This window comes from Scyliorhinus canicula, chromosome 5 (genome assembly GCF_902713615.1).
Source record: "Scyliorhinus canicula chromosome 5, sScyCan1.1, whole genome shotgun sequence".
In the NCBI taxonomy this organism is placed as follows: domain Eukaryota; kingdom Metazoa; phylum Chordata; class Chondrichthyes; order Carcharhiniformes; family Scyliorhinidae; genus Scyliorhinus; species Scyliorhinus canicula.
The window spans coordinates 201,798,637-202,042,429 of NC_052150.1; the positions used below are offsets into that span (position 1 = coordinate 201,798,637).

Below are 243,793 nucleotides of genomic sequence, written 5' to 3' on the forward strand. Positions count from 1 at the left end.
TGAGGTGAAAGGACAACTTAAATTCTAAAAGACATTGCTGAGTCAGCGTTTGGAGACTGTTGTTGGACTAGTGACAAACTTGAGGGAGAGATTAACTAGGGCTGGTGAGTTGGCTCGGAAACGTTTGAAATTGTCACAACATGTGATGAAAAAAGAGGCTGATGAGAAATCAAAAATTCACAGTTTTGTTAGTGGGGAGAAGGTGTTAGTATTATCACCAATGGTAAATGAACCATTAAAAGCAAGATTTAGTGAGCCTTTTAAAATTGCAAGGAAATTGAGTGATGTGAATTATTTGATACGAATGCCAGGTAGGAGGAAAACTCAGAGTGTGTCATATTAATACGCTCAAAAAGTATTTTGATAGTTTTGTGAGGGCCACGAAGAATCCAGCATGAGTTGAAGGATAGATAGAAATAACGTTTATTTACAATAACATATATATATACACAACAGCGGCAGCAACAACTTCCCTTGCTGCTTACTCTCCTCTAGCCGGTTCCAAACTGGCCATTTATTTATGCAGGGAATCTGCTAATGATTTCTCCGCCCCCCTCAATGGGGAAGCTCATACTCCCAAAGGATTGTGGGATTGGCGTTAGTCCCCAGCCAGTGGTAAGCAGGCAGGTTATAACGTCCCCCCCCCCCCCCCCCCCCCCCCCCACAAAGTCCAAGGAATCTACCGAAGACCCTGGCGAAGGAGGGCGTCGGACTCGTTTTGCCACAGACCGGACACCATTTGCACGAGGCGCTGGATCGGGTGGCGTGTAACGAGATGGAGAATGGCGCTTCCGTGATGAGCGGCGTAACGATTGTACATCCACGGCCCGTGGGCCTGAGGATTCCCCCTCTGAAGCGTCCTGTGTCTCCATCTCAGAGTCAGAGTCCGCTGCCTCCGTCATCTCAGCGTCTCTATCTCCACGCGGTTCTGTCGCGCCCTGTGCAGGCTTTGAGTGAGGCACCAGAGGAAGATTGTGAGGAATACTTTCCACTGTGTCTGGTCTCTGTGGCTGTAGAAAGTAGCTCCGGGGGCGGGGAATCATTGGAAGGGATGGTCTTCTGGACCGAACGTGGTCTACCTGCTTGCGCTGGAGACGACCCTGGGCTTGCACCTGGTAAATTATAGCGCCCGTTTGGCGAAAGATTACGCCAGGGACCCAATGGGCACCACCAGCAAAATTCCAAACGAACACTGGGTCACCAGGCACAAACTGCCGAATCGGCCAATGCAGAGAAAAACCATGTCCCTGCCGTTCTTGTGTGCGGCGTACTTTTGCGCCAATGTCCAGGAAAACCATGCTAAGGCGGGTGCGAAGTCTCCGGCCCATTATGAGATCTGCAGGAGCTACCCCAGTCACCGCATATGTGGTGGTGCCATATGAAAATAAAAAAACGAGCCAGTCTCGTATCCATTGACCCGGAAGACTGCTTCTTTAGGCCTCGTTTGAATGTCTGCACTGCGCGCTCCGCCAACCCATTTGAAGCCGTGTGGTATGGGGCGGTGCGGATATGGCGTATGCCGTTCATCTTCATGAACCTTGCAAACTCCCCACTTGTGAACAGAGTGCCGTTGTCCGGGACCAGCACCTCGGGGACGCCATGCATACTGAAAGACAAACGCATCTTCTCGATTGTTGCGTAGGACGTTGTGCCTACCATCTTATGCACCTCTAGCCATTTCAACTGGGCATCGATTAATAGAAGGAACATGGATCCTTGAAAAGGGCCGGCGAAATCCGCATGCAAGTGCACCCAAGGCAGCCCTGGCCATTCCCAGTGATGTAGGGGCGCGGCCGACGGAAGCATCTGATGCTCCTGGCAAATGGAGCAGTTTTGGGCCACCTTCTCAATGTCGGTGTGGAGGCCTGGTCACCAGACATAACTCGGGGCCAACATTTTCATTTTGGTCACACCTGGATGCCCATTGTGGAAGTCTTTTAGTATCAGTTCCTGTCCTTTTTCCAGGACAATCACACGCGTCCCCCACAAGAGGATACCGTGTTCTGCACTAAATTCTGACAGCTTGGAGGAAAATGCCAGCAACTCGCCTGGGAGCTGTCTATGCTGCCCTCCATGCAGGACTACCTGCCGAACCTTTGACAGGACTGGCTCCGTCTGGGTCCACTCACAGATCTGTGATGCCGTGACAGGCAAGGTGTCCATAAAATTTAGGGTTGCAACCACCTCACCGGTCGTGGGGGTCAACATGGGGCCGGTCGACAAAGGCAATTGGCTCAGTGCGTCGGCATTTGGGTCCCTGGTTTATGCTCCAGGGAATAGTCGTATGCAGTGAGCAACAAAGCCCAGCGCTGGATCCGTGCGGAAGCAATGGGCAGTATTGGCTTATGCTCTCGGAAAAGTCCCAGCAGAGGCTTATGATCAGTCACGATAGTGAAGTGGCGGCCATACACGTACTGGTGGAAGCGTTTCACCGCAAAGACCACTGCCAGGTCCTCCTTCTCGATCTGCCCGTACTTCTTTTCCGCTGCAGTCAATGTGCGGGAGACGAAAGCTATCGGCTATCGGCCGCTCGGCCCCTTTCTCCATCTTGTGGGACAGGACGGCTCCAATACCATACGGGGATGCATCACATGTGACGAGCAAAGGCTTTCCAGGATCATAGTGGGTTAGTAACCCAGACAACGACAATTGTTGTTTTACCCGCTGGAAAGCAGTTTCTTGCGGCTGACCCCAAACCCAGGTGTGATTCTTCTTTAGCAGTAGGCGCAATGGGCCCAGCGTAGTTGCCAGATTGGGGAGGAACTTTCCGTAATAGTTTACGAGGCCGAGAAAAGAACAAAGTTGTGAAGTGTCAGTCGGGGCGGGGGCCTGTTGAATCGCACAAACCTTCTCTGCGACGGGGTGCTACCCTTCGTGGTCCACCCGATAACCCAGGTAGACTACTTCCTTCACCTGAAAGACGCACTTTGTGCGACGTAAACGGACTCCAGCCTTCGAAAAGCATCTAAGGACAGCCTCCAAATTTTCCAAATGTTCCTGCTCCAACGTACCTGTAATCAAAACGTCATCTAAGTAGACAGTGACACACGGTAAACCTCTCAAAATGCCGTCCATGACATGTTATAAAATAGCACAGGCAGAGGATACTCCAAAGGGAAACCGTGTATATTCATACAGGCCCCGGTGTGTATTAATCGTTACATATGGCCGGGAGGCAGGGTCCAGCTCCAACTGTATGTAGGCGTGACTCATATCTACTTTTGTGAACGAGAGCCCGCCTGCAAGCTTCGCGTAGAGATCCTCTATGTGAGGCATTGGATATCGATTGAGCCGAGAAGCCGTATTCACTGTAAGTTTATAGTCACCGCACAAGCGAACTGTGGCATCTGGCTTCATTACAGGTACAATTGGTGCTGCCCAGTCAGCGAAATGGACGGGCCTGACAATACCCAAAGTCTCCAAATGAGTGAGCTCCCCTTCTACCTTCTTGAGTAAGGCGTAAGGCACCGGGCACGCCCGGAAATAGCGCGGCATGGCTCCTGGTTCGACTTGGATACGAGATACGGCCCCTTTTATTTTCCCCAAACTGGGCTGGAATACATCTGGGTACCGTCCTAGCACCTCACTCAACCCTCCAGAAACTGTTTGGAGGATGTGCTGCCACTGCAGCCGCAAATGGCGCAACCAGTCCCGACCCAACAGGCTGGGCCCATGGCCGCGCACCACGATAAGTGGGAAACGCCCCTCCTGGCATCCATAAACATCAGGGGGTCATCATAGTTACTGCAATGTCCATTGGTTCCACCGTCTAGTTGGCCAACCTGGCCTGTGTGTCGGTTAATGTAAGGGTCTGCATACCCTGCTTGATGGGGGAACATTTCGGACGGAAGGGGTTGCGCCCCAAGGCGTGCACCTCCATTCCCTGTAGCTCCTGCACTCCCCGTTCTGCGCTCTCTCGGGACAATACTATATGAATGGCCTGTTGAAAAGTCAATGTTGGCTCAGCTAACAACTTTCTCTGGGTGGCCGCATTGTCAATACCGCAAACCAAACAGTCACTTAACATTTCTGACATGGTCTCACCATAGTCACAATACTCTGCAATCCTGCATAGCCTGGATAGAAAGTCGGCAAGGGATTCTCCTGGGGTCCTCTCAGCGGTATTAAACTGGTAACGTTGAACTATCGTAGACGGGGTTGGATTAAAATGTTGCCTCACTAAGTTCACAAGTTCATCAAACGTTTTGGTGTCCGGCACAGCTGGGTACGTAAGGCTCCTAATCACCCCAAACGTATGCGGGCCGCAGGCGGTGAGAAATATGACCACCTGGCGCTCATTTTCAGTGATGTTGTTTGCCCAGAAATAGTAATGCATCCGTTGTGCGTACTGGTTCCAGCTTTCTAGTGCAGCGTCAAAAACATCCAAACGTCCCTACAGAGGCATGGTGTAATAGAAAACAACTTCCAACCTGTATCCAACAAAAATCCAGGGAGGTGGCTTCAGCAGTGTAGACAGCTATTCACTTTAACCCTCGTCGCTAGTTTTGTGAGGGCCACGAAGAATCCAGCACGAGTTGAAGGATAGAAAGAAATAACATTTATTTACAATAACATATATATAGATATATATATTATATATATATACACAACAGCGGCAGCAGCAACTTCCCTTGCTGCTCACTCTCCTCTAGCCGGTTCCAAACTGGCCAGCTTTATTTATGCAGGGAATCTGCTAATGATTTCTCCGCTCCCCTCATTGGGGAAGCTCATACTCCCTAAGGATTGTGGTTGTCATCAGTCCCCAGCCAGTGGTAAGCAGGCAGATTATAACAGATAAAGAAGGAAAGAAGGAGGAAGTGTTAGTCACTGTAGCTCAGGGAGAAGTGATAAATCCAGATGAATCTGAATTTGACATTTCTCAAATTAAATTGAATAATGAGGAAATATTAAAATATTGGGATAAATTATTGAGTTACCTTCCAGAGGAAAAACAAAATGGCTTAAAAGAGTTATTATCGTAACATTGAGCTGTATGTGGGAATAAATTGGGAAGTACAAAAGTCATTTTGCATGATGTAGATACAGCAAATTTTATTCCAATTAAACAACATCCATAACGGCTTAATCCACTAAAGTTAGCACAGGTAAAAAAGGTACCAACGACATGCTTATGTGGGCGGGATTCTCCCTTCTGGGGAGTAAGTGCCCACGCATGCCGGAAAACAGGCGGTAATCATTCTGGACCCGCTCCTAGAAGGTCTGGGGTGATTCTCCATCTTCAAGGGGGCTAGTAGGGCCCTGGCATGCGTCCCACAGCTCCTGCTGCCACCTGGGCCTGCAGTTACACCCGTACGGCCGCGCATGCGCACGGCGGCCATCTTCAGCAGGAAACAGCTGGTGAAATTAACCAGAGGAATGCGGATTGACAGGGGAGGTCCCTGGGGAGTTAATGTGCTTTTGCAGGCTCTAGAGCTCATTTCTTTTCCAGCTTGGGTGTAGCCCAGAAAGGCAGAGAGGGGCAGTGAGTTTGGAGAAGCTTTTTTAAAACTCATTTACGGGAAGTAGGCGTCGTCAGTTAGGCCAGCATTTATTGCCCATCCCTAATTGCCCTTTAGAAGGTGGTGGTGAGTTGCCTTTTTGAACCGCTGCAGTCTTTGAGGTGTAGGTACACCCACTGTGCTGTTAGGGAGGGAGTTCCAGGATGTAGTCCCGTGACAGTGAAGGAATGGCAATATATTTCCAGGTCAGGTTGGTGAGTGACTTGGAGGGGAACCTCCAGGTGGTGGTGTTCCCAGGTTTCTGCTGCTCTTGTTCTTCTGTATGGTAGTGGTTGTGGGTTTGGAAGGTGAGAGAGAGAGGAGCTGAATTCTGATCTGCCTGACTCTGAGTCCACAATTCTTTCCCAGTAGGATAGTTTTCAGAAAAGAGTAATAATATTTTAAAGCAGAGCAGTCTTGACTGAAGACAAGGAAGAGGCTGAAGGGGTTCCAACCGGAGCCAAATCTGTTTTCTCAAGCAAGTATCACACCATTCCCTGCTGATTTTTAAGCCACATTGAGAGCTGTGTGTTTTTTTTCTTGTTGTTCAATGGGAAATTGTTAAGTAAGAATTAAGTAAGTATTGTTAAGTAAGAAAAGTCACCATAGTCCCAGGTGACCATAGGCTGCTTTCCCGTTTGAGAGGGAGAGCTGACTGGTGGCAATTTAACCTGAGAATCAGCACACCTCAGAGAAGGGGTAAAGTTGAGAAGGCGGGACCTTCATGAATAACCTCAGCTGGGAATTGAACCTGCACTGTCGGCCTCATTCTGCATCATGAGCAGGCTGTCTAGCCAACTGACCTAAACCACCCCACCCCATAGTAGCATTAAGGGGTAATTGTAAGGTGTTCTTTTCCGGTGTGAAGTTAAAAGTTTAATATTGCATTCACAATAAAGTTTTGTTTTAGAAATACCAAAGCCTTATTTTGTCATGCAATCATTCCTGGAGTGAATCATTCTTAAAATAAACTAAAATATTGAGGTTCCATCCAGTATCCTAGCCTCTGTTGAGGTCCGGTCTGGGATCATAATAGTGTGTAGGTGAGGGTAATGCGGTTGATTTAGTTTATATGGATTTCAGCAAAGCCTTTAACAAGGTTCCACATGGGAGACTGGAAAAAAAGGTAAACTCATGGGATCCAGGGTAATGTGGCATGTTGGATCCAAAAAGGAGTGGCTGATGGAATGTAACCCTGAAAAATGTGAGATGGGATGCACTTTGGAGTGCTGTGCGCGGTTCTGGTCGCCTTACTGTAGGAAGGATGTGCTTGCACTGGAGAGGGTGCAGAGGAGATTGACCAATTGCCTGGGATGGAGCATTGTAGCTGTGAACAGAGGCTGGGTAGGCTGGGGTTGTTTTCCTTCGAGCAGAGAAGGCCGAGGGGGTGACCTGATTGAGATGTATAAGATTATGAGGGGCATGGACAGGGTAGATAGGAAGCAGCTGTTCCCCTTAGTTGAAGGGTCAATAGCGAGGGAGCATCATTTTAGGGTGAGGGGCAGGAGGCTTAGATAGGATTTGTGAAAAATCCTAGAGGGTGGTGGGAGTCTGGAATGCACTGCCTGGGGGGGGGGGGGGGGGGGGGGGGGGATAGAGGCGAGAAACTAGAAGTCAGATTTTAACTTCCGGGTTATGAAGTGTTAATAAAAGCTCAGGATCCGGAAATGTGCAATCCAGGTGAAAATTAATTGGTTTGCAATAACGGAAAGGTCCACTGACCAATAAGCCATGGTTAATAATGAATAAGATTGGCAGCAGTAGCAGTAGCTATAAAGCAAGAACTGGACTCTCATGCAGCACCCCAGAGTGTAATAACAGCTAAATACTGTGGATGCTGGAAATGAGAAATAAAAACAAAATGATGGATAACCTCAGCGGGTCTGGCAGCATCTGTGGTTAGAGAAACACAGTCAATGTTTTGAGTCCATACTACAGAATTGGAAAGGGATAGAAATAAATTATATACTTGGAAAGGGTGGGGTGGTGTGGGGCAGATTGGAAAGTCAGTGATAGTTCGGAGTTACGGAGAGATTGACAAAGACGTCATGGGCACGAGACGAAGGGCACGATTCTACCACCGCATTGCACCCAAAACCAATCCGAGCTGCCTGGATGAACAGCGGGAGAGACCCAAATCGGGATTCGCGCCAATCGCAAAGCTTTGCACAAATCATCTGACCTGTGGCGCCCGGCACAATATGGATCACGTCCTCACTGTGCATGATCCAGATAATCAGATTTAAGTGAGCCATTCGGTGCCCAGGATTCACCAGCCACCCTGGCGCAGCCTCAACTGGGCACCAACTAGTACTGGTCTCCACAATTGCGATGGCCACTCGGTGTGGTGGGGGGGGGGGGGGGGGGTTCTCAGAGGACTTTGGAGCCTCCTGGGTGGTTAGGGACAGGGCAGGGCAGTACCTTGGCACTCCCTGTGGCTCTGGGCACTGGTAGGGTGCCTGGATGGCACTGCCAGAGGTTCTGTCCAGGTGTCAGGATGGCAGCACCAGGGTGCCCGAGTGTCAGGTCGGTACTGCCAAGGGTCAGGGCCTGAGGGATGCTATGCCCATAAAAGGAGAGGTGAGCAATTGGGGGGGGGGGGGGGGGGGGATATGAAGAGTGGGGGTTAAGTGGAAGTATGAAGGGGCTTCATAAAGATTGAGGGCGGTGAAGGGTCCAGTCTTGAAAGGGAGGGGCCTGAATGGGAGGTTTGGGGGCCTGGAAAGAGGGACCATCAGCAGCCGCATAGCAGGGTGTCCTTACCTGAGGGGGACTTAAAGCCCATGCCTGCGGGGGGTGGCATTCCCTGTGGGTGAGGGGGGTGTGGGGGACCCACAAGCTGACTCAGGGATTGGGGCACCCTTTCAAAATAGCATCTCTATCTCTGAGGAGTCCGTCTCGCTGGGGAGTTCAGCTCCCCACTGCTAAAAACATTTCTAACAGTGGGCTAGTCTGAGAGAAACTCCACAAAGCTCAAAGAAATGTCTAAGTGTAGGTGAATCCAGGTCTGGATCTCACAGAATCACAGAATAATACAGACTAGAAGAGGTCTTTCAGCCCATCGAGTCTGCATCAACACATGAAAAACACCTAATCTGCCATTCCTAATTCCATTTGCCAGCACTTGGCCCATGGCCTCGAATGTTAAGACGAGCCAAGTGCTCATCCAGGTCCTTTTTAAAGGATGTGAGGCAGCCCGTCTCCATCCCCCTCCCAGGCAGTGCATTCCAGACCGTCACCACCTTCTGGGTAAAAAAGAGATTTTTTTTCACCCAAAATGCTGGTGGGAAAAATCCTGTCAAACTCGCCCAAAATGACTCTTAAAAATGCTTTGGTTGAATCGTGCCCAAAGGGGCTGTATAATGGTGCCATTAAGGACTGAAGACTGTTAATAGTGGCTCAGGTAGGACAGCAGAATATGCTAATAGGAAGACAGAGGTCAGTGCTCAGTGGAAGCAAAACTAAGTTCAACAACTTTCGGCTGTGAACCTTCCCCTCCATCTTGTTTTCTGTTAGTCAGTTCCCCGGCTTGTCCCAACCCAACCATACCCCTCCCCGCATGTTCCATGAGTGTAATATAAGGATCTGATTGACACTGGTATAGGGATGGGAAGAAAGAGGATCCAGTCAGATGCAGTTAGACATAGCCACAACTTTAAAAACTACCACCAATAGTCTTTAGTGATCTCCATGTGCCCTGGCTATTATGTTCTCTGATCACGGAGGGCTAACTGGAAAGAACTGCATGCACACGAGTCCATAATTCATCATCCTAATGGCTTTGAGGTGGAGCTGCTAACAACGGATATTCAGTTTATTTTGGCCTAAATATGCGTGTAAACACCCTGGACCAGCCACCAGATGTATGTCATCACGTATCCGGGATTATAAGCGCAGCAGAACTCTTTAAGGCCTTCACCCTCTCACTGGAGCATGTCATAGATCCAAGTGAAGTATTGAAAACACGCACACACAGCCAGACGAAGTGAACAGATGTACTTGAGTGCAAGCTGATGACTGAAGTGTGGAATGTTCCAGTTATTTCTCAAACCTCTTAAGAAAATCTGAGATGAGAGTTAATGCCAGAATAGTTAGCCTGTTTAGTGTTTTTAAAGCTTTTGAGAGGATAGGTTTTGCCCAACTTGTACTCCAGGTGCAGACCATTGCTTACCAGGGCTAGAGATCAAGTACGGAAAGCAACATCTCCTACAGAACTGCCCTTTCCATTCATTTTAAAGGAAATCAAGTCCTGTGGGCCCAGATCACCTCCATGCTCAAATTTTCATTGACGTTCCTGAGGGATAATGGGCGGAATTCTCCGATCCCCCAGGGGGTCGTAGAATCGCCCGGGGCCGGCGTCAATCCCGCCCCCGCCGTGGCCCGAATTCTCCGCCACTCGGGAATCGGCGGGGGTGGCAATTGCGCCGCGCCAGTCGGCGGGCCCCCCGCGGCGACTCTCTGGCCCGCGATGGGCCGAAGTCCCGCCGCTGACAGGCCTTTCCTGCCGGCGGGAATCAAAGCACGTCTGGTGCCGGCGGGATTGGTGGCGTGGGCGGGCGCCGGGGTCCTGGGGGGGCGCGGGGCGATCTGGCCCCAGGGGGGGGTGCCCCCACGGTGGCCTGGCCCACAATCGGGGCTCACCGATCGGCGGACGGGCCTGTGCCATGGGGGCACTCTTTTTCTTCCGCCCCGCCATGGCCTTCACCATGGCGGGGGCAGAAGAGACCCCCTCCCCTGCGCATGCACTGGTATGACGTCAGCAGTCGCTGATGCACTGGCGCATGCACGGACGTCCGCCGGCCGGCGAAGGCCTTTCGGCCCCGGCTGGCGGGGCGCCAAAGGCCGTTCGCACCTTTGGGGAGGCCCGACGCCGGAGTGGTTCATGCCACTCCGTCCCGCCGGGACCCCCCGCCCCGCCGGCTGGGGAGAATCCCGGCCAATGTTCTGGACATGTTTAAGGTCATCATAGCTTGGAAATTACTGTACAAACGCTTATGCCAATTGCATCAAATTCATTTATCTGCTATTTTAATGCAGGCACATACTGTTTAAAATTAATGGGTAAATAACTCCATTAAAGAGGCAGATAAACCTATTTGATATGGACATAGTATTATTCCACAACTGGACAATTTCCAGTTGGGGTTGGTGTGTGTATTTTGGGTGGGGGGGGGGGGGGGGGTGGGGACAGCAACGGTTGGCTATAGAATGAGGCCAAAAGTGTGGATTCAACGCCTATACCGGGTGCTACAGTAGACTATGGAGGCCTGCGTCGATGGCTTGCCCCATTTTCGGCCCTCCAGCTATATAACCAAGCGACTCTCTCCCTTCCGGACTATGGCGAGTAATTTATGAATATATTTCCTGAATGAGATGCACAACATAAGAGAACAATTTTGGGCCTACCTATTAACATTACATCAGTAACGGCACTAGATAAGTACTTCATTGGCTGAAAAGCACTTTGAAAGTTATGTAAGGTACTACAGAAATGCAACATTTTCCTCCTCCTCATGTAGGCCTGAACTTCCCCACCACTCCCGCCGGAGGGACCCTTTGGTCCCACCAAAGTCAACCAACAATTGAATGACTCGTCACATCCGCTGCGGGGGTGTCTTCCATGGTGGGCCTGGCCTTCATTACTCATCGAGGATTCGTATTGAGCTATAGTCCATAGAAATTCACAAGAAAATTATTGAAAAAGGAATTTCTGTTTTAGTGTGGCAACTTTTGATTCGAATAGAACATTTTAGGACGGAACACAGCTGGAGGTGGAGTCTTGTGTTTGCCTTTTCCTCTTCCCTCCAAGATTCCTTTCCACAGATAATAATTTGCCTCGGCCTTGAATTTGTTTATAGAACCACCCCTACAGTGCAGAAGGAGGCCATTCGGCCCGTCGGGTCTGCACTGACCTTTCGAAAAGCCCAATGCCTATGGGCTATTGGCCACCTAGGCCCAATCCCACGCCCTATCCATGTAACCCCACATTAACCTTTTGGACACTAAGGGCAATTTAACATGGCCAATCCACCCATCCTGCGCATCTTTGGACTGTGGGAGGAAACCGGAGCACCTGGGGAAAACCGATGCAGACACAGGGAGAATGTAGAAACCCCACAGAGTCACCAGAGGTCGGAATCAAAGTAATAAGTACTCAAGGAAAAAAAGATTCATCTAGTGCACGAATGTGCTTTTAATTATGGCGCGTTTAACATTTAATATGTGTGATATATGATACATTTTCCAGGTGGTTGCTGTCAACACTGCACATTAGTGCAGAATGTAGCTTAATGCACAACATAAGCAGAGAGAGAGACAATCTCAAATTAAAATGAGCACTCCATGGATATCATCAGTCTGTGTCAAGAGAAATAATAGAATTGTGATTTATTATCAGCTTGACTGAGGAAAAGAAAGTAAACAGTGGAAAGAATTAAAGAATGGCCTGAAAAAATGCTTGTTAGCTGATAAGATGAATAAAATACAGGGCAAAGGCTCGGAAGTTAAATTATGATTAATGGTACAAATAATCTGTAATACTTACGTATGTTAAATATTTAACACGCTACGGTAAGGCACGGTAAAACAGTAGTAAAACTGATGCTTCACAGCGGCAGGGACCCGGGTTCAATTCCCGGCTTGGGTCACTGTCTGTGCTGAGTCTGCACGGTCTCCCCGTGACATTCTGAACCCCCCCCCCCCGGTGTACCCGAACAGGTGTGTGGCGACTAGAGACTTTTCGCAGTAACTTCATTGCGGTTTTAATGCAAGCCTACTCATGATACTCTTAAAGATTATTATTAATTCTTTAATAACTTTTACAACCAGGAAAGACAAAATCAGTTGTGATGGAGTGGTTACGATTGTCTTGTCTGTCTTCACATGGCGGAACAAGGTTTGTGTCAAATACAGTCACTGAACTACGGTAAGTAATGAGTTCCAAATGGGGCCTAAATAAAAAATGCAAATACTGAAGTTCTTAACGAAAATAATTGGAAATGCTGAAAATACAGTTCAGATCCATCTGTTTTTGTGAAGGGAAAAGGTGAGTTAACATTTTACGTTGAGACTCTATCAGAAATTGCATATGGGAATATATTCCAGATCAAACAGACACTCACGGTGAGAGGACAAGTAGATAAGGTGGTTAAAAGGCATATGGTATACTTGCCTCAATTAGCCCAGTCAGACAAGCAGCAAGGTCATGCTGGAACGCTAGAAAATGCTGGTTAGGCTACAGCTGGAACACTGAGTGCAGTGATTGTCACCACATTATTGGAAGGATGTGATTGCACTGGAGAGGGTGCAGAGGAGATGTACCAAGGTGCTGTCTGGGCTGGAAGGTCTGAGCTATAAGGAATGATTGGGTAGGCTGGAGCTGTTTTCCTTGGAGCAGCGAAGGTTGAGAGTGATTTAACAGCATGGTTGTGGAAGTTGCTAAGCATTTTCTTCAGGTAGAAGATGTGACACTGGTTTCTTTGGAGGAGCTTCGCAAAGACCCGCTGTCATGTGTGGAGCGGTTGAGGACTCTGGGTCTGTAAGTAACCAATGGAGTTTAGAACGATGATACTGAATACTGAGTGGCCTAGATAGAGTGAACGTGGAAAGGATGTTTCCACTCAATGGAGAAACCAGAACCAGAGGGCACAGCCTCAGACTGAAAGGACGATCCTTTAAAACTGAGATGAGAAGGAATTTCTTCAGCCAGAGGGTGGTGAATCTGTGGAACTCAGTGCCGCAGAAGGCTGTGGAGGGAGGCCAAGTCACTGAGTGTCTTTAAGACAGAGATAGGTAGGTTCTTGATTAATAAGGGGATCAGGGGTTATGGGGAGAAGGCAGGAGAATGAGGATGAGAAACATATCAGCCATGATTGAATGGCAGAGCAGACCCGATGGGCCAAATGGCCTAATTCTGCTCCTATGTCTTATGGTCTTATAGTCTAATCAAATTGGCAAGGGAACTAAAATTGGTTATACCAGCTGAGCTAAGAAGGCAGAGGTAATTGACGCAATTGTTCAACATTTAAATCAAAGGAAATATGGGCAATACGCCCGAGGTCAGATCAACAATCAGTAGAATTAGCTCAAATCCAGCTACAAGTGGAACAGTTAGAGCATGGAAGAGAATTAAAGAGAATAGAAATGGAGCTGAGGCAATAAGAAAAATAAAAAGAGGTGGAGATATTGAGGTTGGAATTAGAGAGAGAAGGAAAAGCGAAAGAGAGAGAGTTCCGGATGAATGCATTAGAAATGAGTGGGAAATCACTGGTTTGTCTCAGCGATGATGGATAGGGGTTTCGGAGGTGGCAGAGAGCAGGGATTGAGAGGCTGGGAGATCTGTTTATTGATAGGAGCTTTCCATGTTTAGAGGATTTGGAGGAGGAGTTCGAATTGCCGGGAGGGAATGGGTTTCGATATCTGCAGATAAGGGATTTCGCGCGAAGGCAGGTTTTGACCTTTCCGTTTCTACCACCAATACAGGACATGGTAGTTTCTAGAATGGGGTGGGGAAGGGGAAGGTACCTGAAATCTATAAAGAACTTATGGAGTGGGAGGAAACCTGGATAGGTGAGATAAATCGTAAATGGGAAGATGAGCTGGATAAGGAGGTAGAGGCAGATCTAAGATGGTCTAAGCAGAGTTAACACGTCCTCATCATGTGCCAGCTCAGCCTGATAAAGTTCAAGGTGGTTCACCGGGCACACATGACGGTGGCCCGGATGAGCGTTTTTTTGGGGTGGAGGACAGGTGTGTGAGGTGTGCAGGAGGGCCTGCAAACCAGGAGTGACCATGGCGTGCAGGTCCTCCTGGGGAGAACGTGCAGACTCCGCACAGACAGTGACCCAAGCCGGGAATCGAACCTGGGACCCAGGAGCCGTGAAGCAACTGTGCTAACCACTATGCTGCCGTGCTGCCCTGACATTTGAAAGGGTTAAGCAGAACAATTTTAATAGGTGGGGACAAACATTGCGTGTTGCGACTACCTATGAGACTCTGAGAGAGGTCATTCTCTTAGAGGAGTTTAAGAATTCCTTACTTCTAAATAAGAACCCATGTTGAAGACCAGAGGATGCAAACTTCCAGGAAAGCAGCAATTATGGCTGATGATTATGAGGACATCCATGAATTTAAACCTTTGTTCCATCACCCCCATAATTTTGGATCGGATAGTGTCATGTGGCCCATAACAATAGGAAGTGAGAGAGCGAGAGGTCGGTAGGTAGCCACGGTAAAGAATGGATAGCTGGGAAGGCCCCAAGATCTCCTCCTCAGACCAGAAAGGAAGTTACGTGGGGTGGAAGTGAGACTTGGAAGCCTAGGTGTCATCAGTGTAACAAGGTGGGACAGGTTCCTTCAGCATGTTGGAAGTTGCAAGGAAAGCTCATGGAACTTGTGAAGGGTCATAGGGAGGATTCTGAAAAGGGAGTAAAAGTGGAAAATACTACGGCACAATCTATAGCATTAACTGGATTAATGAGACCTGAAGTGCTGTGGGAGCAGTTGTGGTAACTGAGATAGATGATATGCCGGTTTTGTGTCGAAAGAGAAGGCCACTCATTTTCCTCTTTTGATGTAGCCAAGCCCACAGCAATTTTAAGGGACACAGCGGCTATTCAAACTCCTGTGCTGGAGAAGGATTTGGTTCCCCTTCAGAGAGCTCAGTGACAGCTGAGGTATTTGTGAATGGGATAGGTGGAAGTTGTAGCCCAGTTCCATTGTATAAAGTGAAGTTGTAATATGATTTAGTGTCTGGTCCAGTAGTTGTAGGAGTGGTTAAGGAATTCCCAGTGGCAGGAGTGGACTTAATTTTGGGGAATGATTTAGCGAAACTGAAGGTTGTAGCTTAAAATATAGAACATAGAACATACAGTGCAGAAGGAAGCCATTCAGCCCATTGAGTCTGCACCGATCCACTTAAGCCCTCACTTCCACCCTATCCCTGTAACCCATTAACCCCTCCTAACCTTTTTGGCCACTAAGGTCAATTTATTATGGCCAATCCACCTAACTTGCACGTCTTTGGACTGTGGGAGGAAACCGGAGCACCCGGAGAAAACCCAGGCAGACACGGGGAGAGCGTGCGGACTCCGCACAGACAGTGACCCAGCGGAGAATCGAACCTGGGACCCTGGCGCTGTGAAGCCACAGTACTAGCCACTTGTGCTACCAGGCTGCCCATCCAGCTTCATCCAGGATGTCAGAGAGCCCGAAGGAAACACTGGAATTAGTACTTGAGATGCCGACAGTAGGGCATGCGGGAGCTAAGGAAACCCATTGGGCAGTTGATGACTCTGAGAAAGAGATGTTGACAGCTGTTAATCAATGACACTGGTATTGAACCAGATCCTGGGCAGCTTCAGACTGAAGGTGATCATCAGGTGACAAGGGTCTTGACTTTGATACTGATTATGAAGTGATGATAAATAGTTGTTACCAAATCGACCCATCACTAATCGTTTGTGAACAACAGTCAAGTAATCCGTCCAAAGTTAGTCAAGAAGGTAATGAACCGGGAGAGGAATGTGAATCGGACTTGTCTAAAAGTAATTTGGTGCTGCCTTTTACAGTAATCCTACTGCCATCCCTCTCAGATGAAAGAAGTTCCCCAAGCATGCTTGCTTTGAAGGAATATCTACCTGACAGCAAGTTATCAATTAGTCAGGACGAAGACCGTGAGGACTGGGGAGTGCTACCAGGTGAGCGGATAGTTGACCCTCATCCCTTTGAAGGCCTACAGCCCCTCCTCGAGGTAGCAGAAATAGATAGCCAGGAAGGTGAAGCTGTTGGCAATCAGCCCCTTTCGAGAGTTAAGGGGAGGGTGAATGGAGAATCCTGTAGCGGTTCTGCAACCAAAGAGGCAAACAAAAAACAAACCGTTCAGTGAGTCAGTGATGAGCCCTACTCTGATTCTAAAAGTGGAGATGCAGGCAGTGGTCACAGAAACTCCAATGAGGAGATAATAGTCGCCACCCCAGGAATAATGCCTGTCAGGTCCACCAACCCTGAGAGGACCGGCCCCTCAGCTCTACTTGTTGCTGAAGGCAGCCACGTGAGGATGTAAAGCTGCAAGGGTTGAAAAGAGTCTATTATGTCAATAGTACCCCGAGTGGGGGCCTGCACAACAGCTAGCAGCTAGGCCCGCGATGGGGGCTACCGATTGGTGGGTGCACGCGATCTGGAGGGGGCCTACCTCCTTCCGCGTGGTTTCGCTGTGGGGCTCCACCATGTTGCGTGGCGCTGCCGCTGAAATGGCCACTATGCTCATACGTCGGCACCGAAATGGCCACCACACGCATGGGTCGGTGCGGAAATGGCCACCACACGCATGGGTCGGTGCGGAAATGGCCACCACACGCATGGGTCGGTGCGGAAATGGCCACCACACGCATGGGTCGGTGCGGAAATGGCCACCACACGCATGGGTCTGTGCGGAAATGGCCACCACACGCATGGGTCGGTGCGGAAATGGCCACCACACGGATGGGTTGGTGCGGAAATGGCCACCACATGCATGGGTCGGTGCGGAAATGGCCACCACACGCATGGGTCGGTGCGGAAATGGCCACCACACGCATGGGTCGGTGCGGAAATGGCCGGCGCGCACACGCGCAGACCTGCGCAGCATTGCAGGGCCACGTATCGGCGCCGGTGCTGCGTGCAGCACTCTGCCGCCATGCTGCCCCCCTGTGGACCACTGAATTACTGGGCCAAGAGGCCCATTGACGCCGGCGTGAAACACTCTGGTGTTTGCGCCGGCGTCAACACTTAGCTGGGATTTTGGAGAATCCCGACCGTGATTCCTCTGTCAAGTTAATCTTCACAGCCGACCCCATCCCTTTGCTCTCTACTCCTTCCCCCACCCTTAGGCACAGTGGTCCAAGATCAAACACCCCCATTGCAGACCCCATTCAGAGGATGGGTGTGAGCGCACTGTCAGCAGAAAGACAGGAGTCAGACTTTGGCATAGACTGAGGAGCACCAGAGCTTTGCTCACAGTGAGTGACTATCACTCTCCTGCCTTGAATAGTGCCCCACTGACAGTGCCAACGCAGGCCCATCACTCTGGAGTGATGTTAGACTGACCCTTAGAGGATGGAACAGGGTGATCGGGGAGGGGGTGTGATGGGGATGAGGGCGTTTGGAGTGAGCGGAGATTGGAGGATTGGGGGAAGGAGGGAAATGGGAGGATTGGGGGATGGAGTAAAATGGGGAAGGGGGGACTGGCGAGAAGGAGGGAAATGGAGGGAGGAAGGACTCGGGGAAGGAGGGAAATGGAGGAGTGTTGAGCGGACGGACATAGCCTCGTCCTATGTGAATCCCGTGAGGGTGAGGTGTTCCCTGGCCCTTCAGTGGTAGCGGACCCTTGCAGCTGCCTGTCCTCAACCCTCCTGCTCCTCTTGCGGCTCCTCCCTGGGCTCATGTTCCAGCCCCTCCTGGACCCCCTCCTCCTCAGATGAGGCCGCATGTTCCTCTTGCCCCTCCTCAAGCATGTCGCCCCACTGCTGTGCCAGGTTGTGGAGAGCACAGCAGACCACAAGAAAGCGGGAGGCCCTCGACTGCAGTGCACCACCAAAGCGGCCAGGCATCAGAACTATATTTTGAGCTGCCTGATGCAGCGCTCAATGACAACACGGATGGCAACATGGGCCTTGTTGTATTGAGTCTCCGCCTCGGCCTCTGCACCAGCATCATTAGCCAGGACCTCAACAGGTACCTGTTGTCCCCCAAGAACCAACCCGTTATCCTGTGATGGTCCTCGAAGATGCCAGGGATCTCCGAGTGCTGCAGGATGTAGCTGTCATGTACGCTCCCTGGGTAACGTGCACACACGTGCATGACACAGTGGCGGTGGTCTCACACAATCAGAAAATTCAGGGAGTGGAACATATTTCTGTTAATAATGGGCACCCCCTCATGAAAAGGGACACGTGTGCCATTTATGGCCCCCTGAACCTGGGGCATCCCGGCAATGGCAGAGAGTTCTGCAGCCCCGGCACCTTGGTGGGCCTCGTCCAGATCAAAGCTGATGTCGTTGCCTACAGGGCATCCATGACCTCCTGGATGCACCTGTGGGGTGTAGCTTGAGAAACACTGCACAGGTCCATGAGGACGTGGGACAGGTGCCGCACTGTCTCTTTGTTGAGACAGTCTCCTGCAACACGTGCTGTCTGTCATCTCAGTCGGCCTTATGTGGCCTTTAGCAAGGCCATGTTAGATGTACATCATGTACAGGCAGGTAGCCTTGCCACCCTCACCCTCTGCACTACTCCCAAGAAAATGGCCTGGTGGTTGGATGGAGCTAAGAATCCATCGTGCAGGCCAGCAGAGCTAAATAGCTCCACCTCCATTCCCTAACTCGGCAGTCTCAAACTTCAGCCCCTGAAGTTGGGATTGGAACCTTCAACTTTCTGGATCAGAGGTAAGACTGCTACCAATGAGCCATAGCTAGCAATGCCTGGCTCTCCTCAACTGTTAACATAACAAGTTAACCCCAACTCTCAGCCATGACATTCCAACCTTGAGTAATAACAGACACAATTCAGCTGGATTTGATAGAATTGATCTTTTCAGTGTATCGCTCAGCTCGTGTGGCCTGACACTCAGTGAGTTACATCTGCTTCAGTCACAAGTTCACCATGGCCGAGAGTTGAACTTATGATCTTCAAGTCATGTAATCCCGCCAAGTGTTGAGCTACGTAAATTCCTGTGCCAGGCTGTAGTCAGAACTCAGAGGAAGGAGTATCCTCATTGCTCTTTCACACCTGTAGATGAGCTGAGACAACTGGACAAACCAAATCACTTTTTTGCAAACAGAACTACAGCAAAAATCACTTCCGCATGAACACTTTCTGAGCAACTTGACCAAAGCACATCTGGTGTTTTCCATCCCGACTATCCAGCGCTCCACCTCATCCCCATAGCTACTCACTACCTAAGCCCTAACACTGACCAAGAAAGCATCTTGTCTAAGCACTAACCTGCACCAAATTAACTTACTTGAGCCAGGCCACAGTAGGGCCACTGCAATTGGCTTTAATACCACTAGGTTTCCATTATTGCCTGTGAACCAGTGGCCCCCTTGCTGATGTGAATGACAGGTGAAAATAGGATCACGCCTGTGGTCCCTCCCACTGTTTGGGGATTGGCAACCAATACTCAAGCTCCCAAAGAATGGCCAATTTGTTATAATAACAGGGAACAACTATTTTCTATGAGAGCAATGGCCAGCTCTGGAGACTAGCTCAGTTATTATAAATGATTTGGAAGAAAATGTAACTGGTCTGATTAGTAAGTTTGTGGATGACACAAAGGTTGGTGGAATTGCGGATGGCGATGAGGACTGTCAGAGGATACAGCAGGATATAGATCGGTTAAAGACTTGGGCAGAGAGATGGAAACGAGTTCAATCCGGATAAATGTGAGGTAATACATTTTGGAAGGTCTAATACAGGTGGGAAATATACAGTAAATGGCAGAACCCTTTAGAGTATTGACAGGCAGAGGGATTTGTGTGTACAGGTCTACAGGTCACTGAAAGTGGTAACACAGATGGAGAAGGTAGTCAAGAAGGCACACGGCCTTCTTGCCTTCATTGGCCAGGGGCATTGAGTATAAAAATGGCAAGTCATGCTGCAGCTGTATAGAACCTTAGTTCGGCCACACTTGGAGTACAGTGTTCAATTCTGGTTACATCACCAGAAGAATGTGGAGGTTTTGGAGAGGGTACACAAGAGATTTACCAGGATGTTGCCTGGTATGGAGGGCATTAGGTATGAGGAGAGGTTGGATAAACTCTGTTTGTTCTCACTGGAACAACGGAGGTTGAGGGGCAACCTGATAGAGGTCTACAAGATTATGAGGGGCATAGAAGAATGGATAGTCAGAAGCCTTTTCCCAGGGTGGAAGAGTTAATTACTGGGGGACATTGGTTTCAGGTGCGAGGGGAAATGTTTACAGATGTGCGAGGCAATTTTTTTACACAGAGGGTAGTAGGTGCCTGGAACTCTCTGCCGAAGGAGGTGGTGGAAGCAGGGGAACTAGTGACATTTAAGGGGTTTCGTGACAAAATTCAGGAATAGGATAGGAATAGAGGGAGCCGGACCCGGAAGTGTAGAAGCTTTTAAGTTAAATGGACAGCATGATCGTGTAGGCCTGGAGGGCCTGTTCTTGTGCTGTACTTATCTTTGTTCTTTGATAGCGCCATTACACCACCATCTGCCTACAAGAGTTTGCATTTATATATTTGGTGTTCATGTCCGCAGAACACAACGCAACCATTGAAATAATGTAAATATAGTTACTGGTGACAAACACAACAGTTAACATGGACAAAGCAGGATCCACAAACAGCTATGAGATAAATAATCTGCTCATTTTGTTTGGCTGATAAGTGAATATTGGTCAGAGTAACTGTGGTGATATGATCTGCATACTTGTCTGCCATTGGGCCAGAACGTCGGCTTACCATTGGCCCTGGTCGGTCATGTGCCTCTCGACCGATTGGCCGAGAGGCTGAGTTAACCACACCTCTATTAACGAGGTATAAATGGTCAGATGCCTGACGATCGTCCCTTTCCATTGTAGACGATCGCAGAGTTGTGTTCTAGTCAATTAAAGCCAGACTTTGGTAAATCACTCGCCTCGCGTACAATTGATGGTACATCAATTTAATTGGCTACGACTTTGAAGATGGAGTTCCGCATCAAGCCTGAATGCCTCTGCATCAGCCCGCAAACTCCGAACTCTGCAGAACTTTTCCAACTCTGGCTGACTTGCCTCGAAGGGTTCCTAGCATCTACAACCACCCACCCCCCCCCCCCCCCCCCCCCCCAACCGGGGCACAGAAGCTGCACGTCCTCCACTCCAGCGTGGGTATCGACGCTTACGCAATAATCAAAGAGGAAATGGATTATGATGACGCTATACAAAAGCTAAAAGGACAATTCATCAAACCGGTCAACAGGGTATTCGCTCGACATCTGCTGGCCACCAGAAAGCAGGTCCCCGGTGAGTCTCTAAGCCAATACGCCTGGGCCCTCTATGCCCTGGGGAGAGGTTGCTCACGTGTAGTGGTCTCGGCTACAGAACACATGGAGCTACTGATCAGAGACGCTTACGTGGCTGGGATGCTGTCTTCCGTGATCCGCCAGCGGATGCTGGAAAGAGACGAACTCAGTTTAACTGAGACGCTGACTCTCTCCGCCTCCCTGGAGGTCACAGATCTAAGCGCTCGCGCCTATGACCCTGGCCAGGCCTCCTGGCACGCTTCCCACCCGCCACCCACCGTTCCCGACCTCCCTCAGGCTTGTGCCGCGGGACGCCCCGATAAATCCGCGGGGCCCCGCTGCTACTTTTGAGGGTACGCTAAACACCCGCGCTCGCGCTGCCCAGCCCGCTCCGCCCTCTGTAAGAGCTGCGGGAAGAAGGGCCACTACTCCACGGTCTGCCAGGCCAAAACGCTGGCTGCCGCGCCTCTGGAAGCTGCACAGCACTCCCCCCCCCCCCCCCTCCCCCCGCCCTCAGGCCTCTGCGAACGGCCTGTGTGCCTCTCTCTCTCCCCCAGGGCCCCTCCAGCCGCTCCCGACTCGCACCCCGCCGGCCGACAAGCACACCTCCCCGGCCCCTCCAGGTCTCTGCCTGCCCGCCGCGCACGTTTCTCCTCCCCGCCCCCGGACCCCGGTGCCCGACCGGCTCGCCTCTCCGGGCGCCCCCGCCCCCGGCCTCCCGCACCCGGCCTGCGCGCCTTACCTCCTCCGCTCGCAGCTGATGCAGCCGACTCGCCTCCTGCACCCGGCCTGCGCGTCCTCGCAGCTGATGCACCCGGCTCGCCTCCTGCACCCGGCCTGCGCGCCTCACCTCATCCGCTCGCAGCGCCGGCAACGCTAGCTCCGCCCCCAGCGGCCACGAGGGCTTCCTGGGCGCCGCCATCTTGGGGCGCCGACCCCACGTGCGGGTCCTGGGCGCCGCCATCTTGGGGCGCCGACCCCACGTGCGGGTCCTGGGCGCTGCCATCTTGGGGCCCCGACCCCACGTGCGGGTCCTGGGCGCTGCCATCTTGGGGCGCAGACCTCACATATGGATCCTGGCCACCGACTTCCAGGTCTGCCACGCAAGGTCCCTCCAGCATCGACTCGGACGGCGACGACGGATTTTCTCCACGGCTCGCGACCGTTCAACTCGACCAGTCTCGTCCACGCACGCTCGCCAAAACGACAACGCTGATCCACCTCAACGGCCACGAGACGGACTACCTGCTGGACTCCAGGAGCACGGAAAGCTTCGTTCACCCTGACACGGTAAGACGCTGCGCACTCTCTGTCCATCCCGTAACACACAAAATCGGTTTAGCCTCAGGTTCGCACTCCGTCCACATCACCGGGTGCTGCATCGCGGACCTCACGGTCCAAGGGAAGGTTTTTAAAAATTATAAATTCCTTGTCCTCCCTCACCTTTGCGCACCGGCACTCCTAGGACTGGACTTCCAGTGCAACCTGCAGAGCTTGACCTTTCAATTCGGCGGCTCTATACCCCCCTCACTGTCTGCAGCCTCGCGTCCCTCAAAGTGGACCCCCCCTCCCTGTTTGCTAACCTCACCCCCGATTGCAAACCCGTCGCCACACGGAGCAGACGGTACAGCGCCCAGGACCGATCCTTCATCAGGTCCGAGGTCCAGAGGCTGCTGACAGAAGGGGTCATCGAGGCCAGCAACTGTCCCTGGCGAGCCCAAGTGCTGGTGGTCCGGACTGGGGAGAAAAACCGGATGGTCATCGATTATAGCCAAACCATCAATCGGTTTACGCAACTGGACACGTATCCTCTCCCCCGTATTTCTACCATGGTAAACGAGATCGCGCCATACAAGGTCTTCTCCACTGTGGACCTTAAGTCCGCTTACCACCAGCTTCCCATCCGCGCGGGTGACCGACTGTACACCGCATTTGAGGCAGATGGGCGCCTCTACCACTTCCTTAGGGTTCCGTTTGGTGTCACAAATGGGGTCTCGGTCTTCCAACGGGAGATGGACCGAATGGTCGACAAGTACGTATTACGGGCTACCTTCCCGTATCTTGATAATGTCACCATCTGCGGCCACGACCAGCAGGACCATGACGCCAACCTCCAGAAATTCCTCCAAACCGCAAAACTCCTTAACCTCACGTACAATAAGGATAAGTGCGTGTTTAGCACCGACCGCCTAGCAATCCTCGGCTATGTAGTACGTAACGGAGTGATAGGCCCCGACCCCGAACGCATGCGCCACCTGATGGAACTCCCTCTCCCCAATACCCCCAAATCCCTCAAACGCTGCCTGGGGTTCTTCGCATACTATGCCCAATGGGTTCCCAACTACGCGGACAAAGCCCGTCCCCTCATGCAAACCACGACCTTCCCGCCGTCGACGGAGGCCTGCCAGGCCTTTAGCCGCATCAAAGCGGACATCGCAAAGGCCACGATGCGCGCCATCGACGAGGCCCTCCCCTTCCAGGTCGAGAGCGACGCATCAGAAGTAGCTCTGGTGGCCACCCTGAACCAAGCGGGCAGACCCGTGGCCTTCTTCTCCAGAACTCTCCAGGCTTCCGAACTCCGCCACCCCTCTGTGGAAAAGGACGCCCAGGCCATAGTTGAAGCTGTGCGACATTGGAGGCACTATTTGGCCGGCAGGAGGTTTACCCTCCTCACAGACCAACGGTCAGTAGCCTTCATGTTTGATAATGCACAAAGGGGCAAGATCAAAAATGACAAGATTTTACGGTGGCGGATCGAGTTGTCCACGTACAACTATGATATCTTGTATCGTCCTGTGAAGCTCAATGAGCCTCCTGATGCCCTGTCCCGACATGACCACATCGACCGTCATTAAGGCCCTACTCTCCATCTTCTCACTGTTCGGCTACCCCGCGTACATACACAGCGATCGGGGGTCCTCATTTATGAGCGACGAGCCGCGTCAATTCCTGCTCGACAGGGGCATTGCCTCTAGCAGGACGACCAGCTATAACCCTCGGGGTAACGGACAGGTCGAGCGGGAGAATGGTACCATCTGGAAGACCATACTACTAGCCCTCCGGTCTAGAAATCTCCCTATTTCCCGATGGCAAGAGGTTATCCCCGATGCCCTACACTCTATCCGCTCACTCCTCTGTACCGCAACTAATCAGACACCTCATGAACGTCTTCTTGTTTTCCCCAGGAAGTCATCCTCCGGATCCCCCCTCCCGACTTGGCTGGTCACCCCCGGGCCCATCTTGCTCCGGAAGCATGTGCGGGTGCACAAGTCCGACCCGTTGGTGGAGCCTGTCCAGTTACTCCACGCTAAACCGCAGTACGCGTATGTGGAGTACCCCGACGGTCGGCAGGACACGGTCTCCCTCCGGGACCTGGCACCCGCCGTCGTGCGGCCTTCCCCCCCACCACAGACCACCCCTCCCCTTTTTCACCCCAGCACCCCACTCAGCTTCCCCATCCCTCATCCATGGCGTCTCCGCGGCCAACTCAGGTGACGGAGACTACTCGAAGTCCATCGCTCCCGGACTCCAGGACATCAGCAGGACCATCGGCCGATCCGACGTCAACTCCTCCACTGCGGCGCTCTGCCAGGACGTCAAGGACCACCAAAAGACTGATCGAATCCTTCTAGAGTTCTACAGCCCCATGGACCTTTTTTTGTAAATATCGTTATGTCTGGGCCAGTGGGAAGCCCCCAAATTCGATAAGGGTAAGGAGAGAAAATTTATTCTCCCGACGGCTACTCATATCACTAGTTCTCCCGCCCCCCCCCCCCCCCCCCAACCCCACCCTGGGTCTCGTTCACACACCCCCCGCCTTCCTTCTCCGCAAGGGGTGAATGTGGTGATATGATCTGCATACTTGTCTGCCATTGGGCCAGAACGTCAGCTTACCATTGGCCCTGGTCGGTCATGTGCCTCTCGACCGATTGGCCGAGAGGCTGAGTTAACCACGCCTCTATTAACGAGGTATAAATGGTCAGACGCCTGACGATCGTCCCTTTCCATTGTAGACGATCGCAGAGCTGTGTTCTAGTCAATTAAAGCCAGACTTTGGTAAATCACTCGCCTCGCGTACAATTGATGGTACATCAGTAACTTAGCCACTCTGCCTCAAATCGTGGCAGAGAACCCACCAAAGAGAGCTGGCGGACGTAATAACCAGCACGGGACATAACGGTGTGGGGATGATTGGTTTCCCTGTGCTCCTTGAGGAGTACGAGCCTCCCCACTAGGGGGCAGGGTAGCTTCACCATACTTGTATAAATGGGTCAGCCAGTCTGGAACTGACCAATAGGGAGAGAGTACTCAGTGAGGTTCTACCGGGTCTTTTACTTACTTTGGACACCCCGAGCCTTTTAAGGCGGGGTCTTGCTTTAATATCTCACTATCAACAGTACAACACTGAAGTGTCGGCCTCCATTACACGCTCAAATCTAGATAGAGCTGAATTTGAAGACACGACTTTCAGAGAATGTTGCCACTGAGCTGGTTAAACAAAAATAAATGATGTAACGGGGAGGTGGAGGTGTCATCATATTGTCACTGGATTAATAATCCAGAGTCATGCTCTGGGGACCCGGGTTCAAATCCCACCACAGCAGATGGTGAAATTTGAATTCAATAAAAATCTGGAGTTAAATGCCTAATGTTGACCCATGAATGAATTGTTGTAAAAGCCCATCTGGTTTGCTCATGTGCTCTCTGCCATCCTCACCTGGCCTGGCCTACATGTGACTCTTGATCCACAGCAATGTGGTTGATTCTTAAATGGCCCAACAAGCTGCTCAGTTCAAGGGCAATTAGGGATGGGTAATGAATGCTGGCTCAGCCAGCGATGCTCACATCCAGTGAATGAAGTCAAAAAATGGATGCCTGCTTTTCAACTCATGTTTTTAAGATATATTAATACACTGGTCAATGATTATTACGTTCCATGGGGATGGTGATAAAATCAAGGACAGGAATTGTTAATAAGATAAATTAGAGGAGAGCTTGTCTAAAACGTGAAGACATGGGAAAAACAGGTTCATATGACGGTCACTGTGAAGAGAAGCTTTTCTGTTCTTTGAAAACTTGAACCATTTCCTTTTTCATTCGTAGGGATATCAACAGAGTCAACTCTGATAGTAAAAGGAAAAATACTTTGCCCATTTTCCTAGAATCTCATACTTGGCACCCAAGTGAATTTCACTACAACTTCAAACACTAAACATAGTCCTGGGATATTGTGCAAGAACATTCCTTTCCTGAGGAACATTTTCAGCACAGTTTTGGTCTCCTTACGAGAGGATATAATTGCATTAGAAGCGATTCAGAGAAGCTCACCTGACTGATTTCCGGGATGAAGGGGTTACCTCATGAGGCAAAGGTTGGACAGGTTGTGCCCATTTTGCAATTGACCCCCTGGTGTTCTACCCCCCCCCCCCCCCCCCCCCCCCCCCCCCCCCCCGTGGCAGTGTGGACACCACAGTCAGATTCTGGGCCCAGTGGCGACAAAGAGAAGCACTCTCTGCAGGAAGGGTGGAACCCTGGAGGACAAGGTAGAAGAACAAGTGGCCTGGTGGTAACAGAGACCAAAACCTCAGCTCAGGATCTACTGCCCAAGGCAAAGCTGCCTGAATATGACCAAGACCTAATGCACAAGGAGACTGCACCTCTCCAGGCAGACGGTCACAAATATCTGTTCTGTGCTGTACTTTAGGCAGCAGGGTAGCATGGTGGTTAGCATAAATGCTTCACAGCTCCAGGGTCCCAGGTTCGATTCCCAGCTGGGTCACTGTCTGTGTGGAGTCTGCACGTCCTCCCCCTGTGTGCGTGGGTTTCCTCCGGGTGCTCCGGTTTCCTCCCACAGTCCAAAGATGTGCGGGTTAGGTGGATTGGCCATGCTAAATTGCCCGTAGTGTCCTAATAAAAGTAAGGTTAAGGGGGGGTTGTTGGGTTACGGGTATAGGGTGGATACGTGGGTTTGAGTAGGGTGATCATGGCTCGGCACAACATTGAGGGCTGAAGGGCCTGTTCTGTGTTGTACTGTTCTATGTTCTATGTTCTATCTGTGCTCTCGGCCAGCTCAGCCACTAAAGAATTCATACCTCACAGCACGAGTCACTCGCTCACATCATAATCACTGTGCTCTTGAACTTCTTTATTTCTGGTTCCTTCCTTTGATCGGCAACAGACCTAAGCGACACCTTTCAAACAAGTGCACGAGACTTCATCTTCCTGTTCACTGATGCCCTCTTTACCAGAGCTGTACAGCGCATTCACTGTCCCTCGCAGGGACATTGGGCATTGGGATTCACCTTCATCGCTGGATTCCCCGGATGCAGAGCAGGAATGTTTCCACCGATGGAACCATCAAGTCACCCAGTGACCAGCCAATGAGATCCATTCAGAAGAAGGCTCCCTCAATATCCAACTGGCCCGAGACTACAACGAGAGCTTCCTCACGTGTATCACACTTTCCTGGCACTTGCCATGACCTCCTTCATCCTCCCTCCACTAGTTGATGCTGCCTCAGGTTTTCAGTCCATTTCCAAAGTGCATTAATCCGAGGGAACAAGGGAAATCCCTTAAAGAGATGACTACTCACACCACTGCAGAAGCCCCAGATAGAGGCAAAGAGACAATACAACCAATCTATGCACTCAATAGACAACCATCGAACATCCCATCGGGCTTCTGAAGATACGATTCCAGTTTCTGGAGCAGTCGGGTGATGCTTTCCTGCAAAGGTCTCAGTTATTGTGGTAATCGTCTGTACTCTCCATAGCATAACTCTTCAGGAGGCATGGATGTTGAGGACGGTGAGGCATTGGAAGGAGACTGAGGAGCGGGCAATGTGATAGGAGGAGGATGTTTTGGAGATGGGAGAAGATGATGCCGAACAGAAACAAATCCTCATGATGGGCTGAATGGCCTCCTTGTGCATCATGAACACTTCTGTGGTCCTGTCCCCCTGCCGTACCACCTCAACTTTACCTCCTCCTGCCACCCTCCAGGAGGTGGCCCTCCATCCTCACCCTCGCAGTCTCCTGCATTAGGTCCATGTAGATATCAATGAACTTCCTGGTTTGCATTTTGCAAGGATACTTCAATGGGCTGTTTACCCTGCTTGATGACATCACTGTTGATGCAAACCAAGGCATCACCTTGACTTGTTCCCAGATTAACATTGCCTTAGGGAATGGGAAAATCCCGTGGCATAAGAGATTGCTGGATCTTTGTGGGCAGCTTTCTTTAATGTTAGTGGTGAGTGATATTTCTTCACCGCTGACTGCAAAATCCCCGTAACAACGGATCAACAGACACCGCGCAACAATCGCCAGGTGGGATTGTTCCCTTCCGGTCAGGAAACACTTCAGTAGTCAAGAGCATTCAGCCTCCGATCTGCGGGTAAACATTCTCCAAGGCTCCCTTCAAGACACATGACAACGCAGAACCACCGAGCAGAAAGTGGTAGCCAAGTTCCGCACGCTTGAGGACGGCCTCAACCGGGATCTCGGGTTGATGTCTCATTACATGTAACCCCCACCATAGGATTTTCAGAATGCTACAAACTGCCCTGCCTTGAGAAAATTCACACCTCAATTACCTGGGATTATCCCTCTCTCCATTCACACTGTTTGTTCCTGGAAAGACTTGTTTACCTGTAAAGACTCGCAATTCCAACCATTCTTCACATTCCAATCTGTAATTATTTTGCAATTGTGTCTCCCCTGTATGGACTGTGATTGTTGTCTGAAGTTGAAAAGAAAATAAACCTTTCTGAAAGCTATAGAGCAGTCTGGACTGAAGCAGTGAAACAAATCACCATTGTAACACTCACCTGGGTAATATACCTGCTGGCTCAGACACAGGGAGCACCACTTGTTAATTCCTGGAAGGAGAAACCAGTCAGTTGTGTTTCAACCCCTCATATCTTGAGCTGCAGGCCATCCATGCATTTGCCTCAGTGGGCTGTGATTGACAGCATCACACACACACACAACTGCCAGCCTTGCTTCATTAATTTTCCTTTATGGTTGAGTAACCCTGAAGTGCCCTAACCTTAGTGCATCGACCACTTCAAAGAGAGTTAAGTGCTTTCTAATCCCCCATTCATGCTTGAATGATTTTGAAGTGGTAAACTGGAAATTTACAGCACTCCTGCTCCTACTTCTTCTATTCTTACGTTCACAGCCCTCATTATACTTCCTACACCAGTCGTTGAGCCACATATTTAATTCTCCAATGAGTAAACACTGGATTTTCAAACATTGACAAGAATAGTTTAACATATGTTAAGAATTCACAATCGTCTCCTAAAATCCCCAGTCATCTTCACCACTTGGTTCCTCCATTGATGATCAGTGAGGTCCATCCATTATCCAGCATCCAAGAACAGGACATGAGAACATTCACTAATAGACTACGCCTACTCTAATTGGGTTGCACCATTATGTTAGTCATGGCCAATTTGTCTCTTCAATCCAACAGGATCTTCATAACTACTTTGGCACGTCAGTCCAAGTTGTATCCAAAGCCAGGTGCCAAAGCTGAAAGGAAAACTTTGCGCGGGAATTACCGGCCGTTCATGCTGGCGGGAATTTCCGGTCCCATGCCGGTGCATAGTTTCCCGGTGATGAGGGATGTTCTTAACGGTAAATTCCATTAACAATGGCGGGACTGCTAGATCCGGCTGGCGGGCCACCTCCCTTGTCAAAAAGCGGCAGGGTGGTCAGTATATCCCGCCCATTGTTTATTCACAATACAAACAAGTTCCACGATGTGGCCTTACATTTTAACTGAATGTTCCTCCTAAAAAACTAAGAGTAAGTATGGTCTTTTGTAAAATGAGGTTATGAAATATCTTCCAATATCATTAGGATCCACACATTTCTTCTGCCAAAATCGAGCACGCTGCAAAGTGTCATGGGAATGTCACTTTAAGAAATGTTTATCTTCTTAAGTGGCTGCAGTGATGTCAGAGTGTGGGTGGAGCTGAGCTCTGCCTCTGCTATTTAGTTTCGCTTTGAGGAAAAGCTTGGGTGTGTCTGTGGTTTTTTAAATTTTGTTTTAGTGTTGGAGCTGCAGGCAGGCAAAGAAGATGTAATTTTGATCTCTCTGCCATCTAAAGACTATCTCTAGATCATTTGGTGAATTCAGAGTGATAACTGCTCTCGGTAGAGAATTTAAACCTGATGTGTTTCTGTGAAGAGAGTTATTTTCGTCTTATGGATGTTGCAAGGAAAGATTAAGAGTTACTTAGAGAGTACTGTATTCTTTGGGGGATTTATTGGTGTTGATAGTTGTTAAGATGTTTACTGTGGGTTTACAGGTGTTAACTGAGTTCATAGAATAAACATTGTTTTAATTTAAAAGTACTGTTGATTCCTGGTGGATCACACCTGCAGAGTAGGCACGTGTGTTTCCCCATAACCACAATCTATTCAAAGTTGTGGGTCAGGTGAACTCCATGATACACTTTGGGGCTCTCTAATCCCTGGCCCATAACAAAAGTGTTCAGGACAAACACCTTTTTTATTCAGCGTACTGTTGCATAATTGATTCGTTCTTTCCAGAATGTAAAGCCTTTCAAAAGTCATACTTGGGTGCAGTTTCTAAAAGCTCTTTCGCGCTCAGCTTTAAGAATACTTTCGGAATTTTTAATGAAGACACATGTTTGCAATCCTCCATTAGCAGAATCCAGAGCCAATACCAAAACCACATAAAAACATTATGCAACCACTTGGCAACCTCTGAAATAATTTTTACATGTTTATCATCATTGCTGAAAATTGCCTTTGAATTGAAATCCAGTCGTGGATCCCCAGTCATGCCAGAGTCAACAAGGGCATCGAAAGAATGGAAAAAAAGATCACGTAACAGTAATCTGGATAATGAATAAAAATGAGAGCAACTTCAATCATTTATTGTACAGTTTTGTCAGGCATGGGAACCTCCTTAATCCAGTTTCTGCTATATTTCATACATATAATCCATCCTCCATTTTGGCATCGTCAGGCCAAGACAATGTTTTAGAAGGAAATTTGTGTCAAGTTATATTTTATAAAAGCATCGAATCATAGAAAGTTATCACACAAACAGAGGCCACTTGGCCCAGCGTGTTTGCGCCAGCTGAGGAACAAGCCTAATCCCACTTTCCAGCATTGGGTCCGTAGGCCTGTTGGTTATGGCACGTTAGGTGCATATCTAGAGATCTTTTAAATGACATGAGGGTTTCTGCCTCTGTTACCCTTTCAGGCAGTGGGTTCCAGACCTCAACTAACCTCTGGGTGAAAATTCTCTTTGAGAATTTGACAAAGAGTCATCAGACTCAAAACGTTAGCTCTTTTCTCTCCCTACAGATGCTGCCAGATTTGCTGAGATTTTCCAGCATTTTCCCTTTCGTTACCGACCTACTCAATCCTCCCACGAATGGTAACAGTTTATCTGTAACTACACTGTCCAAACTCCTCATGATTTTCAATATATCTATCAAACTTCGCCTCAGCCTTCTCTTCTCCAAGGAAAACAGTCCCAACTATTTACATCTGCAAAATTGAAGATCCACATTCCTGGAATACATTCCCGTGAATCTTTCCTGCACTCTCTCTGATGTCTTACAAAGAACAAAGATCAAAAAAAGATACAGCACAGGAACAGGCCCTTCGGCCCTCCAAGCCCGCGCCGACCATGTTGCCCGTCTAACCTAAAATCTTCTACACTTCCAGGATCGGTATCCCTCTATTCCCATCCTATTCATATATTTGTCAAGATACCCCTTAAATGTCACTATCGTCCCTGCTTCCACCACCTCCTCCGGCAGCGAGTTCCAGGCACCCACTACCCTCTGTGTAAAAATGTATCCTCGTACATCTCCTCTAAACCTTGCCCCTCGCACCTTAAACCTATGCCCCTAGTAATTGACCCCTCTCCCCTGGGAAATAGACTCTGACTATCCACTCGGTCTATGCCCCTCATAATTTTGTAGACCACTATCAGGTCGCCCCCTCCACCTCCTTCGTTCCAGTCAGAACAAACCAAGTTTTTACAACCTTTTCTCATAGCTAATGCCCTCCATACCAAGCAACATCCTGGGAAATCTCTTCTGCACCCTCTCTAAAGCCTCCATATCCTTCTGGTAGTGAGGCGACCAGAATTGAACACTATAAGGTTCTATCCAGCTGCAACAGGACTTGCCAATTTTTATACTCAATATACTCAGTGTCCCGGCCAATGAAGGCAAGCATATGCCTTCTTGACTATCTTCTCCACCTGTGTTGCCCCTTTCAGTGAGAGGCTTGGATAGAGTGGATAGCCAGAGACTTTTCCCCAGGGCAGAAATGGCTGTCACAAGGGGACATAATTTTAAGGTGATTGGAGGAAGGTATAGGGGAGATGTCAGAGGTCGGTTCTTTACACAGAGAGTGGTGGGTGTGAGGAATGCACTGCCAGCCGAGGTGGTGGAGTCAGAGTCCTTAGGGACATTTAAGCGACTCTTGGATCGGCACATGGACAGCAATAAATTGAAGCGGTGTGGGTTAGGTTGATCTTAGATTAGGATAAGTGGTCGGCACAACATCGTGGGAAGAAGGGCCTGTACTGTTCTGCATTGTTCTATGTTCTATGTAAAATGGATCACTTCACATATCTTTGCATTACATTTGATGTGCCACTATTCCACCCACTCCACCGGGCTGTCTATGTCCTTTTGAAGTTCTACACTGTCATCCACACAGTTCACAGTACTTCCAAGGTTTGTACCATCTGCAAACTTGAAAATTGTGCCCCTGTACACCAAGATCTAGGTTATGTCAGGAAGAGCAGGGGTCCTAACACTGAACCCTGGGGAAATGCTCTGTAAATCTTCCTTCAGTCCAAAATACAACCAAAATCCACTAATCTGTCTCCTGTCACTCAACCAATGTCACCTCCATGTTCTTACTCTCCCTTTTATTCCACGAACTCTAACGTTGCTTAGATATCTGCTGTGCGGCACTTTATCAAACACCTTTTGGAAGTCCATGTGCATCACATCAACAGCATTGCCCTCATCTACCCTCTCTGTTACCTCTTCAAAAAACTCAAACAAGTTAGTTAAACAGGATTTCCACTTAACAAATCATTGAAACATAGAAAGGTTACAGTACAGAAGGAGGCCATTCAGCCCATCTTGTTCATCCCACCTTCCTGTACCTGGTCCAAAGCCCTGTAGCTTACAGAACTTGAGGTGCAGATCTCGGCACTTTTAAAAGAGTTTAGGGTCTCTGCCTCCACCACCATCTCGGGCAAAGAATTCCAGACTCCCACTACCCTCTGCCTAAAAAAGTTCTTCCTCATGGCCCCTCTACACCTTCTACCATTTAACCTGAATCTATGTCCCTTGGTTCTTGAATTCTCCACCGAGAAACATTTTATCCTGTCAACTCTATTCCACTCATAATTTTAGACACTTCAATTAAGTCACCCTCAGCCTTCTTTGTTCCAAGGAAACTAACCCAAACCTATCCAATCTCTCCTCTTCGCCACACTTTTCTAGCCCTGGCAACATTCTTGTGAACCTCCTCTGCACTCTCTCCAGAGCAATAACGTCCTTCCTGTAATGCGGTGACCAGAACTGCACACAATATTCCAGTTGTGGCCGCACCAGTGTTTTATACAATTCCAACATTATATCCTTACTTTTATATTCTATACCTCTGCCAATGAAGGAGAGCATTCCACATGCTTTCTTAACAACCTTGTCTACTTTAACTGCTGTCTTTAGGGATCTGTCTATTTGTACGTCAAGATCTCTCACTTCATCTATCCCTCTTTTCCCATTTATTGTGCACTCCCGATAACTGTTTGACCTCCCTAAATGCATGACCTCGCACTTCTCTGTGTTAAATTCCATCTGCCACTTTATCGCCCAATCCACCAACCCATCTAGATCATTATGGGGATTGTTGCTATCCTCAACACTGTCCAGTGTTTGGACAAACTTTGTGTCACCTGCAAATTTCCCCATCATGCTCCCCACATTCACATCCAAATCAATAATATATGTAAAGGTCCCAACACCGAGTCCTTTGGGACACTACTTGAAACAACTTCCCAGTTGCAAGGGCAGCCATTGACCATTACTATTTGTTTCCTGTTACTAAGCCAATTTTTAATCCAGTTTGCCACATTGCTTTATATCCCACGAGCTTTCACTTTCTTGACTAATCTGCCATGTAGGACTTTGTCAAAAGCCTTGTTAAAACCCATGTACACAACATCCACTGCACTACCTTCATCAACCTTTCTTGTCCTTTCCTCAAGAAATTCAATAAAATTTTGAGGCATGACCTTCCTTTAACAAATCCATGCTGACTAGCCCTGACTAGTCCATGCCTTTTTTTGTGACAGTTAATCCTACCTCTCCGGATTGATTCTAGTAATTTGCCCACTACTGACGTAATAACTGGCCTATAATTGTTTGGCATTTCCTTCAATCCCTTTTTAAATAATGGGACTACATTTGCATTTCTCCCCTGTGTCTAGTGAGGAATGGAAAATCACCCTCAGAGCATCTGCTATCTCCTCCCTGACCTCCTTCAGTAGCTTCGGAAACAATCCATCTGGTCCTGGCGACTTATCAACTTTCAAGAATTCTAATCTTTCAACTACTTCCTCTTGCTTTATGCTTAGCTCATCCAATATCTCACAGTGTTCCTCCTGGATTACTGTATCTTCGGCACCATTTCCTTTGTAAACACGGAAACAAAGTATTAATTTAAAACCCTTACCACAGCCTCTGCATCTGCCCACAAGTTTCCTTCTTCATCTCCGATACGTCCCACTTTTTACTTAACTACCCTTTTTTACCATTATAATATTGGTGAAACATATTTGAGTTTTCTTTAACTTTACTTGCTTTCCTTTTTTCATGCTCTCTTTTTGATTTCCTTATTTTTTTTCCACTCCGTCCCTGCACTTCCTATATTTGTCTAGGTTATCTGCAGCGCTTAGTTCTTTATGCCTATCGTACGCTTTATTTTTCTGTTTGATCTTCCCCTGTATTCCTCAAGACAGGGGGGTATAGATTTGGCAGTACCACTCTTATTTTTGGAGGGGACATGTTTACTTTGGACCTTTCGGACATCTGCTTGTATTGCTTCCCACAGAATTTTACTGATTTACCCTTTAGCAGTGCTGGCCAGTCCATCTCAGTCAAATTTCTCCTAATTTCTGCAAAATGTGCCTTCCCCCAGTTCAAAAATGTTACTCCTGCTTTATCTCTGTCCTTTGCCATGGTAATAGTGAATCTAACCGAATTGTGATCACTGTCCCCGATATGATCATCGACTGTCACTTCATCCACTTGTCCTTCTTCGTTCCCCAAGACTAGATCTAGAATTGCATCTCCTCACGTTGGGTTTGCCACTAATTGGTTGAAAAGATTTTGCTGGACACACTACACGAATTTCTCTCCCTCAGTTCCCCTTGTTACGTGCTTGATCGGTGAATTGGACATTTTGAATTCTCCCTCTGTGTATCCGAACAGGCGCCGGAGTGCGTCGACTAGGGGATTTTCACAATAACCTCATCGCAGTGTTAATGTAAGCCTACTTGTTACACTAATAAATATGTTTATTATTATTATATTGTTTTAATCCCAATTGATAATGGGATAGTTAAAGTCTCCTATTATTATTGCCCTCTTGTTCTTACACGCAGAAATGTTCCTACATATTTGATCTTCTATCTCCCTTCCACTATTTGGGGGTCTGTAGTATATTCCTAGTAGTGTGACTGCCCCTTTTCTATTTCTAAGTTCAACCCATTAAGCCTGGTTTGTTAACCCGTTTACAACTGGAATTGATTCTTTAACCATTAGTGCTACTCCTCTCCTTTTTTATCTCCCACTGTACCCTGCCTGAAAACGCTGTATCCAGGGATATTGAGCTGCCACTTTTGCTTCTCCTTTAGCCAGGTTTCCGTTATAGCAACAACATCCTGCTCCCAGTTGTCTACCGGTTCCCTTAACTCATCCATCTGATTTGTAATAGTCCTTGCATTGAAGAATAAAAAGTTCAATCCCACCATTTTCTCTTGCTGGAGACTTTTCAAACTTCTCCTGTAATTCCAATTTGTGAAGTTTGTCTATGTGATGGGTAATTTTTATCCTGAATTTCATTTCCAGAATCTTTCTCACTGTCGACAATAAACTGACGAGCATCTAGTTGCTGGGTTTATACATAGTTTGAACAAGGTTGTAACATTTGCAATTCCAAAAATGTGCAGGTTAGGTGATTTGGCCATGTTAAATTGTCCTTTCGTATCCGTTAAGTTTGTCGTGTTAAGCACAGTAAGATAACACGGGCTGCAACTGGATGCAGCTTTACCTGAGAGATACTCCACACCTTGAAGTTAGTTCAATATGATTTATTGAACCTGTCACAGAGAGATCTCGGCATCCAGGTACATAAATCCCTGAAAGTTGCCACCCAGGTTAATAGGGCTGTTAAGAAGGCATATGGTGTGCTAGCCTTTATCAGCAGGGGGATTGAGTTTCGGAGCCACAAGGTCATGCTGCAGCTGTTCATAACTCTGGTGCGGCCGCACCTGGAGTACTGCGTGCAGTTCTGGTCACCACATTATAGGAAAGATGTGGAAACTTTGGAAAGGGTTCAGAGGAGATTTACTAGGATGTTGCCTGGTATGGAGGGAAGGTCTGACGAGGAAAGGCTCAGGGAATTGAGGTTGTTTTCGTTAGAGAGGAGAAGGCTGAGAGGTGACTTAATAGAGACATATAAGATAGTCAGAGGGTTAGATAGGGTGGACAGTGAGAGTCTTTTTCCTCGGATTGTGATGACCAACACGAGGGGACATAGCTTTAAATTGAGGGGTGATAGATATAGGACAGATATCAGAGGCAGTTTCTTTACTCAGAGAGTAGTAGGGGTGTGGAACGCCCTGCCTGCAACAGTAGTAGACTCGCCAACTTTAAGGGCATTTAAGTGGTCACTGGATAGACATATGGATGAAAATGGAATAGTGTAGGTCAGATAGGCTTCAGATGGTTTCACAGGTCGGCGCAACATCGAGGGCCGAAGGGCCCGTACTGCGCTGTAGTGTTCTATGTTCTGTGAGCTCGACTCTCTGCTAACCTAGTGTGATTAATCTGTCTGACTGAACCAGACTAGCTCTCAGCCATGTGCTGCATGAGTTATATGATATGTGCACCCTGACTCACACTGTAGATGTCACCAGTGGAAAGAGGCGGAGTGTGAGTACCTCGTGCCTTTTATAGTGGGAAACTACCCCCAAGTGTTCTGCTGCTGATTGGTTATGTCCTGTTCTCTGCATTCATTAGCTGCCTGTTTGTATCTCATTACGTGCATGTCTGCATATCATGACATCTCCCCTTTTGAAATGTTGTTCTATGGCCTATGTGAAAGTATTTACATGTGTAGTCCAAAAAACTAACTTATTTACATACAGTAGCAGATGGGAACATATGTAGATGTAAAAACAGGTGTCTAAGGTGCGAAAACAGAACATAGCAAACAAAACAAGTATTCATAAGTCCAGTCTCTGGGGCTTGCGTCTGATCCAGGTCGACCGGCGGACAGGTGGTGGTGGGGACGACGGCGCCTTGATAGGCGGGATTGAAGCCTGACTGGTGGCCTCATGGTCCGAGGTATCAGGAGGTGGCACAATAACGATGGAAACAATGAAGAGTTTGGTTGCAGGCGGGCAACTGTGCGCAGTGCGCGTCTGTTGCGCCGCACAACAGAGCCATCAGCCATATGCACAACATACGATTGGGGAGCAGCCTATCGAACAACAGCTGGAGCTGACCAGCCTCCCTCAGGTAGCTTGATCCAAACAGCATCCTCCAGGAGTAGCACAGGCAACTCAGTGGCATGAGCATCATAGCTCTGCTTTTGCCGGTCTCTGGGTTTCTGCACCTTCTGCAGAACCAGGAGGTGATCCAGGTCAGGCAAGTGTATGGCTGGAAGAGTCAGCCGCAGGTCCCTGTTCATCAGGAGTTGAGCTAGTGACATGCTGGTAGGCAGACGGGTTTCCCTGTATGCAAGCAGCGCGAGGTAGATGTCAGAATCAGAATCCGCGGCCTTACAGAGGAGCTGCTTCACTATGTGCACCCCTTTCTCAACCTTCCCGTTGGACTGTGGGTAATGCATTCTGGAAGTGACATGACAAAACTGATATAGCTGGGCAAATCTTGACTACTCTTGGCTGCTGAAGCAAGGACTGTTGTCACTCATGACGGTGAGTGGAATACCGTGCCTGGAGAACATCTACTTACAGGCCTTGATGACGGTCTTGGATGTGCGGTCCGAGAACTTCACAACTTCTGGGTAGTTAGAAAAATAATCAATGATTAACACATAATCACAACCATTGGCATGAAAGAGGTCGATGCCCACCTTGGACCACGGGGAGGTCACGATTTTGTGCTGCTGAAGCGTCTCCTTGCTCTGTGCTGGCTGGAAGCGTTGACAGGTCGGACAGTTGAGGACAATATTTGGGATATCCTGACTAATCCAGTAGACAACCTGCCTGGCTCTGCGTCTGCACTTCTTAACACCCAGATGTCCCGCAAGGATTTGCCAGAGCACCAAGCTCTGGAGACTGCGTGGAATGACAATGTGATCCAGCTTGAGGAGGATACCATCAACCACCGTCAGGTCGTCCTTCACATTGAAGAATTGAGGGCACTGCCCTTTTTGCCAGCCATTGGCGAGGTGGCGCATGCCAAGCTGCAGAAGAGGGTCTTTGGCTGTCTCCTCGCGAATGCGAATCACCTTTTCATCCGATGCCAGGAGGTTGCTGGCCCACAGCTGCACCTGTGATTCTCTCTGTTGGACAAATGCCGGCGGGTCAGCAGGCAAGGTCATGGAGCTGGACAAGGCATCCGCAATAATGAATTCCTTGTCAGGCGTGTACACAAGCTCAACGTCATACCGTCTGAGCCTGAGGAGGATGTGCTGCAGCCGGGGCGCCATGTTGTTCAGGTCCTTGTGGATAATGTGGACCAGAGGCCTGTGGTCCGTCTCGACGGTGAACGTCGGCAGGCCGTAGACATAATCGTGGAACTTGAGAATTCCAGTAAGCAGGCCCAAGCATTCCTTTTCAATTTGGGCATACCGCTGCTCGGTGGGTGTCATTGCCCGTGATGCGTAGGCAACCGGTGACCAGGATGAGGTGTCATCGCGCTGGAGCAACACCGCGCCGATGCCATCCTGGCTCGCATCTGTCAAGATTTTTGTTTCCCTGTCAGGGTCACAAAATGCCAATAGAGGTGCCGTGGTGAGCTTGGATTTCAGCTCCAACCACTATGCTTGATGAGCTGCCTGCCACTCAAAGGTAGGGTGCTGGAAGAGGCTTGGGTGGCTTCTTGATGCGGTTAAAATCCGCCTGTGACTTTTTTTACCAGGTGTCTGAGGGCCGTGTTGTGTGAGGCGAGGTTTGGGATAAACTTGCCCAAGAAGTTTACCATGCCTAAAAAAACACAGTACCGCCTTCTTGGCTTCAGAGGTCTTCATGGCTTTGATAGCCTTGTCCTTGTCTGTGTCCGGGCGCACACCCTGTTGAGATATCTGGTCACCTTAAGTGTCGACATGCCAAAGCAACACTTGGCCCTGTTCAGCTTGATGCAATTGGCATGGACACGGCGGTATACCTGCTGGAGACGGGAGATGTGCTCTTTGGGGGTCGCGGACCATTTGATAACGGCATCCACATACACATGAACCCCTTCGATGCCCTCCGTCATCTGCTCCATGAGTCTATGGAAGATCTCCGAGGCCGGGACAATGCCAAACGGCATACGATTGCAGCAGTAGCTGCCAAACGGTGAGTTGAAGGTGCAGAGCCTTCTGCTGGACTCATCCAGTTGGATTGGCCAGAATCCCTGTGATGCATCTAGCTTTGTGGAAAACCAGGTGTGTGCCATCTCACTTGTGAGCTCCTCCCACTTCAGGATGGGGTAGTGTTCCCGCATTATATTCTGGTTGAGATCCTTGGGATCAATACAGATACCCAAAGGCTTTTTCACACATACCATCGAACTGACCCAGTCCGTCGGTTCCGTAACTTTAGAAATTATGCCCTGGTCCTGAAGAGCCTTGAGCTGTGCCTTCAGGTGCTCCTTCAGTGGAACCGGGACCCGGTGTGGTGCATGGAGGCCACAACAGGATCTTGTACCGATATGGCTGAGTGCCCATCACATCGAACACATCCGGATACTGAGCTAGGATGTCGTCAATGCCGGCTTGAAGATCCCCGTTGGAGGAGGTCATTATGTAGACCCGCTGCACAAGGTGTAGCTGCTTGCATGCCTGTGCGCCGAGCAGGGAAGCCCTGTCTGGCTTGATGATCTCAAACTGTAACCTTGCGTGATTGTTCTTATTGGGGACGAGCAGATGGCAGGATCCCAGTGCTGTGATGGCATTGCCGTTATAGTCCAGGAGCTAGCAGGTTGCTGGAAGGAGCTTGGGTGGCTTCTTGATGCGGTTAAAATCCGCCTGTGAAAGGAGATTGGCAGACACACCTGTGTCGAGCTTGAACTGGATTGAGCATTGACTTACTCGCAGCACCGCACGCCATTTGTCCGCAGAATCCACATTGAGGATAGACAAGCATCGAGATGATGTCGGTGAGGCATGTTCACGTGTGGTAATGATGCCCACATGGTAGGGGGACTCCAGGCAGTCGTCCTCTTGGTTCGTTGTACTGCCAGGATCAGAATCCTGTAAACCTTGCTGTACTCCTAATGCGTCTGCGTTGGAATTGGGAGCGCTGGCTCTTGACTAATGGTGCAGACTGGCACACGGCTGCATTGTGTCCAGGCTTTCCGCAAGTTAAACATCACCTGCCTCTTGCTGGGCAGTGTTTCTTTAAGTGGGCGGTGCCGCAGCTCGGGCACGTCATGACGTCATTATGCTCCGTGCGTCGTCGCACCAGCGCAGTGCAATCGGCAGACGTTTGCACCTGCGCAGAGTGGTAATCGGCCGCTTCATCAGCCCAGTCGCATCGCGCATGCGTGGGGCTCTGGGAAGAGCGCATGAAATGGCTGCTTTCATCGAGGCTGAGGCGCTGCATCCGGGCAATGGCCTGCACACTGCCTGCCTCGTGGGAGGCAAGTTTCTCCTTTTCTGCCGATTTATATTGGGAATACCGGTTCTTGGCGCGTTCATGCACTGTACGTGTTTCAATCGTGACTGTCAGGGTCATATTCTTGATTTTTAAAAGCTGCTCTCTCATAGGATCAGAGTAAACTCTGAAAACGATCTAGTCCCTAATCATGGAGTCAGCAATATCACCAAAGTTGAAGGACAGCGCTAGTAGACAGAGTTTAAATAGGAAGGAGTTGAAAGATTCATCTTCACCTTGGAGGCGTTGTTTGAACAAATAGCGCTTGAAGGTTTCATTGGTGTCCATTTTACAATGACTATCAAACTTGTCCAGGACGGTCTGAAACTTTGTCTTGTCCTGGCCTTCGGTGAAGTTCAGCGAGTTGAAGAGTTGGATGGCTTGAACCCCCGCTATTGAGAGGAGAAACGCGATCTTCCTGGTATCAGACGCACCCTCGATGTCTGAGGCTTCGACGTACAGCAGAAACCTTTGCTTGAAAATCCGCCAGTTGGCACTGAGATTGCCGGAGGTCCACAGCTGTTGAAGAGCCTGGATCTTCTCCATGGTGCCGGGGTACATTTGCTGGTCATCATGGAACAGATTGAGATAAATCACCTACGGATTGCAGTCTCCTGGTATCATATCGTGTTAAGCACAGTAAGATAACACAGGCTGCAACTGGGTTCAACTTTACCTGAAAGATACTCCACACCTTGAAGTTAGTTCAATATGATTTATTGAACCTGTCACACAGTTAGCTTAATCCTCTGTGAGTTTGACTCTCTGCTATCCTAGTGTGATTAATCTGTCTGACTGAACCAGACTAGCTCTTAGCCACGTGCTGTAGGGGTTATGTGATATGTACACCCTGACTCACACTATAGATGTCACCAGTGGAAAGAGATGGAGTGTGAGTGCCTTGTGCCTTTTATAGTGGGAAAGCACCCCCAAGTGTTCTGCCTGCTGATTGGTTATGTCCAGTTCTCTGTATTCATTAGCTGCCTGTTTGTATCTCATTATGTGCATGTCTGCATGTGATGATATGATCTGCATACTCGTCTGCCATTGGGCCAGAACGTCGGCTTACCATTGGCCCTGGTCGGTCATGTGCCTCTCGACCGATTGGCCGAGAGGCTGAGTTAACCACGCCTCTATCAACGAGGTATAAATGCTCAGAAGCCTGACGATCGTTCCTTTCCACTGTAGACGATCGCCAGGCTGTGTTCTAGTTAATTAAAGCCTGACATTGGTAAATCACTCGCCTCGCGTGCAATCGATGGTGCATCACTGCAATTCATGACAAAATTGGGTTACAGGGATAGGGTGGAGGCGTGGGCCTAGGTAGGGTGTGCTTTCGGAGGTTGGGTACAGATTCAATGGGCCGAACATCCTCTTTCTGCACTGTAGTGATTCTAATTCTCCAGTCCTCTGGCACCATGCTGAGTCTTCAGGAAGATTGGACAACGTTGACCAGTGCCTCTGCAATGCCTACTCTTGTTTCCCTTAGGATGCATATTATCCTATATTTGTACCGTATCAACTGTAAGTGCTGACAGCCTATCCAATACTTTCTCCGTATTAATTTTAAACTTCAAGTGTCTGAATTATCGCCTCTTTCACCATGGTAAGGCAGATGCAAAGGATCCATTTAATAATTTAACAATGTCTTTCATCACTTTTTATGCATGAATTCCTCTTTTGTTCCTAATCAGTTGAGTTCCTCCTTTTACCACTGCTTTTACTACTTACATACATGTAGAAGACTTTTGGACTGCCTTTTAGGTTAGTTGCCAGAATCTTCTCATACTCTCTATTTGCTATTTGTTTCTTCAATTCATCTTTGAACCTTCCTAATTCAGTTATACCAAAGAAAAAGGCTTCAGACGCTGGAAATCTGGAATAAAAAAATGCTGGAGGTTCGCAGCAAGTCCGGCAACATCTCTGGAGGCAAAAAAGTATGAACATTTCAGGTAAATGATCTTTCATCAGAGCCATTTTCAGAAGTATATTCAGCCTGGTTCTTGGTTGTATATTCCACCTGACGTTTACCTTTTTATTTTTCATCTTAATCTCTACCCATTTTATCATCAAGGAGGTTGTTCCCCTTGGGAATATACTTGGGATGTGCCTGTACTATCTCTACTTTAGAGGCAGCCCTTTGTTCAGTTACTATTCTTTTAAAACAAATTTAGATTACCCCATTCATTTTTTCCAATTAAGGGGCAATTTAGCGTGGCCAATCCACCTAGCCTACACATCTTTGGGTTGTGGGGGCGAAAGCCATGGAAACACGGGTAGAATGTGCAAAACTCCACACGGACAGTGACCCAGAGCCGGGATCGAACCTGGGACCTCGGCGCCGTGAGGCAGCAGTGCTAACCACCGTGCTATCCAGTTCAGTTACTATTCTGCCTGCCAATCTTTGATTCCGAATTTATCTGGGTCAGAGCCATTCTCACTCCATTGAAGTTGGCTTTCCCTCAGTTAAGTATTCTTACTCTGGATTTCTCTTTGTCCAGATGGTACAGTTATCACTGCTCCCTAAATGTTCCCTCACTGACACTTGATTCATTTGTCCCACCTCTTTCAAAAGGACCAGTTGCAGCAATGTCTCCTTTCTTGTTGGAGTGGAAACATAGTTCTGTAGAAAAGTCACCTGAACAAATTCTAGGAATTCTTGTCCCTCTCTGTTCTTCACTATTATCCCAGTTTATATTCAGATAATTAAAATCCCCTGTTATAATTGGTCTATAATAGAGTATTGCTGAAAGAAGAGACATGTCAAAATTTGTCATCTTTCACTCAACAGGCCACCACAAGATTAGCAGCACATGGGATAAACAACAATTTATAATGTATGAGACGAAAATGCTGATTGGTTGGCAAGTGGACTGTGATTGGTAGAAATGTTGCCGGGGGAATACACCAGTTGTTCGTGCAGCAGTCTTTGAAATTTAAATCAAGCAGCTCGACCTTGATTGGTCAAGATTTTAGCCTGGGGAACGAATTAACGAACGGTTGTCACTTACTTTGTTTAGCTGTGATGTGGAGATGCCAGCATTGGACTGGGGTGAGCACAGTAAGACGTCTTACAACAGCAGGTTAAAGTCCAACATGTTTGTTTCAAACACTAGCTTTCGGAGCAGTGCTCCTTCCTCAGGTGAATCAAACATGTGTTTGAAACAGACATGTTGGACTTTAACCTGGTGTTGTAAGCCTTCTTACTTTGTTTAGCTGAAACAGGCACAATGTGTGTACATGTTCCTTCTGTCTGTAAAGAACAGGGCCCTGTGTATTAATATGTGTAGCTTCCAGTACATTTCAGAGCACCACATTGCGAGTCTGACTGACAATCTTAAATTGGTTTTCAGCTTAATTTTTTAGTGTACTCAGGATTATTTAGCAAATGTTCTCCAATCACAGAATCACATCAAATATTGGGCACTGTGTCTTGGGTTTTGAAAGCGCAGGCTGATTAGGTACGATTTGTACCTTGCCCATTGCGAACATGCAGTTTGCAGTTTGATACGATCCGCTAGTACTGCTGACAACCAATTTAAGATTTCCCAGAATGAAATGTTAACTGCTTTATTCACTCCACTCAGGCTATCTAACTGGCTGAGTGTTTCCAACATTTTTTGATTTTCTTCTTTTACCAGCAGTAAATGTTTTGCTTTGTGTTCAATCATCAGTGACACCATGAACAAAGTCAACTTTGGATATCTATTGAGTCACAAAATTAAACAAGGCCAAGCAAAGTAGCCATTTTACGAATGACAAGCTGGGGAAACATAAACTGTGATAAATGGTGAAAAAGCATCAATTATCTGCCACACAAGAGAACCTAGAAATAGATGAGGAATTTGGTGGGTTTAATATAGTGTGGAGAAAATAATGTAACTGAACATAAATTCACCACCCGGATGAGATGCTTCCAAGCCCAGGCTAGTGATGAAATAGATGACGAAATTACACATATATCACAATTTTTTAAAGCTCTCTCGATTCTGGAATTGTGCCTCAAATTATTTTTGATTATCATTTTGTAGATGTGAGCTACATTTTTGGAGTTTGTGTATTTGGACACCTAAGTTGTGAATTGCAAGAAGGAGGAGGTTGTACAGAGCTTTGGTCTATATCGTTCGGAGTACTGCATCCAGCTTTGCAGTTCAGGAAAGAGGACGGAGGGCAGATTCACCAGAAAGATGTCCACACTGACTCTTACCAACTTTTACAGATGCACCACGGAAAGCATCCTATCTGGCTGCATCACAGCCTGGTATGGCAACTGCTCGGCCCAAGACTGCAAGAAACTTCAGAAAGTCATGAACACAGCCCAATCCATCACGCAAACCTGCCTCCCATCCATTGACTTTGTCAATACCTTCCACTGCCTAAGGAAAGCGGGCAGCATAGGGCAGCACGATGGCCCAGTGGTTAGCACAGCTGCCTCACAGCTCCAGGGACCCGGGTTCAATTCTAGCCGAGGGTGACTGTCTGTGTGGAGTTTGCACTTTCTCCCTGTGTCTGCGTGGGTTTCCTCCGGGTGCTTCAGTTTCCTCCCTCAGTCCAAAGATGTGCAGGTTTGGTGGTTTGGTCATGCTAAATTTTCCCTTAGCGTCCAAAATGTTAGGTAGAGTTACTAGGTTACGTGAATAGGGTGGAGGCATGGGCTTAAGTAGGGTGCTCTTTCCAAGGGCCGGTGCAGACCTGATGGGCTGATTGACCTCCTTATGCATTGGATGGATTCAATGATTCTATAATCAAAGACCCCTCCTACCCAGGTTATTCTATCTTCCAATCTTTTCCATCAAGCAGAAGATACAAAAGTCAAAAACAGCATCTTCCCCGCTGTTACCAGACTCCTGAATGACCCTCTTATGGACTGAACTGATCTCTCCATACATCTTCTCTACTGAATAGTACTACACTCTGAATGCTTCACCTGATGCCTGTTTCTACATATTTACATTGTGTATTTATCGTATGTCCTATGTTTTTCACGTATGGAACGATCTGTCTGGACTGTACGCAGAAAAATACTTTCACTGTATCTCGGTACAGGTGACATTAAACCCAAATCCAAATTCAGGATACCAGGGCTTAGTAGCCTAACGCCTGTGCATTTTGATTAAATACAAACACACAATAAAGGAACGGTTATCAAAGGAAACTTAACTCTGTTTCTCCTCTCACCACAGATGCCTCTTGAGTGTTTTCCAGCATTTTCTATTTTAATCACACAACAGAGGATATTTAACGAGCCATTTTGTGAAGACCATCAGCCCACAATAATAATAGCAAATCAGGCATATTGCAAATGAACTTAACCACACATGAATACTATCTAACAAGTCAAACTGTGGACCAACTGAACCAGAAAAGAAGCAATGTCAATTGAGTCACATTGAAACAAATTTAACGCACATAAGATTGACCGTGTAATAAGTCACATGATAACACAGAGAAAAATGGATATCAAACAGACTGTGTCCATTTTGGTTGTAACCAACAATACATGTGAAAATTGTGCCCAAAATTGACTTACGTTTTAGAAGTGTTTCTTTTCCTCAAGTTTCTATTCATAGTTATTTGCATATTGCCAGGCGTAAAATATTCCATGAACCAGCACAATCAAGCTGCACTTTAAAATGTAGGTTTTTTAAAAAATCACTTTTAAAAATATCGCTCAACACATTTAAGAGCGGTAACTCAATGCAGTTTGATTCATACAGCATGGGTGGTAGTGTGGCACAGTGGTTAGCACTGCTGCCTCACAGCGCCAGGAACCCAGGTTCAAATTCTGGCGTTGGGTTGTAATGATATACATATTGACTGGGATGTAAAGAGTTAAGTTAATGATAATGCTTCTTACCACTAGAGGGAACCACAGGGCCGTTATAGATATATCATGTGGGGATTCTGGGAGTTAGGAGTTAGAAGAGTGTCAGGCACAGGAGCAGTTGTGTACTTGAGAGTTCTGCAGTTAGAGATAGCATAGTTTAGTATAGAAACCTTCTACTTTCGGAATGTGAACAAATTTTAGTTAGTAGTGTAATAAATTTACAGTTTTGTTCATTAACAAAGCTTTGTGTTCTTTATTCAACACGACACATCCAAGCCATCCAGGTAAAGCAAAATAGAGAACACAACATGGGTGACTGGAGTTTGCATGTTCTCCCCGTGTCTGTGTGGGTTTCCCCAGGGTGCTCCGGTTTCCTCCCACAGTCCAAAGGTGCACAGGTTAGGTGGATTGGCCATGCTAAAATTTTCCCCGTAGTGTCACAAATTGTGCACGTTAGGTGGGGTTATGGCTAAATTTTGAGAGCCTGCTCAAAGGCCCGTGTGCAATTAGCAAAAACCTCCAACGGAGATTAATTTGATCTGGGGCAGGTTGGTTTTGTGGCGTTCTAGTGGGATTCTTCTTAAAACTGGAGCAAATGAAGATAGAAACACGATTTGCTTGAAAGTCCTTGATTTTTGCACTGATTTGGTCAGTTTTTGGACCATTTACATTGGGGAATACAGCCCAATCTAGAAGAAACTCCAGGCTGTCATGACTTAACCAGACAAGATTACAAATTTAATGAGTGAATCATAGAATCCGTACAGTGCCCTTCGAGTCTGCACGGCCATTCTGAAAGAGTACCCCACGTAGCCCCACACCCCTCCACTCCGCAACCTCACCTAAACTTTGGACACGAAGGGGCAATTTAGCATAGATAACTCACCTAACCTGTAGATCTTTGGACTGTGGGAGGAAACCAGAACACCCGGAGGAAACCCACGCAGACATGGGGAGAATCTGCAAACTCCAGACAGACAGGCACCCGAGGCCGGAATAGAACCGGTGACCCTGGAGCTGTGATGCAGCAGTGCTAACCACTGTGCCACCCTCTATATGACAAACTCATATATTTATTGGCACAGGCATGGAGGGTCAAAGGGCCTGTTCCTGTGCTGTACTTTTCATGTTCAACATTATAAATTGATCCAAAAATCTTTTATAATCGAAGTAGAAAAATAATAGATACGAGTAGATAACTAACCAAGAATGAATATCTACTGAGTCCACAAATGCACCACTTAATACGAATAAGCTGACATGCAATGTTCACATTCATGTCGAGAGGGCATGAATACAAGACCAGGGATGTACTTCTGAGGCTATAAAGTGTCAGACCCCATTTGGAGTGTTGGGAGCAGTTTTGGGCCCCGTATCTAAGGAAGGATGTGCTGGCCTTGGAAATGGTCCAGAGGAGGTTCACAAGAATGATCCCTGGAATGAATAACTTGTCATATGAGAAACAATTGAGGACTCTGGGTCTGTACTCGTTGGAGTTTAGAAGGATGAGGAGGGATCTTATGAAACTTACAGGATACTGCGAGGCCTGGATAGAGTGGACGTGGAGAGGATGTTTCCAATTGTAGGAAAAACTAGAACCAGAGGACACAATCTCAGACTAAAGGGACGATCCTTTAAAATAGAAATGAGGAGGAATTTCTTCAGCCAGAGGGTGGGGAAACTGTGGAACTCTTTGCCACAGAGGCTGTGGAGGCCAAATCACCGAGTGTCTTTAAGATAGGTTCTTGATTAATAATGGGATCAGGGGTTATGGGGAGAAGGCAGGAGAATGGGGATGAGAAAATATCAGCCATGATTGAATGGCGGGGGAGAAGACTCGATGGGCCGAGTGGCCTAATTCTGCTCCTATGTCTTATGGTCTTATGGAATATGTCTTACATGCAACACTGCTATATTTTGAAAGAAATCAGTTAAATGTCTCCTAACTGCTTCAGAAGACAGTTCTGGCAGAGCAGGGTGTGGGCTTCTTTCCATCTTTCAAGACCAAAACACATAAAAACTTAAGAACATAAGAAATAGGAGCAGGAGTTGCTGAGTCCTCTTAAGTCTACTCTGCTATTCAACACCATCACGGCTGACCTTTGGTTTCAATTCCACTTTCCTGCCTGTTCCCAGTGATTCCTCAAGAGACCAACAATCTGTCTGTCTCAAATACACCTTTGTGTTTCTGTTTTCATTTTCGATATTTTTCTTCAAGATTTTCGTTCCTTTCCCTTATTTATTTTTTTTGTCTTTGCAGATGCTTTCCCCATCTCTTTTCATTCACTTAGCTGTTTGCACATTCCTTTAAAACCTGCCCATTACTTCCCTGAGTTGGCCTTTCGTGCCGTTTAGCAGTATTCCTCTGTCTGGTTAACTATACAATGTTCTGCCTCACTCCTCTCCTCCACATTCCACCCCCCTATTCCCACCCCAACCCAACGTTTCAGCTTAAAGTTCCGATCTATCTCCAAAATATTGACTTTCCTGTTTACAACCGCTAATTGATCGGCTGTGAATCCAACATTTTCTGTTTCGCAGATATCAGTTTTGTGTTTGGATATCGGATATGAATCTGCCCAGGGAATTATTTTGGTCCTTGATACAACAATGCAAAATTAATTTAACAGAATTACTAGGTGATCTGTTGCTTTTGATCGCCTTCAAGATCTGGTTGGATAATTTTGTTTTCCTTTCAATTAAAATTTTCGCCAAGCAAATCCCAGTCTTCTTACCCAATGTTCACCTTTGTCAAAGTAAATAAAAACAGTAAATCTTAGTGCCATCTGCATGAAAAAATACAAGTCTATTGTTGGGAAAACTACCGTTACAAATTGAATTTGTCTTCTAAAATTTGGAAGGACATTGCATTTTTTGGACACTTGGATTTTTTTTTAAACAAAAGATCCTAAGTTCACCTTTGGACTGGGAGCAACAATGCCTTTCCAAAGAAATCACCAGCCCATCTTCACACAAGGGAGTTCCAGATCAATGGCATTGAACCCTGCGAACTTGATCCTTTTTCTGTAAAGGCTTTTTCTAACTTCCCATCTCTGCAGAAACTACTTGTGTGTCCTTTGATTCTCTGTATGTGTTCTGGGAAATTTTTAGGAAGAGATAGGTAGTTATACTTCTAGATTACAATTGTGTATTAAGCAGTTCATGAAAAATAGGTTTGTTTTCTAATAAACATATATGTTTTATAATAGTTCACATTGTCCACATTGACTCTTACCAATTTTTACAGATGCACCATAGAAAGCATCCTATCTGGCTGCATCACAGCCTGGTATGGCAACTGCTCAGCCCAAGACCGTAAGAATCTACAGAGAGTCATGAACACCGCCCAGTCCATCACGTGAAGCAGCCTCACATCCATTGACTCTGCCTACACCTCCCGCTGCCTTGGGAAAGTGGGCAGCATAATCAAAGACCCCTCCAATGCGGGTTCTTCCGAACAGCTTTGAAAACATCTTCTTCCCCGCTGTTACCAGGCTCCTAAACGACCGTCTTAAGGACTGATCTGATCTCTTCACACATCTTCTCTACTAAGTAGTGTCATGGGCCAGGATTTAGAAAACTCCAAAGTATATCATGGAGTTCACCTGACCTGCAACTGTTTATAGATTTGGTTACAGTGAGCACAAGGGTCTGTCTTTCAGGTGTTATTCAACAGCGGCCTTAAGCACTTTTAATCAAAAAACAGCTTTATTCTACCAATTCACTGAACTGCCGGGATTCTCCGAGCCTCTGTACCGCAATTGCGCTTGGTGCTGGGATGGCGGCATTGGACCCGCAATGCCTTCCCGCGATTCTCTGGAGACCATTGAATCCCTGCCAATTGCGCAGCGCGGTCACCGCTGCGCTGTTCGGGGTCATTCGGGCCCCCGCAGCGATTCTCGGCTGCCAACTGGCCGAGTTCCCGCCGGCGTGGTTCACTCTTAGTTCCACCCGGCGGGAGCTCGGAGTGACGGCTGCAGACACAGTCCGGGCGCGTGCGATCTGGGGGGGGGAACATATATTGTCGGAGCCGGTCTGCAGTGTTAGTCAGCCATGTTGCGCTGGGCCGCCACCACAGGCAGCAGCTGCACACATGCACGGACCCGTGGGCAGATGTGCAGGGCCCGGTATTGGCAGCCGAAGCTGCGTGGACTACTTTGGGCCCTGCTAGCCTCCTTCAAAATGGGGAATCACTCTGGACTTTCTCCAGGAAAATCCAGAGTGATTCGAGCCCATTTTCACGCAGGCGTGGGGACATAGCCCCATTTTCAGAGAATTCCACCCAACATTTTTATAAACTCACACAGTAAGCATTTGTATCAACTACAAACATAAATACCCCACACAGCTACAGTAATCTATGTATCACCCTGAATAAATTTCCTACTTCAGCTGTTCCAATTTAATAACAAGATCCCATAAATCAGTACCCCTTTTCAAAGGTATGGCCCAGCACACAGCACTCAAGACCTTGTATAGAAAGCTATTATTCCTTTTCATGTTATCAAGCAGTCTGGAAACAGCTTTTAAGATGAGGATAGAGAGGCAGGACAAGACTTCTCTGCCTGAATCCAGCAGACAAATGTGAAAACGAAAGCAAAAACTCAAGAGCCACAAACAAGCCCCAAACCAAAGCGAAAGTAAAACTCAGAGCCACAGCCCAGCTCCACCCACACACTGACATCACTGAAGCCAAGTGATTAGACTAAACATTTCTTAAAGGGGCACTCCCATGACAGTAGTACTGCATGCCTGTATGCTTCATCCATTGCCTGAGTCTGTATATTTACTTTCTGTACTTATGTATGCCCTATGTTTTTTCTTCATGTATGGAGTTCATAGAATGTATCCGCGATTGTTTTTTCGAAAAGTGTGTAATGGAACCTCCGAGGGAGCAAGCTATCCTAGGTCTAGTCCTGTGTAATGAGACAGGAATAATTGATGATCTCATAGTTAGGGATCCTCATGGAAGGAGCGATCATAGTATGGTTGAATTTTAAAAGTAGATGGAGGTTGAGAAGGTAAAATCCAATACCAGTGTCTTGTGCTTAAACAAAGGAGACTACAGAGGGATGAGGGAGGAGTTTGCTCGGGTAGATTGGGAGCAAGGAATCCCAAGGACTTGGTGGGACAATTGAGGAACAGTGAAGGGCTTTCCAAGAGATTTTTCACAGTGCTCAGAAAAGGTAGATACCAGTGAAAAGGGAGGACTGTTGGAAAAGGGATAATCAGACATGGATATCTAACAAAATAAAGGAGGATATCAAATTGAAAGAAAAAGCATACAAAGAAGCGATGATTAGTGGAAAACTAGAGGATTAGGAGATCTTTAAAGGTCAACAGAAAGCCACCAAAAAGCTATGAAGAAAAGTAAGATAGATTATGAGAGTAAACTAGCTCAGAATATAAAAATAGATAGCAAAGGTTTCTATAAATATATAAAAAGAAAAAGAGTAGCTAAGGCCCTTTAGAGTAGCTAATTGGTCCTTTAGAGGACAAGGAGGGGGATTTAACAATGGGAAATGAGAAAATGGCTGAGGCATTGAACAGGTATTTTGTTTCGGTCTTCACAGTGGAAGACACAAATAACATGTCAATAATTGTTGGCAAGGAGGCTATGGCAGGTGAGGACCGAGAAACGATCATTATCACTAAGGAGCTGGTTCTGGGCAAGCTAAAGGGGCTGAACAAGTATCCTGACCCTGATGGAATGCACCCCAGATACGAAAAGAGGTGGCTGGGGAAATAGCAAATGCGTTTGTGGTAATTTACCAAAATTCGCTGGTCTCTGGGGAAGTTCCAGTGGATTGGAAAATAGCAAACGAGGTAGACAAAAGGCGGGTAACTATAGGTCGGTTATGTTAATTTCAGTAGTGGGGAAAATGCTTTAATCTGTCATTAAGGAAGAAATATTGAGACATCTGGATAGAAATTGTCCCATTGGGCAGACGCAGCATGGGTTCAAGAAAGGCAGGTCATGTTTGACGAATTTAGCGGAATTCTTTGAGGACATTATGAGTGCGGTGGACAATGGGGAACCTATGGATGTAGTGTATCTGGATTTCCAGAAGGCATTTGACAAGGTGCCACATGAAAGGCTGCTGCATAAGACAAAGGTGCATGGCGTTACGGTTAATGTATTAGCATGGATCGATGAAGGGTTACCAGACAGAAAGCAAAAAGTGGGGATACATGGGTGTTTTTCTGGTTGGCGATCAGTGGTTAATGATGTGTCTCAGGGATCACTGTTGCGTCCACAATTGTTCACAATTTAAATAGATGATCTGGAGTTGGGGACCAAGTGTAATGTGTCAAAGTCCGCAGATGACACTAAGATGAGGGGTAGAGCCAAGTGTGCAGAGGATACTAGACGTCTGCAGAGGGATATAGATAGTTTAAGTGAGTGGCAAGGGTCTGGCAGATGGAGTTTAATGTTGATGAATGTGAGGTCATTTTGATAGGAATAACAGCAAAATGGACTATTATTTAAATGGTAAAAAATTGCAGCATGCTGCTGTGCAGAGGGACCTGGGGGTCCTTGAGAGAGCGATAATCACATCTTACACAGGTCCGTCTGGACCTGTAAAGACTTAATTACCTGCAAAGACTCACATTCAAAGTATCGTTTTGCATCATTGACTTAGTCTATATATGTGTTTCAGAAACCCACCACTTCATTCACCTGAGGAAGGAGCTGCGTTCCAAAAGCTAGTGATTCAAAACAAACCTGTTGAACTTTAACCTGGTGTTGTAAGACTTCTTACTGTGCCCACCCCAGTCCAAAGCCGGCATCTCCACGTAGTGATATCATGGTTGCATTGTAATTCATAGACTGACCACAAGGAGTCTTACTAGTGTATAAATGAATGTTAGAGTCTGGTGACCTCAGACTGACTAGGGAGCTGAAAGAGAGAGGTTGCTTGTGCATGTTCATACTGTTATTCATCTGTTGTTTTGTATTTAGTTGACCCACAGTTAATGTTAATAAATCATTTATAGCTTTAGCTACAAGTGTTCTTGTAACATAAATTAGGCCATCCGACAAGAACATTACATGGTACCAGGATTTGATGGCATTAAACACTGAAATAAAAATAAGCTTCCCACGAGATTTGAAGATTTTGCAAACTGCATGAATGAACCACATGGAGTCATTGAAGCTACCAATGAGTCTCTGATTTTATTGTAATGTGGGCAGCAACAGCCGTGTGTTTAAACAACAATTTAATCTGTTTCTTACTGACAGCAACAGGGCCCGAAGAAAATGCTGTGTTTAATATGTTTAAATTTACAAACGACGAAGATAATAAAAATTTTAATGAAGTAATTCAAAGATTTGATAAACATTGTACCCTCGCACCCTCACAAAGAATGAAATTTATGAACGCTATGTCTCATGTTTACCGAAGACAGAAGTTGGTTTACAGGTGCAACAGATGATTAAGAAGGCAAATGGAATGTTGTCCTTCATTGCTAGAGGGATGGAGTTTAAGACTAGGGAGGTTATGTTGCAATTGTATAAGGTGTTAGTGAGGCCACACCTGGAGTATTGTGTTCAGTTTTGGTCTCCTTGCCCAGAGCTGCAGACTGGCTGTCCGACCTCTCGGATTCTCTCCAAATGGAGAAAATCAAATTCGCCATCCGAGGGTCGGACGACGGCTTCCACAGAACATGGGAGCCATTCATGCAATTGTTCCGGGACCTGTTTGTGGCCAACGTACAAGAGGAAGAATAGTCGGGGGAAGGTAGCCGGCGGGGAGGGGGGGGGGGGCTACGGGCTCGTTACGGGGGTTTGATGGCTAGCTAAGGCCCAAAACCAAACTAAATAAATGCCAATAAACATGTTGGGGAATGTAAAATATGTATGCCGGCGAAAAGGGGGAGGCCACAGTTATTACTACGAAGATGCTCACCTGTAAATATATATGTTAATTTTTGCGTGTTCTTTTTTTTTTCTCTCTCTCTAACAATTTGTAATTTGTTCAATATAAAACATGAAAACTGAATAAAAAACATTTATAAAAAAAAAGTTTTGGTCTCCTTACTTGAGAAAGGACGTACTGGCACTGGAGGGTGTGCAGAGGAGATTCACTAGGTTAATCCCAGAGCCGAAGGGGTTGGATTATGAGGAGAGGTTGAGTAGACTGGGACTGTACTCATTGGAATTTAGAAGGATGAGGGGGGATCTTATAGAAACATTAAAAATTATGATGGGAATAGATAGGATAGATGCGGGCAGGTTGTTTCCACTGGCGGGTGAAAGCAGAACTAGGGGACATAGCCTCAAAATAAGGGGAAGTAGATTTAGGACTGAGTTTAGGAGGAACTTCTTCACCCAAAGGGTTGTGAATCTATGGAATTCCTTGCCCAGTGAAGCAGTTGAGGCTCCTTCATTACATGTTTTTAAGGTAAAGATAGATAGTTTTTTGATGAATAAAGGGATTAAGGGTTATGGTGTTCGGGCCTGAAAGTGGAGCTGAGTCCACAAAAGATCAGCCATGATCTAATTGAATGGTGGAGCAGGCTCGAGGGGCCAGATGGCCTACTCCTGCTCCTAGTTCTTATGTTCTTATGCTCTTACGTTCTAAGCAGAATAAGGCTACTCGGCCCATCGGGTCTGCTCCGCCATTCAATCATGGCTGATATTTTTCTCGTCCCCATTCTCCTGCCTTCTCCCCATAACCCCTGATCCCCTTATTAATCAAGAACCTATCTATCTCTGTCTTGAAGACACTCAGTGAATTGGCCTCCACAGCCTTTTGCGGTAAAGAGTTCCACAGATTCACCACCCTCTGGCTGAAAAGAATCCTCATCTCTGTTTTAAAGGATCGTCCCTTTAGTCTGAGATTGTGTCCTCTGGTTCTAGTTTTCTCTACAAGTGGAAACATCCTCTCCACGTTCACTCTATCAAGGCCTTGCCGTATCCTGTAAGTTTCAAGAAGATCCCCCTCATCCTTCTGAACTCCGAGTACAGACCCAGAGTTCTCAACCGTTCCTCATATGACAAGTTCTTCATTCCAGGGATGATTCTTGTGAACCTCTGGACCCTTTCCAAGACCAGCACATCCTTCCTCAGCAAAGGGCCCAAAACTGCTTGCAATACTCCAAATAGGGTCTGACCAGTGCCTTATAGAGCGTCAGAAGTACATCCCTAGTCTTGTAAGTGGCTGGTTTAGCCAGCTGGGCTAAACAGCTGGCTTATAATGCAGAACAAGGCCAGCAACGTGAGTTCAATTCCAGTACCAGCCTCCCCGAACAGGTGCAACTAGGGGCTTTTCACAGTAACTTCATTGAAGCCTACTTGTGGCATTAAGCGATTATTATTATTATGTATTCTAGCCCTCTCGACATGAATGCTAACATTGCATTTGCCTTCCTAACTGCTGACTGAACCTGCACATTAACCTTAAGAGAATTATGAACAAGGACTCCCAAACCCCTTTGTGCTTCTGATTTCCTAAGCATTTCCCCATTTCGAAAGTAGTCTATGCTTCCATTCCTCCTTCCATGGTGCAGAACCTCACAATTTTCCACATTGTATTTCATTTGCCATTTCATTGCCCACTCTCCTAGCCTGTCCAAATCCTTCTGCAGCCCCCCTGCTTCCTCAATGCTACCAATCCCTCTACAGATCTTTGTGTCATCTACAAACTTAGCAACAGTTCCTTCTTCCAGATTATTCATGTATATTGTCGATACATCACTTCATCACTGATTTAAAGTTAGAAGCTAAGACGTGTAATTATTCTGCAGTGGAGTCTCCCAAGATTCGGGACCAAATTGTGTTTGGTGTGAATGAAAATGAGCTGAGGGAACGGTTGCTGAGGGAATTGGACTGTCCTTGGAACACACAGTTAAGATTTGTCAGGCTCACGAGCTGGCAGCACAGCATTCTAAAATGTTTCTCAGTAATGGCGGCATCTTCTTGGAAGAAAGCACTCCAGTTGCCGCCCTTTTTCCAAAAAGGCAGGAAACTTCCAAAAAAAGGCGGGAAAGTTCCTGCAGCTCCTCGCATACCAACAAACAGGTTAAAGATCAGGATGAAGTATCAGGCGGCATGGTAGCACAGTGGTTAGCACTGTTGCTTCACAGCTTCAATTCCCGGCGTGGGTCACTGTTCGTGTGGAGTCTGCATGTTCTCCCGTGTCTGAGTGGATTTCCTCCGGTTGCATCGTTTTCCTCCCACAGTCCAAAGATGTGCTGTTGGGTAATTTGGGACATTTTGAATTCTTCCTCAGTGTGTACCCGAACAGGAGCCAGAGTGTGGTGACTAGGGGCTTTTCACAGTAACTTCATTGCAGTGTTAATGTAAGCCTACTTGTGACAATAATAAAAATTATTATTATTATGTGTAAAAGATTTGGTCAAGACACAAATTAAGCCAGTGTTCAGCACATGGCAAATTTTGTTCCAGATGCAAAGGAAAAAAATCACGCTCAGAATTGTTACTCTAAACTCAACTCCAGATTAGTCAGCACAGTGGAAGACACAGTTTCCAGTGATGAATCATCATTGTCTGTTGGAGTAATAACAGAGAAGAATAATGTTTTGGAGACATCAAGAAATTCTCCAGCACTGAAAAAAATGTAAACTGATGCTCCATTTAAAATAAATGCGGTTGATGAGGACAAATGAGGTTGATGTGATGGCACAATGGTTAGCACTGCTGCTTCACAGCTCCAAGGTCCCAGATTCGGGTGACTGTATGGAGTTTGCACTTTCTCCCTGTGTCTGCGTGGGTTTCCTCCGGGTGCTCCGGTTTCCTCCCATTGTCCAAAGAAGTGCAGGTTAGGTGGATTGGCCATGATAAATTGGCGCTTAGTGTCCAAAAAGTTAGGTGGTGTTACTGGGTTACGGGGTTAGGGTGGAGGCACGGGCTTGGGTAGGGTGCTCTTTCCAAGGGTCGGTGCAGACTCGATGGGCTGAATGACCTCCTTCTGCACTGTAAGTCCTATGATTCTATGAAATAGCTGCTACCAAAGTGAACGTTACAGTGAAGTTTTAGATTTAAAAAATCTAAAAATTCAGCCGATTAGGAGAAATCACAAAATATCTCTGAGAGATTATAATGGTTCAAGCATTAACTGTTATGATGCTTGTGACCTGAGTGTAGTGGTGAAGAACACAATTTATTCCGTCCCATTCTGTATTGTATCCGAGAGTTTGGATTCATTATTAGGTGATCACTCCTGTGAAGAATTCGCTCTAGTGCAGTTGGTATACATCCACACAGGGTTGGAGCAGAACTCCAATGATTCTGAGAACATTATCAGCAAGTTCAGTGATGTGTTCACTGATTTTAGTGCACTACCATTCAGCAACAAGATACAATTCAAAGAAAGCACCGATACAAACTATTAGTAACGGAATTGCTGAAGATGTAGATCTGCATGTTAATGTCATTCCTACTCTACCACCTGTATCAGAAACAAAACCACAAGTTATCAAGTAATCAGAAGAACTTACCGAAGGGGTAAATTCCATGGTATGTGTAAAACGTAAAAATAGTGATGCTCCTATAGGCATGGATCCCAAAGGTCTTAATGAAAATAGTGTACATATTGTAAAATAATCATTACAGAAAGCACCAGACAGCCAATCTGATCCATACTTCGCGAAATCACATTTCAAAGTGTTACCATTGTCACAAGGTAGATAACCAGCAGAGTTGCTCATGAATAGAAGGTTGCGTGATACACTTCCTTACTTGGAAAAGGAGGAGAATGCAGTGTTACTGCGGGAAATGCAAAACATTCAAGCAAAACAAAATCAGTTCTATGTTAGAGTGTCTCGAACTTTATCACCTCTGAGTAGTGATGACATTGTGAGAATAGAAGTTGCAGGCAGTTAGTCGCGAAAAGCCATTGTACTTGAAGAAGTAGCACCTGATTCCTACAATGTACAGACATAGGGAGGGTTGGTTTTAAGAAGGAATTGTTGCGGTCTCTTGAAAACCAGAGTAGACTTTCACAACAACGTGATGGATGATGAATCTATGTCAGAATCAATGTCAGCTGCAGTGTGAGATAGTTCAGTAGTTCCTGAGCATGTGAATGTCATGGAGAACATTGAATCTACCAGTTCTGAGCAGCAAGGTCAAACTTTGAGAAGATCAACCAGAGTCAGAAGAAAACCTGATCGACCCAATTTGTAGATTTGGACTATTTGTACATTCTAGGCTTGCTCTTCTTCTGTATATATAAATATACATAATTTGTTAAACCAGTTTTAAAAATTTAAAAGAAACTATTAATGCTGTTAGACTCACAGGCGAATTATATCACATGTAAATATTTTCTTATTTAAAATTTTCTTTTCATGTACTTAATGATCTGTTGAGTTGCTCGCAGAAAAATACATTTCATTGTACCTCGGTACACGTAACAATAAACCAATCCAATCCAATCCAATCCAAATATACTGATGATAATGTATTAATTTATTCCTTCAAAGGAAAGGGGATGTAGTGATACCATGTTGTAATTCACCGACTGACCACTAGGAGTCTAATTAATATATAAGTGAATGTTAGAGTCAGGTGACCTCAGACTGACTAGGGAGCTGGGAGAGAGGTTGCTTGTGCATGATCATACTGTTATTCGTCTGTTGTTTTGTTTATAGTTGATCGAGAGTTAATGTCAATAAATCGTTTTTAGCTTGAGCTACACGTGTTCTTGTAATATAAATCAGGCCATCTGACAAGAACATTACACTTTGTACTAGGAATGACTCCAACTAGTAGAGCATTTTCCCCTGATTCCCATTTACTTCAGTTTTGCTCGGGCTCCTTGATGCCACACTCGGTCAAATGCTGCCTTGATGTCAAGGGCAGTCACTCTCACCTCACATCTGGAGCTCTGCTCTTTTCTCCATATTTGAACCAAGGCTGTAATGAGGTCAGGAGTTGAGTGACATTAATGTAACCCAAACTGAGCATCAGTGAGCAGGTTATTGCTCAGCAAGGACATCAGTGAGCAGGTTATTGCTCAGCAAGTGCTAGCTTGATCGCACTGGTGATCACCCCTTCCATCACTTTACTGATGATTGAGAGTGAATTGTTGAGGCGATAATTGGCAGGGTCGGATTTTTCCTATATCTGGACAATTTTCCACATTGTCGGGTAGATGCCACTGTTGTAACTGTGTTGGATCAGCTTGGCCTATGGGTGGCACGGTGGCCCAGTGGTTAGCACTGCTTCCTCACAACACCAGGGACCCGGGTTCAATTCCGACCTTAGGTCATTGTGTGGAGTTTGCACTTTCTCCTCCGGGTCCTCAGGTTTCCTCCCACAGTCCAAAGGTGGACAGGTTAGGTGGATTGGCCATGCTAAACTGCTGTTTAGTGTCAAGGGATATGCAGGTTAAGTGTGGTTACGGGGTTGCAGAAACAGGGTGGAAGCCTGGTTAGGGTGCTCTTTCAGAGGGTTGGTGCACACTTTTTAAATTTTATTTTAGAGAACCCAATTATTTTTTCCAATAAAGGGGCAATTTAGCGTGGCCAATCCACCTCTCCTGCACATCTTTTGGGTTGTGGGGGTGAAACCCATGCAGACACAGGGAGAATGTGCAAACTCCACACGGACAGTGACCCAGGGCCGGGATTCGTAGCCGGGTCCTCAGCGCCGTAGGCGACAATGCTACCCACTGTGCCACCGTGCTGCCCGGGCTGGTGCAGACTGGATGGGCCAAATAGCCTCCTTATGTACTGTAGGGATTCTATGATTCTAGAGATGTGGCATGTTCTAGAGCACAAATCTCCAGTATTTTTCCCATACCATTCATTATCATTCATGCCCCTCTTTGGCCTGCAGTGAAAGGAATATCATGTTCCACATACCATCCAATCATTTGGTACATTAACCAGGTACCTCTCTCCACAGATGCTGCTTGATTTGCTGAGTGCTTTTCAGTGTTTTCTCTTTTTACTTCAGATTTCTAGAATTTGTAATATATTGCTTTTATTATTATCTGCTCTTGGCCACATTATTAAGTAAATATTAATCCAGCTCTTTGGCAAAAGCTTATTAATTTGCTCAGCAATAACTGCTTTAGTTTGGGAGTCTGTTACCCACTCATATTTCTCTGGAGGTTACTGATATTCAGATGAGTCAGAACAGTGCAGAATACTGCCAGTGAGGATTAAAACGGGACAGGTTGGAATGGACAGGAATGCTTTCGCACTCTGAATCCTGGATTGGCCCAAAAGGCGGCACATTCTTCATCGAAAGACTCTGGCAGTTCGACACTTGAAAGGGATAGCTGGGGTTTATGGTGATGGTGCAGGGGGAGTGAGACAGCGGGACACTGATCAAATTTATAGCATACCGAAACCAGTCCAAAGCTCACTCATTAATGGGTTTAAAATCAGCTGTCACCTCTCAACGCATTTTTCTAACTAGAATTTTTCTTCATGAATTCTTTTTTTGTGGAAATGTTGGCAAAGGTGTCTGTGTTTTCAGTTAAAACCACATGAATCACCGCCCTCCTCGGGTTCAATCTAATCAGTGCATTGTGATTTTTAAGAAGAATTTCAGCAGCTGAAAAATTATCTCATTTTTGGAATAAATCTTGGAATCTTTTACGAATGTACTAATAATGAGTGAGAAGAAGGGAACTCGACCCTCTCTAGCCTGATCATGGCTGATCTGATTGTAACTTCAACCCCACATTCCTGCTACCCCGATAATCTTTCACCCCCCCCCCCCCCCCCCCCCCCCCCCCACCTTGTTAATCTGACTTCCTCATGGGAATTCTTTTCTGCGCATAATACTCTGAAAATAATCCGGTCCCCTTTTCGGTGTAGCGATTACACTTGATGATCATGCGCCAAATAAAATAAAAATAAGTCGGATAACTGAGCTTCAGAGGTCTGCAGTGCAGATTTACCAGAATTCAGCCAGGGCTTGGAGGGTTGAATCAAACCGTAGGTTGCATAATCTTTATTTGCAGCTTATTCAATGAGTTAGAAGGGCAGATCGAATTAAAATGTAGGAAAAGGTGCGGAGAGTTGATGCAGGTTAATGTTTTCATCACGTTGAGCAATTCATTACAAGGGCTGTAATCTTAAAATTAAAGTGCAGCCAATTATGAATAAAACCTTGAAGCAATTTTTCAGACAAAGGCTGGTGGAAATCTGTGGCTTTCACCCCCAAAAACATGTGGATGTCAGTTCAAATATTGACACCTGAGATCAATAGGTTTTAGAGATAAAGGCAGTGGCGGACTGGCCAGGGTGTCAGCTTGCCCGATGGCAAGTGGGCCCCTGATGAAGTGTGCCCCCTATATCAAATTAAAATGCAATAAAGAAACAAACACAGACAACTGTTATAGTAATAAAAAGGAATAAGAAAAAAAAGAGAACAGGACACAAATAAGCAGTGCATGAAAAGGAACGAAGCAGGGAGGTAGTGGAAGGATGTGGAATAGGGGGGGTCCGGGTCGGACATAATTAAGGAAATTCCATGTTTTCAGCAAGAGTGTGTGAATTCTGAAGCTGCATAGGCCACAATAGTATTGACTAATGAACGTAGCCTATTGAAGTGTAAGTAAGTTATTTTATATATTTTATCAAGTAGGGGTTTATCTGGCGTTCCTTCAAGTTATTCTTGCAATCATCAATATTCATTTTTCCCAATGTGGGCTATTTTTAATTAAGTTTTTATTTCAGGAATATTACCCCTACCAGCATGGAAAAGAAAAAGCATAAATCTGGGTCACTAAAACGCAAAGAACAAAAAGAAGCAGAAAGGAAGGAATCAGCCAAGCGATGCAGGCCTATTACAGAGTTTATAATACCACGAGCACAATCCACATCAATATCCAGTTCTGCAACAAATAATCAAGAAGCAAGAAACAATGCTCATGGTGATGATGCAATGACATGTGAGTTACAAGAACAGAGAAGAACTACTTTGAATGTAGAGACAAATACAAGTGCATCCATTACTAATCAACCCAGGCCCAATATTTCTTCTGGCTTCCTTGTTCCGGTATCTGTACTGCCTGTAGTTGCAACATCTGAACACATAGCTTCAACTAGTGACAGGGAATCAGATATTCCTTCAAGCATAAATGACTTGGTTTCTGAAGCACATCCTGTAAATGAACCTACGCAAGAAAATGAAAGATCAGTTACTGGAATCTTCCAATATCCATCACGAGCAAAGCTAAAACAGTTTTTTTCTGAACATCCACTTCAGCCACTTGATGATCTGCCATTTGATGCTCGTTTTTATGAGAGGAAAGTTATGAATGACTCAGTCCCAAGAAAATAGCTAACATATAACAAAGAAAATAGATGCTTATATTGTTCATACTGAGTTTCCCAACACTTGTAATCTATCACCCTTTGTACATTGCTTTAGTGACTACAGGAGTATTAGCCAGAGCTTGACTTTACATGAATCGACAACAACACATGTCAGAAATGCTCAGCAATATATCAGTGTGGTTAGTGATGGCACCTTAGATAAATTTTTTGCAGCATCACTAATTAAAATGAAAGAAGAAGTATTGAAGCAGAGAAGTATTGTCATGAGGATTAGAGACATCATAAAGATGTTAGGCAAGCAAGCACTTCCTTTTCGAGGTCACAGAAATGAATCGGCCTACACTCTAGATAATGAGGTTCTGAATCATGGCAATTTTTTAGCTACAGTGCAGTTGATGGCAAAATATGATCCCATTATGGCATCTCACGTTTCTGCAGTGCAAAACAAGTCTAAACAAAGAATCAAACGATTAGAGTAACAAGGAAAGGCTCAAAGTAAAGGCCGTGGTGGACTTGTTACATACCTGAGTAAAACAACTATAAACATGTTAATCAAAATTACGAAGACTATGATACAAGAAAGAATTAGTCATGAAGTTTCTCAAGCAAAATATTATTCTATTCAGGTTGATTCAACACAAGATAATTCATCCATTGGTCAGTTTAGCATTATTATTGGGTATGTGCTTAAAGGTATTATCTGTGAGCAACTACTTTCAGTTGTGCCAAGTAATGATGGTACAGGACAGGGCATTTTTGATCTATTGATTGAAACATTACAGCATCTTAAAATTGACCCCCAAAAATGTTTATCTGATAGCACAGATGGCGCTGCAAGCTACCATGGCCAGTATAATGGTTTACAAAGTAAAATTGCTGATGTGGCTGATCAACATGTTCATATATGGTGCTATGCCCATGTCTTGAATTTAGTGATAACTGAAACAACAAAATGTTGTGTGCCTGCAGTTTCTTTTTTCAGTTTTCTCCAGAATATAGCAACTTTTGTGAAAGCATTATACAAGAGAATGGCTGTATGGATAGAAGTTGTTGGAAAACATCTAGGACAAGAAAAAATGAAACGATTAAAGCTAATTGGTGAGACCAGATGGTCAGGAAAATCCAATGCAGCAACAACTATATTTGGATGTTTTGATGATGCCGCTGCCAGTACTTTCGTAAATCTATTGACATGCTTATCAATGATACAAGATTCAGAAATGTTTGATGCAAAAACAAAACATGAAGCAAATGTTTTACTTCAAAGTCTTCTAAAGTTTGAAACCATATTGACAGCATTTACTTACTTGTATATATTTGAAACTACAACCCCGTTATCAAGTTATCTACAGACAAGTGGTTTAGATATGTTTACTGCATGGAGTTTGATAGATTCAGCTACAACAAAGTTGAAGGAACAGACAAGAACATTTGATAACGTTCACAGCAAGGCTTTGGAATTTGTAAATAAATGTAATGACAGGATTTCACAGATGAATATGGATGAAAATCAAACATTGCAAATTGATGCGTTGGAAACAGCATTGCCAGTTAAGAGGCAGAGGAAGAAGAAAAGAATGGCAGATGAGCTTATTGATGATGAAAGAAATTCCTCAGATTCTCTAGCTGATTTTCGAGTAAATGTGTTTAACATAATAATGGATCGCATTGTCCAGTCACCAGAATCACGTTTTGTACAACACAAACAGTTGTATAAAGATTTGTCCTGCTTGGACCCAGCAAAGTTTAAAACTATTGCAGAGAAGGGCCTTGAAGATGAAGCATTGGAAGGTATTATTAAGCTGTTTCCACAAATCAGCAAAGATCAAGTAATATTGGAATTGTTTTCTTTTGCTTCAAACTTTGATGTATTAAAGCTATTGCTTAATGATGGTGAGAATATGGATTCCAGTTGCAACAATTGTAAAATTATCAGCACTTGCCCATCGTGTGTACTAAAAATTCTGGCATCCAACAGACTTCATGACAAGGCATATGATAACCTTTATGAACTTTATAAAGTCATCTGCACACTATCAGTTACTCAAGTCCAATGTGAGAGGACATTTTCAAAGCTAAAGATCATAAAGACAAGGTTAAGAAATTCGCTGTCTGAGGAGAATTTGGAATCATACATGTTGCTATCCATTGAAAAGGAATTGTTAGATGAATTGGATGCAGAAGCAATTATTGGCAGATTCGCACAATCATCTAGCGAACACAAACGATTGCTCCTAATATAGTGGACTGCATGCAATGCTCTATTGTGCTTTTGAACTATCTGTTAATGTGTAAATTGTGCAGTAAACTATTTAAAAATATCAACCAATTACTTAAAATTAAAAAATAAAAATAAAAAATTCAATTATAACATTCTGTATTTACATTTGGTATCTACTGCCAGTAATATGTACAGTACATGTACACTGTAATTACTAAGAAATACACATTTTTTCCACAAACATTTTAATTGTACCCTTTTTTCCATATGTATTTTTTGAAAATGTTATTTATTCATTATGAAAATTAAATGATAGCATTGTAGTTGTGGGTCCTGTCTCCTAGCAACCAATATTTTTAGACCCAGTCCGCCACTGGATAAAGGTATCAAGAGATGTGGAACAAAAGGTGGACAAGTGGAGTTGAGGTACAGGTCAGGTTCAAGTTGTGGATTGGGCCTACTCCCGTCTCTATGTTTATCTTTAAAATGGTCCCCATCCAAGTGATAGTTATGACAGCAGAAGACCCGTTTGCTGTTCCCTCCCAAACCATGTGACGTCATTGTTTACCCCAACCATGTTAATGCCAGGTAGTTACTGAAACATGAGCAGTCAACATGCAGTTGTTGTACGTCCTTGACCAATGAAGAATAATGATGTTATAGGCAGCAGGCTATAATATTCCAAGCAGACTATAGCCTCCTTGGCAGCATGCTGTAATACCTGAAGCTATGTGAGATATTCTGCTGCCTTAATATTAATGTCACAGTGTTTTTACACAGCGACCATCATTGCATTCTAAACGTGGTTAATTATGTGAAAGACTTTGCGATATTTTGGATTTTGACAATATTTTGTAAGTAAAATTCAACATTGCAAATTGGACATCAGCTAACCAATTGCCGGTTATACAAACTGCACCTCCTACGACATACATTTCCATCCAAGTCAACCTATCTGATCATTTTACATCAGTCAAAGATAAACGTTATCAATTAAGGCCCCCAAGAATCAATTTGCACTGGTGTTACACCGAGTAGATGGCAGCTCCACCCAGTAACCCTCACCAACACTTTCCCAGCTCATGTGATCATAGGACATACATTCTGTGTAACACAGGAGCATCGCCCTGAGGAATTTGTGAGTGCAGGATTTTGGCCTTTAAACAGATTAAAGAAACATAAAATTGTTACAGTGCAGAAGAAGGCCATTCAGCCCATCGGGTCTGCACGGACCCTCTGAAAGATCACCAGACCTAGGCCCACTCCCCCGCCCTATCTCCGTAACCCAACTTAAGTCACACACCTTTGGATGTTAAAGGGTAAATTTAGCATGGTCAATCCATCTAACCTGCAAATCTTTGTACTGTTGGAGGAAACCAGAGCACCCGGAGGAAACCCACGCAGACACAGTGAGAATGTACAAACCCCACACAGACAGTCACCGAAAGCCGGAATTAAAGCCAGGTTCCTAGCACTGTGAGGAAGCTGTGGTGAATGTAGGAATTTCAGCTAGATTGTATTATAAGTATTTAGTGAAGTAAGGGTTAAAAGCCTGGGTTAGAGTGTGTTTGACTGCTGAAGTCATGTTTTAAAATAAAACCTAGTTTGAAAGGCAAGTATACTTTAGTTGCCTGGGTGCAACTAACCATCATAAAAAGCTTGGGCCTAGCAGTTTTAATTTGATTAAGGGGATTTCCTGGGGAGTTAATTCATTTCCAGTTTGGTGCGATGATGTTATTGCTGGTTGAAGCTAAGGCATCAGATTTTTGAGAAAGCATTTTCAGTTCACTTTTGATCTTGGGGAAGCTGGGCCGCAAGTCAGGTTTTTACTGTCTGCAGTTTATTTAACAAGAGATTAACAGTCGTTAAAGGAGTGCAGACTTGTCTGAGGACAAGGGGGAGCTTAAACAAGCCAACTACAAAATTATGAGAGGTATGGACAGGGTGGATAGCAACAAGCTTTTCCCAAGAGTGGGGGTGTCAATTACAAGGGGTCACGATTTCAATGTGAGAGGGGGAAAGTTTAAGGGAGATGTGCGTGGAAAGTTTTTTATGCAGAGGGTGGTGGGTGCCTGGAACGCTTTGCCAGCGGAGGTGGTAGAGGCGGGCACGATAGCATCATTTAAGATGCATCTGGGCAGATATATGAACGGGCGGGGAACAGAGGGACGTAGATCCTTGGAAAATAGGCAACAGGTTTAAATAAAGGATCTGGATTGGTGCAGGCTGGGAAGGCCGAAGGGCCTGTTCCTGTGCTGTAATTTTCTTTGTTCTTTATAACTGAAACAGGTTTTGAAGACATACAACTAGAATTCCTGACAGGAGTCAGATTTTTTGCTGTAAAGCAGGGTAAAGTGATCTCTTTCTCAAAGAACATCTCTGTAAAGTATTCCTCTGTGCAATTGGTATTTAAGATGGATTAAGTGGTTGTTTTTTATTATTTAAATGGGGATAAAGATAGCAAATAAGGGTACTTGAGTAGTATTGTTTAAGGGGTATTTATAAGCTATTTTCTGGTGTTATGTTAAAGATTTTAATAGAGATGTCACTGAATGGCTGCATGGCATACTGGAAAGAGTGCAAAGGAGATTTACCAGGATATTGTCTGGCTGGAGAGTGTTAGTTATGAAGAGAGATTGGATAACTGGGGTTGATTTCCTTGGAACAGAGGAGCCTGACGAGGGACATGATTGAGATGTATAAAATTATGAGGGGCATAGATAGACAGGAATAAACGTTCCCCCTTTTGGAGGCGTCAATGACCAGGAGGTTTACTCCTCACCTCGGTCCTAAAAGGTTTACCCCTTATCCTCAAACTGCTGCCCCTAGTTCTGGACTCCTCCACCATAGGGAACATTTTTTCTGAATGTACCCTGTCTAATCCTGTTAGAATTTCGTAAGTTTCTATGAGATCCCCTCTCACTCTTCAAAACTCCCATGAATATAATCCTAATTGGTTTAGTCTCTCCTCATATGACAGTCCCACCATCCCAGGAATCAGCCTGGTAAACCTTCTCTGCACTTCCTCCATAGCAAGAACATCCTTCGTCAGATAAAGACACCAAAACTGCACACAATACTCCAGGTGTGGTCCTATACAATTGCAGTAAAACATCCCTATTCCTCTCGCTATGAAGGCCAACATACCATTTGCCTTTTTTGCTGCCTGCTGTACCTGCGCACTTACTTTCAGTGACTGATGCATGAGGACACCAGGTCTCGCTGAGTATCCACCTCTCTCAATTTACACCCATTCAAATAATAATTTGCCTTCCTATTTTTGCCACCTAAGCGGATAACCTCACATTTATCCATAATATACGGAATCTGCCATGCGTGTGCCCACTCACTCAGCCTGTCCAAATCCCGCTGAAGTATCTCTGCATCCTCCTCACAGCTCACCCTCCCACTCAACTTTGTATCATCTGCAAATTTGGAGATAATACATTTAGTTCCCTCATCCAAATCATTGATATATAATGTGAACAGTTGGGGGCCGAGCACAGATCCCTGCCGTACTGCACTCGTCACTGCCTGCAAATCAGAAAAAGACCCATTTATTCCAACTTTTTGTTTCCGGTCTGCTAACCAGCTTTCTATCCATCTCAAGACACTACCCACAATCCTATGATCTTTAACTTTACATATTAATCTGCTATGTGAGACCTTGTCAAATGCCTTTTGAAAGTCTACATAAACTCTACTAGTTACATATTCAAAGAATTCTTAGGTAGATTTGTTAAGCATGATTTTCCTTTTGTAAATCCATGCTGACTTTGTCTGATTATACCACTGCTTTCCAAATGCTGTGCTATGAAATCCTTGATAATGGACTCCAGCAACTTCGCTACTATCGATGTTAGGCTCACTGGTCTATAGTTCCCTTTTTTTCTCTAACTCCCTTTTTGAATAGTGAGGTTACATTCGCTATCCTCCAATCTGTTGGAACCATTGTAGAGTCCAAAGAATTTTGGAAAATGACCACCAATGGATCTACTATTTGTAGGACCACTTCCTTAAATACTCTGGGATGAAGATTATCAGGCCCTGGAAATTTGTCCGCCTACAAACCCACTAATTTCCCCAAAGCCATTTCTTTACTAATACTAATTTCCTTCAGCTCCTCACTAAAAGTTGTGCTTCTCAGAACTTACGGTACATTATTCATGTCCTCCTTTGTGAAGACAGAAGCAAAGTATGAATTTAGTTCCTCAGCCATTTCTTTGTTCCCTGCTATGAATTCTCCCGTTTCTGATTGTAAGGGGCCAACATTAGCTTTAATTAATCTTTTTCTCTTTATATACCTCTAGAAAGTTTTACAGTCAGTTTTTATCTTCCTGCTGGTTTACTCTCAAATTGTATTTTCCCCTTCTTTAATCAATCGCTTGGTCATAGTGGAATTATTGCCTTTGCTGAATTTTAAACTGTTCCCAATCCTCAGGTTTATTGCTTTTTCTTGCTAATTTGTATGCCTCTTCTTTCAATCTAATAATGGTCGGGATTCTCCCCTACCCGGCGGGGCAGGGGGTCCCGGCGGGACGGAGTGGCGTGAACCACTCCGGCGTCGGACCTCCCCAAAGGTGCAGAATGCACCGCCGGCCGGCGCGAACGGCCTTTGGCGCCCCGCCAGACGAGGCCGAAAGGCCTACACTGGCCAGCGGAAGTCCGCGCATGCGCCGGTGCGTCAGCGGCTGCTGATGTCATACCAGCGCATGCACAGTGGAGGGGGTCTCTTCCGCCCCTGCCATGGTGAAGGCCATGGCGGGGGCGGAAGAAAAAGAGTGCCCGATCGCGGGCCAGGCCTCCGTGGGGGCACCCCCCGGGGTCACATCGCCCTGCGCCCCCCACCCAGGACCCCGGAGCCCGCCCACGATGCAATCCCGCCGGTACCAGAGGTGGTTTAAACCACGCCGGTGGGAAAGGCCTATCAGCGGCGGGACTTCAGCCCATCGCGGGCCGGAGAATCGCTGCGGGGGGCACGCCGACTGGCGCGCCGCAATTCCCACCCCCGCCGAATCTCGGGGGCGGAGAATCCGGGACACGGCGGGGGCGGGAGAATTCTGCCCAATATCTCTAATTTACCTTTTAAGCCATCGTTTGGCCACAGTTCCCTTTCTTCTTTGCGCGAAATGGGAATAAACAACTTTGGGAATTCACCTATTCGTTCCTTGAATGCCAGCCATTGCCTGTCCACTGTCCTTCCTTTCAGTAATGTTTCCCAGTCTGTCACAGCCAGCTCATGCCTCATACCATCATAGTTACCTTTTGTTTTGATTAAGGGGATTCCCTGGGGAGGTAATTCACTTTCAGCTTGGTGAGGTGATCTTATTGCTGGGTGGAGCTAAGGCATCAGGCTTTTTAAGAGAGCATTTTCAGTTCAGTTCTGATCTTGAGGAAGCTGGGACCGCAAGTCCAGTTTTTCTCTTTGCAGTTTAGTTCAAAAGAGATTAACAAACTTTAAAGCAGTGCAGACTTGTCTGAGGACAAGGGGGAGCTCAACAAGCCTCTTGAAACAGTTTTCAAAGACATACCACCAGAATAACTGACGGGAGTCAGATATTTTCTGTAAAGCAGGATAAAGTGATTTATTTCTCAAAGAATATCTCTGTAAAGCAAGTATTCCTATGTGCCATTGGTATTTAAGATGGATTGAGAGGCGAGATGGTTGTTTTCCTGTTGTTTAAGTGAGAATAAAGATAGCAATTTAGGGTATTGTATTGAGTAGTATTGTTTAAGGTGTAATTGTAACCTATTTTCTGGCGTGATGTTAAAGATTTTAATATGGATTAGTAATAAAGTTTGGTACTGTATCCCTATTTCTTTGTGCAATCATTCATGGAGTGAAGTATCCTTTCCTCACAATCTTACAAAATTAAAATAAATATCGGGGTGTTTGTCCAGTATTCTAGCCACTGTTGGGGCCTGGTCAGTGATCGCAATACAGCAGTGCTAACCACTGTGCCACCATGATTCAGCAACAAGTTGGGGACATAAGAAGTGAACATTTCGCTAGACTGACGTCACTGCCAAGGAATTTAATGCATATCCATGTGAGTTTTTAAAAAAAATCATGTTGTCAAATAGGGAACCTGGCAAAGGCACTCAGAGGTGCCAGCAGAGCATTGAAAATAACGTAAATGTTTTAATGAGGACAGATTGGCAAATCCCCCAGCATTAGACACAGTAAAACAATGGTTGCCAGGGGTCCATGAGATGAAAGTGCTAAACTAAATGGGCCATGTTGAGGGAGGTAGCAATGGAACACAATGGCTGTTCTCCCATTAACATCATTCCCAGAACTAAATAGTAGTTCTCCATGAGGAACAGACAATAAGAGCCATGGAGATTCAGCTCTAACTGTTGAAAATGGCAAAAGCAGTTCGGGAACTGGGTTTATGGCTTCATAAACCAGCAGCAACACACCAGAATGTCTACATCCTTCTCTGTCTCCTTCAACCCAAGGGTAATTGTTCACTTGTCCAGTGTTAGGCTTGCAAGTCTGTTGGAATTCTTTGAAGAGGTAACCAGTCGACAAGGGGGAGCCAGTCGATGTGGTATATTTGGACTTTCAGAAGGCATTTGACAAAGTCCCGCATAAGAGATTATTGTGCAAAATTAAAGCGCTTGGGATTGGGGGAAATGTATTGAGGTGGATGGAAAACTGGTTGGCAGAGAGGAAACAAAGATGAGGGATTAATGGGTCCTTTTCAAATTGGCAGGCAGCAACTAGTGGGGTACCACAGGGATCGGTGCTGGGACTCCAGCTATTCACAATATATATTAATGATTTGGTGAGGGAACAAAATGTAACATCTCAAAGTTTGCAACTGATACCAAATTAGGTGGGAGGGTGAATTGTAACGAGGATGCAGGCAACCCACAGCAAGATCTGGACAGGTTGGGCGAGTGGGCAGATGCAGTATAATTTGGATAAGTGTGAGGTTATTCATTTTGGAAGCAAAACAGGAAGGCAGATTACTACCTGAATGGTTGTAAATTGGGAAAGGGGAATGTGCAGCGGGACCTGGGTGTCCTTGTGCACCATTCGCTGAAGGTAAGCATGCAGGTGTAGCAGGCAGTAAAGAAGGCTTCATTGCAAGAGGTTTCGACTATAGAAGCAGGGATGTGTTGCTGCAATTGTCCAGGGCCTTGGTGAGGCCACACCTGGAGTATTGTGTGCAGTTTTGGTCTCCTTCTCTGAGGAAGGATGTTCTTGCTCTCGAGGGAGTGCAGCGAAGGTTTACCAGACTGATTCCAGGGATGGCGGGTCTGTCATATAAGGAGAGATTGACTAGGTTGGGATTGTTCTTGCTGGAGTTCAGAAGAATGAGGGGGGATCTCATAGAGACTTATAAAATTCTAACAGAACTAGACAGGTTAGATGCAGAGAAGATGTTACCAATGATGGGTGTGCCAGAACCAGGGGTCACAGCCTGAGGATTCAGGGTAAACCATTTAGAACAGGGATAAGGAGACATTTCTTCACACAAAGAGTGGTGAGCCTGTGGAATTCATTACCACAGGAAGTAGTTGATGCTAAAACTTTGAATATATTCAAGAGGCAGCTGCATATAGCACTTGGGGAGAATGGGATCAAAGGCTATGGGGGATAAAGCAGGATTAGGCTATTGAGTTGGATGATCAGCCATGATCGTGATGATCATGGCTGATCACAAAAAATAGTCTGAGAGCTTGTGAAACCATCCGATATCAGGGCAATGCAAATTCTTCCCAGGTATGAGGCCGAAATGTACTTTCAAAACTCTTCAGAAACTTAAAGCAAACTCTCAAAAGTTTCTGTAGCCGACAGACTCCTAAGTGATTAATTTCTGCCAGTCTTGGCAGGATAAGTAAACCATATTTCCATCAACGTAAAATAGGATTGGTACTTTGGGCCGCAATGTCAATGTTAGGAATCTGATCAAATGGCGATAAAAGTTTTATAGCGCAGTTAAAAATAATGTACATTAAGATATGCACTGCCCAGGGGATCAAAGCAAATATGCAGTAGTTTTTCAAAAATCCTTAACAAGTCACTGCTTTTAACAGATGTCAGGCACAAATTAAAGAGAAAAACTAGCTTGCAAATGAGCTGCAGAAAACATCATCAATCAATTGCGGAAGCCATTTCCAGAATGTAATCTAGATAATAGGATCAATTGAATATATTCATTAAAATTTAGATTGCCTCATTAAATTAAAGAGGCATGAAATAAATAGAAATAAACTGTCATGAAATATTCGTCATTTTAATTATAAATATGCATATTTATGCAAATATCAAAAAGTCTATTATGATTGTACATGAAAACAACTCTAAGTTTGTGATTCCTCCGATGATTGCATTGGGAATTATGGCAGTAGTATTTGAGCAGGAAATAATGTACATGCGATCTTAATCATACATGCATCAAAAGGTGAACGATAATGGCCCAGATTTTGCTGTTGTGGGTATTGTCAGAGTATTGCTTTAAAATGCACACTTCACTGTGTTTCAATGACCTTCCCTAATTATTCCCCAGCCTTTAATGTCACTTCATCCGAGGAAACATTTGCTCTTAATTCCCATGTGAAAAGTTACGGGAAATCAAATTGTCAAATCCATTGACAATGATCAATCTCCTGCAGCAATAAATACTATATGTAGGAGAAAATGGTCTCTCTTATTTGTGGCAGCCGTTTTCCTTTTGTTGTATTTTTCTGTCTTTCCTCTTCTGTTCTTGTCCCTTTTTTCCCTCCCTCCCTCTCTTTCCATCATCTTCCCTTTCTTTTTTATTCTTCTATCATTTTGGATGGACGACAATGACATGGTGCGGCATATTGGAGGGAACAGCCACCAATTAAAGAAGAGTGTTTTGTGGGGTAATATGATCCCTCCCTGCTCGCTTTCCATCCCTTCCATTGGTTACCAGTGCCCTCCCGAACTTTTCTCTCATTGCGGCCCTTGTTCCTTTGCATGCAGCTCCCACCCCCTCCCACCCTCACTCAGTTCTGTTTTGAATTAACACTGGTGCAGCATAGAATGTACATGGGCAACACATCTGGACACTGCTGCCTTTGCACAGATCATATGAAAAAGGTAGATCTAAAAAAAAGGTTCTTCTCATCACCACAGATATTTATTTTAAGCCGTGTGTCTGCAGAACATTGGACAGAATTTAATGTCGCCCCACCTGTGGTAGTCACCACTGTTGTATTATATACTGCATACAAGGGTATTATGGTAAGGCCCCTGTACTACAGGTACGGGGGTAGATCCCTGTCTGCTGGCTCCGCCCAGTAGGCGGAGTATAAATGTGTGGGCTCTCCGAGCTGCAGCCATTTCGGCAGCAGCTGCCGGAAGCTACACATCTCTGCTTAATAAAGCCTCGATTACACTCTACTCTCGTCTCAACGTAATTGATAGTGCATCACCACCCAGGGTGAGTGCCAACATTGTGGGAGGGGATCAGCTGTTCGATCAGCTGGGAGGGCGTGGGGTGAAGACCCTGTCACTTTCCCGATTTCCCCATGAACAGATTTGGGGCTGGAAGGATGAAGTGTCCTCTTCCCACCCGGAGGCCAATTAAGGCCCTTAAAGTAAACGCTTCACTGGGCCTCATCCTGCCACCGCTGCTATTCAATTGGCAGCAGACAGGGAACTTGCCGTGCGGGTTAATGGCCCTGCAATCACTGTTGAGTTTGCCTGTGGCATAGTGTGGGGGGGAGGGATCCCTCATGCTCTTCCCAATTGAGGAATGTGGCAGCCTGTTGGATTTGAGCCCCTTCCACAAACATTCACTCTCTCCTCCACCACAAATGACTAGAAGCAGCTGTGTATACCATCTAGAAGATGCACTGCAGGAATTCACCAAGGTTCCTTAGGCAGCACCTTCCAAACGCACAGCGGCTACCCTCTGAAGGACAAGGGCAGCTGATGTAATGTCATACCACCATGTCAAAATTCCCAAGCCACTCACCATCCTGACTTGGAAATATATCGCCGTACTTTCACTGTCGTTGGGTCAAAATCCTGGAACTCCCTGCCTAACAGCACAGTGGGTGTACCTACACCACAGGGGCTGCAGCAGTTCAAGAAGACAGCTCACCAGCAGCTTCTGAAGCAACTAGGGAGAAGCTATAAATGCTGGCCTAACCAGTGATACCAACATCCCGTAAATGAATTAGAAAAAAGAATGAGCGGGGCCAACCGAAAGCAAACTTGTCCTTACTTCTGACCCTCCTCTAGTCACCAACCAGTGACTCCCTCCCTCTGCCCTCATCCTGCCCCTACTCACCTCTATCTAGAGGTCCAGTGGCAGTCCTCAGGGTAGGCCCAAGTGTTGTCATGGGAGAAACCAGTGTTGCCAGTGGAGCTGCTGATACTGGACAGCTGCTGGCCTCTGATTGGTCGGTAGCTCTCGGCGGCAGAATTTCCGGACCTATGGGACTTGATTGCATGGAAAGCCTGAGCTGTCCATACAGGTGCCTGCTTGCCTCGTACTTGCACATGACCTCCCAGGGATAAATGATATGGGGTTCTCACTGATTCTCCAACCAATAGGTGGGAACTGGTCCCATACATTAAATTGCACTCTAAAGTCACATGAGCCAAAAAAAATTCTAGTTGAAAATTCCTCTGCTCAAAGCACCAAGCAGCATGTTAAAAATAACCTCAAACAAAACCCAGTAGGGACAGTAGTGGAAGGAAAAGGTAAATGATTTCCTGAAAGGTTTTTTTTCCTGCTTTATTTTTCTATTCTAGCAACTCTGGTGAAATAATCTGATGATCATTGACCCAGTGATGAATCATTGGAATTGCATTATTTCAAAAAAGGTCATAAAATAGACTAAAGTTGGTGCTGATTATGAAAGGTGCTCTCAAAATATAACGGGCTCTCCACAGCACTAAAGTTTAGGGAAATACTAAGCTCCTGAAGTGAATTGATCCCTGTAAAGCCTTTATCTCAGTGTTAATTATATCAAGGAGCAAAGCTGTCCTCTGCTGGCAGCAATTGTTATACTTGAACAAAGCATTTTTTGTTTATCTGTGTCTACAGAGGGTAGTTTGGCATTAATTTGCACAATTCAAAAGCAGTCAAACCACTGATATGAATATGGAATAATCCGTTATTGAGCGCGCTTCTGGAGTTTCAGCATATTAGTCAAGCCCGGAGTAACTCCTATAAATTGCATTAGAAGCAGTTCAGAGAATGCTCACTCAACTGATTCCTTAGATTAGACATAGACATAGAATTTACAGTGCAGAAGGAGGTCATTCGGCCCATTGAGTCTGCACCGGCCCTTGGAAAGAGCACCCCATTTAAGCCCACACCTCCGCCCCATACCTGTAACCCAGCAACACCACCCTTCCCATTTGGACACTAAGGGCAATTTATCATGGCCAATCCACCTAACCTGCACGTCTCTGGATTGTGGGAGAAAACCGGAGCACCCGGAGGAAACCCACGCAGACACGAGGAGAACGTGCAGACTCCGCGCAGAGTGACCCAAGCCGGGAATCGAACCTGGGACCCTAGAGCTGTGAAACGACAGTGCTAACTACTGTGCTATCGTGCCGCCCATTTCCTCATTATCCTATGAGGAAAGGTTGGACACGTTGAGCATGTGTCCACTGGAGTTTAGAGGAATGAGAGGCAATCTTATTGAAACGTAAGATCCAGAGGGAACTTGACAAGCTGGATGCCGAGAGGATGTGTGGGAGAGATGAGATCTCGGGGACACAGGGGTCCCACATTTAAGACAGAGATGAGGAGATGTTTTCCTCTCAGAGGGTCACGAGTCCATGGAATTTTCTTCCACAGAGAGTGGTGGCCAATGAATATTGTTAAAACTGTGTCAGATAGATTTTTGTTTGACAAGAGAGTCAAAGGGCATAGGAGGTAGGAATAAAATGGAGTTGGCCACAATCTGAGCAACCATGATCTTATTGAATAAGATCGGGGGGGGGGGGAGCTTGGCGCCATGCCAACTGCGCCGAAGGGCCTCTGCCAGCCAGTGCGAGTTGGCGCATGCGCGGGACGCCAGCGTGTGCTGAGGAATAGACTGCCCCCACGGCACTGGCCCGCCCGCAGATCAGTGGGCCTCGATCACGGGCCAGGCCACCGTGGGGGCACCTCCCGGGGCCAGATTCCCCCACGCGCCCCCCCCCCCCCCCCCCCCCCACCCCACCGAGGCCACCCGCACTGCCAGGTCCCGCCAGTAAGGACTTACTCTAATGTAGGCCGGCGGGACCAGCAAATAAACGTGCGGCCACTCGGCCAATTGTGGGCCGAGAATCGCCGGGGGGGGGGGCGCTGCCAGCAGCCACCGACTGGCGCGACGTGATTCCCGCCCCCGCCCAATCTCCGGCGCAGGAATATTCGGCAGCCGACGAAGGCGGGATTCACGCCGCCCCCCCCCCCCCCCCCCCCCCCCCCCACCCCGGCGATTCTCTGATCCGGCGGGTGGTCGGAGAATCCCGCCCATGGATTTAGTATGGTGAGGGAACAAAAGCCATGAAGCTCAGCCTTTATTGATTTTCCCCATTCTTACTTACCCAATTTATTATAGTTCTCAAGCAGTTTCTCTTTAGAAGCAGATATGAATCAACATTCTGGGTGGAATTCTCCCAAAGAATTACTTAGGGCATGATTTACTAACAAGGTCCTGCCGAAATTGGGATGGGACGTGGCTGATAGATCCCGAGATAGGCCTTTTCCGGGATCCCCAACGGTCGTTACACCTCACGAGATCTGATTGATTGATTGATTGATTGATATTTATTGTCTCATCTACCGAAGTACAGTGAAAAGTATTTTTCTGCGGCCGAAAGAACGTACACAGTACCTACCGAGAAGACAAAAGAATAATTGTCAGAGTACATTGCCAAATGCTACATCAACAAATAGCGATTGCTTATAGTGCGGAACAAGGGCCGAACAAAGTAATACATGACCAAGAGCAGCATAGGGCATCATGGATAGTGTTCTTACAGGGAATAAATCAGTCCGAGGGAGAGTCGTTGAGGAGTCTAGTAACTGTGGGGAAGAAGCTGTTCCTATGTCTGGATGTGCGAGTCTTCAGACTTCTGTATATTCTGCCTGATGGAAGGGTCTGGAAGAGGCCAAAGCCTGGGTGTGCCATGGGATTTGAGTCTCACAAGACAGATGGATTATAATTTGAACAGCAATTTGGCCAAAAGCTACCAGGTTGAGTAGTAGTGTACTTGTTCTGCTCCTGAAAGGGTCTTTCTCTCCAAAAGTCTCTACACAGCTAAGCAAGTAATCTGTTAACTTTATCAGTGGCATTTGAACTGTATTGGGTTGCTTAATTGGACTTAGTAGCAGGTATAGATAGTAATTTCAAGTTTTTCCTTTTGTTTAACAACTGTTTAACTGATGTTAACTGTTATAAAGTTAGGGAGCTGGATTCTCCGTTGCCCAACGCTGATATCGTAATCAGCGATCGGGCGGAGAATCGACTCCGTTGGCCAAATCGGGGCCGGGGCCAGTTTGACGACAGTCGGCCATGCTCTGTCCCCACGGAAATGGTGTCATCGCGTTGCACAGCGTGCGCCATTGCAACGCCATTAGCGCATCATCAGCAGTCCCTCCCGTGATGCTCGGCCCTAATGGGCCAGTTCCCAACGGCGTAGGACACATGTGGCCTCAGCAGTCAGGAACGGGGCGTGGCAGCTGCGGACTGTGTCCAGCGTCGCCACACTAGGCTGGGAGCCGTTCCGCTGGCCGGGGGACAGCCGTGAGGCCTGGGGGGACTTGTGGGGGGTGGCAGGTCGGGTGCACACACGGCCGGCGCCTTGTTGTACAGTGCGACCACTATAGGTCGTCAGTCGAGCTCATGCGCAGCTAGGGACCCGTCTATTCTCCAGCCGTTTTCGGCGCGGGAGCCGGGAGTTTAATCCGGCGCTGCTACTAGCCCCTCACCGATACCGGAATCGTTGAGGGGTTTGCGCCGATTTCTTTCACGTAAGCCTCCTACGGATTCTCCGTTTGAGCCGGCATTTACCCGCTGAAACTGAGAATCATTGTCTTTAATATTATGTGGTTAATTCTTTGTTTAAATTGAAGATATCTATTGGTCAGAGTCATCATCACTTCTGGGGTGAAGTATCCTTTCCTCACAGTTTTAGAAATTAAGAAAAAATATTTGGGGTTCTTTTGCAATATCCTAACAAATGTTGCGGTCCGGTCCGTTATCTTAACAAACAGAAATTGACAGGTTGACCTTTCTTGCAAGGCAACTAGAGTTTAAGAGCAAAGAAATCTTGTTACATTTGTATGAAAGTTAGGTGAGACCACACCTGGTCATTGACTTCAGGAAGCGAAGTACTGTGCACACCCCTGTCAGCATCAACGGGGCCGAGGTGGAGATGGTTAGCAGCTTCAAATCCCTGGGGGTACACATCCCCAAAAATCTGTCCTGGTTCACCCACATCAACGCTACCACCAAGAAAGCACAACAGCACCTATACTTCCTCAGGATACAAAGGAAATTCGGCATGTCCACATTGATTCTTGCCAACCTTTACAGGTGCACCACAGAAAGCATCCTATCTGGCTTCATCACAGCCTGGTATGGCAACTGCTCGGCCCAAGACCGCAAGAAACTTCAGAGGGCCATGAACGCAGCCCAGTCCATCACATGACCCTGCCTCCCATCCATTGACTCCATCCACACCTCACGCTGCCTGGGGAAAGTGGGCAGCATAATCAAAACCCCTCCCACCCGGCTTACTCACTCTTCCAACTTCTTCTATCGGGCAGGAGATACAAAAGTCTGAGAACATGCAACAACAGACTCAAAAAAAGCTTCTTCCATGCTGCTACCAGACTCCAAAACGACCCTCTTATGGACTGACCTGATTAACACTACACCCTGTATGCTTCACCCGATGCGTGTTTATATCGTTACATTGTGTATCTTGTGTTGCCCTATTATGTATTTTCCTTTATTTTATTTTATTCCCATATACTTAATGATCTGTTGAGCTGCTCAGAGAAAAATACTTTTCACTGTACCTCGGTACATGTGACAATAAACAAAATCCAATCCAATCCACCTAGAAAACTGTGGGTAGTTTTTGTCTCTATGTTTAAGGAAATATATACTATGAGTAGAGTGAAGAATCACTAGATTAGGCCCCAGAATAAGGGGGCTATATATGATGAGAGGCTGAGTAAATTAGCCCATATTCTTTGGAATTTAGAAGAATGGGAGGTGATCATAGAATCATAGAATTTACAGAGCAGAAGGTGGCCATTCGGCCCATCGAGTCTGCACTGGCCCTTGGAAAGGGCACCCGATTCAAGCCCATAACTCCACCCTATCCCCTTAACCCAGTAACCCCACCTAACCATTTTGGACACTAAGGGCACTTTAGCTTGGCCAATCCACTGAACCTGCACATCTTTGGACTGTGGGAGGAAACCGGAGCACCCGGAGGAAACCCACGCACACACAGGGAGAACATGCAGACTCCGCACAGACAGCGACCCAAGCTGGGAATCGAAACTGCGACCCTGGAGGTGTGAAGGAACTGTGCTAACTGCTGTGCTATCGTGCTGCCATGCTGATCTAATTGAAACATTCAAGACTATGAATGGGCTGGCCAAGGTAGATATATACTGAGAGGTTGCTTCCCCTGGCTGAAGAATCTAGAACAAGAGGCATAGTTTCAAGATAAGGGGTAAATTACTTAGAGCTGAGATTAGAAGAAATGTATTCCCTGAAAGGCTTGTGAATCTTTGGAGTTCTCTACCCCAGGGCTATGGCTGCACGATTATTGAATATATTTAAGACCGACAGATTTTTGGACTTTCAGGGAATCGAATGGTACAGAGAAAGTAGAATTAAAACCCAAGTTCAGTCATGATCATATTGAATGCTGGCAGGCTCAACTGGCCATATGGTCCTCGAGTCACAAAGCTCTACAGTACAGAAAAGGCTCTTTGGTTCATCGCGTCTGCGTCAGTCAAAGACAACCGTATTCTAATCCGATTTTCCAGCACTTGATCCATCGTCTTGTGTGCCCTGGCATCACGAGTGCACATCTAAATACTTCTTAAATGTTATGAGGGTCTCTGCCTCCACCACCCTTCCAGTCTGTGAGTACCAGACTCCCACCACCCTTTGGGTGAAAAGGTTTTCCCTCACATCCCCTCCAAACCTCCCGCCCTTTACTTTAAATCTATGCCCATTGGTCATTGATCCATCCACCAAGGGGAAATGTTTCTCGCTGTCTATCTATGTCCTTCATAATTTAATACATCTCAGTCATGTCCTCTGTCAGTCTCCTCTGCTCCAAGAAAAACAGTCCAAGCCTATCCAATCTCTCTCCATAACTAAAACTCTCCAGCCCAGGCAACATCCTGCTAAATCTCCTCTGCACCCTTTCCAGTTCTAGCACATCCCTCCTGTAATGTGGATTCCAGAACTGCACATAGTACTCTATGCTCTAGCTGTGACCTAACCAATGTTTATACAGTTCCAGCATAACCGCCCTTCTCTTAAACTCTATGCCTCAGCTAATGATGGCAAGTATACCATTTGCCTTCTTAACCACTGTATCTGTGGAATCCATATTATACTGCTCCTTAGCAAGTGACATGAGTTAGTATGAAATTCATGTATCCTGTTCCTTAGCGAAGGAGATAAGTTAGAATGGAATTCATAACATCCTGTCTCTTAGTGAATGACCCAAGTCTGTGGAGACAGGACATGGGGGTTGCTTTCTCAGAAATGCTCTTTTCAGATAGTTACCATAGCCTCCAAGAGCAGAGGGGAGATGATTACGTAAAAGGAAGATGGAAAGACCTTGCTCTTCTATTGCACAGTTGCCCTGTTTACTATTAGCTAGAATTACTGTCCTTTCATTGGCCTAAAATGAAAGTTTAACTGTGATATTATCGGTGTGTGTGTGACATGCAAATGAAGAATTAGACTGCAACTCTAATTCAATTGGTTAATCAAGCTATAAATGTTTCTGCTTCACTGGACTAAGATAGAGTGATATGGTGAACCTCACTGTGTTGACCTCCATGTGCACATGTCAATAAAGATTGATCAAAGAGTGCTCCCGTATCTGCCTTGAAATACTTCGACATATCCACCTGCCTGCTACCTTAAGGGGCTGGTGTACATGCACATCAAGGTCCCTCTGGTCCTCAGAACTTATTGATCAACCCTCCTACATTCATATCAAAACATTGATATAAACCACAAACAGCAAGGGCCCCAACACTGATCCCTGTGGGACCCCACTGGACACAGACTTCCACATTCCTGTCTTCTGTTCCTTATGTTCTTATGAGCTATACTCCAAGAGTGTTATGAACAGAAGTGACACTGCATTGCAATGATGAGGGAATGTGATAATGTCAGAAGTACTACTGTTGGGATGAAATGGTTATTCGATATGGAAACACATTATGGTACTATTGATAAAGCAGCAAGATTCAATGTCCTGACCAACGTTTCCTTTGCAAATAATGTGCAAAAAATAGATAGCTAGTTATTTATCTCATTCCAGAGTCAGGATTTTACATGCCCCAGGACGCCAGCTGGGAGATGGGCAAGTCAGTAAAATCACAGGGACCCACATCAGATCAGTTCCCTGATCTAATCCTCCATGGGGAGGCGGTGATATAGTGGTATTGTCACTGGACTAGTAAACCAGAGACCCAGAGTAATGTTTATTGTCACAAGTAGGCTTACATTAACACTGCAATGAATTTTCTATGAAAAGCCCCTAGTCGCCACATTCCGGCACCTGTTTGGGTACACAGAGGGAGAATTCAGAATGTCCAAATGATCTAACAGCATGTCTTTCGGGATATGTGAGAGGAAACCGGAGCACCCGGAGGAAACCCACGCAGACACGGAGAACACAGACAGTAACCCAAGCCAGGAATCAAACTTGGGACTCTGGCGCTGTGAAGCAGCAGTGCTAACCACTGTGCTACTGCGGCAATTTAATAAAAACTGGAATTGAAAGTTTAATGGTGATGATGAAACCATTGTCGATTGTCATAAAAACCCATCTGGCTCCCTCATGCCCTTTAGGGAAGGAAATCTGACCTCCTTACCTGGTCTGGCCTATATGTGACTCCGGATTCACAGAAACGTGGTTGACTATTAACTGCCCATCAAGGGCAATTAGGGATGGTCAATAAATGTTGGCCCAACCTACAATGCCCACGTCTCATGAACGAATAATAAAAAGAAAATCTGAGCATTTTTGCAATGACATGACCAGAAGCATCTTGGTGCAGGCAGCCAATTCCATAATCAAAGTCCCAATTAAAGACTATTCTATGGTGTGTGGGGAGGTCACCAGCTAAACTGAAGAAGCATCCTAGTTGTAGGCCGACAGGAGTGGTTGGAGGGAGTAGTTTAATGAAACCAAATGTGGGCCACAGGTAGGAAAAGCAGTTCCAATGATTTTCCCCGGAGGGGTTTGAACTCTACCACATCTGATATTTGTTCTTAACTTCCTGGCTGCCAAAGTCTCCAGTTTAAATCAACCACTTCTCCCTCTAGCACTGCCCAGGCTTCAGAGCTGCTGGCCCTCTGATTGGGCCGGCAGCATCTTGGGCCTGTAAAACAGATGGCCAAATAGGAGGACGCCTGTAGTAACATTGCCAAGCAGGTCCCGCTGCTGTCATGTGCGAGCTAGGAACCTGCTTTCACCCCATCAGGGTCCCAATTGCCCTTGTAAAATTCAGCCCTAAGTGTGTCGCATGTTACTAAATGAAAACTGCTACATTTGCATGTGCAAATTACACACATCTGCAAGTAACTAATTGCATGAGGGACTTTGAGAAATTATAATATTAATGCACCATATAAATGGAGGTTTTGCTTTGCTTCTGAATATTTGACCTACGGCCAGATATTAGAACCTTTTCTAATTTGTCAAAATCAAAGTTGTCAATACCCTTCAGCTCAAATTACTTTGAAATAAAATGTTCTGCAAAAAGAACAAGCTCAATTTCATTAACCTTTCCTCGTAAATTGGATATCCCAAATGATATTAGTCTTGTTTCATCTTGGATTCAGGGTCTGATTGGGGTCTCTTCAGAGTTTCTCTGAGAATGCCACTACAGGCATTTATTTCTAAAAACTGTTCCTGTTTATTTAAACATCTATATACATTGCAGGAATTTACGCAAGGGGTGCGATTCAACCGGACAAAAACAGAGTCCCGTTTGAGGCGCGCTTAGTGGGGTGTTTCTTGGTGGCTACAGGCGCCAAGAAACACCCCACCATTGAACGGCCTTTTTTTTTGGCCCGGCAGAGAACGCCCTACCAAGGCCACACTTCCATTGGTTCCTGCACTGATGAGCTCAGCTCGCTAGTGCAGGAAGTGTACTCGCAGATCGAGTTACCATTTTTAAAGGCCATCCCAATCTTCTGATCCACCTCAGAGACTCCACCACAGCCTCTGGACCCCCCCCCCCCCCCCACTTCACCCAACTTACCTCTTATGGGGCACTTGAGCCCTCCCGTGCCCCACCTCTTGTGGGCAGTGCCACATAGGAACCCCCCCCCCCCAGGTGGTGTTATGCCTGGTCCACGTTTATGGAAATCAGCTAAACAGCACCCTGGTGAGGGCTTCCAGGTCCTAGGCACCAGAAATATCCCGTGCAGACATATTTAAACGGGCCTAATGACTCACTTAAATATGCTAATCTGGATCTTGCCCAGCGACATCCAGATCGTGACACCTCGCGAGATTTTATTGACTGTTCCGAGCATCACAAATCACGTGCGAGGCCTCTCACGAGGTTCAATGGCCTCAACGTGTCACCAGGTTGGGCCAGAGGTTGTACTTCTACTTCCCACCAGATCTGCCTCAAGTCATGTAACTAATTATGTATTCATGGTGCAATGTCACACCAGTAGCAGGGACTCCAAATATTAACACTTTAATCTACATCTCCCCCCCCCCCCCCCAAGTCTTTATCCCAACTATATACATTGTCCTACATCTCCCCTCCAAAGTCTCACACTTCACAGGGTTAGTCTTTGAATGCTTAACAAATAGAACAAAGAACAATATAGCACTGGCCCTCCAAGCCGGCGATGATCACGTGACCTATCTCGACCAACCACCTGTATCCTTCAGGTGCAGAGGAATTCCAAATTGATAAACTGTTAAAACAATAATGACCAAATGGGATGATGGAAGTATTTAGCAATCTGGATTCTTTGTCCAGTGGCAACTGCCAAAAGCCATTGCTAGCATCCAATTTTGTGAAGAGTTATTTTGCTATTTTGGTGAGACTTTTACTCACCGATGCCATCGGGTGGATCTCGCATTCTATTGACATATCTAATTGAGTCATGTCTACACATATTCTAATTGAACCATTAGGCTTTGGCATTACAGAACACCACTTTGTCGGTATGGTTGCTAATCCCACGTTCGATAACATATTCAATCTCGTTCTTGACTTTGTCTAAGAATGGGATAAGGACCTTCCTCACAGTGAAGAGACACTTCACATCTGCCCTTAAGTGATATTGTGTTTTCAGCTTTCCTAATCCTGAAAACAGGGGTGGAAATTAATTTCTGAATATCTCGCTAGAGTGCCTGTCAGCAATTACATCAGCCTTATAAGTGAACCTAAACTGCGAGATGCTTTTCTGCTAAGTGCTAAGTAATGAAAACTCCTGGTTCTTTATCACACACAGCAGAGGTTTTTTAATCCTTCTACCTTAACCTTGCCAAGTGTTGGCTGAGTACTTTCAGTGTAGTTCCGCCTGGAACTTGATAAAGGACGGCTGTAACATGATATTTTTAAGCCAATTTACTTTCGTCAGATAATCCTGAAACATATGTACCAATATCTAACTTGAATTATGTGGGATGTTCACCAACTTCTAAGCTAATGCTCCAGTAATTATTTTCTGTTTCATTAACTTCTCCTAAGGAGGTTATTTGTTATTTTCTGTGACTTTTGGATCCACTTCTTGGATTTGTTTTGGTTTGGCTGTTATTTATTTCTTCCTATGAGGTATAGAAACCTTGGATCTGCAGACTTTTGCCACTTGTGGCACTAAGCTCCCCCTGCTGGGCATTCTTCCCGCTTGCACTGGGTTTTCCTGGAGAATCTCACTATAGCGGATGTGATTTACAGCCGTGTCCCACTGGAATCAGGAGGTGGGGGGGGGGGGGGGGGTGCGCTACGTGGCCGGTAGGTCCAGGTTGAGGCCTCACCCAGGATTCCCCTTGGCCGTTACACCTCACAAGATCAATGGGCAGGACCCAGTGAGTGTGAGAACCAACTTAACTATGCTGACGCCTGATCGTACGGCCAACCGACATCTACCGACATCACCGTTGAGACTCAGCCAAGTGCCGATTAGTGCCAATCCCCACAAACAGGGGCAAGGTGCACCACCACTTGGGGGGTCTCCCAGACAATTGGGCCCTCCGGTGGATGGTCCTTGGCCAGGCTGCCACCCTGACACTAATGCCACTTGGTACCTTACATTGCCAGCCTAGAAGTGCCACCTGGGCTTCCTGGCAGTGCCACCTGTATGCCAACCTGGCACTGCCAGGGTGCCCAGATGGCACTGCCAGGCAGGAAGGGGCACTACCAGGGTGCCAGGCTAATAGTGCCAAAGTACCACGGTGCCAAGCTGGCAATTCTCCTCGCGCCAGATATCGGGTCCGGGTGGGGGCTGCCTGCCGGTATTTGGTAGGGTGCAGGAGAACTCGAGGACTCCCCAACAGGTGAGTTGGAGCATTGGAGAGGTCTCGGGGGGGGGTCAAGAGATTGGCGCAGCATTTTTTGCACGCCGGAACTCCTCAGTGCAGGGCATGCGGCTAAGTGCTGCCTCAGCAGGGTGTTCTCCACTGATGGCCGAAAAAAGTGTGCCATTCGATAGTGAGGTCTTCCCCGCCGCTTCTATTCCTGCCCAGAGCGGACTGCTTCTCTTTAGTTAAATCACAGCCAGCATTTCCTAGAGCGGTGTTTTCAAACTTCTTTTTCCTGGATCCAATTTTACCAACCCGTTGACTTTTATGACCCACTTCAGCTGGCCTTCGCCAACCCACCTTCACTACAGACCAGCAGCCTTTGTGACACACGCCATATTCACTTACCTTTCAGCAAGGTGCCAAGCTGGTATTTTTCCCTGTGTTGGGGGTCAGGCCCGGGGGAGAAGTCGGTGTGTGGTGGGGTGCGAGAGGACTCGAGGACCCCTGGAAGGTGAGTTGGGGCATTGAAGGGGTCACGTCGAGGGGGGTGGGGTGGTCAAGAGACCTATATAAAAGGGAAATCTACTCGGTCCTCACAATATCACTCCAATCAGGTTCACAGAAGGAGAGGGAAATGCACATATCATGTGTAGAGTTCAGTCAGATTCTTTGTGCCGCCTTCATTTTTGTGAGAACGGAAAATCCAACCTCGCACATGTAGGTCATCGTGAAGGTCAATAGCAACAAAACGCTTGTTTTACTCAGCACGGGATACTCCAGGAAGATGCTACTTCAGAATGCTAACAGCCTCATGGGCTTTTGGTGTGTTTTAATGTGCTTTAAAAGGTCATGTAAAACAGCGTGGTTTTTTAACCTGGAGTCAGCGAAGTTAATCAGTGACTCTGGGGTCCCAACCTCAAGAGGAATTTTTCATCGATTTCTCTTTCAAAATCTGGAATTTCTCTTCTCCTTTGCCAGCACTTCTCTGCATAACACACATGGACTTTACATTGGCACACGTGATAAAACCATACAAGGAATGTGGTCAGGCCTTAGTAAGAACCTTGGCACAGCCGCAATTAGATAGAACCTTGGTAAGGCCGCACAATTCTGGTCGCAACACTACCAGAATGACGTGGAGGCTTTGGAGAGGATGCAGAGGAGGTTTACCAGAATATTGCCTGGTCTGGAGGGTGTTAGCTATGTGGAGAGGCTGAATAGACTCGGACTGTTTTCAGTAGAAAGATGGAGGTTGAGGGGTGACCTGATAGAGGTCTACAAGATTGAGGGTCAGGGAGAGAGCGGATGTGCAGACACGCTTTCCCAGGGCGGAGGGGGTCAGGCACCAGGGAACATCGGTTTAAGGTCCGTGGGGCAAAGTTTAGAGGAGATGTGCAAGGCAGTTCTTTTAATGCAAAGGGTGGTGAGTGGCTGGAACACGTCGCCAGGGGAGGTTGTGGAAGCAGATACATTAATGGCATTCAAAAGGCATCTTGACAAACACATGGATAGGATGGGTATAGAGGGATACGGCACAAGGAAGTGCTGAGGGTTTTGGCAAAGGCTGGTATCATGACCGGTCAGGCTTGGAGTGCCAAAGGACCTGTTCCTGTCCTGCATCGGCCCGGTTGCACAGTGGTTAGCACTGGTGCTTCACAGAGCCAGGACCCAGGTTTGATTGCCAGCTTGGGTCACTGCCTGTGCGGAATCTGCACATTGTCCGTGTCAGCATGGGTTTCCTCCGGGTTCTCCAGTTTCCTCCCATATGTTCTGAAGGAAGTGCTTGTTAGGTGAATTGGACATTCTTAATTCTCCCTCAGTGTACCCAAACAGGCGCCGGGGGGATTTTCACAGTAACTTCATTGCAGTGTTAATGTGAGCCTACTTGTGACACTAATAAAGATTATTATTGTTCTTTGAAAGTGAAAGTGAAAATTGCTTATTGTCACAAGTAGGCTTCAAATGAAGTTACTGTGAAAAGCACCTAGTTGCCACATTCCGGCGCCTGTTCGGGGAGGCTGGTACAGTTGTTCTTTAAGAAATCATCTTTACGCTGTTTTATTCCAGAGTTAAGTTTTTTCTTTGTAGGCTGTTAACCAGATGTCCCGAAGCTCTATAAAGAGCTAACACTAGCACTACTCTGTGCTGCCCGAGAAGCTCCTCTCTCCAGCAGATTCAGTTGCGAGATCCTGGCGATTAGTGTTTCTGCCTATTTGTGTTTCTGGTCGTCTCTTACTTGCAAGAAAATAAGTCACCTTCACAGTCCACTTGCCTTACTTGCTGCTAGCAGCTAGAAAATGGAAGCACTCCTCCGTGATTTGGCACCAAAAGCACATATATACAAGGCATGTGCCCTGCTCACTGATGCCGCTTCTGGCTGGAAGACTACACACAGCCTAATTTCCTTATTTAAAAGGTGGCAGCGGTCACCTTGCTGAATAGAAATGCTGCTAGTGGCCATTGGAAGCTTCTCCCACAATTTGGACCACCGCGGGGGCATTCATGGCTGATCCCAACACCCCCCTGCGACCCATCGGTGGGTTGTGACCCGCACTTTGAAAAACCCTGTCCGAGAGCATCACTGAAAGCATCTCAGGATGATGGTTCTTTCCTGATTTTACAGGCTTTTGCCTCACTGAGCTTTCTCTCATTTTTGTCAGATATATTGAATAACTTCACTCATTTCTTTTCCAAGAGACATTACGGGGAGGAGATGGCAGAGAGCTATTGTCACTCAATGAGTATTCCACAGACCCAGAGTAATGCTCTATGTACCGGGGTTCGAATCCCACCATGGCAGATGGTGAAATTTGAATTCAATAAAAATCTGGAACTAAAAATTCATCTGGCTCATTAATGCAGCACAATGGTTAGCACTGCAGCCTTGGGTAATTGTGCGGAATTTGCAGTTCTCTCCCTGTCTGCATGTGTTTTCTCTCACAATCCAAAGATGTGCAGGTTGGGTGGATTGACCACGATCAATGTGCAGGGTTAGGGGGATAGGTTGGGGGAGTGGGCCTAGAGTGCTCCTTCGGAGGGTTGGTTCAGACTCAATGGGCAGAATAGCCTCATTCTGCACTGTAGGGGTTCTATGGATAATGCTCTTTAGAGGAGACCTGCCATCCTTATCTGGCCTACAGTCCAGCATGGTTGACGCTGAAATGGCCGAGCAAACAGCTTAGTTCAAAGGCAATTAGGGATGGGCAATAAATGCTGGCCGAGCTAGCGACACCACTGAACAAATAAAAAAACTTTTTCCCCACCCGCTCTGTTTAGCTTCCCAAGTTGTCTGTCGTGCTATTTGTACTGCCTTTAACAAAGATGAATCTTCCTCATTTGCAAAAGATCAGACAGGATGTCACACCCTATGATCACTTATTTATACTCCATGAGTCCGTACAATAAATGAGTCCATGGATTTGCCAATTTTTCTCCTCTTAAATTTTCAAATAATCAATTTGATTCAACACTAAAGTAAGAATCAAATGCCTGGAGCACTTCCTCATACGAGCTTGGAGCCTCACTGATGCCATCTGCTATGGTCTCTACTCCATAAAGTACTGACTTGATCCTTTTGTTCCTTCTTATGCCAACCTGAAGCAAACATGAAGCTGTTCTGTATGTAGAAAATGTTCTTTGTCCAATTGTCCCAGCCTCTCGGTCCTTCAGAACAGTTCTGGGAGTGGCAATATAGACTACTTGCTTACCCAAAGCTCTGCATCTGTTGCTACTTCAGTAGTTTGGTGTTTGATTGTGATCTGCACTCAGGTCTGTAGTCATCTCTTGGCATTTTCTGGGTCTTTACACACTGTCCACTGCCACCACATTACGCATAAATAGTTGACAGAAGCCACCATGTTTTGTCTTGTATTGGGGGTCCAGGTGATGTTTCTTTTGGGTTTGCCTGTTACCCTAAGAATGTCACAATAGACAAGAAAAAATTCTTTATTTATATACATCTAAGTACTCTACACAAGGTCGTTCTACTGCTTCCCACCAGATAGTCATATGGCATTGCATCATAGGGTGGCATGGTGGCACAGTGGTTAGCACTGCCACCTCAAAGCTTCAGGGTCCCGGATTCAATTCTGGCCTCGGGTGGAGTTTGCACTTTCTCCCAGTGTCTGGGTGGGTTTCTTCCGGGTGTTCCAGTTTCCTCCCACAGTCCAAAGATGTGCGGGTTAGGTGGATTGGCTATGCTAAATTGCTCCTTAGTGTAAAGATTATTGGGGTTACTGGGATTGAGTGGAGGTATGAGCTTAAGTAGGGTGCTCTTTCCAAGGGCCGGTGCAGACCTGATGGGCCAAATGGCCTCCTTCTGCACTGTAAATTCTATGATTCTATGAAAGTGCCAGGGACCCAGGTTCAATTATGGCATTGGGTCACTGGCAGTGTGGAGTTTGTACATTCTCCCAGTGCCCAGTGTCTGCGTGGTTTTCCCCTGGGTGCACCGGTTTTCTCCCATAGTCCAAAAATGTGCAGGTTAGGTGGATTGGCCATGCTAAATTGCCCCTTAGTGTCCAGGGATGTGCAGTTAAGTTATGCAGTTATGGGGATGGGGATTGGGGGGGGGGGGGGGGGGGGGGGGGGAGAAGAGAGAGAGAGAGAGAGAGAGAGAGAGAGCCTAGGTAGAGAAGTCATTCAAATGGTCAGTGCAGACTTGATGGGTCAAATTGGTCTCCTTCTGCACTACTCCTGATGTTAACTCAGTCTCGCCTCTGCAACATGTAAAAGGCAATAATATAATTTGCTCCAGAGATTAGGTGACCAGAAATATAGACATACAGTTTCTCAACGAACTCCCATCTGTTAGGGTTCTGGTAATGCCATGAAGTTTCTCATTTTTACAGCCTTAAATGCACTGTCAAACAGCTCTACACAACGAGCCATTAAAAAAAAAGTATTTCCATCTGACTCATCATAAGTTTGAAGCTGTCTTTCTCCCGCATGCTGATCAACCTATTATGTTTTGCTTTCACAAAGTACATTAAAACTGAACACTTTCGAACAAAGTCTATTTCTATTTCTGCATTTATCAGGAATAACATAAAATAGGCTCTTAAATTGAAAACCATAACAGTACATAAGTCAAAACAATGGTCTCTGCAATATTACCTATGTACTTTAAAAATGTTATTGAAATTACTCTAATTAAAATATGCAATACTTAGATAGCTTCATGCTACTCTTGACAGCAATACAATCAAAATCAGTAATAGGAATATGGACATAAATAGTTATATTTATAATAAATATATGCATGCGACAAAATATATCAACACTTCTTTTCAGCCACGCCCCATATTTCTTGATTCCCTCAGAGACCAAAAATCTACCAGCCTTAAATATATTCAATGATGGAGCATCCACAACTTTCCAGGGTAGAGAATCCCAAATATTCATAATCTTTTGAGTGAATGAATTTATTTTCACCTCAATCCGAAGAACAAATTTATCAAAGCACAGCCTCGAATATCTAAGATGGATGGTATGCCAGGTTGAATTTTGCCAATTTGTTTTGTAGTAATGGGCTCAAGCCCCACTCCAAGACTTGAGCACAAAAATCAAGGTTGACACTCCTGAGAAAGTGTTGCACTGTTGGAGGTGCCATCTTGCAAAGACAGAGGCCTCATCTGCTCCCTCATATGGAAGCAAAATATGTATGATTTGCCTGCTAATTTATTTTTGATTTACATTAGCTCTGACTTGTGTTGAAGTAAAAGTTACCAAAAAGTAAAATTTCTTCAGCGGTAAATCTGATTATTCTCGTTTACAGATTCCAAGGGACCTATAATGCCACTGACCTGACCAGTATTTATCCCACAATCAACATTACAAAAGTGATTATCTGGTCAATCTTGTTGTTATTTGAGAGACTTTGCATGTTGTGTGCAAATTGGCTGCCAAGTTCCTACATTAATATGGTGACTGCAATTCAAAAGTACTTCGGATTGGATTTGTTTATTGTCACGTGTACCGAGGTGCAGTGAAATGTATTTTACTGCGAGCAGCTCAACAGATCATTTAGTACATGAAAAGAAAAGAAAATAAAAAGAAAATACGTAATAGAGCAACAGAAGGTACACAATGTAAATACATAGACACCGGCATCGGGTGAAGCATACAGGGGTGTAGTATTAATCAGATCAGTCCATGAGAGGGTTGTTTAGGAGTCTGGTAACAGTGGGGAAGAAGCTGTTTTTGAATCTATTTGTGCGTGTTCTCAGACTTTTGCATCTCCTGCCTGATGGGTAATATTGCAGAGATCATTGTTTTGACTTATGTACTGGTATGATTTTCAATTTAAGAGCCTATTTTAAGTTCTTCCTGTAACGTCATTGGTTATAAAGCGCTTTGGGTCCCATGATCGTATAAGGGGCGATATAAATGCAGGTCATTCTCCCTTTCATATTCACAGAAAGATCTTCATTGAAAGCCCTAATTGTTTTGGAAATATTTTCATACAACATATGTGGTCCAAAAAGCATACACTTGCATTTGTTATTTATATTATATTAGTTTATTTCAGGCCCATAACTTTCCTGAAGCAACTAGCAGTTTAAAGCAAAGCGCTAACTGTTACGATCAACAAAATCAAGCTTGCATCTACCCCAAACAGTGGAATGCAGTAGCAGTGTTGTTACAGTCATTAAGGGTTCCAAGGATCATGTTTGCTTGGATCAGTGAGTAAGGAATGTTCTCAAACCAATAATATCCTTCAGAGCAAAACTAATACGATAATAAACTTTATTTTTTTGCAAAGTATTGCTGATATATATTTAAATTACATGACCAAAGAACAATTCTGGAGCCATAGTCTCTGTCTAAATTAAACAGATTTTAAAAACTGTCCGTTACATATTTGTGATAATTCGCTGCATGGGGTAAAAATACACTTGCTCCTCAGATACATAACCCATTTTGGTGTGGGCTGGAAGAATTTTTCCGTGCTCACTGAATCTATCTTCATGTGCTGACATGAGCAAACATTGCAGAGCAGCAATGGGGAAAACGGATAAAACATACATGGCACAGAGAAAATCCTCAATTTCAAAAACGAGAATGTACCATTCCCCAGAACTGAACTCTCAAGCTTTCAGGTGGAATCCTGGTGTTTAAACAACATCTATTTATTGTATGTAGTGCAATTTCCTTCCCCAAGGAGCAGAATCTTCTGGAAAATAAGCCTAAAATCAATGAAAATGCTCCCATTGTCTCAGTGTTTTCTCCCACGCAGTTCCCTCTGGATTGCCCTATATATCATCTAGGATGTAGATCCACCTTCTCTTGTCCCACCTATAATTAAGTTGCTGTACTGGTTGGAGAAAGTAATGTCACATGTGGTAAATGCTAGCAAGCACAGGATTGTTCTTGAGCTTCATGTTGTAGGAAATTACATCTTCTGTTAGTTTATTTTTATTTCTCTGATACAATGTATATTTAGAAATACGTGTGCCCCTAGATCTAGTCGCAAGGTTCCATGTCAAAACAGGCGAAATCAGTTACAGAATCAGAATTTTTATAAGCATTATGGGCTAATTATATGCACATGTTTAGAATAACCTGGACCAAAATAAAATTATGACGAGAAAATTAATGTTCTAATATTTTACCCCACACCTCAAAAATGCAGGAAGGTCAGCCAGAAACACAATTTACCTGACTAGTAAGTGGGACTTAGCCAAGCCACAGCAGTGATTGTCACATGTTATAATCACAGGGAGAAGATAAATTCTGTATTCAACAGTTCACACACACATACATATGTCAGTAATCATGACTAACAAATACAAGAGTTACTGCCTTTTATCAGTGCTGTAATAAAATAATCAAATGCCATTTTAGTAGATGTGAGCATTCGTAAAGCTTTGAAACCACATCGGCAATTTTAATTGTTGACATCCTAATGTTGAGATACAAAAGAGAAGGGATGACTCCAATACTAGCTTGGCATATTCCGTGAGCTACAAAAAAAATTGTATTTGCACGTCTATATATGGAAAAAAATTCATAAAAAACAAGCAGCTTTATAAATACCTTGTACGTCTGTTGTCCTATAATTAAAATGTATAAATAAATTGTACAAAAAAACAGCTGACTGTACAAAGAGTAGCACATTTACAAACCAATAATCATGGGCAAACGTTGTGAACTCGTAGAGTCCTTTCCAAAATCTGTACACAATTCTATGCAGTTTTCTGCAGGATATAGTGCAATGTTTCCAATTCATTTAAATGAGGTTCTGACCACTGCTTCATTAGATACTGAATCTCAATTGTTCCAGTCTGCTTGGACAACATGAGGCCTGATGATGCGCCTGGTTTCTCTGGATCACCTAGAAGAGCTATGGCTGTAATCCTGTTAAGGGGGAGGAGGGAGGAACAGATCAATATTTAATGACAAACATCCATTCAAACATTGCAGGACAGACAACAAAATATTAAATCCAATGGGCAGCAAATATATTTTCTGTTTACATCAACACAAGTCAAAAATTTCTATGCAAGGAAACATTCAGAAATATAAAAAAGTCATTCACTTTTTCTTAAAATGACATTTGCTGTCATTCAACAGCTGAATCAGACATTTACATACTGCAGTAAAATCTTTGTCACTAGAAAATACAATCTTAGGTTTATCAGCATACCACACAGTGGACAATGCTGCACATAACAAGCAAAGGCATCATTACATGTATGGGAAGAAGTGCCTACTATTTATAATTGCAGCAATCTTTGCTGTAGAATATTATGCTGTAAAATTAGAAAGAAGAAAGGAATTTGGACAAATTTAATTAAAATGACTAGAGGACATGGATCTACGGAAGGAAGTGGGCAATATTTACAAACAAGCAAAACCATAGCAAACACATTTCAAAATCTACCCATTGATCCTATACCTAGAGAAAAGATCCCCACTCTGTCCCGCCTTTCTGATATTTGGGCCCCGAAGGGAGCGGGCACAGAATTTTGCATGACTGGCTAGCATAACAGTTAGAACATAGAACATAGAACGATACAGCGCAGTACAGGCCCTTCGGCCCACGATGTTGCACCGACATGGGAAGTCAAAAACTAAAGGCCATCTAACCTACACTGTGCCATTATCATCCATATGCTTATCCAATAAACTTTTAAATGCCCTCAATGTTGGCGAGTGCACTACTGTTGCAGGTAGGGCATTCCACGGCCTCACCACTCTTTGCGTAAAAAACCTACCTCTGACCTCTGTCCTATATCTATTACCCCTCAATTTAAGGCTATGTCCCCTCGTGCTAGCCACCTCCATCCGCGGGAGAAGGCTCTCACTGTCCACCCTATCTAACCCTCTGATCATTTTGTATGCCTCTATTAAGTCACCTCTTAACCTTCTTCTCTCTAACGAAAACAACCTCAAGTCCATCAGCCTTTCCTCATAACATCTTCTCTCCATACCAGGCAACATCCTGGTAAATCTCCTCTGCACCCGTTCCAAAGCTTCCACGTCCTTCCTATAATGAGACGACCAGAACTGTACGCAATACTCCAAATGCGGCCGTACCAGAGTTTTGTACAGCTGCAACATTACCTCATGGCTCCGGAACTCAATTCCTCTACCAATAAAGGCCAACACACCATAGGCCTTCTTCACAACCCTATCAACCTGGGTGGCAACTTTCAGGGATCTATGTACATGGACACCGAGATCCCTCTGCTCATCCACACTACCAAGAATTTTACCATTAGCCAAATAGTCCGCATTCCTGTTATTCTTTCCAAAGTGAATCACCTCACACTTCTCTACATTAAACTCCATTTGCCACCTCTCAGCCCAGCTCTGCAGCTTATCTATGTCCCTCTGTAACCTGCAACATCCTTCCACACTGTCTACAACTCCACCGACTTTAGTGTCGTCTGCAAATTTACTCACCCAACCTTCTGTGCCCTCCTCCAGGTCATTTATAAAAATGACAAACAGCAACGGCCCCAGAACAGATCCTTGTGGTACGCCACTCGTAACTGAACTCCATTCTGAACATTTGCCATCAACCACCACCCTCTGTCTTCTTTCAACTAGCCAATTTCTGATCCACATCTCTAAATCACCCTCAATCCCCAGCCTCCGTATTTTCTGCAATAGCCGACCGTGGGGAACCTTATCAAATGCTTTACTGAAATCCATATACACCACATCAACTGCTCTACCCTCGTCTACCTATTCAGTCACCTTCTCAAAGAACTCGATAAGGTTTGTGAGGCATGACCTACCCTTCACAAAACCATGCTGACTATCCCTAATCATATTATTCCTATATAAATGATTATAAATCGTATCTCTTATAATCCTCTCCAAGACTTTACCCACAACAGACGTGAGGCTCACCGGCCTATAGTTACCGGGGTTATCTCTACTCCCCTTCTTGAACAAAGGGACCACATTTGCTATCCTCCAGTCCTCTGGCACTATTCCTGTAGCCAATGATGACATAAAAATCAAAGCCAAAGGCTCAGCAATCTCTTCCCTGGCTTCCCAGAGAATCCTAGGATAAATCCCATCAGGCCTCGGGGAATTATCTATTTTCACCTTGTCCAGAATTGCCAACACTTCTTCCCTACGCACCTCAATGCCATCTATTCTAATAGCCTGGGTCTCAGCATTCTCCTCCATAACATTATCTTTTTCCTGAGTGAATACTGACGAAAAGTATTCATTTAGTATCTCGCTTATCTCCTCAGCCTCCACACACAACTTCCCACCACTGTCCTTGACTGGCCATACTCTTACTCTAGTCATTCTTTTATTCCTGACATACCTATAGAAAGCTTTTGGGTTTTCCTTGATCCTACCTGCCAAAGACTTCTCATGTCCCCTCCTTGCTCGTCTTAGCTCTCTCTTTAGATCCTTCCTCGCTTCCTTGTAACTATCAAGCGCCCCAACTGAAACTTCACGCCTCATCTTCACATAGGCCTCCTTCTTCCTCTTAACAAGAGATTCCACTTCTTTGGTAAACCACGGTTCCCTCGCTCTACCCCTTCCTCCCTGCCTGACTGGTACGTACTTATCAAGAACACGCAATAGCTGTTCCTTGAACAAGCTCCACATATCCAGTGTGCCCAACCTTTGCAGCCTACTTCTCCAACCTACACATCCTAAGTCATGTCTAATGGCATCATAATTGCCCTTTCCCCCAGCTATAACTCTTGCCCTGCGGGGTATACTTATCCCTTTCCATCACTAACGTAAAGGTCACCGAATTGTGGTCACTGTCTCCAAAGTGCTCACCTACCTCCAGATCTAACACCTGGCCTGGTTCATTACCCAAAACCAAATCCAATGTGGCCTCGCCTCTTGTTGGCCTGTCAACATATTGTGTCAGGAAACCCTCCTGCACACATTGTACAAAGAACGACCCATCTAATGTACTCGAACTATATCTTTTCCAGTCAATATTTGGAAAGTTAAAGCCTCCCATAACAACTACCCTGTTACTTTCGCTCTTTTCCAGAATCATTTTCGCCATCCTTCCCTCTACATACCTAGAACTATTAGGTGGCCTATAGAAAACTCCCAACAGGGTGACCTCTCCTTTCCTGTTTCTAACCTCAGCCCATACTACCTCGGAAGAAGAGTCCCCATCTAGCATCCTTTCCGCCACCGTAATACTGTCCTTGACTAGCAGCGCCACACCTCCCCCTCTTTTGCCCCCTTCTCTGTGCTTACTAAAACACCTAAACCCCGGAACCTGCAACAACTATTCCTGTCCCTGCTCTATCCATGTCTCTGAAATGGCCACAACATCGAAGTCCCAGGTACCAACCCATGCTGCCAGTTCCCCTACCTTATTTCGTATACTCCTGGCATTGAAGTAGACACACTTCAAACCCCCTACCTGAACACTGGCACCCTCCTGCAAAGTCAAATCTGTGCTCCTGACCTCTATACTCTCAATCTCCCGTACCCAAAAACTACAATCCAGGTTCCCATGCCCCTGCTGAATTAGTTTAAACCCCCCCAAAGAGCACTAACAAATTTCCCCCCCAGAATCCGGACCCCATCCATTTTCCAGGAGGGTGGGATGAGTGAGGGGGCAGCAGCAAATGACAGCTCGCCAATTGAACCCCCAAAGGCCTAGTAATGGAGGCCAGGTTCCAGTAGGCATCAGGGTAATACTGTAACTGCCTGGAGGCAGCTTCCTGACAGGGGGCCAGCAATTCAAACAGACTTAGATGCCCACCCTGGCTCCAGCTGAAGCTGTGGCCTGCTCTGTGAAGGGCCCTCTGTCCCTTCACCTGAATGGTGGCCCAGCTGCTGAGACCATTTTTTTAAATTACAAAGTTTAAAAAGTTTGAGGTGCCCTCCCTCTCAAATCTGGAGAGGCCGACCATGCTGCTTCTTCCAAGCTATTTGTTCTCTAGCTTTGAAAGCCCACCTGCTGCCCTTAATTGGATAGTGAGCATGCCCTCTGCCCTCTCGCCATTAATTGGCCAACGTGAGGAAAATCACAGCTGAGTGGCTCAGCGCATACAGTACAGGCTTCTGACCCCCATTTGAGCGGGGCAGTGGAGTCTTGAATCACACAGGGAAAATCTTCCCCCTTACCTATGTGATCTTTTAAAATAAATTGGAAACGTTGAGACTTTGATATTAACCCTTTTTCACGAAACCACCTCACCCTCCCCATCTCCCAACATAATCCATCTGCATAGGTGGGAGAGATTCGTGGATTGGGGATTCAAGAGGAAAAAGCACAAAATACATCAATAGGGTGTGTATGAGCGTTTTGAGGTTTAAAAGAACCTACCAAGCACAATCTATCTTCTTGGTAAACAACAATGTAAAGAACATAACACAGCTTTAGTCACTAGAAAGAGAGCTACAGCTTTTGCTTTGCTGCAATCATTGGGCTTACCTATCGGGTTGAAGACTCTCCTCTGCGGCAGGTGTGGTAACATTTTGCAACAAATCCCACACATAAATATGAGAGGCACTGTCAAGAACAAAAAACATGCCAGGTCGTGTCAGCGCCCACGCTATAGCCCGGATTGGTCTGCCCTGAGTGCTTTCATTCCACTGAATAATGGGGCGCTCTGTTGTCACTGAGTGCAGTCTGATTGTTCCATCTGAACACCCAACCTGTAAGGCAATGCAGCAACGGCCTTTTAAACCATTCTGGCTTTGAAACAATATCAATGGCCCATTTGATAAGGTTACATACTGACAGTTATACTTTCTCTGACATCCTTATCTTTAAAGGGGGAGGCGATGGCGTGGTAGTATTGTCAATATACAAGTGGCTGGGGGAGCAGGGAGGCAAGCGGGTGGTGAAGATCAAGGATAAATAGGAAGGGGAGCTGGGAGGGGAGATCAATTGTGGAGTATGGAGTGAGGCACTGCATAGGGTGAACGGGACCTCCTCCTGTGCAATGATAAGCCTGATACAGTTTAAGGTGGTGCACGGGGTCCATATGACTCGGGCGAGAATGAGTGGGTTCTTTCAGGGGGTAGCAGATGAGTGAGAGAGGTGTGGGCGGGGCCAGCGAATCACACACACGTTTTGGGGTTGCGAAAAATTGGGAAGATTCCGGGCGGGAGTGTTCGTGGTCTTAGCCAGGATAGTGGAAGGAGGACCCGGATCCTTTGGGGCTTCAGAGAAGCCGGAGCTCTTGGAGAGGAGGAAGGCCGATGTCTTGGCCTTCGCCTCTCTGATTGCACGGAGGCGGATTTTGCTGGAGTGGCAGTCGGCATCGCCACTGGGGGTAGCAGCGTGGTTGGATGATCTGTACGACTTCCTGCGGTTGGAGAAGATAAAGTATGAGTTAAGGGGCTCTGCAGGGGCATATGAGAAAAGGTGGGGGATGTTTGTGACCGTGTTTGAGGAGCTGTTTGTCGTGTGTGTGTGTGTGGGTGGTTGGGGGGGGGGGGGGGGGGGGTTTAGAGAGATGAAAAAGGGATGACATTTGTACAGACTGTATAGTTGATTTTTGGGAAGTATGTTTCCCGGGGTGTTTATTTGCTGTAACCTGTTTTGATACAAGCTTGTAATAAAATACATTTTTAAGAAGTTGTTGTCACTGGCTCAGCAATTCAGAGACTCAAGGTAATGCTTTGGGGACCCAGATTCGAATCCCGCCATGGCAGGTGGTGCAATTTTCTAATGTTAACCACTGTCGAAAAAACCCATCTGGTTCACTAATGTCCTTTAGGGAAGGAAATCTGCCGTCTTTACCTGGTCTGGCCTACATGCGACTCCAGACCCCCAGCAATGTGGTTGACTCTTAAATGCCCTCTGAAATGGCTTAACAAACCATTCAGTTCAAAGGCAGTTAGGGATGGGGAACAAATGCTGGCCCAGCCAGTGACACCCACATCCCATGAAAAAATAAAAAAATACTTCATGTTGGTCAAATATCATTAATCCAAGCTCTCTAGATTTCTTACATGCACCCACTATAGAGGTTTGATATAAATCTACTACAATTCTATAAATCAAAACAATCTAACTTTATGGGATTTCTATCAGGAGATTTTCATCTGTACAGTAATAATCATGACCCTTCAATTCAAGAAACAATTCAGTTTATATTTTACCAAATGAACTAAACAGGACGACTACAATATATCAAAATGCCAGGTAGGTCATAAGAGCACATTACAAAATGCACTGAATGGTATCAACCTAGTATCATAGAAAATCCAATTATTAAAGTCCACATTTATGTGTGATATCATTTAGCTGACATTGTGATAGGGCTTTTCAATGTTAAGGTTCACTAATGTTGGTAGCACTATAATTTCAAGGGGTGAGACCCATGAACCAGATTTCTATTCAGCTTGTGTCACAGCATCTAACCAGGTTGAAGTCATGAATAGGAAATACCTTGTTTCTTTCTAACAGAAGAGCTGGAAATGAGAAGTGCGTCTGACCTTTCTGGCCACAGGCCAAGGAGACTGAAGCCAGCTGCTTTGCGTCTTTAAAGAAAAAAAAAGGCAGCACGGTAGCATGGTGGTTAGCATAAATGCTTCACAGCTCCAGGGTCCCAGGTTCGATTCCCGGCTGGGTCACTGTCTGTGCGGAGTCTGCACGTCCTCCCCGTGTGTGCGTGGGTTTCCTCCGGGTGCTCCGGTTTCCTCCCACAGTCGAAAGATGTGCGGGTTAGGTGGATTGGCCATGCTAAATTGCCCGTAGTGTCCTAAAAAGTAAGGTTAAGGTGGGGTTGTTGGGTTACGGGTATAGGGTGGATACGTGGGTTTGAGTAGGGTGATCATTGCTCGGCACAACATCGAGGGCCGAAGGGCCTGTTCTGTGCTGTACTGTTCTATGTTCTATGAGACAGCTGGCACTCTACAAGTTGGGTTCAGAACCCTTGAAGTAGGGAAAAGAGAAAAAATGTGTCACAATCCCCATTCCTAATCATCTTCCCTATGAGGGTTAGGGGCAGAAAGCCTGGATTCGACTCCACTGGCACCAGCCATGGTGAAAGATTGGCAATACTTAATGTGTTGCCTCATGTATACCTGAAAGAGATACAAATGTCTATGCTACAGGAGTGAGAAAAATTATCATTCTTTGTTACCGGTCATGTGAAATGAAATAGGAATAATGTATTTAAGCAACTCTAATACTTATTGATAATATCCTTACCAGGAACAGCGTTTTTCCAAAATGACAGAAGTCAATACAAGTGACTTGAACTGGTCTGGCACCATTTATTTGAGGTTTGTACAACTTTGGAGCAGCCTGCAAGCCATGACGTGTACCGTGACTCACAAGACCCTAATAAGGGAATAGACGTGATTGTGACAAATATGCTATAATTAGTACTGATCTCAAAGCATTGTTTTTCCTCATTTTATTTCCATAGAATAATAGTTACAAGATTCATGAAAATCTTCAGCTCACTCCATGAACAGTAAACAGTCAGACCAGCAGATTTATAATTACTGTTTTAAAGATCAAACCCAACAAGAGAAACAGATAAAAGTGAACAGGGTAAATGAGTCAGAAAAAATCATCTAGGAGAGCAGAATCGGGGAGGAATTAAGAGGGCAGTGTGAGTCGGAGGGTTGGTATCAGGGGATGTTGTGGGCCTGTGTTCTTTGTTCCTGTTGATGTTTGATCTTCTGATATTTTCATGTAAATATGCAAAATGCCTTTAATAAAAATCTCTTTGTGGTGGATCCTCCAGGAGGTGCAGCGGCCATGAATTAACCAATAAAACAAAAAACAAAAACGCCAGATGATCTAACTTGTTTAACACTAAAATAAAGTTAAATTATTTTTCTCTTTCATATTTTGTACTTGAATCTGTTCTTTTCTTAAAAATAATTTTTAATGCAAAGTCAACAAAATGCAGCACAAGTAAAACAGTGGTGCCCAGTGGGTTAAATAGAAACAGAAAATGTTGAAAGTACTCAGCAGGTCAGGCAACATCTGTGGAGAGAGAAGCAGAGTTGTTTCAGGTTTCTGACCTTTTATCATGGAGAGGTTAGAAATGTAATAGGTTTTCAGCTAGATGGAGTAGGACAAGGGCAAAAGGAAGGGCTTTGATAGGATGAAAGAAAGGTGAGATTGGATGACATGAGTTTTCTTTCCAGGGGCAAAGAGATTGGCGATGGGACAAGAAAAGAAACAAAGTGAGTGTCTGGAGCAGGTGTGCTGCTGTCTGGAAGCAGAAATAAGAGTGCTTTCATAGGAAAACGTTTTTTTTTACAACTACTCACAATATCTGTTCCAACAAAGAAATGATTAGGATCAGATGGCAGAAACCTGATACTCAGAGTTTTAGGAGGTCCCGACTGCACAAGATTCCTTGGTAAAAAGCTGATCAAAACACAACAGTAAAACAGTATTAATAAATTGAACCGAAGGCTGTGGGCTATGAGCAAAACATCAAAAATATCTCATCTAGTGAACAGTTAGATTCTTTGATTGCCAATTAGTACAGGGACAATCCCACAATGGAGCAAGCTGCCAAAGGAAATAGTCACAATCCCATCACTTGAAATCGTCAAGACCCATCTTTAGATTACTTCCATTTAAAATTATTCACCCGAGGAAGGAGCAGTGCTCCGAAAGCTAGTGTTTGAAACAAACATGTTGGACTTTAACCTGGTGTTGTAAGACTTCTTACTGTGCTCACCTCATTCCAACGCCGGCATCTCCACATCATGGCTTCCATTTAAAAACTTTCATCATCAGGACTACCATTTCAGCATGTCATGCTTGTTTAGCTACTGCTACCCATGTAAATGTTGCTGTAATATGAATATTAGTCCATATGCTGACACAAAGCAGAGGGGCAGACTAAAAGGATTTTGGGCAGCACTGTAGCACTGTGGATAGCACAATCGCTTCACAGCTCCAGGGTCCCAGGTTTGATTCCGGCTTGGGTCACTGTCTGTGCGGAGTCTGCACATCCTCCCCGTGTGTGCGTGGGTTTCCTCCGGGTACTCCGGTTTCCTCCCACAGTCCAAAGATGTGTAGGTTAGGTGGACTGGCCATGCTAAATTGCCCTTAGTATCCAAAATTGCCCTTAGTGTTGGGTAGGGTTACTGGGTTATGGGGTTAAGGTGGAGGTGTTGACCTTGGGTAGGATGCTCTTTCCAAGAGCCGGTGCAGACTCGATGGGCCGAATGGCCTCCTTCTGCACTGTAAATTCTATGATATCAGCAAACATCTATTTTATGACACAGCACCAATGAACAATATCAATAGATGTTCCAAGATGGCGCCGGAGCAAGGCGACGTCTTGCAAGTTGTGCCCAGCATACCCTATAATTCTATCTTTTACTCTTGTTCTATGCTTCTAAAACGTCATCCCAACTCTTTTAAATTCTCTCTACCTCGTATTTAGTTGATATTTTCTCTACACCCCTTGCTATAACTGTAATTATATTGTGCAGTCTCTTCTTCCTTCCCTATGTACGGTATGCATTGATTGAAAAGTATTGTTTCTTGCATGCTGGACACAGTACACTAATACATGTGATAATAATAAATCAAATCAAATCAAAATCAATTCCAAAAGTGGTAGAATTAAATGCATATAGTGGTGCATTGCCAAAGATACAAATGAACAATTATTTCAGAAATGTTAATTCTCCACATGTAAGGCATGTTTTCTTATTTTGAAAAGCAAAATGAGCAAAAACCCTCATTCTTGTCTACTGGACAGAATAAAGAGGCAGTAAAAATACAAATTAAAATGCACCATTTTGACCGAATTTCATTCTTGCCAACTCAATTTTAAATAGGCTTGTTCCAATTAAGGCTTGGGAAAGGATATGCAAGTTTAAAATTGGCGTGCCCATCTGCGCTTTGGGACTCAGCAGACCTGAGGCATGCACATATCTGATTATATACAACAAGATTGGCCTTCGCGACCAGCGAGCATCGTCATGCAATTAGCCCCTTCAAATCTACCTGTTCACTTTAATAGAAGAACTGTGGATCAATTTTATCTTCCCACCAGGAATCAAACCTGGAAAAACAGAAAAAACATTAAAAGACATTTAACACACCAGAAATCCATCTCTTTTGGTTCCCCCCATTCTAGCATGTAACAAGTAAAAAAGGGGGGGCTTCAATTGGCGGCACGTAGAGGGGAAGTCACACTTTGGGTGGCTCCCATTTGAGGTATATTTTTAGGAGGTTTGAAGTCCAGTCCCAGGGGTAATTTTTGGAGGATTGAAGGAAGGCAGATAAAAAGTCACTAAATGATGCCAAAAGGACTGCAAAAACCAGTGGTGAAAAAGGAAGGGAGCGCGGGCTCGTAATCAAGTGAGAGGGTCAGCAAAGGTGCTGGCAAGATGGCAGAGGCTGGACCGCAAGGTGGGGCCACACTGCTTATGGTGGAGACGACGACTGAGGTGATGGCTGTGGAGCTGGAGAAGCAGTTTGCGAGGCACATGGAGACGTTGAGGAAGGAGATGGAGGTCGCATTGAAATCGTTGGTGGAGACAATCACCCCGGTGAGGGTAGCTGTGGCAAAGGTATCGGCCCAGGTGAGCGAGCAGGGTGAGAAGATGATGGAAGTGGAGGAGGCCATGTCGCAGCACAGCGACCAGCTCACAACGAGCTGCAGAGAGTGGTGGAGGCTAACAAAGGGCTTTGAGCAAAGCTCGATGATTTGGAGAACTGCTCGAGATGGCACACTTGGAGGATAGTGGGCTTTCCTGAAAGGGTAGAGGGCACAAGGCCAACGGAGTACTTCACCCTGTGCCCTGGCATGGCGGGGGCACCTGCTGGAATTCTTAACTCTTGAGAAGGTGAAGTTTGAACTGAGGGGAGGGATTCTACAATTCATGGGCGTTATTCATTATGCACTTTCAAGAATTGGATGACATCGAACATAGGGGGGACGCTGTGTTTGTTGATGGTGACTATGGGTGATTCCGGATTCCTTTTTTATTTGATGTTTGTGTTGACATGTGGGTTGCTGGGAGGATGGGATTGTTGTTGTTGATAAGGGGATTGACAATGTATTTGTTACCGTTGATTGTTGGTGGGTGTAAATTTTGAAGAAAATGTGAAAAAGGAGGAAAATAAAAAATATTTTTTCAAAAACAAGTAGAAAGGATTCGTGGACTTCGAAGTTCCCAAAATAACATCATTCCATTCAGCTGCCTCTATTCTTCTCATTTTTCCCCATTGTACACATAGCCATTCCCCACCCTGAATTCATCCCTCTTTCATTTTTCTCCCATCTGGCCTCCTTTCTCTCTTTGACTTCAGAGTAATAGTATCGCCTGTGGTTCAATTGGTATAACTCAACCGGGCAGCACAAGTGGATAGCACTGTGGCTTCACAGCACCAGGGTCCCAGGTTCGATTCCCAGCTGGGGCACTGTCTGTGTGGAATCTGCACGTTCTCCCTGTGTCTGCATGGATGTCCTCCGGGTGCTCCGGTTTCCTCCCACAGTCCAAAGACATGCAGGTTAGTGGATTGGCCATGATAAATTACCCAAAGTGACCCAAAAGGTTAGATGGGGTTATTGGTCTACGGGGATAGGATGGAAGTGAGGGCTTAAGTGGGTCGATGCAGACTCAATGGGCTGAATGGCCTCCTTCTGCACTGTATGTTCTATGACCTATGACCGAACCCTATTCAGAAGGTTGTGGCTTCAGGTCTGTAGGTTGGCATTAGAGTACGGTCCTGAGAGAGAGTCCGGAGGGTGGTGCTGATCAGCCATGATCATAATGAATGGTGTCGCAGGCTCGAAGGGCCAAATGGCCTCCTCTTGCTTCTATTTTCTATTTATGTTTCTATGTATGTCTTTTGGCTGGGCCCTTAAACCAAAGCCCCAACTCAGGTGAATATGGGAGGGACAACAGTTGTTGGCCTTCTCAGCGATATCGGCATCATACAAATATTTTTAAATATCCTATGGCACTATTTCAAGGAGGAGCAGCAGAGGCATCGTTGGTGTTGTGGCCAATATTTATCCCTCAATCAACATCACAAAAATAGGTATTAATTTTTATTCTTACATGGGATATTGGCAGCCCTGGCAATTGTTGCCAATCCTTAATTTCCCTCAAGAAGATGCTGGTGATCCACCTTCTTGAACCTCTGCAGTCCATTTGGTGTAGGTGCACTCACAGTGCTGTCAGAAAGTTGCAGGATTTTGATCCAACGATAGTGAAGCAAACTGTTGTATGTGGGAATGTGCTGCATGCAAATTAGCTGCCACGTTTCCAACATTACAACAGAGACATTTCGTAATTGCAAAATTAATGCACGTCTTTCTTTTTTATATCGGAACAGAAGCAAGCCATTTCTGCCCCTCATGCCTGAAGTTTTAAATGTCTCAAATCTTTCAATGAGTGAGCGAGTAATTAGGTTGGGAGTTATCAGCTTGGGTCGGCAGGGCAATCAGGTCAGGTCAAGAAGGGTAGTTGGGTTCTTTCAGGGCAGAGGCCACGGTGGGAGAGTTGGGTGGGAAAATTGGGTCAGAATTGGTGGGATGATTGGGGGAATGGGTTATGGTGCTCAGTTCAATTACACTGGTGAATCATCAAGTTACTTCCAGGGTAAGTATCCAAGTAAGTCCCACATATCTGGCCCAAGTCCCCAACACAGTGCGAAGAGTTCCAGAGACAAAATCAGAGACAAGTTTAAACGTCCCAGTCAATTACAGCTTATGTGTGTGTGTACCAGGACCTTCGCAAGGCATCCGAAGCGTAAATGTGAAACGTTTTTTTGGAGTAGTGCCATGGGATCTTTCCTTACTTCAATGTCTCATAAAAAAATGAAGCAGCCCCTTCGCACCATACTTAAGTGGAATCCTCAAACGGGACATGAACCCATGACTTTCTAACTCAGAAGGTGTGAGTTCTAAAACAAAACTATGGCTGACACTTTAATCTGATTTCCTGTTTAATTATGTTTCCTTCCACCCCATATTTCATACATACCCAAATCAGTCAAAGAACCAGCAAAGTCTGCCTTTTGGAGTTCAACCACGACCTGAAAGAACAAACAATTTAAATTACATAGCACCTTTCATTACCTCAGCACCTCTCAAGGTGCTTCATAGGACTGTTACCAAACAAAGTTTGAAACCATGACTCACAAACATAATTTTAGGACAGATGACCGAAGCCTTGGTCAAAGGCTTTAAGAAGGAATGAAAGAAAGATAGAAACATTTAGAGAAATAATTCCAGAGCTTAGGGCCCAGTCAGCACTACGCAGCCAATGAAGTACTTCAAAAGCAGTGGGATTTGCTTGTGGTCCACACTTGTCTTTCCTACAACCTGTTTGCTGACCCTCACAGTTGCACTTCCTTTCCTTGAAGCTCTGATTCACAGTTGCTCCCGCTCCCTTCCACACACCACCCGCATCCCAAGCCCTCACTCACAGTAAGGAATCAGGAGAAACCAAGGTTGGGGCGGGGGAGACGAGCAATAAGGGAGGGGGTGGGCGAACGGGAGGGGGATGGCGAACGGGAGGGGGACGGTGAGCAAGAGAGTTTGGGGAATGGAGAGGCAGTGAGCAGGAGATTTGTGGCATGAGTGTAGCAACAAGCCGGAGCTTGTTGCCACACAAAAGACTATGTTATTAAAAACGCTATATTTCATAAACACTTACACCTGAAAGTCTCAACAGAACATCGCTTATTCTATTTTAATTTCCACCAGCAGGTTTCCCTATACTTTTACAGGATCTTAAGAGTTTTTCACTTCTCCTGGAACAAAAGCAAAGTGTGCCACAGATGTCAATTCACTTTAATTTTGTTTTCAATTTATTTACATGATGTGGGCATCATTGGCTCGGCCAGCATTTATTGCCCATCCATAATTGACCCCGAGAGGATGGTGAACAGCCTTCCTGAACCGCTGCAGTCCCTGTGGTGTAAGTACGCCAACAACAGTGCTGTTAGAGGAAATTTTAGAATTTAGACTCAGTGACAGTGAAGGAGCGGGATATATTTCAAAGTCAGGATGGTTCGTGGTTTGGAACAAAACCTCCAGGTGGTAGTGCTCTCATGCATCTGCCACCCTGGTCCTTCCAGATGGTAACAGTTGAGGTTTTGCAAAGTGCTACCTAAGGAGCCTTGTTAAGTTTCTGTAGTGCATCTTGTAGATGGTGCAAACTGCTGCCTCTTCCTCAGTGTCCATAGTATTTGCCAATCTATGAGATTTCTTGGGTTGCTTCCATCAGTATCCAACACGGGCCTCACTGCTTTCTTACTCACCGACTCCAAAATCAGAGAACAAACTCCTTCATTTCAATCAAGTTAGTGTCCCAGACTTTCGTACTCGGAATCAGTCATGGCCGCCTTCCACCTCCATGACCACTCCCCTCTCTACCTCTGCCTCGGCCTTATGCCTGCTGAGACCCTGATCCATGTTTTTACCTCCGGGCTTGCATATTCTAATGTTGGCCTGCCTACCAGCCTCTCCCCTTCATGAACTTAAGCTAATCCAAAACGCTGCTGCCCTGTGCTCTAACCCACACCAAGTCCTGTTCAGCTGTTACTCCCGTGCTCACTGACATACATTGGCTCCAGGAACGGTTGAGTACTCGTTGGAGTTTAGAATGATGAGGGGGGATCTTACTGAAACTTACAGGAGACTGAGAGGCCTGGATAGAGTGGACGTGAATAGGATGTTTCCACTTGTCAGAAAAATTAAAACCAGAGGGCACAATCTCAGACTAAAGGGACGATCCTTCAAAACAGAGATGAGGAGGAATTTCTTCAGCTAGAGGGTGGTGAATATGTGGAACTCTTTGCCACAGAAGGCTGGGGGAGCAAAGTCATTGAGTGTCTTTAAGACAGAGATAGATAGGTTCTTGATTAATAAGGGGATCAGGCATTATGGAGAGAAGGCAGGAGAACGGGGATGAGAAAAATATCAGCCATGATTGAATGGCGGAGCAGACCCGATGGGCCGAGTGGCCTAATTTTGCTCCTATGTCTTATGGTCTAACATCCTTGGTTTCTGATAATCCCTGCTCCAGATCCAGACCTCCTAGCAGATTTCTCTCTCTGCTTCTCTCAAAGCTATTTTCAAGTTTTTGTTAGAAAACTCTCCCCACAAAAAACTTACTTGCAGTCTAACCCGTGGTAATGTGGGATACCTGGGATAGAGATTTAAACTGATTATCTACAGTACCCAAATTTCCCTTTCGTCATAACTTACGAAGTAGCAATGATTAATCTCCCCGTGAGCTTCACCAGATCAGAGTTTCCCCGTTAAAGGGGGCGGGGAAACCTAAACCATGCATACCAAAACTTCTATATAAAGTCAGCCAGTTTGAGTACTGACATCAGGAGAGACCCGGTTGGGATATTTCAAGCTGTGTAAGTAATAGTTATTGTAATAAAACTGTATTTCATTTTACGACTCGGTGTGGACTCCTTCATGGTCTACTAAATCTTTGTTTTGAAAACCTTAGGAATAATTTAAACTCATTATGGAGACAGTGGCAGACACCTCATCTCCACCAAGAAACTTAACAGGAGCTGGTTTAGCTCAGTGGGCTAGATAGCTGGTTTGCGATGCAGAACCAGGCCAGCAGCGCGGTTTCAATTCCCGTACCAGCTTACCCCAACAGGTGTCGGAATGTGGCGACTAGGGGCTTTTCACAGTAGATCCATACTTGTGACAATAAAAGGTTATTATTATTATTATTATTAAAGGGGGTCACCCATTGTTTAGGTTTTCCCACTTACAACATTAACCTAATTAAATAAACGTAAGCCACCCTTAGAACTGCAATTATTGAAGGTTTGATTACCAGCTTCTCACCAGGTGCTTTTTCATTTCTCATGCATGTAAAAATGTCAATCCTTAAACTCAAAGTTATATTCCTAAAACATAAAACCATGAAATGTCATATTCAGAACAATACCACTGTTCTAAAGTGTAAAGGCGGGAAGCATAGTAGCTAATTTGGGCACACTATGGTGTTACATCCAACTCTGGGATAAATGACCAGATGATCTGCTTAGAATGACGTTTGTTGAAGAAGGTTCTTTGGCCAGGTCACCGGAGAAACTTCCCTAACTTTTTACATCCATATAGAAGGGCAAATGTGGCCTCCATTAAAAAAAAAAATTTAATTCATTTTTGGGATGTGGGCATCGCTGGTTAGGTCAGCATTTATTGTCCATCCCTAACTGCCCTTCAGAAGGTGATGGTGAGCTGCCTTCTTGAACTGTGCACCCACAGTGCTGTTACAAAGGGAATTCCAAGATTTTTACCCAGTGACAGTGAAGGAACGGTGATATATTTCCAAGTCAGAATGGTGAATGACTTGGAGTAGAACCTCTCCTTTGAAAAATGGGAATCATCAGCAATATACCTCTCCCTCAGGACTGTACTGGAACAAAGCCTAGATTACATGCTGAAATCCTGGCTACGTCTTGAATCCATTACCTTCCAATTCAAAGGCAACAGTGCTGCGACTGAGCCAAGGTTGAAGATAATCAGACAATAGAAAAGCATGATGGATTCATGCAAAAAACTATTTTTCCATCGTTAAATGAAAAGAAATTCTGATCAAAAGTCTTGGTTCGATCTATCAATATTAACCTATCCTTTCAGATACTCGGGGTAATTTTAACCCCTAAAACGGTGGGAAGTTAAAATGTTAAAAAATTGAAGCACGACCTCAACCCCCCATGAGCCTGACCACTTCTGGTTTGCACAAGGGAAGGGAAGGGTAACAAATCTGCTTTCAGAAGGCTGAACCCCCATGTAGGCATTTTAATGATGCTGTAAATCTCAGATTGTGGGTGCTATCTAACCGATTTCATTCTAAGTGTGTTGCGAGGGGCAACCGCCAGATGTTTCCCAAGGCGAACCAGGCGAGGCCGTCAACGGTATCTAACGTTAATTGGTGCATTTAATGATGCCCAAGGGCTTCACACCGCTAATGACAGGCCCGCCGGCTGATTCGCCGAGACTGTGTCCAGCAGCCCCCCCACTAACGAGGGGTGCAGCACGTAAACCGACCCTACAGAGCAAACCCCAGGCCGCAAGCAGCCATGCCACCGCCCAGACCAGCTCCACAATTCAGAGATGCTGACCTGGCCAGACTGACGGACATGGTAGTGTCCAGACAGGATACCCCGTTCCCCCAAAGGGGTCTGAGGGTCAGTCACAAGTCAGCCAGTACCACCTGGGAGACAGTGGCAGCAGCCGTCAGCTCCAGGAGTATCACCAGAAGGGCTGCCACCCAGTGCTGTAAGAAGCTCAACAACCTCCACCGGGCCGCACGGGTGAGTTAGCACCAGTCCCTATGCCACCGGTCCTACCTGATTTACACCGCCCACCCAACAACCCTGTGCCTGGGACTACCCCCACCCCCACATCCTCGCATCCAACACCCATGCCCAGTGATACATCCACTTGTCTCCCGCCATGCCCCCACCCCCATCTGCAATGCATGAATGTGCAGCTCACAATGCCCCCTTTGTGTTCCTGGAGGAGAAGTTGGCTCACAACAGACAGGGTCTGCCGTCCAAGAGAACACCTCGGAGGAGAGCTCTGACAATCCAACCATCTATGTTTCACACCCTCCACCAGCGCAGAGGCACACACCTCGGTGGACGAAAGTGGTGTACGAGCTTCTGGGGCACAATCTGGTGAGCACTACACAGTTGCAGATGCCCATCAGGTGGAGGCAGGACCGTCCAGGGGAGACAGCAGTCAGAGGTCTGCTGTATTCCAGGACCTGGCTGTGTCCCAGTCAGATGCTGAGACTCTGGACCAGGAGCTAATGTAGTCGCTAGGGTGTGGCCGTGAGATTCAGAGGGAGAGCCAGCGACATTCCAGTGGGTCCATAACCGATTGGAGGAATCCCAAAGGCTATGGGCGCAGGAGACAGCGCCAGCAATGCGTGGCGCCAAGGCCTACACTGCTAGGGGGCGACCGCAATGGAGAGCCTGAAACATGACGTCAGCACCACGAGTGCTGGTGTCCAAGGCGTAGCTCAGTCAGTGACGGCCATGGCTGAGCCCATCGACAGCATGTCCAAGTCGCTAGGGTATGTGTTCTTGACACAGGTGGACCTTTCTGAGGCGCTGCATGCATACCCCAGTCTCAGGTGGGTTTTGCCGAGGCATCCCCCCAGCATCCCTCACCCACACATCCCCTGCCATCTCTCAGGGATGCCTTGCAAACGCACCGCAGTGGTGGCTCCTGGGCCAGAACCTGTACCCTAGACACCTGCTGGTAACATCCTCTGCACCGGGCACTGGTTCCCTCCCCACCTTGACGCAGGGGTGTCCCCAGTGCTGACACCCAGCTCTTGGGTGTTCTTTTTTTTTCTTTTTTTTATAAATTTAAAGTACCCAATTAATTTTTTCCAATTAAGCAGCAAATTAGCTTGGCCAATCCACCTACCCTGCACATCTTTGGGTTGTGAAATGAAATGAAATGAAAACTTAGATCACGGGAGGCCGTTCGATACAGGGTCCTTTCAGATAGTGGATTGGAGATTGGTCTTAATTGGTGATTACTGGTTTTTCGCCACATCGCAGCGGGATCCAAATCTCGCCAAAAGTTGCGGGCTGTTTAGATCGGAAACCTATCGGCGCACCACATTGTTCTCGATTTAGGCCTCCCCTGCAATCTAACCGGCACGCTTGTTTTTGCGCCCACGCAATGCGGTCGGAAGATCACACCCTGCATCTCCATTCTGCTTTATCTCCACCAGCTCAGCCTCAGGAAACCCAGTACTGATGGGTAGTGAGGACTGCTGAATGGAATAGATAAGTGCCACTCCAGCACTGCTTCAAACTAGAAGGAACAAAACTGCTTCAATCCCCTAAGCCACTCGGGGTCGCAACCCACAGATGAGTTGCACGCGGGTGTCGTGAGGGCTGCAGAGCAATCAGTCACGGTTTCCTGTCGCGGGAAGAGGTGAACTAAGGGCTGCGACTGGCTTTTAAAAATGCCAACCATGGCCAGCACTCAAGAATGCCGGCCGTTGCGCGCACACATCGCCGGATCTAGCAGTGCGCAGGCCAGGAGCCCAGCCAAATGCAGTTTGACTGGCTGTCCATGGACAGGGGGGATGCGGTAATTGAGGCGGGCGAATACGGCAGTGTATGAGTATGGGCAGAAAGCCAGTCGTCTTTTGGCGCATCAACTGAGGAGTAAGAAGGCAGACAGGGAGACTGTTCAGGTTAGGGATCTGGAGGGCGGATGATCTCTGCTCCCGAGTAGGTGAATGGGGTGCATAGGGCCTTTTATGAGAGGTTGTATAGGTTGAAGCTGCCAGAGGATGCAGCAAAGGCACCAGGGCCAGATGGGTTCCCGGTAGAATTTTAAAGGAGTTTTCGGATCAGTTGAGTCCACTGTTGTTGGGTATGTTCAGGTATTCCTTTGCGCAGGGCACCCTTCTAGGGACACTTGGGCATGCGTCCATCTCAAAGAAGTTCAAAGATCCCAGAGATTGTGGGACGTATCGTGCAATCTCCCTGTTAAATGTGGACGCCACGTTATTGGCCAAGGTGTTGCCGTTAAGGTTGGAGCCTTGCCTCCCAGAGGTAGTGTGGGGGGGGGGGTTACCCTTGCGGCCAGGCCGGTACCAGAGTTAATTCTTTTTGATATCGAGGGGTCCAGGTGGCGGGGAAGTTGGGGGCAGCTTCGGAGGTTAAACTACAGCAGCCTGGTGAGTAGAGCTAAGGCAGTCTTGCATAGATGGTATAGTCTCCTGTTATTGTTGACGGGCCAAGCCCAATTAGTTACGGTGAACTGATTACCCAGAGTTCTATTTTTATTTCAGTCTCTCCCGGTGTTCCTGCTCAAGTTGTTCTTCCGAAAGATCGAGCGGCTTATTTCTGGTTTTATTTGGGTGGGTAAGGCCCCGAGGAGGTGGGTGGTTCAGTGGGAGAAGCAGGCAGGGGGCTTAGCGTTGCTAAATTGGTTGTATTATTATTGAGCAATGAACGTGGTGAAGGTGCTGGTGTGGTGGGGGTACCCGGGTGCTCTATGGGATCAAATGGAGTCAGAGTCATGGTAGGGGACATGTTTGGGGGCACCAGTAATTGCGCCAATTTCAATGGCACTGGCAAAGTACTCAACGAATCCAGTGGTGGTGGCCATGTGAATAATATGGAGGCAAGTCCGCCAACATTTTTAAGTTGGGGGCAGCATCAAGGCTGGCTCACATTTGCCCTAACCAACTATTTGAGCCGGCAAGGCTGGATGGCTCATTTTGTGCGTGGAGGGACAAAATTTTGGAGAGAGCAGGAAATTTATTTTTGGAGGAGTGGTTTGCCAGCCTGAAGGAGAAGTTTGGGCTGGTGGACTCGGACATGTTTAGGTACCTCCAGGTGCAGAGTTTTGTTAAAAGGCTTTATTCGGCTTTTCCGGAGGTGCAGCCATCTTCCTTATTGGAGCGGATTCTCTCCTGTTCAGGGTCGGTGGAGGGCAGTACCTCCGGCATATATGCGCGAAAAACGGGGGAAGGGTTGAATTCGGTGGAGGGGTGATGGCAAAATGGGTGGAGGTTCTGGGGCCATTACTGGATGATGGGGTGTGAAGTGAGGCGCTGCAGAGGGTGAAAGCATGGATCTGTATATCGATTGTTTATGGTCACGTATACCGAGGTACAGTGAAAAGTATTGTCCTGCATGCAGCTCAGACAGATCCTTCTGTACATGAAAAGAAAATATATAATAGGGCAAACATAAAATACACAATGTAAATACATAGACACACGATTGAGTGAAGCATACAGTGTGTAGTACTACTCGGTAGAGAGGATGTGTGGAGAGATCTGTTCAGTCCATAAGAGGGTCATTCAGGAGTCTGGTAACAGTGGGGAAGCTGTTTTTGAATCTGTTCATTCGTATTCTCAGACTTTTGTATTCCCTTGCCGATGGAAGAAGTTGGAAGAGTGAGTAAGCGGGGTGGGAGGGGTCTTCGATTATGCTGTCCGTTTTCCCCAGCAGCGGGAGGTGCAGATCGAGACAATGGATGGGAAGCAGGTTTGTATGATGGACAGCGCAGTGTTCACGACTCTGAAGTTTCTTGCGGTGTTGGGCTGAGCAGTTGCCATATCAGGCTGTGATGCAGCCAGATTGATGCAGCCAGATAGGATGCTTTCTATGGTGCACCTGTAAAAGTTGGTAAGAGTCAGTGTGGACATGCGAATTTCCGTGGGTTAGTGAGGAAGTATCAGCGCTGTTGTTCTTTTTTGGTGGTAGTGCCAACATGGGTGGACCAGGACAGCTGTTTGGTGATGTGCACATCTAAGAATTTGAAGCTATCAACCATATCCACCTCGGCCCCCGTTGATGCTGACAGGGGTGTGTACGATACCCTGCTCCCTGAAGTCAATGACCAGCTCTTTAGTTTTGCTGACATTGAGAGATAGGTTGTTATCGTTGCACCACTCCACCAGGTTCTCTATCTCCATTGTTGTTCGAGATCCAATCCACTACGGTCGTGTCGTCAGCAAACTTGAAGATGTAGTTGGAACCAAATTTTGCCACACAGTGTGTATAGGGAGTATAGGAGGGGCTAACTACACAGCCTTGCGTGGCCCTGGTATTCAGGACTATCGTGAAAGTGGTGTCGTTGTTTATCCTTACTGATTGTGGTCTGTGGGTCAGGAGATCAAGGATCCAGTTGCAGAGTCCTAGAATTTGGAGTTCTGCTATGAGCTTGGCTGGGATTATGGTGTTGAAGGCAAAGCTGTAGTCAATACATAGGAGTCTGATGTAGGAGTCTTTATTATCGAGATGCTCCAGAAATGAATGTAGAGCCAGAGAGATGGCATCTGCTGTGGACCGGTTACAGTATGCGTGCTGCAGTGTCTCATTACCAACTTCTCAAAGCACTTCATTACGATCGATGTCAAAGCCACCGGACGATAGTCATTGAGGCACATTGCCTGGTTCTTCTTTGGCACCAGTGTGATGGTGGTCTTCTGAAGTAGGTGGGGACCTTGGAACGGAGTAGGGAGAGGTCGAAGATGTCCGCGAACACATCTGCCAGCTGGTCTGCGCAGGATCCGAGTGCACGACCAGGGACTCCGTCCGGACCCGTCAGCTTCTGAGGGTTCACTCTCAAGAAGGCCAATCTGACTTTGGATGCTGTGGCGGTGCGTATGAGTGTGTCTGGGGCTGCTGGGGCAGTCGACAACAGTTTGATTATTTCCTGCTCAAACCGAGCATAGAATCCATTCAATTCATCGGGAAGGGTGCGCAGCTGCCATATATTTTATTCGGCTTCGCTTTATAGCCCGTTATGTTGTTTATGCTATGTCTTTGTGTGCGAGACTGGGCCATATTTGGTTAAAGGGAGTGTATCAGGTGCACATCACTAAGGCAAGGATGAGCCGTATTTGAGTGGGTGGAGGATAGGTGCGAGCGCTGTGGGGCCCGCACACCAAACATACATGTTCTGGTCCTGTTCCAAGCTGGTGAGTTTCTGGAAGTCATTTTTTGATACTATGTCGAAGATCCTTAATGTTGAGCTAGAACCCGGCCCCCTAGCAGCTATTTTGGGGGTTTCAGATGGGACAGAGCTGTGGACGGGTGCAGGGCAGATGTCTTGACTTTCACCTCATTGGTGGTGCAAAAGCGGAATCTGTTGGATTGGAGGCTGGCAACCCCTTCAAGTGCTTCGGCATGGTGCTTTTTGCACCTCAAGAAGATTTAGTACACTATGAGGGGTTCAATTGAAGGAGATGGTGGCCATTTATATTCTATTTCAGAAAATCGGTCGCTGTTACCTGTTTTGGGGGGGGGGGGGGTGTTGGATGGCTGAAGGGGGTGGTTTTGGTCTTTTTCCATTTTGTTTTTTGTGTTATTTTTTTAAAAAAGGTATTTGTGCATTTATTAATTTTGTATAAAACGTTAAAAACTTAATTAAAATATTTTTTTTAAATCATATATATTTTCCTGTCAATTCACATTTCTAGAAAACTTTTGCTTCACATTCATAAGTATAACTGAGTCCTTGGCTCCCAAAATTATTTTTTAAATAATAAATACAACTATTGAGAATAATTAGACAAAAACAGCTACTGTTGTTTAGACTATTCCTCCACATCACTTTGTTTCCTCAGTTCCCACTGGCTTATTTTCTGCTACAGGTACAAACTCTGCTCGTCAAGATAAAGGTCACTTTGTCCCCTGCAACCATTTTATCTTCATAGAATCTATGGCACAAAGACAGGCCCTTCAGCCCAAACTGGACCATGGCAACCAAAAAGCCCATCTAAGCTAACCCCATTTGCCTGCATTTGAACATACTCCTCTAAACCTTCCCTATCTATGTATATGTCCAAATGCCTTCTAAATGTTGTCAATGTCCCTGCCTCAACCCACATATGTACCACGCTCTCTGTAAAAAAAGTTGCTCCTCATGTTCCCATTCATTCTTTTCCTTCTTAACTTGAACCTATTCCCTCTGGTTCTCGTTTCCCCAACCCTGAGAAAAAGACCGAGACCATTCATCCTACCCATGCCACTCATGATCTTATACACCTCTATAAGATCACCCCTCAGTCTCCTACGCTCCAAAGAAAAAAGTCCTAGCCTATCCAATCTCTCCCTTTAACTCAGTCCCTTGGGTCCGGGCAACATCTCTGTAAATCTCTTCTGCACTTTCCTAGCAAGGCAACCAAAAACTGAACACAGTACTCCAGGTGCGGCCTCGCCAACGTCCTGTACAACTGCAACATAACTTCCTAACTTCTATACTCAATGCCCTGACTGATGAAGGGCAGCATGCCAAAAGCCTTCATCACTGCCCTTTCTACCTGTGACTCCACCTTCAGAGAATCACGTACCTGAACTCCAAGGTCCCTCTGTTTCACGATACTCCCTAAGGTCCTACCATTCACCATGGAAGTCCTACCTTGATTTGACTTTCCAAAATGCAACACCTCACACTTATCTGTATTGAACTCCATTTACCATTTCTCGGCCCACTTCCCCAGCTGAGCAAGATCCTGCTGCAATTTTTGAGAACCTTCCTCGCTGACTACAATACCACCTATTTTAATGTCATCTGCAAACTTACTGATCATGCTTTGTACATTCTCATCCAAATTGTTGATATAGATAGCAAACAGCAATGAGCCAAGCATTGATCCCTGAAGCACACCACTCGTCACAAGCCTCCAGTCCAACAAGCATCCTTCCACCATTACCCTCTGCTTCTTACCATCAAACCAGTTGTATATCCAATTTGCCAGCTCTCCCTGGAGACCATGTGATCTAACCTTCCAGAGCAGCCTACCATATGAAACTTTATCAAAGGCCTTACTGAAGTCCATATAGACTACGTCTACAGCCCTGCCCTCATCATGAAGTGACCTTCTTAGTCACTTCATCAAAGAACTCTAAAGCATGATCTCTCATGCACAAAGCTGTGCTGACTACTCCTAATCAAACCCTGTCTTTCCAAATGCATGTATATCTTATCCCTCAGAATCCTCTCTAGTAACTTACCCACCACAGATGTTAGGCTTACCAATCTATAATACTCAGGTTTTTTTGCAGACCTTCTTAAATAAGGGCACAAATTTTCTATTGTGTAGTCTTCTGGTACCTCACCCATGGCTAACTTTGATGCAAATATCTCAGCCAGGGCTCCCACAATTTCTTCTCTGGTCTCACACAGTGTTCTTGAATATACCTGGTCAGAGTCTGGAGATTTATCCACCCTCATACACTTTAATACGTCTATCAACTTCTCTACTGTAATGTGAACTGTCCCCAATATATCGTCACTAACTTTCCCAGGTTCCCAAGTCTTCATGTCTCTCCCCACAGTAAACACAGAGGAGAAATATTCATCGAGAACCTCACCAATCTCCTGCAGTTGCACACATTGAGGGGTCCTATTCTCTCTCTAGTTATTCTTTTCCCATTAATATACTTGAAGAATCCCTTTGGATTCACCGTAATCATCACAGCCAAAACTACCTCATGCTCCCTTTCTGCCCTCAATTTCCTTCTTGAGTATTTTCCTGTATCCCCTGTACACCTCCAGGGAATCCCTTGATTTCAGCTGCTTGTACCTAGAACATAGAACATAGAACAGTACAGTACAGAACAGGCCCTTCGGCCCTCAATGTTGTGCCGAGCCATGATCACCCTACTCAAACCCACGTATCCACCCTATACCCGTAACCCAACAACCCCCCCTTAACCTTACTTTTATTAGGACACTACGGGCAATTTAGCATGGCCAATCCACCTAACCCGCACATCTTTGGACTGTGGGAGGAAACCGGAGCACCCGGAGGAAACCCACGCACACAGGGGGAGGACGTGCAGACTCCACACAGACAGTGACCCAGCCGGGAATCGAACCTGGGACCCTGGAGCTGTGAAGCATTTATGCTAACCACCATGCTACCCTGCTGCCCCTTATTTCTTAGATCCACCCACAAAGCCTCACCGGATGAACCAATGGTTATTTTATTTCTGACTACTGCCGTAGTGCAACACCCCTCCTCTCCTTCCTCCACCTCTGTCCCCGAGAAGGCTGCCTTTAATATCCTTCGTTTCCCTAAGTACTAAGGAGTCTTTCTGTAGGGGGTCTATAGCAGATGGCATGTGTGGGCACTGCATCTGGACATGAAGGGGTTGTACTGGTGGGTGCCAGTGGGTTCTGACGAGCAAGCAGGAAGATCAGATGCGGGGAGGGTTCGAGGTGCCAGCCTGTGATTTTGGGGGGGGGGGGGCTGGTAATTTGAGGGTTGGCAGGTGGAACTGATACCAGGAGAAATGTGATAACTTGTCCTTGCAGCTTGGTGGAGGTCGCTTTTCTTATTCCAACATTGTGCGGGTACCTCCTTGTCATGCAACTGCCACTACCTCCCAGGCGGTATTGGTGGGCCCTGATGCTGGACCTCCGACCCTCTGGGGGAAACAGGATGTCCCGTCTCACATCGAAAGCGGTGAGAAGCCTGGTTAGGTTGGCATCCCCAAAGCGAGGAGCAAGTCTGCGCACTGTCATGCTGGTATGTTGACTGGAAGTGAGTGGTGAGGGAGAATTTAAAAGCAGCTTCCCCTTGTTAGCAAATACTTGCCGCGATCTCGCCAACGCAGCTGTGACCCCGCCAATCATGCCCAAAATGATACTTGGAAATGTTTCCGTTAAATCACATCCCTAGTTATTTATTTTGTGCATTACTTTATTATTCTTGGAGGGAGAGTGCAGAGCTGACAACTGCTGCGTAAAAGTAACCTTAGTGAGTTTTCTATAGTGCATGCTGAAATTAGTAGAGTGGCGGAGAAAGTGTATGCGGAGTTGAGTGACAGAAACATCTGTCCTGGATAATGTTAAGTTTCTTCAGTATTGTAACAGTGAAATGAGTCATCTAGTTTGACCTCACTCTCCAGCTCACTTTCAATATATTCTTTACTATTCCTCTTCTTCAAGTAATTATCTAATTTCCTTTCCATAAATAATGGAATGAACCATTTTTCACACTGGAGTACCAAATATTCATGAACCGCAAACTTGCTCTCCAAATTATATTCTTTCCAAATTGAAATTAAACTAGATTTACAGGGAAGGCATTTTTTTTAAAAAGGCAGTGAAGGTCACCCAGAGTGTGATACCACGGCCACATTTTAAGGACTAGTCAGTCTAAACAATGCACGTTTCCACCAAAATCAAAGCCTAGGTTCGGATAAACACCAGAGTACAGCTGACAGCTCATTAAAAGAGCTGTAAACATTATAAATGATTTATAATGTGACTCACGCAATAGCAAAGATCAAAATAATGGTTTGGGGAAAACTTCTCTTGGGAAGCATGGGAAATTGGTTCAAAGCTTACTTATTTACAGCGAGGGGTTGGTATTAATCAGTTCCAAGAAATCAGATTTTAATTTCCATGTAACACAGCAATTTGACAAATTGTAAAACTTTACTTAAACATTAAAATGAATCACTACCAAAACAACTTAAACTCAGGAGAAGTAATTGGGATAGCCTTCAAAAAACTATATTACTCCGTCGGAAAAATTACAACTATTCTTGGGAATAGGGATGTAATAATATCTTAGATGTGGAAACACTAAGAAATGGGAATAGTGAGATTTGCTTAAATACCCGATTGATTCAAGAACAAAATTTTAAATTTTCTTTTAATCACATCACATAGATATTTTGGTGCAAAAAGAACATTTCTCAGTTAATTATTCATGGGCTTATCACCAACTCAGTCACAAAATTGCACAAACTTTCACTGGTGTATACAATGAATAAACTTGGGTATTTACTTCTGTTAACTAATCCAATCTAAAATATAAATTACTTTTGTGTGGCATGGCATGACTTGTGCTTACCCACAGATTAAGCAAACCACTTTCATCGAGTGTTGCGAGCTGAAATGACAAGCCTGAACGTCCTGAAGTACAAAAAAGAAAATCGTTAAAAACCGAAATGCAAAAAGCATAGTTGCTAACTATCCCATCAAATCCAAAATATTTTGATTTCTACCTTTTATAAACCTATTCCAAAACAATTTATAATCTGCAGAATTGAATTTTTGAAGTGTTGCGACTGGCTGTTTTAGCACACTGGGCTAAATTGCTGGCTTTGAAAGCAGACCAAGGCAGGCCAGCAGCACGGTTCAATTCCCGTACCAGCCTCCCCAAACAGGCGCCGGAATGTGGCGACTCGGGGCTTTTCACAGTATCTTCATTGAAGCCTACTCGCGACAATGAGCAATTTTCATTTCATTTCTAGTGTAAGAAACATGGCAGCCAATTTGTGCTCCCACAGCAGTGACGTGATAATGGTCAGGTAATCGGTTTTATTTTTGTGATATTGATTGTGAGATAAACATTGGCCGATACACCAAAGATAACTCCACTGCTCTTTTTTGAAATAAAGCAGCCATGGAATCTTTTACACCCACCTGATAGGTTTAACATCTCATCCGAAAGATGGCAGGCACCTCCAACAGTTCAGCACCCCCCCAGTGCAGAAGTGGTGTGCCCACCTTGGGTTTTGCACTCAGGTGCTGGAGTGGAACTTAAACCCACAAGGTGATAACCACAGCTGACACAAACATGGTGTTCAAGCCACACTTCCCTATGTGGAAAGTTTGGTCTTAGTCAAGTCCTCAAATGGTAGTGCCAATCAGGGCACAAATTCATTCCCAATGGGAGGTGCAATAAAAACACAGCAAAATGATATGCCAAGTCACTGTGCTCTTCATTTGCAACTACAATCAAGTGATTATAGAATGCAAAAACAAAATGTAGGCAGGAATAATTTACATGTTGCATTGACCAAGAGTGTTGCAAAGTATATTTGAATCCTTAACCATCCGAAGAACAGCAACTGAATACATGGAGGTGAAAATGACCAGCCCATAATTAAATTAAATTAAATTAAATTAAATGCTTAAAGAGGGCTCATTACCGTAACACCTCAGGTCTGTAATTAAAGTCAATTTTAATCTCACATTATTCATTTTGAAATACTGAGATCCAAACATTTAACAGTTGGAGCAGATGTAAAAGAAATATCACAGAAAGTTGGATGTCCGGTACAAATGTTTTGATTTTTTTCATGTTTTTTAAAATTTTTTCAATTGAGGGGCAATTTAGTATGGCCAATTCACCTACCCTGCACATCTTTGGGTTGTGGGAGTGAGACCCACTCAGACACGGGGAGAATGCGCAAACTCCATACGGACAATGACCCGGGACGGGATCGAACCGGGGTTCTCAGCGCCGTAAGGCAGCAGTGTTAACCACTACGCCACCGTTCCACCCCAGAATAAATATGTATATATTTTTAAAAGTTCTACTCAATAGAAATAAAATGAAACAAATCTTACAAAGTGTAAAGACTGAAAACGTACCTTCCTGGGATGAAAAGAGTGAAAGCCCAACACCAGGATTATCAAAGCAAGCAGATGACACCGGATACACAGCCTTCACTGCGCAAGAGTGATTGACAGCAGTCAGAACACCATCTGTAATGAAAGTGTACTTAAGTCAAACCCCACAATTCAGAAAATAATCATACTTATTGAAGTATGACACACATTTCAATACAATATATTCAATTCTGTCAACTTCACTGTTCTATGCTAAATTGTCGATTGTATCTCTGAAGTACACCTCGACCAGGTTTCTCTGGAAAACCAACCCTGAAGGAATTTGAGGCTCTGAATTGGGACCTTGCTTCCATTATTCAGTTAAATTTAAATTCTGAAGTTTAGTCAGGAGTTGGAACTCCACAACTGGTATATCATCTATCATGCTTCAAGCCGATTCAAAAAGGGAAATGGTCTACAGCACAGAAACATGCCATTTGGCCTAACTGGTCAATGCCACACAACTTCTGTTAAACGTATCCTCTGCTGTGGTTACAATTAAGATTCAGCCAGGCATAATCTATCTACAGGCTTCTGGGGGCAGCACGATGGCACAGTGGTTAGTCCCAGGTTCAATTCCGGTCTCGGATGACTGTCTGTGTGGAATTTGCACTTTCTCCCCGTGTCTGCATGGGTTTCCTCCGGGTGCACCGGTTTCCTCCCACAGTCCAAAGATGTACATGTTAGGTGGATTGGCCATGATAAATTGCCCCTTCGTATCCAAAAGGTTAGGTGGGTTACGGGGATGGGGTGGAGGCGTGGGCTTAAGTAGGGTGCCCTTTCCAAGAGCCAGTGCAGACTCGATGGCCAAATGGCCTCTTTCTGCACTGTAAATTCTATGGATTCTATACATTACTTCAGTGAACGTTGAATTATTCTACTCAGGAGGCAGCTCTGATGAACATGTACTCAAAGCTCTACTCCCAGCAGCAAAGTTTTAGAATTTCAGCAGCATTTTCTTGATATTAATTAATGGGTGCTTCTCTGGTTGGCGATCATTAGCTAGTGGTGTCCCTCAGGGATCCGTGTTGGGCCCACAATTGTTCACAATCTACATAGATGATTTGGAGTTGGGGGCCAAGGGCAATGTGTCCAAGTTTGCAGATTACACTAAAATGAGTGGTAAAGCGAAAAGTGCAGAGGAAACTGGAAGTCTACAGAGGGATTTGGGTAGGTTAAATGAATGGGCTAGTGTCTGGCAAATGGAATACAATGTTGACAAATGTGAGGTTATCCATTTTGGTAGGAATAACAGCAAACAGGATTATTATTTAAACAATAAAATATTAAAGCATGCTGCTGTGCAGAGAGACCTGGGTGTGCTAGTGCATGAGTCACAGAAAGTTGGTTTACAGGTGCAACAGGTGATTAAGAAGGCAAATGGAATTTTGTCCTTCATTGCTAGAGGGATTGAGTTTAAGACTAGGGAGGTTATGCTGCAATTGTATAAGGTGTTAGTGAGGCCACACCTGGAGTATTGTGTTCAGTTTTGGTCTCCTTACTTGAGAAAGGACGTCCTGGCACTGGAGGGTGTGCAGAGGAGATTCACAAGGTTAATCCCAGAGCTGAAGGGGTTGGATTACGAGGAGAGGTTGAGTAGACTGGGACTGTACTCGTTGGAATTTAGAAGGATGAGGGGGGATCTTATCAAACATTTAAAATTATGAAGGGAATAGATAGGATAGATGCGGGCAGGTTGTTTCCACTGGCGGGTGAAAGCAGAACTAGGGGGCATAGCCTCAAAATAAGGGGAAGTAGATTTAGGACTGAGTTTAGGAGAAACTTCTTCACCCAAAGGGTTGTGAACCTATGGAATTCCTTGCCCTGTGAAGCAGTTGAGGCTCCTTCATTAAATGTTTTTAAGGTTAAGATAGATAGTTTTTTGAAGAAAAAAGGGATTAAGGGTTATGGTGTTCGGGCCGGAAAGTGGAGCTGAGTCCACAAAAGATCAGCCATGATCTCATTGAATGGCGGAGCAGGCTCGAGGGGCCAGATAGCCTACTCCTGCTCCTAGTTCTTATGTTCTTATAACCTTGGTAGATCAGCAGAAAGAGATCCTGTAGTAACATTTACATTATTCAACGCATGTTTGCATTGATTATTATGGTAGAATATTTGATGATCCCCTTCCTGCCCCATGGTAATTTTAAGCATAAATGTTTCAACAGTTGCAGCAGCAACATCCTCACTGATTGAACCTTTAGACTGATTGCAGGCAGGTGCTTTTATAAACACTAGAATTACACTCCACATATAATTTCAAATAAAAGTGGTGTGATGTTGTACCTGGATTTCAGACTTGCTCTATAGTGTTGCCAGTGGAAAGCGCTCCACAGTGACATTAAAATTGTGGGTGCACCGTAAGATAATATGACATTTTGTTCTGCTGCCTAGCTCCAGTTTTTCTTAGACCATAAGTAATAGAGGAACAGGAGTAGGCCTTTCAGCCCCTTGAGCCTGCTACACCATTCAATCAGGTCACGGCTGATCCGACATTCCTCACATCTACTTTCCTGCTCTTTCCTCATAACTCTCGATTCCCTGACTGATCAAGAATCTACCTATCTCAGCTTTAAATATACACATTGGGCTGGATTCTCCGTTCCTGAGGCTACGTTCCGGCACCGATGGAGAATCCGTGGGGTTCCATGATGGGAAAATTGGCACAAAACCCTCAATGATTCCGGTACCAGTGATGGGCTAACACCATGTGAAACACCCGCGGAACGTGCAGAAATCGGCCGGAGAATCACTGGGTCCCAGGTCGCATATGAGCAGGGCTGGCAATCTGAAGCTGCACATGCCTACACCCACACCGGTCACACTGGAAAACATGGCGCTGCCCGCTGGACCATGTACCCGCCCACCCTGACCCCACAACCCACCTCCTGACCACCCCCTACCACTCCCCACCAGCCCTATCAGAAGCCCCCCCGGCCAGCGGCACAGATCTTGGCCAAGTGTGGCGCTGCTGGGACTGTCCGCAACCGACCCACCCAGGCTCCCGACCACTAGGACCACATGTGGCCCACGCCATCAGGAACTCGGCCTATCGGAGGTGGAGCATAAAAATAATAATAATAATGATAATAATAATAATAATAATAATAATAATAATCGCTTATTGTCACAAGTAGGCTTCAATGAAGTTACTGTGAAAAGCCCCTAGTCGCCACATTCCGGCGGCTGTTCGGGGAGGCCGGTACGCGGGTGGGCCTGCTGATGATGCGCCAATGACGTTGCAACTGCGCGCGCACTGACCCGATGACGTCGATTTGGAGGGAGCGGGGAATCGCCAACTGGCGTCAAACCGGCATCTGCACCGATTTCGGCGTCGCGAGCCATTCTCTGCCCGATCGCTGTTCTCAATTTCGGTGTCGGGCTACGGAGACTCCCGCCTATGAACTCTGCCCCCACAACTCTCTGTGGCCACGATTTCCAAAAACCACATCCAGCTGCGAGAAGAAATTCCTCCTCATCTCAGTTTTAAATTGGCACCCCTTTATTCTGAAACTATGCCCTCTGATCCTAGACCCTGACATCAGGGGAAACATCCTATCAGCATTTGCCCTATCAAGCCCCTTAAGAATCCTATGTTTCTTGATTTCATGCAGCATATATAGTCTGCAGTCAGAGGGTGCTCAACCTATTCTCAGTATTGTTCAAATATTGCTCATAGGAGGACGACGACAGTGACCGAAGATTGACTGTTTTCAGATATATACTTACTGCACAATGTACATTTGAAGGGAAAACACAACAGCATCTTGAAGTAAAAGCAAAATATTACAGGTGCTGGAAATATGAAAGAAAAACAGGAAATGCTGGAAAAATTCAACAAGTTTGGAAGCATCTGTGGAGGGGGTCTTGGGTCCGAAAGACTCATCTTGAAGTGATATCTGTAGGACTTTATTTAAATGGCCACTCTCTGCCAGGAGCTAGACATAAACTTAGAACATACAGTGCAGAAGGAGGCCATTCGGCCCATCGAGTCTGCACCGACCCACTCAAGCCCTCACTTCCACCCTAACCCCATAACTCAATAACCCTTCCTAACCTTTTTGGTCACAAGGGCAAGTTATCATGGCCAATCCACTTAACCTGCACGTCTTTGGACTGTGGGAGGAAACCGGAGCACCCGGAGGAAACCCATGCAGACACAGGGAGAACATGCAGACTCCACACAGACAGTGACCCAGCGGGGAATCGACCCTGGGACCCTGCGAAGCTACAGTGGTATCCACTTGTGCTACCATGCTGCCCAAAACCCCCTCCACAGCTGTATGCAACTGTATACCTCACAAGCCTGAGGTTGTATACTATGTCTCCAAAATCATGGCATACTATCTATGACTGGAGATTAGCAGCTTGGAAATCTGAATGGCACTTCAAAGCACACTTAACGGTGTACAGGATCTTCAGCATACTCCTGGATCCCCATTATACTCTCAGTACTCTTGGGTGAGCACCCAAGCCATGGCAACTGGGTGTTGGGGTGCAAAGTGAGCACTGAACAAGTAACAATGGCAGCAGGCAGAAGCAGACTTACATTGAAAAACCATGCCTAGGCACAGGGCCGACAAATCAGGGCAAATGCCGGTTGCTGACACTAGCGGACCCAGGCCAGCAACAGATACATGAGGTGCGACCACCGAAACAAGCCAATACCAGGTGTGCGTCATGTGGACCAATTAAGTCATTTTAAGACTTGCGACCAGCATTGGTGAAGTTGTAGAGCAAATTCTTCGTCTTGTCCAGCTACAATCCCACACTTCTGATCTGAGTATCTGAAGACAATTGCTTTGGAAATTTGGATATCCAAAATTGTCAAGGGAAGAGCTTTGTTAATGCTGCAAATATGGCAGGAAAATATTCACGTCTACAAGAAAGACTGAACAATGCAAGTCCCTGTGCATTATTCATCCCATGTTCCAGTCACTCCTGTAATTTAATCTGCAGTTTTGCAGCTGAATCCTGTGGCGGAGCTGTACATTTTTTGACTTTGTTCAAAATGTGTATGTAAGCTAGGGACCCACTCAGCCCCCCTCACATCATCTCACTTGCATGCCTGTGATGGCCCAGTGTTTCCAGTTGTTACAGGTCCAGCTCCAAACCAAGGGTAGTTCTGGAGATCCAGAGAGCAAGGTAAAGAGACTTTGTGCTCCCAAGGGCAAAAAGTACTACCACCCAAAAAATTGTATTTTCAAATACCAGTGTTAAAGGTTTATGTGATTGATAAACACATTTTGGTCAAAATTGGGGACCTGAGACCTAGGTGCGATGAAAGCCATCGGCCACAGCTTTGCCCACTTACTTAATATATCAATGATTCTTTGCAATGATATGCTCCCGTTTACATTACATACAGTGCCATCACTCTTTATGTCAATAGCAAAATGACTTCCTACTGTGTTATTCAAATCATTTAGAAATATAACAAAACAGTTGAGTTCCTGGAAAGTTCCTTTGTGGCACCAATAGTCACTGCCTTTCATTTTGAGTACATACCTATTGTCCCAACACTCTGCCTTCTACCATTTAACTAAACTCTTAACCAGGTCAATAATTTGCTTTTACTTCCACAAGTTTTAATTTTAGCTTGCAGTCTCTTATGGGTTCTAGAAGTCCATATAACCATCCATAGGCACACTCCTATCTACTAAAATGAAACGCAATTAGATTTGTCAGACATTACCTATCTTTTATAATTCAGGGTTGGTTCTCTCTAATTATTCATACACTCACTTTTGCATCTTTAACTCACCAGTTGAGAACGTTGGAGTTCTGAAAGTCCATTCTTGGCCCCCAATGTGAAGACTGCAGTGCATAATGGAGTGTTCACGAAGATCCCAAGTCACTACAGAACCATCCGTCGTTCCAGCAAACAAAGATATCACATTACCTGGGCCAAAGCAACAGCATTGCACCTGCAATAGATGTCACAATATGTCAGCATTCCTTCACAGTAAGAAGTCTTACAACACCGGGTTAAAGTCCAACATGTTTGTTTCAAACACTAGCTTTCGGAGCACTGCTCCTTCCTCAGGTGAAGTAAGGAGCAGTGCTCCGAAAGCTAGTGTTTGAAACAAGCATGTTGGACTTTAACCTGGTGTTGTAAGACTTCTTACTGTGCTCACCCCAGTCCAACACCAGCATCTCCAATCATAGCATTTCTTTAGTTAATAAGCTTACAATGTGACTGGATTGAAAACTAGCTTGAAATCAGAAAGCTGGGTATCTTTGACTGGGAACATTAGCCAGCAGCATTCAGAAGGAATCTACTGAGTTTGCTGCCTTTCACATAATTCAGAATGACTTGGAGGAGTACATTTCTTGCAACATTACAGCACTTGCTGACCATAACAAGAAAACAACCTCTTGTGCTATTATTAAGGCGACATGTATTACTGAACACAGAAATAAATGGTAAGTCCTGATTTCTGGTTCTCTTAATAAAGGAACCATGTGAATAAAGCTCATTCACACAATTTACTGAACTCCAAGTTCGTCAACTTAGTCCAAAAATAAGGGTAGCAGTGCCAACGGCAGATTCCCTTGTATATGGTGGGCGAGGGTGCTCGATGCTTGTGGGATGGGCATGTGCCCCGATGCTTGTTCAGTGGTGGTGATGGTGGGGTGGGGGTGGGGGTCCCGATGCTTGTTGAGTGCAGGGGATTCCCCGAATCCTGTCGGGTCCTGCTAGATGATCGATATAGAAAATTCCACTGTTCAGCTGGAGAGCCACACCCTGGTTCTCTCACTGAAACGGACACTGACAAACTTTGGGATGATTCCACCCAAGAGTCTGTTGCCTTAACCAATAAGATATGAGATTTAAGGGTTGAGAAATAAACAGAGGAAGGGCGGAGGAGAACGGTAATTTAGAGTGGATGAGTTTAATGTCGAATCAGGGAGACAAGAAAAATTAAAGATCAGATCAAGAGTGGGATGACGTCTGTTAGCTCAGTTGGCTAAATGGCAAGTGCGTTTTAGAATATCACCAACACTTTAGAAGGGTGAGGAGGGATATTATTGAAACTTACAGGATACTGCGTGGCCTGGATAGAGTGGACGTGGAGAGGATGTTTCCACTTGTAGGAAAAAGTAGAACCGGAGGGCACCATCTCAGATAAAGGGACAATCTTTTAAAACAGAGATGAGGAGGAATTTGTTCCGCCAGAGGGTGGTGAATCTGTGGAACTCTTTGCCACAGAAGGCTGTGGAGGCCAAATCACTGAGTGTCTTTAAGACAGAAATAGATAGGTTCTTGATTAATAAGGGGATCAGAGGTTATGGGGAGAAGGCAGGAGAATGGAGATGAGAAAAATATCAGCCATGATTGAATGGCGGAGCAGACTCGATGGGCTGAGTGGCCTAATTTTGCTTCTATGACTTACAGTCTTATGGACTAACAGCAGAGGGTCCAATCCCCATTCCAGCGGAGATAGACTTGAGACTTGTGGCCAGCCACCTCACCCTGCCGCATATAAAAACTACAGTGTCCACCAACCCTCGAATAATCAAGGATGCTATCTGGAGAAGAAGAAAGAAGAAAGAAGGGGCAAAGAAGGTGCAGAAAGGAAATGGAAGAAGGGCTCAGCTTTACACCATGTGAACTACATAGGTACTGACAATCCAATGCCACTTCACTATGAATTTGTCTGAAGTTTTTGAATGAATATATGATGTTAAGATGATGAATTTTTCCTTTGTCAAGTTCTATTTCACTATCAATAATCTTTGCCATAACACATTGTCACGAATAAATAATTAATTTTTCACAAACCTCGGATTCACAGACCAGGACTTTCTGAGGAGCTGATGGTTCCCAGATATTCCAAACACAGATCATGTAACTGCTGGCCAGTTGCACAACCCCGGGCTCTTTAGGAAGACTGTGAACTGAAAGCAGGATTTGTCTCTGGACTGGCGAAAAATGGAGACATAACACCTCACGACCTACAAAAGAAAACAAAGCCACATATTCTTTATTTCAAGCTCTACTAAAATGTAACCTTAAAATTAGGTTTTGGGAGTATTTGTGGAATTTTTAATAAATAATTTCCTACATCTACAATTTTGTATTTATCAATTTAAATGAGGCAGTACAATGTACAGTATGTCATTTTTAAAAATATGATGATACAGCCCCACCAAGTGGTATAGTCTGAGCCTGCAAAGTCTTCACCAACCAGTGCAAAGCACGATGTGATGTTTCAGCCCAAGGGGAGAGAAATTGACAGGCAGGAAACTCTGGGCAGGCTATACAATGCAGCAAGACAACCCAGGGAGAGTGTTGCTCGGCAGGTTATTGAACAACAAAATGCACAGAATGTGAAACTGACAATTGAAATTACGTGCCATCAGTCACACAGAATTGGAGCCAGTGTGGCTGACACGGGATTCAAATGAAGAACATAATACCAAAATAATTGTATTTTAAGGTGAAAGTTTTCCACTGAAAGAAGGTCTGAATGACAAAACAACTTATACCACCTTTGTCGCAGTCAAATGTTGCAAGGAAATTCACAAAAGAAAAATATGACACCAAGCCACATAAGGAGACATTACGTCAGATAATCAATAGCTTGGTCAAAGAGGTAGGTTTTGAGGAGTGTCTTCATTGAGGGTAGTAGGTGGAGAGGTGTAGGGAGGGAACTGCAGAGCTTGGGATTTAAATAACTGAAGGCATGATCACCATTATATTTTTTTAAAATAAATTGCAAGTTGATTTAACAAATAAGTTACATGGGGGGACAATGCAATATGAATATTGTTGATATTCCACCTCAAACTATTACCATGTAAAAATGCCAAGTTTGTATTCAATTGAGAGCATCCATCGCTGACTGACAAACTGGCTGCTTTTGATTCTAAGTTCTTATTCGCTTGGTTCTCGGCTTGATCTTCTTCAAGCAACACGGAAATTACCTGTCATGGTAATGGAGTGATAGATACTATTAGCAAGCAGGGAAGATAACACAAAAAATAAACTATCTATACAGTCACAGCTTGATCTAGAATCCACTCCTTGATATCACAAGCATGTCCAAGGAGTATTGAACTACCATGTTAAATACTGTTAGAATGTATTGTTTAAATCATCATAAGAATCATGTTGCTGCATTGAACTTTCATCCTTCCCATTTTCCTCAACCCTGTTAAATGTCCACTGTTAAATTACATGTATGTGTGTATGCAAAACATTTTGATTTTGAAATGGTCAGAGTTAATTTAGCTGTGACATCGTCCCTGATCTCTGCAGAAATCTTTTGATATGTATTTGCATGGTGGTACCCAAGTGAAATACAGCACCTGACAAGCAGATCTCAGGAAGTTGGTCAGTCTCCGAGAGTCAACATTCTTAGCCATCGAGGACAAGGCATCACTAACATTAGCACCTGCTCAAGGAAAGAACATTTAACATTGAACTGCATCAGTTACATTAACAGAATTTCAATCTTTATTTGGTTGGTTTAATTGAATGCAATCCAAAAGGTTGGAACAAGTTCTTAGAGGAAGAAAGTGAATATACCCACCACATTTTAGAAGTCCTATTAAAGCAGCATTAAAGAAGCAAACAATTAAAGTGATGTGCAATTTCTTTCCTTATTGAATAATGCTGACAAAAGAAACAATGGAAGAACTTGGGCTGGATTCTCCATCCCACCTCACCACATTTGTGTTTCACCCTACCGGTGGGATGCTCCGTTACGCCGGCTGGTCCATGGGGTTTCCCATTGTGGAGCAGCACCACGCCGTAGGGAAACCCCCAGGATGCTGCCAAAACGGAGCAACGCGCCAGCGGAGAATCTAGCCCCTTGAATTTATTTAGTGCCTTTTACTAGTTTAGAACATACAAAAGCATGCAGTAACTTGTGCATAGCAAGATCCTACAAACAGCCATTATATAATGACCAGCTAATCTGTTTTTAATTATATTAGTTGATGGATAAATATTGGGCAGGACACTTCCCTGCCCTTCAAAATTGCACGAAAAGATCAAATTGTGGAAGATGTGGTATACCAAAGAGAAGAGAGGAAAGTACTAAGATGGGAAATGATAAACAAATCTAAGAGTTGCTTGCTAGGCGTTCACGGAAGGCAGTTAAGTCAGCCACATTGCTGTGGGTCTGGAGTCACATGCAAATCAATACATGTAGCTTCTAGCAAGTGTATATGAGCTATGCTGCAAGTTTGACTCCAATTGCTGAAAAGAGAGACATGTTGCCAAAGCTTGCGACATAGCTCATATACACTTGCTAGAAGCTTCATATACAGGGTCCTGTCCTCTGCAAAACAGAAACAGCATGTCCAGGCATTGCAACTTTTAAAATTAAACAAAAGCACGGAGAACAATAGCTCCCTGGTACATTCTCTGTTGCGTCCTGATATGTACAAGATGGAAAGCTTTGACAGCAAAAATCTCTTTTTAGCAATACTCAAGTTCTGTTCTAATAAACATTTGCATTCATAATCCTACATCAAAGACAGCTAATCCGTTAATTACCTCTCTGATATGTCAATCAAAATGTGAATTTACAGTTTCCCAATGTAAAAATGATATGATTGCAGAAACACTCGAGCAGTAATAATGTTATAATGATAGCGCTTCGGGGGTTATGTCAACAAACAGGTATTGAAACTGCAAGGGCAGATTTTCTTTCAACTCCGTCACAGATTGTTTCTTTCAACATTGAAAGGACAAAGCATTTAAATAATTTGACATTTTGACAGGTCCAAAGACCTTAACCCCACCCTCAAGAGCAGTTACATCTTGTCTAAGAATTTGTAACTCTCACACCGCAGGATAAGGCCCCCACTCCAATGAAAATTGTGTTCTGAGTTCAAATGGCCCTGCTGAGTTTTGGCATCCCCAATGTGCGAGCCACAGCTCATCCCTACCCCTACTGACAATAATAGGATCGGTCAGCAATGAGGGGGGGGGGGGGGGGACTTCTGGATCCAGTCCCATCACAATGTTAAGTTACCTGGCATCTGCACGACTATACAAAAATCCAGGCCTCTGACTTTCGCATCATTCTCCCACACACACTCCTCAAAATAACACCTTGCAGCTGCACTCATTCCACTCTCCCCAAGCACCCAATTTTTCCATCTGAAAAGTCTAATAATCTTTTTTTTAAATAATTTTTATTGAAAGAGTTTTTCCATACAGACATTTACCCCTACTAATTTTTAAATTATTTACAACACAATCCCTCTAGGCAAATATCCCTCCCTCGCCCGCCCTCTCGCGCGCCCCAGCCCTCCCCCCCCCCCCCCCAAGCAACAACTTAACAAACAAGGCAGCGTACAGTTTCAGACATGAGCAGCGAACAGACTTGCCCGCGTTACAGTCGTGCTTGTCCCCCCACGACCATTGCTGCCCCCCCCCCCCCCCCCCCCCCCCCCCCGGGCCGCTGCTGCCACGACCCCGTACGCCTATCTCTGATCTAAAAAGTCAAGGAAAGGTTGCCACCGCCTGGAGAATCCCTGTACCGACCCTCTCAGGGCAAATTTGATCCTTTCTAGCTGAATATAGCTAGCCATATCGTTAATCCAAGTTTCAACGCTTGGAGGCCTCGCGTCCTTCCATTGAATTAATATCCTTCGTCGAGCCACTAGGGACGCAAAGGCCAGTATTCCGGCCTCCCTAGCCTCCTGTACCCCCGGTTCTACCCCGACCCCAAAGATTGCAAGCCCCCATCCTGGTTTGACCCTGGACCCCACCACCTTCGACACCGTCCTTGCCACCCCCTTCCAGAACCCTTCCAGCACCGGACATGCCCAGAACATATGCACATGGTTCGCTGGGCTTCCCAGACATCTGACACACCTGTCCTCACCCCCAAAGAACCGGCTCATCCTTGTCCCCGTCATGTGAGCTCTATGCAGCACCTTAAATTGAATGAGGCTCAGCCTCGCACACGAGGAGGAAGAATTGACCTTCTCCAGTGCATCCGCCCACGTCCCGTCTTCTATCTGCTCTCCCAGCTCCCCTTCCCACTTGGCTTTCAGCTCCTCCCCTGATGCTTCTTCCGCCTCCTGCATTATCTTGTAGATGTCTGATATCTTCCCCCCTCCGACCCAGACCCCCGAGAGCACCCTATCACTCGCCCCCTTACTGGGGAGCATGGGGAACCCCTCCACCTGCCGCCTAGCAAATGCCTTCACTTGTAAATATCTGAACATGTTTCCCGGGGGGAGCTCAAACTTCTCCTCCAGCCCTCCCAGGCTCGCAAACCTCCCCTCTATAAACAGGTCCTTCAGCTGCCGTATGCCCACCCTGTACCAGCTCTGAAATCCCCCGTCGATGTTCCCCGGGATGAATCTATGGTTCCCTCTTATTGGCGCCGCCAACAGACCTCCCATTTCCCCCCTGTGTCGCCTCCACTGCCCCCATATCTTGAGGGTGGCCGCCACCACCGGGCTCGTGGTGTACCTCGTGGGGGGGAGCGGCCATGGTGCCGTTACTAGGGCCCCCAGGCTTGTGTTGCCACAGGACGCCCTCTCCATTCGTTTCCAAGCTGCCCCCTCCCCTTCCATCATCCACTTGCGCACCATTGACACATTTGCCGCCCAGTAATACCCCGAGAGATTGGGTAGTGCCAGCCCACCACTGTCCCTACTCCGCTCCAAAAAGACCCTCCTCACCCTTGGGGTGCCATGCGCCCACACGTAGCTCATGATGCTACTCGTCACCTTTTTGAAGAAGGCCCTAGGGAGGAAGATGGGCAAGCACTGAAATAAAAACAAGAACCTTGGGAGGACCGTCATTTTGATTGACTGCACCCTCCCCGCCAGCGACAACGGTACCATGTCCCACCTCTTAAATTCCTCCTCCATCTGTTCCACCAGCCTGGAAAAGTTCAACTTGTGGAGGGTCCCCCAGTTCCTTGCCACCTGCACCCCTAAGTACCTAAAGCTCTTTCCTGCTCGCTTGAAGGGGAGTCTCCCAATACCCTCTCCCTGATCCCCCGGGTGTATCACAAAAACCTCGCTTTTGCCCAAATTTAGTTTGTACCCCAAAAAGTCCCCAAACTCTGCTAATAGTTCCATTATCTCCGGCATTCCCCCTTCTGGGTCTGCCACGTACAGCAGTAGATCATCCGCATACAACGATACTCGATGTTCCTCCCCTCCCCTAGTCAGTCCTCTCCACCCCCCTGAACCCCTCAGTGCCATCGCCAACGGTTCAATCGCCAGTGCGAAAAGTAGGGGGGATAGGGGACATCCCTGCCTGGTCCCTCGGTGGAGCCCGAAATACTCCGACCTCCTCCCGTTTGTCACTACACTCGCCGTCGGGGCCGAGTAGAGCAACTTCACCCACTTAATAAACCCTTCCCCAAACCCAAACCGTTCCAACGTCTCCCACAGGTACTCCCACTCCACCCTATCGAATGCCTTCTCCGCGTCCAGCGCTACCACTATCTCAGCCTCCCCCTCCACTGCCGGCATCATAATTACATTCAGCAATCTCCGCACGTTCGTGTTGAGCTGCCGCCCCTTCACGAACCCTGTCTGGTCCTCATGGATTACCCCTGGCACACAATCCTCTATTCTAGCTGCCAGGATCTTTGCCAGCAACTTGGCATCCACGTTCAGAAGCGAGATAGGCCTGTAGGACCCGCACTGCACGGGGTCTTTATCCCGCTTCAATATCAGGGAGATCAGAGCCTGCGACATTGTCGGGGGCAGAACCCCCCCCTCTCGCGCCTCATTAAAGGCTCGTACCAGTACCAGTCCCACCAAGTCCACATTTTTCTTGTAGAATTCCACCGGGAACCCATCTGGCCCCGGCGCCTTCCCCGCTTGCATCTGACCTATTCCCTTGACTAGCTCCTCTAGCCCTATTGGCGCCCCCAGCCCTTCTACCAGCCCCTCCTGGACCCTTGGGAACCTCAATTTGTTTAGGAAGTCCTCCATTCCCCCTCTCCTCGTCGGCGGCTCAGACCGATACAACTCCTTGTAAAAATCCCTGAAGACCCCATTCACTTCTTGCCCCTTCTGCACTACCTTCCCGCCCCTCTCCTTCACTCCCCCAATCTCCCTAGCCGCATCTCGTTTGCGAAGCTGGTGTGCCAGCATCCTGCTCGCCTTTTCCCCATACTCATAGGCCGCGCCCTGTGCCCTTCTCCACTGCGTCTTTGCCTTCCTGGTGGTCAGCAGGTCGAACTTGACCTGCAGGCTGCGCCGTTCTCCCAGCAGCCCCTCCTCTGGTGCCTCCGCATATCTCCTATCCACTTCCAATAGCTCCCCCACCAGCCTCTCCCTCTCCTGCCTCTCCTTTCTTTCTCTGTGTGCCCTTATGGAGATCAGCTCTCCCCTGATCACTGCCTTCAGGGCCTCCCAGACCATCCCCACCTGCACCTCACCCGTGTCGTTCAAGTCCAGATAGCTCTCAATGCTCTTCCGGACCCTTTTACACACCTCGTCGTCCGCTAACAGCCCCACATCCAGCCGCCACAGCGGGCGCTGGTCCCGCGCCTCCCCCATTTCCACATCCACCCAATGTGGTGCATGATCAGAGATCGCAATGGCCGAGTACTCAGCTTCCCGTACCCTCGGGATCAGCCCCCTGCTCAACACGAAGAAATCGATTCTGGAGTACACTCTATGGACGTGGGAGAAAAAGGAATACTCCCTCGCCCTCGGCCTACCAAACCTCCATGGGTCTACTCCTCCCATCTGCTCCATGTACCCCCTCAGCACTTCTGCCGCTGCCGGCCTCCTATTGGTCCTTGAGCTCGATCTGTCTAGCCCGGGGTCTAGCACTGTGTTAAAGTCCCCCCCCATGATCAAGCCCCCTGCCTCCAGTCCCGGAATGAGGCCCAATAGGCGCCTCATAAAACCCGCGTCATCCCAGTTCGGGGCATATACGTTGACCATCACCACTTTCTCCCCCTGCAGCTTACCCTTCACCATCACATACCTACCCTCCTTATCCGCCACCACCTCCTCCGCCACGAACGACACCCTCTTTCCCACCAGAATCGCCACCCCCCCGGTTCTTTGCGTCCAATCCAGAGTGGAACACCTGTCCCACCCACCCCCTTCTCAGGCGAACCTGGTCCACTACCTTCAAATGGGTCTCCTGTAACATTGCTACATCAGCCTTCAGTCCCTTCAGGTGTGAGAATACCCTTGATCTCTTGACCGGCCCATTCAGCCCCCTCACGTTCCAAGTGATCAGCCGGGTCGCGGGACGACCCGCCCCCTTCCCCTGCCGATTAGCCATGTCCTGTTCCCTGCTCGCCCCGGGTCGACCCTCCCCTTCTGACCCGCTCCCCATGGCGATGTCCCCCTCCCCCCACCTCTCCAGTCCTCCACTTCCCGTTTCTGGTCTTTGCAGCAGCAACCCGGTGTCCCTCCCTAACCCCCCTCCCCCCCCCCCAGGCTAGGACCCCTCCTAGCCGCGATGTACCCTCCATTGTACTCCCGTAAGTCAGCTGGTTCACGCTGACCCGGCTGCTCCTGCCACACTCCGACTCCCCCCGGCTCGGGGGGGGGGGGGGGGGGGGGGGGGGGCTCCCCCCCCCTTGCCACTCCTCCCTGGCCCCGCTCCAGCGCGGGAAAGGTCGCCATTGCTAGCCACGCCCCGCACTCCTCCCCTCCCCCTCCTCTGCCCCGCGCGCGGGAAAACAGAGGAAAGCCCGCGCTTTCGCCCTGCCACACCCCACCCCGCCATCTTCAGTTCCACCCCCGTCCCCGTCCATGCCTGTAAAGAGCCCCCCCTAGGAGCCCATATCCCCGATCTGCTCTCCCCCCCGTCCCGCCTCCCCAACTTAACATTATAAATAACAGATAGATAACCAATAACAATGTACTTAACAGTCGCCCTCTACCAAACAGCATAAATAACCATAAATAACCACAATAACAATAACTAAGGGAAGTTGGCCAAGGGGGGAAAAAACATCAGAAGAAAAACCCCCAGCAAGAGTTCAAGATCCAAACAAAGAGTTCAGCTGAAAGTACCCGAGCGGCTACGGCCGCCGAGTATCCCCTGGGTCTAATTCGAGTCCAGTTTCTCTTCCTGTACAAAGGCCCACGCCTCCTCTGGGGACTCAAAATAGTGGTGTTGGTTCCTGTAGGTGACCCACAAGCGCGCTGGCTGCAGCATTCCGAACCTGATCCGTTTTGCATGTAGCACCCCCTTCGTCCGGTTGTACCGGGCCCGCCGCTTTGCCACCTCCGCACTCCAGTCCTGGTAGACCCTCACCGTCGAATTCTCCCACTTGCTGCTCCTTTCCCTCTTGGCCCACTCCAGCACTCTCTCACGGTCGCTGAGTCGCTGGAACCGCACCAGCACCGCCCTCGGGGGCTCATTTGCTCTTGGCTTCCTAGCCATGACCCTGTAGGCCTCTTCCAGCTCCAGGGGCGAAGGGACGGCCCCTGCCCCCATCAGGGAGCTCAGCATTTCTGCTACATATCCCGGGAGGTCTGACCCCTCCAGGCCTTCTGCCAGGCCCAAAATCCTCAGGTTCCTCCGCCTCATTCGGGTATCCAGCTCCTCAAAACGGCTCTGCCATTTCAGGTGGAGTGCCTCGTGCACCTCTACCTTTCCCACGAGGACCGTGGCCTCCTCCTCCCTCGCAGTCATCTCCTGCTGCAGCTCCCGAATCGACGCCTCTTGGGTCGCCTGGGCTCCCATCAGCCTGGTGGTCGTCGCATTCATTGACTCCAAGAGCTCCATTTTCAGCTCCTTAAAGAAGCGCAGGAGAGCGGCCTGCTGCTCCTCCGCCCATTTCCTCCATTCCTCGGGTGCGCCACCGGCCGCCATTTTGGTCTTCTTCCCCCGCTTTTTTTGGGGAGCTGCTGTTACTTTCTTTACCACCCCACTCCGGGTACCGACCATAAAGTTGGTCTGGTTCTCTTCAGGGAGCCTTCCCCCACCGGGATTTGTCCTTACAGCGCCATTGGGGCCCTCCAATCGGCCCGAAAACACCTTTGTAGCAGGAGCAGCCAAACGTGCGACTTAGCTGGTCATAGCCGCAACCGGAAGTCCCAAAAGTCTAATAATCTAATCATCTTTATTATTGTCACGAGTAGGCTGACATTAACACTGCAGTAAAGTTAGTGTGAAAATCCCCCAGTCGCCACACTCCGGCGCCTGTTCAAGTACACAGAGGGAGAATTCAAAATGTCTAATTCACCTAACAGCACGCCTTTCAGGACTTGTAGGAGGAAACAGGAGCACCGAGCACCAGAAGGAAACCTACGCAGACACGGGGACAATGTGCAGACTCCGCACAGACAGTGAACCCAAGCCGAGAGTCGAACGCGGGTCCCTGGTGCTGTGAAGCAATAGTGCTAACCATTGTGCTACCTTGCCGCCCAAGTCAATATGCACACACGCCCTTAACCGAATGCCCTCTCGTACCCATCCAACACAGTCACCCTCCACAAATGTTGTCCTTTCTTCCTGTCCTCAAAAGCAATTTCAAACACTCATGGGGCAGGACAGTGGCGCATTAATTCCTTCACTCCAAGATCCTGAGGATTCTCACTCCTAGAGAAAAGGCTTCCCAGGCTGCATTCCACTGAGAGTTACAAGTTAGCTAGGAAGGATCTAAAGAGAGAGCTAAGAAGAGCCAGGAGGGGACACGAGAAGTCTTTGGCAGGTAGGATCAAGGATAACCCTAAAGCTTTCTATAGATATGTCAGGAATAAAAGAATGACAAGGATAAGAGTAGGGCCAGTCAAGGACAGCCCAGTGAGCTAAACCAGCAAATGTTGGCCCATTGTGCATGGAGTCCGAGGAGATAGGAGAGGTGCTAAATTAGTATTTTTTGTCCGTATTCACACAGGAAAAAGACAATGTTGTCGAGGAGAATACTGAGATACAGGCTACTAGACTAGAAGGGCTTGAGGTACAGACGGAGGAGGTGTTAGCGATTCTGGAAAGTGTTAAAATAGATAAGTTCCCTGAGCCAGATGGGATTTATTTTAGGATTCTCTGGGAAGCTAGGGAGGAGATTGCTGAGCCTTTGGCTTTGATCCTTAAGTCATCTTTGTCTTCAGGAATAGTGCCAGAAGACTGGAAGATGAATGAAAATGAAAATGAAATGAAAATCGCTTATTGTCACGAGTAGGCTTCAATGTAGCTACTGAGAAAAGCCCCTAGTCGCCACATTCCGGCGCCTGTCCGGGGAGGCTGATACGGGAATCAAACCTTGCTGCTGGCCTGCTTTAAAAGCCAGCGATTTAGCCCAGTGAGCTAAACCAGCAAATGTTGTCCCATTGTTCAAGAAGGGGAGTAGAGACAACCCCGGTAACTATAGACCAGTGAGCCTTACTTCTGTTGTGGGCAAAGTCTTGGAAAGGTTTAGAAGAGATAGGATGTATAATCATCTGGAAAGGAATAGATTAGAGATAGTCAACATGGTTTTGTGAAGGGTATGTCGTGCCTCACAAACGTTATTGAGTTCTTCGAGAAGGTGACCAAACAGGTGGATGAGGGTAAAGCAGTTGATGTGGTGTATATGGATTTCAGTAAAGCGTTTGATAAGGTTCCCCACGGTAGGCTATTGCAGAAAATACAAAGCATGGGATTCAGGGTGATTTAGCAGTTTGGATCAGAAATTGGCTAGCTGGAAGAAGACAAAGGGTGGTGGTTGAAGGGAAATGTTCAGACTGGAGTCCAGTTACTAGTGGTGTAGCACAAGGATCTGTTTTGGGGCCACTGCTGTTTGTCATTTTTATAAATTACCTGGAGGAGGGCGTAGAAGGATGGGTGAGTAAATTTGCAGATGACACTAAAGTCGGTGGAGTTGTGGACAGTGCAGAAGGATGTTACAAGTTACAGAGGGACATAGATAAGCTGCAGAACTGGGCTGAGAGGTGGCAAATGGAGTTTAATGCAGAAAAGTGTGAGGTGATTCATTTTGGAAGGAATAACAGGAAGACAGAGTACTGGGCTAATGGTAAGATTCTTGGTAGTGTGGATGAGCAGAGGGATCTCGGTGTCCATGTACATAGATCCCTGAAAGTTGCCACCCAGGTTGAGAGGGTTGTTAAGAAGGCGTACGGTGTGTTAGCTTTTATTGGTCGAAGGATTAAGTTTCGGAGCCATGAGGTCATGACGCAGCTGTACAAAACTCTGGTTCGGCCGCATTTGGAGTATTGCGTGCAGTTCTGGTCGCCGCATTATAGGAAGGATGTGGAAGCACTGGAAAGGGTTCAGAGGAGATTTACCAGAATGTTGCCTGGTATGGAGGGAAGATCTTATGAGGGAAGGCTGAGGGACTTGAGGCTGTTTTCGTTAGAGAGAAGAAGGTTAAGAGGTGACTTAATTGAGGCATACAAGATGATCAGAGGATTAAATAGGATGGACAGTTTTAAAATTTAATTCTAAAGCTAACATTACTAACCTCTCTCTTTTATCTTCTCTTGCAGGCTTGAAGATCCTCCGAGCCCTTGGAGACCTTTTGACCCGACCCGACCTGACCTACTCCCTACTGAAGGACAGATCTGAGGCGTTCAAGGCAGACGACCCTGTCCTATACAAGAAATCCAGGTACAACCTCCGCAAAGCCATCCGAGATGCCAAGAGAGAATATCAAACTAAGCTAGAGTCACAGACAGACTCTCGGCGGTTGTGGCAAGGACTAAACAACATGACGGGCTACAAAGCGAAGCTGAGCAGTATCTCTGGCAGCAGCGCACCCCTCCCCGATGAACTTAATGCATTCTATGCTCGGTTTGAGCAGGTAACCAACAGTCCGCTGTCGAGTGCCCCAGCAGCCCATAATTCACCCATACCCACCATCACAGTTTCCGAAGTCAGATCGGCCTTCCTGAAAGTGAACCCACAGAAGGCGATGGGCCCAGACGGGATCCCTGGTCGTGCACTCAGAGCCTGCGCATACCAGCTGGCAGAGGTATTCACAGACATCTTTAACCTATCCCTACTCCACTCCGAGGTCCCCACCTGCTTCAAGACCACCACCATCATACCGGTACCAAAGAAGAACCAGGCAACATGCCTCAATGACTACCGCCTGGTGGCCCTGACGTCAGTTGTAATGAAGTGCTTCGAGAGGCTGATCATGAAGCGCATCACCTCCATACTCCCGGAACGCCTTGACCCACTTCAATTCGCATACCATCGCAACCGGTCCACATCAGACGCCATTTCCCTGGCCCTACACTCATCCCTAGAGCATCTCGAAAACAAGGACTCCTATATCAGACTCCTATTTATTGACTACAACTCCGCCTTCAACACCATAATCCCAGCCAAGCTCATATCAAAGCTCCAAAACCTAGGGCTTGGTTCTCCACTCTGCAACTGGATCTTGACTTTCTGACCAACAGACCACAGTCAATAAGAATGAACACCAACACCTCCTCCACAATAGTCCTCAATACCGGTGCCCCGCAAGACTGCGTACTTAGCCCCCTACTCTACTCCCTGTACACACACGACTGCGTGGCAAAACTTGGTTCCAAATCCATCTACAAGTTTGCTGACGATACGACCATAGTGGGCCGGATCTCGAATAACGACGAGTCCGAATACAGGAGGGAGATAGAGAACCTAGTGGAATGGTGTAACGACAACAATCTCTCCCTCAATGCCAGCAAAACTAAAGAGCTGGTCATCGACTTCAGGAAACAAAGTACTGTACACACCCCTGTCAGCATCAACGGAGCCGAGGTGGAGATGGTTAGCAGTTTCAAATTCCTAGGGGTGCACATCACCAAAAATCTATCCTGGTCCACTCACATCGACGCTATCACCAAGAAAGCACAACAGCGCCTATACTTCCTCAGGAAACTAAGGAAATTCGGCATGTCCACATTAACCCTCACCAACTTTTACAGATGCACTATAGAAAGCATCCTATCGGGCTGCATCACAGCCTGGTATGGCAACTGCTCGGCCCAGGACTGCAAGGAACTTCAGAGAGTCGTGATACCGCCCAGTCCATCACACGAACCTGCCTCCCATCCATTGATTCCATCTACACCTCCCGCTGCCGGGGGAAAGCGGGCAGCATAATCAAGGATCCCTCCCATCCGGCTCACTCACTTTTCCAACTTCTTCCATCGGGCAGGAGATTCAGAAGTCTGAGAACACGCACGAACAGGCTCAAAAACAGCTTCTTCCCCACTGTCACCAGACTCCTAAATGACCCTCTTATTGACTGACCTCATTAACACTACACCCTGTATGCTTCAACCGATGCCAATGCTTATTTAGTTACATTGTATATCTTATGTTGCCCTATTATGCATTCTCATGTATTTTCTTGAATTTTGTTTAATTCCCTTTTCTTCCATGTACTGAATGATCTGTTGAGCTGCTTGCAGAAAAATACTTTTCACTGTACCTCGGTACACGTGACAATAAACAAATCCAATCCAATCCAATCCAATCCAGTGAGAGCCTTTTTCCTCGGATGGTGATGTCTAGCACACGGGGACATAGGTTTAAATTGAGGGGAGATAGATACAGGACAGATGTCAGAGGTAGGTTCTTTACTCAGAGAGTAGTAAGGGCGTGGAATGCCCTGCCTGCAACAGTAGTGGACTCGCCAACGTTAAGGGCATTTAAATGGTCATTGGATAGACATATGGATGATAAGGGAATAGTGTAGATGGGCTTTAGAGGGGTTTCACAGGTCGGCGCAACATCGAGGGCCAAAGGGCCTGTACTGCGCTGTAATGTTCTATGTTCTATATGTGTCCTTGATCCACATAATACTTTCAAGTCCTGAAATTACTCTCCCTGAAGCCCTTACCCCCAGCGGGTCGGAGAATCGCCAGGGGCCGGCATGAATCCCGTTCCCAGCATCTCCCGAAGTCTCCGGCACCAGAGATTCGACGGGGGCAGGAATCGCGTCGCGCCTGTCAGCGCCGCCCCCCCCACCAATTCTCTGGCCCGTGATGGGTCGAAGTCCCGCTGCTGTCATGCCAGTCCCGCCGGCGGGAATCAAACCACCTACTTTACCCACGGTGGCCTGGCCCGCGATCGGAGCCTACCGATCGGCGTGCGGGCCTGTGCCGTGGGGGCACTCTTTTCCTTCCGCATTCGCCATAGCCTTCACGATGGCGGACACGGATGTGCCCCCCCTCCCCTGCGAATGCGCAGGGATGACTTCAGCAGCCGCTGACACTCCGGCGCAGGCGCGGACTTCCGCCAGCCGGCGAAGTCCCTTCGGCCCTGGCTGGCGTGGCGCCAAAGGCCTTTCCCGCCGGTCGGTGGGGCGCCAACCACTCCGGCGCAGGCCTAGGCCCTCAAGGTTAGGGCTTGGCCCCTAAAGGTGCAGAGAAATCCGCACCTTTGGGGCGGCCCGACGCTGGAGTGGTTCATGCCATGCCATCCCGCCGGGATCCCCCGCCCCACCAGGTAGGGGAAAATCCCGGCCCATGTCCCTGTACAGCCCGTACCAGCCTCCCCGGACAGGCGCCGGAATGTGGCGACTAGGGGCTTTTCACAGTAACTTCATTGAAGCCTACTCGTGACAATAAGCGATTTTCATTTTTCATTTTCATTTCATTTCATTTCATTGTTTCCAAACTCCTCAAGTTGAAAAATCCTCTCAACACCCACCCTGGCAAGTTCAGGATCTTAGATGTTTCAGTAAGATCACTTATCATTCTTCTAAACTCCAATGGAAATAGGCCGAAGCTCCCATATGCATGCTGCCCTTGTCCTTCCCAGCAGTGGGGATCAAAAATAATAATCCTTTATGAATAGGGTGCGTAGATTATATTTACTTTTCTGAAACGATCTCTTTAAAGTGAACATTTAGAAGCAAAGAAGGAGGGATAAATGTGAAACAAAACATTTCAAGACACAATCAGGTAAACCTCAGATTAGCTAACCTTTACGAGGCAGCATGTGCTTTTATGCAATTAAATGGACAAATGCAAGTTACTTTGTAAATGCAAAGTTCTGGCACAAAAAGTGCTTACCCCCACATATCAGGTTTCCCTCTCCAGGGTGTTGGGTCCACTTTTCAACAGTTTCAATTTCATCTGTCTGAATGTCTCGGTCCACAGTGTCTTCATTACACTGAACAAAAGCCTATGTGCAATAAAATCAAATCAAGAATAAAACGCTAAACCAGCATTCTTCAATGGGAAACTGTAACTTCAGCTTACATATACACCCCCCCCGGGGCCAGCAGAACAGCTCCCCCCCCCCCACCTTCCCCGAATGTGGCAGCACTGGACACAGTCCACAGCCGCCACACAAGGTCCTCAAAAAGTGAGAATTCATGGCCCAACGGGTTGAGCATTGGAAGAGGGCCTCAGGTGACACCCTGAGGCCGTCCTAACGGCATGGGGCATACTCCGCGAGTACTCTGTTTTTGAGCGGTCAGAGCATCAGAAAACAGTACCGCCCCCGATTCCGGCGTAAAAATGGATTCTCCGGCCGATCGCCGAACGCGATTTCGGCATAGGCGAACAGAGAATCCCGCCCTCTGTTTTTCCTGTAGTTAAGATTTTCATCCCTCTCCTCCTCTCTGTGTTTATCTGTTTTGTGTATGTGTGTGTGTAAATTATACATATATATATTAAATGAGAGACAGAGTGTGTGCGGGTGGGGGAGAATTAGGTATTAGATAGTAGTGCATATTTCATTATAGTTTTTGTTAAAGATAAAAAGTACTTGTGTTTACATTTACGTACATGTGGACTATAATTATTAGGTAGCCAAGAGTTTTGGGTATTTTTCTAAGAATTATTGGTGAATTTACTTGTGTTGTGACTCCGGATCATGTGGGGTTAGAATTGACTGCACCCTAGCCCTGGGTGTCATAACATTAACAATTATCTGATAAATGTGGATTAATTTTGCAAAGCCAATAATGGGTTTAAGGGTAAATTGTGGTTAGCGAATTTATAGAATCCCGACAGTGCAGGAGGAGGTCATTTGGCCCATCAAGTCTGCACCATCTCTCCGAAGGAGCACCCTACCTAGGCTCACACATCTAACCCCAACTTGATTGAGTTTTTTGATGCTGGAACAGAAAGAGTTGATGAGGGTAATGTGGTTCATGTGGTGTATTTGAAAGGTACTTGATGAAGTGCCCCATTACAGGCTTTTCTGCAAAAGTTGAAGCACATGGAATAAAATGAAAATTGAGCGCATGGATATGGAATTGACTGGGTGATAGGAAACAAAATTCAAACTAAAGGAATATATACAGTTGCTGAGGAGCTGGTTGGAGGGATACTGTCTTACTTGATCTGTATTAAAGACTTAGATTTGTGTATAAAAGACACAATTTCAAAATTTTCTGATGATGCAGAGCTTGGAAATATGGTAATTATGAGGAAAATAGTGACAGCCTTCAAAAATGACATCAGAAAAATGTTGACAGAAATGAGCGGACAAGTGTCAGGTGAAATTTAACACAGAACTGTGAAGTTATACACTCCGGTAGGAAACGGAGTAGAGACAACATAAACTAAATTGCACAATTCTAAAGGGGGTGCAAGAACGTGGGGATAGACGTGCACAAATCGCACCTGATAGATACAGATTCAATTGTGGCTTTCAAAAAGGAATTGCTTATGCACTTGGGGAATAAAACTTTAAGGGCTATGGGGAAAGAGTCGGTGAGTGGGACCAGGTAAATTGATCTTGCAGTGGGCCAGCATGGGCTCGAGAGGCTGTAACCATTCTACGACTCTATTCTATGAGATCACTTTTTTACCTCGAAAAAAGTGCCAACTTTTCCAACCTCTCCTCTTAACTAGAGTATTTAATTCCTGGTGAGGTAACATCCCTATAAACCTATGTGCCCTAAGACTTCAAAATCTTTCCTGAAGTCTGGTGCCCAGAATTGCCAAAGTACTCCAGGTGAAACATAACCACTGTTTAATTAAGTTCTGGTATCATTTCACTGCTTGAATATTCTCTTCCTTTATTTATAAAACCAAGTAACCCATTTGGTTTTTAACCTTTTTATTAACTGATCTTGCCATCACATTCTCTGAAATAAGTATCCGCCAATTTATATCTCACACATTCTGGTGACAAATAATTCTAGAGTTATACTACATATGGATTTAAAATAGAAAAATCAATGCTTCCCTGCTAAAATGCATATTCAACTTAAAATTTCACAAACACAAAACTTGAAAGGCCACACTGTCATTATGAACAGCCCATGTTTACTACTCAAAGTTATCGACCAAATTTTACACTTGAAGTAATGGTTATATTCAGCAAGCTGAATAATAAAAACTTACATGATTATAAATCTAGTGTAAACACCATTGCTAAACGGATACTAAATATGGGATACAGTACACAAACCTGTTTGGTGTTTGTGCGTCCAAAGTTTTTGATGTAGACATCGTACTCATTCAATGGAGGTAGATCAAACAGTGAAAAGCTAACTGAGAAATCCAAATCAATGAGTCGGAGCAGCTCCAAGCTGCGCTTTCTGCAGGGAACATCAAAGTCGGGCTTTTAACATGTACAGGAGAAAGACGAGCTTATTTCTAGACATTTCAGTGTAAAGAGCTCATCAAAAAGCTTATTGTTGAAACTAAATAAATTACCCAAAGGATCTCCTTCATCCAATCTTTCTTGCGAAGTTATAAGTTTTTGAAATATTGTGATGAACTGAAAAACTTAGATTTTTCAATTAGCAATTGGATGCAGATTAATCTTTTGTTATAGTATTGAGGAATTGGATGGAAATGGCATTAGAAGGATGAAATGCACTCAGGCGTGTCAGACACAAGATCTGGAACATGTGATGCACGTGCCGCTGCCAATGGTTGGTGGAAGAAGTGGGGTGGGGAGAGAATGTTGGGGAACAAAAATAACAGAAAGAAAGGGAGCCCAACAACAGTAACCCTGGCTGGAAAGATTGATTCCATGAGGAATGGGATAGGATTGATGGAAGAGATGAGCATGTTAAGAGCAGGATAGGGATAACATGGAAGGATGACATGCAAAGAATGAGATGGAGTAGGAAGGATAGGGATGGCATGGGATGAGATGATGGAATTGGTTAAGTGCAGCAAAATGGCAGGGGCAATTATTTGATACAACTTATTATTTTAAAGTTAGTCTTTATGCTTAAAAAAGTTAGAAAAACTGTCAGGTGAACTAAACAAATACATCAGTGCTGACTCTATAGATGAAGATGATGATATCAGTCTGTGTCCTTCAGAGCTTCTTCACAGTCTCACTCCAAAGGGATATAACCACACAAACATAGACTCAAGGAAGAAGCACCTATAATGTTGCTATGAAAACTGAATCCTAAACAAGGATTTCATAATGGAACAACATTGAAGAGACCAGCTTCCTAACGAGCAGGTTTCTATGATCATTCCTCGAATAGCATTGAGCCAACTACATTTCTCAACTCAGGAGAAAACAGTTCCAAATTAGACTTTCATATTCTATGACTATGAACAAGTTACAAGGCCAGGTTCTTGACAAAATTTGTATTTATGTCCTCAGGCTGTTTGCACATATGAACAGCTTTTTCCAAAAGGGAGAAGTTTTGACTTTGTTAAAGCCTTTGGTAAAAGAATACCTTTAATGCCTGCATATGAAGAAGTACTGTGTTGTAATAAAGGTACTAATTTCACCGCAAATGTTTTGTGGGTCCTTGCTAATATGTAACTTTTGCACATAAACTATAAGCTCTTGTTTTCAATTACCTACTTTTGTTTACTAGCCACTTTAGAAATGATCTCACGCTGCTTTGCTGCCGCAAAGTCAATGAATGTTCCCCGAACAGGTCCTCTGGTCTGCGAGTTTTCAAAATCTAAATTGGGCAACAAGTTGCGTTATGCGCTAATAAAATTAAAAGCATAATGGAAGCAACAGATAATATTGAGATAAGAAATAAATAAATACATTTCTAATTAAAATGAGTTGTTTTATTAGTTCATAGTTTTGATGGAACAGATCGAGTAGTTTAACAATATTTTCATGACACTTCAACATACTTGGTTGTCTGTTACGGTCAAGGCTTATGGTTGCATACTACATGCAGTTTCAGAGCTGAAACATTAGAACTATGAGCTTCACTAGCAATACTACAATGTGACAGGCATATGCTTAATGTTTGCACATTATGTCAAAGGCTAATTCCCATAGCTGAGCAACATTTCAAATTACATAACTGTTTGGTTTAAATTGAAGGTACAGGCCCAACAGTTCCAATCACTGGCCACACAATGGAACTATCATGGTTTCACATTTGATTCAAGCCCTACCCATCAGGATCATTGGCAGTTTGCCAATTGGTACGATTAGGGTTTTTTACCCATGAACATAACTCAATCTAAAATCTAAAGTCCCACTGCCCATGTACAGCCTGGGTGATATGCAGACTGTATACAGTAAAAGGTATGTTTCTATTTGTATCAAATTACATTCAGGGCTTCTAGATTAGTGAGCACTCTATTTTATTAAATTTAGAGTACCCAGTTCTTTATGTTTCCAAATAACGGGCAATTTAGCGTGGCCAATTCACCTACCCTGCACATTTGTGGGTTGCGGGGGTGAGACCCATGCAGACATGGATAAGTGAGCATTCTAACATGACTACGCCCTTCATTACATAATTGAGGCAGTAGCCATGAGGTACAATGCATTTTAGCAACGCTGAGTAAAATTGAACTAAACTGGTTCTTCATATGATCAGCTGTTACTTGAATGTTTGTGCACTGCAATATTACGGCAAATAAATTCAAAACATACTTCGGAACAGGTTCTACACCAACTACAACTGGTTTTAGTTATCCAAAACTGGAAGAAAACTGCCCTCATTCAAAGGGTAAATTAATACATTTTTAATAGACAGCAATTTAACATCAGCTGTACGTGTTAGCAATCGTTCAGGGTAACTTGTTTAATACCTCGCTAACACTAGTGTAAAATGAAGGAAGATTATTCACAAATTTATCCTAACAATTCCAGAGAACAGAAACACTGTTTTTTGAGTGAATACATACTCATTCAAGTGAGGGGTATCAATGCTGGGATTATAACAAAATCTGTCAAAAGCATTCATGTCAAATGGCACACATATCGTAGTATGGTGCATGAGGAAAGAAAAGGTACGCACACAGGCCAAGTTCTTAACAGATTAATCTGGTTTGGAGTTTTTAAAAAGTAATGTTGAAATGTTTTACATGGTTATTCAGATAGAAATTGACCCTACCTTTGTTTGGTTCTTCATCGAATGTCTTTCTGTGACTTCTAGTGCGTGTTTCTCTGACCTGTTCATTTTCTGCTGTAATGGCTTTTTGAATCGCTTCAAGTTCAGCTCGCTGACGTGCAGGAATTTCCTCTCGCTCCTGCTCTACCTCTTCATCTTCACAGTCACCTTCCTCAAAGTCATCCTCATAGTCCTTTACACAGAAGAACATAAATTCTTTTCGTATTTTGTAGTTATAGCTTTACAGTGTATTTTTTAATTTGGAGTACTTGGTTATTTTTAGTTCTTACAGATTTTCTGAGGACCATTTAATAACTCATGCTTATCCTATTCTTGTAAGCTACTCATAATCGTAAACATAGAAAATAGGAAGCCTTTCGAGTCTGCTCTGCCATTCATTATCATGGCTGATCATTCAACTCAATAGCCTAATTCCACCTTCACCCATATTCTTTTATCTCCTTTGCCCCAAGTGCTATCTCTAACTGCTTCTTGAACACATACAATCTTTTGTCCTCAACTATTTTCTGTGGTAACGAATTCCACAGGCTCACCACTCTCTGGGTGAATAAATTTCTCCTCATCTCTGTCCTAAATGGTCTACCCCATATCTTCAAACTGTGACCCCTGGTTGTGGACACCCCCACTATCGGGATCATCCTTCTTACATCTACCCAGTCTAGTCCTGTTAGAATTTTGTAGTTTTCCAAGAGAACACCCTCAGTCTTCTGAACTCCAGCAAATACAATCCTAACCAACTCAATCTCTCCTCATACGTCCGTCCTGCCATCCCAGGAATCAATCTGGTAAACTTTCTCTGCACTCCCTCTAGAGCAAGAACATCCTTCCTCAGATAAGGAGATCAAAACTACACACAATATTCCAGATGTGACCTCACCAAGGCCCTGTATAATTGTAGAAAGATATTCCTATTCCTGTACTCGAATCGTCTCACCATGAAGGCCAATATATCATTTGTCTTCGTTATCACCTGATGACCTTTAGCGACTGGCATACGAGGACACCAAGGTCTTGTTGCACATTCGCCTGTCCTATTTATGGCCATTCAAATAGGCTGCCTTTCTGTTTTTGCTAACAAAGTGGATAACCTCACAATTACCCAAATTATACTGCATCGCCATTCATTTGTCCACTCACTCAACTTGTCCAATTCACACTGAAGGATTTCTGCTTCCTCCTCAGAGCTCATTTTCCCACCCAACTTTGTCTCATCTATAAATTTTGAGACATTACATTTCGTTCCCTCATCTAAATCATGAATATTGTGAATAGCTGTGGTCCCAGCACCAATTCCTGTTGTACCCCACTAGTCACTGCCTGCCATTTGGAAAAAGACCCATTAATTCCTACTCTTTGTTTCTTGTCTGTCATCCAATTTTCTATCCATCTCAATACACTACCCATAATCCCATGCACTTTAATTGTGGGACTTTGTCGACAACCTTCTGAAAGTCCAAATAAACCACTTCCATTTGCTCCCCCTCATGAACTCTACTAGCTAAATCCTCAAAGAATTCCAGTAGATTTGTCAAGTATGAAATCCATGCTGACTGTCCAATCTTGACATTGTTTTATTTTTTAACTAATATTTCTTCTACTTTAATAAATACTTTTATTAAATAAAAGAGAAGTTTGTGTTCTCACTGTTACCACAAATATTTCTCCCTAATAGCTAAAAACAAATACACGACGTGACACTAGTGTTTCAGGTTGGAACACTCTTGCACATAGCATCAGTGGGGTTATATAACGCGATCATGACATACATTGTTTTTTTGAAGCCACCAGTGTTATCTATAGGTCAAGATCAAATGAACAAGATCCCCTTTGCACCCAGAATGGTGTCTCGCTTCTTCCAAGATGGCAATGCCATCCGTCAATACTGGAAAGAACATTTGCAGCAATTCCTCAATCTGGAATCCACAGTGACAGCTGATAATCTCCAGGATATCCCCCACGATCCTGTGTAGATTCAATGACTGAACCGCCATCAATGGGAGAGTTGTAACAAGCAATGAAACATGAAAAGCAACATAAGCCTACAGTCCAAATGGTATTCCAGCTGAGGTCTTCAAAGCTAGTTGGGGGGGGGGGGGGGGTCCTCAGCTGAGAATTAAAACCAATAAAAATAAATAAGGAGCTAAACCATAGATGAGAATTTCCTTAAGAATGTGATCCGTATGACTGATTATTAGAAGAATGTTTGTCTTCCAAGATTCTTGAAGCATCCATAGAAATTACTTTTATTTTGAAGTTGTTTCTTTTACTTTTCTTTATTTTAAAATTTAGAAGATTTTTCGCTGATGTCGGAAAAGTTTATGTATTATCTTGATCTGAGTTTCAATTTAATTTTGTGCAAATATGTTAAGTGAATTCTTGAAAAATAAAGTGTGTTTTGGAGACCTCTTCAACCGGACCGAGTACCTTATTCCGAGGAGAAATAAAAAGATCTTACAGTCCCCCATTATAAATTCCCCTGTTTCTGAAGGTAAGGGACCTACATTTGTCTTCACCAATCTTTTTGTCTTCACCTACCTATAGAAACTTTTGCAGTCAATGTTTATGTTCCCTGTAGGCTTATTCTCGCGCTCTATTTTCCCCATCTTAATCAATCCCTTGGTCCTCCTTTGCAGAATTCCAAACTCTTCCCAATCCTCAAACCTGTTGTTTTTTTCTTGGCCAATTTGTATGCTGGATCAAATACTCTCTCTAATTTCCCCTGTAAGGCATTGTTTGGCCACCGTTCCTATTTTACTTTTGTACTAGACAGGAATAAACAATTGTTGCAATTCCCCAATGGACTCCTTGAATGTTTGCCATTCTCTATCCACAGTCACCCCTTTAAGTAACACTTTCCAACCGAATATAGCCAACTCGTGCCTCATATCATCATGGTTTCCTTTATTAAGATTCAGGACTAGTCTCAGGGTGAACTATGTCGCTCTCCATCTTGATGAAAAATTCTATCATATGGTCACTCATCCCCAAGGGGTCTCGCACAACTAGATTGCCAATGATTAGAGTCTCATTACACAGTATCCAGTCTAGGTTGGCCTGTTCTAATTGGTTCCTCAACACATTGGTCCAGAAAACTATCCCGTATCCACTCTGGGAATTCCTCCTCTACAGTATTGTGACTAATTTGATTTGCCCAATCTATACGCAGATTCAAATCACACATAATTAAAGATGTTCCTTTATCACATGCGTCTCTAATTTCCATGCCCAAAATCACCATGACAGTTTGGGGGTCTATATACAACGCCCACTAAGGTTTTTTGCCCCTTGGTGTTACTCAGCTCGGCCCATACAGATTGCACATCATCAGAGCTAATATCCTTCCTCACTATTGCGTTAATTTCCTCTTTAACCAGCAATGCCACTCCACCGCCTTTTCCTTTTTGTCTATCCTTTCTAAAAACAGAATACCCCTGGATGTTCAGTTCCTATGCCTGGCCACTCTACAGCCACATCTCCATAATCCCGATTAAATCATACCCATTTATATCTATTTGTGGTAAATTAGTTCTTGTCTTTTTTACATTAGTGGTTCCACTCCCAATATTTTTCAGTGGCCCTGTTTGAATCTGACCTTTGATTTCCCTACATGTCTTTTGTGTTTGTTCTTGATTTCCCCCTCCTCTGACTCCTTGCATAGGTTCCCATCACCCTGCATTTTTTGTTTAAACCCCCTCGAGCCACTCCAGGAAATACTCCCCTGAGGACATCAGTCCCAGTCTGCCCATGTGTAACCTTCCAGTTTGCACTGGTCCCACCTTCCTCTAGAATCGTTCCCAATGCCCCAGGAATCTGAAACCCTCCCCCTCACATCATCTCTTCAGCCACATATTTATCTGATACATCCTGCTATTTCTACTCTGACTAGCATAGCTCTACTATGATAAGTAAATCAGTGAATTACAAACACAACTGTACACTCTGTGGTAAATGCTACATTTTTCTATTCAGTTAATGCCAATATGTAAAATATTTTTGTGCTTCAAGTTTTTCTAATGTTTTAGTTCTCAAAAAAAATGCTTGATTTTCCCTATTAATAGTTTTGCTGATTGATCAGTGTAATTAAAGGAAACTCCAAGCGTTACTTAAGGAGCAAGTAACAAAAATAATTTTTGGAAGGTTCCTATGTGAATTACAATTAAGACATGCCAAGGCCACCTCCCACGAAATGTCCCACCTGCTTCTGTCAAGAATTACTTCACAAAGATTTACTGAAACTGCACTTGCCCTCACCATTTACATTTCTTTAAAGCTACCCTTCAAGTTCAAGACCCTATCGTTCATACATTTGGAAGCCACCTCAGGAATACTTAATTTCCATCCAAAGGAATCTCAGGTGCAATCATATCAATTTTTGCAAAAGATGGATTTGGGTTTTTAAAAAACTGTCTCTAGAAATTGCAGTTTACATCAGCCTCAACTCCACTGCAATTTCAGGACCAACATGGAAAAAGTCTGCCGCAGTCATGGATAGCAGCGAAGAACTCGAGCAGTGAAATCACTATTTGTTTTGCCTTTTATCAGATCATTTTAATTTGGCCAAAGTGTAACCTCCCGACTGTTGAACTTGTAATTGTGTATGCTTGTGAGTGTGTGTGTGTGTGTGAGCGTGTGCGTGTGTTGTAAAGGTCAATGTGGGCTTACCTTTAAGAGTGGGTTTTTAGCTCAATAAAAACAATTTTTTTGTTTAAGCTCAAGAAAGTCTGTCAGACTGGTTTCTTTACCATTTTGGAAGCTTTTATTATACTGGGTTCCATTTTGCTTTAGGTTGGTTTGTCCCGTCAAGGGGTTACGGGTTCGTTCTTCCTGATATGCACCATTTTGGATGGGGGAGTGGGGTATGGAGTAATTTGGGTTTGTTTTGGTTGGGTTCTTTTCATTGTTTTCCAAGTGGGGGTCACCATGCTAGTAGTTAAGCGAGTTAACCAAAGCATGATGTGAGGGTGGGGCTGCGGCTAGTAGCTGGAGGTGGGGGATTTTGCCTGGTTGGCGGGACGAAGTAGCATGCTTAGGTTGGCTGGGTTTTCTTTGTTTAGTGAGGGTGAGGGAAAGGGCGTTCTTTGGAGTTGGGTGGGTTGGCGAACTATTCGAAGAGGAGGGGAGGCGGTGGATAGGAAGCCGGGGGGGGGGGGGGGGGGGGGGGGGGGGGGGGGGAGAATGCTGGTGACGTAGGTGTCTTGGTGGATGGATTTGGGCGAGGATGGTGATGGTAGCCATTTGGCTCGGCCTGGAGCCCAGGCAGGCCTGGATCTGGCTGCATCTCCTCACGAGGTGGAGATGGCGGATCCTACTAGAGGGGAAGGTTCCGAGATCCCCTGTCAGGGTGGTCATGTGGAACGTGAAGGGTTTAAACCGTCCGGCTAAAAGTGCTTGCTCATTTGAAGATCTTGAAAGTTGTGTAATCTTCTCGCAGGACGTGGATTTGAGGGTCAGGGGCCAGGTGAGGCTTAGGAAGGGATCGTTGGGAATGGCATTCCACTCAAATTTTAATACGAGGCCGAGAGGGGTGGCGATCTTGTTTAACAAGAGTGTGCCCTTTACAGCAGCCAGTATTTTGATGAGTCCTAGGCTGCGATATGTGGTGGTAAGTGGGGTTTTGGTGGGGGCGCCGGTAGTTTTGGTAAACACATACGCTCCAAATTTGGATGACGCTAGCTTTATTAAGAAGGTTTTTTTCTTTTTTTTAATAAAATTAAATTTATTAATTTTTTCCAATTAAGGGTCACACAAACATGGCAGAATGTGCAAACTCCACACGGACAGTGACCCAGAGCTGGGATCGAACCTGGGACCTCGGCGCCATGAGGCAGCAGTGCTAATGATTGCGCCGTCGTGCTGCCTCCTATTAAGAAGGTATTGATGGCCAACCCCGAGCTTGACTCTCATCGGTTGATCATGGGGGGGGGGGGGGGGGGGGGGAGAGATTTCAACTGTGCATTGGACCCGAGGATGAACAAATCGAGTCCCAAGTCGTGGCCTTCGTCTCTCTGATAACCCAGTGACATGTCCTACTTAGATGGAGATCAGTGGCGCCAACTAGTGGCAAGATTGGGGGACCTGGCAGAATCTGAGATTGGAAAAAATTAAATATGCCACAAGAGGGTCAGAGCAAGGATTTTACTCCAGGTGGAAGCAATTCATCAGCTTCTTCAAAGATCTGATTTGGGGAGGGGTTGTGCTATGGGATTACTATAGTTAGTTGGTAAAAACAAAAATTGACCAACTGTTTGTCTTATATTTGAATGTCCTTCGTGTGTACGTGAAATCTTTTGAATTGTTTGGAATATATATATTTTTTATGGAATTGCTTTATTTGCAGCAATATAATAATGGGCATTAATATGTATCGTACATGACTTTTAAAACTTGTGATAGGATCTGGAAACCTGCTTAACCCAGACATCAAGGTAAATCTGAAAATGCTATCTTTGTATATTTCAAACCATGTTTATCACACACACTATAGACTAATGGTTAATACCTCAAAGTCGTTGTCATAGTTCGATGATTCAATAGTAGACTGGCTCTCCATAGCAATTTCCTCTCCTTCAACAAACTGCAAAGAAATTTATAGTTGTTTAGAAATAGAATAACACAGTCACCTGCAGCAATTCTGACATCAGATACAAACAACTCCCAGTTATTGAACCATTTCCCAGCAATGTAAAGTTTTCATTATGACAACCTTTTTTGCTCTGGTGAAAAGTGCAAGAGAAAATCTGACACTGCACTTCAAATCAAGAACTGATGTGGTAAAGACGTGAAGCAAACAATTTCTACTGGTCAATGAGTCAATAACTGAGTGACATAAATTTAAGTTGACAAAAGAAAAAACAATGAGGGAAAAGTACACGAAGGCTTGCTTGCTAGGCCTTGGAAAATCCCACCCAGAATCGAGGCAATAGTTTTGAAAGGGGAAGTTGGTAAATATTATTCACAGATTTAAAAAAATTAAAAGCTTATGGAGAGCATGTGGAGAAAGGGGCAGTGAAAAAAAATTACATTCTCAAAACCCAACAGGAATTAATAACTGAAGGAATAAGATTCCAGACTTATAATAGACTCTCTTTAAAAAAAAAAATTGTCTTCAGCAAACAAAATTATAAAATAATTCCTTCACAATTCTTGCGGGGGGTGGGGGGGGGTGACTTCAATAGAGGGGGGACCATCAGCATACAGCAAAGTCAGGGGCAGCACAGGGGCGCAGTGGTTACCACTGCTGCCTACGGCACCAAGGACCCGGGTTCGATCCCAGCCCCAGGTCACTGTCTGTGTGGAGTTTGCACATCTCCCTGTGACTGCGTGGGTTTTGCCCCCACAAGGTGGATTTGCCATGCTAAATTTCCCCTTAATTGGAGAAAAAAATAATTGTGAACTCTTAAATTTTTTTTTAAAAGCACACAGCAAAGTCTTTGTGGATGTCATTCACTGTCAGCTTTCATGATTTTATAATTTTGAAAAGAATGAACAAAACCCACTTCATCTAACTAGAAATTTTGAAAACAGATAAACGTAACATATATATGAACTTGCTCAATTAATAAAACCCTGCGTATTTTGAAAAAACCTAAACTAACCCACTTTCTGCAATAGTCTAGCATTTCCAATGAAGGAATGGAATAGCTTTAAACACTGATTTTATTGAACTACTTCACAAGAAAGGTCAAATTCTTACAGCATCATCATCAATTAATCCGACCTGACTGGACCGCCATGTGGATGGAAATCTGTCTCTACCCTGCGATTTTGCCCGGAACATAGTTGAAAAGACAGATAAGAGCTACAATAAACACAAAGCATTTTACATAGTGGAAACTGTGATAGTCCTACAGAAGTTAACTAAAGGAATAAAGCAGTTCATGTCACCAGATGATGGAGCATGGACACAAATCTGAAAATACCATGTGGAATTCAGTTCCATATTCTCGCCCCTAGAGGGCTCCAGACTACCTTATAAATAAGTTTCATTGTGACATTGACTAACTGCGAACAAGGGTAATGAAAAAAATTACCTCTGGTTCCTAAAAACATTTTTATCTGATCTTGTATTTAAAATCCAAAATTTTCATATTGGAAGAAGCATCACCTTGATGTCAAGAAATAAATAGCTCAACAAAAATACCATGAAGTTACATTACTTTAATTAAAAAGAGCACTTCTATTAAATTAAGTAAAGGCAGAGCATATCAATTTCTTCTTAGAAGGGACAAGTTAAATTCTCTCCGCTTATAAATCTGACCATGAAAGCAAGAGGAGAACCCAGTGGATGCATAAAGTTTCTCCTTTTTTGACTGATATCAATCCCTACCTGCCTTCTCACCATATTCCTCAAACTTTTCACATCAATTGGCTCTTGCGGTTATACATTTTATGTTACACATTTCAATAGTGTTCCCTGGTAACTTGTTGCACAAGCAGATTACCCTTTTCAGCAAGGACGACAATGCAAACTGTAATTGTCAATAGAACTACATGAAAGGTACAAAATTAAGTGGCAGACATTCAGCACGATTCTTTGAACTGGCAAAAAAATAACTTATCAACTACAAGATTGACTGGATCCCTGTTGGATCCAATCAATAAGTCAAAGTAACATCATTTTGTTAAATTTAATAGCATTCAAATTTAAAAGAACACAGATTTATTCTAAAAGGTTTTGAATAGTTAATAAACCACCATTAGCTATGAACGGAGTGATTCTCATCGCTCATCATTTTTGGCCAGAAGCATACAGGCAGAAACCTAAAAAGGTGTATTATGTTTGCAAGTCTAATTACAGAGAATTGTTAACAAAAATGGGTGCAAAGTTAACATTGTGATTAAAAGGGGCACAGCCGACTAGAATGAGGTAAATCCATTCATCTTAAAAGAGGTTGTTTTCAGAATGTAACTACAGAGGTTTTATGAACATTTACTGAATCAGATGGTTGAATGAGCCATTCGCTTATACTACCTCAAGCACCACTGAAATCAATGTTGGAAAACTAGATGCCCTGTACCGACGGACAGATGGTGTGGTGATTTGTGTTGATTGTCCCTTTAAGGGCAATACAACAGAGTAAGGGCCACAGAATGGGTAATCATCCCAGCGGGTGGAGTCCTCTCGAGGCAGAAGACATGTAGGGGATTAGGTGCAGCTGAGCTGGCTGCTGTACTGTTGTACAGTTCTTCTTATTAATAAATCCTTTTGTCTTTGTAGTGAATGCTGTGAAAGTGCATAATTACAGATGGGTTACTTACTGAACCCAATAGTCAGTCTGCATCCTGTATGCCTGTGCCAATAGAACCAAGCAAATCACAGAGGGACAATACAAGGGAGATTAAGTCTGATCTATGGAAGTATACAGCATAGCTATTTGGCCCATCATGTATATGCTAGCTCCCTGTAAGCACAATTGAGTGAGTCCCACTGACCACTAATCCCACTAGCCTTTTCCCCCATGACGCTGCAAATCTTGCCTCTTCACTTAATTATCCAATTCTCTTTGAAATCCGAGGCTGAATTCGCTACCACCACACTCGGCAGTGCATTCCAGATTCTAACTTGTATAGAGGTTTTTACTCATATTGTTTCTGGTTCTTTTGCTAATCACCTTAAATCAGTTTCCTCTGGTTGTTCGCTCTGCTGCCAATAGGAACAATTACTCCCGATATACTCTGGCTAAACCCTTCATAATATCGAACACCTCTATCAAATCTTCCCTCAACCTTCTCTTCTCCAAAAAGAACAGTTTCAGCTTCCCTAATTTACCTATGTAACTATCTCTTATCTCTCGTAAATATTCTTGTATTTTTTTCTGCACCCTTTCTAATGTATTTACATCCTTCTGTCATGCGAGTACCTTTAAGAACTGGGCGTCTATCAAATAGCTGTAGTGGATGTACCTTTAAGAAATGGGGTTCATCAAATAGCTGCAGTGATGTCAGAGTGTGGGTGGAGCTGGGCTGTCTGTCTGCTTTACTTTAGGCTGGCAGCTAGAGTGTGTGCTTGGTTTTGTTTTGCAGATTGGGAGCTGCAACCAGAGAAAAAACGTGTAATTCTGATTTCTCTCTGTATGAAAAGAATGCTTTTCACTTGCTAAGTTAACAGTGATAACTGTTCTCAGTAGAAAATTTAAACCTGCTGTCTTTCTGTAAAAAGGATCTTTGTCTTTTGGATTTTGCAAGGAAAGATTCAAATTACTTACAAGTTACTTATAGAGTAATGTATTCTTTGGGGGGAGTATTTGAGTTGATAGTTGCTAAGATGTTTACTGTGTGTGTTTAAAAATGTTAACTGGCTTCATAGAATAAACATTGTTTTTGTTTAAACATATTTCAGCTCTCTGTTGCACCACACCTGTAAAGTAGGCCCTTGTGCTCCCCATAACCAAAATCTATTTAACGTTATGGGTCAGGTGAACTCCACGATACACTTTGGAGTTCTCTAAACCCTGGCCCGTAAACACTTCCTAAAGTGTGCCATTCAGAACTGAACATAATACTTCATTTGAGGCAAAGTCAATGTTTTATAAAGATTAACCGTAACCTTCTGTTTTGTACTCTGCCTCTATTTATAAAATCTACGATTTTGCATTCCTTTGGTGCCGCATTCTCAATCTGGCTTGCCCTGCCACTTTAATGATTTATACACATATATCCCTGTCCTTCTGCTCCTGCGTCCACTTTAGAATTGTATTCTTTATTTTATACAGCCTTTCCTCGTTGTTCCCACCAAAATGCACCACTTCATACTTGATAATCCTCTGCATTACTGTGCATTTCACCAGCCAGTCTATATCCTCTTGAAGTCTATCACTATTCTCCCCTCACAGTTAATAGCAGCGAGAAGGTTCTGTATTCTGTACATTTTGAAATTGTGACATGCACTCCCAAATCTCGGCCACGAATATAGATCAGGAAAAGCAGCAAACTTAATACCACCCACTGGAGAACCCCACTACATATACCTTTCCACTAATCTGAAAATTACCCCATTATTCAATTGAAGAACTGAGTCAAAAAAGGGGGACAAAACAGTCAGTGACTTAAGGATGAGTGAGAAATACTGTTGATGATAAACATAGGGAGAGAAGAACTATTGAGGGGATTAGCAACCTTGAAAATGGACAAGTCACTATGATTGGATGAAATATATCCTGGGCAGTCAAAAGAAGCCAGGGAGGAAATACCAGATGCTCTGACCATCATTGGAGGACTGCTAACGTTGTACCTTCATTTAACAAAGGAGGAAGGGATAAACTGAATAATTACAAACCAGTCAGTCTAGCCTCGGTAGTAGGAAAATTAGTGAAAACAATTCTGTGAGACAGGGTAAACTGTCACTTAGAAAGGGAGTAATCAACAACAGTCAACATGGATTTGTTAAGGGAAAGCTGTGTCTGACTAACTTGATTAAAATTTTTGAGCTGGTAACAAGGAGGACTGATTAGGGTAGAACAGTTGATATGGTCTGCATGGATTTTAGCAAGGATTTTGATACGGTGCCACATTGCAGGCTGGTTTAAAAAATAGAAGGCCATGGGATCCAGGGAATGTATCAAGCTGGATACAAAATTGGCTCAGCGGCAGGCAATAAAGAATAATGGTTGTCAGGTCTTTTATTCCCTTTTATGTTGGCTGCCAACTCTTCTCATTTGTTGTTCATATTTTGCTTGACTTCACCTCTGAACTTCCTATATTCAGCTGCTTCTCACTTGTATTATCAGCCTGGCATTTTATTTCTGCTTTCTCTTACTTCTCTATCTCTTTTGTCACCCCACTGAAATTGGCTCTCCCTCAATTAATGATTTTTACTGTTGTGAAGTTCGGCACAAAACAGTCTGTCAGACAGTCCAGAACATTATCAGGAACGCTATGTGTTGCTGTGAGACAAGACTTTCAGAGGTGTCATGATCTTGATGCAAATAATCTAGCGCTGCACTTATATACAATAATAATGAATGAGTGGCGAACAGTAATTTCTATACAGGGCACAGTTGGATGCTGATATAATCACATCTGTTGGAGAGCAATTAATATAGAAATGGTAATGGTCAACCACTTGAGGAAGAGACAATAAAATTAGAAATGGAAAAATAAATACAGTTCACTTTCTTTTATAAACAAACAACAATTTTCATTTGTATAGCTCCTTTAATGTAAAAATCGTCCCAAGGCACTTTAGAGAACAAGAGATCCAAAAGGCACATTGAGAGATAGATGAAGTGACTGGGTGTTTGGTAAAAGTTGGGTTTTGCAGAGACTTTTAAAGATTAAAAGAAAAGAGGTCATGTGAGAATTGCAAAGTCTGTACATCGAGGTTGAGGGGGGAAATGCAGAAAAGGTCAGAATCAGAGGAACAGATTTTGCAAAAGGTTTTCAAATTGCACGCCTGGAGGACACTGAAGAAAATTAGGTTTAGTGAAGTCATGGAAGAATTTGAAGATAAAGGCCAGGCTTTTGAATTAAATGTGTTGAGGGATATCTGCCAATGCAAATTACCTTGAACCAGGCAGCTAAAGTTTTGACAAATTGGAACTGATGAAGGTTGAAAATGTTTTTCTTTATTCTTTCATGGAATGTAGGAGTCGCTGACAAAACCTGCATTTGTTGCCCATTCCTAATCTCCATTAAACTGAACATTTCTGAGGACAGCTAAGAATCAACCTCATTGCACATAAGCAATGGTAAGGATGGCCGGTTTCCCTCACCTAAAGGACATCAGTGAACCAGATGGGCTTTTATGACAATCTATGATTATCTCATGGTCACCATTACGGAGACTAAATTCACATTCCAGATTTATCAAATTAATTTAAATTCCACCAGCTATCGTGGTGGGATTTGAACCCATGTCCCCAGAGCATTAGCTTGGGCTACTGGATTACTAGTCTGGTGACTAGTAGATCTCCCAGAAAGAACAAGGAAGATATTCGAGAAATTGAGTAGAATTAAAGCATTAAAAGGGTTTCAGAAGTGGAAGGTTGAGGAATAGATGAAAGTGGGCAGTGTTCTGGATGTGTAAGTGTTAGGAAAACAAAGGTGTTAAACATTAGAATAAGGTATAGTTTTAAGTGCATTTAATTTTATGTTTCTGTGGAAGGAAGGATAAAACCTACCTTTAGATACATGCTGGACAAAGGTATCTGTAGGGGCAGGGTGAGTTCCAACTGTGACGTTTTTGTGCTTAGAGAAGGTTGCAACGTGAAGAGCAAATAAAAGCCTCGAGAAGGATAAGTCATTGCTCAGTAACTTTTAAGTTTTAATTTAGCCAATTTGAGGGAAGGAGACAGGTCCTCGAGGAGTGAACATCTCCCAATCCTGTCAGACGAAATATCGGACAGGATGAGAGCTGCAAAGAAGCAGACCTCCTAATGTACAAGTTACAGTCCAGATAATCAGGGAATTGGGACAGAAAGAATGTCATAAGACAGCTGAAGTTAAGAGGACAGAACCCAAGGTATTGTTCAAAAGAATTCAAGGAGAGTAAACAAAGTATTCTGAGTTAGCAGTAACTAGATTTAAAGTGGGACAGCAGCCTTCAAAGGCAAATCAAACGTCTGATGCTATTTTAATACAGGCTGGGAATCGAGGGTTAAAACAATTGTGAGCAGTTTGCACAGCAGTCAAGACAAAGAATCCTAAAGGGACTGATGTGAAATCCTGGGTTGGATGTGCTGTTAAAAGTGGAGCAGAAGGGTGGCATGCGGCACAGTGGTTAGCACTGGGACTGCAGCGCTGAGGACCCGGGTTCAAATCCCAGCCCTGGGTCACTGTCCATGTGGAGCTGCACATTCTCTCCACGTCTGCGTGGGTTTCATCTCCACAACCCAAAGATGTGCAGGTTAGGTGGATTTGCATGCTAAATTGCCCCTTAATTGGAAAAAAAAAATTCTAATAAACATTTTATGGAGGTAGTTTTGGTTTTACAACAACAAAATAAACAAGGTACATGAATTTATAGTGCAAAAGCCGTCTTCCTCCCTTATAGGTCCCACCTTTATTAACCCCCTACACTAAACTAAGTTAACCCCCCCCCCCACCTTCTGCTGATGATTAATTTTCCACAAACGGTTGCCACTTTCGGGCGAACCCTAACATTGATCCTCTCAAGGCGAACTTGATTTGATCAAAGCAGGGAAAGCTAGCCATGTCAGATAGCCAGGTGCAGGGCTTTGGGTCCTTCCAAACCAATAATATCCGTCTCCGGGCTACCAGGGAAGCAAAGGCCAGAACGTCTGCCTCTTTCTCCTGGATTCCCGGATCTTCCGACACCCCGAAAATCACCACCTCTGGACTCGGTACCACCCTTGTTTTCAACACCGTGGACATGACATCCGCAAACACCTGCCAAAATCCCCTAAGCTTCGGACATGTCCAGAACATGTGGACATGGTTCGCTGGTCTCCCGTACACCTTGCACACCTGTCTTCTACTCCAAAGAACCTGCTCATCTGGGCCACTGTTATGTGGGCCCGGTGAACAACCTTAAACTGTATCAGGCTGAGCCTGGCACATGTTGTGGACGCGTTGACTCTACTCAGCATGTCCGCCCAGAGACCATCCTCTATCTCTCCGTCCAGCTCCTCTTCCCACTTGCACTTCAGCCCCTCCGTCTGCGTCCCCTCTGACCCCCATGAGTTCCCTGTAGATGTCGGAGACCTTCCCTTCTCCCACCCACACTCCGGAAACTACCCTGTCCTGTATCACCCTTGGTGGTAGGAGCGGGAAGGTTGAAACCTGCCTACGCAGGAAGTCCCGCACGTGCAGTACCTAAATTAGTTTTCCCTCACCAATCCAAATTTCTCCTCCAGCTCCCTCAGGCTAGGAAAGCTTCCCTTTAAAAACCTATCTCCCATCCTCTCAATCCCTGCTCTCTGCCTTCTCCAAAACCCCCCATCCATCCTTCCCGGGGCAAACCGGTGATTATTACAGATTGGAGACCACACCAATGCTCCCTTCGCTCCCACATCTCGTCCATTTCCCCCCAGACTCTCAGGGCCGCCATCACCATGGGCTGGTGGAGTACTGTGCCAGCGGGAAGGGCAGAGGTGCCGTTATCAGTGCCCTTAAGCTGGTGCCCTTACATGAAGCCGCCTCCATAAACTCCCATGCCAACCCCTCCCCCACCACCCACTTCCTGATCATGGCTATATTCGCCGCCCAATAGTAACTGCTGAAGTTTGGCAGCGCCAGCCCACCCTCTCCCCGGCTCCGCTTTTTTACTCATGGGGTCTTGCCCGCCCATACAAAGCCAGTGATCACTTTGTTGACCAGTTTAAAAAGGACCTCGGAATAAAGATGGGGAGACACTGAAACACAAACAGGATTCTCGGGAGGACAGTCATCTTCACCGTTTGGGCCCTCCCAGCTAATGACAACGGGAGTTCCACCTCCGAAAATCGTCCTTCATTTGGTCTACTAGTCAGGCCAGATTTAGTTTCTGCAGCCATTCCTATTCCCGCGCCACTTGGTTGCCGAGGTACCGAAAGCTTCCTCCTACTACTCTAAACGGCAGTTCCCCCAGTCGCCTCTCCTGTCCCCTTGCCTGGATCACAAACATCTCGCTTTTCCACATATCCCCGCCTCGTCCCCCGATGCAGCCTAAAGTAGTCCGACGTTGTCCTATTCATCCGTACGCTCGCCACAGGAGCCTGATACAGCAATCTGACCCCGTCAATAAAGCCCCGCCCAAATCCAAACCGTCCCAGTACCTCCCACAGATAATCCCATTCTACAGCCTTCTCTGCGTCCATTGCGACCACTACCTCCACCTCCCTACCTTCCGGTGGCATCATGATCACTTTTAACAACCTTCTTACATTGGCCACCAACTGCCTTCCCTTAACAAACCCCGTCTGGTCCTCCCCAATAACATCCGGCACACAGTCCTCAATCCTAGAGGGCAAAATGTTGGCCAGCAGTTCGGCGTCCACATTCAATCGGGATATCGGCCTGCAGGACCCACACAGCTCCAGGTCCTTGTCCCGCTTCAGGATCAGCGAAATCGTGGCCTGTGACATCGTCGGGAGAAGCACCCCACGCTCTCTTGCCTCATTGAATGTCCTCATCAACAGCGGCCCCAATATCCCAGAGAACTTTTTATAGAACTCCACTGGGTACCCGTCCGGCCCCGGGGTTTTACCCGGCTGCATGGCCTTCAGACCCTCCGCTATCTCTTCCATCATGATCGGGGCCCCCAGCCCTTCTATCAGCTCCCCGTCCACCTTCGGGAAATTCAACCCCGCCCTAAGAAGTGCCTCATCCCCTCTGACCCAGCTGGGAGTTCCGATCCATACAGCCTACTACAAAACTCCTTAAACACCTTATTCACCCCCTGCTGAGTCTCCAACCAGGCTCCCGTCCCCATCCTTTACTTTCCCTATCTCCCTGGCTGCCTCCCTCTTTCTAAGCTGCTATGCAAGCATTCTGCTTGCCTTCTCTCCAGGCTCATAAATCACCCCCCTCGCCTTTCTCAGCTGCTCTGCCACCCTCCCTATGGTTAACAAGCCGAACTCCGCCTGTAAACTCCGCCTGTAGCCTCCGCCGTTCCCTTAAAAGCCCTGCCTCTGGGGTCTCCGTATACCTCCTGCCGACCTGTAATATCTCCTTTATCAGTCGGGCTGTCTCTGGATTGGATTTGATTATTGTCACGTGTACCGAGGTACAGTGAAAAGTATTTTTCTGCGAGCAGCTGAACAGATCATTAAGTATATGGGAAGAAAAGGGAAGAAAAGAAAATACACTGTCTACCTTCTCCCTGTGGGCCCGTATCGAGATCAGCTCCCCTCTAACCAATTCCTTCAATGCCTCCCAGACCACCACGGCCAAAACATCCCCCATGTCGTTGACTTCCAGGTAGTTCTGAATACATTTCCTCAGCCGCCCGCACACCTCTTTGTCAGCTAGAAGTCCCACGTCTAACCTCCAGTGTGGGCGCTGGTTACTGTCTTTACTAACCTGTAGGTCAACCTAGTGCTGGGCATGGTCTGAGATTGTGATCGCTGAGTACCCCCGTGTCCACCACCCCCGTCAGGAGAGCCCTATTTAAAATGAAAAAAATCAACCCGGGTGTATAATTTACGCACGTGAGAGTAGGCGGCGAACTCCCTCACTCTCGGCTGCCCAAATCTCTGTGGACCCACCCCCACCATCTGCTCCATGAACCATTTTAGTTCCTTTGCCATTGCTGGCACCCTGCCCGTTTTTGAGCTTGACCGGTCTAAACCAGGGTCAATAACTGTGTTGAAGTCCCCTCCCATAACCATCTTATGCGAATCCAGGTCCGGTATCTTCCCCAGTATCCACTTTATAAACTCCACATCGTCCCAATTTGGCGCATACACATTTACTAGAACCATCTTCACCCCCTCCAATTTCCCACTGACCATAATGTACCAGCCTCCCACATCCGAAACTATTCTTCCCACCTCAAACACCACTCACTTGTTGATCAGGATCGCGACCCCATTAGTCTTCGAGTCCAGTCCCGAGTGAAAAACCTGTCCGACCCATCCCTTCCTTAATTGAATCAAGTCAGCTATTCTAAGGTGCGTCTCCTGTAGCATTACCACGTCCGCCTTCAGTCCTCCCAAATGCGTGAACACGTGTGCCCTTTTGACTGGCACATTTAGCCCTCGTACATTTCAGGTGATCAGCGTAGTTGGGGGGCTCATCACCCCCATTCTGGGATCTTCCCATCCAGTAAGAACATAAACTAGGATTATAACATAAATAAACATGGTGCTGTATCATGTGGAGTTTCAATTTCAGCTCTGCATTGAGAAAGCCACTAAGGTTTGACATTATCTGACTCAGTCTAGGAGGGGGATAGAATCAGCAGCAAGAGGGCAGTGTTATGAACAATAGGAGCCAAAAAATAATGGTTTAGATCTTCTCAATGATCAATCGGAGGAGGTTTTGATACATTCCCAATATCTAGACTTGGGAGTCTTACAGATGAGAACAGGTTGCAGGGTCAAGAAGGATGGTGGAGAGTTGAAAGAGTAGAAGAATGGTGGGTGGGTGTAAAATGGAAATTGATCCCATGCCTGTAAATGAGGTCAGCAAGATGCAGCATATAGATGAAGGAAGTGGAGCAAGCCAAAAATAGATCACTAATTACCAGTTTTGACATAACTGTAAGAGAATGGCTTTGTAACTTTCTCACTTTGTGACAGATCAAACGGGTTTGTGTGTCAGACTGGGCCAAAAACAGCAATAACCTTTTAAGCAATATTACGCATCCACCAAAACTAATAAGCAGTTATCAGCTTAAGAAATTAACATAACATGGAAAATTACCTCTTCTGTGAGAGTTTCTGTTGGTTTCTTTTGACTATCAATTTGTTCTTTTGTACTTCTAAAAATAAATACAATAGATTCAAAAATAAAGTTCATAAATTGCACACAAGCTCATATCACTATCAAAAGTTCCTTTCGAACAAATCAAACTGATTCAAAGAATTGTAATTAATTTTATATCTTTTTCTATTTCGATGTATATTTTAATACTACGGATTTAATGATTTATGAGCATACGAAACAGGAACAGAAGTACGCCAATAAGCCCTTTGAGCCTGCTTCTCCATTCAATTTGGGCAGCACAATAGCACAGCGGTTAGCACTGTTGCTTCACAGCGCCATGTTCCCAGGTTCGATTCCCGGCTTGGGTCACTGAATATGCGGAGTCTGCATGTTCTCCCCGTGTCTGCGTGGGTTTCCTCCGGTTTCCTCCCACAAGTCCCGAAAGACATGCTGTTAGGTAAATTGGACATTCTGAATTCTCCATGTGTACCAGAATGTGGCGACTAGGGGATTTTCACAGTAACTTCATTGCAGTGTTAATGTAAGCTTACTTGTGGCAATAAAGATTATCATTAAACAGGATCATGGCTGATCTGCTTGGGTTTCCATATTCCCACAACCCTCAGAGAAAGAAATTCTCCTCTCCTCAACCTCTAATTTTAAAACTGTACCCTTAGTTCTGGACTCACCCACAAGAGGAAACATCCTTTCCACGTGTACCTTGTCAAGACTGTTTAGGGTCTTATACACTTCAATCAAGTCACCCCTCACTCTTCTAAACGCCATTACAAACAAGCCCAGCTTGTCCAACCTTTCCTCATACCATTATTCCAGGTATCAGTCTAGGGAACTGCCTGTGAATTGTCTTCCAACACATTTATATTCTTCCTTAAATAAGGAGATTAAAACTGCACATATTATTTGAGGTGTGGTCTCACCAATACCATGTATAATTGAAGCAAAACATCCTACTTTTATGTTCAATTACTAATAAAAGATAGCATTCCATTAGCCTTCTCAATTACATGCAATACCTGCATATTAGCTTTTTGTGACTTATGAACTTGAATACCTAGTACCCTCTGCACCTCGGAATTCTGCCATTGTCCTCCATTTAAGTAATACTCTGATTTGATTCTTCCTGCCAAAGTAAACAACGTCCCATTTTCCCCACATTATACTCCATCTGCCAGATTTTGCCCACTCCCTCACCTATTTAAGAAGTCTGCAAACTTCTTTTTTTTAAATATTTTATTCTCCTCCTTTTTCACATTTTCTCCCAAATTTACACCCACCAACAATAAACAATAATCAGCAACAAATATGTCAATCCCCATAACAATAACAACGATCCCATCCTCCCGCCAAACTCCAAACATTAGTCCTCATGTTCACATAAACAAATGACAAAAAGGAATTAGGAATCACCCATAGTCGCCCTTAATACTCACAGCCCCCCCAACCCTCCCACCCATCCCCCCCCCCCCCCCCCCCCCCCCCCCATTAATGTTCGATGTTATCCAGTTCTTGAAAGTGCATAATGAATAATGCCCATGATTTGTAGAACCCCTCCGTCCTTCCCCCAAGTTCAAACGTAACCTTCTCAAGAGTCAAGAATTCCAACGGGTCCCCCCGCCATGCCAGGGCATAGGGTGGAGAGGCTGCTCTCCATCCCAACAGGATCCGCCTGTGGGCGATCAACGAGGCGAAGGCTACGATATCTGCCTCCACCCCCGTTTCTAACCCTGGCTGGTCCGACACCCCGAATATGGCCTCCTGGGGATCCGGGTCCAGTTTCACGTGCACCACCTTGGAAATCACCCTAAAAACCTCCTTTCAATAATCCTCTAGCTTTGGACAGGACCAAAACATATGAACGTGATTAGCCCCCCGCCCCTCCCCGCAACGCTCACACACATCTTCTACTCCTTCAAAGAATCGGCTCATCCTCGCCCTCGTGAGGTGTGCTCTGTATACCACCTTCAGCTGGATCAGCCCCAACCTCGCACACAAGGTGGAGGAATTGACTCGCTGGAGCACCTCACACCAGACCCCCTCCTCTATAACCTCTCCCAACTCTTCCTCCCACTTTGCTTTGATCCCTTCCAGTGATGCCTTATCCTCTTCCAAAATAGCTCCATAAACCGCTGACACTACGCCCTTCTCCAGTCCCCCTGTCGCCAGCACCTCCTCCAGTCATATGGAGGCCAGTTCCTCCGGGAAGCTCTGTATCTCCTGCCTGGCAAAATCTTGAACCTGCATGTATTGAAACATTTCCCCCTGCTCCAGCCCATACTTCGCTTCCAGCTCCTTCAATCCTGCAAACCGACCCCTAAGAAACAAATCTTTTAGTGTCTTAATCCCTTTCTCCTCCCATTTCAGAAAATTTCCATCCCACCTCCCTGGCTCAAATTTGTGGTTCCCCCGAATCGGCATTTCCCTTGACCCTGCCCCAACCCCAAGTGTTGGCCAAAATGCCTCCAAATTCTCAATGAAGCCATTATTACCGGACTCTCTGAGTATTTCCCCGGAGATAACAGGAGCGGCGTTATTGCTAGTGCTTTCAGTCTCAACCCCCTGCACAAACTCTCCTCCATTCTAACTTCTTATGCCTTCTTAACAAAATACTTTCCTACCTATCTCTGTGTCATCTACAAATTCAGCTACCATGTCTTTGCACTTCTCATCTAAGTCATTGATGTAAATTGTAAAAAGTCAAGGCTCCAGCACAGACTGCTGTGGTGCTCCACTCATTTCATCCTACCAATCAGACAAAGACTCATTTGTGCATACTCTCAGTTTTCTGTTTTCCAGCCTGCCAATCTTTGATCTATGCTAACATGCCACTCCCTACACCATGAGCTTTCATTTTATGAAATCACCTTTTATGTGGCACCTTATCAAATGCCTTCTGGAAATTGTTTGTTGTTTTTTGTCATTGTAACTTGAATTAATTGTTTTATATTATTTTGTTTATAATGAAAGGTTTTCAATAAACTAATATTTTTTTTAATCATTGAAGGTGGCAGGGCAAGTTGAGAAAGCGCCTAACTCGATGGGCCGAATGGCCTCCTTCTGCACTGTAAATTCTATGATTCTAATAAGGTATATGTGATCCTAAACATTTCATATAGATTCACAAGACTTCAAAAGCAAGGAGGTTATAGTGGTGTTTAAAAATTCATTGATTCTGCCACTCTTGGAGCATTGCACCCAATTCTGGCGCCACACTTTAGGAAGATTGGGTAGGCATTGGAGGGGATGCAGAAAGGATAAACAAAAATTGTTCCAACGGTGGAACTTCAGTAACAAGGACAGGTTGGAAAAGATGGGGATGCTCTCCTTGAAGAAAAGGTCAAGAGGAGATTGGGTAGAGATATTCAAAATCATGGAGATCAGATAGAGAGATAAACAGTACCAATTCTTGGAAGGGTCGAGAGCAAGAACACACCAATCTAAAATGAATGCCATAAGAACTAGAGGCAACACAAGGAAAAAAACTTTATTTACAAAAACAAGAGGTTTTAAAAATGCATTAATGGGATGTGGGCACCACTGGTTAGGCCAGCATCTATTGCTCATCCTTAATTGCCATTGAGAAGGTGGTGGTGAGCTGCCTTCTTAATCCGCTGCAGTCCATGTGGTGTAGGTACACCCATCGTGCTGTTAGAGAGGAAGTTCCACAATTGTGGATCCAGTGACAGTGAAAGAATGGCAATATATTTCCAAGCAGGATGGTGAGTGGCTTGGCAGGGGAATTTCTACATGTTGGTGTTCCCATGTGTCTGCTGCCCTTGTCCTTCTAGAAAGTAGCAGTCATGGGTTTCAAAGCTGCTGCCTACGGAGCCTTGATGAGCTCCTGCATCTTATAGAAGATACACGTTGCTGCCACTGTGTGTTGCTGGTGGAGGGAGTGTATGTTTATGGATGGGGTGTCAATCAAGCGGGCTGCTTTGTGCTGAATGGCGTCAAGGTTCTTGGGTATTGTTAAAGCTGCACTCGCACAGGCAAGTGGAGAGTATTCCATTCCAATTCTGACCTGTGCTTTGCAGATGTTGAACAGGCTTTATGGAGTCAGGAGGCGTGTTATTCACCACAGGATTCCCAGCTTCCGACTTGCTCATGTAGCTGCAGTGTTTACATGGCTAGTCCAGTTCAGTTTCTGGTCAATAGAACCCCAAGGATGTTGACAGTAGGGGATTCAGGAATGGTAAGGCCATGTGGGCTGATGGCTAGATTCTCTCTTGTTGGAGATGATCATTGCCTGGCACTTGTGTGCACAAATATAACTTTCCACTCATGAGCCTAAACCTGGATACTATCCAGATCTTGTTGCGTTTGGATATAGACTACTTCAAAATCTGAGGAGTCATGAATAGTGCTGATTATTGTGCAATCACCAGCAAACATACTCACTTCTGACTTTATAATGGAAGGAAGGTCATTGATGAAGCAGCTGAAGAAGTTTTGTCCTCAAAGAACTGAAACTGAGATGATTTATCTCCAACAACCACAACCATCTACTTTGTGCCAGATATGACCCCGACCGACATAGAGCTTTCCTCCTCAATTCCCACTGACTCTAGTTTTGCTTGGGCTCATTGATGCCACACTCAGTCAGATGCTGTTTGATGTAAAGGGCAGACACTCTCGCCTCACCTCTAGAATTCAGCTCTTTGTCCACATTTGAACCAAGGCTGAAATTGGGTCAGGAGCTGGCTGACCCAAACTGAGCATCAGTAAGCAGATTATTGCTAAGCAAGTCTACTTGATTGCACAGTTGATTGGATTGGATTATTATCACGTGTATCGAAGTACAGTGAAAAGTATTTTTCTGCAAGCAGCTCAAACAGATAATTTTGTACATGAAACTAAAATAACATAAAAATAAAATGCATAATATGGCAAGACAGTACACAATGTAAATGCATAGAGGTGAAGCATACAGGAGTGTAGTATTAATCAGGCCAGTACATAAGAGGGTCATTTTGGAGCCAGGTAACAGCGGGGAAGAAGCTGTTTTTGAATTTGTTTGTACTTGTTCTCAGACTTTTGTATGTCTTGCCTGATAGAAGAGTGATTAAGCCGGGTGGGAGGGGTCTTTGATTATGCTGCCCACTTTCCCAAGGAAGAGCAGCTGAAGTAAGCTTCAGAGGCCTTGAGTCATCTGGGTCTGCCAGTCCTTGCGGCTCCCCATTGCCTGTCCGCATCAAGGTGTCGACGCCCTCAGAGATGCTCCTCAGTGACTGAGGCAATGTCCACCTGCGTACAGAACAGGTCCGTAAGCGACTGGGCAATGGCTTGAGTCACTGCCTGTGCGCAGTCTGCACGGATTTCCTCCGGGTGCTCCAGTTTCCTCCCACAAGTCCCAAAAGACGTGCTTGTTAGGTGAATTGGACGTTTTGAATTCTCTCTGTGTACCCGAACAGGTTCCGCAGTGTGGCGACAAGGGGATTTTCACAGTAACTTCAGTGCAGTGTTAATGTAAGCCTACTTGTGACACTAATGAAGATTATTATTATTATGGCGTCGAGGCCCTCAACCACGGTCGTCACAGACTGAGCCATGCCTTAGACACAACCATTCAAGACACTGACGTCGCGCTGCAGGCTTTCTACTGCGGTCACCACCCTGGTAGTGTTGGCCTCGGTGCCACATATTGCCAGTATCATCTCCTGCGCCATAGCCTTTTGCACTCCTCCAATCGGCTATGCACTTTCTGCAATATCGCTGACATACCCTCCTGAATCTCACAGCCATATCCGAGCATCTGCATCAGCTCTGGGGTAACCTTGTCTAGACGCTTGGCATCTAGTACATAGATCATACAGTGCAGGAGGCCATTGGCCCATCGAGTCTGCACCAACCCACCTAAGCCCTCACTTCCACCTTATCCCCATTACCCAATAACCCCTCCAATTATCCCAATAATCTGACTAGGGCTCAGCAGAGTCCTGGGATTTAGCAGACCTTCCCTTGGATGTTCCTGCCTCCACCTGGTGTCATAGAATCATAGAATTTACAGTACAGAAGGAGGCCATTCGGCCCATCGAGTCTGCACCAGCTCTTGGAAAGAGCACCCTACCCAGGCCCACATCTTCACCCTATCCCCATAACCCAGTAACCTTACCCAATACTAAGGGCAATTTTGGACACTAAGGGCAATTTAGCATGGCCAATCCACCTAACCTGCACGTCTTTGGACTGAGGGAGGAAACCAGAGCACCCGGAGGAAACCCACGCAGACACGGGGAGAACGTGCAGACTCTGCAGAGACAGTGACCCAAGCTGGGAGTCGAACCTGAGACCCTGGAGCAGTGAAGCAATTGTGCTTATCACTATGCTACCCTGATGTCCATCAGCAACTTTGTGGTACTCACTAAATTGTGCCCCAGAAGGCTGTGCACTAATGTCACCCACCGCAGTGTGTGTCACTGTGCTGGTGGAAGGTAGGGGTGCTCCTAGGTGCCCTGTTGAGTGGAGAGGGGAATGGGGTAATGACTCCAGGTGGTTTGGCCCCATCAGATGGAGATCCCGCGAGAGAATGGACGTGGCCAGTGAGAGGGAAGGATCAATTTATCTGACATAACGTCATCCGCGCATATGCGTCAGACCCGCGCATGCGCGGTCCGTAATGCCCCTCAGCCGCCCCGCGGACTTATCCTGCGCGGCAGCGGAGGGAGAAAGAGTGCGCGGGAATCGGACCCGCTGCCCGCGATTGGTGCCCATCGATCGCGGGCCCATGCCACACTTGGCACAGCCGTGGTGCGGCCGTGCCAATCGGTGGCATGGTTGTGCAGAACGGCACTTTGCGGCCGTTTTCACGAACTGGTATATCAGGTGTATTAAAAATCGTGAAAACGGCCGTAGAGGCCTTGGAAATCGGCCCATCGGCCAGGGGAGAATCGCTGCTCGCCGTAAAAAAATGGCGAGCAGCGATTCGTGTCGGGGGGCAGGCGTTGGGGGGGGGGGGAATAGCGGGAGGGCGTCGGACCAGCGTCGCCGTAAAAATGTGCGCCGCCCGCTATTCTCCGCCCCGTCGTGAGTGCAGAGAATCGCGCCCAGGATGTTCCGTCTTGCGTTTACGGCGTCAAGAAGCCTGTCCATATCGGCTTCCCCAAAGTGAGGAGCAGGTCTGCGCACTGCCATGCTTGTTTGTCGACTGGGAGTGAGTGGTGAGGGAGCGTTTAAAAGCAGTTTCTCCTCTTAGAGGCGAGAAGCTGAGACAGCGAGGTAGCCAGTAATGGCGAGAAGCTCATTTTTGGTACTAAATTCCGTTAAATATAGACCATGAACTCGCCAACACGGCTGTCAAGAAACACCCCGCCAATCACACCCAAAATGACACTTAGAAATTGTTCCGTTAAATCGCGCCCACAATCATGGACAGATGCCATCTGCCGTAGGCAGGTAGATGAAAATGAGGTTAGAATCTGAAATGCACAGGCTGAGATTGTGGAGAAGGAAGATTCAATTGTGGCTTTCAAAAGGGAATTGGATAATTAATCGAAGAGAGAAGATCTGCAGGACTATGGTGGAAAAACCAGTGAAGTGTGACAATATGAGCTGCTCTCACAAAGAGCTGGCAGGAACATGATGGGCCAGATGGCCTTCTCCTGTGCTGTAACCATTCTATGATACTATGATTCTATGAACAGAAGATGACTGGGCTGGCACTCTCCCATGAAACCTCTGCAACAATGTCCGTGGCTGAAATGATTGGCCTCCATCATCCATCTTGCTTTGTGCTGTGACTCCAACTGAACGGCTTTCCCAAATGTATAATTTCCCCCCTGCAATCCCATTGACTCTGCAATTTTGCTCAGGGCCCTCGATGTCACTCTCAGTCAAATGATGCCTAAATGCCAAGGACAGTCACTCAAACCTTGCATCTGAAATGCAGCTGTTTTGGCCATTTGTTGACCAAGGCTACAATACGATCCGGAACAGAGTGGCCTTACTGGAACCCAAACTAAGCATCTATGAGCATGTTATTGCTGAATAAGTGCCATTTGAGAGTATTGTCAACTTAACAACACATTCCATCTGCTGGAAATTGTGAGTGACGGGGCAGTAACTGGCTGGATTGGATTTGCCTTGTTTTTTGTGAACAACACATAACTGGGCAATGTTCCATGTTGTCACAAAGATGCCAGTGTTGTAGTTGTGCTGAAACAGTTTAGCTAAATGCTCGACTAGTTCTGGAGCACAAGTCTTTAGTACCACAGCTTGAATGTTGTCTCGGCCCATGGCCTTTGCTGTATTCATTGTGTTTAATCACTTCTTTATTTAACATGCAGTGACTCTAGAATAGCAATTATCTCTATGCCAAAGCCAATTTGGCATCCTTATGTCAAATGCTCCCAATGGTCAAGAGGAGATTTTAAATTTTATCAAAAGGTAAACTTCAAATTCTGATTTAAACACACAGGGTGGGATTCTCCAGCCGCACCCGCCTGGCGACTAGAAATTCCCACCTGAGGACAATGGACCTTTACTTGGTCCACATCCCGCCCATGGCAATCATGCAGCGGGCGGGGCAGAAGAATCCAGACCACAATTCTTTCAAAGGCTGGTACGATGTAACTTTGGTGACCAACTGAAAAGAGTGGGGCAGACAAATGTGATTATATACTGCATATCACATTCCTCATTAATATCACTGAAGAATGCCACGTGAGTGTGCAGGTATTGACCTGCAAAATTAGTTCCCACGGGGAATTGATGTTACAAATGGCACCAACGAAACACATTTGTCACCTGAAAATTGTAAATGGACCAAATAGTTCTCAATGCTGAGAAATACATCAAGATTGACGGGGCAGCACGGTAGCATGGTGGTTAGCATAAATGCTTCACAGCTCCAGGGTCCCAGGTTCGATTCCCGGCTGGGTCACTGTCTGTGCGGAGTCTGCACGTCCTCCCCGTGTGTGCGTGGGTTTCCTCCGGGTGCTCCGGTTTCCTCCCACAGTCCAAAGATGTGCGGGTTAGGTGGATTGGCCATGCTAAATTGCCCGTAGTGTCCAAAAAAAGTAAGGTTAAGGGGGGGGTTGTTGGGTTACGGGTATAGGGTGGATACGTGGGTTTGAGTAGGGTGATCATTGCTCTGCACAACATCTAGGGCCGAAGGGCCTGTTCTGTGCTGTACTGTTCTATGTTCTATTGGGGCAGCACGGTAGCATTGTGGTTAGCACAATCACTTCACAGCTCCAGGGTCCCAGGTTCGATTCCGGCTTGGGTCACTGTCTGTGCGGAGTCTGCACATCCTCCCCGTGAGTGCATGGGTTTCCTCCGGGTGCTCCGGTTTCCTCCCACAGTCCAAAGATGTGCAAGTTAGGTGGATGGGACATGATAAATTGCCCTTAGTGTCCAAAATTGCCCTTAGTGTTGGGTGGGGTTACTGGGTTATGGGGATAGGGTGGAGGTGTTAACCTTGGGTAGGGTGCTCTTTCCAGGAGCCGGTGCAGACTCGATGGGCCGAATGGCCTCCTTCTGCACTGCAAATTCTATGATCTATGATCTTGTCTCAAAGGCACATAAATAGCAAGCACATATTCAAGGATTACACAAATGAATGCAAAGCTCTTAATATCACTAAGGCCCCCAGAAAACCACAAACTGTTATCATGAAGGCACTGAGCCAAAGCATTCATTTATTCATGTAGCGATGAAGTGTGAAATTATCAATTAGATCAGAACCATCATAACTTACCCTTTCCGTTTGCTTTCACTTGTAGTTTGTTGCATAGATCTCCGTTCTTTTTTTCTCTTGCCACTTTGTTCCTATAAGTCAAATAATAGTGAGGTGACGTCAGTAGATCAAATGCATATTATATAATTAATCCAGAAGCAAAGAAAGTAGATTTATGTCCATACACAGAGAGGTTTCTTTATCAGCTGAGTTCGCCAGGAAGAAACCAAAGAGCACCTATGGCCCCAATATTTACAGAATGGCAGGGGTGTCTGTCAACAGCTGGGAAATACCAAAATGCCGAAGCTGGACAAACTGAAGACTGGGGTAGATTTGACAATAGGGAATTGAATAAACCAGGAAGGAGAGAAGGGTAGAGAGATAGAATGCAGCAGTAATAGTAGGGAGGGCAAGGAGATAGAGATTACCAGGTTGGGTGCAGGACTAGGGTGCCACCTATCAAGAGGGAACAATTCAGCAGAGCGCGGAAAGGCAGTTTGCAGCAGATTTGCTTTGAGGGTCATGGTGTGTTGGGGTAAGTGGAGTGAAATATTCCTCCTCATCCAGCAGCGCTGGAAAAGCATTTACCTGCCAGATATGACAGGTTGCACCTCTCTTTCAGTCACCAAGTCTGCTAAATCCACATTAAATCCACAAAAATAAATCTGAAGCATTGAGCTTCAATACTTTTTCTTTTTCTGCAAAGAAAGCAACTGAACACATTATGAGGGTATAAAAGTTATCCATGAGCTTGAATGATCCATTAAAGCAAATCAAATTTTGCTAAGAAAATTTGGTGCAAGGATTAAAGCTTTCTTTTTACCCCCATAAATCTAATCTACAAACGTGTTACTCAAATGAAAAGGTGTTACACCACCTTATTCTATAAATGCACAAACTGCCTTCAAAATGGAGAACAGCAAAATGTCAACCAGCAGACGTAAAAACATGTGCAACACAATGTGACTTTCCAATCCAATGTTTTATAATAGCAGAAACAGCTGCGCTCGGCCGATAGTGCTGCATGTGCTCGATTGATTGATTTGAAAAGCTATCTTGAAAGGTCATACCAGGTTACACCTGGCAATAACCATGTTGAAAGCATGTTAGAAAATCATTAGAAATGAAGAAATACCAGATAACAACATGGATCGATAATTTGCTTAAACCTCTGAGCAGAATTTTAAAGTAATAAAGCACATTGTTTTTGTCTTGTACTTGCCAACTGTTCTACAAAAGTAACATCAAAAGTAAGCTATGTCTGATAAATTAAACGGTGCTCAGAGTTGATAGGATTCGGAGAAGTGGGTGGGAGGAGTGGTTTGAACAACATTAATTTCTATGCAACTCTATGCAAGAGAGAATATTGTTTGAAGTGTAAAAATAAAACGGAACATGTACACTTAATATTAGGTCTAATCTGCAATTTACTTAAATAAATAAATAAAAATAAATAATCTTTTATTGTCACAAGTTAGGGCAGCATGGTAGCATTGTGGATAGCACAATCACTTCACAGCTCCAGGGTCCCAGGTTCGATTCCGGCTTGGGTCACTGTCTGTGCGGAGTCTGCACATCCTCCCCGTGTGTGCGTGGGTTTCCTCCGGGTGCTCCGGTTTCCTCCCACAGTCCAAAGATGTGCAGGTTAGGTGGATTGGTCATGATAAATTGCCCTTAGTGTCCAAAATTGCCCTTAGTGTTGGGTGGGGTTACTGGGTTATGGGGATAGGGTGGAGGTGTTGGCCTTGGGTGGGGTGCTCTTTCCAGGAGCCGGTGCAGACTCGATGGGCCGAATGGCCTCCTTCTGCACTGTAAATTCTATGAAATCAAAAGTGGGCTTACATTCACACTGCAATGAAGTTACTGTGAAAAGCCCCTAGTTGCCACATTCCGACACCTGTTCGGGTACACTGAGGGGGAGTTCAGAATTCTCAGTTGGTACGGGAATTGAACCCGCGCTGCTGGCCTTGTTCTACATCACAAACCAACTGTCTAGCCCAATGATCTGTCCCTGAACATCTTTGCACCTTTATTCCAAAAACCCTACCCAATAGATATCTACAAATCTCAATAACTAAAAACTGCATTTGACCCAGCATCCAAGTTTCAGATTTCCAATACCCACTGTGTGAAAAATGTATTTGGATTTCACTTGTAAATTGCCGATGTCTAATTTTAAGATTACACCCACTGGTTTGGATTCCCGCACCAAACGAAATGCTTTATTTCGATCATATCAAATTCCTTTATCATGTTAAACACTTCAATTAGATAGATCCTCAATTTTCTAAACTCAAAGGAATACAAATCAAGTTGATTTCAACGTATCCTCATTGTTTAATCTTTTCACCTGGTGTTAATCTGGTGAAAATGCACGCTCTTCCTGAAAATCTGTTCAGAACTGATACTTCAAATGGGATCCGACCGAGGCTCTGGACAAATGAGACATCATTTCCTAAATTTTGAATTTCCAACTCCATTGACGTAAAGGCCATCCAACATTGCATTAGCTTAGTCAATTACTTTTAATACCTGTGCACTCAATTTTCTTTTCAATATTTAACATTTTTACAACAAATAAACTCAATCCCAACACCATCCCCCCTCCCCCAAACCCATTGATGGCAACCAGATCCCAAAAGTTTTTGCTCGGCAATTCTGCGTTGTCGCGTGTCCTGAAGGCTGCCTTGAAGAACGCTTACCCGGAGATCCGAGGCTGAATGCCCTTGACTGCTGAAGTGTTCCCCAACTGGAAGGGAACATTCCTGCCTGGTGATTGTCGCACGGTGCCCGTTCATTCGTTGTCGCAGTGTCTGCATGGTCTCGCCAATGTACCACGCTTCGGGGCATCCTTTCCTGCAGCGTATGAGGTAGACTACATTGGTCGTGCGACTCATTCAGCCTCGGATCTCCGGGTAAGCGTTCTTCAAGGCAGCCTTCAGGACACGCGATAACGCAGAGTTGCCGAGCAAAAACTTATAGCTAAGTTCCACACGCATGAGTGCGGCCTCAACCGGGATCTTGGGTTCATGTCGCATTACATCCACCCCCCACCATCTGGCCTGGACTTGCAAAATCCTACCAACTGTTCTGGCTTGAGACAATTCACACCTCTTTAACCTGTGATTATCCCTCTCTCTGGATCTGTAATGATTTGATTACCTGCAAATGCTGGCATTCCAAGCATTGTCCGGCATCGCTGACTTTGTCTATATAAATGTTTCTGGATCATACCTCTCCAGTCACCTGAAGAAGGAGCTGCGCTCCGAAAGCTCGTGTTTGAAACAAACCTGTTGAACTTTAACCTGGTGTTGTAAGACTTCTTACTGCCCTCTAGAATGAGTTTGGCAAAAAGAACGGCAGACACTGGAACAGAAACAGAACCATGGCAGAATGTTCATTTTTACTGCCTGCACCCGACAAGCCAGCGACAAGGGAAGACTATCCCATCGCACCAAGTCCTCCTCCACCCTCCCCACCAGGCTCGTGAAATTAAGTTTACAAAGTCGAGTGCCCTAGATTTTAGTGATTTGTAAACATGGAAACCAAAATTCCTTTGCTCATCCATTGCTTTCAATCTCTTACGATTAAGAAAATATTCTGATTTTTCTTTCTCAGAACCAATGTAGGCTACCTCGCATTTACCCATGATGAACTCCACATGTAATAGTTTAGCTCACTCACTTGGTCTGCTCATGATTTCCAAAAGGTTTCCTACAAGATGCCACACTTAATACACAAGGTAAGGGCTCATGGAGCTGGGGTTTATATATTAGCGTGGATAGAAGATTGGCTCATGGAAGGGAGCAGAGAAGGCAGAAATGGGGCATTTTCAAGTTGGTAGGTTGTGACTATTGGAGTACCACAAGGATCAGTGCTGGGGTCAGATATTTGCAATCTGTATGAATGAATTAGATGGAGGGATAGAGAGCAATGTATTTAAGTTTGCCGGCAAAGTAGGAATGTAAGCTGTGAATGAGACACAGAAAGACTGCAAAGAGATATTGATATGTTAAGTGAGTGGGCAACAAGATAGCAGATGGAGTGTAAAGTGGAAAATGTGAGTTTATTCACTTTGTTTGGTCCTAAGAACACAAGAGGGCAATATTATTTAAAAGACATGAAACTTGTAAATTTGGGGGAGACAGTGATAATAATAATAATCTTTATTAATGTCACAAGTAAGCTTACATTAACACTGCAATAAAGTTACTGTGAAAATCCCCCAGTCATCACACCACAGCGCCTGCTCAGGTACACTGAGGGAGAATTCAGAATGTCCAATTCACCTAACAAGCAAATCTTTCGGACTTGTGGGAGGAAACCAGAGCACCCAGAGGAAACCCATGCAGACACGGGGAGAAGTGCATACTCTGCACAGATAGTGACCCAAGCCGGAATCAAACCCGGGTCTCTGGCACTGTGAAGCAACAGCGCTAACCACTGTGCTACCATGCCGCCCACAAGGTAATGACACAGGGGTAATGTGACTGGGCTGGTAATCTAGAAGCCAAGGCTAATTCTCTGGGGACAGCTAGTTTTCAGTAATAGTGACCATGAAAGCGGTGCTGATTGTTGTAAAAACCCATCCGATTCAGTAATGTCTTTTAAAGAGGGAGATTTGCCGCCTTTACCTGGTCTAGCCTACGTGTGATTCCAGACCGACAGAAATGTGGTTGACTCTTAACTGCCCTCTGAAATGGCCGAGAAAGCCACACAAATCGAGGGCAATTAGGGATGGGCAACAAATACTGGCTTTGCCTGCGACGTCCACATCCGATGAAACAATTGTTTTTTTAAAACGTTCAAAAGAGTTTGAAACACAGAAAGTTAGCATGAAGGTACAGCAAGCAATTAGAAATGGCAGGGATGTCCCCTATCCCCCTTACTTTTCGCACTGGCGATTGAACCGTTGGCGATGGCACTGAGGGGTTCAGGGGGGTGGAGAGGACTGACTAGGGGAGGGGAGGAACATCGGGTATCGCTGTATGCGGATGATCTACTGCTGTACGTGGCAGACCCAGAAGGGGGAATGCCGGAGATAATGGAACTATTAGCAGAGTTTGGGGACTTTTCGGGGTACAAACTAAATTTGGGCAAAAGCGAGGTTTTTGTGATACACCCGGGGGACCAGGGAGAGGGAATTGGGAGACTCCCCTTCAAGCGAGCAGGAAAGAGCTTTAGGTACTTAGGGGTGCAGGTGGCAAGGAACTGGGGGACCCTCCACAAGTTGAACTTTTCCAGGCTGGTGGAACAGATGGAGGAGGAATTTAAGAGGTGGGACATGGTACCGCTGTCGCTGGCGGGGAGGGTGCAGTCAATCAAAATGACGGTCCTCCCAAGGTTCTTGTTTTTATTTCAGTGCTTGCCCATCTTCCTCCCTAGGGCCTTCTTCAAAAAGGTGACGAGTAGCATCATGAGCTACGTGTGGGCGCACGGCACCCCAAGGGTGAGGAGGGTCTTTTTGGAGCGGAGTAGGGACAGTGGAGGGCTGGCACTACCCAATCTCTCGGGGTATTACTGGGCGGCAAATGTGTCGATGGTGCGCAAGTGGATGATGGAAGGGGAGGGGGCAGCTTGGAACGAATGGAGAGGGCGTCCTGTGGCAACACAAGCCTGGGGGCCCTAGTAACGGCACCATGGCCGCTCCCCCCCACGAGGTACACCACGAGTCCGGTGGTGGCGGCCACCCTCAAGATATGGGGGCAGTGGAGGCGACACAGGGGGGAAATGGGAGGTCTGTTGGCGGCGCCAATAAAAGGGAACCATAGATTCATCCCGGGGAACATCGACGGGGGATTTCAGAGCTGGTACAGGGTGGGCATACGGCAGCTGAAGGACCTGTTTATAGAGGGGAGGTTTGCGAGCCTGGGAGGGCTGGAGGAGAAGTTTGAGCTCCCCCCGGGAAACATGTTCAGATATTTACAAGTGAAGTCATTTGCTAGGCGGCAGGTGGAGGGGTTCCCCCTGCTCCCCAGTAAGGGGGCGAGTGATAGGGTGCTCTCTGGGGTCTGGGTCGGAGGGGGGAGGATATCGGACATCTACAAGATAATGCAGGAGGCGGAAGAAGCATCAGGGGAGGAGCTGAAAGCCAAGTGGGAAGGGGAGCTGGGAGAGCAGATAGAAGACGGGACGTGGGCGGATGCACTGGAGAAGGTTAATTCTTCCTCCTCGTGTGCGAGGCTGAGCCTCATTCAATTTTTTTTTTTAAATAATTTTTATTGAATTTTTAAAATACAAACATTTTAACCCCCCCTACATTCACATTTAAATTATAACAAAACAAAGTCAAACCCCCCTACTTAACAAGAAAAAGAAAAAAGTCCACCCCCCCCCCCCCCCCCCCCCCCCCCGCCGGCGAACCGACAGTCAGACCCACTTATCATTTCTAGCAGCGTCCTCGGGCAGGCCTTGCCCGTGCCACCACCGCTACCGTACTTCCTTCGTCTTTCTCCCCCCCCCCCCCCCCCCCCCCCCCCCCCTCCCTCCCCCCCTCCCCTCCCCTCCCGGGTTGCTGCTGTCACGGCCTCAGTTTCTATCTCTGATCCAAGAGGTCTAGGAAGGGTTGCCATCGCCTGGAAAAGCCCTGCACCGACCCTCTCAGGGCGAATTTGATCCTTTCCAATTGGATGAAGTTTGCCATGTCGTTTAACCAGGTGTTAACACTCGGAGGCCTTTCGTCCCTCCACTGAATCAGGATCCTCCTCCGAGCCACCAAGGACGCAAAGGCTAATATTCCAGCCTCCCTCGCCTCCTGTACCCCCGGTTCCACCCCAACCCCGAAGATCGCAAGTCCCCATCCTGGCTTGACCCTGGACCCCACCACTCTCGACACCGTCCCTGCCACCCCCTTCCAGAACTCCTCCAGTGCCGGACATGCCCAAAACATATGTGCATGATTCGCAGGGCTTCCCGAACATCTAATACACCTGTCTTCCCCCCCGAAAAACCGACTCATCCTTGTCCCCGTCATGTGGGCTCTATGCAGTACCTTAAATTGAATGAGACTTAGTCTCGCACATGACGACGACGAGTTGACCCTCTCCAGGGCGTCTGCCCATGTCCCGTCCTCTATCTGTTCCCCCAGCTCTAACTCCCACTTATCTTTCAGCTCCTCTACTGGTACCTCCTCCACCTCCTGCATAATCTTATAGATGTCCGAGATCTTCCCCTCCCCGACCCAGACCCCTGATAGCACCCTATCACTCACCCCCCTGTCGGGGAGCGCGGGGAACCCCGCTACCTGTCGTCTGGCAAATGCCTTCACTTGGAGGTACCTGAACGTGTTCCCCGGGGGGAGCCCAAATTTCTCCTCCAGCTCTCCCAGGCTCGCAAACCTCCCCTCTATAAACAAGTCCCTCAGTTGTCTAATACCCGCCCTCTGCCAGCTCTGGAATCCCCCTCCTGTGTTTCCCGGCGCAAATCTGTGGTTCCCTCTTAGTGGTGCCCCTATCAGACCTCCCACTTCCCCCCTGTGTCGCCTCCACTGCCCCCAGATCTTGAGGGTGGCCGCCACCACTGGGCTCGTAGTATACCTCGTGGGAGGGAGCGGCCATGGTGCCGTTACCAGTGCCCCTAAGCTTATGTTGCCGCAGGACGCCCTCTCCATGCGCTTCCAGGCTGCCCCCTCCCCTTCCATCATCCACTTTCGTACCATCGATGTATTTGCCGCCCAGTAATATCCTGAAAGGTTGGGTAACGCCAGCCCTCCACTATCCCTACTCCGCTCCAAAAAGACCCTTCTAACTCTCGGGGTGCCATGTGCCCACACATACCCCATGATACTACTCGTTACCTTCTTGAAAAAGGCCCTGGGGAGGAAGATGGGCAGACACTGGAACAAAAACAAGAACCTTGGGAGGACCGTCATTTTAACTGACTGCACCCTCCCTGCCAGCGACAGCGGCACCATGTCCCACCTCTTAAACTCCTCCTCCATCTGTTCCACCAGTCTGGAAAAGTTCAACTTGTGGAGGGTCCCCCAGTTCTTTGCCACCTGCACCCCCAAATACCTAAAACTTTTAACTGCTCTTTTGAAGGGGAGTCTCCCAATTCCCTCCCCTTGGTCTCCCGGGTGTATTACAAAGACCTCACTTTTCCCCAGATTTAATTTATATCCCGAAAAGTCCCCGAACTCCGCTAGTATCCCCATTACCTCCGGCATTCCCCCCTCCGGGTCTGCCACATACAACAACAAATCATCCGCATAGAGCGAGACCCGATGTTCCTCCCCTCCCCTTGTCAGTCCTCTCCACCCCCCTGAACCCCTCAGTGCCATCGCCAACGGCTCAATCGCTAATGCAAAGAGTAAGGGAGATAGGGGACATCCCTGCCTAGTACCTCGATGGAGCCCAAAATATTCTGACCTCCTCCCGTTTGTTACCACACTTGCCATCGGAGCTGAATAGAGCAGTTTTACCCACTTGATAAATCCCTCCCCAAACCCAAACCTTTCCAACGTCTCCCACAAGTATTCCCACTCCACCCTGTCAAATGCCTTCTCCGCGTCTAGCGCTACCACTATCTCCGCCTCCCCTTCCACTGCTGGCATCATAATCACATTTAACAATCTCCGGACATTTGTGTTAAGTTGGCGTCCCTTCACGAACCCCGTCTGGTCTTCATGGACTACCCCTGGCACACAGTCCTCTATCCTGGTTGCCAGGACCTTTGCTAACAGCTTGGCGTCAACATTCAGGAGGGAGATGGGCCTGTAGGACCCGCACTGGACCGGGTCCTTGTCCCGCTTCAAAATCAAGGAGATCAGGGCCTGCGACATTGTTGGGGGCAGAACCCCCCCCTCGCGCGCCTCATTAAAGGCCCGCACCAGCACTGGACCCACCAAGTCCACAAATTTCCTGTAAAACTCCACCGGGAACCCATCCGGCCCCGGCGCCTTCCCCGCCTGCATCTGGCCTATCCCTTTAATTAGCTCCTGCAGCTCTATCGGCGCCCCCAACCCTTCCACCAGCTCCTCCTGTACCTTTGGGAACCCCAATTTGTCGAGAAAGTTCTTCATTCCCCCTCTCCTCTTCGGCGGTTCAGACCTATACAATTCCCTATAGAAGTCCCTAAAGACCCTATTCACCTCTTGCCCCTTCTGCACTACGTCCCCACCCCTCTCTCTCACTCCCCCAATCTCTCTGGCTGCATCTCGCTTACGAAGCTGGTGTGCCAGCATCCTGCTCGCCTTTTCCCCGTACTCATACGCCGCACCCTGCGCCCTTCTCCACTGCATTTCCGCCTTCCTAGTGGTCAGTAGGTCGAACCTGGCCTGCAAGCTACGCCGCTCCCTTAATAGCCCCTCCTCTGGCGCCGCCGCATATTTCCTATCTACTTCTAGGAGCTCCCCCACCAGCCTCTCCCTTTCCTGCCTCTCCTTCCTCTCTCTGTGTGCCCTTATGGAGATCAGCTCTCCTCTAATCACTGCTTTCAAGGCCTCCCAGACCGTCCCCACCTGCACCTCACCTGTGTCATTCGTACCCAGATAGTTCTCAATGCCCGTTCTCACCCTTCTGCACACCTCTTCGTCCGCCAACAGCCCTACATCCAGGCGCCACAACGGGCGTTGGTCCCGCGCCTCCCCCATGTCCACGTCCACCCAATGTGGTGCATGGTCCGATATCGCAATGGCCGAGTACTCCATGTCCTGCACCCTCGGTATCAGCCCCCTGTTCAATACGAAAAAATCGATCCTAGAGTACACTCCGTGGACGTGGGAGAAAAAAGAATACTCCCTCGCCCTAGGCCTACCAAATCTCCATGGGTCTACCCCTCCCATCTGCTCCATGAACCCCCTTAACACCTCTGCCGCTGCCGGCCTCCTATTCGTCCTGGAACTCGATCTATCCAGCCCAGGGTCTAACACCGTATTAAAGTCCCCTCCCATGATCAGACCCCCTGCCTCCAGTCCCGGGATGAGGCCCAACAGGCGCCTCATAAAACCCGCGTCGTCCCAGTTCGGGGCATACACATTTACCAGTACCACATTCTCTCCCTGCAGCCTACCCCTCACCATCACGTACCTGCCCTCCTTGTCTGCCACCACCTCTGCCGCCACAAACGACACCCTCTTTCCCACCAAAATCGCCACCCCCCGGTTTTTGATATCCAAGCCTGAGTGGAACACCTGTCCCACCCACCCCCTTCTCAGGCGGACCTGATCTGCTACCCTCAAATGAGTCTCCTGCAGCATTGCTACATCAGCCTTCAGTCCCTTCAGGTGTGAGAAGACCCTTGATCTTTTGACCGGCCCATTCAGCCCCCTTACGTTCCACGTGATCAATCGGGTCGCAGAGCGACCCGTCCCTACTCCCTGTCGATTAGCCATGTCTTGTCCCTTGCTCGCCCCGGGTCATCCCTTCTTTTCCGACCCGCTTCCCACAGCGATGGCCCCCCCCCCCCCACCCCCCCCGGCTCTCCCCTTCTCGTCCCTGGTCTTTCCAGCAGCAACCCGGTGTCCCCCCCCCAGCCCCCCCCCCTTTCCCCCCCCCCCCTTTCCCACCCCCCCCCCCCCCCGGCTAGGACCCCTCCTAGCCGCGATGTACCCCACATCGTACTCCCGAGAGTCAGCTGGTCTCCGCTGACCCGGCTGCTCCTGCCACATTCCGACTCCTCCCGGTTCATCCCATCTGCGCCCGTGAAAGATCCCCTTAAAACCCCCGAGAAAGACCCGCATAATCAACCCGCTCCCCCCCGTCCCGTCTCCCCAACTTAACAATATAAATACAAATACCCAATGGCAACTAAATACATAAATACTTAACTACATACTTAAATAACAAAATAATTAACTAACTATCAACTAACAGTGTGCCCAACCATCACCCTCCATCAAACAGTATAAATAACCGCAGATAACCATAACCCGAAAAGAAAAAAAAAGGAACCAAAAACCCCCCCAAGCACCCAAAGAAAAAGGGTAAGAGGGGTAAATAACTAAGGGAAATTGGAAACGGGAAAAAACACCCCATAAGAAGCCAACGACCCACCATAGAGATTTCAACAGTACAAATACACAGAAACACCCAACAACTCGAAACCTTCAAAATATTCAGAAAAGTCAACCGTTCGAGAAAAAACACCCCAAACCATCCACGAAACTGTTACCCAGTTCCGACCTGGCCTGAAAAAGAAAAGGGCCACTTGCTCAATCAAGAGTCCCCCGGCGGCTACGACCGCCGGTGCTCCCAGGTTTTAGTTCGTGTCCAACTTTTCCTCTTGTACAAAGGTCCAGGCCTCCTCTGGGGACTCGAAATAATGATGTCGGTCCTTGTAGGTGACCCACAAGCGCGCCGGTTGCAGCATTCCAAATTTGATCTTTTTCGCGTGTAGCACCGCCTTTGTCCGGTTGTACCGGGCCCGCCGCTTTGCCACCTCCGCACTCCAGTCCTGGTACACCCTTACCGTCGAGTTCTGCCACTTGCTGCTTTTCTCCCTTTTAGCCCACCTCAGGACTTTCTCTCGATCACTTAGCCGCTGGAACCGCACCAGCACCGCCCTCGGGGGCTCGTTTGCCCTAGGCCTCCTGGCCATGACCCGGTATGCCTCTTCCAATTCCAGGGGCGCCGGACCGGCCCCTTCCCCCATCAGGGAGCTCAACATCTCCGCCACATATCCCGGGAGATCCGACCCCTCCAGGCCTTCTTCCAGGCCCAGGATCCTCAAATTTTTCCTCCTCATCCGAGTGTCCAGCTCCTCGAAGCGGCTCTGCCACTTCATGTGGAGTGCCTCGTGCACCTCCACCTTTGCCCCGATGACTGTGGCCTCCTCCTCCCTCGCGGTCATCTCCTGCTGCAGATCTTTAATCGACGCCTCTTGGATCGCCTGGGCTCCCACCAACCTGGTGGCCGTCGCGTTCATGGACTCTAAGAGTTCCACTTTCATCTCCGTGAAAAAACGGAGGAGAGTGGCCTGCTGCTCCTCCGCCCATTTCTTCCACTCCTCCGATGCACCGCCGGCCGCCATTTTGATTTTCTTCCCCCGCTTTTTTTGGGGAGCTGCTGCCGTTTTTCTTGCCGCTCCACTCCGGGTACCGACCATAAAATCGGTCTAGTTCTCCTCAGGGGACCTTCCCCCACCGGGATTCGTTTTTTCAGCGCCGTTGGGGCCCTCCAATTGGCCCAAAAACACCTTTGTTGCAGGAGCTTCCAAATGTGCGGCTTAGCTAGTCATAGCCGCAACCGGAAGTCAGCCTCATTCAATTTAAGGTGCTGCATAGAGCTCACATGACGGGGACAAGGATGAGCCGGTTCTTTGGGGGTGAGGACAGGTGTGTCAGATGTCTGGGAAGCCCAGCGAACCATGTGCATATGTTCTGGGCATGTCCGGTGCTGGAAGGGTTCTGGAAGGGGGTGGCAAGGACGGTGTCGAAGGTGGTGGGGTCCAGGGTCAAACCAGGATGGGGGCTTGCGATCTTTGGGGTCGGGGTAGAACCGGGGGTACAGGAGGCGAGGGAGGCCGGAATACTGGCCTTTGCGTCCCTCGTGGCTCGACGAAGGATATTAATTCAATGGAAGGACGCGAGGCCTCCAAGCGTTGAAACTTGGATTAACGATATGGCTAGCTATGTTCAGCTAGAAAGGATCAAATTTGCCCTGAGAGGGTCGGTACAGGGATTCTTCAGGCAGTGGCAACCTTTCCTTGACTTTTTAGATCAGAGATAGGCGTTCGGGGTTGTGGCAGCAGCAACGGGGGGAGGGGAGGGGGGGGGGGAGGGGGGGGAGAGGGGAGGGGGGGAGGGGGGGGGCAGCAATGGTCGTGGGGGGACATGCACGACTGTAACGCGGGCAAGTCTGCTCGCGGCTCATGTCTGAAACTGTAGGCTGCCTTGTTTGTTAAGTTGTTGCTTGGGGGGGGGGGGGGAGGAATGGTGCGCGCGAGAGGGCGGGCGAGGGAGGGATATTTGCCTAGAGGGATTGTGTTGTAAATAATTTAAAAATTAGTAGGGGTAAATGTCTGTATGGAAAAACTCTTTCAATAAAAATTATTTAAAAAAAAAAAGAGAAATGAAATAGCATATTGACCTCTATTACAAGGGAATTGTAGTAAAATAAAGAAATTGTGCTACAATCGTACAGGACTTTGGTGAGACCTGGTATACTGTGAGCAGCTTTGGTCTCCATATAGAATATACTGTGGCCATCTAAAACGGCCGCCCGCAAAGGATAATGGGAATTGTGGTCAAGTTGGGACACAGACAGTACACAGACCCTGTGTGTTGGGCAAAGGAAAACCAGACAGAACTGAAACTTACACCTGTTAAAAGTTAATCACCGATTTCCCCACGACAATAGACTCCAATCAAGGAATAGCAATAGTAGCAGACTCCCCAGCGCCGCTTCCCCTTATTTGGAAAGGCATACATACTTGGGACAATGGTAACTAGGACCCGCCCAGCTATTGAGGTACCCGTCCCCAATTGGCCAAAATCGATTAGGGTGATCAAGACCCTATCGATTCATTGGATCCTGAGTTAATAGGAGAAGGATAAGAGGCACTGCGCCACTAGGGATCGATCTCTTTTGGGACCGGCCTGTGCCCACATGAATTGCAGCTTAACAACCAGCCAAATTCAAGACCCGCAATCACTACCTGAGAGTGACGAGCCACAGCCGAGACGAACCTGATGATTTCCAGATGACACACGTGGGGATTCAGATAAACGCCTTATCTACCTGCACAGAGCAGGTCATGCAGAAGTTAAGTATAGGTCATCTTAGTTGATAGGTGTAGTTTAATACGTAGCCACGTGTATCATTGCACATTGAGATAAGTCTTATGTTTAATATTATCATAGAATTTGCAGTGCAGGAGGCCATTCGGCCCATCGAGTCTGCACCGGCTCTTGGAAAGAGCACCCTACCCAAGGTCAACACCTCCACCGTATCCCCATAACCCAGTAACCCCACCCAACACTAAGGGCAATTTTGGACACTAAGTGCAATTTATCATGGCCAATCCACCTAACCTGCACATCTTTGGACTGTGGGAAGAAACCGGAGCACCCGGAGGAAACCCATGCACACACGAGGTGGATGTGCAGACTCCACACAGACAGTGACCCAAGCTGGAATTGAACCTGGGACCCTGGAGCTGTGAAGCAATTGTGCTATCCACAAGGCTACCGGGCTATTTTTTGAACTAACATACTGGTTGTGTGGGAATTTGGTCAATACAAGAAACATACTCACACCTTGTGGTTTGTTAATAAAAGAAGCAACAATACTTGCATTGGATGCAGTACAACAGAGATTCACGAGGTTGGTCCCTGGAATGAGAGGATTGCCCTAAGATGAGAGACTGAATAAATTGGGTCAATATTCTCTGGAGTTTAGAAGAATGAGAGACAATCTCAATAAAACTTAAGATTCTGTAGGTCTCAACAGGGTATATAAAGAGAGATTGTTTTCCCTAGCTGGGGACATAGTGTCAGGATAAGGGGCTGATCATTTAGGACCAAGATGGAAAATTCCTTCACTCAAAGGGTTGTGAAGCTTTGGAATTCTTTACTTCAGAAGGTTGTTGATGCTCAATCACTGAATATATTTAAGGCTGTGATAGACAGATATTGGTTACTCCAAAGAATCGAGGGAGGTGGGGAGTGAGCAGGAAAGTGGAGTTGAAGCTTCCATCAGCCATGACTGAACTGAATGGCAGAGCAGTCTCGATTGGTTATATGGTTCACTCCTGCTTCTATTTCTTATTTTCTTGTATCGCTTTGAACATCCTATCCCCATCCACTGGTCTTACCGTGCCATCTGCCTGCAAATTTATACATACTACTTTAATCTTTTATCCAAGTTATTAATATGTATGATGAAAATCTAGGTCCTACTCAGATCTGTGAGAAACATCACTTCCAAATGTCCAGATAGCCAAAAATCCCTAGAACCTCACCTGCATCCACCATGCCAAAGACCTCCTCAAAAATTCAACTGGATTAATCAGACATAGTTTATACTGTCAAATCTATGCTGACTCTCTTTGACCAGCTGACATTGGTCCAAGTGCTCAATCTGCGATGATAGATTCCAATGAACTTCCTACAATAAGGGGCAGCACGGTAGCATTGTGGATAGCACAATCGCTTCACAGCTCCAGGGTCCCAGGTTCGATTCCGGCTTGGGTCACTGTCTGTGCGGAGTCTGCACATCCTCCCCGTGTGTGCGTGGGTTTCCTCCGGGTGCTCCGGTTTCCTCCCACAGTCCAAAGATGTGCAGGTTAGGTGGATTGGCCATGATAAATTGCCCTTAGTGTCCAAAATTGCCCTTAGTGTTGGGTGGGGTTCCTGGGTTATGGGGATAGGGTGGAGGTGTTAACCTTGGGTAGGGTGCTCTTTCCAGGAGCCGGTGCAGACTCGATGGGCCGAATGGCCTCCTTCTGCACTGTAAATTCTATGTAAAAAAACTGATGTTAAAACGGCCGTCAATTAAAATTTGAAAAGGACCACAATGAAAATCACCCATGAAAACATCATGAAAATGAGAATGGCCAGTGGAAAAGTGGCTAATTTGTGTCTAACAGAGATGCACTCATGTCATTTTTTGCAATGCTTCTCGCATGGATCACTTGTTTTGACCTTTAATGCAATAACGATTTCCACACATAGAGTGTGAATTTATTATTAGCTGTATTATTGGCTCAATGCAGGAAACATCTAATTTTTGAAAACTAACCTCTGTATACTCCCCTCGTCTTTCTTTTTCATCCCTTTCCTTCTTTACTTTGTGTTTATGTTTTCGCTGTGGGTCTTCTTTCCTTTCCCAATCTCTTTTTTCTCTATATTTGTGTTCCCACTCTCTATCTTTCCACTCCACAGCAGAATCTTTAATATCTTTATGCCGTTGTTTTTTCCCATCTTCTTTGTCTTTTCTCACTCTGGGTTTCCTCTCCACTTCTTCAACCCCTGCTCTCTGAACAGGTTCTCTTCTTTCTTTTTCTCGCTTTTCACGATGCCCATCATGAGGCCCATGCTCCTTATGCTCCTTGTGCCGTCGATCATAGTCTTCATCTCTAAATTCAGACGGCCTTCTTTTCTTCTCTTTGGTTTCTTCATTATTCTGTTTAGTACAAACATATTTTTTCATTGTGCATATTTAATTTTTATCAAGAAAACTGAACTGTTTCATGAAGAGCCTCAGCTCAAGACACCGCCATTGCAATCAAACACGTTCATGTTGCTGCCATAATTTTGGAGCAAACTAACTTATACAGCACCTTTAGAATATAATAATCAATTATAGTAACCAGGCAATTCATAATTTATCAGCTTATAACTTGTAAAATATTTGTTAGAAGAAATGATTGTACAAAATTGTAATTACAAAATTAAATCCGGGCAAAGGTAATAGAGTGACAATTCTGTCGGTATGGCAACCAATGCTGTAAGTTAATTTACACCACAATTCACTGGGAAAGAAATTAGAAAATGCTGCATTGAACACAACAGCAGTTTGAAGGCAGCATGACCAATTCAAATTATAGATTTCAGCAGGGATTTTAACCTTTTAGTTATAAAATTAAATATTACAACTTCATGGGAGTGCAATGTCAATTATACTGAAAAATAATAAACTAGTTAAACACTAACACCAACATTATGGCCACGATCTCGTGAAAGTAATGACAGTTAAACTGTCAGAGCAGGCTATCATCATTCAGAAACGGACAGCAACTTCCGGAATCTACAGATAAGGAATTAAATGTGGAGATCGCAAATTCATTGTCAATGATTCTATGCCTTTCTATAGGGTATGTTGTTGAAGTCCTTGCAGACAGCAATCAACTGGAAGTACGTATACTGATAAGAAGTTCCCCTTTTACACTGTAATACCACGTTAAAACCCTCTACACAAGTTAAGCCTTGCTAATGAGGTGTAACTTCGTTTTTAAAGGCATACTAAGCGATTACTACTGTTACAGAACCTCTTGGGCTCCATATAAACTAATAATTTTATATTTGTGAAATATCAGATGTTTCCATGATAAAAATTCTATATGTTTTTTATATAACCAGATCTGACTGGTGACTTAAAATGTCATCAGGTCCTGCTCTCATCTGCTAAAACTCACTACTCCAGGATCATCCTGGAATGCAAAGGGAACCTACTGCAAACCATCTTCTTAAACCCCTTTACCTGCCCCCTCTGCCCTTGCCTCAAACAATAAGTGTATGGTCATTAAGATCAAGACCATCTGATCAGCTGCATCTGCTGTTCTCCGCCCTTCCACTAGTTCACCTGAAAAAAACTTCCTCTCATGCTCCTCCCACCACTGGCCTGAACTCACTCTCTAGTTTCTCTCCTATATCCCCTTCTATCCACTCCAAGCTCATCTTGTTCATGACACCATCTCCTTCTCCTTCAATCCTATTCCCACAGAGCTGCGGAACACCCAACTTTACCTCCTGGTACCATGTAAGCCAATATTGTTAACGGTTCCTTCTCTTCAGGTGTTGCTTCCCTCTCTAAATTTCCCATCATCGTCCCCGTCTCAAAAAAAATGATCCTTCGACGCGCTGAACTATGTTTCTATTTGTACTTTATCTTTTGTTGTTATAAAACCATAAATGCCTTAATAAAATGTTTTTTAAAATAATAATCCTTAGCCCCACCATCCTTGCGAACTATTGTTCCTTCTTCAACCTCCCTCTCCTCTCCATTGAACATATGATTACCTCTCAGATCCACTACCACCTTTTGAGGTTTGAATTCCTCCAATTAGATTTCTACCCCTGCCACGGTACCCAAACAGCACTGATCAAAATCACAAATGACATTCTGTGACTGTGGCAAAGGAAAACTTTACCTCTTTGTCCATAAGACCAGAAGGGACAGGAATAGGATTAAGCCGCTCGACCCCTCGAGCCTGCTATGCCATTCAATAAGATCATGGCTGATCCGACATTCCTCATATCCACTTTCCTGCCCTTTCCCCATAATCCTTGATTCCCTTACTGATCAAGTATCTATCTCAGCCTTCAATGTACACAAAGATTATGCCCCTACAGCTCTCTGTGGCAAGGAGTTTCAAAGATTCAGAATGCTCAGAAGATATTCCTCCTCATCTCATGCACCCCTTTACTCTGAGACTATGCTCTCTGGCCCCATGAGGGAAACATCCCCTCAGCATTTAGCCTGTTAAACCCCTTAAGAATCCTATATGATTGAATGAAATTACGAGCCATTCTTCTAAATTCCAATTAGTAGAGTCCCAACCAGCTTAACCTTTGCTTTGAAGACAATCCCTTCACACCGGGGATCATCCGAGTGAACCTTCTCTGAACCGCCTCCAATGAAATATCTTTCCTTAAACAAGGGGACCAAAAGTGATCACATGATATGGTTTCACCAATACCTTGCATAATTGCAGCAAGACTTCCCTACTCTTATTCTCCAACCCCCTTGAAATAAGGGTCAACATTCCATAAGCCTTCCAGATTACCTGCTGCACCTGTGTGCCAGCTTTCTGTGTCTCTTGCACAAGTATCCCATCTGCATTTTTCTGAAGATTTTCTCCATTTAAATAATACTGTTCTTTTATTCTCCCTTCCAAAATTAGCAACTTCATATTTTCCCAAATTATTCTCCATTTGCCAATTTTTTGTCCATTCTGTAACCTATTAATATCTCTTTGCAAACTGTTTGTATCCCTTTCACAACTTGCCTTTCCAGCTATTTGTGTTGTCTGCAAATTTGACTACAGTACATTAGCTTCCTTCCACCAAGTCATTAACATATACTTGTAAACAGTTGCGGTCCGAGCGCTGATCCCTGTGGAATCCCACTGGTTACAGGTCACCAACCTGAAAAAAAAACCTCTTATCCTCACTCGCTGCTTCTTGCCCGTAAGCCAATTCTCTATCCATGCCAATATACTACCTCCAAGGTTAAGTTTTATGATTTAACTTTTGTGAGGTACCTTGTCAAATGCCTCTGGAAGTCCAAATAAAACATTTCATCTGGTTCCCCTCTATCCACTCTGGTTGAGACATCCTCAAAAAACTCAATAAATTAGTCAGGCACGATTTCCCTTTTGTGAATCCATGCTGACTCTGCTCGATTAGATTATGATTTTCCATGTGTGCTATTACTTCCTTAATAATTGCATGCAACATTTTTCCAACAATAGATATTAGACTAATCGGCCTATAGTTACCTCCTTCCCTTTTTGAATATGGATGTCATATTGGCAGTTTTCAAATCCTTCGGTCTTTCTCCAGAATCAAAGGATTTTGGATAATTACCACCAATGCATCAACTATTTCTGTGGCTACTTCTTTTAGGATCCTAGGATGCAAGCCATTAGGGTCAGGATACATATTTGCCTTAAGACCCATTAGTTTGTCTAATATTACTTCTCTAGTGATGGTTTTGGTGTTTAATTCCTCCCCTGTCTTCTTTGGTGTTAATGGGGTGTTCAAAGTATCTTCCACAGTAAAGACTGATGCAAAATATCTGTTTAACTCCTCTGCCATTTCCCTGTTCCCCACAACTATCTCTCCAGATAAATTTTCTAAAGGTCCTACGTTCACTTTGACCTCTCTCTTCCTTTTCATATATTTAATGAAGCTCTTATTGTCAGTTTATATATTCCTCGCTAGTTATCGTCGTAGTTCATTTCATAGAATCCCTACAGTTCATAAAGAGGTTATTCGGTTCATCCGAGTCTGCATCGACCCTCAGAAAGCGCACCCTACCAAGACCCACTCCCCTGCCCTATTCCTATAACTCCACCTAACCTAATCTTGGGACTGTGGGACCGGAGCACCTGGAGGAAACCCACGCAGACACAGCAAGAATGTGCAAACTCCACACAGTCACACAAGGCCGGAACTGAAGCCATGTCCCAGGTGCTATGAGGCCGAAGTGTTAACCACTGTGCCACCACGCTGACCATTTTCTCCCTCTTCTATCTTCCCCGCCATTTAGATAGAATAGAACAGTACAGCACAGAACAGGCCCTTCGGCCCTCAATGTTGTGCCGAGCCATGATCACCCTACTCAAACCTACGTATCCACCCTATACCCGTAACCCAACAACCCCCCCCCATTAACCTTATTTGTCAATGGGATTTCCCATTGTACCCGCCACAAAGCCTGCTGGCAGAGGTTCGCTTCTTGCAAGAAAAGTGAATCGCAACGACCGAAGAATTCCGGCCAATGTCTTGGTTTTAAAATTCTCAAATCCCTCCACAACCTAGTCCCCCCTCCAGATCTATAATCTTCTTTAGTCCCACAACCCTCCATGATATTTTGGGCACCATTCTCAATTTTAATCGTTCCACCATTTGTATCCATTCTAAGTTCTGAACTATCCTCCCGATAGCTCTCTGCCACTCTATCTCACTTTCCTCCTTTAAGCCACTCCTTAAAACCTGCCTCCTTAAACAATCTTCTGGTCCCCTTTCCTAATAGATCCTTCCGTGGCTCAGCGTCATTCAAGGCGCCACGGTGTTAATGTTTATTTTAAGTTTAGTATATTTCAGTTTCTAGCCTGTATGTTCCAATTTTGATTTCCCTCTCTGTAACATTCATAAAAATGAACGACAATAAGTACATTATCCCCAGTTTCCTGTCTCCGAGAATTCTTTAACCTGATTAGCTGCTTGATGTCTTCACTGTTGCTGGGCACCTGATGGTTCCCCCATCTTGATGCCGGATTCTAATTAATATCAGGACGGTGAAATTCACATCAGAGATGACTGGGCCGTTATAGGCCTTTCTACAATGCAAGGGTGAGTGTGCATTGATTGTGACCTGAAAACCCAAGGCTCGTTACCAAAGTAAATTTGTTTTAATATTTTGCATCTCTGATTATTATTAACTCATTAAGGAATGCATAAAACTGCAGTAGTTCCCTACTCGCTCAGATCATCACCTCCAATCAACATTTGGGAGCAACTTACCAAACAAAAAAAACAAGGACAAATATTTTTCGGTGACTCTCAGGCTGTACCACAGCTATGACTGGAAGTTGCGAATTATATAAAGAATGCTGTACTTCACCCATTATTCGTATCAAGAAACAATTTCAGAAGCAATGCTGAAAACAGTCACCCTAAAAGAGGAAATTTCAATGATTCATGATCTATTCCACTACCTTCCTATCACCATGTTTAGTGGTTTGAGAAAGAAGGATAAATAAGTATTTATATTACATTAAGCTTTCAAAAATGTGGCTCTTCTTGGATCAATGGGGTCCAGAAAACACAAATGGAGCTAGCAACTAAAGTGATGTTTCCTATTTTAAACTTCTTTTGATTTCTGTATATTCCAACTCATCACGAACATTCTGTACTGACCAAGTGACTGGCGATCTCAGTGACTTTAATTCAGCAGACCTGACCTCGTGTTTGACTTAAAAGCTGGAAAATTACAATGATTAGCTTTTTAAATGTTTTGGTGAGGGAAAATCATCAGAAATGTTCTAGTAATTTCCTAGGTAAAGCAACAGCATATGCCATAGATTTTTATTTAGCAAATTCCAACCCACCATATCAGTTTTTGTACATTTCAAAGGTGTCTACCCTTTATGAAACTACAAGATACAAAACACATCAATCCTTTCATTAGGAATGTTACTGTCAAGTTGATTATTTCCACTTCTCTTCAACTTTAGATCAGAAAAATCAAACTCTAAACAACGTGGAAACAGTGCAAGATTAAAACAATACTAAGAATTAATTTCTATTGCTATTTATTTTCCAAGCTAATGATACACCCTATATTTTATCGTGCTAATTTCACTTGTTCAAAGAACATAATAAGAACATAAGAACTAGGAACAGGAGTAGGCCATCTGGCCATTCAATGAGATCATGGCTGATCTTTTGTGGACTCAGCTCAACTTTCCCGCCCAAACTCCATAACCCTTTATTCCTCAAAAAAACTATCTCTCTTTATCTTGAAATGAACAACCATGAATGATATCAATTCTTATGAACTGTAAACAAACACCAAATTGTTTCCTTCTATTGTAGTCAGAAAGTTTCAATCCAAAATCGGTGATGCATATTAATTCCAAAGCCCTCTAGAGTAGTTAGTATGATATACCTAAAAATTGAATTCTAAATATACTACAATTGTAAAGAAAAGTTAACCACTTTTGTTACTGGATTGTATTTTTGCCAATATTGAATAGTTTTTGAAGTTGGAGTCACTCATTGTTGTAACACTGAGTTCAATACTAGTTCCTGACTACATAACATTCTCAGTCTTATCTGCAGCCCAGGAGAACAACTAAGCATATCCACGGACACCTCCCATTTGTTTTTGGGCTAAACCGAAAGGGGAAGTTACCAGGGCTGTGTGAAGTTTGCACTTTCTTCCAGTGTCTCCGTGGGTTTCTGAGGTGCTCCGATTTCCTCCCATAGTCCAAAGATGTGCAGGTTAGGTGGACTGGCCATTAGGTAAATTGCCCCTTAGTGTCCAAAAGGTTAGGTGGGGTTACTGGGTTACCCGGATGGGGTGGAGACGTGGACCTAAGTAGAGTGCTCTTTCCAAGGGTCGGTGCAAACATGATGGGCTGAATGGCCTCCTTCTGCACTTTAAGGATTCTATGTTGATTCTATGATAGGTGTTTTCCTTTGAATTGAAAGCAATTTTGGCAAAAGCCGAAGGATAGATTATATCCTTTCACCCTAGATTGGAAATGGGGGTAGCCTGCGAATACAGAACAATAAACTAGTTGCAAAAATAGGCCACAATAAAGGGAATGTTTATTCACTTCAGTGCTTTTCCCTTCCTTTTCTTTTCGCTCTCTATGTTTTCTTTCTTTTCGTTCATATTTGTCATCCATTTCCAATTCCAAATTTTCTGAAATACAAAAGCGGAAGATTGTATGCAAGTATCAAACTTTTCCACGCCATTGATACCAGGTCAGTTCTAACATGTTAGAGGACAAAATAATGTATACGCTGGTCCAACAATGTATCCAATAGCATGCCTCCTGCACCAACAATCCTAAAATTGGGATTGGTCCAACTAAATTCACTTGACCATCTAATCACTGTCAAAAAATGTTGCTGTTTATTATCACAAAATAGCATTTACAAGTTAATTCGCTGAGAACTTTTAGATATTTTGAGATGAAAGGTGCATTGCTTATATGAAAAGCACAACATAAATGTAAGTGGTGTAGGGCGTTACAGTGGCTAGCATTGCTGCCTCACAACACAGGGGACCTGGGTTCGATCTCGGCCCCCTGTTCGAGTGGAGTTTGCACATTCTCCCAGTGTCTGCATGGCCTCATCTCCACAACCCATGATGTGTAGGGTAGGTGGATTGGCCACATTATGTTGCCTCTTAATTGGATTTTCTTTCATTTTTATTTTAAAAAATAAATGTAAATAGTGTTATAAATCAACCATTATCCAACTGGATTTGAATCCAGGTCCTGGTTGTGCAACAATGGTGACACAAAACATACTCTACCATTTGATCATAAATTTGATCTCATGTTTTCTTTTATTTTGTGAATTTTATAGTGAATGGAACATAAAATGAGAATAGAGACAGGGAAAACATTTCTTTGAGCTTGTTATACCAATCATATTGAAAAAATGTTGGAAAATGAAGTACTTTCCATTTCAGGAAATCAGAGTCAGTGTTACTGCCAGGTCAACACAATGAAACTCGATGGATTTACTCTGCATCAAACAAAACTGAGAAGGGCCCTCATGAATCAGGGCTACAATTCTCAATTCTATATACTCTAGATTAGGGCCAGTTAACGCCAATTTGAAGGACTGAGAGATTTAAAAGTTCCAACAATGGGTCAAGTTATTCGATCACCATTTTGTCATGCTTGAGCAGATTGTTTAAATTATTTTTAAAGTGCTACTCTTTCATCACACCTGATAAATGCAGTGAACTTTGCATTGAGAAACCATGAATAGCAGTACTCTTCCCAATATTAATAATAATCTTTGTTAGTGTCACAAGTAGGCTTACATTAACACTGCAATGAAGTTACTGTGAAAATCCCCTAGTCGCCACACTACTGCACCGGTACTTTGACAAAGGGTCTTCTGGACTCAAAACGCTAGCTCTTTTCTCCCCCCACAGATGCTGCCAGACTTGCTGAGATTTTCCAGCATTGTCTCTTTTGGTTTCAGATTCCAGCCTCTGCAGTAATTTGCTTTTATCTAGTTACATGCAAGGTTTTCCTTTAAAGTCAAATCTTCACAAGTATCTTCCCGTACCAGCCTCCCCGGACAGGCACCGGAATGTGGCAACTAGGGGCTTTTCACAGTAACTTCATTGAAGCCTACTCATGACAATAAGCGATTTTCATTTCATTTCATAAAGGAAAATGTAATGCCATAAATTTGAAATTGATTTTCATTCATTTTTTACATTAAATACACATTTACCTTTATCTTTTTTCTGACGATGTTTAGGTCGCTGGTTACCATTTTCATCTTTTTCTATCCCTTTTTCCTGGAGTTTGTCTCTTTCTTTTTTCCTGTCTCTTTCTTTATCTCGGTGTCTCTCAGATTCATGCCCCCGCTTTGTATGTTTCTCTGCATAAGTATCCCATTCTTTGTCTTTGATACGAACTCTTGGATCTGTGCTGTGTTCTTGGACTATGTCCCATTTTTGAACCCTCTCTTTATCTCGATCCCCATTTTTATGTCTCTCGCTTTCCCTTTCTTGTTTTTTTTCTCTATCTCTCTCCCTTTCATCATTCTTCTTTTTCCGCACTTTTTCATGTTCTTGTTCGTTATGTCTGTCTCCATCCCTTTCCTTGTCTTTGTTCCTCAGCCTCTCCTTATCCTGCTCCCTTTCTTTATCTCGTTCCCTTCCTCTATGCCTACGTTCCCTAGAGTCAGATGTACCAACAGATTCTTCATCCTTATGTCTTTTCCTTTCTCTGCTCTTTTTACTACTGTCATCTGCATGATCCCCTTGGGCAGCCTGAAATAAAGCAAAATGAAAAAAACGTTGTGTGTAAAACCATGCGGCACTTTTTATTAGTAAGAAATTAAAATTGACAGAAAATTGAAACTAAACAACTAAAAAGTGAAACTAAACACCTTCAAATAATGAGCAGATTGTGCTGGATCTAGAATTTCCTGTGGTTATGTCTCATCACAGCCCCAGTAATGCTACAGTAGTTATTTCTGTTCTATTGTCATGTATTACGGACATGGAATGCAGGGAATGTCTGCTAGCACAACATTGCTGGATCCTAGTTGATTTTCCATTCCTCCGCAGCCCTCCGATTCCACTGAACAACCTTCCCCATTCTCTCAGAAACTCTGCCCTTCAAATGACTGCAAATCCACCCCCTCTCCAGAACAAACTTGAACCCTGACAATGGTTTGTGTGTGCGCTCTAAACTGACTCCACGTTGTCTGGATGTCCATGTGATCATACCATAGGATCTCGATTTGAATTTTGGACTGATTCATTGAATATAAAGAACTGCTATAAGTTTGTTAGGAACATCAGGATCCCTGAGCGTCATTACAAAAATGAATCAATGCATACAATGAAACCAACTCAGGACTCACATCTATGATACACATCTGAAAATTTAATATACCAGTGTTAATCTTTAGGAAAATAATCCAAAAATAAATCTATTCCAAGCATTGACTCTACAGTATCAAAGTTTATCTTGGAAAATTGGCCAATAAACAATCAATTTCTATTATTCTGAATGGCCTATGACAGTTTTATATTTATAAATAAAAGCAATTACTTTAATATGCTTGAGCAGTTCATCTGATTTCCAGGTATCTTCTTTGGTTTTTGTCTAAAATAAAAGTAAAATTGAACATATTTAAGAAGAACGTTTAGAAAAATGGGAATCTGAACCAAAAACAAAACCTACTACAAAAACATGAAACATAAGTTTAGCAATGTATGAAATATTACTGCATTTTATAACTCATATACTCACTAAATATCTTGACACACAAACATCTCAATATACAATAACTACAAATGTAGTTATCACAATGTAGTTATCAAATATTTTCTCGCTCGAGTATTTTTCTCTTTGAAAGCAGAGTAAATAATTTTTCATTCATGGCAGGACAAAAATATAAAGGGAAATCAACAGAATAACGTCTGCCGAATATTTCTTGATAAAAATGATGGCTGTTCCGATCAAATGGGTCACTGCATTTATTAAGTATAACTGAAAATGACTTCCGGTGGCGGCAATGAGTGAGTGAGCCGCACATTCGGGGGCTCTCACTCCGGCGGGATTTGAGGACCTGGCTCCCCAGTTTTGCGGGACTGTGGCGCGGTGAAAGGATGGCCACGGAGGTGCGGAGGAGCGAGCAGAGCTGCAAGGAACTGCGGGAGGGCAGAAAGCAGCGAAAACGGGAGAGGAAGGGACAAAGGCAAGGTGCGGTGGAAGCTGACCCGGGAGCAAAGATGGCGGACCTACGGACCTCGGACCTGGAGATCCAGCAAGCACTGGAAAACATGCTGCAGGTGATTTTAAAATATTTTGAGTCGTTGAAGCGGGATAACTTGGACCCACTTCAGAAGGCAGTGGATCAGCTGAACCAGAGACTGGATGACCAGGACGAAAATGTTAAGGAGCTGGGAGAGGTGGTGGAGGAGCAGGCGGATGCGCAGACGATTGCTGCGCTAGAGGTCGACGGGTTGAAGGAGAGACAGAGACGACTGCTGGACAGAGAAGAGGAGCTGGAAAATAGAGCCCATAGACAAAATCTGAGGATCATCAGTCTCCTGGAGGGGGCTGAGGGAGCTGATGCCACAGCGTTTGTGGCGGACCTGTTGATGCAGCTGATGGGGGCTGAAGACTTTCCGCGACCGCCAGAGCTGGAGGGGTCACACAGAGTACAGGCGAGACAGGTGCGTCCAGGGCGCACCCCCCCCCCCGATGGTGATTAGGTTCCACAGGTTTGTGGAAAAGGAACAGGTGCTGCGGTGGGCAAAGAGCACCACATGGAATAACAGCGTTCTTCGCATCTACCAGGACCTAAGCCAGGAGGTGGCTAGGCGGCAAACAGCCTTTAAACAAGTTAAGGAGGCGTTGTTCAAAAAGCACATGAAGTTTGGTCTGCTCTTCCCGGCCCGTCTTTGGGTTACGCATCAGGGCCAACACCACTACTTCTCCGAGCCCGAAGAAGCGATGGATTTCCCCCCCCCCTCTCGTATAGTCTTTGTTCTGTTTTTGTTGCTTTTTCTCGCTTTTTTTTTCTTTCTGCTGTGGTGGGTACCTTTTGCTGGAGCCTGTATTGTAACAAAAGGGTGGCCGGTCAGAAATGGGGATTAAAGATGTTGGTTGGGGGCTTTCGGTTCATTTATGTCTATGGTTTTTATGTTTGTTTCGGCTGGGTGATGTACGGGTACTGGGTTATTGCGGTGTTATTTCATTAACGCTCAGAAAGGGCCGTGGGTTAACACTTTTCTGTGTACACGACTGGATTGTACCTGGAGCAGCCTCGCGGTGCTGTTTGATGTTTACATCTTGTTTGATCTTTCCCATCTTAGTGAGATTGCTCCAGTGGGTTGGAGTGGGGGATGGTGTGCTGGGGAGTGGGGAGATGAGGTCGGGGAAACAATGGGAGTGAGACCAATGGGCGCCGGAGCAATGAGTATTGGCTAGTCAAGGGAGTCAGGTTGGGGGGGGGGGATACAGAAAGTGAATGGCAGGGGTGGGGTTATCGGGGGATGTTGCTTGGGGGGGTGGGTTATTCTGCTGACGTGTGGGGGGGATCTGAAGTAGGTAATGGAAAGGAGGTCGGGGGTGGAGGCGGCCAAGAGGCGAGCCAAGAATGGCGCGGCGCATGGGCCGGGGGCAGGCCCAAGATAGGTTATGGTTGACCGGCGTGGGGGGGGGGGGGGGGGGTGTTGTGCTCCCAACCAGGCTGATCACCTGGAATGTCAGGGGACTAAGTGGGCCAGTTAAAAGGGCACGTGTGTTCGCGCATTTGCGGGCTCTGAAGGCGGACGTAATTATGTTGCAGGAGACACATCTGAAAGTGCCTGACCAGACTAGGCTAAGGAAGGGCTGGATTCGCTAGGTCTTCCACTCGGACTTGGATTCTAAGCCCAGTGGGTAGCAATTATGATCAATAAGCGGGTTTAATTTGAGGCGGAAGGCGTAGTCGCAGACAGGGGGGGCAGATTCCTGTTGGTAAGGGGCAAACTGGAGGGGAGAGGAGTGGTGCTGGTGAACATATATGCTCCGAACTGGGTCGATGTTGACTTTATCAAAAGTGCTGGGGAAGATCCCAGACCTAGGTTGATAATGGGGGGGGGACACTTTAATACGGTCTTTGACCCGGGGCTGGACCGGTCATGTCCCAGAACGGGTAGACTCCCAGCAATGGCAAGGGAGCTGAAAGGGTTCATGGCGCAAATGGGGGCAGTGGACCCATGGAAAGCCAGACAGCCGTCGGGAAGGGGCTACTCGTTTTACTCAAATGTTCATAAAGTATATTCTAGGATTGATTTTTTTATCTTGAGCAGTGACTGTGTAGGGGAGGTAAAGAATACGGAATATTCGGCAATCACCATCTTGGACCATGCCCCGCACTGGGTGGACCTGCAGGTCGGGGGGAACGAATTACCAACGCCCACAATGGAGGTTAGACGTAGGATTGTTGTCGGAGAAAAGGATATGTGAGAGACTTCGGAAGTGTATGCAAAATTACTTGCAGGTGAACGATACGGGGGAGGTTTCAGCAGCGACCCTGTGGGAGGCGTTGAAGGCAGTAGTGAGGGGAGAGCTGATCTCAATTTGGGTTCACAGGGTCAGGGCAGACAGAGCAGAAATGGACAGATTGGTCAGGGAAATTTACCGGATAGATGAAGAGCATGCGGGGGACCTACTCAGGGAGAGACGGAGATTACAGGCGGAACTTAAGGTGCTATCCACGAGTAGGGCCGTGGAACAACTTAGGAAGGCGAGGGGAGTGGTGTATGAGCATGGGGAGAAGGCCAGCAGATTACTAGCGCAGCAACTCAGGAAGAGGGAGGCGGCCAGGGAAATAAGTAGAGTGATTGATGGGGAGGGGAGCAGAGTGGAGGACCCGGCAGGACTGAATAAGGTATTTCAGGCCTTCTATAGTAAGCTGTACACTTCAGAACACCCGGAAGAGCCGGAGGAGATGAAAAGGTTCCTGGACGGACTAACCTTCCCAAAAGTAGGCGGGGGACTAGTGGACAGGCTGGGGGCCCCGATTAGAGCGGAGGTGGTGTTGGGGGGCCTAAAGGCCATGCAGTCGGGGAAAGCCCCGGGGCCGGATGGGTACCCAGTAGAGTTTTACAATAAATTCTCGGAGATAGTGGGACCGGTCTTGACGAGGGTTTTTAATGAGGCAAGGGACAGAGGGACCCTGCCACCAACGATGTCGCATCCACCATCTTGCTGATATTGAAGCACGACAAGGACCCGGAATCCTACGGGTCATATAGGCCAATCTCCCCGATCAATGTGGATGCCAAGCTCCTGGCAAAGGTCCTGGTGATTAGAATTGAGGACTGTGTACCGGAGGTGATTGGGGATGATCAGACAGGGTTTGTGAAAGGCAGGCAGCTGACAGCTAACTTGAGAAGATTGCTTAATATGATCGTGATGCCCCCGACAGGCAAGGAGGTGGAGGTAGTGGTGGCAATGGACGCTGAGAAGGCCTTCGACCGGGTGGAGTTGGGCTATTTGTGGGAGGTGCTTGGACGATTTGGGTTCGGGGAGGGACTGGTTAATTGGGTCGGACTATTGTACCAGGCCCCAAAAGTTGGCATTAGGATGAACAGGATAATGTCAGATTATTTCAGACTATGTCACGGGACCAGAAAGGGATGCCCACTCTCCCCGTTGCTGTTCGCGCTGGCCATAGAGCCGTTGGCGATTGCGTTGAGAGCTGCAAAGGGGTGGAAGGTAATGACTGGGGGGTGGGGGGGGGGGGGGTGGAACATAGGGTCTCTCTCTATGCGGGCGACCCGCTCCTGTACGTGTCGGACCCACTGGCCGGGATGGATAATATACTGGAAACATTGAGGACGTTCGGCCGGTTTTCAGGGTACAAATTAAATATGGCCAAAAGTGAGATGTTTGTGGTGCAGGCAAGGGGCCAGAATAGACTGAAGGAGCTGCCATTTAGGCTGGTTGAGGAAAGTTTCCGGTACTTGGGGATACAGGGGGCACAAGACTGGGGCCGGTTGCACAAGTTAAATTTGACTAGAGTGGTAGAACAAATGAAGAGGGAGAGGAGGGTGGGCAATATGTTCCTGGAGGGGAGCTTTGCGAGTTTGAGGGGCTTGGAGGAGAAATTTGGGCTGGTAAGGAGAAATGACTTTAGGTACTTACAGATGTGGGACTTGTCCGCAGACAGGTCCCATTCTTCCCACGCCTCCTGCCAACAGGGATCCAAGACAGAATAGTCTCTGGAGGAGAGGGTAGAGTCTTGGATATTTACAAGGTGTTCATGAAGGGGGAAAAGTCCCAGACGGAGGAACTGAAACTCGAATGGGAGGAGGAGCTTGGCGGAGAGATGGAGGATGGGCTATGGGCAGAAGCCTTGAGTAGGGTAAACTCAACCGCAACATGTGCCAGGCTCGGCCTGATTCAATTTAAGGTCGTTCACCGGGCCCACATGACGGTAACTCGAATGAGCAAATTCTTTGGGGTAGAGGATAAGTGCGCTAGATGCGCGGAAGGACCAGCGAACCACGTTCACATGTTTTGGGCATGTCCTAAGCTTAGGGGGTACTGGGAGGGATTTGCAGGGATCATGTCCCGGGTGCTAAAAACAAGGGTGGTGATGAGTCCTGGGGTTGCAATTTTCGGGGTTTCGGAAGACCCGGGAGTCCAGGGGGAGAAAGAGGCCGATGTTCTGTCCTTTGCTTCCCTAATAGCCCGGTGGCGAATACTGCTGCCATGGAGGGACTATAAACCCCAGAAGACCGAACTATGGCTTTCGGACATGTCAAGTTTTCTGGGTATGGAAAAAATTAAGTTCGCCTTGAGGGGATCTGTACTGAGGTTCAACTTTTTGGAGGCAACCGATCAGTTTTTTAAAATCCAGGTCACTGAATACCAAAGCAGAACGAGCAGTGGGAGTTGAGGAAGTATTAACTACTAAATGTGTAGCAGATGAATAAATTAAAAAGAAGTTAGGGTAGACGGAATAGGCAGGGGAATAGGTGCAAATGTATAACTCACACACAAACGCAGCTGAAGACACATGATGCGTGAAAAAATACATCAATACATCAGCACATTACACTCTGTTAGAGATGTGCACTCTGTTACAAATGCTAAACAATCAGAAAGTGTAGGGTTGAAATCTGAAACTGTTTACGGTAAATTCTAATCGGAGTTCCTTTATCAAAAACAAATTAGCAGAATTTACTGTCGCTAGCAAAGGAACAGTCCTTAAACTTGCCCTGTCCATTTAATTTCTATGGCACTGGAAGTTGTTGTTAATGAAAGATTGAAACATACAAATGAGGAGCAGGAATAGGTCATTTGGCCCCTAGAGCCTGCTCTGCCATCCAAGAAGATCATGGCTGACCTATTAATGCCCTCAACTCCACATTCCACCTAACCTTTGACTCTCTTGTTCGTAAAGAATCTATTTCTGCCTCAACAATATTCACTGAACCTGCTTTCACCACTCTCTGGGAAGTGAGCTCCAAAGACTCACGATCCTCCAAGAGAAAAATGTTCTTCTCATCTACATCCTAAAATGAGAAATCCCTTATTTTTAACCATGTTCCCAAGTACATATCTCTCCTACAAGAGGAAGGATCCTGGATTGGATTGGAAAAACTTTGTCATGTGTACCGAGGTACAGTGAAAAGTATTTTTCTGCGAACAGCTCAACAGATCATTAAGTACATGAAAAGAAAAGGATATAAAAGAAAATACATAATAGGGCAACACAAGGTACACAATGTAACTACATAACACCAGCATCGGTTGTAGCATACAGGTGTGTAGTGTTAATGAGGTCAATCCATAAGAGGGTCGTTTAGGAGTCTGGTAACAGCGGGGAAGAAGCTGTTTTTGAGTCAATGGATGGGAGGCAGGTTCGTGTGATGGATTGGGTGGTGTTCACGACTCTCTGAAGATTCTTGCGGTCCTGGGCCGAGCAGTTGCCATACCAGGCTGTGATACAGCCAGAGAGGATGCTTTCTATCTGTAAAACTTGTTCAGAGTTAATGTGGACATGCTGAATTTCCTTAGTTTCCGGAGGAAGTATAGGTACTGTTGTGCTTTCTTGGTGGTAGCATTGACGAGTTAATGTGGACATGCTGAATTTTCTTAGTTTCCTGAGGAAGTATAGGTACTGTTGTGTTTTCTTGGTGGTAGCATTGACGTGGGTGGCCCAGGACAGATTTTGGGTGATGTGTACCCCAAGGAATTTGAAACTGCTAACCATCTCCACCTCAGCCCCGTTGATGCTGACAGGGGTGTGTATAGTACTTTGCTTCCTGAAGTCAATGACCAGCTCTTTAGTTTTGCTGGCATTGAGGGAGAGATTGTTGTCGCTCAATTACTCCACTAGGTTCTCTATCTCCCTCCTGTATTCTGACTCGTCATTATTCGAGTTCCGGCCCACTATGGTCATATCGTCAGCAAACTTGTAAATGGAGTTGGAACCAAATTTTGCCAGGCAGTCGTGTGTGTACAGGGAGTAGAATAGGGGGCTACGTACACAGGCTTGCGGGGCCCCAGTATTGTGGAGGAGTTGTTGTTTATTCTTACTGATTGTGGTCTGTGGGTCAGAAAGTCGAGGCTCCAGTTGCACAGTGAGGAGTCAAGTCCTAGGTTTTGGAGCTTTGATATGAGCTTGGCTGGGATTATGGTGTTGAAGGCGGAGCTGTAGTCAATAAATAGGAGTCTGATGTAGGAGTCCTTGTTTTCGAGATGCTCTAGGGATGAGTGTAGGGCTAGGGAAATGGCGTCTGCTTTGGAACGGTTGCGGCGGAATGCGAATTGCAGTGGATCAAGACGTTCTGGGAGTATGGAGGTGCACTTCAGGGCCAGCGGACGGTAGTCATTGAGGCAAGTTGTCTGGTTCTTCTTTGGCATTGGTATGATGGTGGTCTTCTTGAAGCAGGTGGGGACCTCGGAGTGGAGTAGGGACAGGTTAAAGGTATCTGCGAATACCTCTGCCAGCTGGGCCGTGCAGGCTCTGAGTGCACGACCAGGGGTCCCGTCCGGGCCCGTCACCTTCCGTGGGTTCACTTTCAGGAAGGCTGATCTGACTTCGGAAGCTGTGATGGTGGGTATGGGTGAGTTGTGGTCTGCTGGGGCACTCAACAGCAGATTGTTAGTTTCCTGCTCGAACCGAGCATGGAATGCATTGAGTTCATCGGGGAGGGGTGCGCTGCTGCCGGAGATACTGCTCGGCTTCGCTTTGTAGCCCGTTATGTTGTTTAGTCCTTGCCACAACCTCCGAGAGTCTGTCTGTGACTCTTGCTTGGTTTGATATTCTCTCTTGGCAACTCGGATGGCTTTCAGAGGTCACACCTGGATTTCTTGTATAGGTCAGGGTCGTCTGACTTGAACGCCTCAGACCTGTCCTTCAGTAGGGAGTCAATCTCGCGATTTCCGGATGGGGAACTATGTACTACTTTCTTTGGCACGCAGTCGTCCACACATTTTCTGATGAAGTCTGTGACGGTGGTGGCATGCTCATTTAAGTTGGTCACTGAGTTCTTAAATATGGACCAGTCCACTGTCTCTAAGCAGTCATGTAGGAGCTCTTCTGTTTCCTCAGACCAGCACTGCACGATCTTCTTAGCTGGATTCTCCCACTTGAGTGTCAGCTTGTATGCCGGGAGAAGTGGCATCGTCTTATGGTCTGATTTCCCAAAGTGCGGTCGGGGGATGGAACGGTAGGCGCCCTTGATGTTTGAGTAGCAGTGGTCAAGAGTGTTGTCGCCCCTGGTGGGACAGGAGATGTGCTGGTAGAATTTTGGCAGTAGACTCTTGAGGTACATCCATTCAGTTTCCACCTTGTCAATTCATCTCAGGATCTTTAATATTCAATAAGATTGATCACCTCTCAACATTCTAAACTCCAACGGATAAAGACCCAACCCGTTCAAACATAGTCATAAGATAAACCTTCTTTCCCTTGCAATCACCTACAATATTCCATTTGCCTTCCTAATAACTTGATGCACCAACATACTAACCTATTGATTTGATTTATTGTCACGTGTACTGAGGAACCATGAAAAGTATTGTTCTGCGTACAGCGCAGACAGATCGTTCCATACATAAAAAAACATACATAAACACACAATATAAATACATAGACACAGGCAGCGGGTGAAGCATATGGAGTGTAGTACAACTCAGCAGAGAAGATGTGTAAAGAGATCAGATCAGTACAAAGAGGGTCATTCAGGAGTCGGGTAGCTTCTGGAAAGAAGCTGTTTTTGAACCTGTTCGTGCATGTTCTCAGACTTTTGCACCTTCTGCCCGATGGAAGAGGTTGGAAGAGAGTATAACCCGGGTGGGAGGGGTGTTTTATTATGCTGCCAGCTTTCCCAAGGCAGCGGGAGGTGCAGACAGAGTCAATGGATGGTATGTTTGCGTGATGGACTGTATTTTCTTACGGTCTTGGGCCAAGCAGTTGCCATACCCGGATGCGATGCAGCCAGATAGGATGCTTTCTATGGTGCACCTGTAAAAGTTGGTAAGAGTCAATGTGGATATGCCAAATTTTCTTATTTTCCTGAGGAAGTATAGGTGATGTTGTGCTTTCTTGGTTGTAGCTTTGACGTGGGTGGACCAGGACAGATTGATGGTGATGAAATGAAATGAAATGAAAATTGCTTATTGCCACAAGTAGGCTTCAAATGAAGTTACTGGGAAAAGCCGCAAGTCGCCACATTCCGGCGCCTGTTCGGGGAGGCTGGTACAGGAATTGAGCCGTGCTGCTGGTCTGCCTTGGTCTGCTTTAAAAGCCAGCTCTTTAGCCCTGTGTTAAACCAGCCCCAGGGATGTGCACACCTAGGAATTTGAAGCTGTCAACCATCTCCACCTCGGCCTCACTGATGCAGACAGGAGTGAGTACGATACTTTGTTTCCTGAAGTCAATGACCAGCACCATTGTTTTGCTGACGCTGAGGTTGACATTGAGATTCCTCTGTACCTCAAGAGTTCTGCAATCTCGCTGCATTCAAATAATATGCTACTTTCCTATTCTTACTGCCTAAGTGAACAAGTTTGTATTTTTCCACATTATACACCATCATTTTTTTGTCCAAGCAACGTATCATGCCCCTTTGCAGACTCAATTCTTCTTTACAACTTACTTTACCACCTATTGCGGTATTCTTCATAGGCTATCTGGAACCTGTGGGACAGGACAAGCAACTGGTCTCCTCAAGGAATCAACATTGAAGAATGAACAGTGTAGATCTGAGCCAGAAGTGTAAGTTCGAGTAATTAATTTACTTTAAAGAACAAAAAGCAAAATAGGTGGATAGAATGCATTACAAGTGTGGAAATTGACATTTTTTTAAAAAGTAAAAGAAAATGTAATTTACATTCTTTCTTTTAAAGCTCCAGCAATTGGAATTTGAAAGAATGAGACTTCAGATTGGCAAAAGTTGATTTTCAGCAACAGAGGTTGTTTACTGCAATTAGAGTTTATCGGACAATTAAAAAGAATTAACTAAGGGCAGCACGGTGGCACAGTGGTTAGCCATGCTGCCTCACGGCACTGGGGACCCATGTTCGATCCTGGCCCCAGGTCACTGCCCATGTAGAGTTTGCACATTATCCCCGTGTCTGCGTGGGTGGATTGGCCACGCTAAATTGCCCCTTAATTGGAAAAAATTAATTTGGTCTTCTGAATTTTTTTTTAATGAACTAACATTCTGTGCATTAACTCCATATCCACCAAGGAAGCACCCAATAATGTCACTATCACAGTGGTTAGCATTGTTGTTTCACAGTGCCAGGGACCTGGGTTCGAATCCCGGCTTGGGTTACTGTCTGTGTGGAATCTGTGCGTTCTCCCCGTGTCTGCGTGGGTTTCCTCTTGGTGCCCCAGTTTCCTCCCACAAGTCCCAAAAGACGTGCTTGTTAGTTGAATTGGACATTCTGAATTCTCCCTCGGTGTCCCCAAACAGGCGCTGGAGAGTGACAACTTGGAGATTTTCACAACAACTTCATTGCAGCGTTAATGTAAGCCTACTTGTGACACGAATAAAGATTATCATTATGATAATTAAGGACAGGCAGCAAGCTGCCATTTTCACAGAGGTCACAGAGGAACATCACATCTCCGACAGAAAATCCAGATTTTCATGTTTAACTGTGCTTGCCTGAAGTTGCTCTCCAGTTTGTAATTAATACAATGATTGCCATTAGCACCAGCATTATTTTTGCACTAAATTCTTACCCTTTGAAATATAGGTAACCTCAGGCTGTCTTTGCTCAAATCAATGAATCCTTGTTTAAAGAAACAAACCATTAAGCACAGCTCCACCTTAATAGTAGAATAACATATTGGGATGTATCCGCTATAAAGTTCCTTTCATTACTAAAAGATGGGCCAAATTGACTCCTTCTGCACTGTAGGAATTATATTCCCACGTAAGAGACTGATAACTAAGGTGGAAGCCCATGGAGTTGAGAGCAAATTATTGACATGGTTAGGAAATTGGTTGAGTGGCCGGCGACAGAGTGGGGATAATGGGTAAATGCTCTAATTGGCAGGAGGTGACTAGTGGTATACTACAGGAATCTGTGTTTGGGCCTCAATTATTCACATCATTCATTAACAACTTGGATGCTGGGATGGAAAGTCAAATTTGCCTATGATACATGGTTAGGTGGCATTGTAGACAGTCTAGATGATAGCATAAAATTGCAAGCAGATAATGATAGACAAGTCCCCAGGACCGGATGGGATCTATCCCAGGTTACTGAGGGAAACGAGGGTTGAAATAGCTGGGGCCTTAACAGATATCTTTGCAGCATCCTTGAGCACGGGTGAGGTCCCGGAGGACTGGAGAATTGCTAATGTTGTCCCATTGTTTAAGATGGGTAGCAGGGATAATCCAGGGAATTATAGACCTGTGAGTTTGACGTCAGTGGTAGGCAAACTGTTGGAGAAGATACTGAGGGATAGGATCTATTCATATTTGGAAGAAAATAGACTTTTCAGTGAAAGGCAGCATAGTTTTGTGCAGGGAAGGTCATGTCTTACAAACCTAATAGAATTCTTTGAGGAAGTGACAAAGTTAATTGATGAGGGAAGGGCTGTAGATGTCATATACATGAACTTCAGTAAAGCATTTGATAAAGTTTCCCATGGCAGGTTGACGGAAAAAGTGAAGTCATCTGGGGTTCAGGGTGTACTAGCTAGATGGATAAAGAACTGGCTGGGCAACAGGAGACAGAGTAGTGGTGGAAGGGAGTGTCTCAAAATGGAGAAAGGTGACTAGTGGTGTTCCACAGGGATCCGTGCTCGGACCACTGTTGTTTGTGATGTACATAAATGATCTGGACGAAGGTATAAGTGGTCTGATGAGCAAGTTTGCAGATGATACTAAGATTGGTGGAGTTGCAGATACCGAGGCGGACTGTCAGAGAATACAGCAAAATATAGATAGATTGGAGAGTTGGGCAGAGAAATGGCAGATGGAGTTCAATCCAGGCAAATGCAAGATGATGCATTTTGGAAGATCAAATTCAAGAGCGGTCTATATGGTCAATGAAAGGGTCTTGGGGAAAATTGATGTACAGAGAGATCTGGGAGTTCAGGTCCATTGTACCCTGAAGGTGGCAACGTAGGTTGATAGAGTGGTCAAGAAGGCATACAGCATGCTTGCCTTCATCGGATGGGGTATTGAGTACAAGAGTTGGCAGGTCATGTTACAGTTGTATACGACTTTGGTTCGGCCACATTTGGAATACTGCGTGCAGTTCTGGTCGCCACATTACCAGAAGGATGTGGATGCTTTGGAGAGGGTGCAGAGGAGGTTCACCAGGATGTTGCCTGGTATGGAGGGTGCTAGCTATGAAGAAAGGTTGAGTAGATTAGGGTTGTTTTTGTTGGAAAGACGGAGGTTGAGGGGGGACCTGATTGAGGTCTACAAAATTATGAGAGGTATGGACAGGGTGGATAGCAACAAGCTTTTCCCAAGAGTGGGGGTGTCAGTTACAAGGGGTCACGATTTCAAGATGAGAGGGGGAAAGTTTAAAGGAGATGTGCGTGGAAAGCTTTTTACGCAGAGGGTGGTGGGTGCCTGGAACGCTTTACCAGCAGAGGTGGTAGAGGCGGGTACGATAGCATCATTTAAGAGGCATCTAGACAGGTATATGAACGGGCGGGAACAGAGGGAAATAGACCTTGGAAAATAGGAGTCAGGTTTAGATAAAGGATCTGGATCGGCGCAGGCTGGGAGGGCCGAAGGGCCTGTTCCTGTGCTGTAATTTTCTTTGTTCTTTAGGTGAATGGGCAAATTGTGGCAGATGTAGGCAAGCATGAGGTTCTCAATTTTGGATGAAAAAAGGATAGAGCAGGGTACTTTCTAAATAGAAAGAGGTTTGGTATAGTGGATGTCAAAAGAGACTTGGGGGTTCAGATGAATAGATCCTTAAAATGCCACGAACATGTGTAGAAAATAATCAAAAAGGCTAATGGAATGCTAGCCTTTATATCTAGAGGCTTGGAGAATAAAGACATAGATGTTATGCTGTAGCTTGTCTAACACCTTGTTAGACCCCACTTAGGAGTACTGTGAACAACAGTTCTGGGCACTACAGCTTAGGAAGGATATTTTGGCCTTGGATGCAACGTAGGTTTACTAAAATTATCGAATTTACAATGCAGGAGGCCAATCGGCCCATCGGGTCTGCACCGGCACTTAGAAAAAGCACCCTACTTAAGCCTATACCTCCACCCTATCCTTGTAACACCACCTAACCTTCTGGGCACTAAAGGGCAACTTAGCATGGCCAACCCACCCAACCTGCACATCTTTGGACAGTGGGAGGAAACTGGAGCACCCAGAGGAAAGTCATGCAGACACGGGAAGAAAGTGCAAACTCCACACAGACAAGCACCCGAGGCCAGAATTGAACACGGGTCTCTGGAGCTGTGAGGCAGCCGTGCTAACCACTGTACTACCATGCTGCCCTGTGTGGATGTGGGAAACCACAAAATCCAATCACTGTAGGTCATTGTGAACTATCTGGTGCTTGCGCAGGGTGGATGAGGTAGTAAATCCCTTCCCACACTCTGGGCAGGTGAATGGTCTCTCCTCAGTGTGAACCCACTGGTGCGTCACCAGTGCAGATGACCAAGTGAATAGCTTCCCACAGTCAGAACAGATGAACAGCCTCCCCCCAGTGTGAATTTGTAGGTGTGCAGCAAGTTCTTCTGATCGTCTGAACCCAGTCCGGCAGTGAGAGCACTTGAACGGTCTCTCATCAGTGTCAACGAGCTGATGACACATTAGGTCCAGGGAACTTTTATAGCACTGCCCACAGTCTGGGCATTTAAAAGGTCTCTCCTCAGTGTGAATTCGCTGGTGCTTCAGGTTGGATCACTGAGCAAATCCCATCCCACTCTTGGAGCAAGTGAACGACCTTTCCCCATTGTGAACTCGTTGGTGCGTCAGCAGACCTGATGTTTGGGTGAATCCTTTCCCACACTCGGGACAGATGAATGGTTCCTCCCCACTATGAACTCGCTGGTGTCTCAGCAGCTGGGAGGATTGCGTGAATCCCTTCCCACACTGTGGGTAGATGCACGGCCTCTCCCCAGTGTGACTGCGTCAATGAGATTCTGGCTCAGATGGGGATCTGAATCCCGCCTCACAATCTCCCCATTTCCAGGGTTTCTCCTCACTGTGAATGTTGCTTTTTTCTTCCATGTTAAAAATTCAGCGATATTCAGTTTACAATAAATGAGGAACTCGGTCCGATCCGGATGTGGTTTACTTAAGTTTCCTGACTGCAAATCCTCCCTTTCAAGTATTCCACTGTCTCCAATCAGTTTCTGCTCTTCCTGTGGCTCTGACACCACCCTGTCCGACCACTGCCAACACCTGTACCTGGATTATGATACCTGGATTACGGGGGTTAAATTACGAGGAGAGATTACATAAATAAGGCCTGTTTTGCTTGAATTTAGAAGATTAAAGGATGATTTGATCAAAGTATTCAAGATATTAACAGGGAAAGACAGGGTACTATTTCCACAGGTTGGAGATTCTAAAACTAGGGGACAGTGTCTAGAAATTAGGGCTAGACCGTCAGGAGAGATGTTAGAAAGCATTTCTTCACTCGAAGGGTGGTAGAGGTTCGGAACTCTCTCACACAAACAGCAACTGAATGTCGAACTAATGTTAAATTTAAATCCGATACAGATAGTTCTTTTGTTAAACAAAGATATTAAGGGATATGGGCCAAATGCAGGTATATGGAGTTCGGCCACAGATCAGCCATGATATCATTGAATGACAGGACAGGCTCAAGGGACTGATTGGCCTACTCTTGTTCCTATTTGATTTACAATGAGTGAGCCATGCTTTGAGATGAATCCTTCATTTGAAACCAAGCTGCTTTTGGAATATCAAAGGGAACATCAATACAATCCGACTTGAAATCCCTTTGATTAAACAGTTATGGAGGCATACTGCCAGTTGTTAAAGAGAATTTCCAGTTCGTACTTTCATGCCCATCAGGGATATTTTTATTGCAGAGACAGTCACAGTTTCTTTTCATGTATTTAGAGAAACTCTTGCGGTCCATTTTTATATTACTTGCTACTTTATCCTCAGTTTAGCTTCTTCCTTTTTTTTGGTTATCTTTTGTTGATTTTTAAAACTTTCCCAATCCTCTGACTAATCTTTGCCACATTATATGTTTTTCACTTTTCAGTTTAATGCTATCCTTCACTTCCTTGGTTTACCACGGTTAATTTATGCCTTTCCTAGAATCCTTCTTCCTCACTGGTATATATTTTTGTTGTGAGTCATTGTAATAATCCTCACAAGGCACACAGGGATACCCAAATTGATCTCCCTGTTGGACTCGAGGTTTAGCTGCTGGTGGGCGGAGGACAGCCCAGCTGAGGCTCATAATAATCTTATATAAAGGATGGCCCAGGCAGGGACCAGCATGCTGGTTGACCCAACGGAATTTACACTGTGTGTGTATTTATTGCCTTAGGGCAGATTCTTATGCCTGTATCTTCTGCCTGATGGAAGGGTCCAGAAGAGGTCAAAGCCTGGGTATAAGGGGTCTCTGACAATGCTGTCTGCCTTTCTGAGGCAGCGGGAGACGTATACAGAATCAATGAGAGGACGGCAAGCTTGTGTGATGCGTTGGGCTGAGTTCACCACACTCTGCAGTTTGTTGTGATCTTGGGCCGAACAGTTGCCATACCAGGCTGTAATGCAGCCGGATTGGTAACTGTGGCACATCTGTAGAAGTTTGTGAGAGTCGATGCAGACATGTCAAATTTCTTTAGCTTCCGTAGGAAGTAGAGATGTTGTTGGGCTTTCTTGGCTGTTGCATCAACGTGAGTGGACCAGGACAGACCTTTGTGATGGTGACCCCCAGGAACTTAAAGCTATCGACCATCTCTACTTCGAAGCCATTGATGTAAGGTGCGGGGGGGGGTCGTGCTACACTTCCTGAAGTCAATGATCATCCCAGCTACGCAGGCATGTCCGCCCCATCCAACCCACAGTCACCTAGTCCGATTCCGACCTGATGCCGGACCTTGACACCGAGGACCCTAAAGCACCATTTCCGGTGGGCATCATTACCAAACACAAGATGCCCCCGAAGACAAAAGTCGAGTCTCTCCCGATATCCAGCATTGATCTGGACGACGAGTGGTGTGCCACCCTGACGGGTCAACCGATCCCGAATCCGATTCCGCCTGGATACCGGCGCTTCAGCCAACCTCATCGTCTGACCTCAGAAGCCTCCGTGTCAAGCCTACCATCCTGCCAGCTTTTGGACAATAATGGTAATGGGGAGGGGGAGCGCACGCGGGTGTGGTGTATCGTGATATGCTTCCTGAAATCAATGATCAGTTCCTTGGTCTTGCCAACATTTAGAGAGAGATTGTTTTTCAGTACACCATGCAACCAAGTGATCTATCTCCCTTCTGGAGTCTGATTCGTCGTTGTTTGAGATACAACCCACCATAGTTGTATCATCTGCAAACTTATAGATTGAATTGGAGTTGAATCTTGCCACACAGTTGTGTACGTATAGGAAGTACAGTAGAAGACTGAGCACACTTCCTTGCAGGACTCCGACACACCCATACATACCGTCACAGCCTCCGAAGTCAGATCCGCCTTCTTGAAAGTGAACCCTCGGAAAGCAATTGGTCGTGTCTCACTAACTTGATAGAGTTTTTCAAGAAGGTCACAAAGATGGTTGATGCATGCAGGGCAGTGGATGTTGTCTATATGGACTTCAGTAAGGTCTTTGATAAGGTCCCTCATGGCAGACTGGTACAAAAGGAGAAGTCACACGGGATCAGAGGTGAGCTGGCAAGATGGGTACAGAACTGGCTCAGTCATAGAAGGCAGAGAGTACCAATAAAAGGGTGCTTTGCTGATTGGACAGCTGTGACTAGTGGTGTTCCGCAGGGATCAGTGCTGGGACCTTTGCTGTTCGTAGTATATATGAATGATTTGGAGGAAAATATATTGGGTATGATTAGTAAGTCTGCGGACAACACAAAGGTTGGTGGAATTGCAGATAGTGATAAGGGCTGTCAGAGGATACAGCAGGATTTAGATTGTTTGGAGATTTGGGCGGAGAGATGGCAGATGGAGTTTAATCCGGACAAATGTGAGGTAATACATTTTCGAAGGTCTAATACAGGTAGGGAATATACAGCCCTCAAGAGTATTGATAGTCAGAGAGATCTTGGTGTACAGGCCCACAGGTCAGTGAAAGGGGCAACACAGGTGGAGAAGGTAGTCAAGAAGGCATACAGCATGCTTGCTTCATTGGCCGGGGCATTGAGTATAAAAATTGGCAAGTCATGTTGCAGCTATATAGAACCTTAGTTAGGCCACACTTGGAGTATAGTGTTCAATTCTGGTCACACTACTACCAGAAGAATGTGCAGCTTTAGAGAGGGTGCAGAAGAGAGTTACCAGGATGTTGCCTGGTATGGAGAGCATTAGATATGAGGAGAGGTTGAATAAACCCAGTTTGTTCTCACTGGAACGACGGAGGTTGAGGGGCGACCTGATAGAGGTCTACAATATTATGAGGGGCATAGACAGAGTGGACGGTCAGAGACCTTTTCCCAGGGTAAAGGGGTCAATTACTAGGGGGTATAGGTTTAAAGTGCGAGGGGCAAGGTTGAGGGGAGATGTACGAGGCAAGGTTTTTTTTTACACAGAGAGTAGTGGGTGCCTGGAACTTGCTCCCAGAGGAGGTGGTGGAGGCAAGGACGATAGCGACATTTAAGGGGCACCTTGACAAATACATGAAAAGGATTGGAATAGAGGGATACGGTCCCCGGAAGTGTAGAAAATTTTACATTAGACGGACAGCATGGTCGGCGCAGGCTTGGAGGGCCGAAGGGCCTGTTCCTGTGCTGTACTTTTCTTTGTTCTTTGTTCTAATGGAGTCCCTGGTCATGTACTCAGATCCTGCACGGACCAACTGGCGGGTGTGTGTCACGGTCACCTTCAACTTCTCCCTACTCCGTTCCGAGGTTCCCACCTGCTTCAAGACCACCAAAGAAGAACCAGGCAACATGCCTCAAAGACTACCATCTGGTCTTGACATCAATCATTATGAAGTGCTTCGAGAGGTTGGTCATGAGACACATCAACTCCATACTCCCAGAATGCCTTCATCAACTACAATTCGAATACCGCCACAACCGGTCCACAGCAGATGCCATTTCCCTGGCCCTACACTCATTCCTTGAGCATCGCGACAACAAGGACTCCTACATCCAACTCCTATTCATTTACTACAGCTCTGCCTTCAACACCATAATCACAGCAAACTCAAGAAGACCACCAAAGAAGAACCAGTACAGGAGGGAGTCAGAGAACCTAGTAGGGTGGTGTAACAACAACAATCTCTCCCTCAACACCAGCAAATCAAGGAGCTGGTCATTGACTTCAGGAAGCGAAGTAACGTACACACCCCTGTCTGCATCAATGGTGCCAAGGTGGAGATGGTTTTGTTGATAGCTTCAAATTCTGAGGTGTGCACATCACCAACAATCTGTCCTGGTCCACCCACGTTGACACTACGATCAAGAAAGCAAACAGTGCCTATACTTCTTCAGGAATCTACGGAAATTAAGCCTATCCACATTGATCTTACCAATTTTTACAGATGCACCATAGAAAACATCCTATCTGGTATGGCAACTGCTCGGCCCAAGACCTTAAGAAACTACAGAGTCGTGATCACAGCCCAGTCCAGCACGTGAAACCGCCTCCCATCCATTGACTTTCTTTGCACCTCCCGCTGCCTTGGGAAAGCGGCAGTATAATCAAAGACTCCTCCCACCCAGGTTATTTTCTCTTCCAACTGGCAGGAGATACAAAAGTCTGACCGCACTAACAGATTCAAAAACAGCTTCTTCCCTGCTGTTACCAGACTCCTGAATGACCCTCTTGTGGACTGAACTCATCTCTTCACACATCTTCTCTGCTGAGTTGTACTACATTCCATATGCTTCACCCGATGCCAGTGTCTTGTGTATTTATGCATGTCTGAGGTTTTTTCATGTATGGAACAATCTGCCTGGATAGTTTTTCTTTCATTATTCTTTCATAGGATGTGGGCGTCGCAGACAAGGCCGGCATTTGTTGCCCATCCCCAATTACCCTCAAACTGAGTAATATTTTAAGAGTCAACCACATTGCTGTGGGTCTGGAGTCAAATGTAAGCCAGACCAGGCAAGGACGGCAGACTTCCTTCCCTAAAGGACATCAGTGAACCAGATGGGTTTTTACGACAATCGACAATGGTTTCATCGTCATCGAAGAACAATACAGCATAGGAATAGGCCCTTCAGTCCTCCAAGCCTGTACCAGTCTTGATACCAACCTTTGCCAAAACCCTCAGTACTTCCTTGTGCCGTATCTCTCTATACCCATCCTATCCATGTATTTGTCAAGGTGCCTTTTGAATGCCGTTGACGTATTTGCTTCCACAATCTCCCCGGCAACGTGATCCACGCACTCACCACGCTCTGCGTAAAATACCTGCCTCGCACATCTCCACTAAACTTTGCCGCATGGACCTTACACCGATGCCCCCTCGTGAGTGACCCCTCCACCGTGGGAAAGAGTGCGTGCCATCCATTCTTTCCATGCCCCTCATAATCTCTGTCACCCCTCAACCTCCGTTTTTGTAATGAAAACATCAGAGACTATTCAGCCGCTCCGCGTAGCTAACACCCTCCAGACCAGGCAACTTCCTGATAAACCTCCTCTGCACCCTCTCCAAAGCTTCCACATTCTTCTGGTAGTGTGGTGACCAGAATTGTGTGCAATGGTCCAAGTGCGGCCATACCCTCAGTGGGCAGCACGGTAGCATAGTGGTTAGCACAGTTGCTTCACAGCTCCAGGGTCCCAGGTTCAATTCCCGGCTTGGGTCACTGTCTGTGTGGAGTCTGCACGTTCTCCCCATATCTGCGTGGCTTTCCTCCAGGTGCTCCGCTTTCCTCCCACAGTCCAAAGATGTGCAGGTTAGGTGGATTGGCCAAGCTAAATTGCCCTTAGTGTCCAAAAAGGTTAAGTGGGGGTTACGGGGATCGGGTAGAAACATGGGCTTGAGTAGAGTGCTCTTTGTAAGGGCCGGTGCAGACTCGATGGGCCCAATGGCCTCCTTCTGCACTGTAAATTCTATGATCTATGACCAAGGTTCTATACAACTGTAGCATGACTTGCCAGTGTTTATACTCAATGCCAATGAGGGCAAGCATTCGTATGCTTTCTTAACTACCTTGTCCACTTGTGTTGCCACTTTCAAAGATCTGTGGACATGCACGCCCAGATCTCTCTGACTTTCTACATTCCTAAGAGTTTTGCCATTTATGGTATATTTCCCCTCTTATGTTCGACCTACCAAAATGCATTACATCACATTTGTCTGGATTAAACTCCATTTGCCATTTCTCTGCCCAAGTCTCCAACCTATCTATATCCTGCTGTATCCTCTGACAATTCTCGACACTGTCTGCCACACCATCATTAGACTTTTAATTCCAGATTTTTATTGAATTCAAATTTCACCATCTGCCATGGCAGGATTCAAACCTGGTTCCCACAGCATTACTGGGTCTCTGGATCACCTGTCCAGCAACAGTACCACTATGCCACCTCCTCCCCTACGCAGAACAACACATTTCACTGTAATTCGGTACACGTGACAATAAATCAAATCCAAATCAATCCTGGCTACAGAGAACAGTGTCAATTCCCCAACCATACTATGACTAATTATTTAAAATGTAAATTTTATCAATAAACAAAGTTATGTTAAAATCATACGGTTATTAGTTTTACCAATCATGATTACATTTTTCACGAAAACCACCGTTATCACTTCCTTCCATCCCTGCAAACAGCCATTCCATCACCAACCTATCTTTCTGACCCACAGTCTTTGGATATGCTGTCACCTCCTAAATCTTTGCCCATCATTTGTAAAACTCTGTTTGAATCCCACCAATCAGATTTACTCACCTGCTACTGCACCAAAAGAGTCCAAAGCAAAGTTGCAATCAACATTTGTAACTGTTATGTACAACCCCACTTTAGTCTCTCGCCAGCTTGGCGCTGACGGCCAAACCATTCTACTCCAGCACTTGCATTTCCCTCAACACTTGAGTCGAGCTGCATTTGCTACATTCCGCATATCTAACTGTAGCGAAAAGATCTCCAGCAAACTTCTCTTCTTGTCTCCACACTATTACTGCAGACAAGCGATCAGCTCCCACACATCATTGCCAACTCCCGTCTCTACCTCTGTACTGCTTGTTTTGATACCTCCCTTTATATCCTTGCCATTGATCCCACAGTGCTCCCCTGTCACAGTCTCAGGCAAAACCAAATTGTTTCCAACCTACGCAACCCATTTGATTCGGAAGCAGAGTTTCGGGCATTATTTCTTCTCCATCACAAAGATCAGCTTCTTCCAACTGTGACAACTCATTTGCCTCCATCCTTACCTCAATCCATCTGCAGTAATATGTTCATCCATCCCAAAATCACTTCCAGACTCAACTATTCCAAACCTCAACTATTTCCCATTCTCCACCTCCGCAAATATTGACTCATTCAAAATTCTGCTGTTTATATTCTATCCTGCACCAACTTCATTCATCCCACACCCTTATACTTGCTGACTTATGTTGCGAGTTCCCAATGTCTCAACTTTCATCCTTCTGTTTAAATCTGGGGCTGGTTTAGCACAGGGCTAAAGAGCTGGCTTTTAAAACAGAGCAAGGCAGGCCAGCAGCACGGTTCAATTCCCGTACCAGCCTCCCCAAACAGGCACCGGAATGTGGCGCCTCGGGGCTTTTCACAGTAACTTCATTTGAAGCCTACTTGTGACAATAGGAAATTTTCATTTCATTTTTTAAAAAATCTTTTCCAAGTCATATCCCATCCTAGCTCTCCTTCAATACTACAAATCTCCCCAAAATCTACATTACTCTCACCCTGATCTTGGATTGGATTTATTTATTGTCCCCTATACTGAGGTACAGTGAAAAGTATTGTTCTTCGTGCAGACAGATCATTCCTTACATGAAAAGAAAAATACATAATAGGGCAAACATAAAATACACATTGTAAATATATAAACACAGGCATTGGGTGTAGTACTACTCAGGAGAGAAGATGTGTCCGTAAGAGGATCATTTAGGAGTCTGGCAACAGCAGGGAAGAAGTTGCTTTTGAATCTCTCGCGTGTTCTCAAAATTTCTTCTCCATCACAAACTGCCCGGTGGAAGAAGTTGGAAGAGTGAGTAAATCGGGTGGGAGGGATCTTTGGCTATGATGCCCGTTTTCCCAAGGCAGCAGGAGGTGTAGACAGAGTCAATGGATGGGAGGCGGGTTCGTGTGATGGACTGGGCAGTGTTCACGACTCTCTGTAGTTTCTTCCAGTCTTGGGCCGAGCAGTTGCCATACCAGGCTGTTATGCAGCCAGATAGGATGCTTTCCATGGTGCACATGTAAAAGTTAGTAAGAGTCAATGTGGACATGCTGAATTTCCTTAGTTTCCTAAGGACGTATATGCGCTGTTGTGCTTTCTTGGTCGCAATGTCGACATAGGTGGACCAGGACAGATTGTTGGTGATGTGCACACCTAGTAATTTGAAGCTATCAACCATCTCCACCTCGGCACCATTGTTGCAGACAGGGTGTGTACAGTACTTTGTTTCTGAAGTCAATGAACAGCTATTTAGTTTTGCTGACATTGATAATAATAATCGCTTATTGTTGGGGACTTCCGGTGACGGCAGGCGGGAAGCAGCCACACACTGGAGGGCTTCCGCTCGGGAATAGAAATTTTGGAGTTTTAACGCCCGGTCCCGGGGGCAACGGAGGCTGAAAAAGCTGCAAGAAGGCACATGGAGGAGAAACGTCCAAGTGTGGGGAAAAAAGGGTCATGAAAAAGGTTAATGAAAGTCCGTCGGTGAGTGGAAAAGTCCGCGCAGAAACTGTAAGGAAAGCGGAGGCTGGAGCACCAGGGGAGGCCGCGTTGCTCACAGCAGAAGAAATGACTACAATGATGGCTGTGGAACATGAAAAACAGTTCACAAAGCACATGGAAGCAATGAAGAAGGAGACGGGGGGGCGGTATTGAAAGTGCTGGTGGAGGAGGCGATTGCCCCGGTGAGGGCAGTGGTATCAAGCGCAGCGGCGGAGGTGCGGGAGCAAGGTTAGAAACTGAAGGAAGTGGAAAAGGCATTATCACACCACAAGTGATCAACTCACCTCGATAGGGAAGGAGTAGCGGAAGGTGATAGAGACCAACAAGGGTCTGCGAGCCAAAATGGAAGACCTGGAAAACAGATCCAGGTGGCAGAATCTGAGGATTGTGGGACTACCCGAAGAGATGGAAGGCCCGAGGCCGACGGAGTATTTTGCCACGACTTTGGCGAAGCTATTGGGGGAGGGGGACAATCCCTCTCGATGTGAACTGGATCAGGCTCATCAGTCGTGGAGGCCTGTACCAAAGGCGAGTGAGCCGCCAAGAGTAGTAACTGTGTGTTTCCATCGGTATAGCGTGAAGGAGAAAGTCCTGTGCTGGGCAAAACAGAAGCAGGTGGTGCAGTGGGCTGGAGCTGGTAGACACATATACCAGGAGTTTACAGTGTAGCTGGCGAGGAAGCGGGCTGCCTTCAGCCGGGTGAAGAAGGCACTGTACATCAGCAAGGTGCAGTGCGGCATAGTAGATCCAGCTAAGTTGAGGGTCACCCACAAATCCAAGGACTTTTATTTTGGGACGGCGGAAGCGGCAGAGGAGTTTGCGAAGGCAGAAGGACTGTGGCAGAGTTGAGAAATAAGACTGAGAGCGGATTGTGTACCGATGGAGCCTCATATAACTTTATTTTTTCACTGCGTGTTGGTGTATGTACTAAATGAGTCGACGCTGTATAGTTGGACAAGGGAAGAGTTGGGACTTTCATTTGCAATGATGGTTCTTTGGGGCTTGGGTGTGCTAAAGGGGATTTCTTGGTTTTCCAGGGACCGGGCAAGGAGAACCGGGCGTGGGCCTCCATGCTGGCTGGTTTAAGCCAGCCAGTGAACGGGAGTGAGGTGGGGGGAGGGTCTGCAGCCATCGGAGCCTGGTAGAACAGGTTTTGGTGAGTCTCGCTGGGACGAAAAGTTGGGGGAAGGAACCAAAGTTGGGGGAAGGAGTTTACAAGAGGAAGTGGAGGGGAGGAGTCTGGGGTCTACAATTCATGGGTGTCATTCACAGTACTCTTTCAGGGATTGGATGCTGTTGAATACTAGGGAGGGGGGTTTGGGGGGGGGGGGGGGGGGGGACTATATATGTCAATGGTGGCCATAGGCGATTCCTGATTCCTTTCTCTTTTTTCCACCTTGGGAGGTTTTGTTTTATTTGATGTTTATATTGTCAGGTGGGCCGTTGTTTGGGGGTGGTGGGAGGATGGGATCGTTGTTGTTAATAAGGGGATTGACATTGTATTTGTTACCGTTTACTGTTTGTTGGTGTAAATTCTGAAGAAAATGTGAAACTGGAGAATAAAAATATATATATTTTTTTTAAATAGCTTACTGTCACGAGTAGGCTTCAATTAAGTTACTGTGAAAAGCCCCTAGTCACCACATTCCGGCGCCTGTTTGGGGAGGCCGGTACGGGAATTGAACCCACGCTGCTGCCTTGTTCTGCATTACAAGCCAACTGTATAGCCCACTGTGCTAATTGTTGTCGTTACACCACTCCACTAGGTTCTCTATCTCCCTCCTGTATTTTGACTCATAGTTGTCTCTTGTCCATCTCTCCCCTGTGCTCCAATATTGGTAGCCATTGTCTTCAACTGCCTAGACCCCACATCTGGAATTCTCCACCAAACATCTCTGGCTGGCCACCTCCCTCCTCTCCTTAAAAACAACCTCTTTGATCATGCTTTTGGTCAATTCTGCTGATATATGCTTCTTGACGTCAGTGCTTTGGGACATTTTGCTACATTACAGCCACTATATATATGCGATTCATGTATGTATTATTGCATCCATCTGTCTCAGGAAATGATGGACTGTGCCTAGGGTATATGTGACTTCAGGACTGAAAATTGTCTGCTCATAAGAGGCAGTCACTTCTACAACCAGCACAGATGAATGGCATTGCCCCAAGGGTAACTGATTTTTCTTCCTTCCAACGAGCTCGGTTTCTGCCATATTATTTATTTTGCACTCTGCTTTACCATGCCCTTCCTGACTGCTCACCTTCAGACACATTTTTACTTTTGCAATTTACTTTTACAAATAACATGCCAGCGACTGATAGAAATAAGGCTATGACAGGTGAGGACCTTGAGAGCATTGTTATCACTAAGGAGGTAGTGATGGGCAAGCTAATGGGGCTAAAGGTAGACAAGTCTCCTGGCCCTGATGGAATGCATCCCAGAGTGCTAAAAGAGATGGCTAGGGAAATTGCAGATGCACTAATGATGATTTACCAAAATTCACTAGACTCTGTGGTGGTCCCGGTGGATTGGAAATTAGCAAACGTGACACCACTGTTTAAAAAAGGAGGTAGGCAGAGAGCAGTAAATTATAGGCCAGTGAGCTTAACTTCGGTAGTAGGGAAGATGCTGGAATCTATCATCAAGGAAGAAATAGCGAGGCATCTGGATAGAAATTGTCCCATTGGGCAGACGCAGCATGGGTTCATAAAGGGCAGGTCGTGCCTAACTAATTTAGTGGAATTTTTTGAGGACATTACCAGTGCGGTAGATAACGGGGAGCCAATGGATGTGGTATATCTGGATTTCCAGAAAGCCTTTGACAAGGTGCATAAGATAAAGATGCATGGCATTAAGGGTAAAGTAGTAGCATGGATAGAGAATTGGTTAATTAAAAGAAAGCAAAGAGTGGGGATTAATGGGTGTTTCTCTGGTCGGCAATCAGTAGCCAGTGGTGTCCCTCAGGGATCCGTGTTGGGCCCACAATTGTTCACAATTTACTTAGATGATTTGGAGTTGGGGACCAAGGGCAATGTGTCCAAGTTTGCAGATGACACTAAGATGAGTGGTAAAGTGAAAAGTGCAGAGGATACTGGAAGTCTGCAGAGGGATTTGGATAGGTTAAGTCAGGGGTGGGCAAACTTTTCCGTGCAAGGGCCACATTCAGAAATTCACAATTTTAAAGGGCCGCATAGCATATTAATTAATAGTCCCGGTTGTAACCAATTAGCGTGCGGCATATACCTCAGCGCTTCCCTCGGCGGCATCCTGCCTTTAGCCCTCTTTTTCGCTACTTTTCAAAAAAGGCACTTCACCCGGTTATGATTCTGGGCGCCTCATATAGAACATAGAACAGTACAGCACAGAACAGGCCCTTCGGCCCTCGATGTTGTGCCGAGCAATGATCACCCTATTCAAGTCAACGTATCCACCCTATACCAGTAACCCAACAGCCCCCCCCCCCCCCCCCCCCCCCCACATTAACCTTTTTTTAAAAAAAAATTTTTTTTTTATTTTTAAAAAAAAAATTTTATGACTTGATCTTGGTGGGCCGCATAAAGACCTTTGGCGGGCCGCATGCGGCCCGTGGGCCGTAGTTTGCCCACCCCTGGGTTAAGTGAATGGGCTAGGGTCTGGCAGATGGAATACAATGTTGACAAATGTGAGGTTATCCATTTTGGTAGGAATAACAGCAAACGGGATTATTATTTAAACGAAAAAATATTAAAGCATGCCGCTGTTCAGAGACACCTGGGTGTGCTAGTGCATGAGTCACAGAAAATTGGTTTACAGGTGGTTAAGAAGGCAAATGGAATTTTGTCCTTCATTGCTAGAGGGATGGAGTTTAAGACTAGGGAGGTTTTGTTGCAATTGTATAAGGTGTTAGTGAGGCCACACCTGGAGTATTGTGTTCCGTTTTGGTCTCCTTACTTCAGAAAGGACATACTGGCACTGGAGGGTGTGCAGAGGAGATTCACTAGGTTAATCCCAGAGCTGAAGGGGTTGGATTATGAGGAGAGATTGAGTAGACTGGGACTGTACTCGTTGGAATTTAGAAGGATGAGGGGGGATCTTATAGAAACATTCAAAATTATGAAGGGAATAGATAGGATAGATGCGGGCAGGTTGTTTCCACTGGCGGGTGAAAGCAGAACTAGGGGACATAGCCTCAAAATAAGGGGAAGTAGATTTAGGACTGAGTTTAGGAGGAACTTCTTCACCCAAAGGGTGGTGAATCTATGGAATTCCTTGTCCAGTGAAGCAGTTGAGGCTCCTTCATTAAATGTTTTTAAGATAAAGATGGATAGTTTTTTGAAGAATAAAGGGATTAAGGGTTCTGGTGTTCGGGCTGGAAAGTGGAGCTGAGTCCACAAAAGATCAGCCGTGATCTCATTGAATGGCGGAGCAGGCTCGAGGGGCCAGATGGCCTACTCCTGCTCCTAGTTCTTATGTTCTAAACATGCAGTGCAGAGATTGCCTTTTGCCACTTAAATATTCTGTCACAATGGAGAACGAATGGCACTCCACAGGATTCCCAAACGATAGATAATATGTCTCATTTTCCTTTATTGCCAAGGAAAATTTATCAACAAATGCTTCAATAGGCTAAACCACCAAAACAGATATAGAACAGTATGCCTGCACCTCCTTGTGTGCTAAACAATAACTAATTGGTTAATGTTTAATACAACAATGTACTTAAGAGTTGAGTTGTCTGTCACAAATCATTTCTCTCTACAATAGCTCCTTATGTGACTAGGTGGACACTATAAATTCCTTTAATGGCAATATTTTTTCTCCTTTTTTAAATGGCTTGTATTTTCAAATCTTGCATCTCTGTATCTATCTGCAGTTCTTGAACTAAGTTCCAATTTTTAAAAACTATTCTAAGCGACATATCTCACATCATATCAAAGTAGTACTGCTCTGAACAAGCATATTCTGTACTCCCTATACTAAATATAATCCCATTTCCAATGTGATGAACACATCAGAAGATGGCAAGAAAAGGCCAGCAGGCATATCAATGCTCACCATGTCTGTTAAGACAACCTGAAACATTGATGATGCTAGCTCATTAGGCAAACAAAAAAGGATGCGAAAGTAACGCCAAATTTTTATGAAAATTTCGTGGCAATCCCTCCCCAGCTCCGTTCGGACAGTTTAACATGTTTTGTAAATCCAGGCCTATTACGAAATATATTAAACTAAATCAGCCCAACTCTCTATGGAGCATTTCATCCCACATTGGTAGGTCATAGAGTATTCAAATAATATAATATAGGAGGTCAGAACAAACCTGGAACGATACACAATAATCAAGCTTGGTGGTAAATCATTACTATTGCTTTCTTGATATTGTGCTCGATCCACGAGTTATGATCCTGATGCTTCTTACTTCATCAATTTTTTTCTAATCTTACTGTGCATTTTTCCATTTAGAAGTTCTTGGTAGTCCAATGATTCCCCGTGCCACACCTTGAGATCACACCACTCCCCGTATCTTCACGTCCTCCCTTCTCCACATTTTGACATCACCCCACTCTTTTTTTTGATAAATTTAGAGGACCCAATTTTTTTCCAATTAAGGGGCAATTTAGTGTGGCCAACCCACCTAACCTGCACATCTTTAGGGTGTGAGGGTGAGACCGACACAGACATGGGGAGAATATGCAAACTCCACACAGACAGTAACCAGGGGCCGGGATCAAACCCAGGTCCTCAGCGCCATAGGCAGCAGTGCTACCATGCTGCCCTTACTCCCCGCACCTCGCCATGCTGCCCTTACTCCCCGCAACTCGACATCGGCCGTTACTCCCCGCACCTCGACATCTCCCCACTCCCTGCACCTCGACATCTCCCCGCACCTCGACATCTCCCCACTCCCCGCATCTTGACATTTTCCTCCTTCACACACCTTGACATCTCCCCACACCTTTACGTCTCCCCGCACCTTGACATCTTCCCGCACCTTGATATCTCTCCGCACCTTGACATCTCCCCGCACCTTGACATCTTCCCGCACCTTGACATCTTCCCGCACCTTGACATCTCTCCACTCCCTGCACCTTGACATCTCTCCACACCTTGACATCTCCCCGCACCTTGACATCTTCCCGCACCTTGACATCTTCCCGCACCTTGACATCTCTCCACTCCCTGCACCTTGACATCTCTCCACACCTTGACATCTCTCCACACCGCCTCTCCACACCGCCTCTCCACACCGCCTCTCCCCCCAACCCCCCCCACAATCGCAACCATGAGATATTCTGGGCAGGTATTGTCGATGGATTATTAATCCAGAGATCTGGAAACCCAGATTGGAATCGCACCATGAGAGGTGGCAAAATTTTAAATTAATAAAAATCTGGAATTAAAAGTCTAATGATGACCATGAAACCATTGTCGATTGTCGTAAAATCCTATCTGGTTCACTAACTTTTATAGAGAAGGACTTCCATGCCCAAAATCTTGCATTCAAAAATCCCTTCTCAGTCATCAACCTTTTACAACTTTTTAAATTATAAATGTAGAGTACTCAATTATTTTTTTTCCAATTAAGCGGCAATTTAGCGTGGCCAATCCACCAAACCTGCACATCTTTGGGTTGTCAGGGTGAAACCCACGCAGACACGGGGAGAATGTGTAAACTGCACACTGACTGTGACCCGTGGCCAGGATCGAACCAGGGTCCTCAGCTTCATAGGCAGCAGTGCTAACTACTGCACTACCATGCCGCCCTTTTACCACATACAATTGATATACCTAAAAGAGGACTTTTGTATTTCCTATTATGTTAGATGCAAGTCCCTTCTCATCCCTTGCTTCTCAAATTTGCGTTTTCGATCCACCTCTGACCCTTCAATATTATGCCTGATTCTCAATTGTATTATCCACCTGAAATCTGTGATCTGCAGCCCAGTGAGCTGGCTTAGCTCACTGGGCTAAATCGCTGGCTTTTAAAGCAGGCCAGCAGCACAGTTCGATTCCCGTACCAGCCTCCCCGGACAGGTGCAGGAATGTGGCGACTAGGGTCTTTTCACAGTAACTTCATTGAAGCCTACTCGTGACAATAAGCGATTTTCTTTTTTTTTCCATTTTTCTTTTCTCCCTCAACTTACTGTTTCTGTTGACATCCAGGGAGCTCTAGATAGGTTGACCTGTTATCGTTGTTTTCCCCTGCCTGCTACGCCAAAGACCTCTGGAGCCCCTTCTTTCCCTGGAGCTCCACGATTCCTTCTGACCTCCCTATCTGGGAGGGGTATTTATTCCCATGCTGGAAAAGGGGAGAGCCCTACTAATCCCGGCACCTTTCCAAATGGGGACGGACAGAAGGTAGGAGGATATATTAGTGCAGTGAATGTTCCATCCCAAGGGGACTTCTCACCCTCAACGCTAAATTCAGGAGATGGAGGACGGGTCGTGTGGGATTGAGAGAGAACCGACGCACCAGCGGCTGCTGAGGGTGAGATTAGGATTCCAGTCGGTGACATTCCTAAATCTCACCGAGTGAGAAGTGGCAGCCGCGCTGCCTAGACTTTATTTCCGGACTGTCGCCGTGGCGTGGGTTGTTTATTTTACCTTGCTGGGCTTCATGCTGCGAGCCGGGTGCCGGCGTTACTACGGCGCCTTCGCGGGTCCCTGGTTACCAGGCAGCCGCCATCTTGACGTTTCCGAGATAAACGTTCGAGGCGGCGCATGCGCCGGGCGGGTTAAGCAACCATGGGAACTGCGGCGGCTCGATTGTGAAACCATGGCAACTGCGTCGCGCGCTAATTCGCGCCCCGCCCCCTGGCTCCAGCCAATCCCATTGCGGGCTGCATGAGCGTCAGGTCTATGGGCCTGACAGTGCCATTTGAACCCTCCAGGGATTTTGTTTCTGAGCTGAGAGCCGGATTGAGATTGTAAAATTGTATCGAATATAATAATCAAAATGTGGCACTTTCTTCACTACATCCAATTTTACATAGAATCACAGTAAGAAGTTTAACAACACCAGGTTAAAGTCCAACATGTTTGTTTCAAACACTAGCTTTCGGAACACTGCTCCTTCCTCAGGTGAATATAGAATCACTACAGTGCCCATCGAGTCTTAATCGACCCTCTGAAAGAGCACCCTACCTATGACCACACCCCACCCTTTGGACACAAAGGGACAATTTAGCAGAGGCAATCCACCTAACCTATCTGTGTATAAACTGCATGTAAACACACACTATACAAAATAAAGACAATAGGTGGATTTGCCATGATATGTCCAGGGGTCTACAGGTTAGGTTATGGGGATAGGGCGGGATTGATGGGTGAGTGGGCATGGGAAGAGTGCTCTTTCAAGGTGTCGGTGCAGACTAGATGCACAGAATGGCCTCCTTCTGCACTTTAGGGATTCTATGATTCTTTGAATGTCCAGGTATATATTTGGGTTTATTGTTATGTGTACCGAGGTACAGAGAAAAGTTGTTGTGCCTATAGTCCAGACAGATCGTTGCATACATGAAAAAACATAGGACATACAATAGATATACAATGTAATACATGGGCACACTTATCGGGTGAAGCATACAGAGTGCAGTTCTCAGTGGAGAAGATGCGTGGAGTGTGAAAGGGAAAAAGTGAAAATCACTTATTGTCACGAGTAGGCTTCAAATTAAGTTACTGTGAAAAGCCCCTAGTCGCCACATTCCGGCGCCTGTTCGGGGAGGTTATTACGGGAATCGAACCATGCTGCTGGCCCGCTTGGTCTGCTTTCAAAGCCAGCGATTTAGCCCTGTGCTAAACAGCCCCTAAACAATGTTCAGTTCAATTCATAAGAGGGTTATTCAGGAGTCTGATAACAGCGGGGAAGAAGCTATTTTTGAATCTGTTACTGCGTGTTTCCAGACTTTATTTATCTTTTAATTTTTTTACATTTCTTTTAATAATCTTTATTGTCACAAGTAGGCTTACATTAACACTGCAATGAAGTTACCCTGAAAAGCCCCAAGTCGCCACATTTTGGCAACTGTTCGAGTACACGGAGGGAGAATTCAGAATGTCCAAATTACCCGACACAAAGGGGCAATTTAGCACAGCCAATTCACCTGTGTATAAACTGCATGTACACACACACTATACAAAATAAAGACGATAGGTGGATTTGCCATGATGAATTGCCCCTTCGTGTCCAGGGGTCTACAGGTTAGGTTAAGGGGTCACGGGGACTAATTGTGGTCTATGGGTCAGGAAGTTGAGGATCCAGTTGCAGAGGGAGGAGCCAAATCCGAGGTTTTGGAGTTAGTAATCCACTGAAGGCAAGAACAGTTCAGACCAATATTCTTATTTCCCAGTTTTTACTGGTGCAAAGGATACAAACAAACACAACGAATAACCTAGATGGTCTCCTCCTGTGCTTTAACAATTCTACAGATGAGAACATTAAGTACAGTGAATAATCTGTGTAACAATAACAATAAACATTGTACATATTAACTAACACATGTACGTTAGAGACAGCACATAATCTGCACATGCACATTCTTTACACCAGGGAGTGTACAAATGAACCTTCCTATGGCTGAAATTATATATTTGCACAGGCTATAGCCAACAGGCTTAGTCATAGAATTTACAGTGCAGAAGGAGGCCATTCGGTCCATCAGGTCGGCACCGGCCCTTGGAAAAAGCACCCTATGCCTCCACCCTATCACCGTAACCCAGTAACCCCACGTAACCTTTTGGAAACAAAGGGGCAATTTAGCATGACCAATCCACCTAACCTGCACATCTTTGGACTGTGGGAGGAAACTGGAACACCATGAGGAAAACCACGCAGACACGGGAAGAAAGTGCAAACTCCACACAGACAGTCACCCGAGGCCAGAATTGAACCTGGGATCCTGGAGCTGTGAAGCAGCAGTGCTAACCACTGTGCCACCGTGCCGCCCAGGCACACGTACAGGTAAAATAATTCATAATCTGTTGGCAAAAATATTGACTGTTGAGGCTCAAAGTGACATACTGCTCCCCAGTCCTGACTGTGAAGCGCTGCCAGTACTATCTTCCAAGTCAGTTCATTATCATGATCTACATCCCAACCCAGTGGGGGGAGTGAAGAAGGCGCTTGACGATTTGTACTCTGCTACAAATAACACAATGAAACAGAACACTCAGAGACCTTGTTCATCGTGGCCAGGGACTTCAACCAGGCCAACTGGAAGAGCATACTGCCAAAATTTCACCAACACATTTCCTGTCCCACCAGGGACGCCAAAACTCTCGACCACTGCTACACAAAAATCAAGGGAGCCTACCGATTCATTTGCCGACCACACTTATGAAAATCAGACCATGAGACAGTGCTCCTTCTCCCGCATACCAGCAGCAACGTGAGCGGGGGAATCCAGTTAAGAAGGTCCTGCAGTGCTGGTCCGAGGAAACAGAAGAGCCCCTACTTGACTGCTTGGAGTCAGTGGACTGGTCCATATTTAATAACTCAGCGACCAACCTAAATGAGTATGCCACCTCTGTCACAGACTTCAGTCCCTTCTTCACAGAGACCCCAGGCCAGTGCCGGTTAGTACAAAGAAGAACAAAGAAAACTACAGCACAGGAGCAGGCCCTTCAGCCCTCCCAGCCTGTGCCGACCATGCTGCCCGTCTGAACTAAAATCTTCTACACTTCCTGGGTCCGTATCCCTCTATTCCCATCCTATTCATGTATTTGTCAAGATGCCACTTAAATGTCACTATCATCCCTGCTTCCACCACTGATGGAACCATCAATTCACCAGACACGTGTTTCCGATGTGAATCTAGGCTTTAATCGACTTACTTCAGAGCCAGCCTGTTACCTGCCGATGAACTCGTAGTGACCCAGGCTGACTCTGGACACGGGTATTTATACAGCTGCACTAGGGGGAGGAGTCATGGGCGGAACCAAGGGTGGAGCCCAGTACAAGTTCCCAAGTGCTCCCAGCGCTACTCCCCCTAGTGGTAGGATGGTGCTACTGTGCTTACAATAACAGTGTGAATTAGTATATATACATTCCAATATTACATTCACCACAACCACCTCCTCCGGCAGCGAGTTCCAAGCACTCACTACTCTCTGTGTAAAAGGTTTGCTTGTAAATCTCCTCTAAACCTTGCCCCTCGCACCTTAAACCTATGACCCCTAGTAATTGACCCCTCGACATTGGGAAAAAGACTCTCACTATCCACTCTGTCTATGCCCCTCATAATTTTGTAGACCTCTATCAGGTCGCCCCTCAACCTCCATCATTCCAGTGAGAACAAACCAAGTTTATTCAACCGCTCCTCATAGCTAATGCATTCCACACCAGGCAACATCCTGGTAAATCTCTTCTGCACCCTCTCTAAAGCCTCCACATCCTTCTGGTAGCGTGGCGACCAGAATTGAACACTATACTTCAAGTGTAGCCTAACTAAGGTTCTATACAGCTGCAACATGACTTGCCAATTCTTATACTCAATGCCCCTGCCAATGAAGGCAAGCATGCCGTATGCTTTCTTGACTACCTTCTCCACCTGTGTTGCCCCTTTCAGTGACCTGTGGACCTGTACACCTAGATCTCTCTGACTTTCAATACTCTTTAGAGTTCTACCATTCACTGTATATTCCCTACCTGCATTAGACCTTCCAAAATGCATTACCTCACATTTGTCCAGATTAACCTCCATCTGCCATCTCTCCGCCCAAGTCTCCAAACGATCTAAATCCTGCTGTATCCTCTGACAGTCCTTATCGCTATCCGCAATTCCACCAACCTTTGTGTCATCTGCAACCTTACTAATCAGACCAGTTATTTACGAACAGCAAAGGTCCCAGCACAGATCCCTGCGGAACACCACTAGTACTGGCCTCCACAAACGGGGACCAGGCCTACTGGCACTTGGGGTGGGGTGTGGGGTCTCCCAGGGGTTCGGGGGCACCTGGGAGCCTAGACTCTGGGCATGATGATACCCTGGCATCCCTGATGCCACCGGGCACCCTCGCACTGCAATCCGAGTGTCACCTTGGCATTGGCAGGGTGCCCAGCTAGCACTGCAAGGCTGGCAGGGGCATTTTACCCACATCGAGGATTAGGCATGCGTGTGCCCTGCCCTGATTAGGCGAGTTTGGAGGTGTCAGGGTGTCACGTTGGGAGGTCTCGAGATTGTGGCGCCATCTGATCTCTTCCTGCACTGATGAACAGAAATGAGACAAAGTGTGGCCTGGGCGGGGCATTCCCTGCTGAGGCCCCAAAATAAAACAGAGACATGTTAGTTAGCAGGGTCTTTCCCGGTGTTGCCAGTGCTGGGAAATACCCAGCTAAACACGCTCGGCACTGGAATTTGATTCATTTCCATTAAATCGCGCCTGTTGTTGATAATCATACTTCAAGCTTTGAAAGATCAGGGGCGGGATTCTCTGGTAGGCCAGCCGCGTTTACAGACGTGGCGTGGGGCCCCTGCCAGCTGCGAGATTCTCCATTTCAGCAGCCGGTCAGTGGGGTTCCCCATTGTGGCCACCCCATGCCGTCGGGAAACCCACGGACATGGGTGCACTCCCAGTGGACCAGAGGATCCTGCCGACGGAGAATTCCGCTGCAGAACTCTTTCTATTTACTATTGCTAGGCTGCCTTGTACAATAGAAGATCCCAGATTGAACTTGTTCTGTTACGTATCAAATTAATCTCCACTGTAGTTGTGGGCCCCAAGAACACTGCGCATAATACAGCAATATATAACAGAATTGCTTGCCGCTTCTGCTGTTTGGCATGCATGTAGTCCTATATAGTCACTTTACTGGGTTGATATCTCATTTTTAGTGCTGCTCCTATCATGTTCTCCTCATTGAACAAAAGGATGCCTGCAATTGTGTGGTTCCTGTTTTACTTCTGTGCTGTAATCAGATAATTGAGATCCAAGTCATAAACAGGCCACCAGCATCTGATTAGGCAGCATGTTGATTTATGTCCAACAAGAAAATTAACTTATCATCAGTGAATGCCAATGGTCGTTCAGGTCAAAATATTCATTTCCTCTGTATAAAGTAAATGCATTTTTTTCTTTTTTTAATCTCTTTACTTAACATTTTGTTCGACACTCTCATGTGCTCTAAATAGAATATCTCCTGTGTAACAACTGTTTCATGTGTTCTTTGCAAAAATAGTTTCTTTGTAATTAAATGTTGATCCCATTTGAACATTTTCGTTACTTTCCTGTTTCCCTTTTCTCCGGGTTCCCTCTTGATCTTCCCCTCTCAAACACAGCCAAGGTATTCTGGTATCTCGCGCTAAAGTGGCTATTCTTCACTTATGAACTGAAATAGTGAGTGGAATGTTGCCTGGTTATTTAACAACAACAACTACTTTCATTTACCTAGCGCCTGTAACGTAATAAAATGTCACAAGTTGCTTCACAGGTTCACAGGGTTATCGAACAAAATATGACACCAAGCTGTTACGACCACAGCAGATGTTAAATGCTGAGCAAGCCAAACCCGAGAGGGAAACCTGACTTGCAGGCCATAACCCTGTTTTTGTATTCTGAGAATGAGAAGAAGTCTGCTGATCTCAGCAGCCTAGAATTCCAGTAACACTTTTAAGATTTTACAGATTTATTAACAAGAAGAAAAGCAAACTTAAGCACAGAGTTAAAATAACCATACAAACCATTCCCCCCAAAACAAATCTGCTTCGACCAATCCACAAGTAAACATTTTTCAGGTCACACTCTCCTACAGATGTTTAATGATACAAATTCAGTAATATTGCCCGAGGCAAAACTGCTGTTGCTGTAGTAAAGATATAGCACACAACCTTTCAAAGGTTGTCAGAAACAAGACTGCTTTCTGAAGCCCAAGGCTTTTCTGGATTTCTGGATGGCTACCTCAGACTTCGTACCTTCTCTCAGCACAAAGCCGTTTCCAGGATATTTTCCCCATACAGCCGACAGAACACAGCTCAGCAACTTTCCTTAAGTATCCTTGTTCCCCAC

General features: G+C 45.9%; 1 protein-coding gene across 5 annotated transcripts; it reads right to left on the reverse strand.

Annotated features, from left to right (window-relative positions):
- Window positions 1–94,394: 94,394 nt before the first annotated feature.
- dync2i1 (dynein 2 intermediate chain 1) lies at window positions 94,395–237,527 on the reverse strand. Of its 5 annotated transcripts, none has more exons than XM_038798356.1 (26): window positions 237,395–237,527; window positions 206,863–206,916; window positions 205,529–206,072; window positions 203,881–203,969; window positions 196,830–197,213; window positions 181,174–181,244; window positions 171,459–171,516; window positions 160,849–160,911; window positions 159,655–159,729; window positions 153,138–153,327; window positions 151,631–151,733; window positions 150,260–150,389; window positions 147,904–148,015; window positions 134,514–134,528; window positions 134,290–134,375; window positions 133,776–133,905; window positions 132,761–132,933; window positions 130,739–130,901; window positions 124,957–125,070; window positions 123,428–123,489; window positions 109,061–109,112; window positions 106,068–106,125; window positions 104,366–104,465; window positions 103,287–103,418; window positions 100,554–100,777; window positions 94,395–96,022 (listed from the first exon to the last, which is right to left on the reverse strand). In XM_038798356.1, exons 1-26 carry the CDS (start codon window positions 237,407–237,409, stop codon window positions 95,851–95,853), a joined length of 3,369 nt encoding a protein of 1,122 aa, XP_038654284.1. In that variant the 5' UTR covers window positions 237,410–237,527; the 3' UTR covers window positions 94,395–95,850. The 5 variants fall into 5 exon arrangements, with proteins under 5 accessions (XP_038654284.1, XP_038654281.1, XP_038654282.1 ...); XM_038798353.1 differs by having other exon boundaries at window positions 160,849–160,953; XM_038798354.1 differs by lacking the exon at window positions 237,395–237,527 and adding an exon at window positions 236,935–237,346 and having other exon boundaries at window positions 160,849–160,953.
- Window positions 237,528–243,793: the final 6,266 nt, after the last annotated feature.

Bases quoted from the DNA above. Each gene is read 5' to 3' on its own strand.
- dync2i1 (XM_038798353.1), bottom strand. The intron at 103,419-104,365 runs GTGAGTAGTTGT...TTCCCTTATTAG, and splicing joins TCTTTGTTGGAACAGATATT to GGTCTTGTGAGTCACGGTAC. The intron at 96,023-100,553 runs GTAAGCCCAATG...CCCCCTTAACAG, and splicing joins GAGAGTCTTCAACCCGATAG to GATTACAGCCATAGCTCTTC.